At 41.5% G+C, this 285,037-nt stretch overlaps 2 protein-coding genes and 1 long non-coding RNA gene across 7 annotated transcripts; 2 read left to right on the top strand and 1 right to left on the bottom strand.

Moving 5' to 3' along the window:
- Positions 1 to 52,288: 52,288 nt before the first annotated feature.
- Positions 52,289 to 53,953, bottom strand: LOC121066094. The gene is made up of 2 exons (XR_005817497.1): positions 52,586 to 53,953; positions 52,289 to 52,482 (listed from the first exon to the last, which is right to left on the bottom strand). It is a non-coding gene; the product is annotated as an uncharacterized LOC121066094 (long non-coding RNA).
- A 2,636-nt stretch (positions 53,954 to 56,589) lies between these two features.
- Positions 56,590 to 243,578, top strand: CARMIL1 (capping protein regulator and myosin 1 linker 1). 5 transcript variants are annotated; one of them, XM_040549448.1, is made up of 39 exons: positions 56,609 to 57,011; positions 60,613 to 60,710; positions 131,245 to 131,295; positions 135,183 to 135,242; positions 137,619 to 137,740; positions 139,756 to 139,853; positions 140,216 to 140,286; positions 140,420 to 140,493; positions 145,654 to 145,729; positions 147,924 to 148,012; positions 152,514 to 152,608; positions 157,095 to 157,181; positions 160,922 to 161,025; positions 163,010 to 163,087; positions 163,179 to 163,255; positions 164,164 to 164,268; positions 169,055 to 169,124; positions 171,336 to 171,347; positions 173,710 to 173,791; positions 175,117 to 175,216; positions 175,304 to 175,358; positions 180,715 to 180,887; positions 183,367 to 183,435; positions 188,102 to 188,195; positions 190,549 to 190,647; positions 193,457 to 193,585; positions 193,849 to 193,980; positions 198,000 to 198,175; positions 200,231 to 200,318; positions 203,585 to 203,734; positions 220,513 to 220,579; positions 220,900 to 221,096; positions 225,358 to 225,464; positions 226,746 to 227,178; positions 231,761 to 231,839; positions 234,054 to 234,284; positions 236,849 to 236,983; positions 239,589 to 239,735; positions 242,531 to 243,578. In XM_040549448.1, the coding sequence occupies exons 1-39, from the start codon at positions 56,972 to 56,974 to the stop codon at positions 242,665 to 242,667; spliced, it is 4,287 nt and encodes a 1,428-aa protein (XP_040405382.1). In that variant the 5' UTR covers positions 56,609 to 56,971; the 3' UTR covers positions 242,668 to 243,578. The 5 variants fall into 5 exon arrangements, with proteins under 5 accessions (XP_040405383.1, XP_040405385.1, XP_040405382.1 ...); XM_040549449.1 differs by lacking the exon at positions 171,336 to 171,347 and having other exon boundaries at positions 56,590 to 57,011; XM_040549450.1 differs by lacking the exon at positions 239,589 to 239,735.
- Positions 243,579 to 248,281: 4,703 nt separating this feature from the next.
- Positions 248,282 to 275,496, top strand: SCGN (secretagogin, EF-hand calcium binding protein). Its single transcript, XM_040549447.1, has 11 exons — positions 248,282 to 248,452; positions 248,942 to 249,012; positions 258,859 to 258,951; positions 259,187 to 259,276; positions 259,915 to 259,971; positions 260,801 to 260,878; positions 270,946 to 271,001; positions 272,098 to 272,143; positions 272,258 to 272,317; positions 272,900 to 272,968; positions 274,597 to 275,496. The coding sequence occupies exons 1-11, from the start codon at positions 248,380 to 248,382 to the stop codon at positions 274,723 to 274,725; spliced, it is 822 nt and encodes a 273-aa protein (XP_040405381.1). The 5' UTR covers positions 248,282 to 248,379; the 3' UTR covers positions 274,726 to 275,496.
- The last annotated feature ends 9,541 nt before the right edge of the window (positions 275,497 to 285,037 follow it).

The following is a 285,037-nucleotide window of genomic DNA, read 5'->3' as shown; positions in this document are numbered from 1 at the left end:
CTCAAACCCCACAGCCAGCCTCAAAGGAAGAAACCAGGAGAAAATACTCTGCTCACTAAATACAAATGCTAACTTTTCTGTGCTGCCCTGGATTGGGAGCTCATTTGTAAATTGGGCATTGGAAGTTTTAGCCATTTACTGCTTCCTTCAGAAAGATGAAGGAGCGAGCCACACTATCCTGGCGATTGTGGCAGTTCCCTTTTGTGCTGCATTTCCCTGAGACTTAAAGTTATTTCCTTACCCACTGTTTTCCCTCAGCCTCTCTGGATGCCTGTTACCTTGACAGCCCTTTTTTCTTTTAGTTTTGGGAATTAAAAGACATCAAAAGCTGTCCTCTCTCCCAAAAACAGCTGTCACCAGAATGAGCACACCAGCCGGGCTGGTGATGAATGGTAATGACTCAGCCTCCATTGCTAATGCACAAAGACAAGTCGCTTTGATTCGTTCCCGTTTGCCACATCGGTTCCTGATGGCAACCTCACCTACATCGCCTGCAGCATGCGATGTTCTTCCCGTCCCCGAGGGGATCGCCGTGCTCCTTCCCTTGAGGTGGGATAATTTGGCACGGACAGAAAGCCCTCCTCGCTGTCGTGCCTGGCCCCCTCCTCCCTGCCCCATCTTTGTGTCTAGGGAGGTGTAGTTTTGCCCTGTGGGCTCGTGTGCCCATGTCTCTGCTGTTCAGTGATCCCAACCATCTGAACTAACAAAGTGGCTTCCTCCCAGCTTTATTTTGTAGCACCTCAGCTTTTCTTCTGCCCTCTGTATGCACGAGAAGTACTTCTGTCTCGAGCCTGTTGAGCTGTTTCAAATCCCAGTAACTTTTCTTTTCACCTGTTGGCTAATGAAGCCCCACTCCACACACCCCCCAAAAAAAAAGAAAGAAAAACAACCTAATCAACTCTGCAGTCACTGTAAAACCCTCATGTATGTGGTTTTCATGTAACCACATCTGATGCATGCTATCAGAAAAAGCCACCACCCATCCTCTAAGAACCTGTCAACAAAGAGTGGGGGCGACAAGGGCAATGTCAAAAACAAGGGTGGATCAAGCACGAGCAAGCAGCCTTTAGAAAAGCTCTTTTTAAATCACCCTAAACCTACTCCTCTTCCCCTGCAACTTTATTTAAGCAATGCCCTGCTCAGCAACCTGTCCTGCCACCCCAGCTAATGGGAGGTGTGTAAGTTGAACCTCCATGTGTCTGCTGTTCTGAGAGCCACATCTTCTCCAGAGGAGACTTCTGGGTCTTACTAGTGTCCTCAGGAAAGGACACCGGGTCTGAGCGGGATGCATTAGTCATGTGCTAAATACGGGATAAAAATAACCATTTAGCACTTGCAAAGAGGGCAGAAGTTGCATCGTGGGTAACGTGCAGCCCCAGTGAGTGGAATTTTGTACGGTACCACAGTGTAGACAGGAAAATTGCCTTCAGTAGTGAAGGGCCGGGTTCTTGGACAGCATTTCTACCACTTTGTAGGTGGTCTTCCCAAGGAAGATATTTTCCACACCAGGGAAAGAAAATATTTTGCATTTGTGGGGTTTGTTTGCTTGTTTGTATTTTCTACAAGAAGTATGAGATACAATACCAACTAACCTGTATCAGACTGCAAAGCTGAGTGAAAACAAGGATTTCTGACCCAGGAGAAAAATCCAGTATTCTGGCATTTTATTTGCAAATACAAGCCATGACATTTTTTCTTTAAAAAGGTCTAAAAAAGTATGCCATTTATCACTGTTGGATGGGGTTGTTTTAATTCATCCTTATGTTAGATTACCAACATGTTCACAAGCAGCAGGAGAGAAGGGTTGAACCTGGGGTCTTCAACAGCATCTGCTCTATGCACATCCCCTCCTGCTCCATTGCAAGGGAAAGGCCCAAGACAGAGCAAGGTCATGCCCCAAAGGGTTTGTTAGTGCTCTGTTTTGTTATGGGGCTATCAAGGGGTGAAGATTGCCCTAGGGGGAGAACGTACACAGCAAACAAGGAGAAAAAAGCAGGGGGAAGGCAGATGATAAAGGAAGGGCAGGCGACCCTAAGGTTGTAGAAAGTATGAAAGGGCCATAGGAAAGGTGTTTGAGGGTAGTTATTGGTCAGCTGTGGAAAGGGAGTGCTCACATGGGCTTAAAGTACCTATATAAATTTTGCTCTGGATGTTGCTGCATTGTCAGTTCTCGTAAACATCCTCCTTAGAAACCTCGAGGGTTGGGTTACAATATCATGTCTAGTTGTTAACTCATTTGCAAGTTACAGGGACTCCAGGGACTTGGATTATATTTAGGCAGTCTGTGTCAGTGACTGACTGAGCTTAGTATAATTTTTTCCTTGCCAAACTTTGAAACTTTTTTTTTTTTTTTTAATGGGGATATTCAACTCCAGAGAAAACTTGGCAGAAATGCTCCCTTTTACTGTGAGGGAGAAGAGCCAGCAGGCCAGGACAGTAGACGACACTGCTGACTCCACACATCTTTACAAACTTTAGACCTGTGCACAGATCTTCATAAGGTTACAAAATACACACCATGTATTTTGGAAAACTGAAAAAAGGGCAAGCTCTGGGAACTGGTCACCCACAGGAGAGGACAGTGATTTATGAGGAGCCCTGCACTGCTTTAGACAGTGGAGATAAGTGTATGAGCCAGGAAAACCAAACTCTTGTGCCAGGGAGGTTATGGCGCCAGTTTGGGATGCACCTTAACACACTTGAAATATGCAAAAGTCTTGGTGGCTGAAGAGCTGTGTGGCTCCCCTAGCCCAGCCAGTGCCCACAACTATCTCAGACACCTTGGTTTCAGGCCTTAGGGGGATGTCTGCTCATCATCTTGCAGTTGCTGCCCCAGCAGACATTGCAGTGAGCAGAAACCATGATGTGTTGTTGGTGCCCTATTTTTTCTCTTCATGTACCCCCCACATTGCATGCAGTGAATCTGTCACATGCCCTGGAGGTCACTTATATGTGTGCCCATTCAGGTGTGTCACTGCAGTTCACAACACCTACCACATCCCACCAGCCCCATCAAAGATAACTTTGGCTTTCTTCTGCTGCTCTCTTACCCCATTTTTCAGTCAAGCATCACTTGGCCTATGAAAGTAAATTACTACCTTCTCAAGGCAACACACTATTTCAATTTGAAGGGAGAAAGCAAGACAGCCTGGACGAAACCCCTACAGAATGAGCATAACCTGGAAAATTGTTCTCAATAAGAAAAATTCTTAGAACAAGAACCACTGTTCCCAGTAGTTCGTTATCAAAAAAGAACATGGCTGAGTGTGATTTTGCAAGGCTCAGCCTTGGATCTGGAATTATCCAATATACTTTAATACTGTTGATGATAGAACAGATATGATAACGCTCATCACATTTGCCTGGCTTCCCAGGAGTGTACATACACTAGAGGACAGAATAAAAATTCAAGCTAATCTGGACAAACTGGAGAAGTGGTCTGGAAAGAATTAAATGCAATCCAAGAGAGAGAGATGTGAAGTACTGTGCTCAAGCAAGAATAATTAACCTCACAAATGCAGGCTGGTAACTTAAGTAGCATTTTGGATGGGTGGTTGCTTAAGTAGCATTTTTATTTATTTTTTCAGAAAAGAGGCTGGAGACAGCCAAATGTCAGTCAGCTTTAACACCTGAAAACAGCTGACAACGTGCCATCAGGTGTGATCAAAAACAAACATGAAATAATTCTCTCACTGTGGTCTAGGTCAGCAAGGTCTCTGACAAGGTAGGATGCCATCTTCAGGTATCTCAGTTCAAGGAGAAGAGGGACTATTTGGTGACAAATTCAAGAAGAACAACATCTGATTAGAAGGCTAGAAACCTGGAAATTAAGGAAAATATAGGAGAAACTGGAATCCCTTTGCTGGAGGGAGAGAAGATTGAGACAAAACACAAAAAGCAAAAAGCACTTCTGAAGACCTCTTCTCAACCTCTAGAATGTACAAGGAGTCATGGACTTAGACTGCAGAACAGAAGAAGCAAATTTGGTAGAAAACTAGCAGAAACTAGGGAGAAGCAAGTTAGGAAAAAGCTTTCTAACAGTAAAGGCAGTGAAGCGGCAAAATAGTCCTTGAGTGAGTCAGTGCTGAGTGAATCAGAACTGCTTTAAACTTGCAAAGCATCTATAGAGCTTTGAAGAACAGAGTAGACAAGTAGCTATCGGGAATAATATAAGAATAGCTGATTTTGCCTTAGGGAAGGGTGGTGGGAGTAGGGGATCTCTTGAGGTTACGCTCAGTGCTATTTTGATAGAGCAGCTATTGAGTAATGCTCAATTTCTACTTGTTGGCTTCCTTTCTCAGTGACACTTAGCTGAGAGCTATGTTGTCCCACTGCTTGAAGGGTTCAGCATATTCCAGTGGCTCATGGTTGGCATGGGAATATCTCTGCTGTTTCAACTAATTTAAGTAACCCTATCAACTTTGCTTTTATGTAAGAAATCTTCAGATCTTGTTCTTCTGGATCTTCACTCTTTCCTCCTAGTTATTTTCATACGTATTCCTCTGTGATCCAGTGAGGTCATTTTCATCAACAAAGGATACATGATGGATTTTTTCATCCTTTGATGATTAAATCCCATGGGTTTTTCTCAGAAGTATTTCAGATTGTTTCCATAAATTGTTAAAGAGAAGCAATCTGCATACAATAATAACATGCAAATTATCTGATGCTACCCCCAGCAAAACCAATAAATATGCTCAATTTCTGTAAGCATCAAAACCTTATTTCTCAGTAAGGGTTACATATCAGCCGTGTAATCTTTCTACCAATGCGAACAAATTCTAAAATCAACCAAAGAGGTCTACACCATACTGCAATGCTGTTGCCAAATCCACAAGATTTTCCCAATTTTCTGTATCATAGCATTTGTTAATCAAACATTTTTGCCAAATGCTAATTTTCTTGGGGTTTGGAGGAAATACAGGGGAAAAACTCATCTCATTGTTCAGCTACATCTTAGGCAAGGTAAATTCCAACAGATAAGGGCTCCTTTTCTCACCTTCCAGGTAAACTACGAGATATCAAGTGAAAGCCCTGGATCATTTATTTTGGACACTTAGGTCACACTGTCAAACAAATGGTGTCCATAGATGAATGCTTCTCCCTCACATTAAATTAAATCAGTTTTGGGGCCTTTACTGCTATTCCTTGTGCACTCCCCATTTCCAGTTTCTCCAGCCATTGGAAAGAGTTCAGGAATTAGCCTTCTTCCTCTGCTTCTTTCAGCTCCAACCAGCACAGCATGCTGCGGCTATGAGATGGTTTTCACAGTGCTGACCCCAGGCATTTTCCAAGACATTTTTATTTTATTTTATTTTATTTATTTATTTATTCTGCCAAAGGAATCTTTAAAGACATTTTGTCATATTCTTGCAAACCATAGTTAGGATGGGCAGCTTTGGTTGGGTGATGGCTCAGACCTTGCCTGTAGAAGCTAGAAAAAGTTGCATTTTTCTAAGAGAGTCTGACCTAGCCACTTCCATCACAAGGCCACTGATGGTCTCAAGTCTCAGCATTTCCCCTCTTGCCCGCAATGCATTTTTTAATCAGTCTCTTAAGATGCTATAAATGACTGTTTAAAATGACTGGAGCTATCTTGCAGAGCACCACCAGCAGGGCCTGGCAGATGTAAGAAATTGCTGCTGGTTCCTGTGAAAAGGTGCTTATTCCCAGGCCGTGTGTCACTCACACCTGATACCATGATCCCAGGGGGTCTGAGCATTTAATTCCAAATTCTGTGGTAAAGCCAAGATACATTTTTTTTATATATATATACTTCTGCAGTTGCTTGTTCCCTCCTGTGCATTGTAGGTGACCATGGCACAGTTAGCTGTGTGGTTGTGTTAAAACCAAAGCACGGAGCTTGTCTTGGTTTTAGAACAATAACCAAACACTTGTCTCCAAAGGTTGGATAAGCTCTCCTATATTGCGTGTAGTGAATGTGGTAGCAGATGAGAACTTTTTGTTAAGTACTCAGAGTTGAAATGAGGATGTTCTGTTCTGGCTCTCAGCCCATTTTTTTGAGAACTCTTTCTGAAAAATGTCTCTGCTTTGTATTTGCAACCTCTTGGTACATCGGTGCCACTCTGGGATCGAGTTCTCCGAATAATTGCAACAGCATGTTTTTATTATTTTTTTTTTTTTCTTTTTTTTTTTTTTTTTTTTTTTCTGCAGCCCCAGAATAAAAGCATCTCTGAGAACGGAACCTGTGGTAAAGGAAACCTCACCGCAAGGCATCCCCACCCTGCTTGCCTTCCTCCTTGAGCAAGACACATAGGGCATGCGCAGGGCTGGATGTGCACAGGGCTCTTAATAGCTCTCCTGGAGGGATTGCTTCATTTTTACTCCTACAAAGTAGGACAGAAAAGAGGAATATATATTTTTTTAGCAGTGCCTCACTTTTGCTGAAGTGATTAGCAGCTCAGAAATGGTGTAATGATCACAGCAGACAAATTTAGCATTTGTGTTTTTTGTTGCTTTTAAGTGAATAATAACACCCCTCCCTTCCCTTCTACCAAAAGATTTGGTGACCACCAAAGAAAGAAGTGAAGACCCCGTCCAAATCTTTTGGGAAGAAATGCTGGCGTCTGAGTGGACAAGCAATGGTAATAGCCATAGAATGAGGAACTCCTCTTTGAATGAGGAACTCCCTGAAATCATGTATGTGCATCTGCAATTCCATACCCCAAAGGTACAGTAGTTTAAGATAGGACAAGAAGAACAGCTTTCCCACCGTCATAGGATGGATTAGCATGTACTTACACTGCCTTCTGTTGACCTTGGTATGCTAATCGAATTTCACTTGTAAAATGCACCTAAAGTTTTCTACTGGTGGTACATGACAAGGGTTTTGGTCCCATCCTGCTGCATTGCTACATGAATATATAGCTGGCTCAGAATAATATAACTACCCACTGCATCAGTGTTTCTTCAGCAGCCTTGATGTTGTTAATCAGTCTTTCTTTCATCCTGGCCTTGTTTGCTGAGAGAACTACCTCAAAGAGAGCCTGACAGCACAGAAGAATAAAAATAACAACACGGGTTTCAGCAACATGCGGCATTTCATGCAATTTTTTTTCCCGTTTGCAACTCCTGAATTTTCTTTTTATAATTGACTTAACTCTTGTGTAGAGGCCACCCTCCCACCTCCCAACATATTTAGGCTAGTGACAGACTCTCCCAAATAGCGGAGGAACATGAAGTTGGCTTCTCAAAGTAAATATAAAGCAGCTCAGCCTGAAGTACAAGTGCTAACAGGTGTTAGTGTTTTATACAGAGGCAGTTCAGAAATAATATTCCGAACTGACAGAAAATGACATAAGCAGGCCAGAAGGAAAATCCGAAACAAACTAGCTCATCTCCATGGGCAGACTCTTTGCTCCAGTACAGGACAGTGCTTGGTTGATCTGACAACCTTGGTACAAGCTCTGGTGTTGCAGAACAAACAAGACATAGCAAAGTGATAGCAAAGTAACGACTTCCAGCAAATGACAAAACAGCTATTGTGGGAGATGCACCGGCATGCCCTACTTAATGCTCTGAGCATGGAGAGTGCTGCAATCTATGAAACAGCTTTAGGGGGTGGTGCAGGGGAAGAGAATATTTCATCTCAGTGAGGGTTCTTGCTGCCCACCCAGCTGTGAAGCCAGGCAGGGAAACGAAGGTCACAGCCCAGGGATTGCTGCAGGGATGGAGGAGCCCAGGTTCTGGCGCTGATGTGGGACCAAGGGGCTCCTAGAGCAGGGAGCCATCCTCTCAGCGGGCTCCTGTAGCCCCTCATTTGGGACCCACACCAGGCAGAGAGAAACATGAACGACACCCCACTTTAGCCACAGAAGCTGCAGCCTCCTGGTGGATTAGCCGGTCTACCTGCAGGCTAATCACCCCCTTCCTCATTACTGAGGCTGCTGCTGCTTTCTACCACACTGCAATGCCATCTATTGCAAAGCAGTAAGTGGCAACAGTTGTCCACTAGAAGGCTGGAGGGCCCGTTTCATTCCTGATATCTCTCGTTTTGTGCAATAACATCTCCCTCACTGTCTGCAAGATGAGGCTGAAAGGATTGTTCTGCCCTGTCCTTCAAAGCCTTCTCCTACAACCCCTCCTCCAAAAAGGAAAAAAGGTAATTTTTTTTTCATTGTGCTTCTTAGCAACAGCACCTACACGAAGATCTGAGAGTAAGATCTTCTGCCTACCCCCCTCCTCACCCCTTTCCAAGCAATTAGCATGCTGAAGCACAGTCAGGAAACAGAATGGCAATGTCAAAACTGGCACACATGAAGTCTGTTGCATTTTTGCAAGGGTTTGCACCATATGGACCAAATTGACTGAGAGCAGTATCTGAGTCTTTCTCCTCCCTGTGGAGATCTGCCTCCACAGCAGTTTCGGTAAGCACCCCAAACCGCCTGCTTTTTGTGATGGTAGTTGCTGCCCAGAAGGTCTCACATTTTCAAACCAAAAAAATCCTCCATCCCTGGGGACTGTTGTCTCCAGGCCTCTGATGGGGAAAGTGTGGAAAGACTTTAAAAGTGATGAGCTAGAGAAGCCCAGTCCATGGGTAATTAAACCCAAGCATTAATTAACTTAATTTAATTAATTAAGTTAATAAACAAGAATTTCATGTGAGAAAAGTGAAAGATGCTACGGCAGCATCGTTCACCAGGGGTGTTCCTCCTTCTCACAGCCCTTGGAGGAAAATGCCAAGCAGAGCTCCAAGTTGCGGATCAGTCAAACTGAGTTGTTCAGAAACATCTGAGACATGTGGAAAATGAAGGCTGCCTGTCTGAAGTTGCTCATCTTTTGGAGCAGAGTGCAACAGAGAAAAAACGCAGCTGGTGACATATCCAGTGCAGAGCCAGTGCTGGCTGAGCCTTGGTTCATCAGCCACATTTTAAATTGATCTCATTCTGGTCTCTGAATCTTGACGGCAAATTTTCAGGTAAATTCAAGGCTTAGAGGAGGCTAAAAAAGATGCAGGTCAGATAAATTCACATTGGGGTTTCCAGGTATCAGGGGTGCCTGGGGCACTGTGTTTGTGAGGCTGGGGACTGCTGTGGGACATGGCCCTGTGTGCCCCTCCAGCAAAGCACGCCCCCTGCATGGGATTCACATTAAGGGTGGACAGGCAAAGACCCCCCCACTAAAACACAGTGTAGCTGGCCACAAACCGAGCCTGGGTACGCTCATGAGCTCTTATCCAGGACCTGGATCTTGAACACAGAATCAAGGACCTGTATCTGTATTCTGAACACAGAATCACAGGACCTGTACCTTGAATACAGAATCCAGTCCTTCTGCTTTTGCTGTGTTTTTCTTCCTAAAAGCAAAGACAATGTGTATATATATCACAGAGTCACAGAATCACAGAATTGAAGGGGTTGGAAGGTACCTCAAGAGATCATCGGGTCCAACCCCCCTCCCAAAGCAGGTTCCTTAGAGCAGGCTGCCCAGGTAGGCATCCAGACGGGCCTTGAATATCTCCAGAGAAGGAGACTCCGCAACCTCCCTGGGCAGCCTGTTCCAGTGCTCCGTCACCCTCACTGTGAAGAAGTTCTTTTGCATATTTTGTTATATTTCGCATATAACCCAGGGACAGGAGGAGCACTTCGCCCCAACTTGGAGTTGTCTGTAAGCTTACGGTGGGTGCACTCAATTCCCTCACCCAAGTCATCAATAAAGATTTTAAAGAGGCTGGGCCCCAACACCGACCCCTGGGGAACACCACTGGTGACCGGTTGCCAGCTGGATTTCACTCTGTTCACCACCACTCTCTGGGCCCGGCCGTCCAGCCAGTTTGTAACCCAGCAAAGAGTGTACCTGTCCAAGCCATGGGCTGGCAGCTTCTCCAGGAGAATACTGTGGGAGACTGTGTCAAAGGCCTTGCTGAAGTCTAGGTACACTATGTCAACAGGCTTTTCCTCCAGCTTGAATGATGATGAGAGGATAGTAGTCCTCTGGTTTAATGAGCTGCGACAGAGCCTTCCTAATGCCTCTGACACATGCTCCAGGAAGACAACACGCCTTTCTGGAGAGGTTATCCGGACGGCAATATATATATATTGAAACTGAACTCTCTACAGAGGTTTTCTCTTCATTCCTTCACCTTTATTGAAATTTTCCCTCTGAGTGCCTCGTCTGACTGACAGTCTGCCTCTTTTCTCTCCTCTTGCTCCATGAGGCTGGGACGATGCATAACGCCAGCTCATCCAAACATCCCCTCCCAGAGTGCCCACTTATCCCTGAGCTGGGTCTGGGGCCTTGTGACTGATCAAAATAAGAAAAAGGATGCTGACTTTAAGATTTTAATACAACCCCCAAGAATCCCCACTTACTTTAGCAGTTTGGTCAGCTTGCTGACCATTTGACCACTGCTGTGATGCAGGCCTATCTCTGTAAGTGTGCCTGGGTAAGGCTCTTCACATTTTCAAGGCACAACCTCAACTTTTGAGGCAGTTCATAAGCCTGCAATTAAGCCGTTGGAGTAGATTGTGTTTTAGAAGCTGCAGTAACATGTGGAATGAATCACCAAACTGGATGTTGCCAGTTGTGGTTTTTTTTTTTTTTTTCCTTAGTGGTCAAGGTTAAGTATGAGAAGAAAGTAACTCAGTGTAGGAGGACCACAAAATATGTTAACAGCGTAACAGCAATTGAAGGATTGACCCAGCCCTATGAATCTGTGGGCTTTACTTTCTTAATTGCTGTTCTCTCTCCAGGGAACTACTGGAATAGCAGTACTCTGAGCTTTTAGCCCACATTCTCCCATTCCTTCATCTCAGTCTCACCCTCAGTCAAAGCCAAGTGACTCCACCTGGCCTTAGCACGCTTGAGCAAGCAGCCCTTGCTCAAGCCCTCTTTTCTGAGAACAGGGAAGGCAGAGCAAAGCTGTGCTGCATGGGACAGCCTCTGCCTTTCAGACCAGGTTTCCTAACACACAGTAGTGTCACTGCATCCATTAAACAAACCTCACAACCCAGAAGCAAACAGCTCACCATCGGGGGTAGGAAAATAAGGGAGCTATGGCAGACACCAGTCATGCCACCCAGCCTGTCCCTGGAAGGTTGTGTTTGTCATGGGCCTGAGCCCAGTCCCAAACCTCAGCCAAAAATGGTATTTAGCTCTATGCAGGCTTGCCTGTTACTCGTTTCACCTGAACTCGAGGAAAGCCTTTTAAGCAAAGATCTTTGTGTAAGAACAGTGGCCCATCCTGAAGATCGGGGTCATCTTTATTGGCAATGCTCAGAAGCTCTGCTAATGGACATATTAGTGCTGTCCATAGATAGCATGCCCTGAGTTACTTGGAGGAAAGGCATAACAAAGCAGAGCTGGGCACTTCTCTTGCCTGAGTTGTGTTTAAGATGATGCTTCCTGTGCTCTAAAAGAGAGGTGTCCCCAAGAGCACATAAATATATTACAAAGCAGCAGAACGGTCAATAATTAATTTTCAGCAAGGACAAAATTCTATTTCAGCCAGAACAAAGTAAAAAGCATTTGTATTCTCACCACCTGTAAGTGAAAAGCTGAGACTATTCAATCCAAAGGCTGTCGTGAAAGAGGCTAAGCCAACATGATCTGATCCCCACGCAGTGACATCCTGACTCTGTTCAGGAACAAATTCAATTTTCAGTGCTGTTTCTCAGTAATAGAAGTATCGAGCAGCAGATCCCCTTTCAGTCCTTTCATCTTACTTTGCAATTCGAAATGGTTTTGCAAAGTGCCAGAATTACACCAGCCCGGGGAATTGTGACACTCTTTTCCATCAGCAGTGAACTCTGCTAATTCCTGATGCTACTCCCTGCTCCTATACAGCACACTGGTACTTTGGGAAATTGAGTGTTTCAAGTACATTAAGGCAGGGAGGGCTGATATATTGTATCAGTGCTGCTTCGGATGTATTGTGAACAGCTAAATAATTCCTTTGATGAATTTTTGAGATACAAATGGAAGCTCGTGAAGGACTCAGTCTCAGGATGAATAACTCAAATAACTCAGCTCCACTCAAGTAACTCTAGCTGAGGACAAATAACTCTTTTCATGTGCACTTTCAATGGCAGAAGGCAGAGAGGCAGTTATGCTTGTGTAAGAAAGATGAGGTGCCTATATGACATAGCTAGCAGAAGAGAAGAACTAACAGAAGAGATTTTCTAAAGATGCAAAAAACCCACGTGTAAGAAACTGCTACAGTGCCAGCTATTTTTAGCAATTTTCTCAATAGGAAGGTGTATAGGATACTGACTGGATGACCTATAAACCACCTATATTAGTCCAGACAGTCATGCATGCACACTTATGGGACTCCAACATGTAGAAGCCGTGCTTCTTCATGAGCATGCAGCAAAACCCAACAGCAGACGTATGAACAACCCTATGCACTGCATTAATGTCATTTTCTTTTGCAACTGGGTTTTATACCACTCTGACTGTTATTTTTTGTCATCGCTCATAAATCTTGCCAGGGTAGTATGTTGACTGGTACAGCCCACAGGGCAGTCTCTCCTGGTGATGTTTCCTTGGCTCTGCCCCACCTGAGGAGACGTGGGCAGAACTTGCAGAGGGGCAGCCCCAGATCCAGAAGGTGCAATGGCTGCACCAGCCCCAGGCTAGAGCCTAGTAATGCAAACAGAAGCCAGCCACACCAGCTCCTGGTGTTACAGCTAAGGTTCAAGACAGGAAGGTTTCCTGTGAGGTTGGTATTTCCTCACTGCTTTATCCAGAGGGTGTGGAAATTGGAGACGGGGAGGTTCATCTTTGCTGAGAGTGCTGCAATTTATGTGCAGTAACAAAGCCATAACTACTGCATGACTGACAGCCAGCAACAGGGTTGCAGCCCTGCAGCAAGGACTGAAGTGGCTGCAGAAACAGGGTGCACTCAAAACCACCTCCCAGCAGATTCAGCAGCAGCTCTACAAGCAAGACGGCAACCCCAGTGCTCTCAGAGTAAGGGCTGGCTGCACCTTCTGCCATTCCTGCCACCTGTGGTGACACGTTATAACATCTTTGTCCACATTTCTAATTGCCCAGTGGTGTTTCTGCTAGGAAAAAGCCATCTCTCCTTTGTACTGGCGTTCTGTGAATTCTTATGGCAACCGTTTTAGAGCTCACTTCAACATGTTTCCTCAGTCTTCCCCAGTCTGAAGTGCTGCGTGTTCCTATAATAAGGGTGCCACTCGTAGCTAGGAGGTATTTTTCATACATTATTTATTCATGTAGTCTATGTGATGAATGTGGGAGGTGCAGTGAATCCATGATAAGAGACCTGGAAGTAGACTTGTTTGCTCATTGTACTGTGCGATTAAAAAGAAACTCTCTGCTTGCGTAGGCAAGGAAGGTATTGAATTTCTCTTATCACTGAGATGGTAAAAAACTTGATTTCTTTAATTTCCTCCATCAAGGAAGCGATGACTGCCAGCACAAGCACACAGCGTGATCTGTTCAGAAGATACACAATTGCTAGACTAGACCTGTTCTCATCACTTGCAAAATGAAGGGCCAGGAAGTTTGCAGTTAAGGGATAAAACTAAATATTTAGGAGATAAAATCTGCATAGAGTGTAAAATGAAAGATTTAATCTGAGCCTTACCTTGAAGACCTGGGTCTGATTTCCTGTCTAGGATCTACTGCCCAAATCCAAATGAAATGCTAGAAGAGATTATGCTTGGGTTTAGACAATGTACAGTTCAAATTCGCCTGCTTTGGGAGCATTCTCACTCAGAGGTTTGTGTCTGCTTATGACAGAAGTACAGACCATAAAAATAAACACGGGAGAGGGTCAGAGGTTTCATGAAAGTTTAAAAGGGGATAAGTGAAGACATCCTTTTGGTTTTTTTATAGCCCTACAGATTCACCCTTTCCTTACTGCAAAAGAACCCAAACCAAAAACAAACAAACAAGCAAAAACAACCACAAACCTCAGCAACTTGAACAAAAAAAAAAAAAAAAGAAAAAAAAAGAAAAAAAGAAAGGTCAGCCCTTTCTGAAAGCAGGCATGTGAATGTCATTCAGGAAACCACAGGGAGGACAGACACAGACACATCACAGTAACGGCACTGATGCTCCTCAGTGGGGGGGGATATAGGTACCTGCAGCCAGCACCAAGACGTTTGTCTAGATGTGGAACAAAGAAGGAAAAAGATGGTGATGGCCGGAGCACAATCAGTAGCTCGAAGCCACGGAGATGGGAGGAGCAGTCCAATGGGCATGCCCAAGGAGACAGAAGATGGTGGCCTTCTGAGGCAGAAGACAGTCCTTCAGATGGCTGGTGGTGATGGTTGATGTGACAGCGGTTCAGTAGTCACTCATGGTGGCCTCAGAGACACTGAAGGTGTTATTGAGGAGTCTGCGTGGATGTACTGCTGGAAGCGTGGCAGAAACCTGCTTGGCTAGGAAACGCCCAGGGGCTTTCCCTCCACACTTCCCCTGCTCACACCCCACAGGTCAGCCATCACCTCCCTTTGGCAGAAACGTGTTCCAAGAGCCAACAGCACAAAAGTTTTGCACAAAGCTTTCCTCTGCTCAGCTTGCATGGTTTCACTTCCGATCGCCTTCGCAATGTTCCCTCTGACGAATTATTGCACTTTGTTTCTTAGCATGTAACTTTTGCTGAGTATCTAGCGCTGAAGGAAAGGGCTGGAACAGGGAGATCCAAAGGTATAACATGTCCTTAATCTGGTAGCTCACTGAAGGCCAGGGAGCCTGCAGGCTGGGAGTCCCATGCTGCATAGGAAGACCTACTTATAAAGGCCTGATATACCAAAAATCAATACTGGCAGTTGGGTTAGGGGCTCCCAAGCCACCTGTAAGCCAAAGAACCATCAGACACAAAGCACAGCAGACTGAAACCCATGCTCAATCTAATATTCAAGAACCCATTAATTTATTTTCTTTGTTTTCCAGAAAACAGGATAGCAGCCATCACCAGTCCTGCCAACAGTAATGCACCTTGCACACGGATATCAGTATGTTGTTTTTGAGCTAGCCTGGTGTTTTTCTGAGGACAAGGAAGCTGTTCTGGCACATGGCAGCACTATGCCACTGTCCTGACCTCCTGCTCTCAGCTTTGCAGGATCCTACCCTGGTGCTTACAGAGATCATGCAGAACACAGCTGGCAAATATCTCTCATCCAAAGGCTTTCAGCAAGTCTTGGTGATGTTTCCTGGGACAGTCCAGTGGTTAAATGGTGCCTTGTGACAGCCGAGACAGCAGCGTGAAGCCCCACTACCCTCAGCAGCGAGGAGCAGGCGAGGCTGCCAAGTGTTGGGGACAGATAATGATGCTATCAATCTCAGCATGTCCAGAGCAAGTTGTGAAAATTCGCAGCATCACACCCTCGACTGGAGCATCCACAGCTGCTGGGTACAAAACAGCCTAGTGGTCAACCACAGGCTGAAGGTGGGCGGAGAAACAGCTTTTCCTGTTACGGCTCTCTTTATGTTGGGCAGGGAGGATGAAGAGCACAAAAAGTTTGGATATGTGTACACTTAATCATCACAGAGCAACTGGGAAATGAAGTCTAGTCAGCCCTATTAAAAGCAATGAAAGTTCAAACTATATGTGAAATAAAAAAATATTGGTATAGCTTTCTAAGCACGTGTTTACTGATACTAGGTCTCTCCCTTGCTGTTGAAATAGTGGGAGCTGTTTTTTGATTTCAGTGGCAGGAAATGGGATCCAAAGACAGATTTTCTATCGCTATGCTTTAAAAGGATGCCAACAACAACAAAAATAAAGATTAACATGCAACAAAAAAAGAGACCCACAAAATATCCATAGTGGAAATACATAGCTGTATGATGTTTTTCTATGCAGTTGAAATTCTTATCTAAGCATGCAAGACATTTTTCCTATTAAAAAAAAAAAAAAAGTGAAAAAAAAATAGAGTCAAGTAATTAATACAATTCCAATACACTGGAGGGTGAATGTAAACCCCATGAAATCAACACGCTCTCAGGGCTGGGAGTTTGGCAGAGCTTTGCTGATGCCCCAGTGATCAGATCAGGCTGTGTGAACGATGGCACCTTGGGTAGGGCCTATAAGCACTGGCAGCTCTGGCAGAGTCAAGGGCAGCTTCTTACATCGTTTAACTTGTTAGCACTGCTGTCGTGAAGACAATTTGTAAGTTATAGATAAGTGATGGGGTTGCAGAACTACACAAGGAGAGTCTTATAGAGCCACGGGTACTAGATCTACAGCATGGGTACCTCTGAGCCACATTTTTCCCTGAAGGAAAGGAATAAGAGAAAAGGGACAAAGAAGAAAAGAATTTGGGGAACTGGAATTTAGCATCAGCTAAATATAAAGCCTCTGGCCCAGCTGAGACCCAGCAGCTGGGTGGGAGAGCCACTCCCTGCCAGAGAGCCTCAGAGAGCCACTCCCTGCCGGAAAGGGATGCTGAAATCCTACATGAAAGTTGAAGTTAACCTGAAGTTAAAAATCTGTTCAAGATGATCCTCAGCAACTTTCTCACAGGGCATTTTGCAAAACTATCTCAGTGAAGTTACGCAACTTCTGGTAGAGGCAGAAATGACCATCAGCTATAATTTCCATTCAATGTGAAAATTGTGGTCATGATGGGGAGGGGGTGTCTGTAAGGGTCCATTTCACCAGAAAACCCTCAGCAGCCACATAACTCTCATAAACATTTGAGAGTTGACAAAGCTCAGGCACCAACTAGGAAAATGGTTACCCAAAGACAACCAACAAATCTGTGGGAAGTGAATGGAAGAGTTTGCTGAAACTGCTTGGCAAAACATCTTTTCAGAGCTGAACCTGACTGTGACCAAGTGTCACCTCTGATAATGCGATCGGCAGGAGGACAGCAAACCCTCTGCCTCACAGCAAACACTCCTTCTGATCAGGTCGACAATAAGTCAGTCTTTAAAGAGCAGGAAAAATGTTGAAAGATAAAAAAATAAAATAATTACAAATTATTGATCCAACTGTTTGGTAGCTTTATGCAGATTCCCTGCCATGGAAACTCTGAGAATAGGCAGAACACCCACCTTGCCTCTCGGCCCCAGGACAGGACCTACAAGTGACAGCCACCCAACGTGGACAGGGAACATCAGGTTAAGGACAGAATTACAGAGGAGAAAGTGTAGAAAGTAAAATCATAGAAAAATGGGGCTGGAAGAGACCTCCAGAAGTTCATTCTCCTGCCCCAAGGCAAGGCTACTCTTGACAGATACTGTCTCAATCATTCCCTAAGATCTTTGGTGCTGGGGATCTGAGCTTTCCCAGGCAGCCTGTCCCACTGCTTCTTGGCGTCTACTGTTAGAAAAAAATAACCTAAAGTCTAACTCAAATCTGTCCTGCTGCAGTTTAGGACCAAACAGCAATTCAGCATTTAGCTTTTAGCAAATAATTTGTATTTATATCCATTTTAAAGGAAATATATTGATTAGGGATTTGTATTTTCCTTTATTTCTCCTGAGCAAGGTATTTAGGAAGCCTTTATTCGTAACAAGCTCAAGCCTTTCCCCTGAATTCCTTGTTCAAAACAGTCGGCAGCCTGAGGATGCAGAGTCAGATGGCGCAAGAGCAGAGATTGTTTCAGGAATCAAAAATGATGACTCCCGTGGGTGTGCAGACCCCTTGCCTTGTGAAACCAAGCCCGTGCTGCTGGCCCCCAGCCCCGCTCTGCCCCCAGCTCCCAGGAACTCGCCGCCGCCCCGGCGCCTGCTGCGTGCCCTGCCAGGGGCTCCTCCCGCCCCGTCCTGCTCTGACCTCGCAGATGGCTTTGCACAAGCAAAATGAACCACACCTGATCTGTGCTGCTGCCAGGAGGGGAGGTTTCGGATGTTTAAGCATGGCCACAGCCCACACACTTGGCTCTGGTTCAGTTCTGCTTGCTGCCGGCCACTCGTGCTAGCAAGTATCTGATAGTGCACATACACGAGGTGCAACAGGGAACGAGCTGCCGGGAGGTACAGGGTAAGGTGGAGAGCAGACGGTCTGAGTGAAGCAGTCCCAAGTCGGTCGAGGTGGGAAAACTCCTTTGGTACATGACAAAGAGGGGCAAAACTTGTGCTGTGTGTGGTGAGGAATGAATGGGTTGATTCAGCTAAACAGCATCCCACATCATCTGTTGCTGGTCATTTTCACAAGCAAAGGAAATGCTTTGCATAAGTAAAGGATTATTAAAACCAGTAATCAAGCAAATGAAAGCTGGGGACGTTCATATCTAAGTTAGGACACATTAAAGAATGTGCAATGCCCAGCTGCAAGCTCCAGAGCCCTCCAACCACCAGCGCAAACAGATGATGCTGTGCTGTACTGCTCTCATTAACGGCTGCTTAGAAATGTCTCGCTGAGAAAATTGAGGAAAGTCATAAAATTGCAGCAAGTTGTTTATTTGCATGACTGTCTCAGCAGGAGAACACTGTTTTGCGCAGGGCTTGAAATCCCAGGGAACGCAGGGCGTGAGCAAGGGAACGCTCACCCAAAATTGCAAAGCACGGACCAGCAACTCCAGCAGCCCCCCGAGGAGAAAAACCCTCCAAAGGAAATGTTTTGCTTGCCTCCTCAGTATCACAGGGGGTTTTTGATGGGAACAAACTCTTTCTGTGTTATCAAGATCATGAATGAAGCAAAATGGTTATTAAAACTTCTCTAAAGCCACTCCTGGATATCAGCAGTAAGAGGCAGGACTTGGTGTCACTACTTGCATGTTTCTGCTGCTTGCTTCACAAGGGTGTGATGCCCAGTTTTGTGGGGTTATGTGAATAGTTTTTTCCTCACTGGTGTATGGTATGGTGGAGCTACTGATGTCCTGTTGTCAGTGGGTCAGTGACAGTGGGGAGTGTCAAAACTCTTCACCTAAATCTGGTTTTCCATAGGTTTCCTCAGTTATAGTTTGTGCCTCTACCTACTGCAGCACACTTCATGCACGATACACCATTTTTGTGGGTGAGGTGTTTCAGTTTCATTGATCTGAAATATGCTGTGTACATTTCTAAAAAGCCATACTTGAGTTATTGTATCATTTAGGGATGCTACTCACAACTCAGAACTCCTTCATTTTTACATCCACACTGGTTAAAGTTAGGTGAGACAAAAACCAGCAGTTCAAACCAAAGCTGGAAAGCCTGTGGCTCTCCTCAAGCTGAGTTACTGGAACAGCCCAGCTGTGCTCTGCTTCATCTTCATTAAACATGGGAGCTCCACAACAGCACAGCCTGTGCTCACAGAGCCTGGCTGCAATTGAGCACAATCTTTGAATGCAATAAAGAATCTTTAACGATAAGATACTCTAAGGAAACATGATGGAGATAAGATCAAAATAACTTGAAATTGGAACGCTCTAAAAATTGGCAGAAAATCTGCGTAGAAAGTTTACATGGCAGGGAGGAGTGTGATCCCTCAAATGCTGGGGCTTAAATTTCCAGAATTGCATCAGGGATATGCAATTACAGCTCCATAATATTTTTATTTGGAAGGAAGCAAATCACATACTACAGGATGCCGCTTCCATAGCATGGCCCATTGGCAGCACCCTCTTCCAAGAAAAAAATAAGTAAATTAAAATAAAAAGGAAAAGAAAGAAATCTTCCCATTGCTTGAAGATATGTGGTGGTAGAATTCAATGCTTAGAGAAAGCATTTTTCAAGAATTCCTCCCCCTGCCACCATTTTCCTCCTTGAACCCATCGAACAGCAATCTGTGCTTACAGAAACCCAGTTGTAGCCAAGAAGAAAATCTCTTTAAGACCATCACAGCCAGTGATGGTTTCTTTGAGATTTAACTGGTCTGACAGGCTTTCCTCCTTTGCTTTTATATAAATTCCCTACTTTATTCTTAATTCCTGGTCAATCCCATTAAGTTAGCACACACCTCTTCCTGGCCCTGGGCTCTCAGACAGTGGCATGCAGTGGCCTCTAGAAGCTAGGAGAGAACAACCTGATTTTTAATGTTTCATTTCTGACACATCGAAGTTCAGGGCATTTGGGACTGAGGTATAAGATGCAGCCATAGCAGGAACTCAGGAGCTATTCTTTATTTGCGGGCTAGTTTGTTCTTGAAACCAGGTTATTGGGTGTTAAGTAGCACTATCAGTTCCTCTTTCTGGGTGCCCACATAAAATAGAGAAGTGTCCCAAAGGCTGTGTGCCTGTCCAGGGCACAGAAGGAAGGTAACGGGTTATTCTTCCCAGTGCTGCAACAACTCTCCGTGCTTGAGTTCTGCTTTCATCCTGGAGGGACTTTCTTGCTGTATCTCATGACAGACCCTAAACCTAAAAAAGTAAGGTAGGCCTACCTACAAAATATTTCTGAAGACTAGAGTGGAAACTAAAATTTCTAATTCTAGTAATATTAAAAAATAATAAATGCAACAGAAAATTTGATTCCATAGCACATAGTAATTCCCCTATATCTTATCCCAGATAATTCCTTTATAACTACCCCTCTCTTTCTGTCCCTATTGCAGGGGCTAATGACCTAATCTCCCTTTTTCTGTCTAGCATTCCCCACTAGTCACAAGCCACTGTTTTCCCTTGAGACATCTAAATGATTAGCATTGTTAGGATAAGCTGCAATTTTCTGAAGCTATTGCTTAACTCTGAGTGTGTTTGTCTTGGAGTTAAAGCCTGTTGCTTCCAACCTGAAGAGCTTCTGGGCCCCAAGACATGTCTTTTTATTTGCAGTTACCTCTGTAATTGAATAAGAGAAAGTCCCCTTTGGTCTGGTCTCACTGCAACTATTAATTTGTTGGTTTCTCCAACAAATGTCAGAGGTTTTTGAGCTGTTAACTGAACAGTTTTACTGAGGAAAGCAGCGAGTGTGTATCTAACAATACAGACTGCTGTGAGAAGTCTCGTTTCAGGCAGAGCAACCACCTTGCAGTTAGAGAACAGACTTAGAAAATGCTGAAATTCAGAACTGGGTTATATTCCTGACCCCTCCATTATACAATTTGTATAATTAGACATAATTGCAAAGTTGCTACTTCGTATGTGGCATCTGGTCCTCCCACAGACTCTGATAACTTAATGTAGCTTCATAGATTTCCCGTGTTTTCCTCCCTAAGTGTTCCTATTGCTAAATATTAAATGTCAGCAGTTAGCAAGTAAAACCACTCACATCTAAATGGTATTCCAGCAGAATGTTTTCCAGTCCAAAACAAATCTTCGGCCTTTTTCTTGACAATTTAAAAACGCTTTTTAACATCCGCTGATCTACTTGTAGTGGGTCACTAGAAAATACATAGGTTACCAGTGATGCTATCTTTATACCATCCTTCACACTGAAAGCAGCTCCAAAGTTAATTTTACCAATCCTGAATCCTTTGTGACTATTGTTACAGTGATAAAAAAGTTGCAGAGGGAAGAAAGAAAAAGGACATTTTTCAGAATTGTGTGTTGTTACAAACATAAGTTTAGACATAACAAAAGACGGTGAGTGAAGTGCAGTGGAAATCTGTCAAAAAGGATTCAGAAAATGTGAAACTAGAATTCCACTGACTCTCTTGTGTGCTCCTGGTTGCTTATTCATAAAGGACAAGCTGAAAAAAAAAAAAAAAAAAAAAAGGAAAAGAAAAGAAAAAGGCATGCCTGAACCTAGAGTTCAACTTGGGTTGGACCTGGACGCCTCAGTCCACCCATGGCATTGAGACCCAGTCTAACCAAAGCTCCTCAAAGGTAATAGGCACCAAATATTTACCAGTAAGCACGTGCATCTGAAGTCTCACTACTGACTCCCAGAGAGGGTACCAAGGATGTCAGCACCTCTCAGACCTGAGGCTGCTTTCAGTGCAGTGGCCAGGTGTCCCCAGGCAGCAGGAGGAAGCTATTTCACAGCATTAAGTCATTTACAAGGGGCTTGTAGTGCTGCCACCCACCCTGGTGTTGACACCAGTACTCATCTGTTCCCACCATGACCCCTCTGATGGTGCTCAGTCAAGAAAACCCAACCTACAAAAAAATCCCCAGAGCAGCTGGGTCTCCTGGGTGTGCTCATGGTACTCCCAACATATGCACCAGCACATGGTTTGGCACAGCACAAAGCAGCTGTGTCACTTTATTATTCAAAATACACAATTGTCAGCGGTGCTGGCCGCACCTAAATCCTCTTGTGGCTCTGGGCTTTAATTAGCAACATTTTCAAAATACTTTCAGTGCTTCTAAACAATAGCTATAGGTGTCTGCAGGCATGCCTGGTGGTGCCAGCAGCTCTGTCTAAAAGGGAAATGGAGATGAATGTTAATGAATGTCATGGGTGCTTAGCATCCCTCACACAAGCTAAAGAATTAATTTCTATCAGCATCTATATTTATAGCATCACTGTATATTTCACAGAGAAACAACAGTGGCAAGTCATTTAAAAGAAAAAAAAAAGGTAGGAAAAGAAGGTTTTTAGACCATTTAAAGTGCATGAAACTATTGCGGCTGATTAACCTGAAATCAGGAACTGGAGGTAATGAGAACAAAGTCAGCTTCCTCCAAATCACCCCAAAGCTTGACCACACTACTGATGAGACACAAATCAAATAAATGTAGAGGAGGCGTAGAGCAAACAACCCTCCAGCTACACACCTCAGTGCATGCACTTTCCACCTTTGCAAAAAACTCTTCCCTGTGCACACTCAGGCCAATGTTAACAGGAGGACCTTGACCCTCCTGCAGTATTTGGGGTTGTTCACTGCTGCAAGAAAGTAACTCTGCTTCCCTCTTGGTCTTTCTATTTTTGCCACAGCCAGGAAAATGTCTGAGCAGTGGTGATGGGTATCACAGAGCATCCATGCATGGAGCGTCCATGGTGCAGCTATCACCACGCTTCTGCTCCAGCAGGGAGCTGCTGTCTTGTAAGGATCACAGCTCTCAGAAAAACATCTCACGTGGGATGAGGCATGCCTTCCTTACAGTCTGCCACATTATCTGAACAAAAACATTCATTTGTCTTATCTTGCATTTTAGCCTTATGAGCTGCAACATCTCGGCATGACTGTTTTGGCTTCAGCTGATAATTTTGCTAATTTTTATTTCTAAATAAAGCCACACAATATTTAGGAGCAAAAAGCAGTCACATTATGATGTGTATTACAGAAATGTTGAATGAGCACTATGAGGAAATCCTTTTGTGATGGTTGTCAGCTGCCTTCCTTGGAGCAAACAGGCATAAATGCATTGTGAATGAGGCAGGCTTCTCTTTTCTCTGAAGAAACAGGAAATTCTGTTCTACCTATGTCTTCTCTTTTTAAAATCTTCCTTTTTGGACAGAATTGATAATGAATGCTCCATTATTACTATTTTTTCATGGCAATGAGAAGCAAATTGGGTCTCGCCTCCCCCAGGCAAGACTTCCATAGAGTCACAACTGGCAGCGTACAACAGATCATGAATTTTTCAGGAAAGCTCCATGTGTCACAAGCTCTGCCAGACGTAGATTCGTTCAGTCAGAGCTGTTAATTCTCTGAGCTCACTGTCTTCCCCACAACATGACACGTTTGCTGGGGTTTTGCTGAGCCCAAGGCAGGAGTCTGATGGGGTGTTGTTGGCCTCCTGGCACTCGAGTTGTGCTTGGTGGCCCAGGGACAGAGCTCCTGGGTGGAGGGAGCCAGGAACCATCCACCTGAGCAGAGTTGCTCAGGGCTTCTCTCTTGGGTAGACTGATGCTGACTTGTCCTCTTGTTTTCCCCAAACCATGGGAAGAATAACACAGAGGCAAAAGGTACCTCATTGAATTAAAAGGAGCGAGGACATGCCATCTGTGAAGGCGTGGGGACAAGTTTTGAGCTCAATAGGGGATGAGTCTGTAATGAGAGTGCTTTCTGTAGAAACTAAACTTTGGTGATCTCTCTTAGACCTATGGCTAAAAGAAGAGTTTATGTGAGTTTTGAGAGAGGTTGTTTCCTTTTAATTACTCCTTTAGTGTAGCTGCACAAGAGATACACCCAACTGAGTGTGGTGACCTTGGCAATAGAGAACTGCAGACTGAGCTGGTAGGACCATTCCTAAGGAGGCCACTGTAAGCTTAACCTTAGGCAGATGAAATTTTAGTCCTTAGTCTTTTTACGGTCTTCAAAGGAAATTCCTACTGTGTTTTAATCACTCATCTAAACCAATGATGGGAGACTTGCTCTGCTCTTCCTCAGCTTTACAGGGTGGTTTGCTTCTTTTGTGTCATTTCATTTTCAATGCCTGGCAATTTCTACCTAATTCTGCATAATTTTGGACAGCTGAGCATCAGGCATACCTTGCTGAAAGCCCCAGCCTCCAGAGTGACTTCTTCTCTTCAGGACATCTAGAGGAAAACGTTCTCTTGGGAGATTTTAGAATTTTTCTGGATCTTTGATGAGCTGACTGCACATCCACTGGTGATCCTCAGACCCAGTTCCTGGGAGAGGAGGTATGAGCCCTGTTTGGGGGGTGCAGGGTGGGCAGGACAGGCTGCGGGCAGTGCTCTGCACCCCTTCCTATGGAACATAAGCAGTCACAGCCTCCTGTGAGACCCACGAGGACTGAAAGGAACAGGAGTCAAGTTTATCTCACAGGACATGGACCTCTCAAGCCACTGATTGTTTGCTGTAATAAAAATGTGCCACCAAGAGTTGTGACCAAGGTACTTGCTCTATACTGTGTTAGTAATGCAAGTGGACCTACCAGGGTGTATAGATGTATTGGCACATCATTTATTTCCATTTCTTTAGGCTTATCCTGCCTCCAGCTGGATACTTGCAGCATCAACCTGAGTATTTCTGTGGAGATGTACTTTGTTTCTGGATGACTGAGCAACCCTCATGAGGTAACTGAGACGAAAAAAACGTCCCCTTATTTTTGGCACTCTATTTTAATGGAGAGCTTAATTAGTAGGGGTCTGGCATGAGCAACTCAGTGTCTTTGCCACAGCCACATTGTAAGATCACCCTGCAAATGAGGTCATAAGTTGGACGCACATTTTTGCCTTCAAGGAATAAATGGCCCCCTAAATGCCATCTGCCACCAGAGCAAGCAGGTCTTAAGCTTCTGCTTTTCATCGACAGCAAGAGCAAAACCCACAAAACAACAAAAGTCAGAGAAAGGCCTTCCAAGGGTGACTCATGCTGCAGGATGAGTTGTTTGATGGAACAGACAGCAATTTCAGGAGAGGGGCTCACTGGGGCCATGCACAAGTGCAGCTCTCCCATTCCCTTCACATGCAGGTAAGGTGCACCCAGAGCCTGCTGCCTGAGCATCCAGCATGCACATGTCGCTCTCATACACATGGAGCCTCTGCTGGAAGAAAACTTAAGCTTAGAAGATGTAGCAAAACTGTTATCATTTGTGTGTGTGTGGTTTGTTTGTTTTTGTTTGCTTGTTTGTTTTGTTTTGTTCTTTTGTTGTTGCAGCGTTTTTAAAGTAAATTACCTTTAATGACAATATCTGAGACACAAAGTACCTTGCTTTCATTTTAATTAGCAATTGTGGTTGCTAATTAGAATAATACCAAAATAATTGTGTCATGGAACAAAAATAATGCACGCATTTTTCCATGCCAGAAAAATAAGATAATGGCCTCCAGTCATAGTTCCAGAAGAGACAATGCTTTACTCTAACTTTTACAATGCTTAATTCAACCTTCATGTGACAAAGAAGAACTCTGTAGCTTCTGATGCATGGTGCAGCGTACCATGGCACTTAAAGATGCAGAAAGAGATCATAAAGGTCCCTTTTCTTAGAGTTTCAACACAATTAACCTTTAAGGTTGTAATAATCAGCTTCAAATAATGTCATATTCCTCAGTTCTTTTTTTTTTTTTTTTTTCCCAGATCTTCATTGTATGTAGAAATATCACAATCTGTAATTTTGTTGGTATGGATTTTCTTTGCCTATTGCCTTCATTTAGATACATTTTCCACCATTTGCTAAGGGAAGGTCTCATATGACAAGACTGGTTTCCTGCAATGTACCAAATAGTCTTTTTTTTTTTTTTAAAGAATCACAGAAAGTCAAATCCTCCACAAAAGCTAATTCATGCAGCCTGACGCTTTGAATATATAGCCTAGCAATACACAAGTGTTGGAAGTGGCACAAAAGAACTCCAGAAAGACCTCTAATTGATTAATTCATCAGGGTAGCACAGTGTAAATGATTGATTTCAGTCTACCAGGCCTCCCTCTGACCTTTTCTGAGGCTCTGTTGATAGGTACTTGAATAGACAAATTTGAATACAAATGGCATTATGGCAATAGCATCCGGATTCTTTAAAGCAAAGTTTTTCCATCATTTTCACGTATCAAAATGACTACAACAGGTTAAAGATGCCACTAAAGACCAAGGCATTTTTTTAAATGTATCTTTCAGTTAGTAAAAATACTAACACCAACAGTAATGACTGATCCAAAAGGAGTGATCTGATTGACAAACAATAGGTGATTGTGGTCTTCTTAGACAATGAAGAGGCATAACAAACAGGGAGGTGATAAGGGCTATTTAGGAAGGGCAGATAAAACTACAGTAAGATTTTTTTGGTTGTTGTTTTCCTGTTTTAGCTGGATTCGATGCAGCCTTTGCAGACCCAACCAAGAGCATGCACATCCCCAAAACTTGCTTAAACTTAAACTACTCTTACATTGCCAACGAACAGAAAAGTATTCATTACACAGGCTGATATTTCTGCTGCTCAGCCAGAATTTGGGAGATGGGTGATAGCTGCACTGATGGCACGCAAAGTGAGAGAGGGTTGTTGCAAGCAAAGCTATTAGCAGATACCTTTCCAGCTTCAGTCTAGTACCGCATTTCTTGCATCAACACCTGAAATGGTAGTTGCAGGTGTTGCTGAATCCTTTTCCTGAGCATGGGACAGAGATTATCATCATCTTGTTTCTGCAGCACACTCAGAAGCTGGCTCTGCAGTGGGAGCCCCGTCTGGCAGCGAGTCTTGGCTTGGTCCTCCAGGGCTGCAAGAGGGGGAAGCATGCAACCTCATGCTTACCAAAGGTACTTAGGTACCTCTGCTGGTAGTTGCACAGAGGGGTTGGTGCTTTGATACATTTTGGGGATCTAAACCTGATAATGTGGTTTCACATTAGCACTAATGTGGTTTCGAGTGGTGGCCAGCTTCTGTCAGCTCAGCTATATCTTCTGACCAAGCCTGTGTCATCAGACCCTACAATCTCACTGAGGTTACAAGTGTTTTTCCAGGTATTGTGGTTGGGACTTATTTAGGCTGGCTGGGATTCAGTTTTATGTGCATTTTTTTGTCTTAAAACTTGCTAACTTGTTCTCTGGAATCTCAGCTCTTATTTATATCTGTATTCAAAATCTCTTACCCTTGTGACTGTAAAGTGAACTGTGAAGTTTTTCGCAGAGTGTAACCAAGCAGCAACATCAGCCCAAGCTATGAGCCCAACCTTGAGCGAGGGGTCAACACAGATGCTCCTGGTCGTCACCCGGTGATCCTCTTCCTGCTGCCCTGTGGTCTACAGCAACGTGTGGCTGAGATGGGGAGAGGACCACTTCATACACACTTAAAAATGCTTCCCAGAAAATGGCCTAAACAGATAACATTTCCCAAAGGAGTGAGGAGCAGCAGATCCTGGAGGAGCCTTGCCTTCCCCTCCTCTACCTGGGTCATCGGTCAAAAAGGCAGAAACCCTTGTTGCCTGGGGCTCAGGTGGCACTGAGGAACCAGGGGTCCCCCAGGGCGCCTCCTCCCTCACATCTGCTCCCTTCCCTACAGCTCTTGGTCACCTTTCAGTGGGGGTTTCTAATATAACGTTAATTTTAATTACTGATGCATCATCAGCTAAACCTCTTCTCAACACCAAAAACTGCTGAAAAACTTGCTGAAGTACTTTGGTGCTTCTGGAGAACATCCGGATGTATTAAAAAGAACCAATATACATATGCAGGTAAAATATTAATTACTGAAGTTTTAAACCATAGTGACTTTATCCACCATTCTTGCACCAGGAAAGCAAACGAAATACAAGCAATTACAGGCAAACTGAGTTGTTCTATGTTCTTCTTAGAAGTTTTTTTTTCTCTGTTTCAAGTCGATTTGACATTTTTGGGTTACACTCAGTGCGGGAGCCTGGCTTTGTACCACCGCTCCAAACAAGCAGCGATTTAATTAGGCACCAGCCCACCCCTTCCCCAAAACTAAACCCTCTCAGATCCCAAACTCCCTTCAGCACAGTTTTTAAATAGAAAGCATAAGTAGGGTAAAGCTGGTTGTGGGAGCTACTTTATCTTCCATATTTTCCACCATCACATTGATTCCTCTGACCTGGCTGGGCTCTCAGGTCCCTGGCTGTTTTCTCCTGTCGGGAAATGCCGATCTCCATGTGTTGTGTGAAAGACCACGAGTGGGAAATGGAGATGCTTCTGCATTGTGGAGCTCTTCTCCCTAACTGTGGGTCCATCCACTACTGTGCTGTGATTTGGTGAATGCAATAGCCATTGTCTCAGGTTCAAGTTCGATCTCAGATTTTCTATTAAATAAAAGGGACCAGTTTTGCTGAAGTGTGGTTGTTTAAAAGCATTCTACGGCTCTACAGCCTTAGATATAACAGATACTCCTGCTAAGCAGCTTTGCAAACTTGGTGACAAGCTTATTGCTATTCTTTTATTGCACACTGTTTCCTTAATACTTAGAACACACTCATCTTTTTTTCAGTTATTGTTTTAGTGGTCTAAAATTATGATGTTACAAACAAAATTGAAAATTTCATTGTTGTTTTCTGAAATGCTAGCATGCATCCAAAGAACTTATCCCAGCAATTTCACTCAGATCAGAACAAGTGGTGTAAATTTTTTGAAAGTGGAGAGTTGTCACAAATAGGAAAGCATCTTCTGGTGGGTGTTCTGGAGAACAATTGATAAGAAATTTAAAAGTGAAAGGTGAAAGATCACTTAAAAAAAAAAAAAAAAAAAAAGGACAATTCTAAGTAAAATGAAAACTCTTACATATTCCATTATGTCTTGAAACTACTAGAGCTCAGCCATGGGCAACTACAGCCCATGCCAGTTTTTGAAGGTGACTTGCAAAGAGGACTTCAGGATCCAGTAGCATCACAAGCTCTGACAAGTGCATCTGCTGCCCGTGGGACAGGATCTGCAAGGGGCTAAAAACTATTTCTGCATAAACACCATGCCTTAGAGTCTACCATGATGACACATTTATCCTGCTTGGGTTTAAGTCTTCCTCTGACAAGATCTAAATTTGGTTCTTTTTGATCTTTAAAAAAAATAAGTTTCGTGTTTGTATCTGGACTTCCCAAACCATAGTTCAGGTTAGTATCCACTCCATGCTTGGTGACTGCACTACTGCTTTTAAGCAGTAATGTATTTTGCATTTCTTTAGCCCTGGCATCCTCTGCTCTGCTCAGACATAATCTGTTGTTCCTTTTCATCTCTTTCTCTTTGCTTTCCAGCTTAGTTTTCCAACATGTCAGTCCTTACTCAGATCAAAAGGATTAACAGAGCTAAAAAGCTTACGTAAGCCATTCGCTATATTTGGCACAGGTTTGTGGTGCCTGCGTTGTGGACATTGTAACCACTCTGTTCAAATGACCAGCTCCGGACCAGCTCATTATTTTCTTCAGCTGACTGCTAATCCCCTACCTATTTTGAAAAAAGTTAGGGTTGAAATCCTCTTTAGCAGATCACTATGAGTGGGATTTACCTTGACTAATTTTATCCCTCTCAAAGTTTTGGGACAAGACTAAGCCTTCACTGTTCTCAGGGAGGAGAGTGGAGGAACCTAGGATCTTCAGCCCTTCCCCACTACAGGAGATGAATTGTTTCCTGGAAGAGCCTGAGCTTGTTTTTCACTGTTGCCTACCAAAGGAGCACAAGTGAGCAGCTTAAAAGAGATACCTAGCAATTAGCAGGCTGAAGGAAAATGAACCAAATCCCTGCAATCCTTTGCCTATTGCTGGACTCTGTGCTGGGCTCCTTCTGTCTGCTGTGGCAAGCCACAGCTGCACAACCGAATATCACTCAGGCACATCCAGCAGGCTGTGCTCAGCAGAAGGCAGTGGTACAGTCATGTAAATTGTCCAGACTGCTCCCCTCCCTTCATCTTCGGAGGAAGACCTGAGGGGCCATGTTACTCTCAGACCCGGAGGTGTTCTGCACGCCTCACTTGCCAGGAGATGCTCTGGGGCAGTTTCCCCCCTGCGTAACTCAAGGTGTACGTAACTTCTGGTAGTACACAGTAAGTGGGAATTAAGTGAGGTTGGCCCTTGGCCCACTGGGGGATTTAATTCCCTTGGATTTTATATAAGCAGTTATCAAAGCTATTTATCCCAGGGCATTAAGTAATGTAACCTGCTGTGAAGAGGTGTGTGGGTTTTCCAAATGTTCAGCAGAACTGTCAAGTACTCTCTTATGAATATAATGGTTTTACTGCTCCAGATGTCCTCAGCCTCTCCTCTTGTTGCCTGCCTCTGGACGCTTTCAAGGACCTTAACATCCATTTTACATTGTGGAGCCCAGAACTGCACACAATATTCAAGATAAGGCTGCACAAATGCTAAATACAGGGGGAGAATCACCTCTTCTTTCTGGCTGTGCTGTGTTTAATGCATCCCAAAATGCAGTCCTCCCTCCTGGCTGCCAGGGCATGCTGCTGGCTTGTGCTGAGCCTGCTGCTGACCAGCACCCCCAGGTCCCCTCCTGCTGCCCTGCTCTCCAACCACTCAGCTCCCAGTCTGTGCCTGTGCCTGGCATTGCTCTGCCCCAGGTGCAGAACCCAGCAGTTACCTTTGAACTTTATGCTGTTGCTGATTGTCCAGCTCTCCAAGGTATCGAGATCCCTCTGCAAGGCCTCTTGTCCCTCCAGAGAGCCAGGAGCACCTCCCAGTTTACCATCACCAGCAGACTTGCTGAGGATGCACCCCACTCCTGCGTCTAGATCATTCATAAAAATCATGAACAGAACTGGCCCTAGAAGTGAGCCTAGATGAAACTCGCTGTAGGTCACACACATGGTGGGAGAAGCTGAGTGGCTGAGCACCTTCTTTTAATTTGGTACCTGCCTCCTAAGGCCCAGACATTTTTGAAAAGGCTTCAGAGGACATTGGCAAGCTTGTGTTGTGTCAGTGAGGAACAGCAGTGCCATCCCAACAAGATAACTGTTGCATCAACACTATACTTTCAAACTGAAGGAGAGAAGGAGACCACTATTGCTCTGTGTGTACATTTTCATACTTGCTGATAATTCACCCGAGAATTGCAGAAGCTTTGTTGCATCCAAAAGGATGAAATGGAGGGAGGTTTATAAGCTAAGTCTAAAACCATGAAGTGGAGCATAACCCTCCAAAAGAGGGGAAAACAAAAGCAAACAAAATAACTGTTCCTACTACTCTAAGTTACCAAAGTTTTTGTCATGTTCAGGTAATTGCAATTATGACCTGTTTCCTAGGAACTCTTGATATTAGCACGTGTGAATTATTGCATTATACAAATATATCTAGTACATTTTCTTTGCCAGCTGTACTATCAGGGGGCTGCTGCAGACTCACCATTAAGCTGTCAGAGTCCCTGATTGCAATGAGTGAATAACAAAGCAGTTCCAGCTTTTCTGAAACACACCTAAAACCACTGAGTGGTGTTGAGGTGACGTTAAGAAAAAACAAATCAAAACAGGGAAATGTCTTTAGGGTTGCATTCAAAGGCTTGTTGATGTGAAATTCTTAGTATGCTAATTTGGATTCAAAAGGTACCCGGAAACCCACTGTGATTTGTCAGTTGGTGAAGAACCAAGTGCAAGCATCACATGGGTACCACTCTAACAAAGGCTCGGTGGGAAGAAGTTTTGCACAGCAATGGCTGAGCATTAGTCATACTTGCATATTCTTCTTTCCACACGTTAAAGGTCTGCAAAGACAAAGAGCCGTGCCCTTGACGTTTCTGAAATCCATCAGTCTTAGTCGGTTCTCAATGGGCCCCTTGAAGTGGAAAGGCTTTTTGCCCACACACGTATCACAGTGCCGGGTACGTTACAGCATGCTTTCCAAAGAACATTTTCCCGAGGTAGCAGGCAAAATATAGCTCTTGTATCCAATACTGCTTAAAGCCTGCTTGTCTACAGGAAAGCAATCTCCTCCTCCCTTCCCAAAACAAAAACACCATTTAAAGCTGCATTATTGCCAGGAATGAGTAGGACAAACAGTGCGCTCTTTTTTATTGCCATTTAAGGGTAGTTTAAAGTATGGCTCATCTATTAGCCTATAGAAGATTGTTTCCATTTGTGAGCATAAACAATCTATCTGCACTGCTTTCTCTTACACCATTGACTTCTATAACGTTTTCCTTTTTTTTTTTTTTTTCCCTATGAACTAACTACATGTACCATGAAATACAGTAAGTTTTGATATCATGTGAAGCTATGCAGATCACGTACAAATTGAGCTTTTGCCATTTTTTTTTTCAGACGAATTTTTTTTTTGCTCCTGGTTTCTTGCTTGTCTCCATTTTTATTTTATTTTATTTATTTATTTTGGTGGAAATTGATTGGTGTAGGGGTTTTGTTTGTTTGTTTTTGTGGTTTTGTTTGCTTGTTTGCGTGCTTGTTTCCCATTGAGAGGCAAATCAAAACTCAGTGTAGACATTTGACCAAAGATTTGAGAAAACTTGCCTGCCATCTGTTCATTTCCCTAACAGTTACAGGCTATCCGAGCTGCATTAGCAGCAGAAGGGTGTAGATATTCTGGCAAATATATATATATATATATTCCATGTGCAAATGCTGTGGTTGGCTGGCCCCTTGGTACATGGCAATGCCCTAGGATGGGTTTGCAGGGGTGGCAGGCAGTAACACCAAGGGTCAGACTTCCTCTATGTGATTTTTTTTTTTTTTATGCAAACCAAATCTGCTACATTTCAGGAAAAAAACAGAGAAACCTCCTCCCCAGGGTTTTGACATGTTTCAGTGGCCAGAAGCCAAGTACATGTTGGGGAACAACAGCAAACAGCTGTTTTTCAGGCTCTTCCTAATGCAGCTTTAAGACTTGTTCCACTCCTGCAGTGCATTATTCAGTCTCAGCTTCCAACATTGACATGAGCAGAGCTTTTTAGCCTGCTTTCCTGAGGAAACATTGTACATGTGATGACACTATTCAGTCTTTCCGTCAATGTTTATGAACCCACTGGCCAGTTTCAGTCAAAGCAGTGGGCCAACAGCTTTGGAAACCTCAAGTTCCTACAGCGTTCCTGAAACACACGTGGCTGGGCAAGTGAAGATAAAAAGAAAAAGCCATTCAACCTGAACAAGACCCCAGAGAGCCCACAGAGTGGGTGATACATAGATGACCTCCTCCAGGGAAGCTTTCCAACAGTTTTTGTCTGCTTGGACACTGGTGCATCCAGCAGAAAGCAGATGCCATTAGTTCCATTATCATTTTTTACAGCACTATCATGAATTTACGCTTTCTTTCCAATTTCTCCCATGTTAATGGAGTCAGCTCTTGCTGCGAGTTGAAAACTGAGAGTAAGCTTTGTGAATGTCAGAGAGCTTCTCTGGCACGAGCTGCACTTGCTTTCCCTCAGCTGGAAGGCACAGCCAGATCCACCAGGACAGTGAGGAAAGCTTTACTCATCAATTGAAAGCATGTCTTTGTTCAAAGAGGCATTTCTGCCATGAGTGCACGTGCCTGCAGGGAGCTTCCTTCAGGGACTCAGCTGGAAAATGGGGCCACAGGGGCAGGCACAGAAGTACTGCAAAATCTTCCCTCTGTTCCTTTGAAAGACTGCTTTAACAAGAAGGTACAGTGACAGCCTGTGCTCACAGGGACTACAGAAACCAGCCAGAAGTAGCTTCCTTACTAGATTTGTTTTGTTTGTTTAATTCTAAAATGCACTTTTATAAGCAGAACAGTGTCCCATCTCCTGGAACATCAACAGTCCTGCTGCAGTGCCTCAGCAGAAGGCATCTAGGGAGGACAAACAAAGTCCAGACACAAGGAGCTTACAAGCACCAGATCCTTTTCTTTCTCTTCGGTACTGCACTGCTGCCCAAAGCTAGAGGCAAGACAAAAGAGGGGCTCTGGGAGATGTGCAGAGACAGCACCATTGTCAACCAAAGGAACCTCCTTCAATTATTCAGTGTCTGCCCTTCTCGGATTTCTCATTCTTACAGCTTGAGCTAAGAGGTGCTGCACGCCTTTGGCAGCAGTTCTTGTTAACTCAGAGGACAGCCAGAGTAAGGTACATATGCATTCATAGGATATTTAATGTTTAAAGATTAATGTTGTGGTAACAAGTTTCCATATACATGCCCAAACTACCTGCCAAATACGTATTTGTCAAGAGTAGGGAACCTCAGATGGAAAAGGTAAATATAATCCTAAGCAGACATGAAGCAGAACTGCTTCTTTTTTTTTTTTTTCTTCATTAACAGCCAGAAAATTGATCCTTAAGCTGTGTCACACCAAAGAACGCGCAAAGAAGCAGACGTTGAAAACCAGTGAGCAACTGAGTGCAATCAACCAACAACTAAGAAAATCAGTCTTTCTGACATCTACCAACAATATTTTGAATCTGAAAGACAAACTGGAGCTGAATTCATGACAAAACAATATTTAAGATAATGTGATACCTGTGCTGCAATGCTAAGAGACTGAAAGATTCCAACCAATCTCGGTATCTCCAGATAACATGGCTAAACTAGAGAAGGAAAACGACATGAGCTCTGGGTAGAGGTGTTGACAGGCAGCATACTCATATTATCATATTTATCTTTTGGCAAAGTGCTTTGAATGGCATCTTTTTTCCAAATCTCTTTTACAATCTATCTCTCATTTGATATGAGAGTGGATTCATCACTTTGCCAGCCAACATGCCCCACTCCTCTGATCCACTGTGCTGCCTCTCTTTTTGACAGACTAGACACTACAATGGCCTGAACCAAAGAAATCCCCTCTCTTTTCCCCATTTGTCAGGGATGCATTGCCCTTGCTGAGTCTCCACAGAACCACAGGCAGCATTTCTCTCCAGGACACCAGCTGACGGGAGCCTGAGTACTCCAGCTAGAAGTGCATGGGTAGAAGTGCACCACAGCACCCACAGCAGTCTACAGGATCTGCCATGGAAGGCAAGTGAGATACCTCCAGTAAAACCATGATGAAATGAGGAACAATGTATTGCAGCAACTTCCAGCAAAGCTATATATATATTAGCTCAGTGATGTGCACAGCTTCTACCAGCTGAAGAAGAGGGAAAGCTCACAACATTGTCTCTACATTGTCTCAAAAGCCACCAATCTGGTTATGTTCCCTTCAATCCAACCTGTTTGATTCCTGCAGCTGATCAAAAGAAGAGGGTGGTGGTGGTATCATTCTGCATTTTTTGTATTCCCACCCACCCCCACACTATCCCCTCTTTACCACTCTGTTAGAAATGTGAAGAAGCACCTATCCATTAAGAAGGAACCCTTCCAAGCCACCCTCCTCCCGAAGGCGACCCATCGGGCAGAGCGGGGAAGGGTGAGAGGAGGGAGCGGATGCCACACTTACTGCAGAGCCGCCGCCGCCGGGCCCCGCGTCGACAGAGCCGCGTCCGCACCCACTGCAGGCACGGGGCTAGGTCCATGGCTCCGGGCAGTGCCTGTCCCCGGAGCACCCCGGGACCTCCTGCTCCCAGCTGGGCAGACCGGCGGCAGCCCCAGGAGAAGCCCCAGGCAGAGGGGAGGATGCGATGGGCAGCTGCCGAGGCCCTGCCATCCCAGCGTCGTCGTCGCGCCATGTTTTATGCATGAAGGTGACAGAGCGTAATTTCATCCCAATTCTCTGCGCCCGCTGTGTACGTGAGCTCCTGCGATGACGCAGGGGAGACAGAGCATCAGCCAGCGCCTCAGTCCCCTGAGGGGCCTTGCAGTGTTCCCATGGTGGGAAAGGAAACCAATGGAGAATGAATGGGCCCCTTCTGGGGCCACTCAGTTCGTCCAAAAGTTCGTCCAAAACCTGAGGTATCAGGATGCCATACAGAAACCTGCATCATAAAAGCATGGCCTGTGTTTGAGGCCCTGCTGCTGCGCATCCCTGGCAGTGTGTGGAAGCAGGAACTCTTGTTTGTACCACAACAAAATGGCCTCCGCACCAATGACTTTATAACTTAAGCACGTGATCTCATATCTATAAGCTTTCCATCAACAAATATGTTTGTGTTTCTTACCATAAATGTTCCCTAGATCACAAGAAACAAGGCACCATTCACAAACACCAGCACATCCTAAGAGCAAAGCTAGCAAGCAGGTCTGGAGTGCACGAGCTGTGTTGTAGGCTCACAGGCAGTTTTCTCCCCATAGGACCTCTGGAGCCTCTCCAGACTGAAGGTCCTGCTGTGAGAGTACTGAACAGTGGCCAGGAGGGCTGCAAGCTGTGCCAAATGCACCCAGTGTAACCGGAGAGTGGTGACCGGCTGAGTTTCGGGATCATCAAAATGTGAATCTCGTCGTAGGGTCACCCAAAGGGCCATGGACAATTTTGTGGACTGTTGTAACCACTGCAATGATAGACAATAGCCAGCAGATGCCTTTGAGCTTCATTTTAAAGTTCATTGGATTCATCCTGGTCTGGGCTAAAAGTGCTATTTTGAATCCCCGATGGGAACATGAAAATCTCAGTGATATTTGCACCTGAAATTTGCATTAAAGACCGTGTGTGCCTCATTCGCACTAGGAATTCACACAGGATTCAGAGTGACAACCCAGAACAGTCTGGAAATTAAAAAAAATAAAACCCAAATCACTGTCAAGGGAAGCTATAAAATTCTGCAGGCTTCCATTTAATTTTGTCAGACATCAGTCACATCAGATTATTCATTCAGTGTTGATCAGAAATGAAAGTAATGGGTAGTGTAAAAACACTTCTGAAACCATGAAGAATTTGCTCCTAGTCTTGAGTTATTGTGCAATAACTTCATCTTGAGACCAGTCAGAGTGAATTAGCCACAAACTGTGGTGGACAGCACCGCTAGCATCATAGGGAGCAGATGACCTAGATTATTTTCTTCACCAACATGCTTCTGATATTTGAATGGGCACCATCATCTATTTCCGTTCCCATCAAGAAGGGCTGATCATGCTATGTTTTGGCTCTGCAGAAATCATTGCTATACCAGGCTGGAAGGGGTTGCTGGGTCAGCACGTTTTAGGCAGTCCCAGAATATTTCCAGCCTATGTCTCAGAATTAGGCTTCCTGCCCCCTTGCCCATCCTTTGCTTGAGGAATAAGGGAATACTAGTTGAGGTGACGTAAAGTGGTACAGAGTCACTTCGGGATTAGAATTCAGCACAGCTGTGATCTCAGTTTCATGCGTTCCTTGCAGTGATTCTGATGCACATAATTTAGAGCAATAAATGAGATATAACAGCAGGTATGTGTGGGCTGGAGATAGCAATTAGATCTGCAATGAGAAGGGTATGACAGGTCTGGTGCACTTTATGCTTAAATGGTGCTTATAATTGTATTTTTATAATCATGCAGACAAATAAATAAGAATAATGTTACAGACTAGCTATGTAGCATTCAATTTTGCTTGTTTAAGGAAAATACATTACAATGACAGTATATTTGTGCTGATGATAGCTTGTTTTCTTGAATATTTGATGTTTGTCCTCCTTTTTTTTTTTTTTTTTTTTTTTAATCAGAAACTCATCTAAGCTTAGAATAAAGTACTTGTAGATCTATTTTTACCCTTGAGCAGGCAGAAGCCAACATTTTTATGCTTGATTGGTTCCAATTCGTTATTTGCATCACAACATTTAGGGTGATTTGCATGCAGTCGTGTGGCACCAAAGTGCAAAAGAGAAATTCAGAAAAGCTTAACTATGCAAGTCATTTTCTCCAACCCATTTTCTGTAAATGAATGTTGACTTGTCAGAGTCACATGGCGGAGCACCCAGTACATACCTTCCTGCATTTCACTTGAAAACCGTTGTGGAGAGGAAGAGACATGCAGTTTCACAGTAGAAGTAGGAACCACTGAGCCAGTTTACATCCAGTCGTGTTGCTCCTGTAACTCCAATCAACAAGAGCCATTCTGGAGCACAATGGGGCAACAGCCTCCAGTCATCAGAGTTTCCAAAATTAAAAGTAATCACTCAAGGCAGTGCTCATCCTTGACCTCTCAGCCCAATGTAATTTTCTAGTGGCTGCTATTCCTCTAGAGAGTCCCCCTGCAAACGGCAATGGCCAGAAATTGGTGCCTCAAGCCCTGACATGTGGGCCTGCTACATTTTTCCCAGCATGCTACTGATAAACAAACATAGTTAATGAACCTTTTCCATCAGCAGACAGGGCCTATTGTGCACTTATGTTCCCCCACTTCTCTTGCAGAATTTGAGATGCTCTCATGGCAATTTAAACAATATTTTTTCAGGTTAACAAAGCACAAGTCTGCTAAAAAGAGCATTGCACTTTGGCATGTCAGATGTCTATTTTGATGTACAGTGGAAATCAACCTTGTTTAACGCTTGAAAGCAGGTATAATGATGTTAGCGGATGTCAAGAGTACACTGCACTCAGGGATGCAGTAGCTATTGTTTAGAGGAGAATTTCCACCTACTCTGTGGGCTTCACTGCAATGATTTTTTAGTTAGTTAAATCACTAGGCAATAGGGTTTATAAAATACTTTATAAAATACTTGGGGAAAGAAAAAGCCAGCATTAATGGCACAAAATAAACCCAGTCGCTCAGCTGCAGCCAAGTCCTGTGCTGTTCTTGTGCCACCTACTGACCAGTTCCTTGCAACTTCTAATTCATCACTTTCCTAAATTGAACAATTTTTTTTTCCACTTTATTTTTAAATCCAAATATTTGATTTTTTTTTTCCCAAGTGGTTAATAGCTGCTTACTACAGTCAGTCTTTGTGTCATGGCAATAATCTTTAGAGATGAATTACCTATCTTGCGCTTGTTGACTCAGCACAAGAACTGGATGTGGTCAGTGTTATCCAGCATGTCAGATGTGACAGTGCTTTCTGTCCTTAAATATGGAATTCCCGACTGAAATCATTCTGATTGCACAGATGTTCAAAAGCAGGAACCACTGGACAGTATGGTCTCTGTCAGTAGGAGCTTTTTCTGATACGGCTGAGCTACAGAGAGGGGCTGACCTCTCAGTTCCTTCACCAGGAGGAGGTACTGAAATGCAGGCTGCAGATCCTCACCCACTGGGTGTGCTAGTGAATGGAGAAGTGCTTTTCTTTCAGTTTTCCAATCCCCTAAAAGCAGGAACTAGCCTGCAAAACTAAGAAAATACTTTCAACTTTGTTACTGAAAGTCAGGGCAATCACTAAATGGACGTGTGTGTCCACCCTGGGACATTCCTGAAGTTCATACAAGGTGGAAAGCCCTATTTTAGCTCTACAGCTACCTGTTCACATCTACTGTGAGTAGATAAAACACAGACTGGAAGCCTAGCCTGACACTGAGGTGGTCTGCCAGTGGCCTGTTTTAAGAGTAAAGAGTGGCACATGTACGTAACAAGCCTGGGACTGGGAGTCTTAAATAGCTGCGGCACCAATTAAAAATTTCTCCAGATTAACAGCATCACTGGACCGACCATACAGGCTGCTCAGGAAGCAGGTAGTGCTTCCAGAGCTTCTTGTAAGGAAGATGAAGCACGCTGCAATGGAAGAGGTTGCCCAGAGAGCCTGTGGGGTCTCCTCCTTGGAGACCTTCAGAACCCACCTGGACGTGGCCCTGGGTGGCCTGCTCTGGGTGTCCCTGCTGGAGCAGTGGTGGGACCAGGCTGCCTCCAGAGGGCCCTGCCAGCCTCAGCCATGCTGTGAATCTGATGAAAGGTTGATCAGAACAACACCCTTTTCTACACATGGTCTTAAGTGGTCATTTTGCAGCCAAAACAGCCTTCATCAGGCCAAAGTGTGACGCTGAGAAGTTGCTTCCTCCAGAACATGGTTGCTACCTCCTGCTGGTGCTCTCTAGCTGCAAGCTTCAGTGGGGCTATGATCTCCTTGTGTACTTTTGAAAATATGTGCAAAACAGGCTTTCAGCTTTCTTCCTTGCTAAATGGTCTGCTTCTTACAGCTCCTTATGTGGTAGAAAGGTAAAAAATGGGAATACAGGATGACAGCCTTCTTCACACTAATATAAAGCAAAGTAGAAATTTCATATAGTCTTTCAAAGGGATGACAAAATCAAAAGGGAACACACATTAATTTTGTGTTTGGGATCACAGTATTTTCTTTTAAGTCATTTAATAAAGAGCACATACTGAACTTTACTTTCTTTTTCTTGCATTTTGCTTGAAAATATCCAGATTTTCGGTATTCTCTTCTAAAATTAGCTGGATTAATCATTCTAGAAATCTTGATGTGAAGGCTAAGTATCTACTAAATATTTTTTAAAATAATTTCAGAGGTTGACAAACATGTGGATTATCTTAACAATAAACTTGGCACAGCATTGTATTGTTAAAAAAAAAAAAGTTTAAGTAACTGACAGCTTTTTTTTTTTGTTCTGTACTCAACTGTTCCACAGGTATCCACTCTAGAGAGAGTCTGCCACAAAGTATCAAGTAGTTAGGGTTTAGAGATAAACCAACTCTATCCACTTGCATACATACATTTGAGTCAGAAACACTGCAGGAAGGTCACCTCAGACAAAATAAATAAATAAATAAATAATAAAATAAAAAGATTTCAAAATTTATTGCTGGGCCAGACTAACAGCAGGAGAAATAAAAGCCATACTTCTTAAAATATTTATTTCAGCATTGTCCCATCAAACATTGAAAATACAGCTGCACCACTTATGGGTCAACAAACAGATATTGTACTTCAGGCACAGCTCTGTTGTTTCCTTAATATTTTCCTAAACTTCCATATCCTCGCTTTCAGACAGCTACCTTATGCAGTAAAGCCAGTTCAGTCAAGGTAAGCTTTCAGGCAATCTAAACTTAAACAGGTGTAAGAGCTAAACCACCTGCTAAGCCCTTTCAGACGGATTAAACTCAGGCTGAATAGGACTGTGCTTCTGTAAAAGAGAAAGCCTAAAATGGGATCTGCTGTGAAAGCAGAGCTTGTGTAGAAGCTCCCTGTATGGCTTTAGAGTAGTATTTCTCCTTGAAAAGATGTACTCAAGCAAAACACCAAAAAGTATGTAGAAGATTTGTATCTGGTAAGAATGTTTTACTGTGATGTTGTAGCTATGCTTTAATTAGATAAGAAGTAAGCTTCACTATGAAAACCTCTTAATCAAGAATAAGTATGCTTTTTAAGTGATATTGCTTCTCAGATTTGCTGAGCTGCTTTTTATCTCTTCCTTTCAAGCCTACTTCTGTTGCTTACTTAAAATATTGCTTCTGATAGTCCTCTTAATCATCTTTTTTTAATTAATTTAATCTCATTTTTATGTGTACTAACAATACTCGATATTTTTCTAATTTTTTTTCTCTTATTCTTTTTAACATATGTAATTGTGTTAATGCACATCACTATTTTTCATGGCCAAACACAACACCCCAAGAGCTTTGCTAGGGCTACAAAGGTTGGAACATTATTTCCTGTAGTGTCATTATGCATTTACAGGCCCCTTGATATATAGCCCCATATCACAAGGCAAGATTATATCCTGTCTGTTTTTTCAATATTTGCAACCGGCTTTCTGTAAGTAAATTTATTTCCTAGGATTCTGATTTCATATTTCATATTTTCATATTAACTTACCTTTAAAAAAATTGTTGCTAGTTTAAGTGTTGCCTCTTTTTCTGGTATGAGTTAAGATAGTTCTGTGACATCTAACCATTGTTTATTCTATGAAGTGTTATTAAAATTATTGAAGCATAATAATAATCACTTTCATATTTTTTTTAAAGGTAAGTTAAAACTTATCTTAAAGGCTAGAGGAAATTAAATAATTCCTTCTGATAAATTTGTTGGAAGGTTTGGATCACCTCTTGGAATGGATATAAACAAGAACTGTTATTATTTTAACTAATATAACGTAGACTCCTCTGCAATCATTTGGTTTCATGATTTCTGACTTTGTAAAACTGATAGAGGTGCTAACGGCACGATTCAAAGCCAAAGAAAGGTGTAAAAAGTCTGCAAAGTCATCTTTCAAAAACATTTTAACTCAATCACATAAGCCATAGATTCCTTCACTTTCTTCTGAGATTCTGAAATTTTAATGCTTCAAAGCTGAAACTTGAAAATTATATGCTAAATATTTGTAATAAAACTGTGAAAGGGGGTATCCTGTATTTCCAGCGAAGCTGTGGTTTTTAGACCAAGAGAGACTAGGGCTGCAAAATGAAAATAAACTGTGAGTTAGGCTAGAGCTTTACTTGAAAGTGTAGACCCTGATCATGGCTTTCTGAGAACATTTCTACTTTGAGGCTTGATTTGACATCTTGCAAGGATTTCTGGGATAACCATAACCCAGAGCATCAGAAAAATAGAGGTTGGAAGGAACTTCTGGAGGTCATTTCATCAAGCCCCGTGCCCGAAGTAGGGTGAGCTTCAAAATCAAATCAGGTTTCTCCCAGCCCTCTCAAGCTGAGCATCGTAAGCTTACTAAGGATTTAAGCTATGAAAACAGCACCAAGTATCTAATGTTCTAAGTCTACTTCTTATAAAACAAACAAATAGTTTTGTTTTGTTTAAAAAAAAAAAAGTTCCCCCCAATTCTTCAGTCATGCAAACTAAAAACTCCCAGTTCTTTTCCTAGATCCACTTTTTTTTGAAATGCTGGGGCTCCTTCCCCTTCAGGTTTGGCCATAACTGAAGCTGTGCACCAAAGTCACATCAGGACATTTTCCCTGGGCTAGTCATCAGGAGTGATGACTTCCTCTGTGTGGCTTGGTACAAACTACCAAGGCCTACAAAACAGATAACCTTTTTTTATTTTTTTATAATCATTTTTTTCCCCCTTTGGCTTCATTTCACGTAGAAGCAGGCTGAGGCACCTCAGGGCTGGAGGCCTGGCTGCACAAGGGGCACTCTTCGGGGCAGATAGTCTTCACTTATGACACAGGTATGGATGAGCCTGTCAGCTCTTAAGTTCATAAAGGTTCTCACACAAGTAATCTCACAGCCCATATAGAAACAGAGCTGGGAATATGTAACACTGCAATATGTTGCACAGGGTGAAGTCTCTTTGGCATTTAGTGTGGCAAACAGTTGCTTGAATCACTATACCCATTAAAAAGTGAGCAAATGTTTTTCCAGGGCTTTTCCTTCCGTTAAAGAGATGACATACTTTGGGAGAAGTTGTGCACTCTGCATAACCAAAACACGTTGTCCTCGAGTCAAATAACAGTTTTGTTGTGAGCCTCTGAACTAGCTCTGTAAACTTTTAAGGAGCAGAAAGATGCTTTGATTTTTTTTTTTTTTCATCACTGTCTTCTGTTCTTGGGAAAAGTTTTTCTCCAAAATTTGAAGAAGGTAGACATATCTTCTCTGATGTCCCTGCTTGAAATTCACCTTTTCCAAGCTGATGTACAAATTGTTTGCATCTGACATCAGCCAAACTCAGTGGATGAGCAAGAATGTCTGGATTATTTTTCCTTTCATTCAGTTGTTTTTTTCCCAACGCACATCCCGCCTTTATTCTGTTTTGTCTAGCTGTCAGTTCTTGTCTATTACCAAGTGAGGGTATGAGGCAATGTCTAACTACCTTTTGAGTATTTTGTTGTTATAATATCTAGCACACTGTGTTCCTGGGGATTAGTGCAATTTAAATGATAAAAATACTTCTCCACATAGGAGGAAATGCTGGGTTCAGTGAGAGGTGTTTCAAGCCTGTTATATTTATACTTCCTTGAACTAAACAGGTTTCAGAGTCCTGTTCTACTCATTTATTTCTAATGTGATAAGAAACCAGAGATTTTAACAGAATCACAAACTTTATACGGAACTTTTATGTCAGAAGCAGAAACAAAATCCTGAATCAGCAGAAACACATCCTGTCCCCTGATTATGGTGCCCTTCTCATGCATTTCTCTTGCTCCCCAGCCTGAGGTCTGATCTTAAATGGTTAGGGGCCCATGACTGACAGTCCCAGCAATTTCCAGTGTGAGATCACACCACTTGTGCTTGCCCACCTCTTGCAAATACTTTCAGTAGAGTAAAAATATTCTCCAAAGTCTCCCGGTGAGATGACCCTTGAGCTGTCCCTTTTCTAAAGGATAGTCTGGCTGGAGCAGAAATCCCCGATCTAGCTGCTGGAGGAGCAAATCATCCGAAGGTGTTTTTCTCTCCCTGGAAGAAAGGAAGTTCAATCATACTTAACCATATAAAAACACTCAGGAAAAAGCACAAAATCACTGTAGTCTGATATTTCTGTGGCTCTTTAAAAATCTAAATAAACAGTGGTCAAAGAAAACTTTGGCCTACAGGGAATGGCCAGATGATCAAAATGTAATAGGATTATTTTTTCTCTAACACTTTCTGGCCACAAGGTGTCAATCCTTACTCACAAGAAGAACTAATGGCTGGTACATTTTTCTGAAATAGAGCTGTAGCAAGTCTTAAGCTCTTCTGGGAGCAATGGCAGTTGGGGAAATAGAAAATGAAAAGACAGTAGATTCAAAAAATGAAGTTAGACCTCAACTGCAAAATCTCCCTTCATCTTGTAAGGACATCACATGTATGCTTTGTAGTATTAAATAAGCAGCTGCACCTACATAGCTAATAAATAGATTAAATCAAAACTCAATTCCGTTATCATATTTTTGCAATGAGATATTAAGTAGCTGTACTCTTCTGAACATATTTCTATTTAAAATATATGTGAAAAATGTCAGCAAAAAGGAGAAGTTTAGAGATGTGTCCAGAAAACACCTAACACTTGTGAATAACAAGTCACAGAAAAAAACAGTGAGGAAAAAATAAAAGGGAAAGCAAGGCCTTTAAAAAGTTTGGCACCATCTAAATGTCTGATAGCCAGGTTTTCAACAGTGCTTTAATAATGAAATACCTTTTTGCCAACTGATGTTGTATAAAGAACATTTTGTCTTTGGAAATCCTAAAGGAGCAACTGAAATATATCAAAGATTTTTTCAATTCTACCGTGGCTAATGGACACTGTATTCCCTGCAGGTTCATGTGGTGAGCATTGTTTGCTCTGAGTAGCAGTCCTGCATGCACGTGTTCACCCTGAGTACTAGCATGGGAGAACAGCACTGATTTGCCCAAGAGGGAAAACACACATTACACTGCATGTGCAATTTAGTGTTGGTTTGAACTGCTTGTTTCTATTCTGCTATATTTTTTGACTATGAGTAAGTGTGTGTGATTTGAGTAGTGTGTGAATATGCATGAATTTACACTCTATGGTGTCACATTGCTTTCTGGGGAGTAGGGAGTCATTTTTGTCTCTCTGAGGATTCTTTCCTGGGTTGAAAAAAATGGAAAGGGAAGAAAACTCTTCCTGTCCAGTCCACTGCAAAATAGTCCCCTTGCTGAGAGCATCAGATGATGGCTGCACAACCAGGATCTGGAGCTTGCCCACAGGACTCTTGATTGCCAGTGATGATGCACAAGGTGGAAGAAATCCAGCTCAACTGCTGGAGACTTGGCTGAGTTGGCAGCTCAAGAAAAACACTTTCTCCTTGAACCCAAGCCTGTTTCATGTGGAAATCATCACTAGACGGTAAACACTGCAAACTCTGAAGGGTCTCTGGGGAGCACAGAGCTGCAATTCAGGAAGGGAAATAACAAAAACTAGATGGGTTTTCCAAGGGAATGAGGGGGGAAAAAAATATAATTTAGTGTCCTTGGAAAAAGCAAGGAGGTTCCTAAATCTGATGAAGCAAAAAGCTGCTGGGTTAATTCGCGTAAACGTTACGGTGAATTCAAAGGGCTTCACCAGGCAACTTCCACCCCCTGACATTTCCCTCTTCCCCTATCTAGCCACAGTGTCTGTCCTTGAAGGATCGAGTGTCTCCTGCTGCCTCACAGCTCAGCAGCCCTGGCACATACTGAATTCATTGCATTAAAAGCTGTGGCACATATTGCATTAAATGTTCTGGCGTGTTGCATCTCCCCAAGCTAACTCGTGTGCTGTGCGCTAGCGCCTGGGCGATTCCCCTTCCCGCATGTGGCAAGGACATCTGGCACATTTTCCCCAACACTGAGGCGAAGGTTTTGTGGCTGAACGTCCTTGTTTTGGAAATACTGCATCACGGGGGCCCAATTCCTTTGCTGAGAAAGGAAATGAGTCGGTTGGGTGTGTGCAACTGGGAAGAGTGAGGAGGAGTGAATCCTTTGTGTCTGTGGCCATTTTTCCCCTCTTTTTGTTGAATCAGGGCTGTATAAATAAATCAGTCCAGGACAGACATAGGGTAAAATCTGAAGAGCGCTTCTATGTGCAGGTAAAGCATAACTAAGATCTGCTAAAGGTCTACATGTGTCTGTGTTCACACTGAGATGCTGACAATGCTCATTCTGCCGCTTATTAAAGAACATTAATTTCAGATGCCGTCTGATGCAGAACTGAAAATAGCTACAGCTACTCCCAGAGCAGCAGCAATAAAGTACAGGCTGGTGGAGCTGCTAGCTTGCTGGGGAGCATGCCTACAGCACTGTCCTCGGACAGGTCTGCACTGCAGCCAGCCCATTTCACACCAGGCTCCAGCTGTTTCTGCTCCCCTGGGTTGGGAGGAAGCCGTAGTGGCACTCGTGGCTGCTCTATTTGCAGCTGGAGTAGAGGAATGCTACATCTCCTCAATGTTTTCAATTTTTGTTTTCTTTCCCCAATATGCAAACTGTCTCAATGTGTAATAAGCAGCCCACCTTCTTCCGCAAACAGGTTTCTCTTTTCCAAATCCCGTCCTTCAGGCATCCTACTATCACTGCTGCAGAGCCCAGGTGCCCTGCTGGTTTCTCCACCAGGGCCATGACTGTGCTGAGCTGAATGCTGAATTAGCTTCTCAACTTTTATTTTCAGCCAAAACCACAGTATGCTACCTCTGCTTCCTTCCAGCCCCACGTGCAAATATTGCAGTATGTATATTGTACCGCCGACTTACTGTTTGGGCTATTTTTAACAAGATTGTTTCCAGCTGTCACTCTCCAGATTTTGCTTTTGAGTTATTGCAAGCTTTACCCTTTGTGTTTAAATGTGCTGCAGTTGAAAGAGTGGTAGGAAAAACACGGGACCATCTGTCTGCTTGCAGTACACGGAGCAGCACTGCTGCTTCCTTCACGCTGCCTTGAACGGAGCAGGTCTGCCCTGCTCTGCTCCGATCGATGCCTGGGGACCTTGGTGGCAGCCAGCATGGCCCCTCATTTCCTATGGACCCCTCAGTCTGCCACATGCTTACAGTCAGATTTGTAATCTGCATGCATACCCATCAGAAACACACCAAATAATCTAATGGAGGTAGTATGACAAAGATTTTAGGCTTCTGTCATGCTGATCGTAAATGAGGGTGTGCGTAATGCTGACCCAGGTGTCCTACAAAGAAGTAAATTCTTTGTAGAAGCCTACAGGAACATCTAGCCATTGCTTTTATTTAAGGTAATAAAATGATTTCAGGAGCCTCTGTGTGCACAGAACAAAGAGGCTTTCTTAAGAGTAGGCTAAATAATAATAAACTGGGCATGGACAGTGGTAAACCACAATCCTCTCTAGGAAATACTCTCTGCTGCCTGACTCATTCGGTATCTCGCAGCAAGCTCCTCTTTTGCTGCGTGTTAACTGAGGTAACAGCCTAGGTATTTGACATTGGGGAGCAATGGAATTTTCCAAAGCACAAAATTTAATGGGTTGTTACAAAACAAAAATCGTTTTTGACCTCTTGCTGAAGAATGTGGAGCTAATGCTTTCTATCAGCAGAGAGCTGTTAACACACTGAAAAGATGACGCTGATTCCTTGATGGGGCTGCAAATGAATTAGAATGAGGGGAAGAAAATTGTCATCTCGTACTGAGCACCTCATAATTTTGCTGTCACTTGAAGAGCTAAGATTACTGCCAGCAGCAGATAATACACAGCAAAAGGAACCAAAAGAAACAAGTTGGGGAGAAAAAAAAAAAAAAGAGGAGCACTTTTGCAGTGAGGCAGGGAGGGAAGAAAGGGTAATAGAAACCTGTTCTGAACAGTAAATTAACCACTTGGGGTGGACTGAAGGCTGCTAAACTCTACTGGATCCTTTCTGTAGAAATGAAGATGGAAAAAAAAAATGTATCCAAAGTCATCCTCAACACTGCTTTGTTTTACTGTACATAATCATAATAAACCGATATATTGGTGCTTTGAGAAATTGCGTTAGAGGAAATGACAGCCAAGGCTGGTGACTGGGGAAAATGCTTCCAAAAATCTCTAATCAAATCCACGAGCAGATTTTGAGTCCACCATGGGAGTAACCATTCCATAATTGTTTTCAGAGATCATCTGAGCACTTGAACTTGATTAGAACTGGTGCTCGTATGCTAAAAGCAAACTTCAGGCTGATTGTGAAATACACTGTTCTTGTTGTGCTGCTTTATTATGCAAATAATCCAGAGGGGGAACAGAAATGATATGATTTGACCTATGTCACTGACTGAAAAGTGCAGATAGCAAACAGTGAATGTTACAGCCAGCTATATGGTTCCATATTTGCCATCTCTATGTCCTGACCTAAATAATAGTCTTGTTTCAGCTGCCCTAGCTGGGAGGTGTCTAACAGATCAAAATGTGAGATGGAGATTATAAACTGCAAATATTTATTCATAAAATTGTATTTTGCAATTCAGCAACGATTTTCTGGTGAAGTAGTTCTTTAATAGTCAAAACGTTCAGTAAGTTTGTGATCTTTTCAAAGGTAGTTTGCGACTAGAGGAATGAAAGAGTAGACTAAAGCATTCACAGCAAGTTAAAGGCTCAATTGTGATTTTACTGGAGCATCTGCTCTTGCCAAGTATGATCTTAATACCACAGTGTACTGATGTGTATCTTCTCAGCTGCTTTGCAGTACACCGTGCAAAGAGTTGTAATTGCCTGGTCAAGCAGCTGTGAAATGCAGAAACATCTTAGGGTGTTTTTGCTGGTGGGGTTGCAGCGAGCTGCAACACAGGCTTCCCTTCTGGGACCTTGTCATAGTTGTGGCTTATCTCAGGAATTTTACAAGTGTTTTTCCTTCTGCTGTTCTCGAACAGCTACTTTGGCACCTCTGCCTTGACGTTGTTGCCTCTCCGACAAAATGTCCAATGATTTCATTGCACCAAAGAAGTCCTCTGAGCACCCTATATTGACCTGAAATAAACCATGCCAGCAACTGTGCCCAGCCCCTGAAAAGGAGCTGCACTAAAAAACTGTTCCACTGATGTGATGAACTTCTCCTGATGTGGTGAATCTTCCTCTCCTTCACTGAAGAGCACAACACCTAACTGGACTGCGAGGTGAGGACAATTTCTTCCCTGCTGTACCCTGTAAGGGCCACGATGAATGGCAAGGACAGTTTCTATCCCCCTTCATCAAACCAGAACCTCTCACAGCATTTGGCTCAGTGATGGCATTTGCCCCCAGATACTGGACACTTTTAGGTATTAGACATGGGGCTTGGAATTAACAGCCTAAAGAAGATATTTTTTCAGTAAGACTGAGTAAATGGCTTTAGGTGGAGGTAAATCTACACAGAGGAACATATGAATCTACATGGGTGAAAAGAAGTTGTGTGGTGATAATCTTATTCCACAGGAGATTTTTTTGATCTGAAAACCGATTATTTGAACCTCAAATAGCACTTTTAAAAATAATTTGCCCAAAATTATTGGTGACATATATGTGTCCAGAAAACTGGTGCGAACTCAAATTTACTGTGCTAGTTAGCCCTTATGTTAGCATCCTGTTATGGCCAGGCCCAGAAACAGCAATCTCGTTTTGCCAGTAAATTCCTATTATGTTGTAATATCAGATCTGATGTTGTTTTATACTAGAGACATGCAGCTAGGTTGTTCTGTTTGCTCATATCACTTTCCCTGCATGCTGATTCCTCTATATGTTTGTAAAACTTTCATAAGTTGTCCAGATGACAAGATGACTGATTTTCCTTACTTTATTTTATAACACACCTAGGACAACTTTGGACACTACAGAAATGGCACAGATCCCCTAGAAGGATCTAGTTCTCACATGGAGTTCTCCTGAGGCCAATAAGGCACCCATGGATTTTACAAAATTCAGAAGGCTCAGTGTATTTAGAAAGCTTTTTGATACTTAAAATTCACCTGTAATTGCTGTCAGTCTTCTCTTTTCACCATAAAGTCAACTTTTTCTGCTTTTTCGGCAGTATAGTTCAAGATAATTTTTCATCCACATTTCTCACCTTCCCTTCTCTGTCTCTAGGGCCATCACATTGTGAGCTAGAGGATTATTTGTCAACCCATCTAGGCTTAACATGCGCATTTAGAGGCTCTTGTTGACAAACTGCATGGTCAATAACCTCTCCAGAATGTACTGCTTAGAGCTAAAGAACATATTTTTTTGCAGCAGAGGTTTTTAGGTTGAATGAATGGTATTGGTATTGATAGAAAGACTGTTAGTACTTTCTGTGGGGGAAGAAATAAGGATAGTAAAGGTGGAGGGTGAAGTTCAAACTTTTAAAAGGAAGAGAAAGAATCGTTCAGTTTGAAATTTAGGTCAGAACTACTCCAGATTTATTTTTGTACAGGTTCATTTTCACCTGCTTCACTGGCCACGAAGAAAATCTATCTTCTTTTTCAGTTATTTCAGACAGTACAAACAATGCGTATGGAGCATGTTTCACCACCTTGATTCCAAGGGGGTTGTTAATCTCGCAGGGCTGACGGAAACCCAATCAAGGCGTGTTGTTTGATTAAGTTGGAGTCAACAGTAAGAAAAAGGAGCTTGATGAGACACTGGAGGCATGAAGGCCTGTACTGGAGGAGAATAGGGATTTCACAAAAATGGGGCACTTTGACTTAGTGACAGATGAGCTGAGGAGCTGCAACACTCACAGACCTGTTTTAAATGGATTAAAATGTTTTATTTCCATTCAAGATCTTGCTAAGTGTATTCCAAGCATCACTAGTTATGCCTGATGCAGAACAGAGAAAGCTAGGACCCCGGTTTAGGCTCTGTGTTTAAGAATCACTTGCTTTTGCTCTCCAGTTCCACATCTGAAGTCACAAAAATTGTAACAGTTTCTAACTAAATGTGATGGGATATGCAAAGGATTAGGCTTTCACGTGAGAGCTAAGTAGCAGAAGCAGATGAGCTCTTAAGAAACAATGATCCCGGTTTTATGCAAATAGGCCTGCTAAAAGCGAATGAGGGAAGAGGAATATGGAAATAGATGATGATAATAATACAGTAGAGTAACCAGAATTATTCTGAATAGATTCTTCCTATTAAGATTTTCATGAGGCGTCAGCTGCTCTTTGTAATTCTTTTCTTAACATTACCATCAAAGTATGCCTTATCAAAATATACATCTTTGCTGCTGCATTTACAGTCACCTTATTTAAAATCAAGACAAAATACTTTTTTTTTTTTTTTTGGTGCAGGGTACCGAAACAATTGTAAGAGCGTACAACATGGCAGCCCAGAGTAAAGGGTTTGAAAAGACTCAGTCACAGATAACAACAGGAGACTACTTACAAGTGTGTCATTTCCTTTACCGAGCTAGTAATTGATGGAGGATGTGCATTTTCCCCTATTGATTTTGCCACAACTGGTGAAGTCAATACTAGGCATCCAATCATTCAGCAATATAAGATACCTTTATTATTTTGCAATTAGCTAGCAGCTTGATTTCTGCCTTTTTATTTTTTTCTAATAAACATTTCATGTCAAAATATTCCTAAGTCCTGGATCATCTACAGGTTTCTGAACAGATGTGGTCAACATCCAGGACTCAAATATCACATTTAATAGTGTCACCAAACATAGGCAATGAATATAAAGATAATTAGTGGACAAAAGAATTAAAACCAAATATCTGGAGAGAGCCCAAAATTAGAAGTGTTATAAGTCGTTTTTAGGCTGGGTGGAAATAAGGCTGGCATGGATTGGTAGACTTCATGAACTTGTGAGCTCACACATAATTGGATGTGACTTAATTGTACTTTCTATACTTCCATACAGTTGCAGGTTAGCTGCCTCTTGGTCTTTAAAATGCCCATAATAATTCCAGTGATTGAAAAGTAACACTTCTTTAAATGATGCTGCTCTTGGCGATGCCTGACTGGCTAGGACGGTGGCAGATGACACCGTGTGGCCCAATTTGACTGCATTCACCCAGTGCAGTATACAATACCTGGGGAGTTGCGAGGGCATAGCTGGGGAAGAACCCACTCCTTTGAATTTTTTCTTAGAAATGCAACTAGAAAGGCTGGATCGTCTATATCTAGAGCTGTTTTCTGCCCTGTTTTTCATAGACACGAGCTTTTGCTGCACATTGCGAGGCAGCTTTGCAAATCAGATTTAATCACCTGATTCCTCCTACCACGCTGCTGCTCTGCAGCAGGATGACTCCATGGTGTGACTCGAATGTCAGTCTGACACCTGCTGTCAGCAACAGAAGTCTTTCCATCAGCTTCAGCAGGAATAGGATCATGCTACAGATCGCATCATAACATTGTTCACATCATGCTCCTAAGGAAAAAAGATTGAGATTCATCAGTGCTAAAGCCCCAGTCCAAGTGGCAGAGAAGATAGCAGGGAGGACATTCAGCAGTTGAGACTACGAGTAGCCTACCTTATGGCAGTGTGTGCAGCTTGGCACTGGCTCGCATTGACACCTGCCTGATCTGCAGGAGAAGACAGGATTTGGTCTGAGAAGGAGGATGAGGGCAGCAGAAAGGCTGGAAAAGGGGAATACAACAGAGTATGTGTCAGCACAGGGTGTGAGGTGTCCTGCTAATATAGAGACCTGTGAGAGGTGGTCAGAAGTTCTTTGCAAGCTACTTCTTTTAATTTATGGTTAATCTGATACATGAACATGCAGTTCTGAGGACATCCCCCTCCTCCCCCAGTCACCACCTTTTTCTGTCTCAAATGTCTCCCTGCTCGGTGTCTTCTGATGTCCCTAGTTCTCTCCTGCTCTGTTGCTGTCAGTTAAGCGTAAGCTGTGGATGCTGCTATGCTCCCTCCAGCTATTTAACTGGTACATGATCCAGCCCACTTTTCTCATCAGCATTTTTGTCACACCAGAAACTACAGTAGCTTGAACAATTTTTAGAGGAAAAAAATGTCTACAAGCAAACCACAGATCCCATTTCTGTGGCAGGCAAGTTGGTTATCCTTTGAATGACTTATTTTAAAATGACTTCCTGGGTCTGCTCTGGTGGAAGAAAACGGAACCTCCTTCCTTTTCAGTAGGCCTGCTGCATGCACAATATGCAAACGCTACATGACTACTGTAGTGTGATCCTAGCTAGGACACCAAGCTGTGATCATTTTCACCGCTGCAGGTAACGTGAGATCAGGAGAGACCATTGACAGACATAGCAATGCTGGCTCAGGAGCAGCTCAGGATAAGAGCTGCACCTCAGGGTTACAGGAATACCACTGAGCTCAAACCCAGCTCCATCTGCCTCAGCCACCCCAGTTTCACTTGGGAACCTCCGTTCTTCTCAGCTGTGCTGAAGTGTCTCTGTCGGGGGTGATGTGGCTTTTCCTTTAAGCTGTAGAGGAGAATCTCTGTTTGGGAGGCCCTGGGAGCCAAATGTTTGGGACCCCTGGGGAGGTGGTCCAGGCTTCTCCACTCCGGGAGGTGGAAACATCCTTCTTTTCACAGGGCTTGCTGATGTTGCAATAGCGCCAGTATCCAGGCGTCACTACAGCTGCAGGAGCAAGAGGCAGCAGCTTGCCTGAACGACCATTTCCTGCCTCCTCTCTGGGGAATAAGGAATGGGAAACGATGCAATCTGCTGATTGAATCTGACCTCAGGGTCATTAGCCCACCCAAATTTAGTCTGTACCTTCCCTCCCTTGAACCAGGTCCAGTGTCTTCTGGGCTCCCAAAAAGGAATTATACAGTAGCCTTGGCAGTGTTACTTCATTAGCCTGTTATGCCGGTGATTAAACAACAAAACAGAACAGAAAAAACACTGCCTGCTACCATCATTCTTTTTGTTGTTTTTGTCTTTATTTTTCTGTACATACCCTGGCTTTGCTGTGCTGGCCGTCTCGCGTGAAAGGAAGCAGGGATGGAGGGGTGCTCGCAGTATCCAGCAGCATGCTGCAGGCAGGCAGGCCTGGAAGGAGCACATCGCTTCTGCAGCTGGTGCACACTGAGAGGCCTACGGTTGTCTGGCAGGAGCCAGGGAAGCAAGGTCCATGCTTCAAATACTGGTTCAGATAGAAATGAGGCAATGAAACTGCTCGTGCTTCATGTATGAGCTGTCATAGATATAAAAATGTACATTTTTGCAGAGCAAGTGAATAGTGATCGAAGAGAAGGTATCTTTTTTCGGAAGTTTTAGTCAAACACAGGGTGTTAGACTCAATACAGAAGTAACTGCATGAAATTACATATCCTTTCCTATGCAGACCTAATAATCTGATTTTTCCCTCCCGGGTATTAGAAAAGACGTGAACTTCTGAATTCCTTATTTTTTTTTGTTTGTTTTGTTTTTGTTTTCTACCCAAAGATGCCCATATTCCTCAGTTGGAAGTAAACTTGCTCATGTGCAGCAAGCAAAAAATGCAGTTTTTATGCTGAGCTATGAGGAAAGACTGTCAGGGAGGAAGAAGTCAGCAGGTATTCTGCAGAGAAAGGAAAAGGATGCAGATCCAGTGAAGAAGAGGGAGCAGAGGACCATCAACAAACAGGTATAGAGCTCTCTTTCTATACACATATATGTCCAGGTAAGGTTTGACTGGCAGTGCTGTGTGTTAAAAGCACACAGCTTCTTTTACTAATATACCCTATATTTACTGTTCATTTATTTTCTTTAAAGAATGTCCCTATTTGCTTCATGTAGTTAAACAACAAAAAGGAAAGGCAGCAATTTTGTAGCTATTTCTGTAGTAACTGTATCTATGTTGGTAAAATAATCTCTGAAATTATTCAGAGAGCTGGTTGTTGCTGTGGCGAATCATAAAATTGTTTCACAAGTCGCAACAATTTCAAACTGCTAGTCATATTTCTTTTGAAGACCAGGGCATGTGTAGTCCCTGAGATACACAGAGCAACAGCACAGCATTTTACCAGTAAAATAAGTCATCTTCTTGGATTTGTGATGTTGCTCTCATTGAATGCATTTCAGGCGTCTTAAATAGGCATAAATGACTTTAATCTTCCAGATCCGTCACTCACTTGTAGAGTGCCTGAAATATGAGGTTTATGCAGTAATCCACCCCTTCAGGATGCAGGACGACCAATCACAGTCCTGCTGCAGTGAAAATGATCTTCTCATTGAAACTGTGCATCGCTACCAGAAGCAAGCCTAAGTATTTCCAGAGCTGTCTAGCCTCTTCCTCTCTTCTCATCCAATAAGCTTCTTTCTGTCCTTATTTTTATAGGCGCAATTAGGCAGCTCACGTGCTGTGTTTCTGTAACGCGTCTGTTACACATAACAAAAATGCTCAACGGCACAGCGCAACAAGCAAAACACTGCTATTTGTGGTTTTTTCTTTGATCCTGGGGAAGGAGGCATACTTCTGGTTTCCTTCAGTCTAGCATAAGCCCAGATTCTTGCCTTTCCCCTCATAAGGCATTTGCTAAACAACCTGTAACAAGGGCATCACCTTAGAACAGGTGACATCCCTGTGGAGACAAGGTGGGGGAGTGCAGAAGAGACAGATGAGCTCTGGATCAGAGTTTATCCTTCACCAGGGTTTAAAGCGATCCAGCCTTGGCGATCTCTTTCCCAGGCAGCAGGAAACGAGGGCTGACTTGATGGTTACAACCACTCCCTTTACAACGTCAATCTTTTTTTTAAAGAAACACACAAGAAGAAGAACTCCTGTGGGGCAAGGCCAGAGGGTGCATCTGCTGAAAGATGAGGACCTATTGAGGAGGGCCAGCATCGAGACCTTGAGACCTCGTTGCCGTAGGTGGTTCTGCATGGCTCCTGCGCTGAGTGGTGCTGGCTGGAGAGGCCACGTCCACGGAGCACCACGTCCTGTGGGACCTCATGGTGGACGAGCGCAGGCTGTAAACATCTGCACTTGGTGCTGTAGCAGTGTTGCAATGCTTCCTCTTGGCGCTCAGGGTTTAAGGCGACAGCCAGCACCAGTGCAGCCAAACTGTGGAAAAGGAGATGGATCATCCATGCGAGAGGCTTCCTGCGAGCCACTGCCCAGGACCGTGCAGCTCAGCCCTCATGTCGCTGGTGCTGTCGCAGTTATTTATTTACCTGCACTCAGGTCGTGCCCGGGCTGTCACCACGGCCCCCTGAGCCCCTCAGTAAGGCCAAGGCCTCAATGGCGACCCCCCTCAGGCCCCAGACCCTCCCTGAAGGGAGAAGGAGGCGGAGAGCAGGGACCAGAGCGGAGCCTGGGGGCGGGAGGCACTCGGGGGCCGCACCATGGCCGCTCTCCCCGGAGGCCGTGGATGCGGGTGGGAGCGGCGGCGGCCGGCAGGTGGCCCCCGCGGCCGCCCTCCCCTGACCCCGGGGGGCTACCGGGGGGCTGGGGGGGCTGCATTTCCCTGCCTTCCCCTGCCCTGCCGGCCGTGGGCGCCACGGCTCCCCTCTTGGGAGGTGCGGAGGCCGGGGGAGGGCACCCTCCATCCATCCATCCCTCCCTCCCTCCTTCTCCATCTCCCTGCCTGCCGCGGCGGCGGCGAGGGGGAAGGAGAGCAGGCAGCCCCCGCCCGGCTCCCTCCTTCTCCTCCCTCCTTCCCTCCCTGCCTGCCTGCCTGCCTCGGGGCTGGCTTCCTCCCCGGGAAATGCCCCTCCCGGCCGATCTCTGAACATCCCCCCCCCCCCCATCCCCCTTTTCCCTCCGCCCTCGCACGGCACCCCGGCGCAGGGCCGGCCCCCCCCCCCCTTCCTCCTCCTCCTCCTCCTCCTCCTCCTCCTCCTCCTCCTCCTCCTCCTCCTCCTCCTCCTCCTCCTCCCCCGCCCCGCGGCTCGCATGCTCGCCCGGCCCTGCGGAGGGGCGGCCAGCCGCTGAAGCAGCCCCGCCGCCCGGCATGGCCGAGGAGAGCTCCGAGCTCCCCCGGGAGCTGATAGGTGAGGGCCGGGGCCTGCCGGGCGGGGGGCACCGGGGGGGCTCGGGGGGGCTGCGGGCTCCCCGGGGGACGGGAGGGCCGGGGGGCGAGGCCCCGCTGCCTGCGGGGGACCCGCGCCGTGGGGGGCTCCGGGGGGGCTCTCCAGCGGGGGTGCAGGGTTTTGGGGGGTCCTGGAGGGGTCTTCGGGTGCCCCCGGGGCACGAACACGCGTGGGGAAGGGCCGGTAGCAGCCCTGCTGTCAGCCGGGGCCGAGGCTCCGAGCTGCGCCGTGGGGGAGTTTACATGATGTTTTTTTTCCCCCCCCCTCCCACCCCACTGGGCTTGTTTAAAACTCATTTTTTTTTCCGTGTGCGCGCACGTCTGAGAGGCTATTTGTAATTAAAGTTTCATGGCTGCATGCGGTGACACCCCCCCCCCCCCATGTTCCACGGTCTCCGCTTAAGCAACACTGGCTGATGGCGAGGACCTCCTGAAAATGCTGTCATTGCTACTTGGGAGCTTTCAGTAAATGGTGATACGGGCTGCTGGCAACCGGTGTCATTTGGGGATAACAGGTCTGATGCTTTAGGATCCAGCTGCTCTGCTCAGGCCAGGCGTCCTCTGCTTTTAGATACCGGGTTGCCTGTTGAAGGGCAATACGAAGCTCTCACCTACACTGGAATTAATTTAAAGTATTGCCTTAATGACAGATGGAAACAGATTTGTCATGCAACCAGGTACATGTTGCACAGTTCTTACAAACATCACCTAGTTCATTTACACTGTTGCTTTGCCTTTGATTGCTTCAGGCAGTGCTTTTGCTGGGAATTAGTTTTAATGTTTATAAAATATTGGTAAAAATCTGGATGGCAAGTTGCATTTGTCACAGATATTTTTTCCCTCTCTATATAAAAAAAAATGCTTTATTTTGTGGTCTTTTAATGTGCAAACCATGGGGGGTTACTAGCGTTAGCGTATAGCTTGGCTACTGAGAAGTGATGAGCTATGGTCAAAACTGTGATTTTTCCTTTTAATACATTTGAGATACTAATACATGATAGTAAGTGTTGTGCATCTGCACTGTATCCTACTATACCGTAGGTGGGGTGTATTGCATGTTAAGGAGAAAGGCAAAGCTGAACATCCCAACGCATCCCATCCTCTGGTGGCTTTGGACAATTTTAAGAAATGCTTCCCCCCCCCCCAATCCTGGCACCCTGTGCCCACCCACCGCACTCTGTCAGAGCTCTCTGGGGGCTTGTGGGCCCGTTCAAGTGGGTTGGTTTGATTTCTCCCAGCATTTTGGCATCTGCATGTTAAAATGTAACCTGATAAACAGACTTTTTGGAATAACCCTATGCTTTGGGAACAGGACGGAAGGATGTGCCTTAAACCATAGTGATTACAGTGTGGAGATTAAACCGGGAGTGAGAATGGCAGAGCTGCAGGTTTTTGTTGTTACTCACTTCCTGCATGACCTTTACTAGGTCAGGAAGGTTGTAGTCTTTAAAAAAAATTTTAAAAAAATAAATAAAAAATCCCTATATTAGTGTTGGCTTACCTGGATCTGCACCCCAAAGGTGCTGATGTTTGAATGTAGGCACTCATAGCCACAGGTATTAAAAATGAGTGAGTACATGAAAATTAGAGCCTTAAGTTTGTGCTCCTTAATCTGACAAACTACTTTGCAAGTCCACCTGCCGCCAGTGTGTGCGGAGGAGCCCTCAGTCACACGGGAGAAACCCGTGAAGCTGAAATCTTAATTTTGTACAGAAATGTCCCCAGCCCTTTCAGGCAGGTGCAGCCATAGAGTGAGCTGGCGTCCTGGTGCCAGGCCGAGCCACAGGTCCCAGGCCTCTCCCCAGCCACGCCAGGGCTGTCGACCTGTGGTCCTTTTCATCGCTGCTGCGTGGCACCTGTGGGACGGTGAGGGAAGCAGGACTTGCTCCCCAGAGGAGGAAATCCCCTGCTTGCCAGAGAGGAGAAACCAAAAGGCAGAGGCTGGGGGCGGAGGTACAGGAGCAGCGACCTCCGCAGCACCTTTCCTTCCGCGAGGAGAGCGGGCTTTCCTTTATGAAAAGGGCTGTGTGGTCAGCTTGCTCCTCAGCTCCCACCCAGGGACTGACAGAGCAGGACTGGGCGTTATTCATGCAAGAGGAAGCCTTGGAAAAACAGCTCGCCTCGGGAGGGAGGACGGGGCTGGACTTTCCCCCAGGCCCTGCTTACCTGGCTGCTCAGGGAGCTGGCTGCCTGGCTCCCTACCAAGCAGTTGCCCTGGGAGCTGGGCGCGCTGGCAGCCTGCCACAGGGCTGCCGCCGCTCGGGGCGGCCTTCGCCGGGCTTGCTCGCTGCTGCCCAGGAGCTTTTGTTTCCTGAGAGGAAAATTGAAATTCCTGGGGGGGGGGGAAAAAAAAAAAATAATTCCGATTTTGCAGAAGGAACGCTTTCTGGCGGAGAGTCGCGCTGACCGGGCGTATTTGTGACCTGCGTGCCCTTCTGCCTTGCAGGCAGAGCTCCTAGGCTGGAGAAATGATGTGTTGCCTGAACGAATGCATTCGGGCAAACGGATGAAAATTGTGTGGAAAAAGTAGCATTCTGTAATTAAAAGCCTTACGAAGAGCCTATTATCTTCGGTTTTAGCCTTTAAACTTTAGTCTGCACAAGGGCGAAGTGTGTGCGTTTGGGGAGGGTGGAGACTTGCCATTTAAAGGTTCCAGTAGTGGTGCGGGAAATAGGTTAATGTGTTTAAAAGATTTCTTCCTCAGCCCTTGTCTGGGGGGGCTGGGGAGTGAAATGTGCGGAAGGTGCCAAATTGGCTCATCCAGATGAGTTCCTCTGTTTATCTACCGCTTACATCAGTTGTATAAGCTTTCTGACACGATTCCATGTGTATACGTTCCCTTCAGGACAGGGTTCAAGCCTTTAGGGAAAAGGCTGGTTCATTTGGTGCTTGGCAGAGACTGTCTATATGTGTGTATGCCTGTACGTAGAAAAAAAAAATATGGCAATTAATGCAACTTTGGCACTGTGAGGTGCCTACAGCGACTTGGGCTGAGACCAGCACTGCCTTCCACAGCATCAGCTGCATAGCTGTCAGGTGTTAGTGGCTGGAAGTCTGACCGGTTGGCTTTGCATCTTGAATGTGCAAGTACAAAATGTGCAAACTCTAGGTTTATCCATCATCCCCCTTCTCCCAGTAACAATAAAAGGTGAGTGTCTTTGCAGTACAAGGAGTTAATTGGCTTTAGCAAGCTTTTCAGGTACGAATAATAGCAAGTGAGGAATTTGCTCTCTTTTCCTTGAGCAGAGCTAAGCGGTGCTGGGGCTTGTCTTGGGAATGCTTTTGATGTGTAACTAGCACTGGAAAGAAATATAAGATTGTGTTTAGAATGCTGGCATATGAAAACTCTAACCCTACCATAATAGAAGTAAATTATTGTGTGGATGGTGTACTTACAAAAGTTGTGTTCGTTGGTGTTTAGTACTGTTACACGTGCATGAGACTTCTGTGAGTGCAAGCAGTTGAGCAACATAGCTGTGAGTCTTCCTGAAAATAGGACTATGGTGTTTCCTTCTCATGTTGACGCTAAAAGTATTTAATCAAGGTGTTTTCTTTTATTTCAGAAAGTGTCAGGGATGTTATTGGGAGGAAAATCAAAATTTCGGTCAAGAAGAAGGTAAAGCTGGAAACGAAGGGAGATAAAGTGGAGAACAAAATATTGGTGAGTACAGTAGACTGAGTGATTCAATTTGTGGAGGAAAAGCCAATATCTTTTCAGAAGGCGTCAATTCTCCTCTTGAAAGATCCTTTGAACTTTTGTTGTACCATAAGTTTTGCATACCTCTTACTTTCTTGCTAACCTGCATAGCAAGTGTGGTATGCACGTGTATGCACACATGTTGATCACTGAGTTATTCTTCAGGGTTTAGGGTATGGTGTTGTGGATTGATGCTAAGACTAGTTATTATTAGAACCTGTTCTACAATAATTTGCTGCCTTTGCTGGTGAGGTTTCCCATCTACATCAATAGGAATTTTGACTGGACAAGAAATGCAAAATGAAGCATGTAGAATTATTTATCTTTTGAGAATCTCTTGAAGCTGTTACATGGTGAAGAATAATTGTAAAGCTGTTGTGCTTTTTAAACTCAAATGACTATTTGTACTTTTTAGTATTCTCTGAGTCATTATCTGCGTTTTAAAAGAAATGCTTACTGTGTGGGATCTTCCATTGTCATTCCTGAAACTGTAGTGGGGGAAAGTGTCAAATTAATCTCACTGAAGTATGCTTTCCTGTTTTCTCAAGAATAGTTTTGCTGGCCTCTTTTGATAAGAAGAGAGCTGCAGTAATGAGCTGGTATGCATGCATACTGTCTTGAATACTTGGGTATGCAAAAAGAGATGGAACTTCATTTCTTCTTTCCTTTGATACTTCTCTATCAGGAGAATAACAAATGCAAATAACTACAATGCTGCTATAATATTTTGCAAGATGTTTGAAATTTGGTGCTTTGTATCAATAAGAATGCTATTGTACGTTTGAAAGTTTTGTCGCCAAGACTTTGTTTGAGATTTTAGGTACCTTCCCCATGTCAATATGCTGTTTTCTTGTTAAAAAACACAACTGATTAATCAGTTCTGAATTATCTTCAAAAAGTGCATGTTGCTTATCCTAGGGCAGTAAGACTGTTGATAATGGTCTATCTTTCCATGAGAGCAGCTACTTATGGAGTTTGAAATATTTTCTGCGTAATATCTACCTGTTTTATTTATAGCTCCTGGGTTAACAGTTTATTTCTGTACTGGAAATAGGTCGAGTGTTTGAATGTTGATTGATCATTTCTATTTATTTGAAAGCCACATGTAGAGGGAAGGCTGACAGTTTCACTGAAGCAGTAACACTTGATTGACTTTTGGCTTATCCTGAAACATTACTGATATCAATAGTGAAATACACTGTGGAAATACTGTAGTACTGTTCCAATCTGATGGGACCAAAAGAATGTCAAGCTCTGAATCCTCAGTGAAGCTTCTGAGGGATGTACTACTCAGCAGTAAAATGCCTAAAAGTGACGACTCAGATCATTTTTCTCAGTCATCTCCTAAGCTCTCAGGTGGCAGACTTTAACCTTTGATGGCTGGAAAGGTACTGAAAGGGAAGAAACCTCTTTAAGGGGTTCACAAGTTTTTTGAGCGGTTCTTGTGTGCTTGCATGCTGCCTCCAGTGTACAGGATAAGTCTTTCAAGAATATGAAGGTGGTTGTTGTCCAGTAGAACCATTTGTTCGTTGATACAACCATGCAGAGGACTTGTGTTGCAAGGAAAAAGAGAGTGCTTTCATGGTTAGGGAAATTGACGGTTGACTGCTGGGGTTGGATTTCATGTTTTCTTCTGCTACAGAGTCCCTGTGTGAAGCTATACAAATCACTAATGTCATTTTTATTTTTTTTACAGTGTTTCTTTGACTGCATGCGTGCATCTTTATTTTACGTGGTTTTCTTTGCAGAAGTGCTGAGTGTTCTCTGTAGTGGCTGAGGCCAGTAGAGGCTATGGTTTCTTTTGAGAACAGAGTTCTCTGAGATGCGGAGCACTCTGAAAAAATGACACCAGTGACACCTTAAGTTGGGTACCTCAAATTAGTGGAAACTTTTAGGCCTTACTGTGTCTACAGACTGTCATTCCTTGCCTGTGACACAGAGGAGATAGACCCTCCTCTCCTCAAAAGTTTCTTAAAATAAATAACCTTACTTCAAAAATATGTGGGTGCTTAATGCTAAACACCACTGGAAAGCACCTAACAAAGTTAAGAGATTTGTAATCCAACCTAGGATTTAACAGTACTCAGCAAATAATGCATATGGCCTGCGTTATTCAGCAGGTAAAAGTGACTACTGAATGCTGTGCCTTGACCGAGCATGCAAACTGAATGCTGAATAAAGTGTTGGCAGCAAAAGCACTTCCATGATTAAATACTATATCCTTAAGTGCATGCACCACAAGGCTCAAACGTGATTCCATGGCCAACCTTCGTGCCAGTACTGCTTGATACCTGGGAGCTTACTTCTGAATTGTTAATATTCTTCTGAGCACAGCCTCTGGAGTTCACGTGTAGCAATTAATTGTTTTAAGATTTAGATTTAAATTGTATTAGTAGCTGTGTGTTTACAAGCAAATCAGTTAGCACGCATTGGGTCCAGCACTTACTAAGCAGAAAATGCCAGTTGTTCTTGGTCTAGCTAACCCCAGCACTGTTTTGGAATGTACTCAAGACTTTAGAAAAGGTTGATCATAGAGGTTGAGTGATCTCTCATCCTTTCTTCCTAGGAAACTCCAGCAAAATCACTGACACTTTGAGATTATTTAAAAATTGCTGCTTTTTGCAGGTACCTGTAAAAACACTTGGCCTCTGGCCCTGTTGTTCATGGTGTATTCAAGATGCAAATTTGTAGAATATGGATATAACCATCCAGTCAAGTCACTCTACTCTAGCAAATTCCTCTGATCAGTAAGATGGAAATTTCTCTAAAGAGAAAAGTGCAAAAAGAAAATTGATGTTGTTTAAAATGAGGTTCCTATGTTAAGACGGTGACGTTGGTGGATAAAGTCCATGCATGCCTTAGGGTAGCTTTGGGATCTCAGCTTTGGGTGTCAGAGTCTGGAATTTTATGACTTGGGAGTTTTGAAGTAAGACAGATTTATCACTGCACAACAAGCTTGCTGCCTCAGTAATCTCAATGTGCAGTTATTTACTTTTTCAGTTAGTCATAATGATACAAACCAATAAACATGGCGGGCGGCTTAACTGACTCTGATCTGCGGCGTTGTGTCTGGCCACAGGTGTGCAGGCCGCAAACTGGAGTCCAACCCTGAAAAGTCAATAACCGACTTTAAAAACCAACAACCACCTTGAATGGGCTTCAGATCAGTCCTCAAGCAATTAGGGTGAAACCCCAGCCCTCTACAAGTCTTCTTTATATTGCTCCCATAGAGCAAAGCTGCCCAGAGGGAGGATCAGGAAATAACCTGTGCGGCCCTGTGTGTAAGGCTGAGCGCTGTTGCAAGGGCAGCCATCGCTTCTTCTGGGTCAATAGGGTTCTTGCAAAGTAGGCTTTCTAGGTTAAAATCAATAACATCTTGTAATCAGGTTGATGATTGCTTTGGTTTTGTGGGATTTTTTTTTTCCTTTTGTTTAAACATGGTTTCTCTGAGAACAAAACTTAAGGCGTCATGTTGAGTGGCTACTGTGTTTCTCCTCACACTGACAACTTCTGGGCATGGTGGCTGGTTTCAACCAAAGCTGGTGGGTGTGTAGAGGTCTAAGTTGTGATGATAACACTGTGGGTTTTGTGGAAAAAAAGCAGTCAGAAAAAGAAGAGAAACTTCACACTTATTTACCCTGAGGGCCCCATGTTTTGGCACTCTAAGGGATCTTGCAGAGTGCCCTGTCCATAAGAAAAAATTCCATTGTTATGTTGTTTTTTTAATCCAGAGGCTTTGGTGTTTATCGGATTATCACCCACACGCAAACCCTGGTAGGAAATGGGGCTTCTTAATTTCACTGTTCGTGGTGCTACTCTTTTCCCCCTCAAAAACAAAGATATCTGTATAGTGTTTTGCTGGATATGTCCCATTGCAGTTTGTTCCTGTCACATTTACTGTAACTAATAGCAATCATTGAGAAGTTGAACTTGTAAGATAAAGGCAGTATGTTAAATACATCTGATCAGCTCATTATAAAATACTTACATTTTTAGGAGGGATTCATAACAGGTAAAAATTCCAGGGTCCCTTTTACTTTTTCTTTCTTTACTATTAATAAAATGGAACAATTGTAGCATAGTTTCATTTTAGATTTGTTTTCCTTTCCGAAATAAAATTATTTTAGATATTAAAGATGAAGAACATATTGGCATTTCATACATACTGCAAATGACCATGCTCCCCATATGGCTGATCTGTTGTATATGTGCTTGTGTGTTTTTTTTTTCTTTTTTCAGTGTTTTCCTAACCTTAAGGTCAGAGTAGTGTGATGTGATGTAGTTACCAAGAGCACTTTATTAGGAAATCCCATTGAGGAGTCTCAGTTACGCTGCTGCCCCAGGTCATTTACATTCTCCTTGTTAAAATATCGCAGTGCTACTTCTGGAACTATGACAGTTGCCTTGGCAGGTGGCTCTCCTTGAAATGTTCTGTATGCCCAACATGAATTTACTGACAATAATTTGCATGCCCTTGTCACTTTATTTGGGGCATATGTTGGCATGGACTTCTAAAGCAAAATTTCTAGTTGAATCCTGTCAAATAGGTTTATATTTATTATGTGCACAGGACCTAAGATTTCATGTTCTTCTTCTAAAGAGTCACTGGTACAGAGTGAAATTCTATTAAAAAGATGTACCTGTATTTACTTTTAAAGGAGCAATTACGGGCATCTTGTGCACCGTCCGTGTGGCTGCTTGAACAACTTGGCTGACTTTACTGAAGTAGCTGAGAAAAGCTGAACAGGCACAGCAGCTCATACAAGCTATAAGGATAGCAATCTCTGCGTGGAGGCAGTAATGTTTTGCACTGCCAAAACTATTTTGGGATGAAAAGCTCTGGCGTTTGTTTCCCATTGCTCATCTTTTTGTCTTGATCCATTAATGATAATTTATTTGAATAGAGATTCTACATCTGTCTAGGTGTATTGCCTTTAAAATATTCACTCATATTAAATCACTAAGAGCATGAAGCTTACAGGGTTGTCCAAGGTTAGTTTTACATAAAATGTGTGTGATCTCGCATGTTACATCATGACAGCTGGTGTGTGATAATGATCTTAAATATGGACATTCTTGAAGAATAATGGTGTTTCCTCTTCTGTGCCTGGAACACTGAGTGTTATGGCATATCTTAAGTGTGTTTTTATGAAGATGACATGAAGTAGGTGTTGGTACATCCCTTATGTCAGAAAATCTAAATAAAATGAGGTAGAATAATCAAAAATACATGAAAATATATTTTAATCAATTTATAAGGGGCCTCTTCAAAAGCAGTTGAACTGTCTTCAATTCAAAAGATTGCTACAGAAAACTGAAATAATAAGAGTAAAGTTCTCTGGAAAGTGAACTTAGTAATCCAGTTGTATTATTATGCAGTTTATTTATTAATGCAGTTAATAAATATACATTCGTTAATGCAGTTGTACATAGTCCCAAAAAAGGAAATATTTTAAAAAATAATCATTTCTAAGTTTTAAATAAATCTACCTATACGTTGTACACTGATCTGCAATGTCCCTTTTTAACCTTTGGGAGGTTTTACAAATGCAACATTCTCATGCTGTGATAGTGCATGAAAATGTTAAAATAATCTTTCTTGAGATGTTTCCACTTGTAGGAACGGAAATTGATCAGTAAATGCAATTAACCAAGTGGAGAGGAATGCTGACTTTTGCTTTGGATTGGTGAGGCTGGGAATTGCATTTATCTCCTCAGTCTCTGTTTATGTTTCCAATTTTGTTCTCCCTCCTCACCTTCCTTATTTCTAGCCTCTCCCTCACTGAAAACAGCCACTGCAGGTGGAACAGTCTGTCTTGTGTTTAAATCAGTGTTGACACACTTGTATAGCTTTTTAGTATAGTAACAATATGAATAAAATGTGAGGCAGTGCTTGGACATTCTGCTCCTTTCCCTCAGGTCTGTCTGCCTTAAGGGTAAGGTGCAATCTACTCTTTTAATTAAATTGGCCTTTGACCAAACTAAAACAGTCCTTTTTCTTTGGCTACCCAAGCGAAAATGTGGATTTCTACAGTCCTGGCACTTCTGTCCTTTTGAGTGCAGCTCTGCCTAGAGTTGTATGCTTTCTTTGACACTTGTTCAAGCATAGATTTCTTGCACATTGAGGGTATAGTGTATTCTTATATTCTCTGTAGCACACGCTTTGGGAGGATAGTGTTACGACTGTATCAGAAGAGCAGCTTGCTTGCACTCATCGTCTTTAATGCTGGCCAACTGGTACATATAGGGAAAGGTAAGAAAAGGTTACTCAGCTTCCACTGCCCAGAAAGCAGCTGCCTTTGTTCTGTCTCAGGTACTTTGTGCTCACCTGCATGCATATGCCCTTATCTGTGTCCTGGAAGGAGGATCGCCTCACTTTCAGTGGCTTCTGGTTTTCAGTTCACAGCTCTACCAGCTGTCGGGAGAATAGGAGTGGTGGGAAGCAGGACTCCACTATGGCTCTGAATGGTTCATAGGATCTCTTCTTCTATCAATTTTTCATAATCCAGTAAACCAATGTGATTTTTAAACCATCATACTCTTTCTACTTCTTTTACTGAATATGTAATGTACCAAAGTGGTTTGCTAATGTACTTTTGTTTCTAGAGTGCCTGACTCCCTGCCACCATTATTTATGAAATGGAATCTTTCTAAGCAAGGATTTGCATTGAAATCTGTGCATAAAAGTGGCAGAAGAGTGAATATTACAGATAATTTCCAAAAAGCTGGAAATGAAAAAATAGAAAATGAGCGTTAGGGTCAACTTCTTGTCTCTGTCACTCTTCTCTACTGATGGCTGCTTTTTCAAGAAAGAAAAGCCTTGGAAGGGAACAGAATGTATGTAATTAGATGGGCCAATACAAATGCAAAAAGCTTGTCTGTGGTGTGTGTATTTTTAAATACCTCATGGCTTGTTTAGTCTGCCTGGAGATACTTACGCAAAGAAAAGTGCATCTTGCACATGGAATGTGGTTCATTTTACTCTAAGCAGAGTGGAGGAGGATGCAGTAAACTTGAAAAAGGCTAGAAAGACTGCTAATTGAAAAGCTAGTGCACCACGTGGTGAAAAATACTTCTTGTAGGTCTGAGCCCCTCTCTTCAACCATTGTTGTGGTGGAAGAATTGGTGAACATCACCAATTTTTCTGATTATTAAAATATTTACTTTGGATCACCTACAGTTCTGCTTCTTTTTTTTTTTTTTTTTTTTGTCCTCTTGGTGATGGTAATTTAATTCTGTGTAAAGTAATTACAGGCCCAGGATGTAAAATTATTTGTTAAATATAATTGCTACTAAATGCGCTCCATATTGCTGCCACGGTCCCCAAGCTGATTTTTGCCCTTTCTAATCGCTCTCTATCTCCATAACACCCACTCTGCCATAACGTGTGAGTGGTATCTTTTGGTTAATGATAGGTTCCTCAATTCGAACAGTTAAGATGACAAGCTATTGCTATGAAAATTTAATTACAAAAGCTAGGGCCTGATAACCCAGCACTCCTGAAATAGGCTTAACAAAATTAATTGGCCTGCTCAAGTTTGGGAAGCCAGGGTAGTAGAATAAGGTCCAGATATCTGCAGGTTGGGATTTTAATGTTAGCGAATGAAGCAAGTTTCTGCTGGTTGGTGCAAAACAAGGGTAAAAGGTCACAGCCTGCAGGATGGAAACCGGAACCAAGTGAGGAACAGCTCTTCCTTGGATGGGTTATATTTCTGGGTCTTAGAATCACGCAATCATTAAGGTTGGAAGAGACCTCCAAGATCATGTGGTCCAACCATCACCCTACTACCACTGTCACCCAGTAAACCGTGTCCCTAAGCACCAGGTCCAACCTTTCCTTGAACACCCCCAGGGACGGTGACTCCACCACCTCCCTGGGCAACCCGTTCCAATGTCTGACTGCTCTTTCTGAGAAGAAATGTCTCCTCATTTCCAACCTGAACCTCCCCTGGTGTCTTCTCTGCATAGTGACTTTTGTAAAAAATTGAAAACTGTGTACTGGATGTTCTGCAGCTTATTCCTTGGGCTGACACGTGACATTTGTGTCTTTGCATGTAGTAGAAGGCCTGCATGACAGGAGGGTATGCATATGGGGATGGAAAAACACAGCATAAAGGCTGGACCTGGGCCTGCTTTCTCTTTAGGAGTTCTGTCCTGCATTGTTTTTTTTGTTTGTTTGTTTGTTTTGTTTTGTTTTGTTTTCCGGAGAGGTGTCTATGCTTTTCTTTTTAGATAGGTCAACAACTGCATTTAACTTTTTCCCCTTTGTGCAGTTAGCACAGTGGTTAGCACCAGGCAGCCTGCAAGGGCGTTTAGGGTAGCTGAAAGGTCTCTAATAGCTGCTGCTTAAGAGGTTGAGGTCACCTGGAGCAAGCCATTTCCATGTCATGCTCCTGAATGCCTGGAAGGAGCATGCCAGAGGCAGATATACATGAAATACGCAGTTCAGGTATGTACCTCTTCCTCTAAACACATCCTCAGATCTCTGATTGAACAGCATCCCACACTTGTGCGTAACATTTTGCCAATCCACTGCTTCTGTAGTGCTTCATGAAACGCTGTGGATTTGAGCTCAGCTATCAATACCTACTTATTCCTGGGGCCTGGGAGGAAAACAGGAAGGTAATATAGTTGCTACAGAGCAAGTTTCTACTCGGATCTGATTAGGGGAAATGAATGGCTGTTGACCCTTATCTGAGTCGGGAGACAGGGCACTGCTGTGTTTGTTCAGGGTTGACCTCTGAATGAAAAGGCTTCTCTCTCTCTGCCTCCAAGGCCATTAGCAAGACTGAAACTATTCATACAGAGCTATTGATAAAGGGGAAACCTTTCAAAGGCTCATCCCTTAACAAGCACTTGAGCCTGGTGCTTAAGAATGATACTGTCTTAAAGCCAGTGAGCTTCTGCAGATGCAGAGGTGGCGGAGGCTTAGGTATGGAGCAGTGAAGGTAGGACAGTGTTTGGATTAGTAGTGCAGCAAACTGCAGCTGAAGATCTTTTCTTCAGGTGTTTACAATGTTGCCAGTAAATATTTGAGGAAATGCTAACTTTGTAAGGCGCTGATGCTTCGATGAGAAATAATTTCTGACATCTTGGTAAGTTTATTCATACTCCAAAACTAAATTACACATTTTATATTATTTTTATTTTAAAAATGTGTAACATGAAAAATGTGTTTTAAATATAAAGAATAGTTTTTTTGACTGCATCACTATTCACATCTGTACCTTGCAAGTATCAGAAAAGGAATGTTTGGGCTCAGGGCTTTCTGTTCTCTCATCTCACAAAGGTGCTGGAATGCCTCCAGATTTTGTGAAGCATATCACTGTATGCTGTGTACACTTATTGCATTCACTACGGCTATCTTTATGCTCCCTTTCCATCTCCCTCTTTGCTGTCCTTCCATCTCTGCTTCAGCAAGTCCCTGAAAACTTTTATATGTGTAGATTACTCTCAGGGCTCATGTTTGCTTTTTAGCCTGCCCCTTCACTTACACTAGTATCACCATTTTCCCAGCAGTGTATTTCCCCACTTCTGTTTCATTTCCTTACAGGGATAATGCTGGGGTCACAGAGATAATACTGACAGAGCCACAGCAGTCTGAAATATTGTAAAATAGTTTTAAAATGGTTTCCTCTGTGAGTAGAGTGTTGAGATACCCAATTTTTATAGTTCTCTCTTTGCTTTGGGAAGACATTTTTCTAATTTTTTTTTGACGATGACTTTAACTGCACCTTATGCAGTCTGTACCATTTCCCTCACAAAAGATTTCACAGCCACTTTTCTGCCACTTACTTGCTTGGCTGCACCATGTAGGCAAACTGCAAGAGCTGCTGAATGCCACTCAGACTTCTTATAGGTACGTCAACCAGCTTGGAAAAGCTGGTTATCTGGGGAAGAGTGGTGTTCAGTCTTTAGCCAAATGCTAAGAAAAGTCTTCAGAAATGGCCAGCAGAGACATATGTTTTGTTTCAGTTGGAAACTGCTGCTGTTTTTTTGCCTGCTCTGAATACTGTTGAAAATGGTAAGATGCACAGGACTCAACTCTTCACATTTGCATATTCAAATCAGATGTTAGGTGGCTGCAGGATTATTGCCAACACCGAAAACGCCTTGCCTTTTGGACCTCTCATTGTTAAACTGTGATCTTTATCGGCAGACAAAGATTTATTAAACTTAGTAGATATTTTTTGTAAGCCTTTTGAATATGTTTTCCCTGTTAAATAATTTGAAAACAGCCCAAAATACAACAGCTGAAGATTGAGTTAGTTTCGTGAGCTATTTCCAGTGTAACGCTATCCTTTTACTGAATTTTTATCCTAAGTACTTCCCATAACATGATTAGATCGATCCGCTGTTGTTTATATGTGCGTGAAATTGTGTGAAATTAAAATCCCGCAGGTTTTTGTACGGTATTAATTTATCACAAATGTAGCCCTAATGCAATTTTAGTAGGTCTTTGTTCAACCTGAATGGTTAACAAGTTTACCCAAATTATTGTTGTTCTGTTTTTTGTCTTTTTTTTCTTTGTTTTCTATTTTTATCTTGCATTGTTTATTTTAGGGTATTCATTATGTTGCTTTTCTTTTGGGGGGACCTTTTTATTCTTGCCATAAAGAAAATGTTGCCGACAATTGTTTGATATCGAGACTGGCCTTAAGGACATATGCATGATTTAAGGAAACACTGGCAAGCCAGCTACTCTGCCTCCTTTTTCACCTCTGCCAGCGTTCCAGATTTCCCCTGTGCCCCAGGATGTGATTTGTATGGTGCTGATGGTGCCTCTCCCTTCTGCCACAAGCAGCATTGAGCTTGCTTAAAAGGAGGTCGGTGCATTTGTGCTCGACACCGAGCATTAAGTACCTCGTTTCCTTGCCTTCCCTGGTGCTGTAGCCAATGTTACCTGGAGCTCTCCAGCTGAGTAAATGCAGTGTGGTGTCAGGGTTGCTCAGATCCTAACGAGAGAAGTTCTGCCATCGTGCTTATACCTCGAGATGTGCTACAGAGGAAGCTTTGCTGTGGAGTAACCCACGTATCGTAAGTTCACAGCCGTTCCTTGTGTAACCTTGTCTGTGTGCCAGAGCCCAGGGGAGGTGGAAGAGATGGGGCCGTGCAGAAGGAGGAGGTGTCTCTGCTTGCACAATTCCTTCCATAACGCTGCTAGACATCTCTCTTGCCAGATGCACGAATCTGCATGGTGCTGCCTGACTTCAGGACTGGATGGGAATGAGGCATTCACTAGCGGTGCTGCTTTTTCAGAGCACCAAGGAACTGAAGTCAGGGAGTTTTATCAGAAGGGCTACATTTTCTCACCATCCATTTCATTGTGCATACCCTATGGGGAGCCAACATCAGAAGTGTTTTGCCAGATAATCTTCATCCGATTTTATTTTATTAAGTTTTATCAGTAATTTCTTTTTTTGGGAAACAAACAAACAAAAAAAGTCTCAGTTTGTGCAAAAGGGGATATACAGCCTGACAGAACTGGCAAAAAGAAGAGGAATAACTTTCTCTGCCTCCCTGTGTCACTGTTTCTGAAGTGGTAATAGCAGCTTTTCCTGGAACACAGGGGAAGAGCTGGCACAGACATCAGACTTTCAGGCTGGCAGGAATTAAACAAGTCGCCTCAGTTGTTCTTGTGTTTTTGTGCGCTCTTGAAATAGGTTTTCCATGGATCAGGCAAAGGGACTGTTTCTAAATAACATACCGTTCTCACAGGGCTTTAGTTCTCAGTAAAATAATTTGAAATCCTTTGATAAAAAGCTGTTATTTCTATACCTTTATTTATTTACAGCATCACAGTTACCTTTGAAAGAAAAGTTTTTGTGAGTATGATGAACTGCATGGCCTTTGTTCATATAGGAATACCATTGTGGTAAATAGAGGAAATTGAGAGAGGATTGCAGAACTACTCAAAATACATGAGAGACCTGGTACAGTGCACAGGTATTGCTCCTCCCTCCCCCAAAACTGTGTTTGAAACTGGGCATTAACTTTGAGGTCCTGCTCTCTGCATTAAGTCTTGAATCACAGAATCATTAAGGTTGGAAGAGACCTTCAAGATCATCTGGTCCAACCATCACCCTACTGCCCATGTCTCCCACTAAACCATGTCCCTAAGCACCAGCTCCAACCTTTCCTTGAACACCCCCAAAATAACAAATTTCTTATTTTTTATTTATTAAAATAACAAAGTATGATGAGAAAATCCCTAAAATGCATAGGGTCTAGATACATCTTTGGGAAGTTATCTGAGTTGTTTGGTACAGCGCAGTTCTTGCCACCTCGTATCTTTAAGGACACTGAGTAAGTTTACAGCTTTACAGTCATTGCTATCAGATGGCCCTCCCTTGGGAAGCAGAGAGGTTTTCATAATTGACCTTTGGATAATCTGATTGCTTTGTCTGAGAGAACAAACCCCCCCCTCCCCCCCAAAAAAATGTGGTCACGTGGAATTTGTCCTGCCATCGTTTAAACTTGGGCAGTGGAAATCCATTAAATGCTGATCCTCCGCACTTCTGCAGTTTCTGAGTAACCCATCTGCTCAGGTAGGTTGTGAACTGCATCTGCTCAAGATGTGCCCAAAACCCGCTTCTGGTTTCTTAGCTCTCATCTCTCCTGGTGTAAGTCTAGAGCACTCCCAGGTGGCGTTTGGAGCCCGGAGTTGCAGGGTGAGGAGTGGATCGGATTGCTCTGTTCAGGGTTTTGTGTGCAGCCGGAGGATTAGTGGATCTGTTGGTGCATGGTGGAGCCAAGCCAGTTGGACTCGGCATTAGGTTAATGCTTAGGGTACTGTGGCTGCATTGACAGGAGGAAATTTATTATCTGGGTTACAGTAGCTTCTGGCAGTAGCATTAAGCTGCTAGTGTAAGAATATACTCCTTTTCTATTTTTTTATTTATTTTTTTTAAATCCCATGTAATGGAAAATCTGTCCTGAGCTGATTTTAGCATTACACGGAGGTAAAAATACCTAACGGTTTGCTGTTATCAGTCTATCACTGTGTGGCAAGGTTGCTTTCAAACATCTGAAATGGGGATATTGATGTTTTTCCCCTCCTGTAGGCAGAGTTCATGCGTAAAATTAATGTTGAGCTTCTAAGTGTGCTTAATAACCACCCCTCCCGTGAAGATATACCAATGCACATAATGTTATGCATACTGGTGTTTTAGATTGGACGGTGTCTTAAAGAGCCAGTTTATTATATGTTAGCCAACAAACACACAAAGATTATGCACATTTCAAAGATTGTTACACTCTTATTTTATTTTCAGATCAATAGAGTAACTGAAATAAGAGGCAATACAATAAAATATTCTGAGCCCGGCATGTTGCCTCTTGCATGAAGATGACGTTCGGTTGCTACACGTGTGGTTTCCACAGACAGCGAGCGTGTCAGCAGGTTCTGGATTGCCCATTTGTTTCAGCCAGAGCACAGCCCCCTGTCGCCACATGCTGTGAAATCCCGTAGCCTGGCTCACCTTCTGTGCTGCTGACTTCTTGTAGCTCTATTTGCTTCGTTTATTCATTATTGAACACATGCTTTCTGCTTGACAAGTGCTATAAAATCCCTTTCACTCTGGCTGAACTCAAGAACCTCCACTGAGAGTCTGGAAGGGTTGTTATTATTTTTTTTAAATGCAAATACTGCGTATTTCTACTTTCCACTGAAGTGCTCTTCACAGCAGACTACTTAAAAGGCTGGGAGAGTCGCTCTGCCCCATCCTTTAAGCAGTGGATTCATGTAAAAATGAAGTCCTGGATTTTTCCAGATTTCTATTAAGTACAGGAACAGGAATACCTCATGTTTGAAAATGTTCCTAGAGGTCTGATAATATATTGGTTCTATATGATAAATGAGCGTTCTTACTATGTAGTATGTGTTGGTATATGTACTTCTGTATTAAAGTAGCTTGTATGCAATCCCCATTAAGTTAGCACTGCATATAACTAAAGGGCATGCTTTACTGACATGAGCTACAAAGGTCTGAGCTTTCTGAAATTTTAATTTTGAAGTACTCGGTTTAGACATCCAGTGTTACAGTTTTTTGATTTACTTTAACCTCTATGATTGAGACCAACAAACAAACGGAGGCTTTGTATTTCCTTCCTAAACTCTACCTTGTGTAAGCTCTGGCTTGTCTTTCTGTTTTTATTGAGCATGTTGTGACTCATTTTTCTTGCGTTATACAGAGCCTTTTTATTTGTTCTTTCTTAGATGAACATTCTGGTGTTTGGGAGCAATAACCATACCTGATGCTAATCCAGGGCACCAGCTTTTGATCTAAAGGGGGAAGAACAGGGTTAATCATTAATCTATGAGAAGATACCTTTCTAAATATAGACTTTTTGGTGCTGATTTTTCTTGGAAAATATAGCTGTGGTAAATTTAGCTCAGTCTTCACATGCATGTTTGTATTTGCCTTTAAAATATCACATTTGAGACCTTTTTGTAAGATTCTTCTCTTGGGTCAGGAGAGGTAGCCTCAGGACTTCCCATGCAGTTGGATATAACACCAGCAGTGACCTGAGACAGCAGTTTTGCTGTCGGAATATCTAGCAGTGGAAGAGCTGACTCGTTCCCCAGAAAAGAGCAAAGAAGCAGATGGGAGGCTGTCTGGAGAATATTTCAAAAAAAAAAGGCCAAGGAAAGGGAGATCAAGGCCAGAGGAATTACTCACTGTCGAGCCAGTCTCCCTCTTGTTTTCTGTACTCGACAGACTGTAGCTGTGAACCTTGTCCTTCTCCACACAGCCGGGATGGAGAGGCATACTTTCCTTTTTTTCAGAGTAGGGGTCAACTAGTGTCTCTCTAATTGGGCTAACAGAAGCTGAAAAGAAGGTGATGGAGCTCAAGTGGCTTTGATGAGCTTGATCGGGCTACATGCTAAATGTTTTTGTGGCCCTTATTAGTAAAGAAGTCTGAGGAATGAAGTCTCCGCATGCCTCAAACTTGGGTTTTATCCAGTCTCCACTGCGTTCATCTTTGCTGTGCCATGACATCACTCTTACCTGGCTGAGTCCTGGTGAAAGAGCTGATGAAATAGCCACAGGATAGACCATGAGCATGGCAGGTGGTGTGCTAGTGTGCAAGTCTCCCCAAAATGCTATAAACCATGCTGGACACCAGAAAATGGTTTCTTCTCCTGAGTGGTAAACTTCTGGTCCCCCACCCAGTGTTGAAGATGTTGGATGGTTCCTTCTGGGTCATACTGTCTCCTTAGAGAAGCATTGTGGGATTCCTGGGGAAGTGTGTGGCTAAGGACCCTGGCTTTTGGTAGGCACCAGATCTACCATCACCTCCGTCTACTAAGGAATACTGGTTCAGTGCCTTAAGCACAGTTGTCGGGTGCAGGCTCTTTTCTCTTTGCTAGATCTACTGGAAAGCCTTGTTTCCAAGGCATAGGATCAAATTTTCCTTTTTGTTTTAGCGTTGCAAAAGCCATGCAAGGTTTGGGAGCTCTAACTGGAACCGTGTGCGCCATCTGCATCGGATAAAGGATTGGATAGACGTGTAGCCTTACTTCCTCCAGCTGGTTATGTGTTTACAAAAATGCCACGGTGTTTGTTTTTCAGGTGGATTTAACACCTCTTCCTTGGAAATCTCAGACATATGTGCAGAACCCACTGTTCAGATGCCTGACTGTGACTTATTGGATAATTGTCTGAACTTCGTTTCCACACCCAAACTTGATGCTGGAAGCATTTCTGCTGTGAATATTAGCGTTCGTCTCCTGTGAAGGCTCATATGGGCAAAGCCCCACTGTCGTTTCTGCCAGTACTTTTTCAGTGAATGCTGTTTCTCAAAGATTTGTGGAAGGAGTGTGGGCTTGTGTGAGAATACCAGCCTGTATGGCTGTTGATACTTGCTGAGAATGGTGTGTGGTTGTTGGCTTAGCCTTGTTCTCTAAAAATGAGCCTTTGCTGAGATTTTCGCTGCTTTTCTTCTGTTCTCTCTGCCTTTTTTTTTTTTTTTCCACATGGTGGGAAATGATCGTGAACAAATTGAAACTTGAAAAAAACACCCAACCTTTTTTCTATTTTTGTGCTTCTGATGCTGTTATGTCAGAGTACATGAGGATGGCATTAACTCTTGAGTTATACTGGGTTTTAGCAGTTGTGTTTATGGCTGAAGATTTAGGAAGCCAGGACCAGTTATGCAGTCATTTATAATGTCTGTTTCTAGTGACAGAAAGCCAGAAGGATAATCTGTTACCTCAGGTCATATTGGCAGTCATGTCTGCTGTTGCACTCATTTCTTTGGATTTAATGGTAATAAAAATGCCTGAACATAAGCTCTGAGAAGTATATTGATAAAGGAGAGGATGATAAGTAAGATTATTTAATATCATTAAATACTTACGTGAAGATGTATATATCTACAAATATATATATATATATATATATATATATTCACAAAAATCTCTAGCCAGTAGCATCCAATAATCAAATGGCGCTGTCAGTTTACTGTAGTCATCACATAAATCCTCTTATACCCATTCATGCTGGGTGTATACCTTGGGTCTTTCTCCACATTCCCAAACAAACAAAAAATATATTATTTTGTGGTTGCTGGCTTTTTTTCCATACCAGATTCAAAACATGATTAGGTGGATGGAGTGAGGGGGATGGTTTAATGACAAGGGGATAAGATCTTCAGTCCTAGAAACATAGAAGATACTGGGAACTTTCAGCAGCTGTTTATTTTCATAAGAAGGCAGACTCTTTTGGAAAGACTCTTACTGTGCAGCTGGGAAAACACATATCAAGCAAAAATGCAGTTTGAGTTGAGCTTGACAAGCCAACTCTTTTTTTAAATACTCCTCTTTCAACACTAAGTCTGTGCTCTCATCATGTAGGTGATTGTGGTGTAGCTCAGTACTTCCCAGTCTGTGCTTCCCCAGCGAAGCCCATGTGATAAGCTCTGTGTTCTCTCTTTGCAGGGAAACTTCAAGCGTCTGTGCACTGTTCTGATGAGCTGTGATATCCTGGGGTGCTCAAGGCAGACGTACCCACTGACTGGGACAAATAAATAACAATCTATAGTTAACTAATTTTCTCTCTTACGCTAATGTAGGATTTTCCTCTGTTTTCAAAATGCTAATATTTCTTATCAGACCTGTATGATTTGCTTGCACATAGTATCAAACTTCATATTTTGCAATATACTTGTTTTTCAAAAAAACAACCAGAATTTAATTGTCTCAGAGCATCTGGCTCTAGGGAATATCACCTGCAACTGAGACGTAAAAGTCTTCCCTGAAGTGAAACTCCATGCAGATTTATTGTTATTAAGTAGGGAAAAAAACATATTGCGAGGCACAAGCATTTAACAGGTTTTAATAAACAAACAGTATGCAAGGACAAGAAAAAATATTTATAGCACTACAGGTCTGCTAGTTTTTCAAGTGACCTTGAGAATATGCAAGTGTTGCTGTTCTTGTTAAACTAACAGTAAATAATCCTTTATTAGAAAAACCTGAGTCTGGGGGCTGGCTCAGATCCTTGCAAGTAAAAATCCTGAACGTAGTGACTGGTGACCTTAGCATCTGGTTGCACTGAGCTGGGAAGAACTAGAGGTTTGAAGCAGACTTTAAGATGATGTTTTAGGATTTGGGAATCATCCCTGAGTATTTATCTGGTCTTGACTGATCAGAGAGGGAAAAGGGTATCATTGCCAAGAAAGGCAGCATGAAAGCAACACTGCAGCTTCTGAAGAAGCAGACATTGCTCCCTCATAATTAAGCACTGAATATGAGCTACTAAAATTGTTGTTGGAGAAACTGCATGTTTTCTAATTTCTTAGCCCCAGTGTAGTTTTGGGATTGATTCCTGAAATGGAAGAGGTCTACGATGGGGACTACCAACTTCATGTGGTGTAATTCAGTAGAAAGAAAAGACAATATTTATGTGCATAGATAGGGCTTTGCCACCAGGTGAGGGTGGAGAAGGGCTATATTGGATGGTCATCAGAGCTGAAGGCTTTAATTTCTTTGCACATCTCAGTTGTCTGTGTGCGTATTGAATAACCTGACTGACCTTGAATCTCATGTGTGATTGTGTAAGAAGAGATTGTTCAGTTATGACTTGTTGAGTACTGAGCAGGATTAAAGTTTTGCTCAGTCTGGAAACTTTTCCCGTATATGGAGGAACATGTAGTATAATTCCGTCTCTAGAAGTTTCAATTTAAAAGGTCATTAGTGTTTAAAAATGTATTTGGAAAGTTGTTTGCTACTAACTTTGGGAAATTGTATGCTGTCAAAGTTGTTCTGCTGAGCAGCTGATGAGTGGCTAAACCAAATTCCCTGGGCTCTCTGACGGTTTTATCTTTTCAGTGTAATATAGTGAAGCAACTGCTTCACTTGATTTATTCTCCTCTGTTGGGGAATCCATTGATCCCCTGAAAAGTTGATGCAATGGTCATGTTTCTTTGTGTAAAGAACTATTCCCCTTGCACTTTCCTTCATCTGCTTAACTGCAATTTCTGAATACACCATCCCTTCTAGCAAGGCATCGCACTCAGACAAAATTGACAGGATGTTTTATTGAGGGGAAAAAGCATGTGGTATTGGTGCTGAGGTGGATATTTTTTCGACTGAATAATGAGTGACCTAATGTCAAGCCACACTTGGCTTTTGCAGGTTTTCACTTACCTGTTTAAAAAATGAAAAGCGCTAATCTTTTTGTAATCCCCCCACAAGAGAGAGAGAGAAGCAACAACCTGCGGATGTTTTTGAAAGAATAAAACCACAGAAGTGTAAGTGTGAACCCTCTCCTTACCCTGGAAGTTCCTTTTTGTTATTTCTAGCCCTGTGCAAGAGACCTGGCTGCTTGTGGTGGGCTTTCATCTTTCATTGGAAATCAGAGGAGGGCAGGGGGAAAAGGCTTTCCAGCTGGAGTAGCTGCCTGTTCCTGTGGCCTGCTCTGCTTTCCTGAGTGGGATTTCGTGATGAGAGCAGGGACAGACAGTGAGCGAGCTGACTAAACCAAGACTCCTGCAGGGCAGTCTGACCTGTTTGTGTAGACTAAAGCCAGGTAGGAAATCAGAACATGGTGGAATAGCTCTTGCAAGCTGGAACTAGTGGGCTTCATGGTGCCAAGAAGGAAAAAAAAACAGATTGAAATGTTCAAATGTGTTTCCTCTCGCCCCTTCCATGTCTCTTGGATCTTTTATTTCTGCTAGTAATGGAAGTCTGTGTATTGAGTTTTGAATGAACGGCTTACACTGCACTAGTGTGAAGTACCTAATGAGCCTCGTTTCTAAAAGATCTTTCAGTCTGCCTCAGTTAACCCAGCTGCTTTTTTTAGAAATACTTGCTTTGGCAGAGGCTTTTCTATGTGTATGAAGAATGCGCAAATAAACCATTGCACAATTTGCAATTAAAAAGGAGGATGTAGGGAATGGGAGGTTTTTAAACCAGGAGATTGCCGAGCCAAGTAAAACAATTGCTTGGCACCACGTTTATGTTAGACCCCTGTCTCAACAAGACCTGGGTGCCTGCATTTCATGTTGAGGAGTGGAAGCGTGAGCCCAAGCTGGGGGAGTTCTGCACCGCCTGTCAGGATCAGGCTCTAAAGAGGGACCCTGTGTTTCTCTTCTTCCCTTTGCATAGGGGTCTTGAGCAGCTGTTCCCTGGGTATGCTTCTGTTCTAAAAATCGTTTCTCTTTCAGAATGATCAGCAATGTCAAGGCACAACTCCGCAGGTTAAAAATGCCAGCTATGGCCTACACAAACAATTGCCTATGCTACATTTCTGGCGTAGCTGCTACAGCTGGTGTTTGCCTCCGTGCCTGCTCTTACTCTGTGACTTGGTGCCCTCCCCAGTCCAGTAGTCAGCCTTTCGTTCCTCCTGCCATGCTGGGAAAAATGTGCCATTGCATGTGGATTGTGTGCTGTGCCCAGATTCCTGTGACAGTCTTGTAGTGTGCACTGTAGGCTTACATCTCCGTCTGGATGAAGAGACCACGGCTCAGCTCTTTGCTAGTCATTTGGGCAAGGTAAAACCTGCTATACGTTTAGCTAGCTCAAAGCAAAGGGTGTCATTTGAGCTGTCTAAGTCACAAATCTGAGGCAGGTGGGGTGAATCACCCTCTATCTATAGAGGGACTGAAGGGGTCACCTAGACTTCAGTCTAGGCTAAAACGCACGTCTTTTAGGTGACTCAAGTTGAACAAAATGGTTTTTCAACTCGCCTCTCTGTGCTCTGCTTTTATGTTTGTGAAACGGAAGAATTGCTCTGCACTGCCTTGCAGAATAACAATTCTTTCGCCTCCAGTGGTGTATCCTGCTTGCTCACAGGATGCCTTTATTGCAGCAGATGTCCATGGATGTGCGATACTCAGCTGTGCTGTTCATCGTTCATCTCTCCATTTATCTTGCCGTGGCATGTTGTAATTGTGGCTTCTGGTCTTCTGCTGAAGCCTGTAATGGTGGACAGGGAAGCCTTCTGTGGCCTGTGGCCGTGTAGTTAGCAGATGTTTTGTGGAGTCCGCTAGACACCCCTCTCACCTCCTAGTGATCCCTCAAGTGTGTCCAGCACTGCTTTTCTCTCTCCGTAGCTCAGAGGCAAGCAGGAACAAGTTGGTCACATGAGTTAAACGCGTTCAGAGGCCTAGTACAGGCGCGTTATAATGCTAGAGTACTGTAGTACGGATCCCAGCCCAGATAAAAGGAATGATGCCTCACGCATTGGTAGTGAGGACAAGAAATATGGTTGGGAAATGCTGTAGAAACAGCCTTGTAAAACCTGGATTGATAAAGAACAGGAGGCATTTTAAGACTCTTGTGTCTCTCTGTGTGGTGAGTGGCTGGCCACGGAGTGTGACTCAGGGTAGGAAGCAAGACATTGGGTGAGGATCATCTATGGGGATCAAACCGCTTTTAGAAGAGCTGAGGCAAATGCTTCTCAATCAGAGATGAACAGAGAGAAATGTTGTCTTATCCATCACCCAAACCCAGTTTTACTAGAATAGCAAGAGTTGTGAGGGGACAGCCTCGCAAGAGCAGGTAAGCTGGTTCAGGGAACGGCCTATGTTTGTCGTCATCTTTCCTCATGCAGTCATTTCTTGCCTCTGTGCTGGTAGTGGGCAAGCCTCTCGAAATGCAGCCCCTGAACTGGTGACTGGCTTCACTCTGAGTTAGCATTATCCTGGCAGTTTTTGAAAGTCCAGCTGTGAGTCTACTTTATTAACCGTGGGATCCTATTTTGTATTCACCGAATGTTTGCTTAAATGTAATATCCTGGAAAGGCTAATAATCCATTGTAAATATGATATAGCCATTGAATGCCTTACTTAATGGAGTTGCTAGTCTTTCTCCCTTCCCCCAAGAACTTTAATTATTTTTCTGGGCTCCTCATGCAGTTACTGTCTGTAAACATGTGGATTTACTTCAGTATTCTCTCCCTCCTTTTGAACCTCCTGCTGTTTGTTGCACTGCAGTGTCCAGTCTGAAACGTTGAAAGCTGTGTGGTGTGATGCTGATTTTCAAGCAGGACAGTATACTCTGAGCCCTGAAGGGGTTTGTATGTGCTGTTTGAGTGGAAATAATAATAAAATGTGATGTGTTTGTGGTGATGTGTTTAGTTTGGGATATAAAAAAAAGAGAGAAGTTTAATGACTAACTATTGAAAAATCCTAACATTGCAAAAACTCAAAAATGTCTGGAATCCAGAGCATTTTTTCCTTGTATACGACATTTCTTGCTTATATTTCATCAACACCAAAAAATGGGCTTTAAGCTTTGCTGTTGTCCAAGACGTTTGACAGATGTGGTGGTGACAACCAGAATGCCACAGTCTTCGGGTGAATGGGGCAACCATGGTCATTTGCCAGACAATTGGCAAGTCGAGGGGACTGGGAGCCTCTGCAAATTGCAGCAAGCCAGAGGATTATGAATGCACATGGTAACACAATGCTTGGGGCGATCAGGGTGACAACAAAGCATGCTAGAAAGTCTGCAGGGTCAAGGGTGATGCTTTCTGGGTACGTGAGGCACCTGAGCAATGATCCTTCTTCCCGTGGATGGACGTGGTCAGCAAGGGTGCCACATAGGTAGGTCATTTATATGTTAGATTGCTTCTTCTGAGAGCTTCAGATAAATGTCTGTTCCTGTGGGCGTACCAATAAGTAGTTTGCAAATGTTTTCTTGTATACATGCATTTGTCACAGAAAAGTTTATTACTGCATTAATAGGCTGTTAAGATTGTTGTTTGTTTGCTTTTTGTTTACACTTATGTAGCAGATAGCACTATTCCTTTCTCCTTTTCTATCTCAGCAGTATCATTTATATCTCAGATGTGGGATCTCAGTGAGTGCTGTTCCAATACTTTGTCTCACTTTCCAGAGGATTTAGGTTAGAATCAGCAGGTATCAAAACCAACCAACCCAACAAAAACCCACTACCCCACAAGCAAATGAAGACCACCAAAAAAGCCACTCCAAGCCCTACAAAACCCTTGCTGAGAAAGAGCTTGCAGTTTGCATGCAGGATTCGTGGCTGGTTCTGCCTGGCCTTTGACCTAGCCAGACTGCAGTCAGATGAAGAAGCTTTTGGTTTGCTTTTCTCCTTTTCTTTTGGAGAATGACTTCTAAAGGGTAGATGTGTAATGGCTTGTTTATTCCCTCTCCTGAGGCTGCCTAGGGTGATTTGATTTTTAGATGCCTTTCTCACAACATTTTTCCTCTTTCTCTGTATTTCTTGTCTATGTTACATAGCTTTGAACAGACATAAGCAGCAAGTGGTGCTTGGTGCAGTTTAGTAGAAATTGTAGCCAGTTCCAAATTGAAATAATGAAGAACTATTTTCATCAAAATATAAAGTGTAAGCACTCCATAGGAATGAGCTTTGGGTACGCCCCATCAGTGTGGTTACAAATGTACCTGCCTCTCTGTGGGCAGGTCAGCTCTGACAATTCCTAATCCTGCATTTGTATTCCTGTTACATGTTAACGTATTTCCAGCAGGACAGGTGTTGAGGAAGTGTGTTGGCATGGCTGGGTGAGAGAAGGATGAGAGAAGGAAGCTTGCTGCACAAAACAGCAACGGCAAAGGGAGCTTTTGCTAAAGTCTCCATCAGATGCATTAGCGTCCAGCAGCCCTGTTACAGGTAGAGCCAACATGGCCTAAATGAGCGAGGGGTTATTGGCATGGGAGTGCAACTTGGGGCAAGGATTGGGGCTGTTACGCAATGCTAAATTTATATATATATGTATGTAAGTATACAGGGTTGGCAGGGCTCGTGTCTGCTCTGGCGTGTGTAGTACCATACAGTCCCACCTCCTGTTGGCTTCCATGATGACAAATTTAATCTTTCAAGGCTGTATACAAAACTGCTGTTTTTAAACTCAGGTTAGAAACGTAGTACAGACCTCCCATTTTGTTTTAATTCTGGGATTTCTCACAGGAAGAAAACTGTCAGGAAGAGAATACATCTGCGTCCTCGGAAAAGCACAGCTAGGAGCTGAATAATAGAGAAATAATTTAATGCCACATCTTCCATTAAATTGTCAACATTCACCCCATGGGAAGGCCTTAAAGTGTTTTCTTGTTTGTCACCTTATCTCTAACTGCTGGTTGAATCCTACTTTTCCAATTTATTGACACATTTCCAAGAGGTACATATATTAGGTTTATTGTATACCATAGTACAGCAAACAAAGAAAGTCACTTTCTTTTTTGTAGGGCTGCTAACTAAGTGGTATTAACTAGGTGCAGTTACGTGTGGATATGACTGATAACAATTCCATGTTTCTTGCTGCTTTAATAATTTTTGAACACAAGGGTGAGATTTTCAGGCTCTTAAAGTAAAGGGCGTTATGAACCTAACTTGCCTAGATCTTTTGAAAATCCAGCTTGGTTCATGGCTGCATCTATAAGCCTCTGAATACCTTTGGAAACCTGCTTGATAGCTTATAACTACTAGCAAATTAGAGTAGAAAATTCATTTGTTTGCATTATTTGTGAGATTCAATAATATGAAAAGTTTGGGGGGAAAAACATCACAAAAGGATGCTTTTAGTTAATGGTTCTGAACTTGAAAACCAAAATTTTTTATTATCAGTTACTTGACTTCTTGACTTATGCTGAAAATCTAGTGCATCTTTCTGAAAAATATTGCAAGTGTAGTAATAAAGCTGCTGCCTCAGCCTGAAGCATAATATCCAAAGTGGTTGCGATAACCAAAAACCAGAAGAGAAAATTAATGTATTTGTGACGGAAGGCTAGAGCAGGAGGGTAAATAAAGCCACTGGAATTGATCTCATGAAGCTCCCTCAGTTATCAATGTATAGATAAATGAGCTTCTCCCAACAGCGATTCAGAGGATGCAGATAAAGCTCTCCTGAACCCAGCCGTGGAGATTGCTGTATCTTTCTGCTGCTGATGGCTTACCATTAATTTAGATGCTTAGTTACCCAGCTGCACCTAGGCCGTAGGAATTCCTCTGCTGTCATGACCTGAAAAGCAAAGACTTGGAAGGGGTGAGGTGGCTTGGGAGGGGATACACCCAGCACACTCCTCTGCCACCACAGAAGTTAAGGTACAGTGTGAGGAATAGGTGCAAACATTTCCTACGGTGTCAAGGGCAGGGGCTTTAAACTTCCCTTGGAATGCTTTGCCTTGACAGTTCATTAGTTGTGTTGCTCCAGGTTTGGCAGGAACCCAGGCAGCGTAAATGTCGGTGTGGTAATGAAGACTCTATTCGTTACTCTTAGAATAAAAAGCTATCTGTGTAATTTAAATGGTGTATATTGGTAAGCGTGGTTCTCAGTCTCTGAAACTGCCTGGTGGATCCGTGTAAATCTCTCTCATTAAGTTGTTACAGAAGTGTGTCTTTTGCACGCCGCTCAGCGTTGCTTCCAGAAGGCATCTGTTGTTCCAAATCCGCGCTGGAGTACAGGTCCTCTCCAGGAAACGTTGCGAGGGGCTGTGAGTGGTTTTGTCACGCGCTGCACTTACAGATGATGAAATAGTCACTTGTCAGTCTACTGCTGGGTGATCGCACCAGAGAGGAATGCCACTGCATGGCAGGGGGAAGGTTATTCACTAACTAGCAAGGGCAGAAATGTAGGATTTTCAGAACAGAAGAGGAATAGGTGACTCTTGTATCCCATTTTCATGTGTTGTGTTAAGAATTGAAGTACTAGTCCCCAAACAGCCTAGAGTATATAATGTATCTTCGTAGCATATTAAATATTGTTTTTCCCTACTACTTTATTATATTCTTTAATTATTTTTTTTTTTTTTTACAATTTAAAATGTAAACAGCATTAACTGGCTCAGTGGATTTATAATGAAAAAAATTAACGGCTAGATAGTCCCTTGTTTAATATTCATAGTATGGTATTTTCTAGGAAATGAGATTAAGCTGTTAAAGCATCCAAAATGCACTGCCTCCCCCCCCCCCCCCCCCCCCCCCCTTTTTTTTTCCTTCCCTGGGACCTGCGCTCACATTTAATTATGTATTTTTATCCTTACTGATGAGCATGTCGTGTATCTTTGGCCTTAAACTGTAGTGCACAAAAGATTATTTACTGTTTCATGGCTGATGAAATTAACAGAGGCAGGTTCTCTCTGGTTGTAGGAAGGTGGTGGAGCTCCCTGTGTTGTATAAATCAAGGAGGCTTACCTAATGATGACCCGAGGAGCAGCACAGCCATAATGCATTCAGGCCAGTATTTTCCAGCATCCCCTGTAGACCCTGCACACTACCTTAGCAGTACTGCCAGGCTAAAGGCGAGAGCCCTGCAAAAGCAGCGTCTTGCAAAGGGTTGTATCACGGTCCAAAGGTATGAGAGGGGTTTGTATGGCTGTGCTCTAAGAGAAAATTTGCTGGGACGCTCTCAGTCGTTGAGCTCTAGCAGAGCCACTGAGAGCCGGAGGAGACCCTCAGTTGCCATAGCAGTCCCCTTTAGTCTTCCAAACCCAGGTATTTTTAAAAAGCCGTGCTGTAGGATGTATCCAAAAATCTTTACGTGCCTTTTTCAGAAGGGTGGGTTTTCTCCCTTGGGGTTTCAGGGTCTTCCTGCCTCTACAGCAGGACCTGTGGGGCTCAGGGCCCCTGGAACAAATTTCGTCCCTGGACCAGGTAGTTTGTGTGCTGCTGTGTCCTCGCCTCTCAGGGGCTATGCACAGGGATAGCATCACGCTGGCTCGCTACAGTGGATGTTGCAGAGGAATTTTTCTTGTTTTGCAGCTGAGATGCTTGTCTTTTTCAGGCATGGCAGCTGTTGCTTACATCTGATAAAGGCTGTCTGGAACTGAAGGGTTTGCAGTTTTTTGAGGGCGATGCTTTTATTTTTTTCTTTCCATATTTTCATAGTTATAGGTAAGCCTTGAAACAGTACACATTTCTAGACTAGAGAAGTTAATAAAAATGAGGGGAAATCATGATAAATGGGAGCAATAAAAAATGTGCTTTCAGAAAGTGGAGCAGATGATGGCTGGGAGATAGCAGCGGGTTGCCGCATGGTGGGCATGGTTGAAAACAGGTTGGAGTATTGCAGTTATCCCAAAGGAGAGGGTGTTAGCAGCAGCTCCAGAATCCTTTGGTCAGCTTGGGGACAGCAGCGTGCTGTGAAGGGGACCAGATGTGCCATGGGGAGAAACAGGGAAACAGAGTTTTGCAGGAGAGTACCTTGCATGGTCTCTGCCCATGGCTGTTTTACCTGTGCAGGGAGAAACAGTATGTGCTTAAAAAGTGTTACTGTTGAGATTTTTATTCATCTGATTGGAGAAAGGTTGGATAATGGTTGTTAAAAGGAATATGATGCAGTTGCCACTGATTCCCAAGGCTTTGCCTTTCCTAATTTGTGTGAATATCTGCCAAACCAGCCCGCTTCCTGGCAGACCTTCAGTTCTGCATCTCTTGCTTAACAGCACATGCTCGGTTTACTGTGCAGAAATAATCAAGACTGTAAGGCTTTTTTTTTTTTTTTTTTTTTTTTTTTTTTTTTGCTAACATCTTGTAAACAAAGTGTCATGCTATCAAGAAATCATCAAGGCTCATCCTACAAGGACGATTCCTTATCCTGATTATTAATTATAAGGATAAGCTATGCTATCCAGGAACTCTGTGATTATTTTTTCAGGTGATATCAAGGCCAACAGTGATGCTAAATATATAAGGCTTGTGCAAAACTGCCCGCTACAAAGGGGTTGTTTAATGTGACTCTTGTCTTATACCTGTCTGACTGGCTTGCATTTTTTAGGGTTACTGGCTTGTATTCGGCAGGAGGTTGTTTTTTTCATTATGTTGGTGCTACAAGACTTCTGGAAAAGGTGTTTGTTCAAAAGTTTGCATGGGTTGTGTTAGTACCTGTGAGTTTGGGCCCCAGAGATGTATAGTGTCAGGTACCACCACCCTATGGTATGTATGCAAAGATTTAAGAGTAAAAGAGTCTGATCTTGGGAAGAACTGCACAGGTGAGGATTATACACATCAGCAGACCTGACCTCTCTTTCCGTACTATTAAAAGCGAGTGAATTGGTTACTCTGAAGGCTTTTGATTTGGGGTGAAAATATCCCCCCAAATCACGTCTGCTCTTGTTTGTCCACCTCTCCCTGTAGCCGTGCACAGAAATGCCGTCTCCGCTGCCGCAGCACGCGAGTGGCCAGGAAGTGACGCAGGTCTGTGAATATCATCGGGCTGCCAGAACAGGACGTTCAGATCACAAAGGAACACTAACTTGCCTACTTTTTGGGGTTTTATCCTCTATTGTTTAAAACTGACCTACTGCTTTATTAGGTGGTGTCGTTTTCTAGAAGAATGGGAATTCCGTCATTGTAACTTTCCATCTAAGAAACGAGCAATTCTAACAGTTTCACGATGAGGAATCCAAATGCTTTGTTCAGAGGATGAATTTTGCCCCAACAAGGGAGCAAAATATATCAGTAAGGTAGACACTAATTTATTCACTGCCAGGTAACTCAGCTGAAAGCAGGTCTCTCTTTATGCTTTGTCTTCATATTGCCGAATTGGCTTCTGATTTTCTTACCTTTTGCTCGTTAGCACGTTAAACCAAGTGAGTCTACTCTTTCTTTGGCAGTCAACTCTCTATTTTCCACACATTTGGAATATGGATGCACGGTGCTCTTACAAAAAGCCTATTTCAAAGCTATTTCAAGTGATTTTCCCATTCTTAATGAACATTGCAGTGAAAATCACTACTTATTTATTTGCAACTGCTGTTCAACAGTAGACACTACTTTCCTCTTAGAAAGTAATGCATATTTTTATGGCTTTCCACTTTGTATGTTTGCAATTGCCTCATTAAATATTTCTGTTGGAATACACATAAAAATCACCAAGTGAAAATAAACTTATATTTGTTTTCTAATGCTCACTGGCGTCATATCTAAAATGGGACTCAGTGAGAAGTTCATTTTTGCTTCATTTTAGCACTACCAAGACCATTTTTTTGGTAACTAACATACCAGGACTAAAGTGATAGCATTGCTTTACTTCTGAGAAACTGCAGTCATTCAACAATAAATTTCTAAAGTGAAAGTCATATGTTTATGAACTTCTTAAATCACAACTGTAGAGCTGAAACTAATGGCATAACCTATAGTGCAACATACCCCTTCCTAGCTTTGCACAGTACGTGATTTCCCTGCCCCCCTTTAAATTGTATGGGAATCTAACCCATGTAAGTAGTATGGCTGCTGCCACTTCACCATTATTCAGTCCAGCTGCCTGGTGGGGCAGGCAGATGTTGTTGGGACATGAACTACACCTGAGAGGTTAAATGACTTGCCCAGGAATGAGCTGGCAGAGTAGAATTCGCGCATCAAGACCAGGTCAACAAGTAGAAGGTGGGACTGGAAGACCTCAGTTTGCACCTCGAGACAGAGCAAACTGTTGTGAAATAGGGAAGGATGAGTGTCTCTCTTGCAGATGGGAATTGTGGCATGAGTAAGTGACTTGACTATTGCTACAAAGGAGGCGGTCTGAGTCAATTCTGTATTTTGAACTAATGTCTTAATTCCTGCTATCTGGACTCCTGATTTCGATACAAAACATATGAAGTATTTTACCTGTTCTATCTGTTTAGTAAGATAGTTTCCCCACTTTTTTCCTCCGACAGAATATTATTTATCAGCAAGCATTGCAGGCACAGAAACCAATATCATAACTGCTTGTCACCACTGAGCATTGTTGCAGAAAGAGTGGTACTGGTAGTTACTGGACGAAAGAAAGTATAGTAGCAACCTAAGTCAGAAATGGAGCTTTGCAAAATGGTTGTTAATGCCAAAAGTCAGGTCTCTCTGCGCTGGACTCAGTTGCTCTGCAGCTACATTCCTGTGGGCCCTCCACCTCCTCATGCACATGCATTCTCCAGCAGTACGTAGTTTGTATCCTAGCCAAAATTAATCTCATAACCTGGCAGGAATTCCTAAAGGAAAGGCTCCCAGAGGACAGTGCTTTCTCGTTATTAACATGATAAACTCTTATTCAAGTGAGAGGCTGTATTGTTATAAACATTTAGAAGACTTCAGCAGAAATACTGTCAACTCAAAAGCAATAGGAAGAGCTGATTGCTTCAATTGTCAGAGCCCTTAAAACAGAACAGGGAGTTACCTGTGTCCTACAGCAGGGGTAGATTTTACAGCCTGGCAGGGAGAGAGGTAGAGACGAATGCAGCAAAGGAGGCTCATTTGAAATAAATCAGCAGGAGTATTCCCCCCTAATACATGAGGATTTCTGCTTTTGCAGTCTGAAACCATATTAAAATAGAAAATGTGTACATTTTAATAAAAAATGAAAAGTAGGACTGCTTTGTTTTACAGTTACTGCTAGTCTTACAGCAAACACAGTTATGCCCTGGGCTTGCAAATGTCATGTACATTAGAAGAGGGTCTGAAATAAGCCAATGACAGCAAATAAATTCCATGCTGACACTGCCTACTCTTAATTAGGCTCTACCTAGCAGGCACAATTGTAGCATTCTGCATTGTGCTGCAGTTTTGTCAGCAAGCATGTTGGGAAGGTTAAGATCAACTTACTGCTAGCCTTAGAGATGGACAAGCAGCTCAAGGAGCCAGAGTGGCAGTTCGTTGGGTGTCATACTTCTTTCAGAGTCATTAGGCTGGTGACAGGGTTACAGGGATGTGGTGCTGCCTCTTGGAGAGCGTGATGGGCTGTTCATGGCCAGCCTGGCTTCACAGGTTTTTTGGCAGTTTCTGCTGGAGCAGCAGTGCTCACTTCCGATCCTCAACTCTTGCAGTGAGCTGCTGAATAAAGTGCTATGTTTTCAGAGGAAACTGCGTGTCCGTGAGGAAACACGGCTTCTACATGTTCGAGTCCCAAATGCAACTCCCCAAACTAATATATTGAGCTCTGTGGAGTTGTGCGTGCATGCTGTGTTCAAGTGTATGTGGTACATACAAAATAAATGGTTAAATGTCTTCTAGGATTTGATCTGTAAGTAGTTAATCAGTTTACAATGTACTCAATAAGTGTACAAGGCATTTATTTGCCTATGATGTGAGACAGGGTAATGATGAGGTCATTCTTTGAAAGCCCAGACACTTAGCATCCTGCCTGGGTGCTTTGTAAGTGATTGGGATGGAGAGCTTAGAAAAGACTTTGTAAGTCTGTGAGGCAATTTGAGAAGCTACAGTGTCAGCGAGTTTTAAATCTGTACAATCAAGAAATGACTTTGATGAATATACTTTGAATGGTTCTGAGGTATTTGGGGAAAACAGCTGTTTTTTTCACTCAGCAAGATACAGCTATATAGCAGTGTTGTACATGAATGTTTTCAAGTTGTTTTTTAGATACAGGTATGCTGTAGTTTAGTGTTTGGAAAACAAAACTAAACATCTCATTTCCTGACAGTGTACTGGTAACTATATAATCCCATTAACTGCGTAGCTAACATAGAGTATTTCCTTGAGAGGAAAGGTTTAAACGCATAAATATCTTCCTTAACTGTAGAAAACAAAAAAGCATCTGTAAAGGAAACAAATGCCATGGACATACAGGCAGAAACTGAAAATGTATACAAGTTATTTTAAGGTTTAGACAGCCAAGCCATGTCCAGGAATAGGGTTTCCATTAGAGTTTTACAAAGCACTTCCTACATGAAGTGCTTCAGCCTTTTAGGGTGCTGCTACTTCCCTTTGGAGGGTCTGGAAATCTGGTTGGTCCCTTTCCATTCATTTTGGAAATCATAATTTCTTCTGGATTAAACTGAGACACACACTTTGGATGCCCATTCAGTAAACTCTTAGCACACTTATTCCAGAACACACAATCCAGAACTCCTATACTATAGGAGCAGACAGGGTGTTGAGGGATCCAGGGCTTTGGTGGATTACATGACTGGTAGTATCACTCATTGAAACTTTAATCTTCTGTTTTGAAGCTGGAATAAAGCAAAAGGAAGAAGAAGCTTACACTAATGACTTATTTTTAATTTTCCTGTTTGGCATTGAGAGGGTGCTGTGCTAAATTCTATGCATCACTACAGTTTGGGTGTTTTTGAGCAGAAAAATGCATACGGCAAGCTTAAATAAAGCTTGTTATTGAGAAGATATGGTTGTACTATTACAACTTTGAGGAAGAATATGGACGAATTTTGGAAAAGAGCTATGACAAATGCTTTTTGTTCTGTGCATTTATCTTTGTCTTGTGTGACAAAACTGAACATATTTCTTAAAATAATGCAGAAGCTTTTGCAGCATAACAAAAGTGAAGGGAGGTGAAATATTCCTGCAGAAGGTGAGGATATGAGAGAGAGCATCCCAAACATCAGGGAAGAGTGGTTGTAGGACATAATAGCTGTATGTGTTTAATACAAGCTAAAACATGGATGAGAGAAGTCTCATCGGCTCAATTCTTGCAGTTACAAGCCTGATATCTCAATCTTGCTTCCTCTTTATCCCCTGAGAGTCTGAATTTTGGCTGGAAAATAAGAGTAAAGCTTAGGAGGCTGGTTTCAGGAGCCTGGGCTAAGCAGGATGAGAGAGAGCAAGCAGTGTGCTTCAGCTGACTTGGAGAAATTGGCTCAGGGGCTGGAAAGAACTCAAGACAGCAAAAAATGTGAGGCTGAGTCTTTTAATCCACTCTAGCATATCTCTCTGTATATTTTTTTTTTCCTGATACAAAGTTTAATTTTATTCTGCAGCCACCTAGTTAAAGAACCTGACTTTTTCCTTTTTCTCAGTTTTAGAGCAAATGGTGTGTTTCGTTCTCCTTTTCCCTCAGTAATAGAAAGCCGAGGGCTTTGGGAGCATTCAGGAAGCAGGCAGAGAATCGCTGCCTTTGTCTCTGCTTGGGCTGCCAGCCCCAGGGTGGCAGAACTGGGTTCCCATTGTCTGCTGAGAAACATTCACCAAAAATACCTCTTATGGAAAGTAAACAAACAGGGCTTGCAGGCACGTGGATCTGTTTCTAGAGAGTTTACTGTTCGAGCTTGAGTCTTATGTCCATGGCAATGCTGATTCGACAAACTCAAAGGGCTGTCTGTGCAAGTTTATTCCACTGTAAATGTTCATTGCAGCTGACAGCGAGGGCTGGGGCTCGGCTGTGGGGTTGTGTTACTGGGGCTTGCTTCACGCCTCTGTGACAAGAGTGACGAGGAAATGCTATCCGGGGCAGTGACAAGGATACCAAGGTTTGGCTGAGACGTGGTAACCTCATGCAGTTTTGTTACTGTAAAAGATGAGTCCCTGATGAAGAATCACAGAATTGTAAAATATCCTGAGTTGGAAGGGACCCGCAAGGATCACAGAGTCAACTCCTGGCTCCACACAAGCCCACCCAAAAACCAAACCCTATATCTGAGAGCGTTGTCCAAATGCTTCTTGAACTCTGGTGGGCTCAGTGCCATGACCACATCCCTGGGGAGCCTGTCCCAGTGCCCGACCACCTCTGGGAGCAGAACCTTTCCCTAACTCCCACCCTGACCCTCCCTGTCCCAGCCCTATGCCATTCCCTCGGGTCCTGTCGCTGTCCCCAGAGAGCAGAGCTCAGCGCCTGCCCCTCCGCTCCCCTCGCGAGGGAGCTGCAGGCCGCCATGAGGCCTCCCCTCAGCCTGCTCTGCTCTGGGCTGAACAAACCAAGGGACCTCAGCTGCCCCTCATGTGTCTTGTCCTCTAGACCCATCTTTGTAGCCCTCCTTTGGACACTATTTAATAGTTTTATGTCCTTCTTATGCTGTGGTGCCCAAAACTGCACACAGTACTTGAGGTGAGGCAGCACCAATGCAGAGTAGAGTGGGATGATCACTTAAGAAACAGAGCAAAGCAGTTAATTCACTTGAGGGAGCTGGAGGAGCTTCTGTTGTTCTTCTCCATTGGAGCAGAGCATGCCAGCCTGCAGGATTTCTCATGGCTTCCTCCCTTCACACGTCCCTGCTGCCCCTCCAGTGGGCTGACCAGAATAGGTTTTAGTCCCGTTTACATTAATTCCTGCTGCTGTTTTGCTGAGCTCTTGTGTGGTGTGGAGCAAGGAGCACCAAGAAGCACTGTGGGGCAAGCCTGCCTCTGAGGGGGCTGTTACACATTTCATTGGTGTTGGCAGAGGCTTTGAATGCCTCTCTGAACAAAGCCAAGATAAGCATTCTTGTAATAAAGTGAGATGAAATTTGTTTAGGTACTGCCTCTGCTCGTCCGTTCTGAATGTGTAAAATAAACCTTGTAAAGATTAACAGTACAATAAACACCAAAACACTTATTTCCCGGTATCTCTGCAGCAAATTCTGTGGTAGCTGTAGCACTTGATAGCAACATGCTGGAGGCCGGAGATAGCACAGAAATGAGCTTCCAGTTGGTGCTGTAAATGTGCCTTGTCTTGGCTTCTGCCATTCATAATCTACTTTTTCTTTTCCTTAGCAGTTCATTTTCAAATCTGACATCAAATTGTTAGTTTTTAGAATCAGTTTCTTCTTATGTGTGCATAATACATCCACTGATACCTAGCATTGCTTAAAAAAGCCAAGCATATTTCTGTGAAGTATATCTAAGCTATGTGGGAAAGACAGCTCTGTAACTCATTTATTTTTTTTTTAAATAATCTTGTGCTTGGATTTATGTGCTTAACTGACCTTTTCATAGTTACTGCCACTTTATTAGTCATTACTAGAAGGCTTTTAAAATGTCATGTTAATATTTTTTCATAATAGAAAGTTTTTTCTCAAAGACTTTGAGTGCATTTATGCCTTATGGAGGACACAAAGTGAGATAAGCAAACCTTGTTGAGTGTTGCTATAGTGTAAAAGATTTCAAGTTGTAATTGCATTGAAGAATTAGTTTCTATAAAGTGCAATTAAAGAGTTTCTTAGAGTTCAAATTAAGATTCGCATTAGCCTTAAAATTAATTTGGTAGAAATCAGACAAATTAGACATGTCAGCAATTAAAAAAGAAAAGACTGCGATCAAATTTGTCAGATGCACAAGAAGACGCACAAGAAGACATTTTTCCAAGTTTATAAACTACACAGTGACTTTGAAAATTGTCCTCTAAAATGTTGATATATTGGGGGTAAAAAAAAAGCAATGCTGTGTGAAATACTGTACTTTTTTGTGTGCTTTTTTTTTTTTTTTCCTCTCCCTGAAATGAACCTCGTATGTGCCACTTGCTGAAAAAAAAATGAAATGGTTTTGTTGCTTTAATTTGCAGGGTCTATCTGAGGCTTTTCTTGACAGAAATTTTCTGGAAAGTGTCAGCCTTGTGCAGTGGTTGAGGTCCATCTGTTAGATGCTTCCCGTCTCCTGGTTGTGAAATAGCATTTGTTTCTGCTCTGTGATTACCCTGGAGTCCTTTCTTCCTTTTGTAATTTACTGCAGTGGTACTTTTCTCTCCTCCCCTTTGGGATTAAGACATAAGCCTTTCTGTTCATTTCCATTGTATCGGAAGTTCCTCGTGAACATTATTTGATCCTTTTGACTTCACTGCAAAGAAAGAATATTTTGCGAATTGGCAAGTCACCATTCCTCTACATCAAAGAAAAGACCTCTTCAACCCAGTGAGCTGATGACAGTACTATCCAGCCTTCCTAGGAAGTCGGTCTCTCTCATGATCATTATAATGCTTACTGCCATCGGTAATCAAGAGAGGGAGAAATCCACAATAATTCTAGTTGTTCCCCGTTCCCTCTTCCTCTTCTTTTTAAATATAGCCTGTATGATGTAGCTGTGCTGAACATGCTTAATCTGCAATATGGCTCTCTATGGGAAGTTGTCTGAGCCATGCAGCTTATAGGTGTCAATCTGCAGCACGTCGCAGGCTTGTGCTGCCCTCCAGCAGTCTCGCCTTCCGCCTAAAGCTGATGTGTCAGCACTGGTATGCTTGATTTCTGAATTAATTAGGCATTCTGCTACTGGGCTTGTATGGTTAGCAGAATTCATGAATTAATAATTTTGTGCTTTCCATGGAGGAAAGAAGGTGATATGTTGTCTGTCCAGCATTTTTTTAAATTTTCTTTTCTTGCTAAAGTTAAATTACTGAATGGGTGACAATAAAAGCATTGTTGTTGGGTCAGTATTGTATAATTATGATTATTTTCGGAATTAAATTCATCCTTGCAGCTCTTTTCCCATTCTGTACTAGTACTTACTTTAGAGAGAGTTTTTGCTAGCTGTTTTAATGAAGATTTGATTTACACATTTTACTTAAGTTGGGAAAACTTCAATACTAAGCAAAAGCCATTTTTTTTCTGTCCCTCTTCCTGTTATTGTTTTTTACACTCTCTGCACCAGCATCCAGTGTCTGCTTTTCTGAAAGCAGCAGGAGCAGAGCGAAGACAAATAGGGCTTAGGTCATTTTTATCCTGGCAGGGCCAGCAGTGACAGGGGAGAGGTGGAGCTGTGGCACGGGAGGACTGGCTGTCGGGACACGGTGTTCCTCTTCACTGCTGCTCCGGGCTCTTGTCCTTGGGAGCCCGCACACGGTCGTGAGTCTTCTGCTCCAGGACCTCATTTTCATATTTTCAGAATGGAAAAATGGCAGCATATGTAGGATAATAAAGAGCAAATCACTACTGCATACCTGAAGACCTGAAGGTATATGTCTACTTGGAACACATAGTACAAAGCTAATGCAGAAATAGGGAGCAATTCTGGGGTGATGTGGTGTACAATTATTGCAGTTTATTTTGGAAAGAGTATATCTCTTGCATGTCCCTGTAAAGCCGTCCCAGACTCTTTAAGCAAGTTTTTCTCAACTGTTCCATGTGTCGTGTTGTTTAGGTTTTTCATTTTTGCAACCAAGGGCTAAGGGTGCTTCAAGAAATGTATCAAATAGGCCTTCAGTGAAATATATATACATTTATTCCATAATCCCAGTTACTAGCAGATTGTTCACTGTAAGAATAAGAGAAAATATTTTGCATTAGTGTTCTTCAGAGTAAAATCAAGCTTTTCAATGGATGCAAACAGACTGTGCAGCTTAATTTGCTGGGGATGGCCTTAACCTACAGCATGGCTGCATATTGAATCCCAAAGAGTAAATGATGATCGATCTTTGTTTCCCCTAGTTTGGATAATGTCTCTTACATGCAATGCAGCTGACCTTCATAGGAGTCTGTAAGCTGTCTGTCTTCATGGGGAAATATTTTGTGGAGAGACAGTGGTCTTAATTTCTAGAGGAATTATTAGAGAGGTTGTACAGGGAGGAGTGAAAACCAGAAGAAACCCTGGGAGGGGGGCATGGAAGAGAGGATCATCGAGAAGAAAGTTCTGAAAGAAGAACGTGGCTGATAGAAAGGAAAGCATCCTCCTTCTGACTGGGGAGGACTGGGCTGGAAATGGTGTTGCTTGCCTTCCCATATTGTTAAGTAAAATCCTTACACAATTGTACATTGAATGGCAAGCTAGTAGAGCGTATTAACTAACCCTGCAGACAGGTAAAAAGAAAAAAAAAAAATCAGGAAATATATTACTAAGTACATGGGTACTTTACTGAAGTAGAAATAATTCATGAAATCAGCAATTCTTAAACTTGCTTTTCTGTCTTTGAGTACCGTTTTCAGGCATGTGTCCTTCTTTTTCTGGCTCAGCGTTCCAAGCATGAGTCTAAAGCACTGTATTTCTGCCAAGAGTTGTTGGGGTCTTTTCTTTGGAATGGTGGCATTAGGTTGATTTTTTTTTTTATTTTTTATTTTTTATTTTTTCCCACCGACTTATGCCACATTTCTCCGTATAGCCTAGGTTGTCTTTTCACTTCTGTCTTTTAAACAAGCAGTAATGTTGAGGAATGACTTAGGGAAGTCTGAAAACAAGATGAACCTTGAGATGTCTGAATAGAAAATTGGACCAGACCTTTAAGGTATTTCTTTTGATGTGTGGGATTTTTTTTTTATTTTTTTAAATGTCTGCTATTGCTAGCAATGGTTAAATGACCTTAGGCTGACCTCCATCATTTGTTTGAAGGTTGTTTTTCAATATTTTCTGTGCTGCTGTAAGAGGAAGTTCCTGAACAAGTTTATATGATTTACATTGTGATACATATCCCTCCTCGTTGCTTTTCCTTTAACCTCTGACTAAAAGCACACGACCTCATGGAGTGCAAATACCTTGCAGACCTTGTAAATCAGTGGCAAGTTAAATGTTTGCTGATGTTTTTTAAATAGATGCAGATGTCTCTTTTAGGTCTCAAAACAGTAAGCTTGGGTGTCTAATGAAGTACATGGCTTTTATGCCAGACAGTTGTATAAAAATTTAATAAGTTACCTGGGCACCATTTCAGCAAAGTAGGTAGGGACGTGCCTAAATCCAGCTATTCACATAACACCTGTAGAGTTGCCTGTTCAAGTGACTTTTCAGTCAAGACTGAAAGAATTTTAAGTGTTTTTATTCTTATTCTTATTTGAAAAGCATCTGTGTGACTAGAGACTTAACTGTGCTCTATGAATCGGCTTAGGTTTATTCTTGCTATCTTAGTAATTAGTGTGTGTTTGGGGGCAGTCTTTTTTTCTGTGCTGCTATAAACTGAACATTAGCAGTCTGAAGTCTTATTTAATAATTGATATTTTGACATTGAGCGAACTTGTTTCTGGGCAGCTGTAAAATAACATTTTTCTTCTTAAGCGTTGGAAGCCATTTGGACGTGCCTGCTTAATTGCTTTGGGATGGAAAGGAAAGATGTGTCAAGTGGTACTGCACCGGCACCTTGCTTGTTCAATGGGCATTAGGAAACGTCCAAATATTGTGTAATGTTTGCTGAAGTGTGTTTCCATCTACTTTGGGCTCTTGATGGTGAGGAAACAGCAGCACGCAACCAGAGGATTTCTTTGTGGTCCTCTGCCAGAGGACCAGAGTGGTGGTTTCAGAGCAGAGGGTAACGGGGCTGTGGGTTTATACAAAGCCGCTTTGCCTCAGTGAAGCCGTTTCTGAGGCACGGCATAAACCCAGAGAAAAGGGGGCATCCCACGGTGTCCCGGGATAACTTGTAAAGAGACGGGCTCCAGAGAGCTTTGTCTGTTGGGGCTGCTGTCTGGCACGCAGCAGGCGGCTCTGGGTGGCTGTTGGCAAGCCTGGAAAAGAAACTTGCAGGAAGCGAGGAGCAGTCTCGGTCTGGGGTGCACTGATGGATGGTGTTTTGTAGTCGGATGATTTCTTTTCAACGTTTGTGTCTAGAGTAGTTACCAAAGCTGTTCATTAGCTTACAGAGTCTGTGGTGTTCGTCCCTGTCCCGTTTGTGGGGTGTCTGCAGCGTCAGGCCTGACAGACCTGTGTTGCGCCCTTAGTGCTGTGTGTGGTGCAGCTGCTGTAGCAGCACAAAGCTTTTCTTGTTTGCTACTGTCTCTGCACTTCTTTTCCTGACATGTTAATGTCTCATTGTGTAAACAAGCTGTGTGAACAGGGAAAGTCGTGCTCTGCTGTCAGAAACCTTGATGGGAGCGACCATCTTAGAGGGGCTGGCACAGTAGAAATGACAGCTTGCCAGCGATGTCCTCGGGGCAGTGCCGCAGGGCAGAGAAGGCAATAGGAGCTCCTAATGACTTCATCCTGACAGTGACACGTGCTGAGCAGCTCTGGATTTTGGACGCTTCATCAAAGCAACCATTTATGAGGTACGTGGCCATGTTCACCCAAATCTTAGTCAGCCAAGGGTGGGGCCTGTTCACAGCTGTTTCATTAACCACTTTGCATTCAAAACCAACTCTTGATGCATTGGCTAGGATCTCTTGCACAGATGTCTCTCCCATGTGCGTCTTCTCCAGCGGCCAAGCTTTTTGAAGTGTTTTATGACTTCTGACAAGGAAACTTGTAGCCCTTGCTGTTTGCAACAGTGTGAGGGACCCAGTGTGTTTTTAGTATTATCCCATTCTCAACAAGGAGATCCTTTTCTGTAGTTGTGTTTCTTCAGCAAACAGGAGACCTGCAAGGTTCATTAACTGATCCTTAAAAAAGACTTTTATTAGCAATTGTATTTTGAGTATTTCAGATTGAATTTTTGTCTTTGCATGTTAAAGTATTCCTTCTATGTGATAGCAGAAAATCTTGTCATATAACCTGTTCATTAGAAACTTCTTATTGAAACAATTAGTGTGGTAAAATATCAAGTAAATGACTTGTAGAAAGAATATAGAACAATAACTAAGTATAATTGGTATCAAGAACTTTTCCCTGATGCAACTGAGGGGTAACTTCACCGTTGGGGAAAGATTCCTTTACAGACATTAGAAAAACTACTCTTTTCCATAAGAAATGTAAATTATAAGTGCTTGCAAGATACCACCCTGTTAAGCCTCAAATATGCTGCAAAATATCTAATAACAGGTGAAGAGCCTTTAAGTTCTGCCTATGTCATAACAATGGTAAAGTTTATAAGATTATGGAGAAAACCGTCCTTTGTTGTCATCAGAGAATAAAATGAAAAATATCTGTCCTGAGTAATCATTTTCATTTTGCTTCATCAAACAAGGCACTGATTAGATACATTCTAAAAAAGTCATGATGCTCATATGCTCATGGTATCTTTTTGTTTCTTGTAACACCAACTGTATACTTGAGTTGATTACAGCAGAGCAAGAACAGCTATGATAATGCTAATCATGTCTTAATAATTTCAACCCTATAGTACTCACGTGACAGAAATCCTGCATTTATTCTACTTCTTGAAGAGTAAATTTGCATAATAATTTCTGATATGTTTACACAGTGAGGTACAACAACGTGAAATATAACGTTCCCAAATATTTACCCCCCCCCCCCCCTTCCTGTCCCTCTCACCACCTTTTTCTGGTTATTCTGTGACTGTACTGGCTCACTCCTACAGAATTCAATAGGAGTGAAATTATTTCAAACACTAGTCTCACAAAATCTCAGTGAATGGAGGAGAGAGGAAAGTGGGCTCACTATAGGCTGTGTAAAGCTAAGCACACGTGTGGATTCACAAGCCTAGTTGTAGGCTCAAGACATTCTGATAATGAGATGGAAGAAAAATAATGTATCAATACAAAGAGTGAAAAAGCAGTTGTTTTGCATTGCAAAACATGAATGTAGAATGCTCTTAACTTTATTCCTGAGTGTAACTGCTGGAAAACTTTGCTGACATGTCTAGAGAAAGTTAGTCACTACATCATTCTAAACAGAAGACATTATTCTCTAGTCTTCGTCTTTCCAAAAAGCAAGCAATATTCTTAAAGTTGTAAAATCATTACTCTAGCAGGGAAAGGGAAGACTCCAAGACATGCAGTTTTAAAATACATTAAAAGATGAAGTTTTTGAAAAGGAAGGTAGGGCAGTCTGGCAAATTAACTTTCTTCAGCCCTGTAAATAGGGGTTACTTTGATGTTTGAAGTTAGGAACAGAGCAGACTTTCAGATGAGCAGTTTTAAAGGAATTAAGTTAAGTGACGTGCTAATATTGAAGACTGATTCTGTTGTGGATTTATGCATTTATTGCTATTAAACTGAAAAACTAACCAACTGAAAGGCTTATCATCCATATTTAAATGCCAACTTTCGAGTAGCTTTCTCAGTGAGAGGCTATACAACATGCAAAGGGAAAAACGATATGCGAAGAAAGGAGATGTTTTTAATACTAGCAGAATCAAATTTTAAAAAAGAAAAAAGCAGACCAAAATACACAGCGTTATTAAATTGGCCAAATGTAGGCTTGGCCACCCACAATCACAGCCAAGTTTTAAATTCCTTTATGCACCAAATGTTTACAACAAGAGTGCTGCTGTACAGCAAACGCAACTTCTCTTCTGTAGTGAGCGATCGATGGTAAAGACAACACTATAGCACTTTCTTTGAGAAAGAGATGAATTAGCCAAAAAATATTCCATCTCTCTTCTGCAGCATTGGACTGCGCAGATCCTGCACGTTTACAGTTTTCAAAATCCACTACTTTAATGTAAGCATGCGTGCACACTGATATTCAGCTGGCTACGATCATCTAATTACTGTGATTATATGCATGCATACTTCATCACTTTTTTTCTAACGAAGCTGGCAGTGCAAGAGAAGCTTGGCATTTTATCTACTGTATAATTTGCTTGTTTTTATGCTTAGTGTAACAGCTTGCTGAATGTGTGCTGAAGTGAGACTTCGATAAATAACAAGGGGAGGGCAGGCGCACAGACACGTGGAGCACTAGTGGTCATTGCACCTACCCAAAAAGACCTATCAAACAGGTATGAGGAAGGCCAAAAAAATGAGAGGAAATTCACAAGTAATTTCTGCTTCTTGGGCATGTTGACACATGCATCTTCAATTTCTTTTTCCTTTGGGGAGTAATTTCTCATTGGATGAATGCAATCTACTTTTTGTTACTTTCAAGAGGATTCCTGCAACCACCCAGGGCGCACTCAGCTGCAGGTATTGCCTGGTGGGCACAGCAGTTCTTGACTGGAAAAAAAAACAACAACAAACAAACAATGCAGTATTTAACAGAGCATTACATTTTAGCAGGTGGGTGGAGGGGAAGACCTCCTTTTTCAGAGTTCACTTGCTGCCCTTGATTCTGGGGTGGAGGCAGCGAGGGCAGGGAGAATTAATTGGCTACCTCTAAAAGGTCTCTAGGTTGCATTAATAATCATTGGCTTGTGATAATGTTGTAGTTTATTCATAGTTTGCCCTCTTGGAGAATTAATCCAAGAGCAGGGCCTGGCCTCTAGCTGGGCCACTGCAGGTTAATTTGCTGGGAGAGGTAGTTGCCACCATCTCCCTAAGTATCTTAAGATAGCTTAAACCCAAAAGAAACATATAAATAAATATAAAGGGGAGGGAGGGCTAAGAATATTCACCATTTAAATCTTCCCAATGCCAGGTTATCAGCTACACTCTCCTAACCCCCAGGACACGCTGCCTCCACTGTGCTGATCGAAGCAATCGGTTTTCGGGGCCACTGGTGGGTGGAAGTAAACAGTCACCCCTTCTGCCTGTCCTCCTTCCTGCCCACCGGAGCTGCAAACCAAAGTCTTTGCCTGCTTGAGGGCCACCAACAGCTATGCCTGCCCCATTGGGGTGGAACTGAGGGGCAGAAGAGCCCCAAGGGGTAATTTGCTGTCAAGATGTGGTGTTGGCTCCTCGGTGGTCTTGTGGTACCTCTGAAGGAGAGGGCTGTCATAGAATCACAGATTCATTAAGGTTGGAAGAGACCTCCAAGATCATCTGGTCCAACCATCACCCTACTACCAATATCGCCCACTAAACCATGTCCCTAAGCACCAGATCCTTATGTGAGGTGTGCATTGCAAAAACACCACGTTTCACCCGCTCTTCTGGCAGAGCAGGTGGAGCTGTGCTGGGAGCCTTCTTTTGCAGTCTGTCCAACAGAGGAGCTCAGGTTTTAAGACTGTGCATCACGTCCTCCAGAACTGTGCATTTTCACTTGATAATTTTCTGAGTTTTGAGTTGAAAAATTTTTGGTGTTTGCACTTGTTCTTAAAGCAGTGGGTGGTTTTTATTTGTGTTCTGATTTCTTAGCTTTTAGAATGAACTTCAGTAGCATATCCAGGTTTTTCTCTGTAAGCTTGAAGTCTCATGCTCAGAAGGCTTTAGAGAATTTACAAAAGCACTCGATATTATGAGACTTGGCAGTAAAATGAGGAAAGGTAGGTTAACCTCCATTCTCAGTTCTGCCTGGAGTGAGCTCATGTAAATTCTCGGTTACCTCTTAAAGGTCACCAGGTTGCAGTATGAGTCATTGGCTTGTGATATTGTAGTTTAGTCTTATTTTGTCCTGTTGGGAATTCTAGCATTATGACAGGAAATTAATGTTTTCTTATCTAAACTTAGGAAAAAAAAAAAAAAAAAAAGACACCGATATTTTGGAAAGTATTCTCAAAATGAGAATTCTGAAATACTGGCATATGTTGCCCAGAGAAGCTGTGGATGCCCCATCCCTGGAGGTGTTCAAAGCCAGGCTGGATGGGGCTTTGAGCAACCTGGTCTGGTGGGAGGTGTCCCTGCCCATGGCAGGGGGTTGGAACTGGGTGAGCTTTAAGGTCCCTTCCAACCCAAACCATTCTGTGATCCTGTGATTCTATTTTTGGGGAGCCATTGAAACGTTAAATTTTAATAATGATGCGAAACTTTTTTTTAATTAATAGTTTAAGGTACTAGTTAGAAATAAGGCACACGACCTACTGTTCTGAATAAAGAGATGGAAGGCAAAACAATTGGCACAGAAATGACATGTTTTAATTTATTTTAGTTGAAAATGTAAAGTTTTTATTTGAAGTATTTTTTACTGTCAGTTTCTCCTTTGCCCCCCACACCATTTTTTTTTTTTTCATCTGCCATATGCTGCATGTCTTCTTGCAAGAGCACTGGAGATAGATCAGATCTAAATATACTTTTTCTCAGCTTTAGCACAATGTGGCAATGATCCTGATTGGGACTTGAAAGTTCTTCAGGATAAAAATATTAAGGAATCTGATGCCATATTTTAAATGGGTTGTTTATGAATATGGGAGGTGCTTTGAGCCTTCTGCAGAATCAGCGTTTCTCCAAAATGTCCTGATATTTCAGTTGAATAATGTATCAAACAAACCCAAGGGATATTAAGTAACAGAAAAAAAACCAATCGTTTCTGCTTTTTAGTCAGATTTTGTATATATGGTATATTCTGACGTTCTGCTATGAATTGTACGTCCCCTGAACAGGGATTTCAAGAAGGGTAAATATATGTTTGGACTGTATTTAAAATTCTAAAGTTCAAATGAGGAAAACAAAATTTGAAGATGTGATAAATAAAACTGCCTCCTGAAACTTTTTTTTTCCATACTAATAAAAGCAACTCCTCCCACAGAGCAGGGTCTTGAAACAGCTCTGACATATTTTTACGCTGTCATGCTGAAGCAGCTGTGTCTGTGGGAAGTACACAGTTTGATGGAGACTGTCCTGTGTTTGCGCTGTGCTTTTTTTCATCCCAAGCAGGACTTGTGGCTGCCATGGGTTACTCAAAGCAGGTAAGCAGGAGTCATAAAATAAGGCAGCACAGTCTGAATTGCTGGGAGGAATCACAGCCGTGCCTGAGTGCTGTGAGGCTGTTTCTTTGGTAGGTGAGAATAAGCGGGGCATTTCTCTGAGCTCTGTTCTGCCTTGGCCTGGAAAACCCAAGATATTTCAAGGCAACCTGTTCTTCTGTCTGTTATTTATAATTATAATGGTGTCTAAATGCAATTTTCAAATGCAATTATCCACAGGATTCAATGTGATGGGGAGAGACCACACTAGGTTGGATACAGGAAGCTGTATAGCAAAGAAAGGAGGAGCTGAGAGCAGCCAGCAGTGGCTTCGGCATGCCGTGGCTGGGCTGCTTCCAGGAGCCTGAGCTAGTTCGGGGTTTTCTGTATACTACAGTTTGTGCCATCTAGACATAACTACGTACTTATTACCCAAGGCATTATCCCTTCCACAAAATAGGCAAGGTAAGGCAGGATGATAAGAGGGTACTCTGAAGTACGGGGGACTTGCTTGGGTTTCCTGACAAGGTCTTGGACAGGCTGAGATCTCACACGTCTCTATCAGGGTCCTGCCTGTTGGCCGGGACAGCCTCTTTGTAGGTTGTTCCCTGATCATTCAGTGGATGAAGAGCAGCTCTTAGTTTAAATGGAGGTAGAGAAAAGCAGAAAGCTATAAGCCTGTTGACAGCGTGGTGTGGATAGCAGTTGGGGAACAGCAAGCGAGTTTCCTTTGTCCTTTTGTTTTTTGGGGTATGCAGCAGCATTGTAGACTGTGGAAAGGAGAGCTTACTCTGTGAGATTCCAAATGCAGCTAAATATGGGTGAAGGTCCAGACTTCAAGTGTTGCAGCAGGATAGGGGGAAGCGCAGTATATATCTAGCCTTATAGGTAATTTTATAGCATTTCTGTGTAGGCAGAAGCACTTAAATTTCACAATTCTGTGCTGTCCAAAAATGCACAGGAGTTTTATTTAGCAAGACTATTAAGAAATAGAAACCTACTTTGATTTACTAGATGAGCATGATTTTCCCCTTCTTTACTTTCTTGTCTTTTCACGTCCTCTCTGCGAACTGTTTTGGATTTGTAGGTGTTCATTTCATTCTGTTAATTTCCTTTTTTTCTGCAGCAGAGGAATCTAGAAGTACGGCTGGGTTTTGTTTTAAATCTCAGTAATGAATAAATAAATAAAAATAATTAATTTCGTCTAAAGTACACAATCTTTCTGTGTAGAATTTTGGGCTTGGTGTTTATATAAAATAAACAATAACTTCCAGTTCAGGAATGTTATTGTTCACGTTACTGCAACTTACTGGAAGAAATAAGATCTGATTTACTGACTCATTTTAAGGATATTTTGATTCTTCTTTCTAAATCAAGCAACTGTTTTGTGGATTTTTCTTGTTGTTGTTTATTTATTACTGCTCACATCTTGGCAGCTAATTCTGTGTCTCTTATCATGCTGTTCTGAATCCGTTGTTTGTGGGTGGAGGTTTTTTGCTGGCCTTTTTTTATTTTTTTTCTCATGGCTCATATTAAATCTTTTTCCCATCATAGCATCTGCATTTCTCCATCTTCCCAATGAGATGCGTTAGTAGGAACATTCTCATAGAACTGAATTGGAGTATTGATGTTTGCTTTCTGTAGGTATCTGACATAAATTCTGTGGGCTGAGAGAGGAGGACTGAATGTGCTGCTGGACCTGCCTACATCAAACTGAGGCTATCCCCACTTATATTAAAGACCTGCAGAATCCCAGGTGTCTAGGAGGAACTTAAAAGCCCAAATTCCACTGGACTTCCTCTGACAAGTTAGAAGAAAGCCAGCTAGATAGTAATAGGAAAGGCCAGTCAGTAGGGAGTAATAACTATGGGTGTGTAAGCAGAGTTTAGTTTGGGCTCTATCTTGCAAGAAAATCCCCACCTTACAGTGCCATTATTAAAGTTCGCGTTTCCTAACTTTTATTAAGCCTTACTTTTTCTCAGTTAAGTCTGTGGTTACATTTCAGCCACATAAAACGTTAGCTGGACTGTTGCTACACATCCTTTTTGCTCTGCCCCATGTGGAGGACATGTGCCAGGTGTTGCTGTCCTGAAGCCAGTCCCAGAACTTGTTCCCACAGGGACTTTGAGGCTTGTTCAGAGCCAGGAGGCATAATATGGTCTAAAACGAACAAAACAATTCCCCTTCCCCTCCAGAAAGTGGTGTTTTCATGGCGTTGTCACCGTGTGAAAATATTTAACTAGAAAGTTAGTGCAACTGCAATCTTCAAGTCTTTCGGCAAGCATTACTATGCAACTACCTGTTTGAATAAGCTCTCGTGGAATAGGAAGCATCCACCTATATCAAAATCTGTTAAAATATTTATGAATGAAAGAAACCCTTGCTAGGGAGGTCTGGTTCACTGAGTCAGTCCCCTGCTGTTACAGGCACCCCACACCATGTAATAGGGCTCATGTATTAGCCGAGCTCCACCTTAGGCTTCCTGCCTCCACCACTCCCATCTGATGTCTCCTTTTCCTGGTGTGAAGAACCTTCTAATTTCAGGCACAGATGCACCAACAGTCAATTTAGCCATACTTGTTCTTGTGCCAAATTAAATCATTTTTAAATCAAATTTAAGTAGCTCTTCTCTTTTTCAAGGCATACTGAATACATATGAGGGACACTTAGAGCCATCTCGGAGTGCAAATACACCACGCTCTTTCTGGTATCCTAGCACACGAGTAGTTATTTTTCCCCTTAACCACTTCTTGATGAAACTTTTAGACTTAGTGCTGAGGATATGCTGGCAAATCTTGTCTCAGTGTCCTAGATGAAAAGTTGACTTGTGCAGTGGTCTGGTCTTTGTAGGAGCCTCCTAGCAAGCGCCCTACCCACCTTAATGTTCTTCTTAATTCCCATCTCCACTCCAACAGTCTTGCATGCTGCTGAGTTAGGACTGACATATTTTCTTTGCCTAAAAAATGAGCTACTGTGTTTAAAAAGAGCGTCATGTTGGTCTGTGATTTGGTTTTATTTTATTTTTCCTGGTGCTGGCAAACTGATGCTGTGTTTTATTCTGTTTTCCTTTAACCTCTTTCTTTAATTACGCCTCCCATTACAGCATGTTCCAATGCCATATGCTTCTACTGAGGTGATTTTTATTAGCAGCAGTTGCCTGGATTAGTTGTTTTTGTTTTCTGTTTCCTCTGGTTTTTTTTTTTGTTGTTGTTGTTTAGTGGATTTTTTTTGAGTGTTTGAACACTTTAAAATCATATATCACCCTATATTTAACAGTTTTATTGAAGTCCTTGCACCTAGCCTTGCAATTTCATTTGCCAGTTCTTTAAGAATCCATAGATGGTGATTACTGAGGTGTATCTGGTTTTGAGTGCATTAAGGTCTCTGGGTCTTGCTTCTGTTTTCATGCTCTGTGCCTCACAGGCGTCTTGGATTTCCCAGGCTGGAAAATAAGAAGGATAATTCCATTTGGAGACTGTTGAAAGTTGCCTGTAGGACACACTGACGTCAGATTCTCTGTGCAAGTGTTACGGGATGCTTAAGCGAAATTTTCATTTCATTGTTTAAAAGACACGGTGATGCTGTAGAAAAAATGAAAACTGTGTTCTGACTTCTTTTTCCACCCCGGTAGAGTATTTCTCCCACTCCTCATCCAGCCTCTGTGCTGTGCAACGTGCTTTGAAAGCCGCAGCAATTCCTCTTCCCAGGACTGCCCCCTTCCAGGTGACCCTTCCAGGCACCGCGTCCTTTTGCCCAGGAAGAGGCTTGTGCTCGCACAGCTGCTTTGCTGAACTCTGTCAGTGTAAAAGGAAACAATTTCTCTGCTACCTGTCAGGATTTTGCAAGGACAAAAGAGGCAGAAACATATGGCTGGGTTAAGAAATGTGAATGCAATGTGAGTATTACCTCCATCTCAACCCAACGTGCCCTTTGGATGCTAGGAGTGGGTGAGATGTGAATGATGGAAAGCCAGACTGACTCAATTTGGTGAGTTTAAATAGTCCATGAGGTTTCCATTGGGGGCTTTGTTCATGGCATGTTGAAGTCCTTTCAGGTTCATAAGCAGTGTTTCCCCTTCTAATGAGGTGAGGGAACCTGGATGGTCTCCAGTTTCACTGCAGGACTGTAGAGCAGGCATAAGCAGGTAAGAAAATGAAGCCACCAGAAAAAAATCCTGAAGAAGGATTGTGACTTTGCATGGTGGTTCTTTCACTACTTCTCTTAAAATAAAAAATAAAAATTTGAAGCTCAGCAGATGGCCACATATGTTGCTGAGACTGTAAAGATGGAGACTGAAGGTGCTCCAAACCTTAGAAAGCAGTTACAAATCCCGTTAAATTCAGGTTGCTGTTTTCAGAGGGAAGCTGGGGGGCGTTGGGCAAGGAAGGTTTTTGAAGCTCACGCAACATCAAATCTCTAGCGACGGTGTTTTCCTTTTTCTTCCTCTGGGGGCTAGGACTGAATCATACAGATGAAAATTTTAGAATTTGATTTTAAAATGTACAGTTTTTAAATCACCAGACGTGAGAAAGCAAGGGCTGTCATTCTGAACACTAGAAGTTATGCAGTGGGAGGGATGCTATTGCTTCAACAACTGCCTGCCCTGGGACCCTTCTCTTTGGATTGCCACTGGAGAGGCTTGTTCAACTCTAATGGTTTTTTTGTCATTGTCAAGCCAACTTCTTTTAGTCTTTCACAGAGCAGAAAAGGAAAGCCTTGCTCACATTTTAAAGAGTATTTGAAACCTATAGTTGCCTCAAGCTGTGGCTTCCTGTGCTGTGTGGTAGAGTGTCTGATAATGAAAGATGAAAGCTTTCTATTTTTGTCCTGTGAATGTGGCTCATGTTTCATGGGCCAGATTGGTTGATTTTTGTGTGTTCCTTTTCAGTGCATTCTTTTATCGTGGGGAAAGGCAAAGGAAGGAGGGAATAGCAACTTCATTGAGATGCTAAATTTAGAGTGTTTAGAAAAAAAAAGTGTGTGTGTATTCAGGGTCTTCCCAGCATTTCAGACTCGAGGCACCTGAAAAGGCTGATTTATGACTCAGCACATGAAGCTGAAAGGAGGGTGTCCGGGCACCAGAAGCCCCCTTGCTCTTCTCCCCAACAAATCTATCAGAGGCTGCAAATCTGTGCACCCTGTGACACACGAAGACAATCTTTCTCTGTCTGTCGTTTGAGGCATACGCTGCAGATATAGCTGTCAGTGGAGTGTTTCGATCTTGACACGCTTTAAAATACACTTTTAAAGCACACCGAAAATCAATTACATATTTTTAAATTTTATGTGCCTCGTATAGTGAAGAGCTTGACACAATACAATATTTTTTGTTTTCATAAAAGCGGTTTCTAAGATGAGGTACAGCAGATTTGTGCTTTTCTCCAGCTATGCAAAGTACAGAGATAATGTTAAATGGAAAAGGGTGAGTGTGGAAAGAAAAAATAGAGGAGGGCTCATCATTTTCTGCCTCTTGGGTATTGTATTTTCTTCCTTAGATTATCTGGGAAACTTGATGGTGTGAACTCTAGCTGTCTAAGTACTTCTATGGTATGAGCATAAAACCACAATGTGGTTTGTATTTTCTTTTTCTAAGGCCCTTTTCACTGGGTCATACTCCCACCTCGCTTTGCTCTCAGGTGTTACAATTTACACATTCTTTTCCAGGTTGGTCCATACCTTCATAAAGTACATCTCTGCAGTAGCGTTGTGGAATGAAATACTGTATCTACTGGTTTGTTCCTGCTCTAGGAATATTTCTGTGGAGACAAAAGCCGCGTACTTGTGTGTCCAGTGCTTTAGAGCAGATGCCACCCTTGTTCTCCAGGAGGCCATAGCCCAGGATGCGATACTGGCTGCAAACCCAATCCAAGAAGCTTTACTGCTCAGGTTGCCCTCTCCCTGTTCACAGTTAACCCCTTCCAACCAACTTTTTGACATTTTATACGATGAGCTCCCAGATTAGGAAGGTGAGAACAGCCGAAATGACAAATGGTAAAGCTTTGTACAAGAGCTGACTTCATGTTAGTTCTGGAATGTGAGCTCCATGTTTGGTTTTACTTGGTTATGAAAATACAAGGTTCTTATGTCTTCCTATCTATCCGCACTTACAAAATAGCATAAAGGGCATCTTACAGGTTTTTCTTTTGATCCTTCTTGTTGTAATTCCAGGTACCGTATTCAGAAGACATACAGAAGTACAATTTATTCAAAAACAAAGTGATGAAAAGGAATAGATGCTTGAGAGCTGCACTTGGAGTATACTTGCAGGGAGATGCTGCTGTGCTCTCTGTGTGCTCTGAGACTAACAGCCTCTTGCTGCTACAAGACCTTTGCACACCGGTTCCCCACCTCTCCCCAGCACTTTAGGAAATTAATGTACCCAGGCATTACATACACTTGAGCTGGCATCGTGATAAGTGAAAGAGGTCACGCTGAAGCCAGAGCGGAAGCAGACTATGGCTGGTGCGCAGGATACAAAGCAGGCGTCAGTCGGTGTGTCCTGCTCTGTGGCTGGGTGTGCGTGCCGGCTGCGTGGTCCCAGCGAGATAAAATCACAGGAGGGTGACTAAGATGCCTGGCTAAACATTTACGGAATCTGGTTAAGCTGTGGCAGATTGATCATTCACAAAAATAATTGGCTGTTATGTCTGCTTTGCTTGTTTAACATGAGACAGGGAATTGTTACGCTGTGCGCTGCGGGCTGGTTTTGTACAGCTTGGTACCTGCTACTTTTCCACGTGCACAAACTTTTTCAACACTGCTAGAACTAAATATTTTTCCCTTTAAATTAAATATATCCACAGCCAAACAAAATCCCCAGGTGAGCTGGGTATCCTGGTGCCCATGGGATTGCTGGAGGGTGGCCAGTGGGACTCGCTGACCGAGGATGAGTGTGGGAAAGCAGCAGCGTTTAAGCCTAGAAATGGGAAGTGCTGAATCCTGGTGGTAGTTGGCTACGCACAGCCAGAAGCACTTTGAGAGCAGAGTCTGAGCTCCATAAAACAGCTGGTGACATGTCTGTAGTTGAAAGATGGTTTTGGCTTACAATCCACAGCCCCACTCAATGAGTTACAGAGCAAACTGCAATTACTTTTTGCGTTTTGTTTGGTAGATGGCTCTTTTTCAATGGTGTTTGGGATAAATGGTGCTCTTCCCTTTTTCCTGTCTCCCTCCCCTCTAACAATATAGTGCAGTTATTTCTCTGCAGGCTTACTGCTTTCTGTTGGCTTTCTTCCCTTTCTCCTGCTTGCTGCTTGGAGCTGAGTCGATAACTGGCATTGCCTTCTTCAGAGCAGAGCAGGGAAAGGAGGTGATCCAATGGCATCTTACAAACTTGGGCATCAGCAAGGTCCCACACTGCATCGGTGGGGTATTTCCACCGTTAAAAGGGGTTTTACAGAGTGGGGAAGAGCTCTGTCAGAGTCAAGTTTGTCTGCAAGAAAGGCTGCGTAAACCCACGGAGGAGTTCTGATTAGCCAATGCCTGTTTGTTAATGGTTCCATCTTCATGACAAATTGGAGTTGTGGAGGGAGATACAACTACAGGAATCGGCTGGGAATTACTTTAAGTGGAAACACCCCCAATCATTAATGAATTGGCAATGTAATGTCTTTATTAAAGAAAGCATCCTTTTTTTTTTATTATTCTGAGAGGCAATAATAATGAGCAGCAGTAGTTCTAATATTGGTTACAGTGTCTAAATGAAAGCAAAAAAAAATGTTTCCAGCAGTAAATTACTGCTTTTATTTATTTATTTCTTAGTGGCACCACTAATACCGTTTCGGTATTGCAAATCTCCACTGCTGTCTAGATGTATGCCTGCTGAACTGAGGGGGGAATCACAACAGTTCAGCAAAAATGAATGAACGAAAGAATTGAAATGTATATTTAATATAAGAACATTGAAGCATGCCCAGAGGAAGAGCTGGTGTGCTGCGTGGAGTAATGCCCATCTCTTTGTAGGAAGGAGACTTCATTGCTGGAAGATTTTTCTGGAAGTCTTTAAGGTTTTGAGGTAAATTTTTGCATTCTGTAAAGCACGATGGCAAAAAGCAAAGAGCTGAAACTTTCTGCTGATAACTTTTTATAATTTGCAGAAGAACGTTATTTAATATCCTTGCTGAGCAAATTTAATTATTGCTGATGAAAATTGGGGCTTTAATACATATGTGACCCAAGGCAAACAACTTTGAAACAAGCCCGTTCCTGAATTTTTCAGCTTTAGCAGATGCCTCGTTTCAGACAAAACTTCACATACCCATGACTCACGGCCACCAACCAGAAGTATTTTGTTGTTCCTAAGGGTACAAAGCAATTTCTTTTGTATTTTGGGCAGTGATTCATGGCTGAAAAGCATGCCAGTAGTGCTTCTAAAGGTAAATGGGATGCAGTCATTCTGTGGATGGAGTTTTTTTTTTTTTGTAGGGATGGACCCTGGTTTGGATTCTCAAGCTGCTCTTCGTGTGGTTTCTCCTATTTTGGGATCACCTAGATTCAACGGTGTTGGGGCTGTCACAGCCGGTTGAGAGGCTGTGATGGGAAGGTATAGTCGATAGCTGGCATCTGTTTGGCACGTCTCCCTCATGGGGAGCATCAGGGCAACAGGCATCAACTTAGCAAACAGGCAGAATTTGCCCAGCCTCTGGAGTGCAAGAATTTCGCCGTACCTGGGTAGATGGGCAAATGACTGCGTTCCCTCGTGTCTCCTTCCTCAGAGGCACAAATTTGGTTTCATGAAGGATGTGGACTGCAGCCGGCTTCCCCAGTGGCTCCTCTCATCTGCTGACAGTGTTGTAGACGGAAGATAAATTGCTCGTCATTGCAGTCTGACGGCTGCCGAGGGAGCAGAGCAGGATTAATTCCCAGAGTTATTCCTTATTTCTTCTACCTGCATGGATGCTCACTACTGAATTTCTAACACCTTTACAGCGATGAAAAGTAATATAACAATCTGTCCTGTTCATTTGGCGTACAGTTAACATCTTACATAATACGATTAGTGTGTTGTTATTTGTATCTACAAGGAAAAAATCTGGATTGTTAAAATAAACTGGTAGTGCAGCCCTGTTGTATACGGTGGAGGCCTTGGGGTATGACTTGTGTCATTGCCTTGACCTCCAGCGATGAAAACCTTGCAGTTTTCCATCTTTGCTCTTCAGCAGGTGCATTGCCATTCTTATTACCTACCTCTACAGTTTGTTCGGGGCAACAGGGGATATCAGGTAGTTGTGTATTTTTGTTGTATTTATACAAGGCTCTTCTCTGGTGATGAACCCAACCCTGGAGCTGTTTTATTTATTTATTAATTAATTTATTTAAATGCATGTGGTAATGTACAGCTGCTCTGTAATTAAGAATAGGCAGTGAGGCTTGTTTACCTTGCATTGCAGCTGTCAGTTAACTATTCGGGTGGATGTGGAGAAGCAGTAGCAAAACAATAGCTTGCATGAAGATAGAAGATACATCCTGAAGAGCCTCAGGGGTGGTTAATAGACAATTCCTGAGCTTTTAGCTGTTAAGTCAGCTCTGGCCAGGTTACAAAACATGTTTTGTCTGGCAGCGGCAAGGCTCGGTGAGCCAAAGGCTTACGAACGGTTAAAAGGAGCCTTTCTGACAGAGCTCAGGCAGCTGCTGGGGAAGAGCCTTGAAGAGGAGGAGGTCAGATCTTACCTGGGTTTCCAGCACTGGATGTTGATGGTCATTTAGGTAAGCTGGGTTTGTGGTGTGTATTTCTTGTTTCAAAGCCTTATTTCTCTCGTGCTTGCTTTCTACTGGTAGGATTAAATACTGGGTGGAGGAGTTGAATACAGCTGGTAGCCGCCAGGAGGGAGAGGGTGCTGCTGGGGGTGTGCAGCACGGGGCTTCTCACAGTCAGGGCCCTATGTCCCCTGTGTTAACATCCTACGTGCTGCTTTATGGATGTATCAAAAGGAACCCCTGTAGGATGTTGTGTATTAAAATGTCTGTTTTCAGGTTGCAATTTATTAGAAATTTTTGCTGAAGAGGAGAGTCAGCTGTTGGTTTTGGTGGGTGGGAGTCTGTTTATTTGGGTCCTTGAAAGGGAAAATTCTTTCATAAAATGAAGCCTCATTGCTGCATGCAGTTCTGGGAGAGATGCTGTGTGTTTTTGCACTGCTCTCATCAGAAAGCAGTATAGCTGCAGCGGTACTACATGCTGAGACTCACCTAAAATACTCTTATTGCATTCTCTGTAAGATTTTATGCACTCAAGCACGTTACCTTTTACGGAAAGAGCCTTTGCTAATTTTATTTTAGTAATCTGCAAGGAGTTGCTAAGTATACCTAACAAATGGACTGCTACCTGTGTTGTTGTGAAGAATATTGGAAGAAAAACTAGATGATGTTTTCAGCTTACTTAGTACCAAAGAAGTCCTGTAGAAAAATGTACACTTTTTTTTTTATTTTCACCCTCCATTGTGTATTTTTCTGTGAATGTAACTCTATGAGAAAAAAGAAATCTGAAGAATGCCTTGATTTTATTTTCCCGCTATTTGGTTATTACATTAGAAGTAAGAGGACTATCAGGCTGTATGCTTTCATGTTTTCCATTTCTATTTCACCATCTGAATACATAAGCTATACTTCTTGTATCAGACAAGTTTTTGCCTCATAGTCTCAGTGGAAACAATGTCTTCTTCCGTGATGCTGTTGAGGGTACCATATACGTGACCATTGCAAGCAAAACAAACTTTGTGTGAGCATAGTCAAACATTTTTTCTGATTAAAAGCATCTTTGTTTTCTTTTTTTTAATTTTTTTTATTTTTTTTTAAAAACAGCATGAACCTTTTAGAAAACTGCCTTAAGTGTGAATGTACTTGTCTTGGCTGAAGTGATAGCCTAAATGGAAGCTAAAAGCACACTTCATAAACCACTTGTGTATTGGGAACTGTCAGGAGTGCCAGCGTTACAACCGACTTGACCAAGATGACATGCTTTATGTATGTTAGGGCATATGAACTAGGCATGCTACCAGGTTGATTAGCCCAGGCTTGAAGGTTATTTTACAGTTAACTCATTTCTTTTCTTCAGTCTTCTTGAATTTGCTTTTCAATTCTGTGAATTAACATCAATACACATGGGAGGACATTTTCTTTGGATCCTGCACTAAATTATTCTGAACGATGCAGAAGCTCTGACACTGAGAGGAGTTGAATGTCTCCTCATCTATGCTGTTAATAGGCTTTTCACAGTATATTTTTGCACCTATTTGAAGAAGTGGTATTAGCCTTCCAATTACTGTCCAATCTCTTTGATTATGCCGATGAGCAGTTATGCAACATGTCTGAGTAGCTTCCTTTCTCTGAAGAACGGGCAAGGGCTGACAGGACAAGTGTTCACTTCTGCATTCAAATTAACTCTCGAATTGAAATTCAGAGCTCAGGCTATGGATACTCTGAGCAGGTACCCAGTAAATTAGGATAAGAGGCTGCTAGCTCGTAAAGAATGAATGTGATGTGGTAGCACAGCGTCAGCAGAGCTGGATTTCACTCTGGTGCTTCTGAAACGTGAAGTGTAAATTCGTACAGCGTTTTCATCTTCTATCCATTGTAGGAAGGGGTGACTTTCTGTTTTCTTTTTAAGGTTAACCAGCCCAAATGGTACTGACTGTTCTAGTGGTTGAACAAATATGTGAACCCTTCTGTGTGGGCTTGTTGCTGTGCTCCCCAGTGCCCTTGTGACCTGCTGTTCCAGCTTCCAGCCTCTGCTACTCCTTCCGGGACCTCCACGGTTCCTCTACTGCAGCCCTTTGGACGCGCAAGAGCTTTGCCAGACTTATCGGCGGAGACATCTCCAAATGAGGCTTCTGTGTCTGTTACAGTGCTTGGGGATGAGCTGCCAGATGATAATTACTAGAGTGGAGGGCTGCCAGGGCTTGGTCTATGTACCTAAATCACAGAAAGACTCCAAGTCATCCAGCTGTGGTATATTGCTGGCTTATCTAGACGTGCAATCGCATCACCCTCCCTCTTCTGCTCTCTTCTGCAATAAAAATACCCACCTCATATCTGTTCCTTTCTTAAAAAAAAGAGAAAAAAAAAAAAAGGAACCTAGGCTGTCTGTTTTCTTTGTGGGTTTGTCCTCTTGAAGACAACACGTAGAAAAGCAAAAAGGTGGCAATCAAAATCATTGGATTTGTCCAGCTCCTTAGCAAGGACCATCCCTCCAATACAAAGTGGCCAAGCTCTGGATGATCTAATGGTGCTAATTTTTGGAAATGTCCACTTCTGTTTGTCATCTTCCCCTTTGGCAGAGGTTGCTGCTTCCCTGACAGGGTGGATGACATTGACTTGGGCATCCATACTTGCATTGGGCTCTATCTGGAACTGCCACAGCAGTTCACAATGCACTGTTATGCCACATTTAATCTGGATTAATTGCAATCCCAAGTGCAGGTACTTAACTCTCACGGAGACCTGATTTGGTGTACGTGTATATGATAGCTCCTGTTTAGATGAGCGGACCTGAGTAGGTGGCTGGGTGGTGGTGTCATTGCTGGTACTGGAGCAAAGTGGTAGGATTTTCTCTTTTAGTGATAGCCCTGCAGTTACACTGGATGAGATGTATTATGAAACTGCATGGTAAGGCTGCATATTGGCATGTGAACTTTTAATTAGCTCCTTCACTGCTTCATGTGTGACCTAGAAGATGGATGTTGAGGCGTATTTAGTGTTCCTTGTGCTTCAAGCAGTTCTATGTATTAATACAAGGTATGAATTTAGCTGTGGTTGCTACTGAAAAGGAGTATGTTTCTAACTTGAGTCAGTTCAGAGGATCAAATGTTCCCCAGTTAAAGTGACCAGGAAATAAACATTTCATTTTCTTTTCTTTTTTTTTTTTTTTGTGTCTCTGATTTTCATTCATTCCACCCCCCCCCCCCCCCCCCCCCCCCAAGATGTTCTTTTGTTTTGTTTGTTGGTTTTGTTGGTTTTAGTAGCTTCCTGCCTTTTCTGTAAGAATTATTTAGTGTCCCAGATCTGCCAATTATGGGCTTCTCAAGCTAGGGGCACAGGAACAGGGGGGTGAACCTCCAGGCATAAACCTGGTGCAAATAGCGCTGAAACAGCTGCAGACAAAAGGGCAGGCTGTGCATTTGAAAACATAAGATTTGAGTGCACTGGGATTGAAATGTAGGCATATGAAAGGTGACAAATTTAGCCCAGGGTAAACTTGCCTTTGGGAGAGAGCTGAGTCTCTAGGACTTGTCATGTGTTCACAGCTTTTAAATCAGGACAGTCTGACTTGGCACAGATTAACCCTTTTGAGAACCCCCTTACTCAGTCTCTGTAACCCATATTATGTTTTGGTTTCTCTGGTCATGTTATCTGTTTTCATTTGGGAAAAAAAAAAAAAATCTGAGTGAAATATTGAAGGCTTGGTGTGTTTCTCCTTCATTTCCAAGTCTATTTTGGTTCAGCTGAAAATATGTCTCTGAAATGTATCCTGGACCTGTAGAGTTCACAGTCACATCTATTCAAGGTATAGATATAACTTGTTATGCAGAAAAAGTAAAAATCCTGGTATTGGGCATCTTTTCTTCAAAGGGTTATGCCAACCTGCTTCTGGCATCTGCATTTTTAAATTTGGGCCTTAATCATGTCTATGTTATATACTTTATGATCGTGATAATGTACGCTAAGTTTGAGGTAAAAAGACAGTTTTATTTATTCTTTTAAGTACATTGGGTAGTGCCCTAGCTTGATCAAAATAACATCCCCTGGAGCTTCCTTGCTCAGCGTGAGGTAGATGTAAATAGAGTGTCCTGTTGGTTCCTTCTCCCTTACCTCTACTTTAAGAAAAATTTGCACCTGGGGGCAGAAGATCTCTTTATTTATTTTCTAACAAATGGCCAACAGGAAATAGTGGCCCCTTCATAATTACTGGGAACTCTGCAATGTAATGGAGTTTTGAAAGTCAAAATGCCTCTACAGACATGTTGGCATGGGTACTTCCTTCTTGTCTTCATTTCTTAGTGCATTTTCTGTGTAAGAAATGCTAGGATTTAAGAAAGGGAGAGAGAAGACATCTCTATCCAGTCTGTGCAAGAAAATAAAAAATGTTGGTGTAGACAAATAGAGTGATCACAGGACCCCGACCTAGAAGAAAAAGAAGGCAGAACAAGGCAGTGGGGTTTTTGTTTCCATGTTTCCAGTGTTGTAGAAGGTCTTGGGGTTGTATTTTACTGACAACACTGATGGTGCTATCTGAATAACGGCGTTAATAGTTCAGTAATGTAAGAGTTTGTGTGTGGGTAGAGTTCAAATCTTCAATGTATCTGGTGCTTTGCTGGGTACAATTTTCTGCAAGCTAGTTAATGAGACCATGGATTGTCCATAGACTGTGGATCTTCCATCCACGGTGCGTTTGGAAGCTGGTATGTGTAATTCAAAGGCTTTTAAAATTTATTATTTTTTAAAATTCTATTTTTATTTGGGCAATATTTCTCTCTTGATGGAAAGATCAAAGCTCAACAACAACAAAAATGTTTAGAATTTTAGACAGGATCTTGAGAAGAGAAAAAATTAAGTGGTTTGAGAAGTCATAACTTACATATATTGATCAGCAATTTAGACAGCTCGAATGAATTATCATTTTCTTTCTGACTTGTGTGAGAAGATGAACAAAATTGACTGAGTCAAGTTTGTTAATTGATGGATGATTTATAAATCCAGCAACAGCTGATCAATGGTATTGAGAATTTTGTTAGGCTAAGTATGATAGTTATATTAGAAGCAAATTTAGCTAAATTGGTGTGTGTATCTTAGTACCACTCTTTATAACTGGTGTAAACTTAAACTTGCAATTGCAGGCATTAGTCTTGAAGGTGGAGATGGATTGTATGTAAATCAAACTATAGCTTTACTCATGAGGTCTTGTTCTACCTAAACTAAGTATAAAAATCACACCTGAAAATAAAATATGACAAGAAAAGGCATCAGTAGCAACTGGATGGCCTCCACACTAAAAACTGAACATTTGCAGTTCATTTGGTTTGAAGGGAAAGCATTTCCACATTATTGTGGAATATTGTTACCAACATTTGGTTTTGGTCTTGCAGTTAAGAAACCCCATTCACCAGCATTAAGAATCAAAGAAACCTCAACTTGGAAGAGAAAAAAAAAAGGGGGGGGGGGAATAACAGCAATACTTATGATTCTTGTCTGGTTTTCTCTCACTTACATTGGCTTTGAAGCCACGATGATAACATGCTGGGGTTAAAGTTGTGTTCAAAGGTTCTCTATAGTGGGCTGATGGCCTTTGTGGTTTTGTTGTTGTTTTGTTTTGTGTTTTTTACACCAGTGGTTTAGTTAACTGTGTACCTCAGGAACAAAGAAAAGACACAAATGGTGCGTGTAAATGTCCCATGTCAGAGTTGTAAAAAAAGTAAAGCGTTGAAAAAAACACATGAAAAGTTTTGTACATTGAGTGTTGAATTTCATGTGAACACTTCCCAGCTTTATTGAAAGCAATACCTCTCCCATAGTAGGAGAAACAGCATCTTTAGCCATATTATTGAACAGCCAGCAAAAACAGTCCTAGGGATCGTGTGCTTAAAGTTTTATAGATCCTGGCTTCCTGGAGTTTTGTCTGTATGAATTCGCTGTTTTCATCATTAGTGGAGCTGTGTCGATAGCAGGAGTGTGTTGTTTGGAAAAACAGGAGCCTAGAAAGGGCAGGCTATAAATTCTGTCAGGATGCCTTGTCACTTGTGTTGTCATCTTCCAGGAAGCCATAAGTTTCCTAGCTTGTATCTCAAAAACCAGGATGACTTCAAGCAGGGCAGAGCTCGCTCTCACTTAGAAGACCATGGATGGGAGTTTCTAGACAGTTAGCTCATCTAGAGCACCATGCTCCTGTGGCTCTACTGCTGTTGGTTGGTAGCTGAGCTGTCTTGTTCAGCTAACCTAGGTCTGTTGGGATCACTGACTTGCCCACAGGCGAGGCTGGCCTGTGGTTGTGCTGGGCCCATCCTGTGGCACTGGTGGCACGCGGGGCCTAGGCTGGGGGGAGCTGCTCCCACCTCAACTGGGCTCAGTGGCCACAGCGCAAACCATGCCGCTGAGCCAGGTGGGTCCTGACCCTCACCTCTTTTCTGTGGTCTTGTGTCAGCTTTTTAGTTACCGCTTTTGAATCCGTGCTGTCTACCCTGGATTCATTTTAGGGTGCATGCAGGAGCGATCTCTTGAAATTAGCATCTGACATGCAGGAAGCAAGCCGGGAAGGATCTAGTTCTCCTTACACTTCTGTTGCTTGTACTGACAGGGCGAGTCTGTGGTTTAAGGCTGCTGTAGTGAAGTAACCTTTTAAAATAAATAGCTCTCTTCTTGTTCGAGACTCTTGTGCCATGGTTTTGAAATGAACAAAGATTAAGAAGCATCAAGCATGTGTCTCATGGCTTACAGAACCAAAACTCCTCACCCACAGAAGTGATCTGAGAGACAGTTTGACTTAAAAGACCTTTGCATCGGAGTCTTGTGGAGATTTTATTGAAAGAAAGCTGGTGTGTTTTTTTTTTTTCTGATTTTTTTTTTTTAATTTCAGAGGCAAAGGTAGTTTACAAAGCATTAGTGTCCTCTGTATAGCTGGCAGAGCTGGCTCTGGTGATTTTTTTGGGTAACAAGCATAATACCTTCTACTTGACTTCTAAGGTCAAAGAGCAGAATTAGTTGTTGCTTTTGCATTCGATGTACTGTAATTTTAAAGTTTTAGAGTGGTTTCTGCCACTTTTGGAAGTTTAATCTCCATTTGGCCATTATAAGTCAATGTTCTTCCAAAATAAATAGGGATATTTTGTTATTACATGCATTTTATCAGGTCAATGTACTCTATAAAAATCTGTATGAATAAAGCACTGGTAACACATGTGACACATTTAAGAAAAATCCTTACAAAAGTAGAAAGCATTAAAATATCTTTTATGTGGGACAGGAACATACTCATTTTTAATAATAAACACTTAGATAATTGACATATATGGCTTTTAAAAATGAGTACATATAATAATAACCCTCTGACAACAGTTACTTAGAGGTTTTTGCCCAGTCCACGCAGTGAATGCTTCTCAGGCAGACAGGGCAGTGTATTTGTGGGGACTGGGGTGAAACCCTGCAAGCATTTTTTGTAGGACGTTGGAGGCAAAATTGCTTTTCTGGAATGTGGCAGTTCCTGAATTTCCGTCTAGCTGGAAGAAAATGCAATCAGCTGTGTCACTGCCTGAATCTGCAAACCTGGCCTCCAGGTTTCCTGCTTGCAGATTTCTAAACTATTACGTGCAGAGCTGAGAGCAGGTGGAGGGAGTGCGAACTGGGATTCATCTGACTGGTGCAGAATTTCATAAGAAAGAAACTCTTCTGTATGACAGCGTGCCCGTACAACAGGGTTGGACCTATGTGGGGGCAGTGGGGCCATTGCTCATACCTGTTTTTTATGGCTTCTGTGCATGTAAGGGTGACAGGTCTGCCAAAGGAGCTTTTGTGTTTTCCTCAGGAAGCGCCAGTTACTAACTGGCCAAGCTGCTGAGTGAGTGCAGTCAGCACTGGTTCAGCCAGCAGAGGATGCCTCAGCCATCTCCAGTTCCCAGGGGTTAAAAATAAGGTACCAGAGCTGTGGGAAAGCTGTTGCGTGAGGGGATGGCAATGGGCAGTGAGAGGGACGGGACCCTGCTTTCCCGTGGAGGGAGAGGGAGTAGTTCCTTCTCTTCCCATTTCTGGAAGGCACGTTTAAGCTCTAAAATAAACGATTTCTTTAGCAGAGGGGAAATGTGACACCCTAGGAATAAACTAGCTCCAAAATGATTTTCTTATAAGATGTGAAACAGTTTAACAAAAATCCAGGTTTGGGGGTTGGGAGTATAGTGGTGGCTTTTAAGGCTTTTAAACGACCAAGCGTCTGGTTCCAGCACTAAGCACCATTCCTCCCTTGAGACACTGAAAGTCTTAAGATGCCAATATAAAAAGAGATGAAGATTTGCAGCGTACCTCAGATGATTAAGGATGGAGTGGCTGTCATAGTCATCTTAGTGCCAATGTGTACTTTGTATTATACAGAAGGAAAAAGGGTTCTGTGGAGAAGCAAAAGCAGGAAAAGGAAATCAGAGTGCACCTGAGAACTGCATTGAAGCTGCTGAAGTGACGTAGAGGAGCAGATCCTCAGTAACCCCCCCTGGAGATGCTCAGGAAGAGGGTGTTGTCTTGCACCCTCAGCACTGGCTGCTTTAGGAAAGAGCTGTCTTGGCTTGGAGGTTTTCCACCCATTGGTTTGGTTTTGTATTTCAGTTTGCCTGGGACATTGAGGGGTGGGATTTAATTCTACAGATTTATTAAACAGACATCTTTTACTGTCCCTTAATTCTTGCTGCTATCCAAGATTAAGGTTGTTGAGACTGCGGTTTATGGCACTGGGTACTGAGGAAAATTGTTTTACCGTGCTTGTTTGTTTTACTTTTGGGAAGTGTGGCTTACAGTCTAAATAGAACATAGTTTACAATCTAAAATATATTTTAATATTAAGTGGAGCTAAGTGCACTTCACTAATTAAATCTTCATATAATTGTTGATAACTAAAAGCCAAGTGCAAATGGTTATGGAAGAGTTTCTTATAAAATGCTTGCATTGTGGATCAAATTGCAATTCTCCTGTCCCTGAAGTTTTTTGTTTTGCTTTCTGATCTTTAACATTTTTCATAGGGGTTGTGTATAGCATGCTTACAAAGACAGCAACCCTCTCTCCAAATTGCAAAATATTTAATATGGCATTTCTGCAAGATGAAATTAAAGAAGATAAGAATAAAAGTACTGCAGAAGCAAAATCTATTTCCAGCTTCCTCTGCATAGAAACAGCATCATATGCAGCCCATCAAACTGCTTCCAGTCTTATCTGCTGTCCATTAACCCAGAAAAAGACTCAGGATGAGAAGAAGGGTGTACAGACATTTGTGTTGTTCAGTCCCTTATATTTTCAGAGGCTTAAACCAAAAGCAGGTGCTCAAAAGTGCACAAGGAAACTTGCTGTTAATGCCGGGGGTAGGTAGTGTTGGGGTTTTTCAGAAGAGAAAATGCACTCTCCTTATGATGGAAAGAAATAATGCCAGAGCATAAAAATGTTTACACAGAAGATGCTGGCGTCCAGGGTCTTCTGAGTTCCATGTCGTCTGCATGTTTTTTACCTACTATTTAAAATGAGTACTGGGGGCTTGGATGTTGTGGAAGGCTAATATGTGGGAAATGTGTTCTGGTACACAGTGCTTTGTAAGGTGCACCTCAGCCGTGAATCTGTATTGTGTCTGTGTATAGAGGTGAGCGAAAGTGGAAAAAAAAATCTAAAATAAACATATATTCACACTAATGTGCTAGAGAGCTATTTGTGTGTAACATAGACACAGAAGGAAAACCCCTTTCGGATTATATGGCTCACTGGTAAGTTAAAAAGTAACATGTGTTATTCCCCCCTTCTCTGTGCCAGCCATGGAGCAAAATGCTGCAGCTCTCCGTTTCCTGTTTTCGTGGCTCAGAGCAGGCTGTGTGGTGAGAGGAACAGCAGGGAAGTTTTGCAGTCTGTAGGGGTTGCCTTGGCTCCAGCGCTCGGCATTGGACATCGCTCACAACGTGGTGAAAATTCGTGTCATGACTGTGTGAGCAGTTCTGCAGTTAGTGAAAACGGTAGGATACAATACCAAAGTCTCGAGTGCAAGTCGGGGCGTCCAGTCTGCACCACTAGTGACCACAACCCAAGCTGCTTCACTGACCCTGGCTGCCCTTGGGGTGCTCCCGTTGCTGCCATTGCTGGAATCTGCCCAAAGGTGTGAGCCTGTCTCAGCATCTTCTGGGATCTCACCTGTACAGGGTAGCGAGGTCAGTTACACATTGCAGACAGGGTTATATGAAATATGAGTGTCTATATTTATTTGTTCTCCAGGTGTTAAAGAAGCACCCTTTACAAATCTTTCTCGAAGCTAGGATGCTGCCTAAAGGTGATAATAGTAGAGTTGTTACAGCTGTAGAAGGTAACGAAAAAAATGTTGTCGCCAGGAGACCTTGTTTTAAGTTGCCGACAAACCTCCATGCCCTATTGTTTCCTCTCTCAGGCCAGAATTAGCAGCGGTTTATTTCAAGCTTCTCTTTCAAGCTTTGCTACTTATTTTGCCTTTTTGTTTATTTGTATTCAAGCCTTGTTTTGTGAGCTTTAAAATAAGGATGTATTTTTTAACCTCCTCTTCTGAGGAGGACTTGTTCATTGTTGCCTCTGAAGTAGAAACTATTCTGGATATTGGAACAGCTCTCCAATAGCTTAGTAAGCATTTCTATTTAAATTGGTCTACTATAACTTAGCCTGAAAGGTAAATTTGAATGAGGCACTCCATTGTGCCATCTTGTGGTGTTCCCTGTCTTGTTCTGTAAGTTAGTTTGAAACATGCTTCACTTCTGAAACACAGTGGATTTGTTACCAGGAGTTCTGACATCTGACCCCACTTTTTTTCCTGTAAAAACCCATTTCAACTAACAACCGTTCTCCATACCATCCTTTGCTGTCCAGAAAATATGAACAGAAGGAAAACTGATGGGCCATAACAGAACAGCTTTGAGTTTTTAATGCAGTGCTACAGTAGTGAAGAGCGGTGAAGGTTTGTGCCCTGTACAGAGTGCCTGAGGTTTCCTTACCGACGGGCTGCTCTGGGGTATGTTTTGCACAGTTATTTGGGCAGCTACACAGGCATCAATGTTGTAGACAAACTGCGTGAGTATGTTCAACACAGCTGAGGTGGACTGAAGGAGGGAGAAATTGTGGTGTTTGCAAGTGAATGCTAAGAGGTAAATGTCAAGAACACATGCTCCGGATGTTCCCCAGCTCAGAAAAACCTCTCTAGTGCTGCTGGATAAATGAGTACATCCTTGGAACAAAAGCAAATAAGATTTGTCAATGCTTTATCCTAGATGACACTTTAAAAGTAGCCAAACCCAAATGATGAGAGCCAAGTTTGGGCTTGGAGGACTCGGAGCACTGCGGGTAAAGGTGGTGCTGCCGACAGCCCTTGGGACAGCATTGAGCTGAGCTGCTCTGCTGGAGCCAGCGCTCCAAAGAGGAACCCGTTGTGGACACAGGGAAACCACCCCTGAAGTAACACACGTGTTCCTGTAGAGCCTGAACTAGCCAGCCCTTCAGAAAGGCCTCCAGGACGTCTGCTAGCCTGTTCGTACAGGGAGACATGGTCCTTTTAGCAGAAATTACCTTGGTCGAAACTAGCTCAAATCTCTCTCAATCCCTCTGACACAGTGCTGGAAAGGGCCTTTTATCTGATCGAACTCCGGTCACTTCAGGATGGAGGCATTTACAAAGTCAGACATGCAGCACAGGAAATGAACAGGCCATCCTAGAGGGACCGAAAGAGACTGGATGGCCTAACACGTATTGATTCATCCATATATTAACAAAACAAAACGTATATTAGTGCTGCTGCTTTACTTCACGTTATTATGTATGCATTAGATATTGAACCAGTAGCGGTAATGGAGAGCTTCTGATAGAAATCATAGAGCAGCTAGTAAGCATGGCAACTGGAAAAATAATCACATCTGGAATAATTATGATAATGAATAATGACAAAAACAGGGATGGTGTAACTGCGAAGTATATAAAAAAGATTGACTGTCTTCTGGACTTCAAGGAATTCTCTAAATGATATATTTCTAAATAAGAAAGCCTGTCACAAATGCTTCTTTCATGAATTAAATTGTGATGGAAGAGACTGAAGCAGTTTGAGGCTGACAAAATGGCAAATGTTAGGGGGAAAAGGATCTGAAGGCATCAGAGAGTGTATTTTAAAAGGTAAAACTACAACATTTGATCAGAAAATTAGAAAGTTTTTTTTAGATGTCTGTCAATCAGTTTTCAGCAAGAGAAAAGAAATTGGCTTTTATTTATTTACTTATTTATTTATTCATAAACATTTCAGCAAATGGCAGTTTCCAACCATGGGGTGAATGGGGTGATCATCACGCCCCTTCCCATGGCCAGTGAAGTGCTGGGGTTGTTTCATGTTGTTTTATTTCATCACAAAGCCGTGTATATGATCACTGTGTACATCATCATTGAGTTTTCCAGTACTCTTTATTCCAAGGCATTTTGAGAAGCCTAGTGCTTTTTAAAAGATTTGTTTCATTTGCTCGAGAATTTGAAACCACTTTAAATATAGATGAGGTTGCTGGAGTTGCTGTGGTCTGTCTGGCAAAACAGATGCATTAGAGCAACTAATGACCTTCCCAAGACTGATGGACAGGTAGTCTGCTGGGTTAACTCAGTGCAGCCTTGGTAATTAAACTTACAGTGCCAAAATATGGCTAGAATTTGTCAATAAATCTCAAGATGCATCTGTGTATTTGTTCTGTTGATGCACTCACTGAGGATCTGTGTTCAAACTGTATTTACTGAAGCAAATTATTTTTTCTGGTAAATAAAAGTTGACCTTGTAGGCTGTGAATCTCTGCAGAAATAATTTGCAGGATATGTTTTTGGTGATTCCAAATTAATTTTCAATTTTAACTTATTTGCTATACGTTTAGAGGTGGAGTGAGTGTCTCAGAGTTGAGAATGATAAAAACATTAAGAAATCATCAACTTTTGGGTATCTGTGTGTGCGTAGGAGTCATTTAACATCCAAATAATAATCCTGCTTTGTGCTCAAAAAAAGGCAGAGTAGGAAGACAGACTGAAGCGACTGCACACTAAATATACTTCTCCTTTATCGTCCCTTTCACGCAGCAGCAGCCTGGGTGTGCTTGCTTGCTTCGATCCCTGTCACATCAGTCACTTACAAGTCTTTGGGCATACAGGTGTGTTAGAGAATGAGTCTTTACACCGCATATGTTTATATTTTGACAGGATCTTTTAACTTTATTAATGATTGAATACCACTTGTGACCAAACAATATGGTTATGGAGGAATGGGGTCGCAGCTTGGTGAGCCGAACACGTGAATGTTTCCTTATCTGAAGGAAAAGGAGATTAAACGCCGTGCCTGGCCAATGCTTCTGGCACAGCCTAAGCAAGGGCATGCTTTGTGCTGCTGCTGGATAAGTGTTCCTCTGAGCGACTGTTTTTTGACGTGACTTTGACCAAGACGCTCTTTCTTTTGTAATTAAGGTGCCTCAAGTGCCAAATAAGCATAATGGTAGCAGAATTCTTTTAGTAAAATGCTTGAGAACTGCTGGAGAGTAGCTAGGGGCTACCTATTGCTTTTTATTTTCTTTATGGGAAGAAATTAAAAACTCCAGGAAATCTAGAATCTAGCTATTCATAAAACCCAGCGCCGCTGGATACTTTGGAAAGCCCTAGACAATTATTCAATTAAGCACACATTCATTATTCATGTTAGAGGAATGCATGGATACCTGGGACTTCGTTCGCAAAATAACTCTGTGCTTCGACGGGGACGTGAACGGTGAGTGTGAAAACACCTCCGGTGCCTCTGCATTTGGCGCCAGCATTGCATTTCACAGAGTGGGAAGAGGGGGCGATGCGTTCTTGTAAGTAGTCCACAATATGTGTTGTGTTGCCCTTGCAAGCAGTATCGATATTGCAGAGCCCTACTCACAGAGAAAGGGGCGAGCCGGGATCTTGATAGTCGCTAGTTGTTTGTGCCCTGCAGCCGGATCAAGGAGAAAGAGGGCACCAAAACCTGGTAATGTTTCTCAGCTCATCAAAAGAGCCTCAAGCGGCTTTGGGGTAGAGGCTACTGTGTTTCCAAACATGAACAAACATGTTGATGTTAAAATGCAGATGTTGCATAAAATTGTGAAAAAAAGACGGAAGAAAGAGAAAGCAGTGGACTAATGCTGATCCTGTCAAAGGTCAGTATACATATTCATGGCTTTTAGCAGCTGAAATTGTGATAAATGCCAGGCCTCCTCTTGGCCAATTCTACCATTTTTGAAAGAAGCCTGGTGCTGCTGTTGTCAAAATGGGATGTTAATTTTGCAGTAGTAGTTGACCTTGTCTCTGATTGGCCTCATGCAAAAATCAAACTCTTACTTGCTTCTGACAGTCCCAGGCGTGAAAACTGTAGAAATCTCAGTGTTACTGGATGAAAGGGCTCAGGCTGCTTTTGTACAGTTTTATTGCTCAAGAATTGTTTATGGGATGAATAAGGGGCATCATCCTACAGCTGTTCTCTGTGTGTAAATACATCTTCTTAAGGCAAATAGGTGCTTGGCTTTGGCAGGATCACTGCGGGAGTCTCAGTGCATCCAATACATGGGGATGCACTGACGTATGCTCTGTTGGAACATCCTTTTCCAACATTAACCGTATTACAGCCTTCTGGTTACCTGTTTTGCATTTACCTCTGCTACTTGGGCTGATCACATTTATTGTAATCATGTTAAAGGGAGCCTTTCTAAGCAGCACTATCTAACACAAGGGTGTGACTGGGGGTTTCATCCTTCCCAGAGATACCCAGGAGCGTTGCATGCAAATACTGTGGGCAGCTGTCCTTAGGAAGGGCAGTGAAAGAGTGGAAGGACTCCAGGTTTTATTCTGTGAGACCTTTCCCCATCCTTTGTGTGCCGGATTGTGGAAGGAGTGCTCGTGATCGTGCAGCTTGAACGTGAGCGGGACAGAATTTTTCTCTCCCCATAGTGAGTGAAAGGGGACGAGGCCGGTCTGTCTGGTAGGGTCGGGATGCTTCAACACCCTGGGCTGCAGCAGAGGAGTGCCAGACAGCAAAATGGGACTTTAGGTGGTGGATGGGTGTTGCAGGAGGTAAGGATTACTCTTCCACAGCAGTGTGGCCATAACTTAGTGGTAACTGGAGCACTGTCTCTGTTCACTTCAGCTCTGAGAGATTCTGCTAACATCAAACATTAGTATGTGGTAGTGTTCGTGCTCTTAGGTTTTAGCAAGATATGGTATGTTACTGTAAAAAAAAAAAAAAAAAAAGATGCTGGGTTCTAGATGTAAAATCCACCAGGAGCCGATGTGAACAATACAAAGCACGCAGGCTCCCTTGCTTACCTCCAGGTTTCACCCTGCCTTTCACACCAGCAGCATTGACCCGTCCCTGCTGCACTGCTCGTGCCATGTTGCCACCCTGCTGTCATCTGCTGGCACCATTTCCTGCTGTAATGCAGGTTAGCTGAGATACAGAGGTTCAAATCCAAACTTCAAAGCGTCTAAAGCATGTTAGGAGCTGGGTGCTGAGTGGGACATGTGTTGTGTTAACCTCCGTGTACGGAGAGAAATGTTTATCTAGCACGACTGGACGTAGCAGGTCCCAGCTCTGTGGAAACCTCTGCATGTGCTGTGGGGTTTTCATCTTCTGCATGTTTGAATCTAGATTTGAAAATTGGGTCTTTGATTTTTTTTTTGGCTGGAAAAAATGTAGGCGACAATAACTAGTTCCATAGGTGGGTAAATCAGAAGCTGTGCTGTGGTTTTGCAAAGTGATTCATTGCTCTTGCAAGGCTTTAGATCTGTGCATGGAAATTGAAGTGGTACTTCTATATATCATTATATTTCGATTGGCAATAGCTTCTAAAATATTTCAGTCTCATTGTGTTTTCTCCCCAGAGTCACTGTTCTCACTAATCTAATCACGTTTTTCCATTGTCCTTGCCAGAGAAGAAATGCAGTTGGTGTCACCGAGAAATCTTTGCGTTGTTATTCTAGAAATGCACTCTGTGTATCCAAAGGAAAATATTTGCATATAGTCTCTTATATTACTAACATCGTGTTTATGTTGCATATTTTGGTCACATTTAAGTGCACCACGGTTCCTGATAGGACTTCTTATCCTTGCTTCTTTTTAAAATGTCACTAAGATTGCTATTAGATGTCCTCGAGAGACTGATTAAATAAATTTCTTCTAGTTTGATGCTATACTAACTAGTTGGTAGATGACCAGATTGCAGCAGTCTATTTGCTCAGCTGTACTGGATCGGAGCCCAGTTTTGCTTCCTTCAGTGTATGACAGCAAAGGGAATAGTCGCTAACTCCACTCGAGGCTTTTTCCCTCTGGTTTAAGCATTTTCCTAGAAGAGATTCTTCAATAATATTACTGATAAATGAAGTATTTCTTACAAATTCTGCTTTCTTTTTTTTTTTTTTTTTTTTAACAGATTTTGGCATCATGTCGGGCATTTCTTTTAACATCTCGGATTCCCACCAAGGTAAAGCTACTGTGTTTCTTTTCTACAACTATTGTGTGTTTTTAGATATAAATGTAAGTTGCATAAACTTAGCATATTTGAGTTACATTGTGCATATGTTTAAAAATATAATAAGGAATGTTGTTACGGTGCATGGTGTTAAATTTGTTAGAATGATGCTTCCATTTATGTCTGTCCTAAATGAGTTGTCAGTTTACATAAACGTTTTTAGAGGAATTTTAACTTCTAGAAATGCAGGTGGGTGAAGTATTAGGCTGGAAACGTCAACTTGATGAAATGAGATATGAGTCTGATGACCTTTGTAGTGCTACAATTTCAAACAAGCTGATTGGCATTATGCCCTGTGGAGTTTCTAGTGTCAAATAGAAATATAGTTGATTTGGAGACAGAAATTGTGTTGAGTTTTACTAAATTCCCCTGTTTTCTAATGATTTCTGTGGAGATGGCAGTTCACTTTGAAAAGCATCTTTATAATTGTCCTTACCAAAGCCGCTGAATTATTATTATTCCTAGAAGAATTTGTAATGATTGTTGTAGCAGTGAGAGAAAATTTCCACGTGAATGAAAATGACTGATGTGGAAGATCATCACTTTTCCAGCTTGGAATTGGTGAATGTGAATTTGACACACATTCCATGTTGTGTTTCACATGTGTATAAAGGTGTGTTACACACGTGTGTGCATAAGTATGTGTATACGTAGATATGCTTTATAGAAATAACTGGATCAATAAATGGAAAGATTGATGTAAGATTTTAAATTACGGTCACTGGTATATGTGACGACCCTTACCTATAATTTGAAGATTCTGACTGACAGATCGGATACCTCTAGCTTGAATTTCTGCTGAAGTTTATTTCCCTTTCTTGATCACCCTGTCCCTGTGGCACAGATGTCTGTTGGCTTTTGGGTTGCAGTGGTTTACAGCCTGGTTTTAAAACAGAATTTGGTGACAGGTTGCACGGAAACAGACCTTGTTAAATAACCCATAGCAAAGCCATTGTAATTCAGCACAAAGCCATTGAAGGCTTGGACTTGATATGCTAAGAAATAGCTGTGCTTCCAGTTTAGCATCACAGGTGCCTTTCAAAACGCCTTTTTTTTTTTTTTTTTTTTTTAAATGGAGTTACTTAGTTGAAAAACTTCATTCTGTTCTCATGGAAATCTAGAATACGTACTAACAAAATTGTGACTTTAGTGATTACAAATGGAAGAAAGATGATCAGAAGAAACTGTTCATGATCCTATGTCAAAATTCAACAAGTATATCTCAATGATTATTAGGATGGTTGAAAATATTTTTCTTTTATAGAAGGACTAACCAAACTCACTGAATTTTCTAAAGTCTGCCATATACTCGGAAGCATCAGCAGTTTTCTGAGCCTGAGAGCTTCCTTACAACTAGCGCATGGTCACTCCTAGCAAGACAGCTGAGAACATACAGCAAAGATGCTTTATTCCTCCAGGGCACTCTCACAAAGTTGAGTGCACTCAGAGATGGTGGATTTGGAGTGACTTACTACTACATCAGATTGCAAGCTTTACCTTTCTTTAAACACCGCTGTTGAGCCCTCTCTTTAATCTACTAAGCAAGGATGAAAGTTTAAAGGGATAAAGGTTGGCTAAGTGAAATATCCACTTAATGAATATCCTTAGAGCACGGATATTACTATGGTCAGCTCATAACTTTATGCTGTGGTCCAATCAGTTCTTTTCCACTAATCTAGATAGGTTAATAGAAAAGGAAGTGCAGTCCTTAAAGCTTCCTAATTCTTGCTACAGTCTATATAAAACATAGTTGCAACATTATTGAAAGTCGAATGTGTCATCCGGCCTACAGATAAGTGTGTGAAGTACTTGCGGGTATGTAATTGTTTGCAAACATGTTTCTAGTGCCAGTTTTCAGTACCTTATGATTGAAAAAATTGAAAGCTGTGAAATCAGCTGTCTTGGTAACTACAGGGTCTCTAAATGAGACACACTTTTAAAAGGAGTCTTTAGAACATAATTTTAGGTAATACATAAGATTATGAATTGTGAAATTCTGTAAAAATGATTTCATAGTTTCAGGTAGATGTGTTCTGTGTTTTACTTCAAAGCAAGGACTATAAATCCATGTGTTTAAGTAGAAAAATGAACTGAAACTTAAGTATAGAGATGTGGCCATACTTTGTTGTATTTGCTAATTCTAGTTGAAAGGACTTGCAGAATGTATTCTTGTGTCTGGATCTGTGTAAACTTCTCTCAGGGGTAGAAGCATATTTTTGATTGTGTGTATGTATGCATATGTTTGCACATTAGCAAAAGCAGAACCCTCAATCTGGTAAGTAAATAATTTGCAAATATGAAGGATTTCAATCACAGAGACTTTTTCCTAACATTTCATTTCAATTTTGGGAAATAAATGTCAAATAGTCTCCTGTTTAATTGCTTAATTTAATTAGCACTGGAGAAAAAAGAGACTTTTAACTCTATATGTGTAGTGTGGCTTACACAAATAACAAGCAAGACCTTCTATGGATTTTATTTAATTATTTTCTGGTCTGAATGAAATGCATGGGGCTGTGTGCTGTCATCAGGAAAAAATGCCAGTCCTACTTGGGAAATCAGGAACCAATGAGGCTTGAGGAGAAGTGGATGTCTTACTCTTGCAAAAATGCAACACACTGGTGTGGGAAGGAGAAGATGCTTTCATTGCTTCTGTCTCATGTGCCTCAATTCTTCGATAATGAGCCTATGTGGATACTTGCTTAATAATAACTCTTAGCTAGTTGTCACGTTTGGAAACTGATTTGTGTTTGCCATCTTTGTGCAGGGGCATTCTTTAGACTTACATTTGGTTACTGAACGCTTCAGGAGTGTTTCAGGATTTTTTTCAAAGATTGCCACCAATGTAGAGGTAGAATAACATGGTGTTTGCTGGTTAGCCTGCAAGCACGCTGGTTGTGAATCTAGGATAAGATAAAGTATGAGAGACTTCATATATACAATTCAAACAGGCTGCACAATCACAATGATTTTGATGATAAATAAAAGGAAATGACCATGCTAATGACTTTCCCTGTGGTTCTGATTCACTCCAAGAGATTTGTTTCATTCTGCATATCTGAGCTGTCAAGATGTTTGTCCATGTGGCTGTGTACTTAGAACTTGGCAAACTCCCCATAGCCTTAGATTAGTCCTCAGAGCAGAGAGTTTTCCTGCCTCTACCTCTTCTAAAGGTCCATTTGGATTAAATATCTTCACTGTTCTTCCCTGCCTATCCTGAATGTTGTCCGGATAACCCAGTCAGGAAAAGCTAATGTACTATTTCCTGTCAAACTTATAGACATGCTAAGATAGTCTTGAGCATTTCTACTTTTATAATTATGTATATGTATATAGTAGATATATATCTTTTAATATGTATATATAAATAGTGTACATATGTCCCTTCAGCTTCTACACAGTAAAATTTTCACATCTGTGCTCAGTGTAACTAATGAAAGAGTAATATGTGATACTGTTAACTATTCTACTTCATGATTATTCAGTCACAAGAATACTCATCATTAGGATATTGTATAAACAATGATGCCTTTTAAAGTAAAGTTTTGTCATAAAACTTGTTAAAAGTTTTATGTACAAAGTTTTATGTAAAACATTTCATGTAAAGAGTGCTCATAGCTTGCAGTAAAATGCTCAATGCAATATCCCTGTAACCTCTAATTGAACCTGCAACAAGCAAATGTGTTCTCTAAGTACAAAATGTGGTCAGATATTAATAAGTATTTAACGTCAATTACAGAAAACAACGTAAAAAAACAGTAGTCTCGCTCAATCATTTTTAACCTTTTAAAAATCAGACAGTGTTTGTACTAATGTGGCATTTTCTTTTTTGACTGCAGTTAGAACTAACTTTCAGCTACTTGGAAATCCAAGGAGTAACTTCCTGTAAACCTGGTCAGGTGAGTGTTTTCAGACTTAAGAGAAATCAGGCTGTGACACACTGATACGTGTTACCACCAGCAATATTCTAGATAAAAAGGCACTTGTTTGCTCATTGCTAAATCTGTTCCAGTCAAGGAGGTAGTGCACTAACATGTAGGTGTCCCCATCTGGTGAGCATGTTGTACATTTGAATTCTTGGGTTCGTGCTGATAGTAAAGTTTTACAATAGAGATAAGAATTTAAAGAGTCAATTTTGGGAACCTGTTGCACGGGTGGGATAAGAAATACTGTTTTTTCATAGCTCAGTTGGAGCAGAACAAGTTTTAATTTGTTTCGTAAGTGCATATTTTTTCTCAGAGATAATAAAACAGTGGTGGCTGGTATTAGTCATCACTTGGATGATTATAAGATTTCAAGTTTGAAAGACTTTTGTGGTGTATACCATTATGGTGAAACCAAATGCTACTGCATACATTGCAGACAGACTTCTCTCGTCACTTACTCTATAAAGCACTCTGTATATAACACAAAATATGTTTGGCAGCAGGTAATGTGCCCCCAAAAAAGTGAATGTCAGAGAAGGTGACGGGAAGAAAAACACTTAATACATTGCTCATTCATAAGATGAACATGTGGATAAGATTTGAAGTCCAATTTTATCAAAGTCTTCATGTGGTTCATGTGTATTTGGCTTTTTTTTTTTTTTTTTTTTTTTTTTCAGAAATAGGAGCATCTGGCACTTTATTTGAACTCTGAAAAGCTTTCTTTGTATTTAACATATCATATTTTTAACATGGCTTTTGAAGCCTTCTGTAAAGGGGAAACAAACAAGTCTACGTTTACTTTTTTGATAGGGAGACATTTAGTAAACTCTGTGTTTGGTTTTGTGACCTTATTTATTTCAGGTAATAAAATGCCATGGTAGCTAATGCTAATTATTGTTAGTCGCATAGAAGATCATTGCTGTAGCAGGGTTTATGAGGGAAAGTCCTGATTTTCAGCAGCTTCATTTAGCATACCATTTTCCTAAAATAACTTTTAAAGTTTACATGTTTACATCCGCTTGTGTTATAAACATGTAAGGCATATAGCTGAAGGCAGGTGGAATCGCTGGTTATTCCTTGTGGGGCAAATGTTGGTGTTGCAATTTTTCTGCAAGAAGCATGTTATCTTTGTGATGTCTGAAGGACTTAGTCTCATGCTAGGCATCTCACAGAAAGCTTCCAAGTAAAAGATAACAAATAGACAGAGTGATGTAGGAAGTAGTGTAGTAATATTGGTGGTGATGAAAAACAGTAGGAGGTTGCCCACTTGTTCATCTTTGAAGAGTGACAGCAACTCTCTGAAAGGAGTTGAATTAGTGGCAAAAGGTGTGACAATTCTCCTTGTGCTTTTGGGATAAAGCAGCCTCTTCTAGAGTTAACCCGGTGCTGACCCTAGACATGAACTGAGAACTGAAAGTGCTCCAAGTACCAGTTTCAATTAAAAAATAATAATTTCTGTTGCATATTGTGCAGTGTCCCCATTAGGATTAAGACAGAAATGTACAGAGACAATGCTAATGTTAGGAGCAGGCTTCTTATTTTGTATACGCTGTACCTAACCTAAAAGTGTTTGACTTGGATTTGTTGGTTGTGCTAAATATACACATTGGAGAAGACAGAAGTATTACACGGCTTCCTGTGACACGGCCAAAAGCAGCAGCAGACCTGATGAGTCAGTCATACAGCAATCCAGTTGTATTCTGAACACTCATATATATGTACATATATGTGTGTGTGTGTATAAATAAATAAATATATATGTATATGGCAGAGAAGGGTAGCAGAAGGCTTTATTTCTTCCCCTAGTTGAAGCACGTATTCCCCAGACAGGAGGCCCGTTAAGTTTGCTGAATTGCTGCATCCTTTGAACTGGGACATTGTATTACCCTAACATTTTCTTAAACAGCGCAGATCAAAGCATTAGAGCTTTTCCAGAGAATTGCAGCTGTTAAAGACTTTCCCTTTTTGCTCAAGGAAGCAGGTCCTGTTTGTTCAATAGTTTCCTGTCAGGCTGCGCTCACTTCTCCTGGTGTTCTGGGATGTGGTTCAAAACAGGACAATACCGTGAAAAGTTCTTGGTTTTGGAAGTGCTAACTGAGGTCGAGATCCTTGGAAGCATTTATTCCCGTGGGAAGCAGGGCACTTTTAGGAAAAGCAAAGTTCGAGTACGCAGTTCTTGTACATGCAAGAAGCTCAGAACCTCTGCCTGGAACACCGTCATGTCGTGTATTACAGAATAACAGATCCTTGCATGCAAAGCATTCAGCTGGCATTCAAAATGTTGTCCTTTTTCGATGGATATGAATTAGATGACACCCAGTTCCTGCCCTCATGCCCTCTTGTTTACAGCTGATTATGGAAACTGAGAAATGCAGCATCTCCATGAAGATGGCGACCTCGGAGGATGTGAACGAGGTGCTGGCACACATCGGAACCTGCCTCAGGAAGATATTCCCTGGACTCTCTCCAGTGTAAGTGTCTTGTAGGCCAACTGTAGCATGAGCAGATTGTGTGTAAGGGTGACAAGCCACTGCCTTTTGTCCTTGCATCAGAAATGCCCTGAGGGTACAAGAAACACCTTGAGGCAAGTGCTAAGTCTTTATTAGGCCTTTTGAGGTATATGGAAGAGCTGTGAGACAGTGCAGACGATAGCTCAGGGATGCTCTGTAGGGCCAAAAGAGCCTTTAGTTTGAAGGGTTAATACAGGTAGTTAAGAGTCAAAAGTTTTTATTTTACCTTACATTGTCTGTCCAACCTCAGACAACTTAGGTTGTAGCTTTTTGTTTGAGTGTATTCCTGTATTCCTTTCCCCATAACCAGTTGTGATATTCAGTGGGTTTTGCTTTTTGTTGTTTTTTTTTCTCCCCAGAGGTAAATCTGAGTTGGAAGTAGAGCAAGAGGTTCTGTTTACTTTGAATTTTGTGAAATGATTCGCAGGGTTGGGAGTCTTGCACTTCAACACCAAGCCTTGGACATTGTCATATACTCTCTGTGGAATAACTGGCTCCTTGGATCATATATCTGATTTTCTAGCTTTTTTTTTTTTTGCCTTTCTTCTTTCTGCATTGTTTTCACATTTTTTTCTTGTATTTGTGCTCTCCTCTGCCTCTGAATTTTATTATCTTGCAGCAATTCTCTTTAGTTTTCCTTCATTTTATTTTCTTCTCTCTACCCTTGCCTCATCTTCATCCCTGTCTACAAGATAAAGCAGCTCTACTATTATTCTCTTCAGCTCCTGGTTGTTAGCAATATTAGAGAAAATGGACCGTGTAAGAGTCTTCCAGGATGCATTTATTTTTGAGTGAAATTTTGTAACAGACATTAAATGTACGTGGTCAGGCTAAATTTACATGTTTTATTTGGGGTGTATGTCTTTATTATTCACCTTTACTTTAGGTGAAGTAGGAATTTTAAATTCATAAACTCTAGCTGGTGGCTCTTTTTTATTTCCACTTTATCTCTGTGGCAGTATTTTTAACTGCTCTAATGGAGATGGAGATCTTCCTTCAAAAAGCATACATACAAGTGAATATTTGTGAGCAGAGTTGCCATAAAACCGCAGTAATTATGTGAGAAATGTAAGCAAAAGGAGCAGAATGAAGAAGGCCGCAAGGCTGTGCATGTTTTTGTCAGCATTTGTGAAGGCCTTGAGCTGTATACATGTTTTTTCTGGGCTTTCTGGAGAACATTGCTGGGGCATTTTTTATAGCAGTATATAGATTGCTTGGTTCCTAGGAAAGAAATCAAATTTCTTGCTCTTTTCTCAAATGGCATAACTTTCCAAAATGAGGATGTTGGAGTTCTGTAGGTGTTATAAGATGGGAACAGGCAACAAGGGGGAAAGAGGTTTCTCCTATGAATATCTATTATTAATTTTTTCTTCTGTTTTATGGAATTCTGGAATCTGAGACTGTTCTGTCATTCAGAAGAGCAGATATTTTAAATTTTTAAAACCAAGTAAAGTGTGTTTTTGTGTAGAAGAGGAAGAACACTAAAAATTACAACAATTAGAGCTAGGAGTGCAGCTTAGAGGCCACGTGTAGGTAGCTACTCAGTGAGCTCTGTAGCTCTTCACACCATGAGGCTTTCACTGCATAAAAGCATTTGGGTAGATGGCAGTAGTTTCAGGGTAGCCAGTAATACCATGTCTTCCTCCTATTTTGGGCATCTTCGTCATAGTCGGGGGGCACAAGTCTAGTTAGCTTGAGTGATCCTGTCACAGAAATGGGCTCAGTTGTTCCAGAAGTCAGAGTTAATTCTTGGAAAGAAAGAAGAGACAAATAAATGTTACTCCTGCTACTTGCATCACGATATGTTTGACTTTTAGGCAGAGAATTGAGTTGTATTAAAGATGGTAAGACTTCTTATACACAGGAACTGGAAATTTAAAACCATACTTGAAATAAATGAGATTGGTGGGTGCATATAGTGATACAGGTTTAAAAACATTTTAAAGTCATGAATACTTTTTCCCTTTTGCTTTCAGGAGGATTATGAAAAAAGTAACTATGGAGCCTTCAGAAAGACTGACTAATCTCCAGGCCCTGTGGGACAGTCAGACAGTGGCAGAACTTGGACCTTGTGGTGAGAATGAATTTAGAGGCTCAAATATAAAAAGGTTGGAATTGCAGTGTCAGGAAGTCTAATTCTATTTCTGGTAGAAGCTTGTAAAGGTGTAATTAGTTTTAAGGTGTAATTAGCATGGAGCAGACTTCTGATTGGTAGGTGAAAGAAATATCTTAAGCTTTCTTGCAACCTGCCGGGTGTTACAAAGATAGGATGGTTTCAGTTTCTTTCAGCAGCACGATGGACACACTTCTGAGAGAAAAAGAGAGTGAGTTTTGAAAGTCTGGGTGTATCTTTAATACTAAGTATTAAAATATACTTTTAGATGTCTTTTTGTTTGTTTTACGATTATGTTAAATACTCTCTTGGGTTGTCTCTAGGAGGCTTTTCGCAGATGTATGCATGTGTGTGTGATTGGCTTGGATTTCCCTACAGAGAAGAAGTACAGTGGGTAAGTACAAGTCTTGCGCTGGAGCTCATTTCAGCTAACTGCACAAATGATGAAGGAGCAGATGAATCATAATAGTTGGAGAGGGGAGGAAATACATTTGATAAAGATGTATTTGGTTATGTATTTTTAACAGGATGTTGACACAATTTATCTGACACAAGATACAAGAGAGCTGAATTTGCAAGACTTCAGCCATCTTGACCACAGGTAAACAATATGCAGTAATCATGCTAATACTTAGCAAATTTTCCTTGTCTCTTAACCTGTCCTTCCAATAGAATTTGCCTGTCCTTGCTAAAGTCTGATACTCCCATAGCTGTCACTTGAATGTCTAGACCTCTGAAACGACCATCTATAGCATTTTTAGTTTTCAGCACAAAGATGCTGTTTTTACACAAAAGCCCCATAAAGAGCACATTTCATTGTGGAGATAAATATATTTTGCTACTGGAAGCACTCCAAAAAGATAGCAGATAGAAAACATGCAACTACATTTGGCAGGGAAAATAAAAAAGGAAATTATGTAGTATTTATTTTTTCAGAATCTTTCTCGTGGGGTATACAGTAAAGGAAATTAATTTTTTCAGCAAGTCAGTTGAAGATTTAAGTTATTCAACTGAAACCCAGCCAGTAGTTTCTCCACTGACAAAAGATGCTATCAAAAATGTGTACTTCCAGAAAGGCATTTATTGAGGGTAATTTTACTATAAGATGCTGAAACTTAGCTAAGTGTTGTATTTGGTTTACTGATTTTATCTGGCTGAGAAAATTGGATTCTATGAAAGCTGAATCTGAAGATATTTAAGTAAGAAGAAATGGTAAAGAGTCTTAATTAAAGTCAATCATTATACAAGAAAAATGCCGAATTAAAGAAACTGTAAATAAGACAGTGTGTTTGTTTCTTTGGGAAAACCCAAGGGAAGAATTAAGAATCTGTCAGAGGTACAATGTTAAAATGCAACAGAAAGGCTGAACTTGGAGGTTGGTAAATAAGAGTATTTTGGCTCAGCGTGCTTTGCAGCTTTAAGCTACATAGTGTGTAAACTCACCCCCCTCCAAAAAATAAAAAATATAAAAAAATTAGTTGTATATTTACTCACCTTTTGTGGTGTTTTCACTGTCCATACTGAATTCCATGGTGATGTTAGTACCCATGTTGGCTAATTCAGAGGTAGCTCAAGGCAGACTGCAGGGCTTCATGACAGGTATAGCCAAAGAATTTGGTCACTTAAGCCTTGCGGAGAGAAGCTAAGGAAAGGAGTACTGTTTAGCACAAGCAAATGTGGGACAAGAACTTAAGAATGGTTAGAAGTATTGTGCTGAGAAGAACATAGGGCATTCTTGAAAAAGGGACTTGCAGATACCCATCTTCAATAGAAATTTAATGTTTGAACAAGCTATTAGGAGTGAAAAATACTACTTATTAATGAAAAATAGAAGTGTTTTAAGTATTTAAAGCATCTTAGCTAATTCAAGTGAGTTATAGCTTCACTGAAGGTTTTCATTGAAATATACCTTACAAAATTCACATCACCAAGGAAATATATTTGTGTTGTTAATTAAAGTTTTTATTAAATGCCTCATGATTGTGTAAGTAAGTCTAAAGATTCAAAACAACTTTAGATCCATTTACATGTGTTAGAAGCCAATTTGAGATTATAATTTCTTAGTATTGGGACTGGAACTGAGAAAAAGGTTCTAGATTGAAATTTTCAAGAAAAATTATTATTTTTAGGAAGTGAAAACCATATGTTATTTATTACAAATGTAAATTAGGATCTGAGATCCCAAATAATTCAAGAGTGTATGGAAGTGTTTTGTCAGATATTTAGCAAAGAATAGTATACGTTAACAACATGCCGATGTTTCTTTGATTTTGAGAAACTTGTATATCTTGTCCACCTGATTTTTGAGATAACTGAAACTGTACACTTCATGCTGTGGAGTAGCTCTGAAGTGAGATAGGATGAATATTCAGTTATCTAGATAAAAGGGCTATGCATTGCAAAAAATAAACAATTTGTGCTTTTCCCTTGGAAAGTATTTCTGTTAGAGGTCAACATAAGATGGCATGAATTATAGATGAATTTAAGTTCCCAGAGTGTCTGACACTCAGAGTGCATAACATGGCTTGCCACTTGGGAACATGACTTCCGAGGTTTTATCTGAAGTTATGTTGTGCTGTGAACCATATAATTGTGTAACATTAAAAAAAAAAAAAAAAAAAAAAAAAAAGGCAAATAGCACTTAGTTAAATCTGCAGCACAATTTTCATCTATGTTTTAGCCTTCAAAACTTTGGATATTCACAAACATATTGTCAGAAAAGTGTGATTAGTTAGGTTTTTTTTCTTTGCACTGTTTAGATTTCCTGTCATCTTAAATACACTGGGGGACTGAACTGTCAAAAAAAAAAAAAAAAAAAAAAAAAGTGAAGGCACTGGCAAAGTTTGAATGTTGTTGAAGCTTGGAGAGATTTTCTGCATTCCAGAAGAACAAAATCTGTTTTCATTTAAGATGGCACAGATTTACATTTTGTACATTCTGTAAATCTTACTTTATTCTGGATGGTAATTTAGCAAGCAGACTAATAAATAAATGTAAGCAATTCAATATAACTTGGTGAGGGAATGTTAGGAGATGTCCCTGCTTTTGGAAATGGTCATTAGCATTCTTTCTTACTGTATTGCAGAAGAATTCTGATCATTGTTAGTACCACATCTAGAATTTAATAGAAATAAAGTGAAAAAAGCAGTATACCATTTTGAAAAGGAAAACTCAAGAATAAGTACAATAAGGTTAGATATGTTTAAAGTAAGAGAAGGAGTAGAGGTAAATTCCAAAAGGATCCTCATTGGTAAGAAACACCTTCAAAAATTTAAACAAAATTAAAAATAAAATTAAACTATATAACTTTAACTTCCTTTAACTTTGTTTAACTATTAAATTTTCTCTTTAAAATTGGGTGGTAAAGTGAAGAAGAATTTGATAGACAAAAGTTTCTAGACAGAATACTGCAGGAAAGGCAGATGTTCCACTGTCTTCAAGCATGTGCAAGAAGGGAGGTGGTTTTTTTGTTGTTTTTGGTTTTTCCTTCAGTTGGTGTTTTAGAAGTACGCCAGTATCTGTGCTTGTCTAAAGTTTGAACAAACAGGCCTTGAATACTGCAGAAGACTAAACTATTTAAAGATGAGAATTTGCAAATCAGCAGGCTTGATTTATTTTAAAATATTCCTGTCCTGCTGTAGCAACATTTCTTTAACTTCTTGAAAGTGCAGCAGCTTTTTTCCGCTAACTCCAAACACCCCCTGTCCTTTGGCTGTTTTCATCCCAGGCTCGGAAGGAGAGGAGAGAAAGGGACAGCCTCAGGCAGGCTCTGCCTGCAGTCACCCTCCTGCCCAGGAGGTACTGGGCTCTAGCCAGCCGCCCAAGCTGGCTTACCAGCTCCCTGGTAGTGTAAATACATGCAGCCAGCAATCGCTGCTCGTTGTCCCTCTGTTCCTTTGGAGGAACTGAGCTGCTGCCCGCCGCTGAAATATAACCACTGGTGGTGCTCTCTGCCCCTTTTGGGGTGGCTGTCCACAGCAAGAAGAGCACTGCTCCACCAGGATGATGACAGTGCCTTCAGCCTGTCCAGCATTTGCCTCGCTGCATCCACCACAAGCTGTGGCTGCCTGGTTACCACTGGGAGGATAAACCCAAATTATGCCTGAAAACCGACTCTCATGTTCATTCCATTTCCAAGGCAAAGGCACTGGCAAGAGGGGCATCAAAGCTGCTAATTCGTTACCTTCTCACCTGACCACTCCAGGGGAAGAGAAAGGAGGAACAAACCTGTGTGTAGGCATTCCTGACTCCATAGCAAAGTTCCTGCCTGCACAGCCTAAGGAGAAAACACCTCTGCTTTTTTTTTTTTTTTCCCCACCCTAACATCTCACTAGTCAATCACTTCTTTAAAATTAAAAGAGAGTATGTGTAATGAAAAAAAAAAGGTGGTAAGTGGAAATAAATCTGTATAGTTGATGAAGTTTGTAAGACTACCGTGACAGAAATGAATTCACAATGAGACTTGGTGCGTGCTGCAAACAACGTGGAAGGTAGGCTTAGTCTTTGAAGGGCACCACACACTCCACACTTTATCTCCTCTACAAGTGTTTTTGGGAGCTTCACAGTTGGTAGGCTACAGTCTTTTGCTGCAGAGTGCCACAGCTTCTTACTGTCACCTCCGTGTACTTCCAAGTGCAGCAACCGCGATTCTCAATATAGCCTGTGGAAGGTTTGTCCATATGATGTTGCCACGTCTCTTGGCTTTGCTATGTGTTTAGTGATCACCCTGAAGTGTCTGAATGTTCATGGAGGAAAGTGAAGGAGAGGAAGAAGGAAAAGATGTGAGAAAGGTGCTGCATATTTAGTGCCTACCTGCATATGTCCTGAGTGAAACGCTTGGGGGTGGTACTAGCTTATAAAAGCTAATAATTTAAAATTTGTCCCTGCAAAAACTGAGGCACACATGACACTATTTTGCTGATCATGTACGTTCACGTACATTACAGCTCTTTGTTTTGTTATAAAGGCAAGGGTTTTCTAAGTAACTGTTGAGTCTGAGTGTGGGTGTATATATGTATTTAATACATTGTGTATAAATGATCCAAGTGCAGTGCTGCTAAGTGGTCTCCCTGTGCTTGATGAATGATTCTGCTGGGGGGTGGCATGCAGACATGGCATTTGTCAATGTCTGTTACTGGCGGAATTTATCAGAGGGGGAGCAGATCAAATTAAGAGGCTTGGAATAAAGAAAATGGGAATAATTTAGAATTTCATTTGTGAAATCCCTTTTACAATTAAGGAGGGTTTGTGCTGAAAGTCGCATTATCCTTTTGCAGGTCTCCTGCTTCCTAGGGGAATTTAACTATAGAGATGAGACAAGGATATGTTCTCTAGAAGCATTCAGTCACGGGATTATATTAAATCATCAGACTGCCAAAAAGCTTTTTAGCGTCACGCTCAATTATAATTAGAGGTGATTAAGAAGCTTAAATATGTCAGAGGCTGAAGAAAAAGTAATGCTAAAAGTAGGAATGGCAACGCAGACAAATTTCTTGTTTAAAAATTCATGCTAGAATGGATGTCAGTTGGCCAGTCAAAAATTTGTATCAAAATTCAGGCAAGACACACAGCCGCTCTTTTTTTTCTCTTTCTTTTTTTTTTTTTTTTTTCGGAATGCAGAGCTTTCTGTAATAGTGATGGCAGTCAATTAGCATTGCAAAAGCAGAAGGAATTAGATATGAAGAGCACTTAAGAGGCTGTTTCAAATGACCCAAACTGACAGTTATATGAAATGTGTGTAAAAGTGTTTTTCTTTTTCTAGAGACTTAATACCTATAGTTGCTGCTCTGGAGTATAATCAGTGGTTTACAAAGCTGTCCTCCAAGGATCTGAAATTAGTAAGTAACAAATTGAAATTGTATATCTGCAGTGCCTTAGAGCATGCCATTGCATTTTTTAAGGTGAACTTTTTTTAGGTAAATACGACTGGGCAGTCTTATTTGAAAATTGAAAATTGTTTCTCCATTAATTGTATCAGGAAAATATAAAAAGTTGGATGGTTCATTCATGCCATAGAAACACTACTGAGAGCCAGGTCTTGCCAAAATTTCACATGAATAAAGTTTGAAAAGTTTATTTGGCCATAATGGTAGCTTGTAAAGCTGCTCTATCAGGTGTTACCAGCTCCCTCAAACAATACAAAGTGACTAAACAGGAGACTAACTTTAAAGCAAGTAGAAATATCTGTTGCTTTTTGGAAGTGTAAGGAAAATACCTAGAAAATACCTAGACTCTTTTTTTTTTTTTTTTTTTTAACCTCACATCGTGGAGCAGGCTTTTCTTGTAATTTTCATCGCATCTTGATGATTTTTATCTCCCAGTTGCCTGAAACTAAGTAATAAGTATGTAGTGACATGTGACAATGATATTCCTCCCCAACAGCATTCTTTCTGAAAAGTAAAAAGTGGGGAAACAAGTTGGACAACCAAAGAAAATGCCAAGAAAATAAGTAATTAAGTGACTTCTTAAATATATGAAAATACACTATTTCTACTAAACCTGAAAGCTAATAGTTACAGGTGGAATTAGTGGTTTGAGAAACTGTTTTCTCTTATATTATTTATTTTAATAAGATATTTGGGCGATTTTTTAGCAACTTTTATATAATAAGCAAATAAACTTTGTCAATCTTGAAAATGCATCAGTCCTTAAAAAACAAAACAAAACCTTAATCTTCCATACATTCAAATTTCAGTCAAAAATACAGGAAAATACAAACTGTTGGACAGTAAATCCATGCCACAGGGGTACTGCTGAGGGTCGGTGTGAGGTCAGACATATCCAGAGGCCATTGAATGTATTGTGCTTTGTGAGTCCCACTCTGACATTGTGTTTGATAGACATGATCTGTAGTGTTTTTACTGTGCATGCATGAAACTTTCCACTTGCAATCACTCTGCTGCAGAAACACCATGATGATCTTCTGAATTATTAAAATATGAAAGGCAAAGATATAATTGGAGAGATAGTTGAATTGTCAATCTTTAGAAAACATTGTCACCTTTACTGTGTAAAGGATTAATAAGATTTCTTTGTGTGCTAGAGCATTTTTTTTTCTTTTTAGGAGTTTCAGCTAGTTTAAAAGAGTGTTCAAAAATGCCGTGCTGTCATTAGAGACAAAGATATCCCAAGTATGAATGCCAGATTTTAAGGGTGGATGACATAGAATAGTTTCAGCACTTCATGATCATGACTAAAGATCAGCTTTGGACTTCATCTGAATGTGAGATAGTGTGTGCTGTGAAAAAAAAAGACTAAGAGTCAAAATAAGAGATTATAATAAAAGATGATGAGATACAAAGCTCACTGTATAGCTTTTGTAACCTTGAGGTTTTATCTCTGTCTGAATGAGCACAGCAAGCAAACCATTTTATTATGTTTGGATCATGGTACTTGTAAATGTCTGTGCAAATTCCAGAATTTAGCAGGAGTATGATCATGAGATGTGATTTATTCTGTGTAGGCTGGCAGAACTCATGCTGAAATACAGTCACCCTTCAACGCTCGTCCCTAAGCAATCTTTGGAGGACATGTAGCTAGAGTGCTCTTGCTCTTGAATTTTTTGTTTCCTTTTTGTCAGCCTTAAAACATCTTTCTCAGTGTTCGGTTGTTGTTCTTGGTCAGGCTTTATTTTCCATTGCAGTAGGTGTAATTTTCTTCTGCGGTATTAGCATCTATATGAATAAGATTTCTTCAAAAATTACATGAGTGTGGTTTTCTGAGCCACAGGGTCTGGGGTTGGTGTTTTTCTAATGTATTTTACTGTAATTTTTAAAAATCTGCCCCTTATGATTAGGTGGCCTGTTTCATAAATGACTCACTTTTAGTTTGCCCTTTGTTTTTCTGAGTCGTTTCCAGATGTCCTCTCTAGCCATCTGACTGTCTTTGGGATGTTCCTGGTATTCTTATTTATGTAGGACAAGAAGCAGTTCATAGACCGGATCCTGTTATGATGTACAGCTTATAATTAGCTAACTAACCATATGTTCTATGTTTGTGTTCTTTAACACTCTTCCGTCTTTTTTGTGGCAGTCCACTGATGTCTGTGAGCAGATTCTGCGAGTGGTGAGTAGGTCCAATCGATTGGAAGAACTGGTATTAGAGAATGCCGGGCTTAGAACGTAAGTAATTTCTTCAAAATGTTGCATTAGATACTGCTTACTCTCAGCAAAAACGATGTGATGTGTGTTAGCCAGAGTAAAAATTAAAAAAGCTCAAGCTTAATGTCTAGCTTGTTCTGAGGAGTCTGTAGTCACGAACTTGTCATTAGTTTTTTTAGAGGTTCCTTATGGTCCAGAAAATCCCTCTAAACTGACATTTTTTTAAGATTCAGCCTGGAAAATTGGGTTAAGTGGAGCAAAATGGGCTGGATAAGAGCATAAACCCTAAATCAGCTCACACTGTTCCTCTCCAAGTAGACTTACCAAGAGAAGCATGAAAACTTTTTTGTCATTTCAAAGTGCTCAAGGTTTTGTTAAAAAGTGTATCATTCCATCTTGTATAACACATTATGATTTCATTCCCAAGAAAGCTCTTTTTATCTTTTGAGGATTACATTTGTGGTTCAAATGTAGTAATACTTCTACTTTAGCAACTTTTTTTAAAGAGGCAAGAAAGTAGATGATTGTTTAATCCTTTGCTATAGCCTTAAAAGAAAAGCATGTTGAGGTAATATGTGCAGTTTAATGCATGTGTTTTAAATACAGTAAGTTATAGCTACTAGGTATTTTTTTCCTTCTTCTCTTCAGAGCAAATAGATGTAAAGTTCAAGTTACAAACTAGCCCCATTGGAAGTATGTGTAGCTTGTTGTAGTGTTAGAGTAGCATCCAAGACTATGTAGACAAGATAAGCTCTAGTACTAATGAATTTTTGTGTTAAGAAACAAAGTAGTGGAAAAGTGGGAGAAGCAGAGCATTATACCAAAGGGAAAAAAAAAAAAAAGGAAAAAAAAAAAGAAAGAAAAAAAAAAAGCAAACAAGCACAGGGAAATGCTGTGGTATCATTTATTTTGCCTCCTCTTCCATTGTTTGTTGTTTTTTTCACCCTTTTTTAAAATTGGCTTTGCACTGAAATGCCTTTAGAAGAGAATTGCCTAAATGACACTGGAAAATTGTGGTGGAGTTTGGAATTACACCCGAACTTCCTGATCACAGTGTCCTTAAAAGCTGTCATTCAAACATAAACACCTGATTTTAATCTTGTTTTTCTTGCACTTTGTGCTACAAAACACAGTGCTAATCATGAATATCAAAAGATATATTGACTTACATCTGCACGCTGCCTACAGTGACTTATAACTTGGAGCTGGTGTCAGTTATAACACGACTTGACAGATCATCAACCTGTGACTTTGGTTTTCATGCCTCCATCTACATGCACAGTGTTTGGCGTTTTGCCCTGGTGTGTATCTGCTCTGATCAGCACTGTCTGTCTGTTTTTGTCAAGGACGATTTGTCAGTTTTGCCAGTTATCATATCTGCTCGCTAGGAGGAAATCCTATTGTTACTGGGCTTCTTCACGTCACATAGCTCACCGACCAGCCATTTTTAATGAGCTGTGACAGACTGCCAGGCCAGTGTTGAGAAAGAGCTACCAAGATCAATGCTTTCAGAAACACCTGAGCAGCTGCAAGAGCATGTTTCCTCTGGTGGCAGGGTCAGTTTAAGATGATTGCATTCTTTTCTACTTCGAGGCATTCATGTCTGTGATTTGGGGTGGGACAAGGATCCATAAATAGTTGTCATCCTCCCAGCTGATGGGACAGCAAGCTGTCATACAGTAGTAGTAGTAAGGACACAGGACTAGGCAAGTGTGGACTTGCTGTTGGGGAAAAGTGGGCTGTCAACTGAAGCCCCCATGTATGATAAGATTTCTGCCAGTTCAGATGTTCTTGAAAATATCATTCCCATTGCTATTTCTTTAGCAGACTTAAATAATGCAATCTAGATTATTTTGGATGGCTTTAATGCATAAAGAGTAATGTTTTGATAATTGTTAGGATGCTAATCGAGGCAGGTGGTGTCCAGATTTCAGTGAAAGTAGTTCAGGGTGACTTGAACAAGTGAGCTTGAAAAGAGTTACATGTCCATGAGCTGCTTTAGAGGAATGGGCGAATATGTGATAACCAGAATATTTTTTTCCATGAAATAACAAGATTCTCCAGTCTGGAAAGGCCTGTCTGTAAGAGCTGGTAAAAATAATCTGTTTGTTGTGCTTAAGTACTCTGCACGCTGTCCCTACTGCCATCCACACTGACCCCTGCTGCCCTGTTCCACGAGGAATGGCTGCTACAACAGAGCGGGAACAGAGGTGCCCGTAGTGGCATGAGGAGGGCCTCTGAGAGAGGTGCTGCATGCAGCTCATCTTCCCCTGCTGGATGGGCTCTGAGTATCCTTACATCACCTTAGTTCCTCCCCCACACACCCTCTGTTTCTCTGTTCTGGAGATGTTGTCTAGACAGATCTCGAGGAATTTCTGTCTGAGATTTCCTGATCCGTGCTATTTTTACCTTTGGTGAAATATCCTTCCTCTCCCACATGTATAGTTATACTGGACCTTTTCTAAGCTTTACCTCCAAGCCTGAGTATCCTCAGTTTATGCAAGCATGGCTGTGTGATGCATGCAGGGTGAGCTTGATGCTTTGTAGAAAGCATCAGGCTTATATTACACACTCTGGCTGAAGTCTGCAGCCAAAAAATAAAAATAAAATAAAAATCAATAGATTTTAGGACTTTGAGTGGACAGAGGGAAGGAATGTCAATGATGTCGACCTGTGAGCAGAGCCCAGATCCCTCCGTTGCTGGCGGAGGCTGCTCAGAGAGAGGTTTAGTAGTGTCATTTTTTTCAAAACAAGAAAACTTTAGAACTTAATGCACCCTAAATTAGGTAATCGACCATTTTCTGGTGGCAATGGATATGCTGTGCCTTTGCCACAGAGTTCACACACACCCAAGTTGTCAAAAATGTTCTGGTGACCCTGCCTATATTGGTGTCAATAGCCATAGCAGAGCTTGTAAACAAGCCTGGAGGTGTAGGAAGAATAACATAATGACAAGAATCTATTTGAACTCAAAAACTCAATGTGCTTTTCTGGGCTTTATTCAGTTGCCTTAGCATAGACATGTGGTGCCATTTGAACTGCTGGAGGGTATCTACAGAGTGCTGGCAAATAGAGGACCTACAGGAGATGCATAGTGTTTTGCAGAAGCAGCAGGTAGCAAAGCAGGATACCCCGAGGCCTGTCAGGTGGCACAGATTTAAGTACAGAATTTATTGTTGAGTGTTTGTATTTACATGCTGCTTGTATTTCAGGATAAGAATATGCTTGTCCTAAAGGCAGCTCGTCATCCTGCATTTGCAGCACTGGAACCTGTTCTGCCCTCAGTAGTCCCTCTAAGGAAATGGGGTTTCGAAGGGAAATTAAACTTTCCTGGAACGTCTCTGTACTTGAGTACACCTTGCAACAACAGAGAGCCCAAAGCTATGAGGCTATAACTGTCCAATATCCACTCTTTTCCAGAGCGTGGAAGAGAGAGAAGGTTGCTGTGTGAAGGAAGCTCAAGGGATATTTTTTGGTTCTTAACTCAATGTCTAACATAGATAAACTACAAGAACATTGAAAGTATGGTCTCAGATTAACATAACTGCACGGTAGGGTTAGGCCCTTAATACATGAATGGTTCCCAGTAGGTACAAGGACAGGTTTGAGGAATTGGCTTAGAGGTGATAACAGCCAACAGCCTTCTGACATAAAGTGTGGAATATGTCTCCACCAGATTCTGTCAGTGTTGTCATGTAGGAAAACCAAGCCAGCCTTGAACTTAATACTGTGAGTAGTGGTAGTCCAGCCACAGCAGAATGCTCTCAGAGAGGGTAACATTCCCTTGCCTCTCAAGTGGATTTGGAACAGGATTTTGGGGAAGTGGATTTTGGTCATGCTCTACAGCTACCTATGACACTTAGTTGAAAGTTCAAAGCTATCTGTGCTAACTGACCTGGCTGTTAGGGGCTTTATGCAACCTGACATCTCATCAGTCTCTCTCGGCACACATTGCTGGGTCTGTGGTCAATCTTGATGCTTCTCAATGTAAAAAGAAACAAGCGAAGACCAGTTTCAGTGTCCTGGTGTTCTTTGAGAGAGCTGTTCCTACTGTTTTACAAGATCAGAATACCCTTGCTTTGTTGACCTTCTGATATGTTGCAAGGCCTGTCTGTTTGAGTGTTGGTAGAGTTGCTGCAAGCTTGGAGGGGGGAGGATTAGCTTTGTGAGTGTGGGAGATAATGGTATGGAAGTTAACATATATGTCCCACCCATGCATTGCATGGAGAAGACAGAAATCTGTGTAATTCCTATTTTATACCATCAGATCTTTATCAAAAGTAGCTTGAGCTTTGATAGAGTGACCTTCAGTCTCTTACATTACAGAATAAACAAATAATAATATAACCTGCTTTGAAAGATAGCAGATTAGCCAGATAAGCATTGTTTAAAACTGTGAAGAATCAGTAGGGTAAGTTGGCTTCTTCTGTCTGCTAGTTGTTTGGCACTTTTAAGCCTCTGATTGTGCTGTTGACAGAGGAGACAACAGAACTCTTTCTCCCTCTGTATTCTTTTCTTCCAGAGATTTTGCACAGAAACTAGCCAGTGCCCTAGCCCACAATCCCAACTCAGGACTCCATACAATCAACCTTGCTAGCAATCCGCTTGAAGACCGAGGTACTGTGACATTTCTCTTTTCCTCTTTCTACAAATGTAATAAGGGGATTACTGCTGCTCCATTCAGCTTTGCCCGAATAACAGGTTATTGTTCTGTGTGTAATGCCATTGTAAATATCTGTTGTTCACAAATGACTGAGAATTGCTATTCTTTTTGGTTATTACATATCCATTAGCTTGTGGAGAAGTATTTAAATGTCTTAAACCAACCGTGGATTTCATTAGATTTCATTACACTTTCATAGAGGTTTCTTTTAAAAGAAGATGGAATGCAGTGAATGTTTAGAGCTAGAGAGAAAATAAAATGGTTTATACATGTATATTTTTAAAGGCAATGTAATCACTTTAAAGCTGAAGTGTGAGACAACTTTGTTGCTTGGATTATATTTTCCTGATGGTTTTGCTTTTTTATTTTAGCCATAATTCCATAATTATTTCTGGTATTGAAGCTGTTCTTTTTCAGCTTTGTTCTAGTCCATAATGTTGCCAATTCTTTGCGATGTTCTATAGTACTTACATAGCTGGCATCCTTCTGTAGCTGAATACTGTTGACTCTGCAAGATGAAAAATCAAGCTGAATAGTCCAGCTTTTTCTCCACTGCTAGGCATGATTTCAGTACATATCAAATCAAATCATTCCCCTCTCTTGTCTGCTCTCTTTTCACCCAGGGCATTTATTTTTTAAAATAAGGTTACATTCTTTCAGTCTGCCGTTGACCCTTCAGCGCTGCCCACGTGAGATTTCCATTTGTTTCACTTAATGCATTCCAAGCACATCATGTTCTTGGGATCAGACTAGCTTGTGTGCTCCTGTTGGGCCAGAAGTAAAATAGAAATTTTATGCAGTGAACCTTTTCTTGTTTTATTTGGTTTGTTTTGACAAAATTTTCCAGTCTCTTGGCTGACATGATTCAAAATGGAAAAATTGTTCATTTTGCTTACAACCTGACTGACTCAGAATGTTGTTAACACAGTCTTGTAGGAGTGTCTCCTTTTTCTTCATTTCGGTGAGGGGAAAAAAGATGCAAAGGGTATTTTTCCTCTCCCTCTTTTGTATCTCTTCTCCTTTTTACCAGAAACAAGTATGAAAATATTTTTGCTTTTAATACATTCAGAGTAGTTTTTCATTTAAAATTGTTCATGTGAATTGCTAAACTCTTCTGAATATCCCTTGCCTGATTCCTGAGAACTCCATATCATGTGAAAGCCAATGCTTTGCTGCAGAACATTATTATTGCAGTGTGCTGCAGGCCTAACTGCATTATTCAATGTTTTCTCTTGCAAGTTGGAAAAAAGGCTGTCATATTATTGATTCTACTTTTAAAGAAGTGTATTTAGGTTGTGTTTTATGAAAGGTTTCTTTTAAAAAGAACTAGGTTTGGTGGTGGGCTTTTTGTTGTTTGTTGGTTTTCTGATGTTTTTTGTTTTGTTTTGTTCATTTGTTTTAAATCTTGAAGCAAAACAAGTGACCAAAGCATTCAATAGCTATTCTACAATGCAGGGATATTTTTTAAGCATATCAGTGTGGGTACTTTCTTTGCAGCAAAGCCATTTATTCAAGCAATTTTGGAGTAGCCACATACAAAATTGAAAAAAAAAAAATCAGAAGGTACAACTTGGAGAAATTAGTAGAAATTTATCATTATCTCAGTCTCTTCTATCATATCCAATTATGGTTTGACCTTTTAGTTAGAGAATTACCCAAGTTATATGGGTACTTAAAAGGAAATTAACTATAATTGCAATGTGCAAATATTACAGTTTTCTAGTTTAAGACGGATTTTCATGTCCTTTGATCTGATATTCACGGAGTGCAAATTAGATTTGATTTTATTAAGCCGAAGGGGCAGCGATCATTTCACAGGTAAAAGCTTGCATAATGAAGATTTATGTAAACATATGGATTTTAGAAAATATATCCAGAAAAGTCACCTCTTCGGGCTCTAGGAGTACAACCAGATTATTTTGTTAATGAGGGAAACAACACTGATCTGTGTGAATAATGGAGAAGAACCTATCCTTGTCCCTTGCTTAGACCAAAAAAAACAAAAAACAAAAAACAAACACAAGCCACTAAGCTGTTTGTATGTTATTGATTACCAAAAAGACATTATATTATTATATTAGTGCAGCTGTCTGTATTCGAATAGCATGAGAAGTGTGTTCTTTTTAACTCAGACATAGGACCTAGCTTCACTTGAAATATAAAGCAGTGTTTACAAGCTATGATTTTGCACCGAGAGCAGCCTCTTAATTTGTGATTAGCTTCCCTTAACAATACTGTCAGTTTTTGTGAGGCGAATACCTGGAAAGTGTTACTAATCTTGTCTTTAAAATCTAGTCGTGCTGAAGTGATGGAAGTTTTGCTTTTGACTTTACTAGGATCTTATTTTCTGAAAAATAATACAAAAACAAGCTAAAGTTTGGAAATACTCGAAAACAAATCTATGTGGTTGGATGTGTTGAAGTCTACTTCTGCTATTAGAGCTCAGCTCTGTTAGGTTAACAAAAATGGCTTGCTTCAAGAGCATCCTAGGGCCTGAGTTGCCAGACTTTATCTTTTCTGCACCTGATTCCTGTATCTTAAAACATAGCAGATACTTCTCCCCCAGTGCTGGTAAGATGTTAAAATTCTTTAGCTTTGATGGAGTGACAGGAAGTATGTAGATTGTTTGCTAAATGTAAAGATGGAGAGGTAAAATTACTTGCTGCACCTCTTACCCAAAACGCTTTGTAACAAAAATTACACTTATGATGTCCTTAGTGATTCTCGTTGTACTCCTTTTTCACTTCTTTTGCCAGCAGAACTCTACCTTGAGTTTGGAACTATATATTGTGACTAAACCAGCTGAACAAGAACAAACAATCAATCACAATTTAAATTCTGAGGCTGTATTAAGATAGATTGATTCTCCTTCAGAGGAGCTAAAAAGATGTATTTATTTATTGAAGTAGGCAAGCTAGGAATGAAATTCTTGTTAATATGACTTGATGCATTCCTGCAGAAAGTTAAAGACATCGTTACCATTGTGTTTTACAGTAAATGATGCCAAGACATCATCAATCTAGTGTTTTGGCAATACAAATAAAGTACAGCATGTTGTTTTAAGCTGCATAGAAGATGCACCTCTGACCAGCATGTACAATATGCTTTTACACAGATGGTTAAAAAAAAACAACAACCCTGCAACAAAAAATTTCACGTCAGCAATATATATACGTTCTCTTTCATTATTGATAGTAGAACATGGTAAAAGTAGAGTAAACGTGTATGTGACATACCACCAGCCTGTTTAATGTCTGCTTATGTGGAGAACAGTATCAGCTTTTTTATTTAATTGTGTTTGGAGCAAGTAAAAGGCTTTACTTGCTTCTCTTTCCTCTTTTCGTGCCAAGTGATTTGCAATAGAGGACTGTATTTCACACTCAGGTTAAGACTTGAGTTTCTATGTTGATTTAATCCTATAATAAATATTTCATAAAGTGATTCAATTGTTACTTAGGATGTGCTTTCTTAATCAAATTTCAGTCTTTCTTAAACTGGGGATTATATTTATGGACTGTGGAACTTGGATACCAAGAGAAGGGGCTTTAATCAAAAGACAATTTTTTCTTTTGTTGGATTTGTGCTGAAGTAGTCAGCATCCTAATCATATTTTACTGTTTTTGATCCCAAACAATTGTAATGTTTCCAAGTCTGTGTACTGGCTGGTAACTTACAGACTGCTGTAATGAAGTAAGATAAGGGGCCATTATAACTTGGTGGAGGTTTCAGGTTTTCAGGGAAAGTCCTCAGCCACTGTACCTGTATCATAGTTTCTTTTATGTGGAGTGCATACTCTTCCACAGGACTATTTCAGCTGACTGGTGTGTATCTGTGTTTTTTGAACAACCTCTTATTCTTGTATTTAACAAAGAGGGGGGTTACTTGAGGAAGAGAGGTCAGTGTTAGCTAATATGTATGTGTCTCTCTTGCTTTGATATTGCTTCCTTTTAAAACAAAAAGTTTTGAAGTTTCATGTGAACTACCACTGTTGGGGTTTATTTATTTATTTATTAGCTGCTTTTTACTTTTTTTTTCTTTTTTTTTTTTCTTTTTTGGCCAAGCCATAAAGCTTCCAGAATTCCCAATTACTAACTGTTGGACATGTATATCTTGTCTTTGACTCCTTCTCAAAAGTGTGTGTGCATTATATAGTTTCTAAACTAAGAAGTACATCAGTGACAACAAAGTTCACTGTGTGTTCAGTGGTTAGCAAAGAAGGGATCCTGACAAAATCAGTAATTTCAAAATTTTATTATCACAAAAAGTATAATTTTGAGCCCTACGGTGAGTACAGTTCCTCCTCTAACAGTGTTTGCTCTGCTCTGAATTTGATACCAGTGTAATTGCTGGCTGCTCTCGGAAGGGCTGGGAAAATATGAGGTCACATGGTTGAACCAAAAATATCCTGAAAAATTCTGCTTTCTCTTTATTCCCCACCAGGTGTATCATCTTTAAGCATCCAGTTTGCCAAACTTCCAAAGGGACTGAAACATTTAAATTTATCTAAAACCTCCTTGTCACCTAAAGGTATGCTTTACAAATATGCCTGTTTTTCTGTTGTAAAAATTTCAGGCTTTCATCTTAATAATACCTTTTGTTACAAGATTAAGTCAATTACAGAATGGATTACTTTATATAAGTGTATTCTAAACAGTGCAGCTGCTTTTTTACTATTGTAAGTTGCTGAGCTGTGGGTTCAGTACTTTATCCCATCCAGTGCTTTGAAAAAAAACATCCTGCTTGTCCTAGATATGAGTTTGAACCTGTACAGTAAAGAAAGATTTCATTTAGAATTGGAATAAATTGTATGTTTCTTTTATGCTTCAGAAAATGTCTGGAGCAAAAATGCGCAGGGAATTTTCGAAATAGCATTCGGAAAACCGCTCAAATGTTTTTCATGTGATTGCTTCATTTGACTACTTCATGAAATCAAGTGTTGTGACAATGCCTGTTAAGTGATTTGCTCTGAGTAGAGACTTTTGTTTTGTAATTTGCATGTTTCTAATTTGATATAGTAGTTGAAATATACATATATTTTTAAAGTGAATTTATTCACTCATCATTTTAATTAAAAAGAATTTATTCAACTCTTGTGTTTTTTATTCTATTGCTAGCTCCATTTTTTTTGGTGACAAGCAACTGATTAAGAATCTTGACTAACCTTACATGTACTCTTGAGTGTAGATGGTCATGAATTTGACAGATAGTCATGCATTTCTGGTATGTTCGTTCAGCCTGTTTTCTTCTTCATGTGATCTGAATGATTTCAGCAAGTGCTTTTGACTGTTGAGTCAAGAGAACCCTCTAGCTGCATTGCCTTTATAGAGAGCAAATGCCAGCTTGATGAAGTTAATCAACAAAATTCTTGTCAGTAAAAATGAATTTTGAAGTTCTAAAAATAATTTGGAAGATTTTTAATGATCTTTTCAAAGACAGTCTGTAAACAAAAGCTGAAAATATATTCCAGCTTCTCTGCTGCCGACCTTATGTGAATCCTAGTCCAGACTAGCCCATAACTATCTATTCTCGAGTGCAACAGGTCACTATTGCTACATGGGAGCTCCTAAAAATTCCATTAAAAAAGTATAGGTGATATCTTAAAATTGGAATTCTTATAGAAGAACCTGAAAAATCTCAGCTTCACCTCTTTGCTTGTCTGCAAAGCTGTCTATCTTAGCCAGTTTCCCTTCAACTTAAGAAGACAGTAATGAATTTGTTTGTAACTTGGAAGGCTACTTTTGAACTTGTAATACTGAAGTGTTTTGTTTGCTTGTGTTTTCTTTTTGGCTGGGGGAAGCCTGGCTGTAGAGGAGACAGTGACATTGTTTAGGGAGGTTCGTTACTGACCTTGGATTCAGTAGACTCTAAGGTACATGGATTTTTTTTACAGCATGTTCTCACCTCCAGAGAGGTGCCCACACCACCATCACTTTTTATTATTATTATTTTTTAGCTTTTTAATTTCAGAAATTCTGTACAATTCCTAACTGGTTTTGACCTTATTTCAAGATAAGTTTCTAAGATGGAGAAGGGAAGTTCAGATGGTAACTTCCCAGCTGATCTTTCTTCAAATATTGTATCTCAAGGTTCCTAAGAGCTATTAACATTCTGAGCCTCCTGAGAGCAGTAAAAGAGCATGATAGATTGTCTGCAAATGAAAGTGAGATTACTGTCAAAGTATAGAACGAGGTAGGTGAAATTCAAACAAAAGTTTATTGATTTGAAGGTTCTGGTTAAATGGAAAATTTTAGTACGCTCGTTCAAAGACAGGGCTGGATTTTCTGAACCCGAGCCAAAGGCTAATTAAAAAAATCCCTCATTCACATCATTTGGACTGAGCCTTCAAAGATGTGGCTGATTTTGGGCAGTTGGCTCTTTTTAAAAATGAAACAAGCATAAACAGTATGGATTGTTTGATAGCTGTTCTTTGTCCCCAGCCAGTGACAATTCCTGAATTCTCGGAATTGTATTTCAATAGTATATGCTGAACTGTTCATAGTACATTACATTCATTTCTATGTGTTGATTATAAATGCTGTTGAGAAGACTCACTAAAATGGATCCAGAGAAAGAAGCTCTAGAGGTTAAATAGACCTTTTAGATCTTTGAAAGTTTCAAAAAGTTTTAATTTGCTGTTTACCTTTACAGGTAGGGTACAGATTCAGCGATGCAATGTTAAGATAAAAGAAAAATTACACTGAACAGAAAAGTTTCAAGACTTGGCAAAGATGTCATTGTGCTGCAGTTCTTTTCAGTATCAAAAAATCTCCTGAAACTAACAGCCACACTACTATCATGGGAATCTTTCTTAATATTTGGAAGCTTGGAAAACTAGAGCACTGACTGGGGAGATATTTTGGTTTCCAGTGACTTGCTAGATGCTTCCCCCACACACTGGTAAATCCATTTCATAATAGTTTTTAAGTGAAGAGTGGATATGCTCCATCTATTGAATGCCAGTCCACTTTTACTGATCAGGAACTTTGAGAAGTTGCACTTTAATGCATAGTAGATCAAAACACCTGCCTGCTTCATTGTTTTCGCCAGGCACTTATGAGAAAATCAATTCATTTGCTAAAGGACACAGTGACACTTACGTAAGAATTACACACATGTAGCACTTGAAAGGCAGCAATAAGCTTCTACAATAAATTAAGAACTTGTTAATAAGCTACAGAGCCCTCAGATGAAAGTTAGATTTGCTGGAAATAGAATCATAGAATCATAGAATATCCCAAGTTGGAAGGGACCCATAAGGATCATCAAGTCCAGCTCCTGGCACCGCACAGGTCTGCCCAAAAGTTTAGTGCACTAAGTGCACAGTCCAATTGCTTCTTAAATTCAGACAGGCTTGGTGCAGTGACTACTTCACTGGGGAGCCTGTTCCAGTGTGCAACCACCCTCTCGGTAAAGAACCTCTTCCTGATGTTGCTCTTCCAGCGTAAACTTCCCCTGCCTTAGCTTAACACCATTCCCGTGGGTCCCGTCACTGGTGATAACGGAGAAATAATGGTGATAACAGAAATAGCCACATCCTAATTTGTATTTGGAAAAGTTGGAGGACTTGGGGGAAAGAGAGCCCTGACTGGTTTGTTCCCAATGTGATCTTTTTAATTTTAATGTGAAAAACATGTATTTTTCCTCAACAGGAAGTGAGTCTTAATGCATCTCTTGATATTTTAATTAGCTGTTTTTCTGAAATTACAGGCAAATGCATAATTGAAATATTTTTAACTTCTAGGTCTTGTCAGTTGCTTTTGAAGTTCGGGCAAATTATAATTGTTAATGTACTTGGGCTTCCACAGCTACTTTAATCTACTTCCACAGATACTTTTATCTAAATGTTATTTTTTGAGAGAGGACATTGCCTTACCATTATGATGTAAATTCTGTTTTAAAAACCTGTTTCAAGATATGGTTGCACTGTTAAAGCCACTGTAGACATGGCAAAAATATTTCTGCCGTGGATCCAGGACCTGTAACACACTGTGGCCCATTTTATCAGAGGCACAGAGAACACTCAGTTTCCAAGGCAGATGATGAAACTTGGCCCAGGCAAAAACAGGTCTTTGGTGACAAAGAAAAGTCTTGTATCTCCCACGTGATCTGTCCTCCTCTGCTGCAGTATGGTGATGGTAACATGAGGTCATTAAACATTTATGTATGACTTTGTTCACTGAAACTGTGCTCTTGCAGGCTATGGCGTTGGAGAAGTTGGATACTGAGTTGTTGGTTTTTGTTTTGTTTTGTTTTGTTTTGTTTTTCAGGGGTGAATAGCCTTTCCCAGTCACTGAGTGCCAACTCGCTGATAGCGAACACGCTCGTCTATCTTGACCTCTCAGGGAATGCTCTCCGTGGGGATGATCTCTCAGTAAGCACATGCTTTTTATTTGTGAATTAATGAAAGGATGTTTTAATTTATTATTAGAAGGGCAAAGCCATTTTATTTAGGTTCTCTTTTGCCTTTATTTCAATACAGTTTTAGTAGGGATAGAAAATATTTTGATCTCTGTTTTCAGTACATACTCAGAAGTTTTAAATTCCCCACGCAACTAAACAGATCCCCATAATCCATTCATGCTTTTAGTCCTTGGCTTTTACTGATAAATGAGAAAACTGCAAGTGAGTTGCTTGTTTCAGTAGACTTAGCATGCTCTAGGAGTTCTATTAAAAAGACTCATCTTCTTTTTAGTGATGTATATTACAATTTTTTTATTGTAAGGTTAAAAGCAATTGAATTCTTTTGACTAGGAAAGACTTGATTCATTTTTGGTTTTGTCTATTTTTGTCTGTATAAATAAATCTGTGCACCTCCTTGACACATGCTATTGAAACTCATGATTGTTTGAACGAACTTAATTATTTCTGAAATTCTGTTGTTTAGTTCAGTTGCTGTTGAGGTGCAGCTCTATTTTCTGTGTAAAAAAACAAAACAAAACAAAACAAAAACCACTTGAGTTCTCAGTTTGTATGTATTTGTTTTTTGACTATCACATATTTTTTTGATATGTGATAGTCATATTTTTGACATCCATACTTCTCTCTTACATCAACAGTTGTGTGAATGTAACTGTCAGTTTTTGAGTTCTTTAAGTGTGAAGCATCTAAAATATGCAACACTGGAGGCACCCAATCTGATCATTTAAAGTCTAAGGACGTTATCTGCCTATGACTTTTGTGTGACTTTTTTTTCACAAATCTTACTAGTTTCAGATTCATCAACACATTCAAAGAACTAGTCTTTTCAGACATGAGATGAAAGTTTCAGCGGGACGAGGATTTAAAAGGTAGCACATAGTTAAATGACACACACAATGAATTATTCTCAAAGAGAGAAGACCATGCACAACTTCTGTAGGGAATGGTTAAAGATATCTGAAGTTTACCTACTATATTTTAAGGAATAAAAATATAGTAAGTCTTTTCTTAGTCTGTCAGAGAGAGAGAGAGTTGATTCAAAGAAAAAGATTCTTAATACTGAGATCTCTTTAATCTGTGGAGCAGTTTTCCAATGGGAGCAAAGAAATCCTATTATTTGGCATTTAAAATAAACCCTAGCGAAGCACAGGGATTTTTAGAGTAGGGACCTTTCTTGCATGGTTAGGTATATGGGCAAAATGACCTAATTTTAGAAAGATGAATCTATTTTAGAAATGTTGAACGTTCTCTGTTTGGCTGGATGTTGTGTGGAGTTGAGTGTTCCATGTTTCTGTGAATTAGGTCATACCTTTTTTCTTTCTGTATTGTTCTGAGAGACTAGCAAATAAATGCAATAAAGCAACGTATAGTAAGAACTTTTACGTACATTAATGTTTTCATGACATAGTCTATGTAGTACTTAATTCATCGATATTAAGTGTATTATTAGGTTACTTGTTCTGTATTTTGCCTTAAACTTCTAATGCACCGCTGATATAAAGAATTAACCATAGTCTTCAGATGCAAATAAGTTGCTTCCCTCATGCTTAAAAGGTCTAGCATAAACTTTCAAACCAATTAGCCTTTCTGAAATGTAATGGCAATCTGAGTGACATTCCAAGGTATTTATAACTAAATTAATTATCATTTCCTGTGAAAGTGTATTGCAAGGTAACTCACATTAAGTACATTAAGATTACTGTTTGGCAGATGTGGTCTGGGCACTGTTTTTTCCTGTTGTTCCAAAAAACTTATAGCCTTCAAAAGTAAAACAGGTTGTATTGATTGGGTGAAAAGAAGTTTCAGATGCAACTCTTGTAGTGCAATTTTATAAGAAAAGCCTAAAATGTATTTGAGAAGTAGTGATACAGTAATCTGTGTCATAATATCAGAAGTAACACTGATAATTTTCTTTTTTTTTTCTCCATTAATTGTAGAGCCTGTACAATTTTTTGGCCCAACCAAATGCCCTTGTCCATCTGGATTTATCCAACACGGAGTGTGCTCTAGATATGGTAATGCTGGTTTTTGTGGAGATTCAAATAGCAAGGAAATGTTGCCCACCTTCTGTCCTTAGAAAAATCCATCTTCCTTATTTTAAACCAGGTGTGTGGAGCCCTCCTTCGTGGATGTCTTCAGCATCTAGCTGTTCTTAGCCTCTCTAGGACGCTTTTTTCTCACAGGTACAGTTTAAATGTCATTTCTCTCAACTTCTGCAAAATTTTGCTTTATAATTTCTTGGCTTTGTGCTGCACCTTTCTTTTTAAGAAGAAACACAAGACTTTATAAAAGGTCTCTACAAAAGAGGTATTATTTATTCCAAGCAAAAGATTTTCTTTCACTTTCCACTTTTTGTTAGACAGCTGTAAAATAAGCTACCTTGTCTAATATGTTTTTTTGTGATCCTGATGCAGCAGAACGTCCATATACATCTTTTGTCATAATATCAGGCTTTGAAGTCTGTCTTGACTTCTCTTTAAGTTTGTTTTTTAAAGTACTTATTTTTCATGATTTGATGACAGTTAAAAATTATATTTTTTTCCTTCCTACTTCATTCTTTTTCTGGAGACGAAGTACCTCTGAAAGTCTTTGAGACTGAACACTGACTTTGTAGAGTACTTGCATCATAGGACATAGTAATATTAGCTTCCCTTTTTCTTCAAATCAATGTCTTGAGTCCATATTGGAGGTGACAGCTAATTGAGGGTAAGCTACTACATTGTTAAGTAATTGTTTATAGTGGTGAAAAGGCAACTTCAGTGTTTTTGTAACATTGTTTGATCTTTTGCTCGTTAGATATAAGTATTTTCACTGTTAATCAGGTCTAAATGATCATTTCTTGTTGTTCACCAAACAAAAGCTAGATAGCAATGTCTTTTGAGCAGCAGTGGAACTGAGGATTGTTTGTTGAATCAACATTTTGATGGCATTGTATTTCCAAGTTAACCGAGAGCCACTGGTTACAGAGTTGTTGAAGGTACAGCAAATTAAACACGTAAAAGATTGTTAAAATTCTGACAGCTTGCATTCACTATTTATTGGAATGAGGAATATGTAGATACTACTTCTTAATTAATTTATTTACTTTCAGAAAAGGAAAAGAAGTTCCTCCCTCCTTCAAACAGTTTTTCAGCAGCTCACTTGCTTTGATGCAGATTAATCTGTCGGGAACAAAACTCCCTCCTGAGCCTCTAAAGTAAGAATTTAATTTCATCTTCTCCTGTTGCCTAAAACCTAGTTCACATTGTTATTACGTGAGTGCTTTATATTGAAAATATAATTTAAAATGTAAGAGGAAAATACTTTATTTGCATTATTTTTCCATTTGTACGTTATTGATATTCCAAGAGTGAGTTTCATAATGATCACACAGTTAAGAAATGTTGTTTCCATCTCACACTTAAGGCTGTTAATCGTATTTTGTTCTGTGTGAATGTCACAGCTGTTTTGTTTCCATCAACTTTTTTGTGATATATTTCTTACTTTGTGGCTTACAAACAAAACTGTTTGCTTCACAGTTAAATGGGATTATGTACTTGTGTGAGTGCCCTCCCTTTGGGGCTGCAGTATTGCAACAACCATTGTTCAAATGAAGCTGTTGCAATGCTTGAGAGGAGAGACCTATTGCACAGATCTATGCCCTTCTTTGAGTGGGAGAGATGATAGCAGCAATTTCTAGGAGTGCTTCTCTTTTCTGTATGTCACCCATCCTGTGGATAACAGGTTCTGTTTATGTGGATTGGGCAGTTCCATCGATCCCATCTAATGATTGACAGGAATTCTTCTTATAGAGTAATGCAGGGGAGGGAAATTGTGTAGCAACGTGTGCAGTTTTGAACTGTGGTGAACTTTCCTGACCTGGAATTTAAAGGCGTGTTTTAAAATCAAGATCAGCCTAGATAGGTCTAATCACAGTAGGTCATTCTGTGATTTTGGCAGAATCTGTGTAGTTTGGGGGCTGGATTAAAGAAAGGCTTTTCCCAAAGGTTCAACTTGTTAGCTACTATGTATTTAAATATATATAACCATTTCTAGTATCCACAGTAGAAATCTAGGCATGTTCCCTAACCATTCTTGGGAATAGACCTCTGACATCCTAAGCTGGACATCGATAAGCATATACATGCATATACCTACATGTGTGTGTATATCTGCATATGTATATTTGTGTGGTTAGGAGCCTGCTTCCTGAGGAAGAACAGGGAAGGGAAGTCAGCAATAACTCAGCGAGGAAGTACTTAACTAATGAATGGGAGTTGATGGCAAAATCAGAGATGAGGGAGTTAGTGAGTACTGGATGGAAAACTTTCAGTAAAGTCTGGGGGAAGCTAAGGGAGAGAGAAGTGACAAGTATCACACTCAAAATAATAACATGCATTGTTTTGGGCTATTTTTTCTTAATGCAATCTGACATTGGATAGGAACAGCACAATATGATGCAAAGTAAGATGGAATGGATTGAAGTCCATATTCTACTGCAGGAGCCTAGTGTTAATAGCTCTGATATTTCAGTGTTCTGTATGATGCTCTTGATTGCGGTCTTGCTTGCTTAGACTTTGCTAAGATTAGGAAGGTATAGTATTGATGGTCTGATGGTCATAGAAAAATGATTATTGATAGATACATTGGTTGATTCTGATTAATTTAGGGATATTGATTCTGTGGTGGAGGGCAGCAGGGAACTATGTTTAATGAAGCTAGAAGAACAGAGGCTGTACGTGACTGATACATAGGTCAATCTTACCAGTAGTACAGGAAAAAAAAAAAAGAATGCTATGGGACATTGAATATATCTAGAGAGGCCAGGAAAGGTGAGAAGTCCCAGCCCCTAAGGTTCAAATTCAGCTTTACTCCTTGGCATGTTGAGTATCTCCTGTGGTGTGAGGAGTTTTGGCAGGTATCTGTGCTCATGGAAGGTGTTGCATGAATATATCCCAACTACTTGATCTGCCAATTGTGCAGCAAACATGAGATCTTCCTAGTCCTTTTCAGCAAGAAGCTACTCTGTTGATAATGTTTAAGCTAATCTGGTTCAATTTGACTGAATTGGGTTAGAGGGAGTTACTTGCATGAGTGCTGTTGGTAGAAATAAAGAGAAAGTGGTAAGTAGCATAGAGTGAGCTGAGAACAGTAACCTGCATCACTAGCACAGACAGCTCCAGGAAGGAGCATCTGTCCAAAATCCACCTAGACACAGGTGGTTTCAGAATATCCCCCAGAATATCCATCCACACTCACTTGGCTGGCAATTTGCCATGAGCTTCATTTGTTTTGCCCTGACAGCAATGTTCATCACTGCCTAGGGGTTAACAGGGAGCTGTTAATGTTGTTTGGTACTTTCCTCGATGTGCTTTTTCTCTGACCTGAGCATTTCTTCGGTCTGAGCTGAGTGTATCTCTCAACACTGCAGAGAAATATGATCTGCAGCACACCTTGCTTTCCCTCTTAAAGCAACCCTGTATGGCTTGACTAATACATTTCAGAAGCATCTTTTTGAAGTTAATTTGGTGTTAAAGGGACTGAGGATGTGCCATATAACCTGGGGCAGCTGCTTAGCCTTTTCATCTAAACTGTAAGAAACTAGAAAACTTCTACAGAACAGTCAAGATTATGGGGTGTGTTAAAGACAAGAAGATTGAAACATTGGTTTTCAGGCAGACTTGTCATTGCCAAGACAGCAACAGCAGATGAAGGATGATTTCTTAGAAGGAAAATTAATACGGGGTGTGATAATAGTACTTCTTTAGCATCTTTGATCAGTGCACCTCAAAAAGCATTTGACAACTTGGGCCTTGTAACTGTCCTGTGAGAAAGAGTTCCTGTTTTGTGTCTGTGAATCAGAAGTCAGAGGGGAGTAAAGGATTGAATATGAAGCTTGCCTCTGGGGGGTAAAAACAAACAAACAAACAAAAAAACCAACACACTAACAAGCAAAAATGGAGATAGCTGACATAGCGAGTCCCAGATTCCTTTTTGGGGATAAATTGGTTAATTTATTGCCTGATTGCTTTGATTGATTTGATTCCTTTCTTATCAACTTCCTTTAGATTTGAAGTTTCAGTGTATTTAATCACATCTGCTGACTCAGTGATTTTAACGATATTGGTTAATCAGTGCGCTCAGGGAGGGAGATGATCTTGTTTGTAAAGCGATGGGCCTATTAATATAAGCCAAGCTTCTCAGGGAAGAAGGTTGCTAATAAAGCTGTGCTGCTGGGATGCCATTTAGAGGGTGGAGGAAGGCTGCTTTTAGTTCTTATACATAGTTAATATAGTTTATGTTCCACCACACTTTTTTTTTTTTTTAAGCAGATAAAGTAGTTTATATGCTCTTTTCCTCGTTTTAATATATGTTGGCATTTTTGTTCATTTACTGGCTTTGCCAGAAATTTTATTTTGATCTGTCAGGGCTGTAACAAGACAAGTTGCTGATATGCTTCTCATCCAAATTGTAATTACAAGGCCAATTCTTGCCTTCTGCACGCACCACAGTTGACAAGACCTTTCCAAGTATTGCTATGTGTGTGATTTCAACTTAATGACTTAGTACAGATATGTCTGCCTTCGGTGCCTTTGTTTGGTGGTGCTGTTTCAGGAGAAAGAAGTGAGAAATTGTGAGGTTTTCTTAGGATGAGTTTATAGGCCAAGAGGTTAGGGGGGAAAAAAACTTTTTTTTTCCTCTGAAGAAGGCATATTTGAAGCATCAATGTGTCTCTTTTTTAAAAAAGGTTTTTGGTTGTTTTTTTTATGGTTGCACTGCATTTTTTAAGCTCCCTCCCTCAAAATGTTAAGGGAATTACTTGCAAAGTTATCAGTCACACTAACTTTGCATAAAATCATGCTCAGGAAGGACATACAGATGGGGAATGATCTAAAAAATTGTAAAAACTGTTGTAGAGCTTTCACATTTTCCTTGAAGACTGTATTTTAATAGCTTAGGAAGTAAATAAGCACAAGATACTCTCTTTTGTTAACAGCAAAGGTCTGATCATCATTTATACCTGCAGGACAGATATAAATAGGTTTAAATGAAAAACCTTCCTGTTTTTTTAAGTGCAGCTTTTACACGCTGCTTACATAGCAAGCGTTCAGGCAAACAGCTCAGCAAAATTGATTGTTTTTCTTTACATCCATGCATTGGTATTTTGGATTCTGTTAGGCTGAAATGAAGCTTGAGAAGGAAGCCCTTCTGTTTCTCTGTTCAACAACTGATTCAAAGCAGCACCTATTCTAAAAACACTAGAAGGTATACAGTGATTGTTTGCTCCTTCTCTAAGACACATACTGTTTTGCTTGCTGGTTTGACAGTATTAGTAGGAACGTGATATTATTGCTAACTTTTTTACGTGGAAACAAATTTCTATAAGGCTTTAAAGGTGATTTTATGAAGATTTTAATTGGTCATTGCTATACTTGTTTGCCATTCTGCCTAAGGACGAAGGATACCATTGTTTGGGAGTACCGTTTAGAAATCTGTAAATATTTATAGGGATGCAGATAAGGAGACTTCAACATGATACAGTGTTTGAGTGTTAATAGGCATTGTGCCTGGCTGAAATGGCTGGCTGCAGTGCATCTTATATTTATTAAAAGCACATTTTTGGTGAATTTTTGAAAAATCAGAGACTCAGTATGGTTGTAAATAGAACGCTCCTTTTGTAATCATTTGATGTTCTGTTAAAGCATATGTTGAAGACAAATCATCTGAGATGAATCTTATGAAATGTTGATCTGGAATTAGTTTTACAATTTTCTTCTTTGCATCGCATCCCTGCAGTTTATGATGCTGCTGGGGTGTTCATAGTGTGGCACAGCAGGTTTGTACTGCATTGTCATTGAACAAGTAACAGCTCGGCTGATGGGGTTTTGTTTTGAAACGGTTCTTCGCATTTTTAGGTGTATTAACCTGTGATTACTTAGATGATGATGATGTTGTAAAGCTGCTTTTTTAAAAAAACTGGTTCTACTATTGATCTCTTTCAGAGCGCTTTTATTAGGCCTGGCTTGCAATCACAATCTGAAGGAGGTGTCTTTAGATCTCAGTAGCTGTGAGGTAAGGATTATTTATCAGGATGTGTTCAAAAGATGCAATGATGGGGAATTAGAGTTGTCATGTAATCCACTGGGCTAGATGTTCTTCCTCTCCACTCAGAAGTTGTGGGAAAGGTAGAAATCAGATAAGGAGTCATGGTAAAGTGATCTGCTGTGTGTTGCTATGTCATAAATAAAGAGGGCAGAGCACCTGCAGCATCTCACTGGCAACATGCTCCTTGCAGTAGCAACTGTGGATGCTAAGCCAGCAGTGCTGTTCACTGCTGGGCAGCTTCTGCCCTCTGGGGCTGTGATTATAGGGGACCCCAGAGCAAGATTTTTCCAGGTGCCCAGATTGGAATGGGTCACGGGAAGGTGCATACCCTGAAGGTGTGTCTGTGGTTTGAATGTCTTCCTTCAAAATGTCTGTGCTGGAGGCATGAATCCTCTTCTGCAGTTTCACTTTTAAATCTTGGGAAAAAACTCTGCTTTTTTCATCAATTAACCAATTCAGGCCAATAGGGAACTTTTGTAAGAAATGATTGAAGCATGCCATTAATTTAAAAGGCATTGCACAAATGGCTTTGTTTATTGCAACTATCAATTAAAAATGAAAAATAAAAAGGAAGAAGCAGCAGCAGCTTGATTTGCTTTATCTTGCTTCCTCTTGCTTCTCTGTGCTTTGCTGTGCACTTTGTTTCTCAGGATTGTCCACACTCGTGCAGGATGATACTTGTATGGCTACAGATTATAACAAGAAATCAGCCAAGATCCTGGGAGTTAGTGAGGCAAAGTTGCATGGAGAACTGGGGACTTTTACCAAAACCAACATGAAGCTTTAGCTCTGGCCTTCCGGAGCTGAGTGGCCACCCTTTCCTTTGTAAGCTGCAAAGAAAGCCTCTTGTTAGGCAGATCTTTCCAGGACCATCACTTGTGTATTAGCTCCTTCTGGTAGTGCCTTTTAAATGCAATGGTTTCCCTTTAAATAGAAAGCAGGCAATGTCATAGACATGGTGAGGTATAGTAATCCTTCCATTAGGTTCGTGGTTGATTGCTGTGCTTGATTTCCTTACAAAGGAAAAATAAATAATTGTGAATGCATTTCATAGTTTGTTTCGATATTTTATACTTTTTAAAAAATGGCTTTACTTTGAAGAACATTACATGTAAATTCCAAATAGAAAAGCTTTCAAGTCAGGTATTCATGCTTCTGACTTCTGAGTAAATAGGTCAGAAGGATGATAATGTTTCTTTCAGAGGGAGGAAGAAAAAGGGAGGAGTAATTAAAGTAATAAACATGGAGTCCTGTAATCATAACCTTAAATAAATAAATAAATAGCACACATATTTAGGTAATAAGAGTATAAATTAGCATGTAAATCAAGCAGGGCTGACAAGAGTGAAGGCTTAAGCCTGTCTGCTGGGCCTGGAACTGAGTGCCGTTCATTAAATAGCTCCCAGGATGGGTTACGGGGGAGTCATTAGCTGCACTGGACACCAAAGCAAAAGCAGTGGTGGCTGACTGCCATAGCAGAAAGGAAGGAATCACACCCAGCCCGAGATGTTGCGTTCCCCTCTGTGATTTGGTTGCTTCAGCACTTGCTAGGTGTAGGCAGCCTTTTTCCGAAGACAACTGGGAATACACAGGAGAGACGGTCTGTAGCTGGGCCCTCCAAGCCACCAGCGCTTCCTTAGATCCTTCCCTCAACATTTTTTTTTTCACATCACTGAGCTTTATCCATTCTCACACGCTTTGGAAAGAAGAAATTACGCTTCCACCAGCAGAGGGATCAATGTGCCAGGAGCTGGGAGTACTCTCCATGGCCCAGCACCTCCTGCCTCTGCTCCACCTCTCCCAGCCCTGCTGTGAGCCAGACAGGGTGATCTGCACCCAGAGCAGAGCAGTAGGAAGCTCGGAGCTGGTGCCCTGCACTTCTTTCTGCTCCTGCAAGCACACGCTGCCTGGAGGCTAGAAAGCTGACACTTCAGCTTGCCCCCCTCTTTCCTACACCGGGCAAGCTGCACTCAACTATGGAGGGATAAATCTTGGTTCCTTCCCTCTCCCACCACTTTTAATTTGCTCCCATAATTTTCTGATATACTAATTCCAAGCTTAATCATTTTATATTGCTTGTTTGTTTGTTTTTATTATTTTTTATTATGAAAATTACATTTTTATTTCTACCTGCTCAGCACTGATGTATTTCACTCTTTTCCCTTCTGCTTCCCTTAGCTTGGTCACTGTGTAAGTACCCTCCATGCTTTACCTTAATTCTTAAATCAATAAACAGATTTGTTTCCCTTTCCCTTATACCTCACAGTTTTGAGCACACTTGGCTTTTTTAACTGTTGAAGGGCTTGTTCTACAGTTTCTAAATAAAAGTTTGTATTTGTAGACTCGTAAGTGTGTCATATAGGAGATGTTGCACTTTTGTTTTCAGTATCACAGTCGTCATTGGCATATAGCCCTTCAGTTAAACTCTCCCTTTATATATATGATTTTAATACAATTGCAATAAAATCTGATCCTAAAAGTCAAGTAGTTACCATCACACCCTCAGATTAGATATATATCAACATGTGCACACAGTGAACGTTTGATATTTATTTTGTGTTATCAGTACAAGATTGAAAGCTGCTTCTGAAAAGTTGTCCGCTTAGACAGTTGAAGTATATATGTACATCTTTTTGTGTGTAGACCTTTTACCATACCCATAAACAATCCTTTTGATTATAGATAATCGTTATTATCTTAAAATGAAATTTTCTGTCACAGAAACTAACTTTTAATGCTGAAATTTTAGTACAAATATTATAAAAATATTTTTGTTAAAATAGATCTTAGTATTCTTTACAGTTCAGTATATCTTTTCTAGGGCATGCTGGAATTTTGGCTCTAGTGAAAACCAAATTGTTACACAGTGAAAATAGTTTTTATGTAAATCACCTTTTCAACTGTGACAAGACCACGTATAATCTGCCAGTTCCAGAGATGCTGCAACAATTGACGTGGCAGTCTGTATGAAATGGTTGTCTTGTAGTGGGCGACTCCGTGAGAGAATCAGAGAGCAAAACTGAATGATTTTGGCATTCATAAAGCCAGCAAGTATTACAAATGCTCTTACACAAACAACGAGTTAAAACTGCACTGGTTTTGGCCCAGATACAGATTTCTAATTCAACTTCTAAAGAAGTTAGGGCTAAGTAGCCTTTGTTTTATGCAAAAGGGGAAGGGCATCTTATATTCCCTTACTCTTCCAGAAGTGACTTATGGTTTATATGTTGTCTTTAACCACTGCTGTTCTTAAAATGCTCAGACCAAGTTATTGAGCTATTTGCTAACCAATCACAAGTGTTGAACTTTCTAAAAAGTGCCAAATCGAGGCCTTATTGAAAATACTCCCAGAAGGTTGCTTAATTATAGCATTGATAAAAGAGACTATTTACAGAAATGTCATCAGATTGGTTCAGGATATTTGGTCAAGTGAATGAACTAAGTGAAATATTACTCATTTTTTATGGACAGGTAGTAGAGTGGCTGTTTAATGTTTGAAAAAGCTTTGTATTACTTTGAAGCAATGAAAGCAAAAATGGAAAATGTTCTTGCAAAAGTTGAATTTTAGTAGAACTTTTTCCTTCTTTTGCTTAAGTCTTTTTCTGGGTGATGATGATAAAGTGACATAAATTTTGTGTAGTTTGTGTAACTGCAAGAAATAAGAAAATGTTTTTGCTTCCTTGGAAAGATTATGTTCTGTTGTTCAATTCAGTAACATTAGTAACTAAGAATGTAGGTTTTCATAACTTTGATTCTTGATCATAACTTTGATTTTTAATGTTGATATTTTCTGTTAGGCTACCTCGTTTTTTTTTCTCACTCAATCCTGAAATTTCTCTTATACTTATTTAGTATTTCAGATTAATAATATATTAATACCTTACACGTAGGCATTTTTGTTGTTGGCTTTCTCTTTTATTCCTATTTTAAAGTCAGACATAAGGTAAATTACTGATTACTCCTGTTTATGGTGTTTTGTGACCATTTTAGAATGGGATTATTTTAAAGTTCTTTTCAGTGATGGGGAAACATAATTTCATTGATTTTGATTTGGCTTCTCGTCTTTTAACTGGGCATCTGGCCATTGTGCTTGCTATAACATAAAGCTTGCAACATGCTTTTGCTATAAGACTTGACTGCAGTGGAACTCAAGGGTGATAGTGTTGCATGTTTGTTTACTGGGACAAGCATTTTTCTCTCTGGAAATCAAAAATGTCCTGGAGAACCTGCACCAAAGTCCTGCAGTCACTGCTTAGCACAAGTGCTAAAGGAGTTGTTTTTTTTTTTTTGTCTGCACCACTTGCATCTTTCCCTGATATAACTGCTGAATAATAAAGCTAGAGAATCCTTTTTCTCATTTTATATGCAAACAGTGAGAGTGAAGGATAAGAACAGTAGCAATGTGTGCACAGTCATTTTGATGTCTGTAACTTGTCGCTGTTGTTTTTGCTGCTGGTAGTGCCCTCTGTATTCGCAAAGCTCCTACCGCTGTTTTCTGTGTGATCTCAAAACCATAACTAGTTTGCAAAAATGGTTGATGTTTTGTCTCTAGTTAAGATCGGGAGGTGCACAAGTCTTGGAAGGATGCATAGCAGAAATACGCAATATCACCAGCCTAGATATTTCAGACAATGGTAAGTATACAGAACAGGAATGGAGGGCCATGCAGGTCCCAAATCTGAGATATGTTTATTGTTTCAGCTCCCAATATAATCAAGGGTGGTTGCGCTTGCTTTATAATAATTTGCCATATAAGTTATGGAAAAGTCTCAGACCAAGGCTCTTGTTGTTATAAAGTGTAAGAGAAATGTTAATAGAATAACTCTACTCTCACAGGTTTATGTTGTTTGAAATAACTATAACAGCAGAAGAAATTGAGAGCAGCAAGCATCATGTTAATCTACAGTATTTTGTTCAAAGTGGGTTCAAGTAAGAGAGGATGAGAAGCTAAATGGGGAATGAAAGTGTAGTGAAAGAAGAAAGGCAGAGGAAAGACCAGATATGGAGTGAAGCTGAGGTTGTGACACTGAAGAAGCAAGAGAAGGAAATTCAGAGCATGTGGTCAACCAGCTTCAGGTCATAGAAAGTCTACTTGTATCTTTGGAAAAGTCTTGGACCGTTGTTGATTTGTAGGCTCTGTGCTTCCTAGCTAGAAATACTAGTTAGCTTCTTGTCTTGCAAACTGCAGTTGTAGATATGTGGAATGGAAGAACTCGCTTAGCTGGGCTTGCCTCTCTGACAGCAAAATACAGAATTATTTCAGAAAATGGTTCTCAGTAAAATTGAAAAACCAGAATGGTGGGATTAGCAGGTGGAAAGCTTTAGGAGGTACTCATCCAAATTATGTAAAGAGATTGAATAAATAAAGGTATTTAATATCTAAATTATCTCATGAACCTGGATCCTAACTCAGTAATCGAACTAACGGACTCTTCAGTTCCACCAAACTAGTGTTTGGGAACACAGTAGCACAGCAAGTTATTTTTCCTCCTCAGGGGTAGCATAAAGTTTGCATTGTTTCTTCACATCATTTTATTCATAGCCTGTTTAAAACCTGCAGGCTTTGAGAGCTTGTTGGTACACAGCTCTGCCGAGACTGAATAGAAATCAGCATGGTTTATAAATCCTCAAAGGAACTTTGCCTGACAGCGCAAGGAACCTACCCTTGGGTGACTGGACTGTGGATAAGGGACTACATTTCCCTTCTGTCTGTCTGAGAGATGCTTTCAATGGCTAATTAGGATAGTATTTTAAAAGGCTCATTTTAGAGAACACATTTATTCTCATGGAAAAACAGATGAAAAAGCTGCATAAATAGAAGAACAGATTTTTTTTTCGAGAACTCTTTGAATTAACACACTGATAATTACTTGAATGAATTTAGCTTTAATAATTGGACCCTGTCTGGGACTTTTGTGAAAAAGCGTTTTAATTCTTAATCTGATCTGATTCTTTACAGGCCTAGAATCTGACCTCTCAACCCTTGTAGTCTGGCTTAGTAAAAACCGATCGATAAGGCACTTGGCTTTAGGCAAAAACTTTAACAACATGAAATCCAAGTAAGGCTTTTTCTTCTTTTAAATAACAAAAGAATGAATGAGGAGAAGCTGCTGATTTCATCATCTTCCTAACTTTTCTTCCCTCAGAAATCTCACTCCAGTACTTGATAATTTAGTTCAGATGATTCAAGACGAGGATTCAGTGAGTATCTTTCTGCCTACTACCATCACGTGTATTTGTACTTTCACAGTCTATTTCTGATAATTTTCTTCACTGTGTTAATTTGCTGTGTAAAATTTGATCATGATCCTGCACAATGACATCCAACATCTCATGGTATATATTTTTTTCCAAATAATAATTTGAATTATTTGTAGCATGTAGGTAAATGTTTCTTAGTCTTAGGATCTGTGCTTGTTGAAAAAATAACCCAGATAGTTGGATATGCTTAGCCTTGTTTGCTTTAGGTCTAAATTATAGGACATTACAATGTTAGTGTTCCCTGGGTGGTGATATTCCTTAAATAGCAGATTTATTTTATTTTATTTTACTTTATTTATTCATTTATTTTAGCTAATAAAATGGACAATTTCTTGACGACTATTCTTGGGGGGTTTGGCTTTTTTTTTTTTCTTGACAAAATGCAAAATCACTGCAGCGATCTCCCAGAACTACTTTCTTCATCAGAAGATGCACGTAAAGCAATCGCTATGCTATTCTTTACTTCTGGTACATTTATCACAGAAGCAATTTCATAAAACTCTTTCACAGTGCCATGCTGGGATCCTTGCCCACTTCTTTTCGTTTCCATGCCCTCTCCTGATTCCGAAAGACTTATGTGGTTGGGTTTACTTTCTTTCCTTTCCTTGGCATCCTAGTTTTGGCTAGAAGTGAGTCTTAAGAGGCTCTGTTGGTCTCATACTTGTCAAATTTTATTCATCATTCTTAGTCCTTTCTTTCTCCTTCATGCCCCTTGCAAATACCAAGCAAGCTCTGCTTTCCTCATTCTCCAAAAATAGCTGACTGTAGACTTCAGTTCTCTTAACACCTGCTATTCCTGTTGTCTTTATTGTCTCACCTCCAAGTTCATGGTCCACACTAACAGCTTTTATATTTTCTCCTGCCATCTGTGTCTGTACCCTGCAATTCAGTGGAACATTTTTACTGGGGTTTTTGATGTCTCCTTCCGTACAAGACGATTAGACCCGTATTCTGTGTTCATCTTTTCTCGCTACTCTGAAGTGATTTGTTAAACTAGTCCTCCCTCCTCTCTGTGTCCCTGTAATTGGGATTAGTAGTACTGCTTTTTCTTGATTCTTTGCCTACCTCCTTACCTTCTTCTTTAAATATGAGATGTCTGTGTGACACAGTGAAGTGCTGCATATGGATACCAGAGCTAATTCTAATTGAGTTAGCACCAGTAATGAATGCAGTAAGTCCTTGTGTGCACAAGTTAAATGGAGGATTATTCCAAGAAGCGCGTTGGTAGATCTCTGTATTACTTCTTATTCCAAACTATAGCCTTTTAATTTTGTGTTGTGTGACCACCTCCTTCTACTCTGCCTCTGAACAGAATGGTGCAGGGCTCTCTTCCCCTTCTCTTTTTTTCTTTTTGATACTGTACTGAGAGTGGTATCATTTCATCAGAATTTTATCAGATAACATCTGCTTATTCTCTTTGGACGTTTGTCTCTGTCCTGCCCTGTATCTCCTATCAGCTCTCCTCGAAGGCTGTTGTGTAAAATCAGACTAATCACAAGCACATTTAATTTATGTTGTTTTTTCACAGTTTCCTTCATCCTTTTACTTTGCTGCAGGTGAACATTTCTTCCCATGCAGGTGATATCCTAAAATACCTCTTCAACACACACTATCCTTTCTTTCCATTATCCAAACCTTCTTCTCAAATGTGCAGTGTTTCTTTCTGTTTATATGACTATCCTCTTCATAATATCTGTCCACAAAGGTAAAACTTTCCAATTCCAATTTTGAAGTCTCCGGGTCATACAAAAAGTAGCTGCTAAATTTTGGATGTATGGCTCTCACAGCTCACCCTCCCTTGCCTCATCAGCTTCAGCTTCTTGTGCTCCTTTTCATTTTAGCTTATGGGTGACGTTAGCCATTGTTTCATTTTCTGTCTTCTCTACAATCAGGTGGGCTCCTGTAATTCTTACTCAACATGTCTTTTTTTGAGCCAACTTACACAAACATGCTCTTTAGTCTCATCCTGTTTTCAAAGTGTTGAAAGGAAATAATCCACTAAAAAGATTTTTTTTATGCTTAAAATAGCTGTTTCTTCTTCATATCCTGCATTAACCTTTGGGATGTAGCCTATTTGCTGTTACCCTGTCTCTTCTCTCCCCATTTTCTAGTCTCTTGTTAATCCTTTCTAGTGAAAGAATCTTGTTGCCTTTCTGTCTCATCTGATGCTAAAATCAATCAAAAACATCTCCTAGCAGCTAAATAATGGAGAACAGACTATGTAGCACTGTGGGAAAAAGATATGTTGCAGATAGCTGCCTAGGATGGCCCTCACTCCACCTGGAGATAGTGCAAGTCTTAGAAAATTCTTTCAAGTTTTATAGCTATTTATGTTTGGTTTTGAATCCTAAATGGGGAGGTCCTTGTTGTACCACTACTATGCATTTACTGCCACAGGACACTAAAAAGTTGCAATGGAACCGGAGAGAACAGAGGATGGTGTTGCCCAGAACACATAGTGCTTGATCAATATTGCCTGCAGGCTGGTGCAGCCTGGGGACCACGCATTATCTGCATGGAAAGCTGGAATGAGAGGCTTTAATCTAAAACAGTTGTATGCCAAATGCGTCTTCATGTATTTATACACGCTTAAAATAGATCTGTTGCTGTGTTAATGTGAGTCATGAGTAAAATGATTTAAACAATCAATAGCTTGGTTTTATAACTGGAAAAAATACAGCCAGGCACAAATGTAATTCTACCCAATTTAAAAACAATGGTAGTAACCTAAACAGCAAAATTTCCTAGGTGTTTAATATAAACAAGAATGTAATATTGAGATTAAAAATACATATATTCTTTATTTGGCTACATGCTGTACAGTGCAGTCTATAATAATGTGTTCTTATTAGTATAGCAGGAGGTGTCTGAAGTTGTATGCTTACTGTGCCATTTCTTTTCCTCGTGCCAAAATGGATGTTACGCTGCAGGTGCAGTGTAGCATTACTCAGAGTGGCAGTCAGTCCTGCATAGGTGCAGATAATTATTACAGTGCTGAGTATCTTTAGTTTTTAGTTCACTGTCTGTTGAAGAACTGGCCTTTTGAGTGATTTTAAGAACTCCTCCTCCTTAATAAGATTGTTCTAAGACATCTTCAGTGCTATTGGCAGATTATCTGCTTTCTGCAGCAGGGCCACTGTAGTGCTTGTCAGACACCTGGTTTCTTAATATCCAGCTAAAAGTATAAAACTCCGATTTTACAAGAAGTAAATGTCTGTAGGCTTTTTGGTGTTGGGGAGGGAGAGTGGTTTTTGTTGTTTGTTTTTAAATGTAATGGTCAGGTAGTTTCGTGAGTGTTTAGCAGTGATGTTACTTTAATCACACAGTCACATTCTGATTGTAGTTCACATTCTGACCACCAAATCAGTCCAGAAGTGTTATTCCTTTCTCATTCAGTAAACAATAGGGGTAGTTATGCAAGAAAATTAGCAATTTATCCACTTCAGAGACACTGCCAACATAGCAGGGTTTTTTACTCTCGTGTACATACCACTTAGGTGATAATAATGGTGTATAAGTATCAGTCCTTGCAGAACATAGTGCAGAAGTCTTTCCAAAGTATATATTTTTCTGTCAGAGTATTGGAATAAGTGAGATGAGACATCGTTTCCTGAGAAGGTATTTGAGGTTTAGAAAATCTGATATGTGGGAGTGAGCATTTCCAGTGAAGTTCCTAGAATGGCCCTTTCTAAAGTGACACACAAGAAACAGAAGAAACTTCTCTTTCACAAACTTATTGGTGATTTCTATGTCTGATTGCTGTGTAGTACTGCTTTTCTGTGAATCTGTCACAGGAGGTCTTCTCAGACTTGTGCCAAGAACATTAAATACCTTTCTAATGCGATGTTAATATTCTTTAGGGTACATAATGTAGTGAAACAGGGGAACATAGACAGATTAAGGACATTAACGTAGTAGTTTAATAACTTCCATTTAAAATAAAATCAGCATGTGGCTCGTGTTACTGTTAGACTTTTTAATTATAAACCTGCTGTGCCTCCAAATTTTTATGTATTTCCTCACTTATAAACGCATTTCTTAGTGTTGCAAACTTTTTGGTTATCCCTGTCATCCAGTGGTGTCTGGAAGCTATAGTCCCATTGTATAGCAGGTGCCATGCAAGCTTCTTGGATCCTGGAAAGTGTGCACATATAGCTCAGTTGGTTTGTTTACATTAATCTAAGCCTCAGGCACCTAATTTAGTTGCTTTGATTCATCCTTCTGAGGTGTTGATTTTCCCATATATGAGTAATTTGGAGATTTTAGTCTTCTAAAATTCATCCTCTTGATACGTGACTAAGTTGGTGTATAGTGACAATGCTCTTCTCCATATGAGCTCACACTTAAGCAAGGGAAAATGTTTTGTGGAGCTATTGTATATCAGCAAAGACAAATGACAATCTTGGCAACTGTGGTAGCTCTGCAAGGTGTGGTGATGGATAGACTAGCTCTTAAGCTCCTGCTTTTGAGTATTGGGACACTAAGAATGGAGGGAAGACATAAGATCGTTAACAACAGTGTTTTTAAAAGTTTTCTTAAGGCTTTAGTGTGTGATTTGCAGGAACCCAATAGCTAGTTTCAGGTTAACATGGGGAGGGGGGGGGGTGTATACATAAAAAGCTGCATAAAGATTTTGCAATCACAGGTGTCAGAACATTGCTGTGAATAATATTCATTGGCTTACTCATGTTACTAGATACTCTTCTTACTGCTCTTAATTTCAGACCTGCTACGCCTTTTTGTCTCTTCCCTCCCAAATGTCCATGTCCTTAGTTGAAGATATGCAGATATGCAAAATCACTCCTTGAAGTAACAATAATAAAACAGTTTAAAGGAATTGGTTTTGTTTTATTAATGTCTCAGGTCCTAATTTGCCCTTGGGGTAAACTTCCCAGTCTGAGTGAGAGAAGTGGGTGCTAGGTATTTTTATTTCTCACTGGCAGGGAAGCATGCTGGTTAAGCAAAACTCACTGGACACCGGAAGTTGTGGTGTGAAGCTGATTGTTGCTGTTTTGCCTCTTTTCAGGTTCCTGCTGTATTCAGTACTTAGTGGGACACAGAAAATAGGAGTCATTGTCACTTAATGTTTTTTTTCAGGGTGTAACTTAATCTCTGTGTCTTTGACACCTGTGCTGTAGTTGCTGAATCCTACTTTGTTGTGTGTACAGCACATGCAGCAAACACAGAAATAGCTCGTTGATGCTCAGTGTTATCTTCAAGAGTTTCATGAACTTCTTCTGGTGGATGTGCATGCGCTATCAGTTGCTATTATCCGTGCCTTTTCTGTGCTCCACAGCCTCTGCAGTCATTGTCCCTCGCAGATTCCAAGCTGAAGACTGAGGTCACCATCATTATTAATGCTTTGGGCAGCAATACCTCTCTTACTAAAGTGGATATTAGTGGAAATGCCATGGGAGATATGGGAGCAAAGATGCTGGCAAAAGCTCTACAGATAAACACCAAGCTCAGGTAAGGGAAACATATTTGCACTAAAAGATATAATAGCTTAATAATAATGTTGTTGGCATATTATCAAGCTGTTTCTCTTCAGGACCACTGGAAAAAGCCAAGCTATAATGTATCTATTTGGAAAGCTTCTCATTCCTTTTTCTTTAAAAAGGAAAAGAAAAAAGAAAAAAAAAAGATGGAAATTATCTCTGCAAAAATATCTCCAGAACTGAAACTGGAGCAAAACTGCATCCAATTAGAAGGGTATTTCATGGTTTAGGATTAGGTACAGAATTTGATTTGCTCATCCACTTCACAATTAGGGGAGAAAGATGTGGTTTTGACAGATAGTGCATAGGCACAATCCTTTCTTTTCCTTCTGTTTTCAAGGCAAAATCCAAACCCATTTTCATCCAATTTCAGCTCCAAAAAGACTTAAGTCTTCTTGCTCATAGTAGCCTACTTTTGAAGAGATGGTATCTTTCTGTTGTGACAAGGCAGCTCTAAATTTTCTGGAATCATAAAAATGATTACATTGCTATGAAGCTCTGGATGTCATCTAATCCAACCTCCTTCTCGAAGGAGGGCCAGCTTTAAAGCTAGGTTGCTTAGAGCCTTCTCCAGGCAGTCTTTGAAGATCTTCAAGTACAGAGATTCTCCAACTTCTCTCGGGAACCTCTTCCAGTGCTTAGCCACCTTGTTCTACTCTCTCTTTTCTATTGGAGGCTTTCTCAGCAGAGAAAATTCTGATACTTGGGTGGGAAATAAAGTATTCTTTCTCTAATGTAATATCAGTTTGTAGGAGAATTAAGAGCTTGTGGAATTCAGAAAGGGTTAGTATTATAGACCATCCCTTCCTTTCCCTCTCCCCCCACCTTTAGCGCTGATGGACCTTGGCATCACTTCCCTGCATCTTCATCCACCTGACAACTTAGCACATGGCTGGCACTGATGACTACAGAGTATCACATTTTTTCTATCCAGTGTGTGATTAGCAAATGGTAAACCTTCAATCAACATGTATCTTGATGGGAACCTCTAAATATGTCACCATCATCAGGAAAATCAATACTCACTCCTCCTCTAGTCAGACTGTGCAGATGAACCTTCCACGGTGTATTGTCTGTGTGAAGAGACCACCGTGTGCTTGGCCTCCAAGAGTTTGCTCCCTGCAGGATAAGAAGTTCTCCAGAACAGTCCTGGCTGTTTTGCTCAGATACAGAGATCCTGGCATTGCCTTGCTATCCCCAGACTGAATAGTGAAAATGTTAAGGAAATGCTGGAGAGGTGGCTAAGGTTTGTTCAATGTATGAACCTGAAATAGCCACCAGTACCTGAAGAAATAAAGCATTGAAGGCATTCAGGATGGCAGACTGAAATGTGCCACAGCACACTGAATGTTACAGCTGTACTCTGTGGTAGGATTACTAACTGAATAATGTGATGGTAACTGGCTGTGCTTAAAATATTATAAAATTATGTCCTGGTAGAAATGTAAATACTTTTTCAAATGACAGAAATATCCGATATCTGACCTTGGACATTTCTGATCTTTGGAAGGTAGGTGTAGAATCTACTTTCCTTTCTTCCTTACGTTTTTCTTTGCATTTTCAAAAAAACCAAAGGGATTATTCTGCAATAGCAGAAGGGTGTTACTACCCGTGAAATCCTGCAGCTACTTTTTTTTTCGAACACCAGAACTCTTTGTTTATGTCTTTCTTTCTTAAGAACAGCTACAACTAGCGCTCTTGCATGAGCAAGATTTATCTGCATGACTGTCTCTTCTGACTACTAATGAGATCTTTGAACATGTGTTCACAAATTGTCAGGCAGTCTGCCTGAGTGGTCTAAATTGGGGGAGGAGGGGGAAGACTTTATCACTCCTATCAAAGAGTTTTGTATTCAAAAGAGCTGCAATTCATGCACCTAACCTAATGGTATATACTGGCAGCTAGTTATGTTCCACGAGGAATCATAGGAGCTGTGCAGTGAGCTGGTACAGGATTAAATGTAAAATAGCCTGAAAATTTTGACCTGCAATCAGCATGACTTTTTTAAATATTTTTTTTCTGCAACTGTGGTGATATAACCTGTATGGAACAGAGATTGATCACGTACTCTAATTTTCTTGGTTTTCAGTATGGCCCTGTAGAGCAGACAGTTGAACTTTGTTTTGATGCCATTCCTGGAAAAAGCTGAAATTTTATCTCCAAATCTTTCTATTAACAGTGTTTTAGAAAAGTTATATTTAGACAGTAATAATGGAAAATATAGTACAGGGTCCCCTTGGACGAAACGGGAACTCAATTTTGTAATATTTTTGTCCCTCACTTCAGTCATTCTAAGCTTTTAGCATATGAGTAGAGACTTTTTTTAAAAATGTTGCTAGTGCTATGCAGTTTTTGACATACAACTCTGTGTTATTTCAATATGCAGTGTTTCAGTATAGATTTATTTGGCTCATCTGTTGTTATTGTTTAATTTGTTTTCTTCCTCTCAGAACTGTAATATGGGACAAGAATAACATCACTGCACAGGGCTTCCAGGACATAGCTGTGGCACTGGAAAAGTAAGTCCTCAAGCAACTGAATGACTGATGAAGAAAGAGGTCAAACACTTAGATCCTGAGTGATCTGAGCAGCTGCAGTTTTCACTGCAGCCAGTGTGATTTGAAGATACTGAATGCTCTCAATTTTTGAGCATCAGAGTGTTTAATCTACAGGCAGACATGACTTCACATCCTTCAAAAGGATGAGAAGAGGCTCAGTGGCTCTTTCGTGTATACACTGCTGTCAGCATTAAGACCGTTGAGTTCTGCTGTTGATGTTAAAATTTAGCATTTGAGAATATTTTCCCCTTTTCTTCATTCCCTTGTGTTGGTAACATGCAGAAATTCTATTCTTGTCAATGAATGAAGCTGTCTATAATAACAGAAAATTACTGAAGCATGCCTTTGTGGTCTGACTTTTTTTTTTTTCTTTCCCCCAGCAAGTCGAAACTAGTAGTGATGATCTCAGAAAATGCAGTTGTTCATTGTAGTCTCCGTGGTCTGGGTCCTCTTGCTTCCCTGAGCTTTCTCGCAGTTGCAGCAGTTAGCAGTGATAGATGCTAAATGACTTTCATCTCTCTGTCTCCATCACATTTCTTTATATGTGATTATTACTTTTCTGAAGAGGGAAAAATTACAGATTTAAATTAAGCAGCAGTTGCAGTTGTTTCACATCATTAAATCCCTCAGACATGAACAAAGGGTCTCTTTAGAAGGTGAAGCTAATATGCCATTGCTAGTTTCTAGACAAAATGTCTTGCAAAACTGTGTAAGTACTATAGGGAGCGTCTTAACCCTCGCAGGGGTCATAGCTCTATAGAGCTTATAAAGTTACTTGGTTTATGAAACTGCTGTAGTTAATATACTTCGTTTCAAAATGAATTCAGTTGCACTGATGGGGAAAATTATATAAATGATGTATAATTAAACAAATCATCTTGGAGTGATTCCATTGATAGTAGTAAATAAGAATTTGCAAAGGTTATTTGTCAGCTTGCAGACATTTCCAGAGAGCAATAGCATGTACATTTATGAGAAAGTCTGGTAGAAAAGAATATATGCTTATTTTCTGGTTAGCATCAACTTTACTTTTCTGTTCTGAAGTGCTTGGATAAGTAAATAAAAAAGGGAGACATCCTAAGGCAAAAGCAAATAATCTATGCAGGAAGAGAAATGTTACCGATAATTCTCTGACATTACACGTTGTTGAGATGATGTCTCATTTATTTAGCTTGTAAGCTGAGGTCATTTGATGTCTCTGCTAACATTTAAAAATTATCAAAATCATTGATAATATCATAACCTAAGTCACGAGCAACAAAGGTTTAATCTTGCAAGAGAAGGACTGTCAATGTTGGCTGAAAACAATTAGCCTTTAAGCAATCCATCTCAAAGACATATTCAGAACATCCTATACCATATGTTTCCTAAAAATACACGAAACCAGCAATATTCTGTAGCAAAGAACTGTTGCTCAAGATGCAGTGAAATATACTGAAGATGCTTGGGGGTGTGTTGTGTCTGTTTTGGTTTTTGTTCTTAACAAAAATGGTCATATACTAAACCACAAAAGAGAAGAAAACTAGGCTTCCAGAGTATGAGGCTGAGGACTGGGAGGGATTCTAACAAACTTTTAACCAGACTGAAGTAATCTGAACGTGTTTTTTTTTTCTCCTCCCCCCCAGCTTTTCTTCATCATCTTAAAGTTGTTTGAAAACAGTATTCCTGTGAGGGAATTTTAGGAGCTTGGCCACTAACAGATTTGCCACAAGGGTATCCCAGCTGACTTGAGCTGAGAGGGGTTTCTGTAGAGTCCTCTAAAAGTGTTTATTCAGGAGAGCAGTGTACATCCTGTTCAGCCTGGCCATTAAATATGGATTTGTATCTCAGTAATTTTGGTATGGAAATTAGTATGTGCTTGTGTGCTTTGCAATCTAGAGCCTACTCTGTCATAGAACTGTGCGATATCGCCCCATATTTATTTCTGGGAGACTTTTGTTTGCATGGACTGACTGAAGAAGTAGTTCAGGCTCTAAAAGCTGATATGAAATGCTGGAATTTGGTAGAGAGCTAGAAATCCTTCCTTTTTCAGTGATGCAAATTTCACATACCCAAGCCTGCAAAACAGATGATGTTATTCCCATAAAAAAAAGAAAGGCAGTAAAATCATCATGCTGCAGCAGTGAATGTACATCACAAATGGAGCAGGAGTTACTACAGGAGAAGTAATGTGATGAAATGTAGGACTATTGTCACATATGCTGTATGTAAAGGAAGAAACGGGAATTTTTAAGACATTCTTTCCAGTCACTGAGTGCTTCCCTGAAATGTAACGTTCTTTTTATATAAGTATTTTGCTGAGAGTATTAATGGAATTACTGTGTGTTAGGAAATTACCGGATTATTGAGTTGGTAGAGAAATGTGCTCCATTAAAAAGAGAGAAGTGGAGTCTTAAGAAAAAGAAGAATGGAACAATATTTGGGGAAACAGAAAAATGGAATGTGAAGATTGCTCTAATGATCAAAGTTGAAAGCAAGCTTTAAATTCTTGATATTTGTCCCTAAGAGCTGCTTCATTTTTAGATGCAAACAGGCTAGCATTCCAGAACAGTGCTGCTTGTCCAAAGGACCCATTAATAGAGCCTTCCTTAGTGGTCTTTTAAAGTTCTACCTCTGTGACTGTGTGTCCATGAAGTCTCCTTGTCTTTCATTTCTGTGTGTGAGGGAGAGGGAGGGAGCACTAAGCTTTTGACTAAATTGAATTTAGCATATGATTACTAGCATGAGAGCTAATAATTATAGATTTCAATGAATGTGATGTATTAAATGTCAAACAGCTGCATAGATCCTTGGCAATCTACCTTTGTTTCTTTTTAAACAAATAAATGCACACCGCGCCTGCCAGGTAGTGTCAGGCAATTAGCAACTTGTGTAATTATTCTCTCTCTCTGACATTTCATTGTGGGTTAACCTGGCAGGCAGCTCAGCACCACACAGCCGCTTGCTCACTCCCGCTGAGTAGGATGGGGGAGAGAATCAGAAAGGTAAAAGTGCAAGAACTCATGGGCTGAGATAAAGCCAGCTTAACAGGTAAAGAAAAAGCCATGGGTGCAAGCGAAGCAAAACAGGGCAGCACGAGGAGCAGGAAAGAGGCCTTGGCTCTGTGTGAGCGCTGCTCTGCAGCAACTGAAACAGCCCTGTGTTATCAACAGTTTTCCTCACAAATCCAAAACACAGCGCCATACCAGCTACTACAAAGAAAATTAACTCTATCCCAACCAAAACCAGTACACATTGAAAATTAGTCTCCATGTTGGCGGTCAGCCAGTTATTCTGTGTTTTGTATTACATGGTGACACACAGCAGTGTCTGTGTAGTAGATGCAGTCCTTTTGAAGGAGAAGACAACTAGAAATAAAAGTTTTTGTTGTTGTTGTTGTTGTTTTTTGCTATGAATAAGGTGTTCACATTGGGGAAGAAAAGTGGAAGCCTTACATAAGCATGCAAGGTAAAACGTTAAGTAGTATCGGTGAGTAATCAATGAGATGGGCAGTTCAAAAGGTCACTCTCCTTCAGAGAGTGATGTTTCATGTGGCTAAGCAAGTGGTGGGATAGGAGTTGAAAGAATATTGGAGCTAGTTAAGTAGTTAAGGTGTCTGTTGTTCAAGTTAGTGCATACAATGAGGGATGGGTCCTTTGAAGTCAATGGAATAGGCTCACTTGAAACTGTCATCTGTAAGGTGCTCAGAAATAGAGGCCTCTCAACATACTTAAGGAGCTCTGGATGGAATAGAAACAGACAGTTCACAGGATGTTTGCAGACTGTTGAAGGAGAAGGAAGAGGTGTTTGCAAACAGTGAAGGCTAATTGAAAACAGGCAGAATAATTTCTTTTCCAGTTTTTAAGAACTGCTTGCTTTTTTTGCTCTTATTTATTGAAATCTAAAAGTATACGGGCATACCACTGCATATAACATTATAGGCTTAACCATGTCATGCTAGTCAAGTTATGTTCTCAGGGTTTAAACACAATTTTGACTCAAGACAAAACTCTATCTGTATTCTAGTATTGCAGCAGATGGATGAAGCTATGGAAATATTTTGCAAACAAATAAGCAAAATACAGGGAACAATTGTTTGCATAAAGCAGTGTGGAGATGCTACACTTGTTTTGCCAGCTTTTATTAAAAATTCAGCAAGTGTCTGCAATTTGTTGTAAACACAAGGAGCAATTAAATACTAAATTTTCAAAACTCAGTCTCTTCGTCACTGTCTTATCTGTTACTGAATATTTCCATTTAGACTTAGATCTGATAGAATTGCTAGTAGGCACTGAGACATTCAGTTCTGTTTTAATATAGGAAAAAAAATAATCCAACCTTGTGGGCAAAAGCACAGCAGACAGCGTGACCTTTAATTGGCAGCCACTGGGCACTGGCCATTTAACTGTACTTTGTGCTTTTTTTAAATCTCCACTTCTATCCAGTGGCAAAGAATAAGCAGAAAAAAGGAGCATGCATGCCTCCAGATAGTCCACTTAAAAATACGAAAAATAGTCTTAGTACCTTCTACAGCCAGGCTAGATGCATCTTCTGTTCCCCTCCTAGTTCATTCTTCATGAAGAGATGCAGTAATTAGGCTACGTTTTACTAATAAAAAACTTTATTTTTATTTTTTATTTTTATTTAGGAATTATACTTTGAGATTCATGCCTATACCTATGAATGATGCTTCCCAAGCACTCAAAACAAACCCTGAGAAAACAGAAGAGGCACTGCAAAAGGTATTGCCTATACCACCCCCATACAGAAATAAAGCCAATCCCCCCCCCAAAAAAAAAAAAAAAAAAAAAAAAAGTAATAATTTTAAGTGGCTGTGATTTCATGCCTGGCTGAATAAGAATTCTTGGCTAGTTTCATTGATTGTTTGATTTGCATGGGCATATATGTGGTAATCAAGTGCTGCAAGGCATGTAAATCTTTTTGTTCCAAAGTGCTTGAAGTGAAGGGGTGGTGGAATGCAAAGGTGTATTATCAGAAAGCCATAACCAAACCAGTGCAAGCTAGACCTTTTATTTCTGTACATCTAAGTGTACATCTAAGGGAGAGTCAAACTGCCATATTTGTTACAGATGTGCTTGTTTGTATTTCCACATGCATAGAATTAATGGTATGCATTTTTTCCTGTTGGGGCATAAGAAATGCAGTCAGCTCAGCACAAGACAAAGGATGCTCTTAAATTTGGGGGAGGATAAAAACATTTACTGCCTGTGTTTTATATTGTACATATAAAATTCACACACTGCCATAAATGAACAACTGCACCAACATGTTCTTTTGGATGAAGGTGGTGTTGACAGTATGTGTAGCTGTTCCACTTGCATGGGCTGTACAACTCCCAGCTGAGTTTTAATACAGTAAATCTTGCAAGCTCCAAATGAGCCTCCTGCTCAATCAGAAAACATACAGTTCACAAGTCTTTAATGAGTAGCTTTACTTCAGCCAGGGTAGGGTCATAAAAACCTTATAAATAGTTCTCACAGACAGTTGTGATTATAAAGCAAATGCCTATGATCCTTTTTAGAAAATAAATTATCAGTAAAGTGATTCCCAAAGCGAAAAGTGCTGGTAGTTAGCCCCTTTTTCTTTGATGCATGAAAATTATCTAAATTCTGCTTTAAACAAATCTGGATCATGGGGGATGGTTATATTTCTTGCATCTTGTTTAATGTAATTATAGATAAGTTCATGTCTGGAATGATAGATGCATCTCTAAAAAATATCATAAATTCTATGTGTTAATTAGGCATTACGTAAAAAGAGCATTTTATGTTGTTCATTTCAAAGTTGCTAATGCATTCTGGACCTCAGTTTGTTTTAACTTGTGCTGTTTAAGCTTTGTTTATACAATATAAAGCAGTTTTCTCAAAAAAAAAAAAAAAAAAAAAAAAGACAAAGGTTTGTGGAGCGGTGCTGTGAAAGCTGCCAATTCCCCTCAGGCAGTAACACCTGCCCGCACTAGCTGAACTGTGGAGGCCAGTGTAGGGATGCCTGAACTGACCACCTGGCATCTCAGGAGGGTCCACAAACTTCAGCACACCACAGCTTGAATACAACGAAAGTGCTCCTGACCCTGGTCCACCACCAGACAGCCATAGTAGCTAACCTCCCCAGCTCTAGTATCTCCACCATGTGCTTTACTTATGGTGTGGATGAGCTGCATAAGCCTTGTATTACTGCTGAAGGCCTAACAGGGGGCACGGTCAGACTGCCCCAGTCCTTGCTGCTGATGCAGGTTAAGAGGTTCCTGTCAGCCCCTGGTAGTCTGTGCCTCACAACCTGCTGACTACCACATCTGTCCTTTTCCCTTTTCTTCCTCTCAGATCAGGTCCATCATCGGAGATGGACCTGAAACAGTTTACTAGTTGGGTTTTGGACTAGACTGATATTGACAGAACCGGGTTAGGCAGTTACTCCATGTTTCATTAAGCTGGCTGACAGTAGGTGGTGACTGCTGGTGATAGTTGTGGTGGACTGGGGACAGCGGCTGTGGGTAGAAATCACTTTTCCCTGAACAGCACTCACTGACTGGTTAGCCCTAAGTAACTTTTGAACTGTGTTTTCTGGATCAGTTAGGCACTTCTAGGTAATGTGTCTTCTCTCAAGTCCATAGTGCTGTTTAAACCTGCCTCTTTGCAGTGGGCCAAATGAATCTAAGACCATCATCTGTCTTGTGTCATCGTGGTCTCTACAGCAACACTTGAAGGATAGATTCCCTTTAGATATTTCTCAAATCTGGATCTACTCCTTTTGTCAACATAGCTTACTAAATTGTTCAAAAGAGATGACTAACTGAGAAAGCACTGGCAAAAGCATAGTGTTTAACAAAGTTTCACCACTGAGTGAGCGAATATTTGCCAATGTGATTATCCAGCATTGAGACACATAGAATAAGGTTTGCAGATAACAAACAAAATTATACTGAAGCAATCGTTACTGTTAGTCCCCATTTCTGATACAGCGTGGACGAACTGCATAAACGCTGCATTACTGTTGAAAGCATAATAAGGGACACAGCGTGAAAGCAAATTACAATCCAGAGTCAAATCAGTTTCCTAATCTGGCTTTGTTTTTTAGATAGAAAACTACTTGCTTCGTAATCATGAGACCAGAAAGTACCTACAAGAGCAAGCATACCGGTTGCAGCAAGGCATTGTCACTAGTACCACTCAGCAGGTGAGCACCTCATTCCTTGTTGGTACTTCTCTGGTTTTAAGATCTGTTTGGGGGACAGAATTCTCTTGCTCTTCCTTCATAGTAGGTTAAAGCAGAACGTGCTTTGCAGATGATATTTGGTTGCTCAAAAAAATAATAATGATCAATGATAATATTTTTGGAAAAGGTAAGTCTTCTGCATAGTAGCTTGGTACTGTGTACAGAAAGACCCAAGCTATCTCTGAGTAAACTACTGTTGGAACCAGGAATAGTTCAGTTCACTTGTGCTCAGGAGTCTGACCTTCAGCAGGCTTTCATTGTTGTGGCAAGTATCATCATAAGGCTCTGCCACTTCTGGTGCCTGAGTTAGATCCAGTGTCTCTGCATAGCACTGAGCTACCATGTATATATGCCCGTTGATACCACCAGAACACATAACCTTAGAGAGCATGTTGTCCTTAGACCTTCAAAATTTCAGGTATCATGGGAAGATTTACTTAGATGAATGAAGCAAAAGAAAGTGGAAGTCTTCTGTGCTCTTTATATTGTGGACAAATGAAAAGGCTTCCTGTCTAACACAGCCCTAAATACTGCTCAAAGTTGGGAAACCTTTTTGGTTTGTCAACAAACCACATCACTACCTAAGCACCTCCCAAGCACTCCCAAGCACCAAGTGGTAAGACAAGAGGAAATGGCCTTAAGTTTTGCCAGGGGAGGTTTAGGTTGGATGTTAGGAAGAATTCCTTCACTGAAAGGGTTGTGAAGTATTGGAACAGACTGCCCAGGGAAGTAGTTGAGTCACCATCCCTGGAGGTCTTCAAAAAAAAGCATAGATGTAGAGCTTGGACATGATCTAAGGGTGGAGTTGGCAGTGCTGGGTTAAAAGTTGGGCTGACTAGATGATCTTAGAGGTCTTTTCCAACCTAAATGATTCTATGATTCTTTGATTCTAAGTTTGCTGAAGTGCAACATGTTCTTTTTGTATGTGTGTGGGGTTTTTTTTCTTTCTTTTTTTCCCCTTTTGGTAGTCCTCTTGAGAGGACTGAGAGAGTTTTCTGTGGTAACTCGCCATTCTCTCCATTCTAGTACATTTTTTGCCAGTACTCCTCAGGGCTTTTCTTCAGCTCCAGTACACTTCTAAAGCAAGGTGATGTAAACAGAATAAAACTTGTCACAGCCTTTGTTTTAAATTTACTCGCGTGTTTGCACTAGTTGTGTTCCCATGCAAATGGAAGACTCCAGTATACTGGAGGAGGAAAAAATGAGAGCAGTGCTTGTTTTGCTCTTCAGCTGAGTCAAAAAAATTTCTGTGCTGTCTTCATTATTTGAGAGGTGAATTTTAATTCAAAGTACCTTTTTCTACCTGCATCATTAAAAGTTAATGGGACATAGTTTTATTACTACAGCCTGAAATTATATTGTAACCTCTCAGCAGAGAAAATGGTTCATGGAGACGTACTGGCAGTAAAAACTGCAAGAGCAGCATCACTTTATTTTATTTTGTCATTTTTTTTTGTTCCAATGCCATCTTTTTTCCTGTGTTAGTAATCTCCATATCAATTAAGTTTAGATCTTTTTATAGCTTGGTGGATTTAGTTGTGCTTTTCTCTCAACAACCACACACACAGCAGGTTTCAGTAATTTATTATTGTTTCAAAAGTAGAGTAAAATTACTCATTTCTTATTAAATTGTGCTTGGTATGGATTGATTTTTGCGAACAGTTTTAAAAGAGAGCTGGAAAAGATTCTGTAGTTACTATAGTGGAATTACATTATTATTCCCAGAGTATGGTTTTTTTTTTCAGTCCAGATGTCCCAGTGAGACCTTCCACTATCTAATAATTAATTAGCTTTTTGTACTTATACAAAAAAACACCCAAAACTCTTTGAAGAGGAAGAGTCATGTGGAGCAGAAAAGGAGCATGCTGTGAAATTATTTCAGTTCTTATTGCTGATGATATAAGATGTTAGAACTCGAGGCTTTATATGATTATGACAACGTGCACACAGATGTTGCTTCAAAATGTCAAATTGACAGTTTTGCTGAATACTATGTAGGCCAATAAAGACTTTTAATTAGTATATGTTCCTGCCCTGTATCTCTTATTCAAAACTGTCTATATATGTCAGCCAATCTATGGTCCTTCTTGTAAGGATACAGATAGAGCACCTGCCTTGTACTTGCAGCGTGTTGAATGAAATGTGATACCAATGCAGATGAAGTTCATTTTATCTCACTGTGAAAGATCTGATGGAAACTTCTGCTTTGGCAATTGTAGTTTCCCTTAAAACTAGGAATATTCACGTAGTGAAAGAAATCCCTCAAAGCCTGCACAACAGAATTTTGCTTAGATAGAAGAAATCTCTGCTGATGTTTGTTGAATGGATTGTGACAGAGCTTTCTTTTAGTGTTTGAACTTCTTAACAATTCACCAACCATCAAAGCTAAAGCTTAGATATAACAACAATTGCAGTATTCAACTTGCTCCGAAAAGCCAAACAAGACCTAAACTGGGTAACTTGTTGGTTATTTGCAGTTATCCTGGAGATAACCATGAGAGAAATATGCCAAAGAATACTTTTTTTTTTTTTTAATGGCAAAGTTTTATTTATTTTTCTACTGTTCAGGTGTGTTTGTAAGAGATATGATGCTTTCTTTCTTTCGGTAGCATTGATGTACCTCTGAGCAATGATCATGAATTTCCAGATCATTATATTGTCACTGCAAATCTCGTCGTGATAGTATTGATTTGCTACCTGGACTGAATTCAGTTTGCGTTTCAGCAGCGTTCTGATGTTTTTATCTTTCCTATTTCTTTTTTTCAAGTAGATGATTGACAGAATATGTGTTAAAGTGCAAGATCATCTCAACTCTTTAAGAAACTGTGGTGTGGATGCTGTACAGGAAGATGTCAAATCTGCAGAAAGGCTTATGCGCGATGCTAAGAACTCCAAAACAGTAAGCTTTTCTTAGCATACTGGTAATACTGAATGCTGTTCAATGTGTGCTTTGCAGCCTTCTCTTTTCAGGAGGTTATAGTAACAGTGTGTCATGAAAGAGTGTTTTCTTTAGATGATCAGCTTTAGGTGGTATTTAAAGTAACAAAATAATTCTAATTTATAAAGACTTGGATTTACCAGAATGGTTTCATCCTGTTGTCCAGATTTGAAGACAGGTAGCAAAGAACCTACTTCCCAAAGATACTCTTTTTTGTCTTACAGCTCTTACCAAATCTGTACCACCTCGGTGGGGCTTCTTGGGCAGGAGCGAATGGTTCACTCTCCAATCCAATCCAAGAGACGCTTGAATCCATGGCTGGAGAAGTCACAAGGGTTGTGGATGAGCAGCTTAAGGTCTGTGGATAGCTTTTTTACTGTCTCTCGCACACAGAAATAACTGTCTGAGATCTCCTGTTCGTATTAAAATGCAAATATTCCATATAAATTTTCATCTCTCCCTTCCTTCCTCTCTCCCTTTCTCCCAGTATATATATTTGTACTTAAGTTATCTCTTTGTTATTAGTTTCGTACAGGTTTGTGCCTTATTATCTGGATACTTGCCCAGTTGGAATGAAAAAATTAGTTTAGCGTTTGCAGTAGCAGAAGGAGCGTATACTGTTTATATCAAATGGAATTTCCATGACAACAGACCACAGGCACCACATGTCCTTTCTGGGAATCTTCTTGGAGAGGGAGTGTTATTGATTGCTCCTTAGACCCTTAATAAAGCTTTCTCAAGCACCCTAAAAAGTCTTATGTCCTGGAGAAAAGTAGTCCCTAGTTAAGGTATCCCACTGAAGTGAAAGCTGCTTTTCTGTAGCTTGCACTGCAGAATTTTTAACCCAGTGACCACTTTTGAAGCTGGGGCAGAATTTCCACTTTAACTGTTGGGTTTGGATAACGTGTGTGTATTGAGAGTGCCCCAAGAATACTACAGGCAGCTTTACAGGAAATCCTTTCACAAGTTTCCTGTCAAACATCAGTTCCTGAAATATCTGTAAATATTCCCATCTGTGAGCTCAGCCAGCACTTGTGCAGTAACCTGTATGTTCAGTTATGTTAGGCCTTACTGCATAATAAATAAAGAAGAGCCATTCATACAGCATGTGAAAAGGCATCAGTCCAGCAAGAAGGCAGGGTGGAGCAACTTGAGCAACTGATGGTATTTTTATAGAAGCTGATGAATTTAAAAATATGGTTCTGAGTCAATTCAAAGCAACCTAAGATTATGACTGAGCTACCTGCCTGTGTTTTGCTGTATTTAGACTGTCAAAGAGTCTTAAAGTACAGACTGAACTGTTCAGTTCAATCAACGTGAAAATGCTTTAGTCAGTGGGATTGTAATGAAGAACAATAATAATAACACATTACTAATTACTTTTTCTAAATTAAAAAGTTAATGAGGAAGAAAATGGTGCTGATTTTTTAGTATTTTCCTCCTTTCTCCATTATATGAAATAAGGTGAAGATTCTCTTTCACTTCCTTAACTTCTGTGGACGTGAAAGCAACTTAGCTACAGGATTCTTCCCAGTGTTGCTTCTGGGCTGTTACTGGGCAGGCATAGCCAGGTCTGCCCTTTGCATAGGGCTCACACACTTAAATAATTCCTGTGCATTTTGGAGAGTCTTAAAGAATAAATGTACTCTTCAGCATTTGGAATGTTATTTGTACTTCCTGGCTGAGTTAACGGGCCTTTGATTTATGCTTTTACACATTTACAGCAAAAGGCACTTTAGCTCTACCATTCTAAACTTCGTTTATTTTTATGATTTGCAGCATCAAAGTTTAAGTGCCTTACAAAAAACTGTAAGGTCATAATGCTCTTTGTATATTGGAACACCCATTTGTATTAATTTTACACCTGAGGCTGAATGGTTTTCTTTTAACTACTATGGTGATTCAAAGTGATCCACTTTGCATGGTGGAGAAAATGTTGAACACAGAATAGTATTTTTTTTAAAATTATTTTTCATTTATTTAGGCCATTTCAGAGCATTGTGTAGGTTTTATATATATGTGCTGGGGGTAAAAAACTTTTTATATGCTGTAAGTGGAGTTTTGATTTTTAGCTTCCATAGCAACCAGAGAGCCTGGTTCTGGAAAAGATTGTTTAGAAATTAGGTAAAGTCAAGGAGCACTTTTCAGGCAAATAAGAGGTTTTTAAATCTCAAAGAATGGAAGGGAAGGGAGAAGTAGAATAAGGAAAAACAATATCTTGGAGTGAGTTGAGTTTGGCCAAAGGAGAAATAATAGCAAGGCTCTTGCATTTCTCTTCCCCTGCTGGTGTCACTGTTGACATACAGAACCCAAAGATGGTTTATTCAGTAAGCAAAAGCCCAAGAGAAAAATGTTAGGTGAGAAAAATGGTGCTTAAGCAAGAGAAGATTGTTTGGTAAGGACAGAATGAGTGTTTGAACTATTTCTCCTCAGTTTCATCTTGGTGCAATGGATTTGTTGGCCCCATTACTTGCCCACACTCCATGTTTTTTCTCTAGACATCACCAGCCTTCAGTCCTTGTATTCGCCTTATTTTTTATTCTGATTGTTGAGGTGTTAGTTGTGATCAGGGCTTCATTTTCTTCTTTCTGCACACCTGCTGATTGACACTTGTGGCTTTCTGACTGAAATATTTGCTACTCCACAGTCAGTGCTGTTAGCTGTGAGTTTCCATCACTGAAAGGTTCGGGGATGGAAATAGTGAGCAGGGAAAGCTGTTTTTTTTTTTTTTTTTGTAAATTAGTAATAGCCATGTGATAAGTCAGCAGTTGAAATCCACCAATGAATAAATTTTGCTCAGCTCTGTACTTAAAAAAGACATTCAAACTCTCTTTAATTTCTTAAATGGCACATTCTCTGAGTATTTTGAGTAAAAATTTATTCTGAAATTATCAGTAACTTTGGTCTTTCGTCCTACTTCCCACTTACACCTTCAAGCAATGTTTCTTCACATGATCCATTTTGAAAGATCATGCTTAGGCTGCAGATGCAATTAAATATAGCAGGTGTTTATAATTTTCATGATTGTGGTCTTTAGGGGAGGGTCAGTGTGATTTTTTTTTATTTTTTTATTTTTTACAGGATAGACTAAGCAATACTATGTGAAAAAGTGGATGTGTCAGTAATTTTCATTAGTAGTTTATTTGGCTCATTTGTGTCTGCCATTGGAATTCATCATCCTCCATGCAGATATGGTCACAAGGGCTTGAAAGGCCCTTCATTAGTGTTACGGCCCCAGAATCTGCTTGGGGATCAAAAGAGGGAATGTGGGATGAGTCCATGAAGTGCAGAGAGCTTGGGGACCCAGAACTAACCCCCATATTAGCTGTAAAGGCAGTTTTTGATTCATATGTGGATGATTGTGTGAGGGACTGTGAGGCCCTCACCTGCACCTGTTGTGAGGGCTCTTTCATCTTCTAGACAGAACTGGGTTTTAGAAAGGGAACCAGTAGGTGATACAACTGGATTTAAACCAAAATTACTTTTTCTCACAGGCACGGGTAGATGAGATAAATCCAACAGTAAGTAGATACATCCAGTGTAGTCAAAAAGTGCTTCATAACTCAGCTTCATTGAGGTACATATGGAACATTTTTCTAAAAGAGAGTCTGAGAGAGAAGAAATTGGTTCTATCCCATCAGCAGGGGAGACCTTACTTTAAGAAAGTTGAGAGGGTTGAAGGGTTACATAGTCCTGTTTCCAGAATACACATTGTTATCTTCTGTCCTGGTTTGGGTTTTTTGATCAGTTATTTAATATATATATATATATATATATATATATATTATTGACTGCATCTGTTTCATTGTGGAATTCCAAGTACGTGAGATCCATACATTAAAAGTTTTATGCCCCTTGCAAATCATACCTCCAGCTACATCTTAGTATATATCTATGTGCCTGTACAGCATGCCAAGTTCTTGTGAGTGTCCTTTCTTTATAAACAGATGCCCCTTGAAAAAAAGGGCAGGTCTAGAGCACTGATTAAATTTGCCAGTTCAGGGCAGAGTTTAGGGCAAAGGCTGGTACAGCATGGTACAACGTGCAGGGGCAGTAGTGGTGGGTGCATAAGGGCAGCTATTTATTGTTCTGGCAGTTAAACACACAGAAATCTAAGCGTTTCAGATTTGAAAAGGCAAACAAGTACAGTAGTAGGTAGTTTTCAAAACAAGTATGTTGTTTTTCCTTAGCTTTATTTTGTAAAAGGCCTTTTATATTGCAGCTGGATTGCAAAAGGGATTAGAGTTTAGGAAGCAAAATTGTAAAAATTGCAAGTCTAAAAGTATCATAGTGCTGTGCAACAGAGTAATGGTGTGATCTTCCAACTAATGAAGACCTGTGTATGTGATGTTAAGTTTTGCTTACTGTGTTGCAGGCGCTCCTTGAGTCTATGGTGGATGCAGCGGAAAACCTTTGCCCAAATGTAATGAAGAAAGCTCATATCCGTGAAGACCTGATAGAGGCTAGCACTGAGAAGATTTCCATCCCACGCACTTTTGTGAAAAATGTCCTTTTGGAGCAATCTGGAATTGATATCCTCAATAAAATCAGGTACTTGAAAAGGCTAAACTAACAAAATTGGTTATATAGTTTGGAGAAGACTCTATTTTGAGTGCATGTGTGTGTTTGTGTAGTAGAAGGTTTTTGGAATGCTTTTCTGAGCCACAAGAAACTGTATTAAGACATTCAAAAAGCAGGAAATTGTTGTATGGGTCCAGTGAATTTAGTTCAGGAAATTCAAATATTTGGAATCTACAGGGATGTTAACTTGAGCATTAATGCATGTGTTTCAGGTTTCTTTAATAAAAGTTTGGGTTTATGCTGCACAAATAACATTTGCATGACTGGTACATTTTTTTTTTAAGTTGTTGATGTCCTCAGGTAGCACTAAATTACTGTAATAGAAGGAAATTGCACTTGTTTGCTTTTAGTATTGACAGTGCTTTGCCTGTTGCTGCATTTGGTCTTGCCCTGTAGCTATAGCAATCACTTTAAACCTTTTTTGTGTGGCAGCTGTGCACAGCAGACAGACGTGAAAAACAGAAACTTGCATATTCAACCTGGAGCAGAAAGTTACTTTAAACAGCTTACAATTCCCTCTTAACAACAAAAAGAGGGAGAGAGAGAAAGGAGTGGCTTTTACCTGACCCTCTAACGCATATTTATTTTCACATTAAATGTATATCAGAGTACATATTTATGCCATATAACATGGGTAGCCTGTACTTAGACCTTTGCGGTTGCCATCAGTTGACTAAGAAATGCTTTCTACACGATGGAAAAACATGTCATTTTGGATGGAGATGCAGATATATTTGCAGAAGAGGAAGAAGTGCTTATTTTTAAAAACAGTAAGACTTAGAATTTAGTTTTGCTGGGTGCAGCGAAATTGGCAGGAAAACGCGTTAAAGACTTTAGTTATGCCTTCAGAGTGTTTAAAATGGTTCAGGGAGTGATTTTTCTTCACTTTAATCCTATCAAACAAATCTGTCCTGAGATAGTAAGTGTCCCCTCCCCCCTTCCACCTATAAAGCTAAGATTGTCAGTGGGGTGACGGTGTCACGCAGTAACCTTTCCTGCTTTATAATATCTAAAATCAATGTGAAGATAATGGAGGGAAATCTCTTCTCCACTCTCATTCTCTTCTCACTGTGGCTTGGTTACTAGTCTACCTCTGTTGTATTGTATCACCTTTTGAAGGGGAGTTTCTTACCTTTCTTCCCCAGGCTTTCTGCAGCAATAATTCTAGCCCCAGACAGAAGTTGCTTTGTTATTCCAAAGCAACTCAATTCATGTTTAAGAATCTTAAAATGAAGTTGTGGTACGTAAGAGGGTCAGCTGAAGCAGCAGACCTTGAAACCAAAGGCTCAGGAGAGATGGAGTTTCAGGCTGCAGCTCTGGCTTACGTGCTTGTCAGCTGTAAAACCACCCTCTACAGTCTGAGCCTTTTGTACTCTGGCCAAAGAAGGGACCCCAAGGGAGTAATTCAAAGCACACATTTCCTTGATGGGAAGTTATTAGTCAAGTGTACTGATGTGCTGGTGTCCCATGCAGTTTGGTGTAATAGGAATGGCTGACATGAAGCTTGTAAGACAGAAAGTGGTTGCTTAGGGCAAAAAGACGAAGCAATGCGTAATCAACTTGTGATGGCAAAGACTGTAGAATCAACATCGTACAGTTGCCCTTCAAGTGACAAATACAAAAAGAAGTTGAGGAAGTGTCTGAATGGATCGTAATTGTTCAGTGTAGTAGTGTTAGGCAACACTTTCCTGTTCATCTGACATTTGTGTTTCTCTGACTTCAGCGGTGCAGTGTTCCTTTCTTACTGCATTTCATATGTGGTTTTTGTACAGCTCGTACCCAGATGTTTTCGTTTCAGCTGTTAGAAGAATGTTAGAAGGTTAAATATGGTACAGAGGCTCGTGTGTTTGTGTGATTCATAAGTTTATTTCTGAAACCTGTAGTCATGTATCCTCACACCCTCTAATGTTTTATTTCAAATAGTGACAACACTAGGGATAATCATTGCACTGTTGAATGTGTCATAAAGACAAAATTCTCCTGCGTGAATTAAAAATTTCTGTCTCATTTTTAATCCTCACACAGTGAAGTAAAGCTGACAGTGGCTTCTTTCCTGTCTGACCGAGTTGTGGATGAAATTCTGGATGCACTTTCCCACTGCCATCACAAACTGGTGAGTATTTGCATGGCTAATATCTGAATACACCAGGTATCTAAACAGTGCTGTTACATTCATGACAGTTACTCTCTAGCATGGTTACATTTTGAAATTGGTCTTATTTTCACTGGTATCACTGACGTAATTTGACAAATAATCATGGGATTCATGCCGCTTTGCTTTAAGGAGGAAACAACCTCAAAAAGGCTGTGTCACATATTTGCTTTATTATCTTTTTCAGTATTATCAGATATAAAGCTAAAAATGCCTTTGAGATGTAAGATTGACTCTTAAATTAAGTGCCCATAGTTATCCTGGCAAGATGATGGGGATTGGTTGCTCTTGAAATTAGAGTGAAATCTCGTTCTTTAGAGGGAGACTGCTGAGACCTTATTTCCTGAATGAATACATCTTGAGACTACTTTAGAAATGTAGGTATCAAGTTTCAAGAGAAAGGAATGGAAACATAGGAAAGGAAATGCTCTGGGTGTTATTTGAAGGTACTGAGCTGCCAGGAGGCACCGTTATTTGTGATAAAGGTACTTGCTTTAACAAGAGTAGGAGAAATAAACAATTTTTATCCACAGAAAAAACATTTTGATTTCTTATGCAATGGGAGTCTGTGAGGAGAGTCCAGTACTGTTTTTTAAAGAAGCCAGTGGATGGTCATTCTCCTGATTGAAATTGCTTTCCTTTACCAATTGATATTTCTCTGGCTTCAGCTTTCAGTCATGAGTTTTTCAGATGCTTTTCTCCATAAGATTAGAGAACCATAAATTCCTCTTTATTTCTTCTCTACTATTCTACACAGCAATCAAAACACTCTTTTTAACTTTTTTTAATTAAATAAACTAAAAGTCTGAGTTATTTAAGGGCGTGTCCCCATGATACAGAGCAGCATTGTGTAAAGATACAACCTCTGGCCTCAGGAGCTATGTAACAGCATCAGGCTGACATGTGAGCGGCATGTTCATTAGCTCCGGGTGGTTCTGGAGCAGGCTCAGCTGGCAGGAGCTTTGGGCTGTCTCTGTCTTGTGGCATTGCACAACTTGGGCATACCCTGACTCTTACACAGTAAGTCATTTTCTCCAGCCTTTGAGTCTCTTCAGTGACAATCCTCTGCACTTTCTCAGCTGTTTAGCAGTTTCTTTTAAAATACAGAATCCGACAGGCTATTCCAGCATGGGTTTTAACCAACAGGGAATAGAGGAGTGAAATTATTTTTGCCTGATGTTCTTTTATCCTCATATTTATACAGCTAAGGACATAACAAACCCTTCTTTTTGTTGGAGTTTCAGTGGTAGCTCATTTTCAGGACTGGGTTTGGATCAGGATTTGATTTCCTTCCCAGCAATGGCTTCTGGACGCTTGTCAGTCCTTCTTTTCAGGATGGTGTCTATAGCTAATGGCCAGTGCTCTTTGTTCTTATGGAGCTGTACATTTGATTTGAGTTGATTTAGCATGTGATCCATTTTGGCCTGCATTAGTAGCATGTCCTTTTTTACTGTTTAGCACTGTCCTGTATTTCTGCTAGCTGCAGATTATTTCGGGTAGTGCCACTGATGACAATGCTGAAGAGTATGGATCTCAAAAATGCTTGTGAAGAACTCCTGTGGAATTTGTCAGTGTTAATCTCCAATTGAGAGCTGCAATTTGAGAGCTGACAGCCAAATCTTAATAAAGCAAAGATTAAATGCATTGATACAGTTCTGTAACAACTCCTTAAATTGGAGTGTCACGCAGTGGTAATTCAGCCACCTACAAACATCTATGTGTGCTGTGTTGACACAGTTGTGTTTGAGGCACATTTGAGAAATGAGCCTTGCTTGACAATACCCGTGTTTGCCTAAAGTGATGATGATTAGCATTTGTTATTATTCCAGCTATTTTAGGGTGATTAAAGAAAAATCCGTAACAGCTCTCCAATTGTTTTTGCTTATACAGATGCTAGACTAAATGAGCTATAATTTACTCAGGTCATCTGTTTACCCTTTTGATGTTAAACAGAACTACAATCCACTGTTTGTCTGGAGTTCTGCTGATCCTGAGCAGTGGACTACAGCTCTCCCTAGCTGTCACTTCTAAAGCTTCTGTAACCAACTAATTTGGGTCAGCTGGTCTTCAAATGCTTGCTTGTAATGAATGTTATGTAGTATTCTCTTTACCAACAGAACTAGAAAATATTTCATGATTTTACTGAATACATGAACTCACTCTGTTTTAATCACAGTCCAGTGTGTTCTATATAATATTCTCTATATTCTTAGTAACAATTTTTGGTTATGCAGGTCTGATAATGCGTTGTATTATTGTTTGATTTTTTTTCTCTCTCATACTTTAAAAAAAAAAAAAAATGGATCTATCAATATTTTCCTTTTTTTTTTTTTCCCTGTGTTAACCCCTACCTATTTCTTCAGCGAAACAGAACTGAGGCTGTCCCATTTTTTGAATAGGGCGTCATAGCATTTTGGCCGTCTAATGATCATGAAAGAATTCCTGCTCTTCAATCCTTTTTTTTTTTTTAATTTTTATTTTTTCCTTTCTTCCATACTACTCTCACTTGGGTGTTGATCATTTGCCATCAGGCTATTGATAATTTGCCTTAGCTTTAGTATTCTGCTCAAAGATGCTTATTGTTTGGGGTGGGAATTTGTACTCCTGGTTGAGTAATCTTTGTACCCAACCAAGAGTACAATTTGTACTTGCTAATAAAGACCGTAATTGGGTTGTGGTCACTGGTCTCTGAATAGCCATCATTCCAGTCCAGTGACAACTCATCTTCGTCCAATAGGAAGTAACTCTTTTACATAATACATATTACATGGAGAACAAATTATTCTACCTTGCTTTTTCACGTATGGAGTATGCTTACAATTTTGACATTAACTGAAATTGTACGTCTCTGTACAATTTAATTTAAAAAAGGATACACAACAAAGCTTCTCTTCCTCCCCTGTTGCTTTCTTTATTATAAAGACAGGATAAATGCTGAGGAAGACCCTTAATATTATTATAAGACAAAAGTATGATGTCTTTTACTTTACTTTTCTGATTAGGCTTCTTCTCTTCCTTCTTGGAATGTGTGATGGAAGGGTTTTTCCTTCAAAAAATACTCGCCCCAAAACTGTGTAAAGATGAACAGACACAACCAAGCTTTTAAATGATCTTCTAGGATCTGTGATCGCTTTCATTCCCCACATTTTCTGATTTGGTTTGGTTTGTCATCTTTAAGTTTGATTGATATGTTCCTGTCTTTATCCTGACTGACCATTTTGATCCAGGCTGACCATTTGACCAGACGTGGCAAACCGCTTCCACAGCAGGAATCAATGGAAATTGAGTTAGCTGAAGAAAAACCAACTAAACGCTCGATCATCACAGTTGAGGAATTGACAGAGGTAGAACGTTTAGAGGATCTGGACACCTGTATGGTAAGACACATTTCCTCAGCCTGTTTGGTTAAACATACAAATTACTGGAAGAAAAATGTTTTTTAAAGTGCCATTTGGCTGTTTCATGGTATCAGGAAACAGAAGGTAAGAGTTGGCTTCTGGAAGAAAAAAAAGATGTTAGCTTGTGAACATTTTGTCTGAGTTACATATTGCTGCTAAGCAAAGGAAAAGCTTTTTTTTTTTTTTTCCCTACTTCTCCTTTCCTAGTACCTATTCAAGGGTCATTCTCTTGCATGAAGTGCTATAATAACACTAATATAATAAACATCTCTTTCATTGGCCATAGTTTCACAGAGGCTCAGTTGCAGGAATAAATTGGACCATGCTATCCTTTGACAGCATGCTGTTTTCTGCTTTTGTCTTCATTCTACTTGAGGTGGATTCATGTGAGCCATGACAAAAATTGCTTCTGCCTGGAAGTCGTATTTTTGGCCATGAACAGAAATTGATGTTTTTAAATCAGTTTTTGGATGCATGGAAGTCTTAAAACCTTAAGACCAGGCTGCAAGTGATCCTACAGGGCAAGCTTTTCAAAAGTAATTGAGTTAGGAGTGTGAGATTTAGTAAGAATGCTGAACACAGATCATTGAAGTGCCTTATAAAATCTTATTGTAACTTTATAATAAAGATGCTCCTTGCCATCCTTTACGAGATGTAAACCCACGGAATTCCAAATAAATAGGTTGCTAACTGTTTTCAACCTCAAATTCCCCTCCACCCAGCTCAGTCTGTTGTGGAATTCTACTGCAAACAGGAATCTGAGGGAGCACTTCCATATTATAACTTAGTCAGTCTGATAGGTGGTCACTGCTGCAAGTGATGGTCTTTCTCCTCTGCCCTCCTACCTGGCTCCTTTGTTGTGTGCTTTCACAAGAAGCTAAAATAGCAGGAAAAATGGGTTACATCTTTTCGTAGATTAAGTTCTGTTGATTCACCTCTCTGAATAGATTAACTGCAGAGTCAGACAAGTACAGCTGAAGGGAAGGAGCAGGATTGTTCTTTTCTGCAGCAGCTGTCTGTCAGCCAGGCTTAGGTACAAAATGAAAGCATGCCAACATTGGAAATACCAGCTTTAAATAGTTCTCTCTCCCTTCTAAATCTCGTACCTTACCAACATCTGATTTGATGCAATATTTGTCTGAACATCACAAATCCCTGTGAGACGTGTGTTGTGGACTGCATCAGCTGGCTCATCAGTGGTACGATCAAGTTCCATATTTTTTCTGTAGCTAACATTCAGTAATCGTTTGGAACCCTAAATCCCGTGGGAGGGAGATATTCCAGTAAAATATTTAGCATCTGAACCCTGTATCTGTAAGTTATTTTTCTGCATGCTGGCTTCGTATATAGAAAAATAAACTAAGCGCTCATTTTGGCCCACGCCTTCCCCCTTTAAATTTATTCTTGCAGGTTGTAAAAAACAGTCATACTGAAAATTTTAAAAATAGCTCTTGTCTCTACCTCATATCACCATGGTTATATGAACGAATCATATCGCTGTGTTGTTATCTTTCACTTTGGTCATATTAAAATAATGGAAATGTGATGATGTCTACACTCTAAAAGATGCATTAGATGTTAACTGTACTTACCTTGAGAAGTGTTTATATATCTCTTCATTTGCCCTCATCACGCACAGAGATTCAAACACCTCTGTGACCCAGATTCTCAGCAATACCTAATTTCTAAAGAGAATGAAGCATCAAATAAACACGAGGCAGTAATCCTAGCCAGTGCTGAAGAGTCCATTTTTTTAAAATCTGCAATCACTTTTTAAGAGCTACTTCTTGCATCCTGGGTGCAAGTGATATTGGTTGCTGTTGTAAAAATACACAGATAAATAGATAGCCCCAGGAGGCTGAGTAATACAGGTATTTTTACTGAGCTAGTGCACTTTTTACTACTAAAAGCATCTTAAGGGCAGATTCCTTACGTGAAGTTACTAACTCCACCCAGAAGGATAGCACTTTACAAGTCATGTATTTAAGCTATGGGAAAATTGTATGGATTTCACATACTGTCTTAGAAAAATTCACCAGATTTGTGGCATTTAAGCATCATGCAGATTACATGGAAATGAGCAATCTTCTAAAGGGGATAGCAGTAAATGCTTTGTGAGCTGGTCAGTGCAGGAAACGGATATGCTCCTGAAAGATTTTACTAGAAAGAGAAGCATATGGTTTTATGAACCAGAATTATGAACCTAATTTCCTTTGATTATTTTTTAATCTTAAATGAGAAATAGCTATTTAGAGCCCACATCCAAAATGGCATTAGTCCAGAACACTGTCTTGTTTGGCCACTGGAAATCCCTAAGCACATCTTTGCACTGTGAGTAGCTTGTGCAGCTGGCTGTGTATTCTGCAAACCTCAAACGTGAAACCTTGATTTGCAGCTTGGTGTTCTGCATGTTTGTGCACCTATCTCCTGTGATCAAAAGATTATTAAATGTGCAATGAGACTGATTGTGTTGCTGGGATGGGAAAACTCTCCTGTTCTGAGCAGTTCATTTTCCACAAATCTTTACTACTTTCCCCAGTTATTTGCCAAAATGTTTGGGCAAGAAGAGATTTTGGGCTTGTTGGAGAGGTGCTGAGCTTGGACCATCATTTTGGCGGAGGAGGTTTTTATTTCCTCAATTGCAAAACTGGATTCATGTGCAAGTCCATTATTTTTAGCAAGCCTGTTGTTCTCTTTGTTCTTGTTTTCTTCAACGAGCCTTTTGAGGATTGGTTTCCTGGCTGAGGCAATGTATACAACAGCTTGTTGTTATGCACCAGCCCCCCTTGAAGTTGTATTTGAACAAATTGGAGAAATTCTGGTTCTGGGTTCAGTTTTGATTTTTGGCTTGTCTGATGGTTACAGAGAGACTGTGAAGCTCTGAAACTAAGTGAATAATTTTGAGTGAGGTAGATGTATTTGGAATAAAATGCTTATGAGCTATTTGTTCTTATACACTAATTGAAATTGGAAGACAGGAAGGTTTGTTTATAAAAGTTGGACTGCCAGAGTATTGGTCTGAAACTTCAGATGATGGAGATAAAGCAAACAAACAGGTACTGGTCTGTTATAAAGCCTACCCACATGTTCTCAAGCAGGGTGGACAGTTGGATGCAGCCCAGGGGATATCCATGCCAGAGTAGAGTTGCCATCCATTCAGTTCTGAGTTTGATATGTCTCAACTGATAAGACAGAATGAAGTATCACAACTATGCCTTTAAAATGTAGCACTGGGGAGGGGGAAAAAAATACTTTTCAAGCTTATTTCTGCTTTTATTTTTTGTTGTGGGAATTAGGACATACTAAATAGCATACAGTAACTGAGTAGTTAAAGCTGATTAGCTTTAATGTAGGATTTGGTTCTCATCCTTGCCTTTAACTGTGTCCAGAGAGCCCAAGATATGAAAGACTTGTCAGTTGTATCAGAGTTTGCTAGTCCATTAAAGGAGTTGTGAAGAACGCTGAGGGTGATTGAGTGCTCCAGTGTGGGACACGGTAGCTTGAATGTTACTGACTCAAGAACCTCTGATCTCCCAGAGCCACAGTGCAGTAAACTGATGCTTCCATAATCTACAGCTGTCTTAGTTGTCAACATTTAATTAGAGCTGCATCGATGGTAATAAGTCATTAGATAAAAGTTGCATGCAAATAAAATGGGATGCAAAATCTTTATGCAAAAAATTACTTGTTTTTCTCAGATTAAAGGAAAAACTGTGGCCTGCTTTTCAAAGCATAGACTCAATCAAGAATTAACTTCATAAAAGAGTAGATTTTTTCAGAATGTGTGTGTGTATATGGCAAGTGATACATTTTAAAATAATTCATGCATTTTAAAACTAAACAAAACTCCCCTTTTACTGAGGTTGAATACCATGTATCTTGGTACATGTAATTGTTTAGTTAGATACCAGCTGATTTCATTGGGTGTAATGTATCTAGTTGTAATTTATTCTTTCATAAACGTTAGTTCTTTGCAGAAGCAAGAGTTATTGAATAGTGCTTAATTCCTCAAAAAAAAGTGCCAGTGCATCTTTGTTAGACTGTCTTTAACAGTTGCATTGTAAAGGCCTTTTTGTTTTTGTTTCATTTTTTGTTTGTTTGCTTTTAAATTCTCAAGCTAAAAGCTTGAGGCAGGCTTTAAAACAGACCATTCCCTGTTAGCTGGCTGTATCTCCCTCATCTGAGGTTCCATACCAGTATTTGGTTTTCAGAATATGAAAAGAAGATCATCAGAGCTAAGCCACCGTGTAAAGAAAAATTTTGAGGGCCATAGCTTTTTTACTAGAAATCTGTGTACTCTTCCTCTTTAAAACATCCATTTCAATTCTATATTGTTATTACTATAGTCAGTGACAAGCATACAGCCTCGCTAAGTATTCTTTTTTTTTTTTAGAGCAAAGCAGAGGTAACTTTATTTGCATTATGAAGGGGCATGATAGGAAGTTGTTTGAAAAATGAAGAGGAACTGTAGGTTATAATAATACACAACAAGTCTGCTTATAAATCTTCTTTAAAGGATTTCAGTGTAAGATTGAGATGCTGGAACAGTAAACTATGTATTTGCAAAAATGCTGGTAGCTAGTAGGAAAGGTCTGCATGTGATGAATGTTGAATCTTAGTAATTTCTCATCGATTTCTAACTTTAACCGTAGAAATGGTGCTAAGGCTTTAATGGAGGAAAGCTTCTTTAGAAACAAACAAAACACAAGTAAACAAAACAACAATAACAAAAATCCCATGTGCATTATATTAATATTTTAGCTTTTATTGAACAATAGGTTTCACCCGTACAGTAGGAAAGATATTTGCAGAAATAACAGAACTTTTGTAGGGAGGTGGCATGTATTTTTTTCCTGGAAATGGGCTAACAATCTATTGTTAAAAATTTAGCATGTGAGGTCAGTATCCAGATGAAGATGTATCGATCCACAGGCACAGGAAGACTAAGTGTATATAGATCCCAGTGTTTTCAGAGAGATGTGAGAAATTTCATTCACCACACCCAAATTCAGAAAACTCACAAAGCACTACCTGAAAACCCCCATCCCCAAAAGCCAAAATAAATTGGAGTTAAAACAAATTAGAGCAACAGAAATCCCTCTGGTCAGTTTCACTAGAGGAAGGAGAAAAGGTAAAGACGTGTTCATATGTGCACGTGTACTGATACTGTAGGAAGAAAAACTGAAATATGTAGGTCCCTAACCTACTACCACATCCGATTCTTGATGTTCTGTTGCCTGCAGCAGAATTCTCTCAGGCATAGATAGGCAGCTTTTTGGAAGTAAGACTAAATACTTGCTGGAAAAAAAGAAAAAAAAAAGTTCCTGTTGGATTCCTTATGTTCTCCCTTACTAAAAAAAGTCTTCAGCACTACAAGCAGCTTAATGCAGCAAAAAACATTGTTCTGGCTGTGACGGGCATTTCCACTTTCCCCTGTACACAGTTTCTTCTTTCCAACCCACACATGCACACTTGTACTAGAGTTCATGCAGCCATGCTACAAACTGGGTGTGGGAATTGATTCAGCTTAAAGTTAGGCTTTTTCCAGAGGTTTCCTTTCCTGGGTTAGTTTGCAGAGTGCTTGGTCCTTTGGTTGAGTGCCCAGAACTAATCCTGAGCGGCAGAAACGAATAGCCAGGGATGAGGGCAATGGCAGCAGCCCGGATGAATGCCATATTGAATCGATGGGGACACCTCAGCTTCTTTCTTACATACATTAGCAGAAAAGGGCCATTTATGTACAGCAAATACAGCACTTTGTGGGGAGCTAGGAATTGGCATAATGGCATATGAGAGTATTCTTGGCTTCTGAAAAGGATCCGTCACAAGCCTGCAAGAAAATCTACCTCTGTGGGAGACCAGTAATATTTCTGACTCAGCCCAAACTAGGGCAGCATATGAAAACATCACCAGGAGGCACGTAGCACAGACTAAGCCTTCCCTATACATACAGCACCAAGTCTGAGAAAGCAAGAGACAAAGGGAGCTGGCATGATCATTTGGCAGAATCTGGGAGTATCTTGTTCATTTGTAAGTTTGTGTGTTTGTATGTTAGACTAACCATTACTATTATGATTACATTAATTTTAGTTGAAAATATTTGTTACCCATTCCAAAAATATTTGTTATCTTTTCCTGAGTGCCTTTACGTATAGTTTTGCAGTGACCTTACAACCCTTAGAGGTCCTTGTCTGTGGTGGTTCAATGCCTGTTACATGTATTGAACACACACTAAAGTCTCTTTCAGGCTCATGAGGGGTTATGTGTTCCCAGCTGAAACAATTTAAAAGATTACTGACTTTCATTGCCTTTTCTTGGTGTCTCTGAGTGGAAGGAGGTGATGGATAATTGCTATAGAATATATTTTTCTTAAACCAACGGAGATTTCCGAGTGAGTCCAGAGTTCTTTCTCACAATTTAGGGAACGTTGTTGCTGCAATGTGAACTAAAGGAAGGAAATGATAAACTGCTTCTAGTAATAGCACTACATGTTTGGGTTTAAATAAATAAATAAATTGCAGACTGCTTTCTGCTTAGATTAAAACGAATATCATGAACTGCAGCTGTTGGGAGTTCAGTTTGCATCATGACACTTCTCTATCATGAGCTTGTCTTCCCCCAATAGTGATTCTGTGTTTGACATGAATAGACCCAGACGTATATTGAGGGTGCAGAGGAGGCTGTGTAGGTTTGTCTTTTGTGGCAGTAGTTGTCTTGCAGTTACTGAGTTTCCATCATTTTATTTCATGTGGTGAAAAAGTCACACTAAAGGAACGTTTAAAGCATGCACTGAAACTTGAGGGTTTCGCTCTCCTGCTGTGGTTTTAAGAGGGAGATACTGCTAAGAAGTTAGTTTGTGGCTGACAAAGGTCTTCTTCATGTAGCTGTGAAATCTACAGATTATGCCACCCATGGCTGCTCCGTCCCATCCAGAATTCACCTTTCCACAGCCCCTGTTTAAAAAAAAACTACTTCGTATTTCCCGTGGCAGATTAGCGAGAGCTCCTTTGGAGGAGTTCTTGGCAAAATGTAGATTAAGGAGCCCTCGGCAGAGGGACAGTAGCAAAGAGCTTGAGAATAACCTTGGTGGTGCTGCTCCTATAGCACACATCTGTCTGCACTCTTAGTGCTTCTTGATTCAATTAATACCTGGCAAATTGGCCTTCTCAAGGGGTTGAGGAGCTTTCTGTATAGATTCTGCTGCTTTTTGATTCCGCCAATGTCTCAAATGAATAGGTTGGTCCAGGTTACTTGTCTGCATTGTGTGGAGCAGGCTTGTTTACTCTGAAATCTGGAAAGCCTCCTAAAAATAGCACATGCACAATTCTGTCTTACTGAGAGTGCTTCATTGCTCCTGTTTCATGGAGAACAGGAAGCTTGTGATTTTCTGCTTGGCAAGACTGAGACCTCACATTGTGGGGGTAAAGAACAGTTGCTCACAGGAAGAAGAGAGAAAGTGTCAGTACTGAGGAGGGCAGTTATAGAGTGCTATTAGATTTTGCCATATTTTGTCATCAAAAAAGGAGGCTAAAATGAACTAGATTACTTGAATCAGAAATTATAAAATAAAGCAGGTGTGCATAGTGCCAGAAGGCTGGGAGAGAGCTTCTGAGTCATCAGATCTCATCCCTGCTATCATAGACAACTGTGTCACATAATCCTATATAAAAATTTATCATGCTCTCTCTCAGAACATTTCTCTCAGACTAGAGGGAAACTTAGAGGTAAATAGATTCTTTTTTCTCTGTTATTCAGGTCAGCTAAATTCTCGTTGCAAAATGGTGGGTATCTCCCTGCTTTAAGATCTTACTTCATGGGAGTAAAGATTAAATTACTGTGAATTTTGGAAGTCAGAAGTGATGACAGGATTGGAATGCTGATCTGAAACCAAAAGCACATAAAGTGGTGAAAAAAGCCCTCTAAGCAGACGTTGAAGAAAACTAAAAACATTGAGCAGAAAAGGAGAACAAAGTGATTGAAGAGTCAGGATAGCTTCATTATGTTGTACATATTAGCTGTGGGTCGTTTCCAACACCCTGGTATTTGGATGTTCCAGGGGAAATTTGTGCCTATGTGCTCCAGGTAATTGCAGAATCTGCTGGTTTGTTGCTAGCCAGCTTTTAATTCTTCACATGCAGGTGAGCAGTTCTGTTTTACATGGTAGGCATCTTCCTCTTCTTGCCTGGTGTTTCTGTCTCCCCTAGGCTTGCGTGCTCTCCCATGACTGTCTGGCCAACCACCATTATTAAAATCATGTATCCCAGTTACGTGATGGCTCTGTGTAGATCAGCCTTCGAGTTTTGCCATCCTCTCTTTGATATTTATGATTGACCCTGTCTGTCAGTTTGTTTTAGAGAAGAGACTGTAGTTTTGAAACAAAATGTCTGTCTACTCAAATATTTCTGCCTTCCATACAAGGAATAGAATATTTGGTATTTCCCTATCAAGATATCTCCCTATCAAAAAGGGTGGGTATCTCGATTTTGTTCTCTATCAAGACATCTCCCCGTCTTGATAGGGAGATATCTCGATATAGTAGTTTCTGACAAGACTTAAAATTGAGAAGATATATTTTTTTAATCTTTATATTCACAAAGTGTATCTCAAAAGTGGCTGAAGGACATTAAAAATTACTGTGTCCTAGGAAGGTGTCTGAGGCAAATTTCAGGGAGAAAGGAGCAGCAGCTCAAGTGAGCCTGAGGGAAAAAGAGTCCATCATAATTCTGAGCAGAGAGGCTACTAGTCTCCATCCAAGGTAATCTGCATCTGATTCTTTATGATGATTTTCTTCCCTTTACTGTTTCTCCTTTGAAATATCACTGCTGCAGAGCAAGCAAAACTGTTGCATCATCTGCCCCCAACGGGTCTAATGATGGCGCGAAGATGACTGGTGGTTTTTGCCTGGGTGAACATTTATCCTTTTGGGAGGCTTTTGTCCACTTCAGGGTGTAGAGAAAAAGGAGAGGTACAGAATTCATGCTGGTTCTCAGTCCTGGGAAGCTGTAGGGCAGCCAGGTACAACAGTTCCCATTCAGTAGGACCTTGCCTCAAACCTGCTCTAAAGATGTTCTTGCCCAGGGTACCTGATATGCATATGGTCATTGTCTTTAAAGAATTGCCTGAGAATAGCTGAAACAACTGCCCATGCCTCACTGTTTGCTGAAATCAAGTGCTTTTTACTTATTGTATGGAAGTTTGGGCCATGAACCAAGTAATTTTTGCATTAGCATTTGCTAGCTGAAGGTAATGAACAATCATAACCGAGCAGGCTTAAAAAACGGTTTGTGCTATCTGATCTGCATCAGCTCCCCATACTTAATTTTTAAGTAAAGTAAATCAGTTGGAACCATCCCCTTTGTTTGTTTTCAACTGCTGCAGAAGATGCTGTTACCCTCTTCATGAGGAACTGGAAAACAGCACTGATAATGCTGGGAATTGCTTTTTCTCTTGCAGGTGACATAGATGCATGCAGGCTTCCTTGTGGGATAATCATTCAGAACAAGAAATAAAAAATTCAGTTTAATAGTTTTAGGAACTGTTCAGTTTAACTAATGCACCTTTTTTTTTTTTACTCTTCATAATAAAGGCCTTGGATATCCATATGCGGGAATATTTATTAGCAGAAATTTTACACGACTTGAAAGATGAAAGTGCAAAATTATTAATTACAAGAATACATGGAAATACTTGGCAAAATATCATACAGTCCATAAGCCACATTTCAGCAAGTAGGAGAAAAAAAAAAAAAAGGGTTTATTGGCTAGCAAAATGAAAGAGCTCAAGGCTGAGTCTATTGAGCTTATTTTACTGCAGCACTACGCTTTTTCTTTCAGAAAATATTACTGTACAAAGTAACTCTAAAGGTCAGGGTGGTTTAGATGAGACTAATTGAATTAATCCTGAACCACAGCTCTTTCTCTAGAAATTTAACTCTTAGGGAGGGCAAAGAAAAGCAGCAGACTCCTTAAATTCATGCGTGGATTATTTGTATGCCATATTTATCTACTCTATATAAAAATGTATAGTACTTCCATACAAAAGACGAAACCATGAAATAAAAGGTCAGGACTGGGTCCTCTGCTGGTGTAAAAATGCCGTAGCCCGTGCATTCAGGACAACTGTGCCAACAAACAGCAGCCAGTCACAGGTTGGCCTTGGTTTCCAAACTGTGTTATTTGTGGCTGTGCTCTCATCCCTCCTCTAAAACTCTTCCCTCCTCTAAAACACTCAGCTGGCTGTCCTGTGTTTTGGCGTTGCAGTTAACTTCCCAAGGACAATGGCACTCTAGGGAGAGATTCTAAGGATGGTGGTGGTTCAGGACATCAGCATTGCCGGTGGGAAATACATCGCTGAATTTCTGCAAGCTATGCTGAGGGTTTTACCGTGGAAATCACGTTATAAAACCTTCAGTGGGTGAAGCAAGCAGTAGCAACTTTCTAAGACTTTTATTGGGAGAGTAAAGTACCTGTGTGTCCAAAGACTGAGATGCAAAAAAGCAAAGTTGGTCAATTTACTGCTCTGTTTTATGACAAGCACCTGAAGGTTGTTTGTTATGTTTCTGAAGTAGACAACAGATGTGACGTCTCTGTCAACGGTAGTTACTAGAGGAACTGCGGGAAATGGTGATTGGTATCGTGGCAGCTTAGCAGGTCAGGATTCTTTACAGGAAAAAAAAAAAAAGACAAAACACAAAACAAGGACTTTTGACGAGATGCCAGTTACCAAGACATGGCCTGCAAAACACATGCATCTGAAATAATTTAGCGGTGGTTTAAAATGTTCTGGGAGTAGGCTCCCTGCGGTGCAGTCAGACTTCTAGGTGGCTTCAGGCAAGTCCCTTCACCTCTGCTTTGCTTAATGGTGTTCCTTGTCTAGCCTTTTGCCTGCTGCGTGCTTCTCCCTCCTCCTTCTCCCTCCTTACTCAAGCTGTTTAGCACCTTTTAGCTTTTAAGCAGCTCAGGTGAGATCACCAGAGCCTGAAAGGTGGGAACTTCCATAGGTCCTTGCTAGGACCAGGACCATGGGCTGCAAACTCCCCCAGACCTGGGATTGTTTCCTGGTATGTGCAGAGCTTTGCACTTTGGTCCTAATCTCACATCCAGCTGCTTGTATAATGTAAATAACTTCCCTGCCTATGCATTACCTACACAGAACATACTGGAGTACTACCAAGAGCACTGAAAGAGAAGCTGCGTTGCAGAATGATTTTTCAAGTGTGCTGGAGATTTATTTTTAAGATGGTTTTGGTTTCAGAGATGTTTCTCTCAATTCTGCAGTCTCTCTGGGAGCCTCAGACTAGCCCTAGTGAATGGTAGTGTAGAAGATGGGCGAGAGAGAGAACGTGGGGTCTGGCAGGGAGATGGGGAGAGGGAGAGAGAGGATAGCATACAAAAAAAGGAGTAATGAGGAGGTTTGCCTGAATCACTGTTAGCTGAGAATTTCTGCACAAATTTTTGGATGGTAAGAGAAAATAAAAATAAAAACCCTGAGGACAGTTGGAAAAAAAGTCCTCTGACTGGTTCTGTGTGCCAGTGCTGCTCGTGCAAAGTTTGCCATCTGATCTTTAAAACTTCTAGCTGCAGCTAAGCTTAGAAGTATGAACTGTAACAAGTTGGTCATTACTGCTGAAAATGTCAAAGCATCGAATAATTGACCTTAGTGCCTCCTCAACAACTAAATGATGAACTTCGTGTTATGAGCAGACTGATTTTGGTGCTGGTAATTAAACCCCAGTGCAATATACGTTTAAAAATGCAGCGCTTCCTTGCTGAGTAGTTTAAACCAGAGCACGAATATTGACTTCTAGCACAGACGCTGTACAAATATCTGCAGTTCTTATTTGACTTGAAGACAAAGCCACACTCCTAATAACTGTTTCCTCTTACAATTTTACTCTAAATTGAGAAGGAGTGTGACTGGATGTGTAATCTACCACCAAAGAGATGGGCTATGGGACCGCTTCATTTCATATGATGGCTGTGCTTTTTTTTCTTTATAAATTTTGGAGGGGAGAGGAAAGGTCACACGTTATTAATGGCATAGCATCATTCTAATGTGCCAAAAGTGTTTGAACGGTCTGCACCTCTAAACCTTCGTATGGAAAGGAGAAATACTGTCACTTTGGACCTCTTTTTTATAGTAGGATTATTTCAACCTTAAAAAAACATACATTCCTTTTCAGTATTTCAAGAGAGGCTTTGTTTTGTTTTCCACAGTCTCCCACTTTCCACAACAAACTACAAATCTGTAATTTAGAAGCCTCCTTCAGACTAGGAAGTATCAGAATAAAACCTCTCTCACCACTGGTTACGGCAAATTGAAAAAGAACAGTAAATTAGGACAGCAGGCGGCAGGTTGGCACCATTGGTGAGTGCTACATATTGGAAAGAAACATCTGAAAATCTGAGTTTGTCCCAGTATAGACAAAGCTAGAGAAATCACATCCGTCTCTGATTGCCCCTGGAAACACGAAGTGTATAGCACCTCCGAATGCAAAGGATTTTTACCTCATTCTTGCATGTCACCTTTCCTGCTAAGACTTTTAAGTGTTTTGGCTTTAGTTTTCTTTATTTTGGTGAGCCCTGGTTTTGCCTCCTTTCCTGAAAACTGCTATTGCTTTGTCTTCCCCATTCATATTCTTTTTTCTTTCTTTTTTGCTGCATGGAGACTCTCTGCTGTACAAGTGTAAGTATTTTTTTAGCTCTGCTGTTTCTGGCCTACTTGTTTGCGTCTTTCTGCTCCATTTGCCTCTGTACTACTGTGTTAGTCTCCTGGGAGACTCTAGTGCCATCCATCTGCACTTACAAAAAGAAATAGGCAGTAGTTTAGGAATGAGATTGGATTTTACAAGAAGGCTCAGCCAGCACAGCGTTTGAATTTAAAGCATCTCTTGACTGTGAGACCAAACCAAAGCAGAGTGCTGATGAGATCTAAGCAGGAGTGTTACTGCTCAGAAAGAGAATCTATCGCTTGGGTTTTATGTTCAAGCATCACACAGCTTGATGAAACAATGGCTTAAGAGTGAGCATAAACTAGGGTTTTCTTGACATAGCAAGTTCCAGGTGGAAGAGATGTCATGGGTTATCTCTGAGTTTGGTCAGGTGTGTTTTCTTTGTCTGATTGAATCGCTTGGAGATTTTGAATGCTTTTCTCACCTGTTGTCACTCCTAATGCCTTCTCAAAGCTGAAAATCCATATGTAGTTTTGCAGGAAGGAGGGCTGGGGAGAGATGGGTTGGGGAGCCGAATTTTGAGAGAGAGGGAGTTGTTGTTCATTAATGTAAGTCTTTCAAGAGGAGAATGACAGGAGAGTCATGGAGCATCTCTTAATAGGATTGAATATAAATGATTCCGGAGGAGGAGGAGAGAAAGATGGAAATGAGCACATCCCTAAGCACTGAGAGTAGTTCCCGTTATCTGTATAATCAAGGAATGTAGTGTGTAAGACTCTGTTGCTAAAGGCACGTAAGTTTCTAGCACTGGAAACAAAGCTTCAAGCATTTAAAATGTGACCTTAGTTGTTGTTCTTAATCCCCGAGATACTGATGTTCTTCCACGTTTGGTAAGATAACTTAAGAAAACTCAAGAGTGTTCAGATAGCTTTGTGAAGAAGGGAGTCGAGAAGAAATCTGTGAGCAGTGATCCATTTAAGAAGAGATCCTAGGAGTTTAAAGGTAGCTTGGACACATGAAACTGCCTAACTCTAAAGTGGCCTGAGGGATAACTCCATGGAGCCATCTCCAGAGAGAGCTGCGGCATGCAGCAGACCCCCACGAGGGCTTCCGAGAAATAGAGGTACACAGGTTAATCTTTTTAGCTGTTTTGCCAGGCAGCCTGCAGTGTGCTCACAGAAAAGTAGGCAAAGCAAGGAAAAACTTCAGGAGGTGGCCTGCTGTGGTGGAAAGTCACTGGAAGATGTGGAAGCAGTCAAGGAGGAGAGGTTGATGCCAACAGCTATTCCCCTGTATAGGCCTTGGGTTGAAAGGTGAGGCAGTAGAGCTGAGTTGCGTTTGTGTGGCCGGAGGTGGTGCGAAGGCACAAGGTGTGCATGTGCCCAACCTGAGCTGCTTCCCTCAACTATGGGAAATGGAGCTCAGGCTGGAGAGGGCCAAGATCCTTCCCTAGGAGTTCAGACATCTCCTCTGGTAGTGAGACGTGCCGTGCTGCTGTAGCGTGCTGTACACTGAGATACGAAGCAGAGATGGTCTAGTATTTTGTAGAAAGAGCACACTGGCCTATTTAAATTAGTGCTTTGACCCATTTTGTTCTGAGTGCTATCTAGAAAGTTCACTTGACAAGAAGTGTTTCATCTGTGCACTTCCTAAACAGGCTAGAAAACAGAAGGTTTTCCAATGAAAGTGTATGTGTAGCTGTTATATTCATGCTGTTAAAACAAATGGCAGGCATCTCTATCCCTCTGCCTTTATCCCCAGCAACCAAGCTGCTGATGGATTGTGCCAGGCTGACGGGAAGTTACAGCGATGATAAAGGGTTCTGAGCACCAGCACAAGCTCTGCAGGGTCATCTGGGGGCTCTTTCTCATTTAGGAAGGAAGATGGAGTCATCCTGTTCCTGGCTGTCAGGGGTATCTTGGAGTGTTCAAGTCACTGCACAGGAGCCTCAAAACTTAACCTGTGCTGTTCTGCATTGGTGCCCTGGGCCAAGGCAGGGCTCTCAGCTTGTCTGTGTTCATCCAAGAGCACTGTGGACACTGGACATGCAGTTCCTGAGCTATCAGAAGTCTACCGTCAGCCTTGTTTCCTGTCTTCCTTCCTGATCTTCTTCAGCACATGAATTGCAGCATTATCCTGACGTAATTTCCAGTTGCAGTACCAGAAAGAAGTTGCAAACAGACCAAAATGAGTGTAAATATACATTACCAGGAGAAATAGGTTGCAGCTGGAAGTGCAACTGGTGGTGGCTCCTAATTGCTGTACCCCAAATGCTGAGCTGCTTCAGCTCACCATCGCATGAGGTGCAAATGCCTTCAGCTGTTCCAGTTTTGGATGAGCCCAGTTTTATCATGAGATAAACCCTGCATTTGGTTTATTGCTAGCTCTCAAAGTAGCGTCTGACCTTTTGCTGCAGTAGCACTTTGCCTGCTCATTAGTTTCATCGTACGTCTCCTCAGGTAGCAAGCTATTTCCTGTCTGATCACAAAGTTACTTTATCATGAACTGATGCTTGTCAAATGTGGACATAGAAACCTGCAGCTGAAGGTATCTTTTTCTCCCGGTGATGTTCATGGCAGCAAAAACACAGCTCTGTTGCATGGACAGTGCCATCACTGCCCACTCTGTAATCTGGCTGCCCTTTTCTGACATTTAGAAGACAGGTAATACCTCTCCTGTTCTAAAAATCTGTCAAAACCCCGAGAAAAGCCCTGCGAATAGTGACATAATAATCCTTCTCACTACTTTGGATGGGAGCCTAAATTTAGTACGTGTGAGCGTGGGCACTGAACTTTCCATAAGGAAAAACTATTAAATGCCTAACTTTAAAAATTCATGTTGTCTGAAGTTTCAGTGCCAACTATGCCTTTTCTGGCTCTCTTAAAATTGATAATACTAAACTTGATTAACAATTCTGTTCATGAGTTGTGAGCCATAACAAAATCCAGCTTCCTGACTGGCACTCCACGTTCGAAGTCGTTAGGTAGGGCTAGAAAGTGAGTGGAAGTATTGGAAGTATACAGATGTCACTGAAGCCAGCAAATATGACTTTGCCACAAAGAGAGCCTATCTTTACAGGAGCCAAGTAACTTTAAATTAACTCCTTAGGAAACATGCAGCTCAGCTTTTGGTTTACAAGTCTTAAAATGCTGAGCTAAGTTAAAAGGTTCAGAATTGTCAATGCACAGTTTCCTGTAGCAAAAAGTCTTTATTGCCACGCAAGCTTTCAGAAGAGTTCAGGCAATTGCCACGCAGACAAGAGTTCAGGCAAGAAAATAAGGGCAGCTTTCTTCCAAAATTAACAAAACTAAGTCTTAAGTCTGGGTATTTGTGCTCTAAAGGCAACATATTCCTTTTTCTGGTAATGTGAAGGTGAGAAGAAGAATAGCACATAACTTATCGTAGATACATTGAATGTATGTAAAGGTAACTTTACACCTTAGCGTATCTAAAGTCCAGGGAAGTCGTGTGTTTCCTGGTGGTATCGCTAACCCTGGCATGGTATTTATGGTATTTTGAAGGGCTGCATGCTCCTAGACTATATTTTCCTAGGGAAGCTTGGTGAGCTGTGTGATGGTATCCAGAAGCGTAGACACCTGGATTTTAATCCTTCCCAGAGGCATGTCACTAGCTGAGGAAGTGTATTTTATATCAAAAGTAAAAGCCAAAACAAGGACTGGTCCCTTGTATTGTCATTAACTGTGTAACAGAGGCCACAGTAATTACTTAAGTTTTCCGTGCCTTGTAATCCCATATGCAAAGGTGTGGTTTTAATAGCTACCTTGTTTTACAGTTGGGGATCAATGAGTTAATGGTTGGACAATTAAATTAATTATCCTGTTTACAACCTAAGATTTTAATGGGAAGAATAACTGCCTCCCTGCTTCATTTTCAAAGTCAGTTCAACAAAATGCCAATTTAGAAAAAGTTATGAATGTTTGAGAAGGGGAGGAAAAAAAAAAACATTCCTTCCTGCTATTAAATCCAATCAGATCTCGAGAACAGATTTGCTGTGTAGAAAGGAAAAAGTATTCCTTGTTATTTCTTCTGTCCGCTGAAGTCCTTTGTTTTTATTTTATATTGACAGATGACTCCTAAGTCAAAAAGGAAAAGCATCCACAGTAGAATGCTCCGGCCGGTGTCCAGAGCTTTTGGTAAGTGAGGATTTCATAAAATCTTTCCGCTTCTTTGCTTGCTGAGATTCTTCTAGATAGTTCTTTATTCAGAAGCACAGAAGACTGTCCCTCCTTCCGGAGTACATTTGAGGCCATGTTGCTTGCTTTGTTTCGTGAATCTTCTAGTGTGTCTGGTAGCAAGTGCTTGCTCACAATGCTCTGTCTGCTCACAAACGTGTTGTGGCTGAACACGTTCTCTAAACGTGTTCATAACTGTTTACCACAAAAGAAAGGAATGGCATTGTCTTTTGTTTTAAACAGCATGTTAAGTCTAATTAGAAAGTTTTGATTTCTCTTAGAAATGGAGTTTGATCTAGATAAAGCACTGGAAGAAGTACCTATCCATATAGAAGACCCACCGTTTCCTTCCAGCAGGCTGGACAAACGAACGTCTGGATTCATTTCAGAGCTTCCATCAGAAGAAGGGAGAAAACTTGAACACTTCACAAAATTAAGGCCCAAAAGGAATAAAAAGCAGCAGCCCAGCCAAGCAGCAGTGAGTCTACATCGAAATCCTGTTGGCGATGTTGTCTGTTGATTGCTTTTTGCCATGAGTCATGTCTTGCAAAGTAGTGAGGACAAATGTTAAAGTTTTAAAAGCTATTAGCAACTTCTTAGTTTTTCTTCTGGTATTCATGTATTTCAGTGTGCAATCCTTATTACAAGCTTTCTGTCTTGTTTGACACAGCCTAAACCCAGGGTTGGTTTTATCCTTTTTTATTTACTTTTTTACTTATTTTACTTTAATGAAAGCAGTTTCTGGAAGTACATGGAGCTTTCACAGGAAACTCATGAAATACCACGAAACATTTCAATTATATTGCAAGGGTTTGCTAAGTCTTAATCTTTTTTTTTCTGCCTGCTTTAAGACTTGGTAACTTGGCATGGATTCCTATTTCTATCAGCTCTCAGAGGAGCTACCCTGTGACACCCAGCTTCCCACAGCTCCCGAGCTGAAGGTGATGTTTGGGCCAGCAAATCTGCATAGTCACAGATCTGCTTTTCATGCTGAAGCCTGCCTTAGAAAAGCAAAACAGAGCACTGTCTGTCTGTGAAAGGCATTGGTGTGAACCCAAGTATACGTGTGTGGAGTTCCCACAGTTCCATTTCCTTGGCATACCACATCAATGAAGATTTATTTCTGTGATGGTATATCCTCAGGGTATATAAGGACAGATCTGGAGGAGTTACAGAGCTATCTCCTGGCAACAGAGCAGAGCTGATATGATAAAATAACCCTTATCTAGGGGCAGATATTGCTTCTCTGAATTATAATGCCTAGTAATGAATGTCTGTGGCCTCGTCTGCTGCCTTAGGATTGTTGGAAGAGATGACCCTTGAAGATTCCCTTAATGCTGGGAAGGATCACATAAGGCAGGTTTTTTATACCACTTGGGAGTGGAGAAACCTTGAAGCAAAGGGGGAAACGCAAGCCAACTTTCCATTCCCTTGCCCTTTACAGAGAAGGATAGAGGTAGCAGGAGGACAGACTGGACTTCACGTTGTAGGGAAAACGCATCTGTGTTTACTCCATCTGATTCCAACTCTGCAGAATGCATGTGTTTTCCCAGTTGCTACACTTGCTTCCCATCTGAACTTACTCAGCGCATCCTGTGCCACCTGCGTAAGCGTGGGGAAGGAGTGGGGGCATGGGAGGGCAAGTGCTCTGCTAATAGGCTGGTGACCAGAAAATAAAATATCGTGCTTGACAGATACAAAAAGCTTACCTCTTGTTAAGAGGAAGTGCTACTTCCCATGACAATGCAATGCTCTGAGAACGTTCATCCATATTGAATTAATTAGGAAACAGGGGGTTAATAGTTGCAGAAATTGAAACAAACTTTTTCTTTTTTTTTACTGAAACTCATTTGTCCCTGTCTGGTTTGATGGACCATTTAATTCCTTAGTTGTTCAGACCTAATAACAAATCTAAACAAAACTTTAAAAGACTCGAGATGTTTGCTTGATGCTTCCAAAAATGAGACAGACAAATTTTCAAGTCTAGAGTCACGAGTGGACTCTGTCATTGTTTGCAGAGTTGATATGCTGATGTTTTTGCCACTTTGATGCTATAGAAAGCAATGGTTAGGAGAAGCACTTGAGAAGCAAGAGGCACAATCTCAGATCCCCACTTTGCCCAGTATGGATCTGGGATTTCAGTCAAGGTTTTTTGTTTGTTTGTTTGTTTTTTCCCTTTGCAAGCCATGATTTTCTTAGCCAAAACTTATGGCTTCATGTCCACCCAGAACAAATGTTTTGGGGGTATGTTAACTGAATCAAAAGATTAAACTATTTGCATAGCTTTTTTTTTTTCTTTAAACTTTTATACTGCTTAAAGCAGGACTGTTTGGTTGTTTCCTGTTCCCATTATTTCCAATGGGTAATTTAAGGAATCTCAAATGATGATAGCTGTATTTCTCTGGCTTTGCTGAAAAACAGACTTGTATTCTGTGAGTTGCTGTAGTCTGGAAGCTAAAAAGGAGAAAATGTAAATTTTTAACTTGGGGTGGATGGGCAGAAGAAAGCTTTATAGCTCTGTCAGGGTATATACTGAAATGTATACCCTGAAATGAGTGTTGAGAGAGAGAGAGAGAAAAGAAGAACTCAGCATCCCCAATAAGCTTCTACACAATATGATGAAACAGTTGTTTATAATTTAGTTTTTGGTGAGATCTTCACCTGATGGGTTCTTCAATCACGTGTGAAGATCTAGTACAAGAAAGAGATGAGCATGTAACAAACAGACTGTGATTCACTTTATTTCTTCTTTCAGGCCTGATTCTTCCTTAGTGAAGAACATAGAGGGCTCACCTTTAAAGTTAGGCTAAAAGAAATGTGACAAACACAAACTAACCACCTTTCCCTTTCCCCTTTTCTTTCCCCTTCCCCTAGCATTAGGAGCCTAAGAGATGAAATAAAACAGAGCTTAGTCTTTTACCTTAACATTGAACACTAACAGGCATTACAGTAAACATCTATAAGAAAATTCTGTGCCTTGCATACCTTATTAGACCCCAAAATTTGTGTACATCCTTAGTACATTTTTAGGAACTTGCTGCTTTTTCAGTTGCAAAATGTTTTCTGTTTTGAGGTAGATCTCATTTGCGGTGGATTATTGGATTCTTGCATTGCTCTGGGAAATGGACTTGCCTTTGATACACAGATGCTTTTTCTTACTGTCTAGAGAAACAGTTTAATATTCATCCTTAGAAACCATCAAATACTTTCTTATTTCTGCTGATGTCAGTGTCAACCATTTTTTGTGAAGGAAGTCAAACACTTACCTTGGGACAAAGAGCACTGATATGACCAAAACAGATGTCAGGGCATGCATGGTTGCCTAGTTTCACATCTTTCAGCTAAACAAGTTCTCTGGAAAAAAAACAGAAGTGACAAGAGTTGGAAGTCTGAGAAATCACTGTGCTTCTTAGGAAAAAACTTTTTTTTTTTTTTTAAATAGATATCATGCTTTTTTTTTTTAATTGAAAACATGCAGGTAATAAAGCAGTCTTTACCAGATAGCCTCTTGTCTGATTAGAATTACATTAATACAGCAAGAATCAATAAAGTATTAATTATTGTCTCTGGTGGCCAGGTAAATACTAGGCTTCTAACAAGATTCAGCCACTGGCAGCTAAAAAGTTTAACAGACGTGTCAAAGCTTTGGTTCATATGCAGGCTGTCATCCTGGGTTAATGAGGCTGGGTTTTATGTTAACTGTGAGTTTTTAGAGTGTTTGTTTTTCTTTTTAGAGGCTTGGAAACAAGTCTGTATTCCAGCTGAAAAGGGAAGCTAGGGTTACTCTGAACTGCTGTGGCAACTAGCGGGTTCCTTGACTTAAAATTGTTTCAAATCATGAATCCTACTATTTTGGGGCAGACTAATTCCTGGTCATCAGTACTACCAAGAATACAACTGGGCTGGGTCTTGTGGCATCCTTTGTAGTCACCTGAAAGGGTTTCACATGTCCTTTAAATTGAAGGAAGTTTCTCTGCTCGTAATAGAGCTTTTCATCAAAGCCACATGCAGGAGCTAGACCACATGCAAATTCCTCCCAGGAGATGGCGTGTTTCATCTTCGGGAGGCTACAGAGACGCCGACTAATCTTCACAGGGCCTCGGTGGTTGGCAGGTACTGCTAACTCAGCTTTTTTAGATGCCTTCAGTCATCCACGTTCAAAATGTAGATGCTGAAACCAAAGAAAGGGGGCAGGTTTTTAGATGCTCGGCGAAAATCTGTGTTCGATTCCTGAAGTGAAACACCGGATTCTGTATTTAGACTCTCTGCTACTGGATGTTATGCATTGAATGATTTTTAAAAGGCTCTGTTAGCCCACTGGAGCTCTGTTTCTAAATCTCCAAATCCAGAACATGGTTTTTCTCTGAACAGGGAAACAAATAGCTGTTGAAAATATGTTCTCTGCAGGTGACCACTGCAAACACACAGAGTAGGATTTATTTTTTTTAACTGCTTTTTTCATTTCTATCTTAATTAGTGCTCTACTCTCACAAGCCCAAGACATTCAATTCCTAGTCTCACCCAGTATTTGGTTGCACTACCCAGTTTGCCACTGTTGTTTTGTGTTACTTTGTGTTTGATATAGTGGGGCAACTGGCCTGAGTAAAGGAGCTGGTGCTTCCGTTGACTGAGGTTTGGCTGGCACATGCAACTTTAATAATATCTTAATTATTAATAATTATCATTTAAACAAATGCACTTGAATTATTTTACGCTAGAGAGATATTTTCTTCTGTCAGGTATCTGCTGGAGTGCCTCCAGAAGGGGATCAGAATGGTCTCATGGGAAGAGTGGATGAAGGTGTGGATGAATTTTTCACTAAGAAAGTCACAAAAATGGATTCAAAGTAAGTTAATTTAAAAAAATAATTAAAATAATCTATCCTGATAGCTGGGAAAATAGCAATTCTAAGTTGTATTTGATTTCTGTTCCCAATATTCAGGTTTGCTTTTGTAAAAGTCAGAAAATACCTTAATAGTCTAAGATACTGTGAATTCAATTACCCTCCATTAAAAATGACTACTTTGAAATAAATTGCTTTGGTATGCCATGTGGAGAGGATTATTGACTAGCAGGTATTTGTATAACTCAGTTGGCTTCATACCACCCTTCAGTGGAGCTCATTAGAGCTAAAGCAGAGCGGTGAATTGGTCAAGGCTCTCCTCTCTAGTGCCAGTAGTGCACACGTGGATGTGGCTACCTCGTAAGGATTCATCGGCCACACTGTTGTGGTCAATGACAGTAGATTTATGCTGTTTTAGAAATATATGTTGTAGATACATTTAACCAGGTTGTAGTACTCCAGATTTAGGAAATATGTTTGTCTGGAAGATATGTCTCCTTTAGCTTTGTATAGGGGGAAAATTCTGGCTTACACAATTGCTTTGTACTTGGTTGTATATTTGCAGATGCATGCATCTAGAAGTTCTTGCATTAATGCATGCTTGGGTTTATACATAAATGCATACATAAATACTTCCATGAATAAATGAGAAAGCTAGGGCAAATTCTGGACAGCTTGGAGTGACCCCTTCTGTACTGTATGAGATGTCCATTAAGGAAAATAGTAGGTGTGAGCTGGTGGACAGCAGTGGCAGGAAAAGCAAGTGTTTTAAAGTCAGTGTGTTACAAATATTTGTAGTGACATGTGAAGCCATGTGTGACATACTCTGTGTAGTGGTAAAATCGCGGTAGCTTTGAAAAATGGATTAGCCAGGTTAAGTTCAGGGTACTGGCAGGCTGCGGCATCCTCCTGTGCTTCCCTTGGGCTCCTGCCAGCCGCTCATTTCAGATGTCCCTGTGAACTTGCACATCCCTGGCCATGTGCGTGGCTCGAGGATCTTTTCACAGCCCCCATTAGCTGTCTCCATTTGCTTCACCGGTGGCTCTTTCCAGTTGGGGTGCTTGTATGCAGGAATGCTCTGTGCTCAGCTTTCCCCTCAAGCGTGAATGCTCTGCCTGTAAGATGCAGTTTTAAATTTAGATGCACCAGCTAATGACTGAGCCCAGGGCAACACATAGATCATACAAAAGGTTGGCTTTGCCCAGGAGAAGTCATTCTGTGCTATTTAAAGGAGAAGGGGGAGGGGAGTGACGAAGAGATTGAAATGTCCATGTCTTTTATCAGGAGACCTTCGACTAAAATTTCAGATGGCAGCGAGCCCAGCGAAGCAGGTGATGAGAAGAAGAAAAGGGACTCAAGGAAGAGCGGCTTCCTTAACTTAATCAAATCAAGGGGCTCCAAATCTGAACGTCCTCAGACTGTGGTGGTGGCTGAGGAGCCCTCCTCACCCAAGGTTGCTGCAAAAAGCCCAGCTGTGGATACAAACAAGAAGGAGCCGAAATCTGCAGAGCAGAACGGCAGTGCGGAGCGATCCGAGGAATTAAAGACACCAGACTCGCTGGAGGAGGCACAGCCAGATGATGCTGCAAAGGCTGAGAGGGGTGACAGCAAAGGAAGCCCTCAAGGAGGACGGAGGTATGGCGTGCAGGTGATGGGCAGTGGACTTCTCGCAGAAATGAAAGCCAAGCAGGAGAAGAGAGCAGCCTCTGCTCAGAAGGTGAAGGCAGTTTGATTTCTCTTGAGTTGTTGTAAAAAATGGACAAGAGTTAGGTGTCTCCAGGGGAGGGGGTACAGGGGCTGGCAGCTGGGGCTTGTCGTATCAACCTGCTTTCCACCAGGGGTTACAGAGTTCCTGAAGGAGGGTTGTTCAGTGCTGGGGTGGTTGAACGTGAATGCCCTGGCCAGGGACCGGGCTGCACACAAGAGAAGACATGCCCTTAAGCCTGCACTTTTTCTCCTTGTGCAGAGGAGGCGACACCAGCTCTTGCACGTGATGTCAGGCCACCACAAGCTCAGAAGAGGGCACGTAACTGTTTGCACATATTACAGAGTAATTTGGGAGCAACTAGTGAGCACAGTTTGGATGTCTGCACTCTATACGATGTGTGGTTTGTTCAAGTGTAATGGAAGCATGCTTAGCATAAAGCCAGGAATGACTGTTTACTGTGGTGCCCTGCACACTGTACCCTCAGGTGTTTGGCAGACTACAACTACACGCTTCTCTTTTGGAAGGTGATGTAGCAAGTTGGAGAGATGTGTCATATTTTAAATTACATATCCCATGCAGAGAAGTAAATCTGGTTTCCAGACACTGTTTATAGCTATCCAGCTCATGTTTTTTTGTTACACTTATTAATTTTATGTCCTTTTGTACCACGCCTAATTATTCTTATGCCTTGGATTTCTGTATTTCAGATACTAATACTCAAAACAATAATACATTAAAAAAAAAAAACACAAAACACAACCTATTCTCCACAGTCTTCATGTTATCCTCATGTTGTAATATCCTCATGTAACTCCAAAGATTTTGCGCCAGAATATTTTGCCTGATGCCCGTTTCCCATTGACCTTACCCGCTGTCAGACCCTGCTTTCTCCCAGCTGCAGTTCTCATGTTCTAAAATTACCAAAGGATCAGTGATTTCCTCCTTCACTCTTCCTCTCTGACATACTGCCCATTCCCCACCATTATCCCCCAACAATTTGGAAGACATCACTTCATGGCAAAGCTCATCTGCAAGCTTTGCCATGTTTTCCTTTACAATGCTGCAGTTATCTAACTGGATCTGAGCAAGACACTCAAATGTTATTTTTACATCTCTTCTCACTCTTACAGTACTTGCTGTCATGTCTGAACTGTTGCTGCAAACCCTGAGGTCTTAATAATAAGACCTCAGGCTATGGCTAACAAGCTATATGCTCGTTGAAGTGACCCTCTGCATGAAAATGAATTTTCTAAGGAAATGACCTACTCCCACCTCTCTGGTGCTGAGTAGTGCCCATGAATAGCCTCATTGATCTATAAGACACCAAGTTTTCAAGTAAAATGCTACATGATTGTAAATAAGACTGTTACAGTCTGCTTAAAATACTTAAACCAGATAATATATATATATATATATATATATATATATATATATATTTTATAATTGCATAAATGGTTTGCTTGGTGCTTTTCAGTTTCTTAACATCTGGGGTGATGTGGTTGAGGTAGGCTATTAACAGGCATACTTTTTTTTTTTTTGAAAGTGGAGAGAGTAAAAATCTGCTTCCATTGATTAGCTTTCATAGCATCGATTGAAAACCTGAATTTCGGCTATCCAAAAGGAAATCTGTTACCTTTTCCCAGTAGTATGTTTTTCACCCTTTGAGGTTTTTTTGTCAGCTTGGAAAGGTTACTCCTCTCCTTTCATGTTTATCATTAGTTTCCCACTCTCTTTATGTTAGTGTATGAATATAAAAAAGAGAAATTTAAGAAAATAGTAGTTTTGGAATTAAAAAACAAACCAAAACACAAAACTTACCTTATTTTTGTTGTCTTTTGCAAAAAATGATATTTATAAAATTCAGAAGTAGATCATTTGGGGTTGTGTTTTTTCTTTTCTTTTCTTTTCTTTTTTTTTTTTTTCTTAAATAATAACAAGAAAGTTGAATTGAAATAGGAATCTATACACAGCAGGGTAGTGACTTGCCATTTCTCAAGGTTGCCCCCACCATAGAAAACTGAACTGCCGTTCAAAAGAATTTTTCACATACTTCATCCTAGATTACAACAGCAACCAGTTTAATTTTGCACTTTCATTTATGACATTCGTGAAGCTGAAAATCATACAGTATCCTGATGGTTGAGCTGCGGAAGAAAGCATCCCACAACTGTGAAATTGCTTAGGATGGGTATGACACCAACTTCCCTAATATCTTCGAATTTATCAGAATTCTAGAGTCACAGAAAATTGTATTTTCCTTTAAGGTGCAGATGGCTGCTTATATTCTGAGTTCTTTTACGTGAAAACAAAGCCAGAAGGAATTTACTATTCCATTCATACCCTCCTGCAGTCTTGTTACAGATACAAGTGATGAGCAGGTGCACAGTAGATGGAAAGATGGTAAATGCTTTTTTGTTTTCTTTTGCTTAGAATACGATGTGAGAATTGGCATTAATGGTGGAGATAAATATGTGCAATTAGTGTAACTGCTAGGCACGCCTAAAAAGATCTTTTAGCTCCATCTAGTGTTTACAGGCTGACTTTTTAAATACCTTGAGCAAGACCTGTGAGCAGACCAAGCTCATTTGTAACCTGTTTATTCACTCGCCGCTGCACCCAACAGAAGTATTTCCCAATCCTGCGCACGTACCTCATAAAAGTAGAGCCTGGTTACTATTTATTTGCAGGATAAATTTGCCTGCATTTATCTGACATGACTGACAACTTCTCAGGGTGTATTTTTGCAGTAAGTGCTTAGCATTGTCTCAGGACTGTAAGCAGTTTGTAATGTGTGTACACTAGTTAGCCAAACATGCTGACATTGCATTTTTTTTAAGTACTACGTTAAATGCAAGCACTGGCTTTTGTATTCGTCTCTGTACGTGGTAGTATTTCCCCAGCAATCACATAACTAGAGAGGGAAGTTATAGAGAAATTAGTTTTCATATTGTCCTAAAGCTCTCTTAAAGTCACTTACTGTAGCTAAACCTTAAGCATATATCTTCAATATGTACCTTGAAAAATTAGTATTTTGGTGAAAGTTCATGAGAATTCATATTCCATGAAAAAATTGTTAGTGATTCAGTTCTCAGAGAGTTCGTTTGCTAAGGTGTGGGAAAATGATCCAGTAAATGGAGAGTGGCATTCCCTTCAAAAATATATAGCCAAGATTGTCTTACAAATACCTAGCTTTAGGAGATAGAGGGGTGAGAATTGAGCCAAAATGCCATTGACAAAAAAGAAACAGGAATAAAAATAAACCTGGAGCTCTCACCTGGTAGTACAAAGCATAACATTCCTGCTAGATTTGGATGGGACTTTATTGTGTTGATACAGGCGATGTAGCTTACAACTCTAGTTCTTCAAGTCATTGTGTTTCTAGACTGCTTCTGATGGGAAAACAACTTGTTTTGCTTACACATGGTTTTTAACATACAGATGACTTTATATTTAAAACCTGTAGTACAGTCCCTTAGACTGGATTGCTGTATGGTGTCAAGGTAATTTTACAGTACGGGAAGTTTAATTTTGATTCTAATTACACCCTCCTTAATGCAGTGTGCCATTTAAGTGTGCACCTATTCTTAGAGGAGAGGTAGGAAGACAGACACATCCTATACAGGAATTGCAGGTGTTCAGCACCTCCATCCTTTTCTTTGTTGTATTAAAGAGTCGCTTTGTTTAGGAGATGGGCGATTATATGAGCAAAATGGAGATCCATAAATCTGTAAGGCCAACCATGCTGTTTTCTGTATCACCCTCCAAAATCTGCTTCTCCTAAAAAGCCTGTGCTGAATTGCCACCCCAGGGGAAAGACACATGGCCAGCAGGGATATTTAGACATCACTCCTTTTATGTTTATACTTACAATACTATTTCACTCTGTTCCTGCTACTGTGACTGTTCTCTTCCTTCCTGCCTTTCCTGTTGTCCAGTTTTTATCTACAAATAGGATACCTTTAGGTCATAAGCTCCAAAGGACAAGAACTCTCACTTTTTTTAGAGATGGTGAAAATCCAGCAGCCTTTTTGATGTGTCGCTTTAAACATTTATTAAAAAGTAAGATCTATTTGTTTTTAAAACAATCCTGTAAACACATGGGTGCTGCTACTTCTGGAGTTGTAAGTTTAAAATACAAAGTTATTTTTGTACACTGAAGAGCATAAGATCCATCACAGCAATCTTATATTCAAAATGCAGATCTTAAAAAAAAAAAAAAAATACTTTTTAAACCTAAATGAGAAATTTTTAAATATGGAGCTGTCTTTGGAGAAAAGACTTTGTTAGTTTCAAGTCCATTATCTGAGCCTTTAGTTTCAACTCCTGCACGTTAGTAGACCTGTCACTTAGGAGGCAAGGTGTCACTGCAGCTTTGCTAGGCATCAATGCTAGTGATCAATTCAGTGTAATTTATTTTCCACTTGGATTTCCAGGACATGAAGAATAAACAAGGAAGTGCATTCAGCAGTCAGTACTTGCACAATTTTCTTTGCCTTAGGGTTTCCAAATCGGTGCTTTTTTCTAGCAGAACCACCGAGTTGTATTAATCGTAGATCTATTATTAACATGAGAGCTTTTCTCACTCTTTCAGAAACTTGGAAATGACACAGCTTCCAGGGAGTCTTCTGACACAGCGATGAGCTCAGAAAGATTGGATGGAAGTGGTACAGGTACAGTCTGGGTTTCCTGGTATAACCTCTTTCTGGAAAATGTGAAAAGAAAAAAAAAAGTTCAAAATCACTCTCCGAATTGTGTACCTAACAATTGCTTAAGCAAAACACAAACTTATGCTAAGTGAACAAGATTAGAAACAAGCTCGCTTTTGTACTGTGTTTGACAGCGCTGCTTGTCAAGTCAACTCCAGAGCTGTGTTGATGGCTGTTGTTTTACTCCTGTGCTTCACACTGCAAAGGAGGGAAAGGACTCAGTGTACGTGCCTGAGGCTCCTTCTAACGGGTGTTGATTCGTAACAGAATTGGCAAAGCTGGAGCTGAACCCAGGAGCCAGCAAAAATGTCTGCACACAAAGAAGTGAAACTCCTGAATACATCTGAAGACCTCACTATGACCAGTTTGCAAGGTTAATAGTAGTCAGTGTAGGTACCTGCTTGAGTAGTCCTGGCTTTTGGTTATCGGAAGACACATCCCACAGGCAATGGAGGCTGGCTCTTCCCAGGCTTTAAGTGGCTTGAGTAAAGCCAGGGCTGTCTGCAAAGCTGTGGAGGCACAGGGACACTGCCTGCATGCAGAAAATAACATAAATAAACTTGGTACTTACAGCACTGAAGCATTCTGCAGCTAGGCCTGCTGTGTACTGGCTGAGTGCCCTTGTCAAGCTGTAGTCCTGGGCCCTGGAATGGCAGTCCTTTCTTTACCACTCTTGCTTGAGAGCTCTCCAAGGCTGCTCTTCGCTATTGCGGCTACAGTTTGTCTTTGGCTTGGGTTAATTTATTTCAACTTACTGGGTTCTAATAATATTAACAGGCCTGAGGTTAGGAAGACAAGAAAGAGAGTTAATGGAAAATTGCTGGATGTTGCTACAGGAAAACTACAGATCGTGATTCAGAAGGAGAATAAGTTGTTATTATTCCTTTCTTCATGCCTGGGTATCACCTGCTCTTTTGTATGCACATAGACACAGGTGGAGAAAGCATCCTGCTGTTTTGCTGGCAGCTCAAAGGTCTATTGCATGCCTGCAGACATGAACTCCCCCTCTCACACGCTCACACAAATACGTATGCGTAAGCACACAACTCTCTGGTTAGCAAGAGTTTAACTCCGGCCGGGCTGAAAAACAGTCATGTAGGCTGGAAGAATGTATTGGGGATTGGCTTGCAACAAAATACATCCAACGCTCCCCTCCCATTGCCATTAAAATGTCTGTGCTCAGCACTCTCGTAACAAGCAGGGTTTCTGAATGGGAATAGCAGGTAGGTAGGTCAAGGGAAGTCTGTGAGCTTTGCCAGGTACCAAGGCAACCAGTCTGCATTTCAGTTAGTCCGTCATTCTGTTCCTGAGAATAAAGATGGGACAGTTGTTGAAAGTCCCAAGCTAGCATACAAGTTTCAAGATCATCGTTATAGCTGAGATGTGCAAGCTTTCAGTGTCCTCAAAGCTGCAAAGTAGGAATGTGGGGCAGGCATTTTGCTTGTTTGCAACGTCCAGCAGGCTTTCTACCAACTGGCGTAGCTAAATAAAACTGATTTATCTCTTGGAAGTGAATGTAGTTTTATGCATAAATACTTAGGTCTTTGTTTGGGATAATATGTTGATAAGCCTGCTAATGTGTAGGAACTATAGTCCCTATACAGTGTTATTACATTAATCAAAATATTATCTAAAGAATACTTTAATCTCTACTAAGTTTCAAAATCTCCTTTAGCGCTTGCTAAAAGCAACAAATAACAAGCCGTAGCCTGCAGTTCACAGGTTCGGGATTAATTTTCTGGGCCAGGATTTCTCTGTTGATTTTGGACAGCCAACCTTTCGTCTGTAGAGGTGCGAAACAGCCAAGGGCTGCCTTTTCTACTGATCCAATGCTGCTTTCTCAGCAAGTAGGCCATACCATCTGCTCCCACAAAGATGAAGGGAGAGTAAAGTCCAGCCAGCCATCAACCTAAATGTATTAAAAAGGCTGGAGGTGCCATCGCCTCTGAGGCAATTGAATTATGAAGTTTAGCATGTGTAGAATTGGTGTGTCTAGATGCTCTTCTTGCGGTGATTTTAAATGAGATACGAGGGGTCACTTTACAATCACTACACAGCTGTGTGAGTGCATATGTGAATGAGTAAAGGTATTTTCTACGTGAAGGCTCTGTGTACCAGTACCTCGTACACTGAGCCTTCCATGCTGCAGACTTTAATTTACATTTCTGTTTATTTTAGTGCCTAAACTCCAGCAGACCCTTCCAGAGAGTCGGTTTACCTCCAATAAAGGTGACTCCAGCTCAGCATCATCTGAAAAAAATGCAAAAGCTGAACCAAAGGCAGAAGCTGCAGCAAAAGCAAGAGGTTCTTCCAACACAACCAGCCCCAAACCCCCACTGCAGTCCGCAAAGCCCAGCCTGGCAGGACGACCCACAGTGCCACAGAAACCACGCTCTGCCTCTCGTACAGGTGAGGAGCTCTTCTGGGTGTTCGTTAGCCCCAGCTGGGTACTTCTGCATGGAGTTTGGGTGGGCCTTGAAGGAGACACCCAGGGCCACATCCAGGACAGGAGTTAAATGTAGAGGGAGAGGTTCTTCCGTCACTTGCTCTTGACTTGTTTCCTCCTTTTCCATCTCCCACTGTCCTAATTCAAATAAACGTTTTAGCCTGTGATAACACCTGGCTCTAAATACTGAAGTCCTTAGGGGTTTTCTGGCAGGCTGGTTTTAGCCCCTTGAGAAAATGCCTGTTATTCTTAATAATTAACGCAAGCTACTGTTTCTCACCCTCTTTTCCCTCATTTTGCCTGTGATTCTTTTCTTACTGCTTTTGATTGGAAATAATTGTAGCTGTGCTTTTATAACCCTACTAGGCTGCCAGCTGAATGGCTGTTAACTTCAGCTCTGTCCTAACCTCCTGCCCAGACATTACCTGAAGATTTCCAATAGCATGAAATATTTTGGCAATTTCCTGTATGCTGTCTGTTCACTATTATTTAATAGGCCAATGACACAACCCCTTCTTTCCAAAGCATAACCACTGCAGTAGAGAGGAATTACATGCTAGTTACTCACTCTCCCAGTGGCTACGGCCAATAGAGCTTATCAATTACTGCTGACTGAAAAATGGGAGCACAGCCGTTTGTAAGAGCTCTCAGACCTCCAGGCTTTTCCCATACTCACCACTGACCTTAGAAAGATGTTATTTTTGCTGGAGGTAAGGGGGCAGCTGGATGTTACAGCCTCTTCCCTGCCCTTGGTGTGTACCTGAGCATTACTTGGTCTGTCTCTGCGTGCTAGTGGGTATTTATTTTATTGGTCATTTAAAAAATGGTCACGGAAGTGAGAGGTGTTGGGCGAGGTGCTTCTGAAGATGAATACAATAGGAAAGCGTGGCTTGTTTGGTGATGCTTAAGCTGTAACATAAGCAGCATGTTATCTCAAAATGTTTTGTGTCAAACAGACCTAAGCTATCTATTTCTGCCAGCTCATGCTTCCTGCAGAGAGAGCATACTGTGGGCTTAACAGAGAGAACAATTAGTATTTGCTAGTAATAGGCCAGCTCTTCAGGTGGCAGCAACAGCGGCACCATCTCTGCTGCAGTCTAACTTCAGTCCTTGTGCTTGTATCAACTTGCTGGCTAAGCACATCCAGGGGATGTGATGGAGAAGCCAAGCAATAATCCTATTTACATTCTTGCTCCTGCTGTTGCTTATGGTGATGTGGCCAAACTAATGGTAGCAAAAGTAATCTGAGGGCAAAGGAGCACAGCTCAGATGTCTTCAAATTAGCAAAGACTGAGAGTGGTTCCTCAGTAAAGCATGGTATATCAGCTTTTAAAGCATGGTATGTCAGCTTTAGTTCAGAAACACACGGCTGTGTTTGCCAAGCATGGTGCTCATGCACGTGTTGATACCAAGCTTCCCAAAGCACGTGGCCTCACAGGCACGTCAAATGTGTGGAGAAGGTCCTGAGAATTAGTGTGTCCGTTCAGACCAAGTTGCATTTGGAAGGTCATTGCTTCCCTCAGCTGAAATTAAAATGATTGACTCCTTTGTGATGGCCGATTTATGTTGACAGTGAGATAGATCCCTACTAATTTCCAATATGCAACTGAATTAACTCATGTTCCAAGTATACAATATATGTTACTCGATAATGCGAGCTCCTTTTTTCTGCTGTCAATACTAATGTAGCTTCCCAGCTGCTCTGTGGGATACACATGCCAATGTTTATTCCTTGGGAAAGAAAACATACAAGCAGTTTAAGTGACCCATTATAGCCTTCATTTGGACAGGAGGGAAGTCCCTGTCTGCTTTAAGATTGAAAAGGTCTTCTTATAAGGACTGTAAAGATGGTAGTCAATATGCCATATATAAATGTATCCAATCTTTTAGAGAAACAACATATCCAGATGGTTTAAACTATAGATTTGAATTTAAATTCCAGATTTCCTGAGAGTCTAGCAGGCTTTTTATTTTATTTTTCTGTTTAGAAAATCTTTACAGATGCTCTCATGCTATATATACTGGCAATTTATTCCTGGAAGTATAGGCTTCTGTAGACTACTTATGGAATTTGTTCCACTGATTCACTTTTATGCCTTACAACTGTGAAACAGGACATCTAACTTGATCAGTTCATTATGTTTGAGAAAAATAAAAACATGAATAGAACAAATATTTCCAAAAATCCATCCAAACAATTTTCAGCTGTTCTTTACAAATTGCATGCTTACATCTTGCATGAAATTCAGTTGGTCCCATCAGATTCCTGTTTGTGCTGCAATAGTAACATACATTAAAAATGCTGAAACTGAGATCTTTGCTTTGGCTATTAAAATTCTTGCAGCTGGACTGAGAGCCGTCATGTGTTCTCTTAACATGATGTAAATTCCTGATTCCTTCTTTTTCTGACACAGGTTCTAGCTGTTGCTTGATTTTTGTGTTATGTTGAGCTTCAGCCCCGTCATAAAAGTGCCCTTTCTGTCAACTAAATAACACTTCTCACCTTTTTGTTCATGGTACTCCGCAGAGGATGCTCCAGAGTCTCCCTCTGGCCCCAGTTCCCCCAAAGTTGCCCTGCTTCCAGCGGTGCTGAAGAAGGTTCCTTCTGATAAAGAAAAGGATGGTCAGAGCAGCCCCACAATCAGATCGTTTTCTCAAGAAGGTAGGAGTGCTGGTATGACTGTTGGTCCAGCATGCCTTTCGTCTACTAGGAATCAGTATGTCATTGTTCCCTGATTTGTTTCCTCTTGAAAGGGAAGAGGGTTATTCATTTTGAGGAAAAGAGAGGAAGGAGAGTGAATCTGGTCACCTGCCCCCCATCCATCATCTGGTCCCATCCTCCCTCCCCCTTCACCCACGGGCTGGTGCTCTACATTTTCTTCCTTTCATCAAACCAAGTGAAATAAGATGAATCCCTTGCTATTAATAATGTATTTGAACTATTAAGGACCTCTTGTATTATGTATATTATTTATTAGTTTATTATTTATTAGTTTAGTTTGGTCTGATTTGAGATGCTGGTTGGTGTTGGTCGTGCATAAATGTGAAATGCAGCTCTGTTGATTAGCAGATTTCCAGGGGAGCAGCCATGCCTGTTCCTTGCAGCCAGCCTGTTGCTTTGTGTGTATTCCTTCTTTCTGTGGGATCAATGCACATGACCGAGCTCAACTCACCCTTGTCTTTGTGTGCCAGGGCAGGGCTTGGTGCCTTTTACGCACGATAATAGACTGCTGCCGTCTCTTTGCTGCTTTTTGTATCTGATCTGGATTTCTAATTTCACTGGTGCATTTCCTTGAACCACAGTTGACTCTCAGGAGAGCTAAAGTTTCCTCTGAAAGCACAGAACATATGGAGAAATAGTCACAGAAATACTGTTCAGCGTGGTGTTAGCTGGCACAAAAACAATATTGGAAATCTGGGTGTGAGACCTCCTCCTTCCTGGACTGTTCTCAAGAAAGACAGTGAGCCCCATCTCCATCCCAACATGGTTCCCATCACATCCAGACTGGAAAAATCACAGAAGTCTTGAGATGAAGTGGTGCACTTTCAGTACTCTGCCAGCAATTTTTTGGAGTATAGGATAGGGGCTGACTAGTCAGGACAGATATGTAATGCTGGGTTGTGAAGAGGGCGCAGTTGGGCTGCCTGCAGAGCCCATTACCCTCTAGATGAGAGGAGGGGCAAAGCCATCCCCGGAACGGGAGTGTCCAGAGGTATATTTTGAGAAGCTTGTCCCTTTCTCCCCTAAAACTATAATTTCCTTTATGAAACAATCTACCTCCCAGTCTGGTTGATGCTCTTGTTGGAAAATTGTTGGTGTGGTGGCTCCAGTTTGGTGACCACATGTCAGACCATGCTGCGGCGTGTCTGTCTACAGATTTTGGCTCTCCCTTCAGCCATCTGTTGGGCTGCTCTTGTGGTGTAAAGGTAGCCCAGCAGAATGACCACAGTCTTGCTGAGGTGTGTGGAGCTAGCAGGACATGGCACACCCAAAGATCTCTCCTGTGCCTGGAAAGGGCTGAGGGTTTGGACAGTCTGTTTTGCCAAAATCTGCACAGTCTGTGGCTCAGGATCCCAAAAACACAGCAAGGTGTCTAAAGTGGCATTTATGTGCCACAGCTGTGGCGTTATAAAGGCTGCAGGGCAGGACAGAGCCTGGTTTTGCTGCTGCCTTTAGTCCCATCAGAGCCTGTGCTGAGACAGGTGAACTGAGCCACAGCTTGGGCACCAGACTCACTGTATCGGTGCCATCACATTGAGAATGGTTGCAATCAAAGGCTCTTGCCACAACAGACTCTTCCAGTTCCTGTCTGATAAATACATGTGATAGAGCCCTTGTTTTCTGGCCAGCGTTTCATCAGAGAGAGAACTTGCTGCTACATAGCTGGAGATAAACAACGTAGTGGGACTTGTTGCAGGTGTGCTTTCACATCTGGTTGGCCTTTTGTATTACAGCAACCTCTAATACAGCAGAGATTCAACAAGTTTTTGCTGTTTGTGATTGTCACGTGAGAAGAGGGACCGTCACTTAATTTTTAAAATCTGTTTGCTGTTCACAAAATGTTATGCAAAGGGGGTTGGATGCTGTGCCTTCCTCACTCCTTGCTCACTTAGAGTTTGCCTCCACAGCAGATTCAGCCAAGCTGAGACTCAGTTTCCTAGTTGCTGCTGCATTGCACTGTGAGAATTTTAATAATAGCTTGGAATGGCTAAAATTGGGTTTCTGGGTCCTCACAGAGCTGCTATGCTTTGCATAATGTTGTTTGGGAAAGGCTAAATTCTGTTTCTTTTGGTTGTTATTCTTCATCAAGTTATCCTTCTTTGTTACTGCGCTCCTCTCTCTTGTAGCCATTCCTCCTTCCTTGCGTTCTGCTTCCTTTCAGATTGCCATGCTCAATTTACTTCTGCAAGTGGTAAATCACTACAAATCTGCCTAAGTTAGTAAACGAAATTACATCTACTGCAAAAGAAAGCTGCACATTAGATGATACTTAATTATAAAATTGCTTTACGTTAATGATTTAACTGTGCTGCATGGGACAATCTCCAAGTGCTCCTCTTTACACAGAGTACCTGTAAGATTGGGCTGCAGTTACCAACACGTGCAAATATCTGGCCTAAATTTAAGCAAGCCTCCGGCATATTGATTGCTACTCTTTGAATAATTGATTAAATGGGATGAATAAGTGAAACTGTTTACACTACTCATTACTTCCCATATACGGCCCTACAGCTTAGGGGTATAAACGAATCCTTTTCCCTGCTAGAGCAAACAGGAGATGGGCAAAAGAGAGATGCAGACCGTGACCGCGCAAAGCCGCCTGGCGGAGGGGGAGCCGCTGCGGGGCAGTGTTCTGCCAGTGCAGAAGAGGAAGGCAGTGAGCTTGGGCAGAGGAAGGCACAGCCAGCTCCTGGTTAGCAGTTTCTTATTTCATTTTTCATCACGACGGTGCTCGACAGCTGGCACTAGCAATCGTGAGGATACGGTAATAGCAGAGAAGCCTTGAAATGGTGCTGGTCTGTCCCTGAAGTATGATAAGGGTAGAAACCTCAAAACCTAAGGATTTGAAAAAAATTGCTAATGGAAGATGTGTTTGCATTTCACCTTCATGGCAGCACCAGTTACCAGTACCACATAGCACCTGCAGGCCCTCTGTGGAAGAGGGCTCCTTACAAACCATTACTGCTCATTACAGCGGCAGGGGCATGCTGTTCTGTAAGTCCTCTCCAGATTGAGGCTCTCTGCTGCTCTTTGTGTGTAATTCTTTCTTAAGATGCATTTGCTGAAGTATTTCAAACCACATTTCAGCCTCCAAATTGTTAGTGCCAGCTTCAGTACAGTCACTCACACGGCCATTTGAGAACTGGGTAAATCAGCTTGTTTTGTTATAGCACCTTGTCCTTGGTTGGCATAAACATGACAAAACCACAAAGAAGCACAAGACCCCAAACCCAACGCTGTGCTGCACCTCCTGATGAGCAGCTTTGACTTACAGCAAACTCATTCAGAAAACTATAAAATAATTGGTTGAATTGTGTGTTTTTAAAATATAAAAACTCTTGTTCCCAAATGGTATGTGTTTACATACTCTTCTTTACCTCTTAACCAGTTTACTTAAACAGTGATTCAATATTACTCTTTTTTCTACAGCATTTAAATGAGGTGTTTTGAATATCTAATGCAATTGTGTTTACAGCCAGTTCTTCTATTTACAAGGCAACGTGTACCCCTTCTGTAAATTTCCGATCATTTGTTCCATCTCTTTGAGGAAAAGGAAAGAAACACCCCATCTGCCCTTCTCTACCCTTAGCCCAGAAGGCATAAACTGATTTTATTTTCATATTGTTGAATCAAACTTAGCCCACTGAAATTTGGAATCTCTACTCACCACCATAATCAAATTATTTTAATTAATTCGAAGACAGCACACTGATAAAGTAAGTTTCAAAAGCTGAGATGCTGCCACAGGTATACACAAGTCCCCTTTGTGTGGCTTCATGGGGACTACACATGAGCAAGAGGCAGCACTGCTGGCAAAAACCTGGTTGCAGTATGTGGACTTAAATGCCCAATGTATTTTTCAGGCATTTTGGGGGGACAAACTACCCATCTTGCTTTATTAGGCCATAAAATAGAACAGCTGCTGCAGCATGTGTTGTGGGTTTTGTTTGAAGAGTGAATGGAAGCTCAAACAACAGCCAGGTAATTACTAGCAGGTATAATTATAAAAAATGACTCAAAACCACCAGGCACCTATTTCTTTGAACAGCAGTGGTGTTTGAGGAGATGGAAATGCCTTTTATTTTATTTTTATTTTTATTTTTATTTTTATTTTATTCTTACAGAATTTAGGTATTTTTAAATTGTCAAATTAAACTAAATAGCTTTAAAAGAAAAAACTTTCTCAAAATCCTTTTCTCTTCTTTCCCAACTTGCAAAGCAGGAATAAGAAAGCAGTGATTTTGTAGCTGCTGGCTCTTGTTTCATCCCTCATTTTGGCCAGCACAAATAAAGGATCTGCTATTTTGGAGTCAGGAGGCTTATCTGGATAAGCAGTGTGCCATGTGTGCAGAGGTGGGTCTCACAGGATGCGTGCTGGACGCGTCCCTTCTGCTCTCGTCCCAGCAGAGATGTGGAGCTGGACGAGGTCTGTGCCAAATGAAAATCGGACGGAGCTTTCTGGCACATCTGGGTGGCCCTGTGGCCTGACCCATGGCCTCTTGGGCAGGGCTGGGTCTAGGGGAAGGGACAGGAGGTGTTTTGTAGCCGCTGTGGCTGGTGGCACCTTGTTCCGCGATGTGCACACATGGCCATAAAGTCCAGCATGGACCAAAGCCAGGCATCCTCACCTGAAGCGGTGGAGCAAAACTCTTGTAGCTAACACGACTTGCAGCGAAGACACATCTGAGGATCACTGTGTGTGTAAAGGTTTGTTTTGATCAGAAGCATGAGATTTCCAAAGCCATCAACCCTTGCATAACCTCACTCCAACTGATGTGCGCAACAAAACTCTTGTTTCCATAGCAATTTTTAGACCACTGATCCATCCAATCAGAGATGTTAACAAGGTTTGAAAACCTTTCTTTCCATTTCATTTCAAGGCTTCTAGGTTTGGGGGGGGGGAAACACTGGCCTTATTGATTTGTGCTGGGTGAACTGAATGGGTGCTGCTTTCTTTTAGATCAAGGGAAGCAGGGAATGTGAGGTGCAGAGCCGTGGTCTCATCTGGAAGGATGCAGGTCGGGCTCGGTGTCCGGCAGGGGAGAAAGGCTTGGGATGTGCACTGCTGATCTGAGAAGTGCCCAGCTGAGATACCCAAGCAGTCAGGTGGCCATCACCTGTAACCTAGCTCAGCTGGAAAAAAGTGCTGGTTTTTTTTGAAGTGATGTGATGAGAAGAAAGTCTCCAGGCCTTTTTCTACCTGTAATGTAGAACAGAAATGTAATCTGTGTCACACTGAAGTGCTGGTTTTCATGTTCCAGGTTTGTCTGCTTGCCAGCCAACGGCAGAGTAGTTTGTTCCACTTTTTTCCTTCCCTCTCTCCCTCTCTCTCACTTTTTGTGGTTTGAAGAACTAACAAATTTGTGTTACTCCCACTAGTTCGAATTAATTCAGTGGGAGCAGGTCCTACATGCATGAGTGACTTTTTTTTCTTCCCTTCCTCCCTTCTACAGTCATTAGTAAGACCTATTTCTGTGTTTTGTGCAGCTGCAAAAAGAAGCCCCGGGCAGCAGCCCCACGAGTTCCAGGAGCTGAAGCAGAGGTCCTTGAGTAAAGACGGCCATCAGGGAAGCAAGTCCAGTGACTCTGGCGAAGAAGCAGATAAAGATTTTATTTTTGTTTAGCAATCAGTGCAAGCGCTTTGTAGTGCGAGAGCTTTTATAACAATCAGGGTACAGCAATCGACAACCCTCCTAGCCAGCTGCTCTGTCACCACAGGTACACTCCCATGCAGAAAAGCTGATCTTCCAAACATGAATTACTGTGCAATCGGTTGGCATTGATTCGGCCCTTAATTTCTGTCCCGTACAGTTCAGGCCTTCCTTCCCATGCCTTTGCTAAAGCCAGCAATTCCTTCGTGTATTCTACTTGAATTTCTCCGAAGCAGCTACAAAGAAGTGCCCTGCATTAGGGCATTTAGAAAACAAAGCAAATTAACTGGACACTGTCGTACACTAATACACTGTACAGCAGGTAATGTGTCGTACTGCTGAATGTAAATGTGTCAAATCTGCACGTGACTGACCTATAAATATATCCTTGCGGTATGCAATTGCACATTGTAATTATATTAAGAGAGCACACTAATAAAATAATTTGTATAGATTATATATATTAAATGCTTGGGTATGGTTTTTACATTCTCCCACCGGGAGCTTCTTTCTTCCTGTTATTGTACTGTACATAAAGCTCCCGCGCTTACATTTGTGTACTGTCAAAAAGCACAAGAGAGAAGGATTTGAATGATATATAATCTTGTTATGCTTCCACATTCATATATTAATGTACATAGTTGGTTGGAATGAGGGCAACTGAAATTTTATTAATATTGGTGTTTTCTAGAGGCCTTCTTCAGTTCTGTCTGCATATTCGCTTCCTTTCAATGTGTAATTCCCCGAGAAGAACAGTTTGGCATCTGTAAAAACATTTCTGCTTTGGGGGGAGGGGGCGCAGATTTCACAGGTATCCACTTACGTTACAGGTTGAAGGGATTTTATTCATATGTATATTTGTAACAATAAAATGATTTTACAACTGAAATGTAACTCCTCGTTTTTGTAGCGCTGTTTTTGATAGACAAAGCATGCAGTCAAGACAAAAGCCATATCATCCGTCGTCTTCTGCTCATGGTAAAAAGTCTGTTCTTCTTTAAAGGGTCATCAGCATCAACGTAGACATCAACTTCATAAAATCGCTGAAAGAAGATCTCTTTGCTAGTCTCCTCACTTGTGATTTTAATCAAAGAAGCCTTCACGTGAGCCAGAGGTGTCTGCTCCCTCATTCTGTTTTGGATCCATAGGACAGAGCAAACTTGGGTCGGTGACTTGCTCCCAAGAGCAGTTGCCCTGAGCTTGCTGTGGTCTCTTGCGTGGGTAGAAGGGCTCAGATGCCTCTGTGCCTCTGTCAAATTAGCTTTCTGCTGCCCCTGGGAACATACTCTTGCTACCCCTGCTATCCTGCTGTAGAGGGGCTGCTACAGCAAAACACTGGTCTTTTATAGCAAGACCTTCCAGAGGCACTTTTTAGAGATTTACATCTCAAAGTAAAGTAGGAGTGGAAAACAGGCTGTAAAGCCTGGGGTTTCATACCTACCTGCCACGGGTTTTGCATTGTTTTGGAATTCCGCACCCATCTAAAATCATTAAGAGAAATTATCCGTTTCCACAGACATTCAGTCTTTATTTGTTGGACATCCTTCTCTGAAAAACCTGAAATTATATTAGAAAAGAAAAACAGTTCATGAATAGTCTGCTGCAATTGTCATTCACACAGGATGTGGAAAAGGCAATTGTATGCATGTAAGTATTCAAGAAGGGTTCCTGATTTGCGGGCTTCATGAATTTAAGAAGATTAATTGAACCCCAAGGTTTGTGTTAGTAAGTAGTAACAATAGGCTCTGACTTTCAGCTGCCGAGAACCTCTCTGAGCTTGCAGCCCTTACCAACCATCCACATGTTTACGGTTCCTGCTGCGAGGCACCTGGCAGTAGCGTGTGCGCATCGCCCTAGCATTAGTAAACCAAAGAAGGGGGGGTTCTGAGATGCTGTAGAGAAAGGGTGTGTGTTAGAAGAAAAGCTGTAGTACTACAGGAGTTGTCTGCTGTAGCATAGAGGCTCCATTAGACAGCAGTGCTTTTTTTTTCTTCATGATGTAACTCATTTCCAGCATTTATTCCAGACATCGTTGTGTTGGGCAGGCTGGATGGTGGGGAAAGCATGAAAGGGAGCACTAGCGAGCTCTCAGAGACCTGGGACTCATGTGCGTGTGTCTGGGCATGAGGAGGAAGGTCACTTTTTCCTTTCTGTGCTGCCTGCCTGGCAAGCCTGGCACTGTCAGCCTGATTGCAAGGAGCTCGTGGTGCATCCAGAGCACCTCACTGGAGCTCTTCATCCTTTAACAAATCCCAACTTTGATTTCCAGCATCTTGAGCTGCAGAGGCCTCAGGTAAGCAGCAGCAGCTTCCACGAGCAGACTTCCATCCTTCTGCCAGACACCGGTTTCTAACTCCATGGGTCTCAGTGGTGCTGGGGTGCAGGATGGCTTGTTGCCTGAGGAAATTCGGGAATGGAAGGGCAAATCGCACATGTAGGAGGCAGTGCTTGGCACAATGCTGGAGGTGGACAAAGCCCAGAAAGTCTGCCCAGCCACACCACCAGAGACGAGCACTATTGCTTGGAAGGGGTACCAGCACCAGAAGCTCTGCTCAGATCAGCACCTCCTTGATCCCGTCTTGGGGAAAAAGAGTCAAGAAGCTCTCTGAGAGGGAGCTGACCTGGGCTCTTCTGCTCCTGAATTTGCTTTTCCCATTTTGCCAGAGAAGAACGTTGCCGGTGCCACATGCGGCCGGAGCACCTCCACACCCGCAATGCGCTGGGGAAGGATTGTGGCTGCTGCAAACCCCACCAGCCCCGCGCCGTGTCATCAGGACCTGCTTCCTGCTCCCTGCTAAAGCAGCTTGAAGTCCGGGCGATGGATTTTGAGTGTTCTCAAGTGCTCCCTGGTGAGCAGTAACAACAGCAAATATCTGCTTCCTCAGATGAGAACAGCAATCACCTTAAATTCCTCCCTCCTCCAGCAGAGTTGCCCTGGGCTGATTCAGGCATTAGCGTGGCCCATTAATTGCAGCCCTTGTGCTCCGCGCGACCGCTGCACTTAACAGGGAGCTGTCATCAATGCTAGCTCATGCTGCCACTGCACACTGTGTGCTTATTAATTGATTAACGCGGGGTTGGCTGTGCTCTCCTCTTGTATAGAAAAGAGCTGCTGAGAAGGATTATTTTTCTAAGAAAATACCAGAAAGGCTCTGCTCCTCTTCCAAGTGCTGATTTTCCCCAGGCGCGAGGATGCCAACACTGGTGTAGGCAGTGGCTGTGTCCTGGCTCTGGAGATCATCCTCTGCTCCGGCTATAAGATCATCCTCTGCTCCATCCAGAGGAGCGATGCTGCTCTTCACTTCTCCTGGAGCTGTGTTAAAACACGGTGGGTGCTCAGGAAGGGAGGGAGGCAGCAGCCAGCCCTGCTCAGCCACGCAGCAGCCGCTGCCTTCTCTCTTTCCCTCTTGCCAGCGGATCTTACTTGTGCCTCCCCAAAACATTTGGATTGATGGTTGCATTTTCCGTGAGCCTCACGAACCACGCAGGAAACGAGTTTACTAGGAAATAGCATTTATGCTGCTTGAAACCTATTTTATACACCGAGGTTCACACGAAAAACAAAAAGGGGCATTTCTTACTCCTTGATGTGTAATTGCCATAACCTGAAAATAAACCGATGAAAGAAACATCTGAACAAATGATCTGCCATCACAAAGGCTTAATGGAAAATATAATCCCGTCAAATATTATTAGATTAAAGCCATTTCTGAACTTAAAAAGAAAGAAGAGTGGTGTGTTTTTCTAAAGATGTATCTTAAAAAAATCTATAATGCTATGAAGAACAAAAAATCAATTTTTTATTTTATTTTTTCAGCTTTTCAAAACAAGGGTTTGAGTTCCTCTACCTCAAGAGTTCCTGCATAGTGCAAAGCCAGAGCTGAAGAAGTCATTAATCAAAATCATCCCCCGCTTTTAAAAATGCTGCCTACCTTTAATTCTTATTTATTCCTGTAAGGCAAGGCAGAGCAATGGGAGTTTGGTACATGAGCTGTGCATACAGCAGAAGGCATGTTCCTCTTGCTGCTTTAATGCCAATGGCAATAAACCCACAGTTCAATACGCTCCTCAAGTTTACAGTACCCTGCACAGCGTCCTGCCCAAGTGGTGAAACTTGCTCTGAGCCCCTTAATTCATGCTTTACTGGGTAACAAAAAGCAGCTGGAGAAGCCTAAACCCATTTTAACCATGCAGAATTTAAGCTTTAAGGTAGTTTAATAGATATTGCTGCCGATTGTTTCAGTGCCACCTGTATTTAGAAGGACCTACTGATGTTTCAGAGGGGTGTTTGAGTACTTGCTCATGCTTTAAAGAACAACATGTATTTTTCTCATACTGGATTGTCACCCAAGTCCATTGCAGCATTCCCCCCTACATTTACCGGGTATGTTGGGGGCAGGATTTGAGGGAGCAAAGACATGGGGAATCTCTGGGATGGGGTAGAGAAACGGGAAAATGAAGCCTGTGGCTTGAGATAAAGACAGTTTCTTAGGACAGAAAAGAAAGGAAAATAATGATAATAGTACTACTACTACTAATGTGTATGAAACAAGCGATGCACAATGCAATTGCTCACCACCCGCTGACCAATGCCCAGCCTATCCCCGAGCAGCCGGCCCCCCCACCCCGGCTAGCCCCCCCTATATATTGTTCAGCATGACGTCAGATGGTATGGAATACCCCTTTGGCCAGTTTGGGTCAGCTGTCCAGGGTCTGTCCCCTCCCAGCTCCTGCTGCATCCCTAGCCTGCTCACTGGCAGGACAGAGCGAGAAGCTGAAAAGTCCTTGGCTTGGTGTAAGCACTGCTCTACAGCAATTAAAACATCAGCATGTTATCAGCGCTCTTCTCATCCTAATCCAAAAAATAGCACCCTACCAGCTACCAGGAGAAAATTAATTCTATTCTAACTGAAACCAGGACACAAACCAAAATAAGCCTGGAAAAAACTCTCTGTAAGATGACTGGGAGGAGAGAATGGCATTGCCAGAGATGATGTGGGGAGCAGGCTAAAGTGCTGTGACGCCAGAGTCCAGCCCCACGCAGCCGAAGTTGCTGCAGACCAACATGCAGGTGGCATTCGGATCACGTGTAGTCCCAAGGAGTGTAAATGCCAGCCGTTCTGTACCAGCACTGAGAGCCCTAACGCCAAGGTTTCTTCCTTTGATTTGTATCATGGGAGGAAGAGGATGCACATTTCCAGCTTTCCTCATTCTGGGGCTCTTCCTTCCTGCGTGGGGAACCCTCCTGGCTGTCGGCAGGGATGAGGATGCACAAGATCCCTGCCTGCTGCTTCTCCATTTTCATAAACCAAGGAAGAGGGTTACAAATTTTTAGCAAACTTCATTATTTATTTTTTTCCCAAAACATCAGTTCTTCTCGGAAGTTCTCCACGTTAACCCCCATCATCTCTGCCTCCATTCGGAGACTTTTCAAGAGTTTGAAGGCGGCGTTACGCGTAGCCCAGCTCTTTCAAACCCATCCGGGCTCGCTCCCTCCACACCCCACACCGTGATTTAGACACGGGGCCACACCACAAGCGTGGTGGGGGGGCTCTGCCTTCCTCCTGACCCCCGTGGGGCCGCCCCCGGGGCGGGGCCGCCGTCCTCAAAGCCGGGGCGGGCGGCGGGCGGCGGGCAGAGCCTGCGCGGGTCCTTGCGCGGCATTTGCGCGGCCCGGGCAGCACCATGGAGAGCGGCGCGGCCGGACGCCTGGACGCCGCTGCCTTCCTGGGCGCCTGGCGCCGCTTCGACGCCGACGGCAAGTTTTTTGGGGAAGGGGGGACACGCGTGGGGGGACCCCACGACGGGTGGGGGGGTGCCTGTGAGGGGGTGGGTGTCCCCCTGGGCGGGTGTCCCCCCGGGTGGGAGCACGAGTGGTCGGTGAGCAGTGCCAGCAAGCATCACTCATGGTATCCCGTGGGTGGTTTGGCTTCCCTCTTCCCCCACGTCGTGTCCAAACTTCCCCCGTTTCGCCCCCAAAGTTTTCACCTCTTTCATCACCTCCCCGCCCCTCCAGGTCTGTTGGCTCTTGGGTTCCCCGTTTGCGTTTGCCCTGAAAAGTTTTCTGTAAGGAAAACTCCTACAGGATCCCCGCGGTGCTGTGCCCACCACCCCATAGGACCGAAACAATCAAATGTGAGGTGAAATCCCATGAGCAGGCAGGAAAGGGGACCCCCCACCCTGCAGCCTTGGCAAAGCAAGCGGTCCCCGTAACGCCCCACCGCTGAGATGTTTTACTTGCCTTTAGACAACGGCTACATAGAAGGGAAGGAGCTCGACGACTTCTTTCATCATCTCCTGGAGAAACTGGGACCAGAAGTAAGTACCGTGCCATGCTCGTCGTGCACCACTTCAAAAGGCTGTTATATTAGAGGTTATTTGTATTTATTGTCCTCGGGTTGCTAGCTTCCCTAGCAATCCCTGAGGTAAAGAGCTCTTCGCTTAGCAACAAGGTGGCATTTAGGCAGGTAAAGCAACAAGTGCAAAATGTTGGAGCATTTGTTTTCGGTCCTACATCTGCTCTCGCCGTGAGGCTGCAGCTGGCACCAGCTAAAGACGCTGATAGGAAGCGTGGAGAGAAAGTCATTTACTGCCGCCGAAACACGTGAAAAAGCAGTGACACGCAGCCTGGCAGGGCGAGGGGCAGCACAAAGGTGATGTTTTATTCCAGCAAGTGCTGATGAGATTTGTTAATGTGAGGGGTTTGTTTCCAAGGTCACGTCTTAACAAATATTCTGTCATTAATTTTAAATAGTGCTTAGGAAGAAGAAGGACGTCTGCATGGCTGAAAACGGCCAGAGGCCAGATAGGAGTCAATTACTTTGCTCATAAGGTCAAGACCCGGCTCTCAAGTGTTTCTGCTTTTCTCCCCTGGTTTACTTTTCTACTTGTGGCAGCCTTCCCCCCTTTCACTCTCTGTGCTACTACCAGAGGTTGCACAACAGTTTACAGGGGCTGGTTTTCCTGGTTCCAACCATACTTTGCCTTTGACTGCTTCTGCCAGTTAAGCACAAATCCTGCCTCTTTGGTTGTCTGATCAGAAGTATCTGAAGGACATATATTGATAATGTTCCTACCATTTTCACTATACAGCCTATGGTCAGCCAGTAAGAGAAAAGGAGTAAGTGTCTTCCAAATGGAAGGGAAGGGTATGCCAAAAAACAGACATTTAAGCAACAAGTAATTAATGAAAAGGGAAAAGGTAGCTAATGAAAGGCATAAAGTCATGAATATCAAGTGTAAAATCAAAATTACACTTACAAGCTGAGTAGGATTCTTGGGTCTTCAGGGCTACAATAAGAGAAGATGCTGTAAATCACTTTTTCATCAAGTTTTTGTTTAACTTGCAAGTAAGTGTGGATTGAAATATTGGCAGTTTCTGCAGAAGTGTTTCTCCAGAGCTCAGATGGTTAGACGAACAGATAAGCACATAGAGTTTAAAGCAAATCAGAAAAGACTCAAAGGTAAGCACTAAGAATCACTAGGGACCCAGAAAAGCAGTTCTGAAGAGAAACTGGAAACCTCATGGTGGGTTTGGACAGGGACACCAAACTGCAGGCAGCTTCCTGACAATTAGAGGTCCAGAGGAATCTCCCAGCCCTGCTCGATCCCATAGCTGCCCCTCTCCAAATCGCATCCCATGTGGGGTTTTGGCAGCAACCTCACACCAGCTGGGTGCAAACCTGGTGCGTTACAGCAGTTTTGGCAGCCTTGCTGCTGTCAGCGTGAACTGTGCTATACTGGGCTCACCTAGCTTACACCTCGCTTACTTTTGCTCTCTAGGTTTGACCATTAAAAGAAAAAGCTTAGCGCAAAAGGAGTGAAGAAATAACCATCTCTCCCTCTCCCTCTTAAATGGAAGAAACAAATAGGTTAAATCTGGAATAAAGTGCTTGCTAGCTGCCAGGGCGCTCAGACAGGCTCTCAAGTGTTTTTGGTGTTCTCCCTTGGTCTTCTGTCACACGTTTGTCAGCATTTCCACTCGGGCAGCGTTACTCTGGGCAGTAAGACAACCTGTTGTCTTCTTCCCATTGCTGACAGCCTGTTTGCTGTCCTCACAGTTTTATTTGGAGACAGGCAGCACCAGAGCAGCCTGCCTCCTGCTCTGCCTGCAGAGGACAGCTGCCCCGTGTATGAGATCACCTGCAGCATTGCATAGAGCATACTTCTCTACCTGCTTTGTATGATGAGTTTTTGTAATGATTTTTCACCCATTTTGCTCTTTTTCACATGCTTTACTTTGTGCAGGCTTGTGGTTATTGCGGGAGGGGTAAAGATTCCCCCCTGCAATGCTTTTCACTGCCCTACAGAAAGATAATGGCATTGGTGATACGAGCAGTGAGTTGGGGCTGAGCATCCCTCTGCTTTAGTGCTCATTTTGACACTTATTTCTTCTGTGGCTTCTTGACATCTCTGTTCTCTTTCACTGTAAAAGAGAGAGACAGTAATATGTACTGGCTTAACTTCCAGATGTGTCGCAAGGATTAATTAGTGACTGTGTCTGAAGTGCTCTACAAGTGATAAATAATGTTATCAGCTCTGGAAGTTGTCTCTCCTTGAATAGCAAATGGTCTCATAATTATATTTTTTCAGCCTGCACTCTCTAAGCTGTTATTTCTGTTAATGACCACTGTAGTCCTTCAGCTCTGTTTTTCTTCCCAGCTACTCCGCAGCATCCCCAGCTGACACTAAATGCCAGGGGATCAGAGCAGCTGGGAAAACAATGCAAAGCGAGCCCTCAGCAATCTGGGAGTCAGATTTCTCGGTGATGGGGCTGAGCAAGGAAGGAAACTTGAAATGCCATCCAGCGAGGGAGGCTACTGCAGTGTCTTTTATTGAACCATCAGGAAGCTGGGGAGAAAGGGAAAACTTTGAGGCAAAGGTAGACCTGAGTTTTGCCAATGCCTTTTAACCTTATAATAAACAGACACGAATCCCAGATGCTGCTTTCTGTCTCTCCCCCTCCAGCAAGGGGCAGTTCTAAGAAAATGCCTTTGATTTCCAGATGTGCATTACATGTATAGAAGTTGTCAGTGCAACACAGTGGATTTATGGCACTGATGTACTCCAGTCGGTGTAACTTCTCCATCAGCTGGCAGGGCTTCTGTGAAGAAGTGGGTTGTTTTGTTTGCAGGGTATGAGGGACAATTCAGCCCAACACCAGCCCAGGTTTGTGAGCTGCTATCTGTTATCACTCCTATGACTTCTCTTGAACCACTTCAGCCTCCAGATTCACTGTATGGGTGCCATTGCCTGTGCTCTCTTCTCCTGCTTGCTCGTAAACCTCGTTCTTCTACATTATGGACACATTTCCATTTGTAAAATCCATTATCCTGCAGTGAAAATTTAGTTTTCTTGCAGCACTGAAGAAGAAGCTTTATTGGAACAGGAAGTACCGCCCCTATATTTCTCTCTTACATCACTATGCATCTTTCTTTATAGAAATTGTTTAGGATCTTCCTTGCTTCTTTTCTATAGTTTTACTGAAGCTCCATGTATATTCTGTTAATAATTAGATAAGGAGAGGTTTCTAGATGAATGCTGTAAATTTCGGATTAGCCTTTTACTGAAAATTTCTATAAAATCCATTATATCTGTGCAGATACAAAAAGAATTGTACATTACCATTGCACTTTCAGGTTTCTTTCACACAAAGCTCTTTGTTTAAATTATTGTAAAATTAGGCAGAGATTTAGGAACAGCAGACTTTCAGATGAAAGTTTTGTTGCCATCACCCAACTGGAAGTGTGTAAGAGGCCATGCGTGGAAATCTTCGAAGTGCAAGTTTGTTCAGGTAAGACAGGTATTAGCCTTGATATAATCCCCGCTCCCCCAAACCACCTAGATAGTTATGACTGGGAGGGACTGAAGTTAATCTTCAGGAGCTCAGCCTGAACAGCTGTAAAGGATTTGTCTTTGATTTTTACTTCCAAAAATGAACAGCCCCCAGCCTCTCGTGCATGTCAGCCTCGCCTCGCACAACGTATTGTCTCAATCGTGTGTTTAACTTGGTGGTCAGATGACATCGTCAGGAACAGCTAGTTGCTCAAACCAAACTTAATGTCCAAAATATCAGCCAGCCTCAGAGTCACCCAAAGCAGACTGCCTCTATGTTGGACCACCCCAATAAAGGCAGGGTCACAGAGCAGGTCTCTCCTGACCAGCAGGTCAAGTAAGAGCAAGAAGACCCCTAGCAAAAAGCATTCATCTTGCAGCCTCCTCCAGGCTAACTCAGAAATCTAAACCCTGAGTCAATTCTGGTAATTGCCCAAATACGTTGATTTGTTTAGGTGTGGCTTTTGTCAGCCTTGATTATCCCGACCAATTCCTATTCCAGTTCCTGCAAGTTAAGGCAGAGCACTGCAAACACCTGGAAGTATCTATAATTGCAAGCTCAACACGCCCATGGGAATAACAGGCAAAACTGATGGGTTTTCATTGCCCAAAGGCATGTCAAAAAACATTCAGCCTACTGGAAAGGGCAGAACAAAGAACCTGTCCAAAGCCTAACCACAGAAACGTGATGGCACAGGGAAGGCTGCAATAGCCTTTGTTCAATGCTGGTGTCTTCTATGTGAAAAAAACATTTCCCACATATGTGCTGATGAGAGCTAAAGCAAAATAAGCAACAAAAGCCTGCAAGGGATGACAGTGTAAGTGCTCATCTATTGTAGCATGCAGGATTGTAGTAAATCCTAACCAAAGTACAGGGCCAAGTCCTCCAGCAATAACAATGCAGGTCAGTAAGCAAGATTGGCCCGGTAGCTTTGGGTGAAATCACATGCCAGCGAAGACAAAATGGTCCAGAATACAACTGCATGGATGAAATGAAATCATTCATGAATATATACTTTTTTAACACTACAGGATTTAGAGAACAAATGTTTGGCCAAAAAAAGTTCTCCTTCTAAAGTCGAAGTGTATGTTTCTGATGTCTCGTCTGGTCTTCTCTGGCCTGCCATCATTACTATGTGGTTTTTGGCATGGTAATTATTGTCAAGGTTGTTTTCCAACTATCATTCTTGGCAGATGTAATTTATTTTCATAGATCTTGTAGGAACTTGATATCTCTGAGACCCTTTGCACTTCTATCAAATTTGGCTGAAACGTTGTTAGGAGAAACATGTGCTTAAGATAAGCTTCATTTTTTTTTTCAAGAAACAGGCTATAATAGTCACTTACATTTAATTTCTTCTTGCTTTTTATACTGTTATCAGTATAGGGACTGGCTTCCAAAAATCATGTCAAGAAGGAAAAAAAAACACTTATTACAAGGCTGTCTTGATCAGCAGGGATTAAATGAGGCTGCCCCTTTCATCAAATAGTTAAGTCTCCTTAGCGCTCCATGCATTCGCTTTTTGCTCCCCCAAAAGAAATGACTCATAGCTGTATTTTCATCATGAAAAGCTGCTGACAAGCACATGGATCCCTTAAGGAGTAAAAACTTAATCAGAAAGCATGGGGCAAGGGTACAACAATATGAAAGGAGTAGGTTAACGAAGGAGACAGATTACAGCCAGGTTTCTGAAGAATCATAATCAACCATGACAAAGAAATTAAATGCTGCATGGATTAAAAAAATGTGAACATGCCCTTTCCATTATTACAAACTGTATTAAGGATTAAATTACCTTTGTGATGCTAAATATTTCTAAAGGGTTTCCACAAAAGAAGAAGACTGGACTTGGAAAAGAGAAAGCAGAAAATTCATTTGTTATAGCAACTTCAATCATAGAAGCTCTCGTCTGCAAAACTACGTGGAAGAGCATCCGTAGAAAGAAATTTGCTGCTCAGCCCTGAGATATGTATGAACAAAGTCACAGTAATATTTTAAATTGTACTTTTATGAGGAAAAAAGTGGTGTGTCCTCCTTCTCATAGGGCATAGTAAGGATTTATTCCTTGACCGGGAAGCATGAGCATGCAACAGAGCCTGGAAACCACGCAGCATCCAACCTGTGAGGGACTTTATATTCATATAGAATAGATATTCGTATGTATAAGGAATACATATATATGTTAGTTTATATAAAGCTGGAGCTTTATACTCCTTCATATGAAGCAACCTACAAAGGGGTTAGAGCATCCCTCTGTTCCAGGCTAGTTTTTATCCTCATTACAGCCCAATGAAGATCGTATTTCTTGGGATTATCAGAGAATTGCTTTTTCTTCCCCCTTAAGTGAGCATCGGGGAGGACTTTGCTGGAGGTTTCCTTCTGCTGCAGGGCACTCAGTGCACTGAGGGGCCCTTCCTCCCTTCCCAGCCGAGTACTTGCTCTCCCAGCAACCACACTCTTCCTCAGCCCAGCCCTGAGCAAAGCCGGAGGCCAGTCCCAGTTCAGATGTGTTTTCCACTCTTCATTACAGTGTGGATGGATGCTAAATGTGAGAATCTCTATAGCTGTTTCTGCTTTAAGTGGGCAGCAATCCAGGTCGAAATTGTGCTCCTTTGTCAATTAGGATTATTACCTCTTCATAAAACTCTCTTCCAGAAACTCACAGAGGTGCATACAGCAGGGAAAATACAGAACGACAGCTTGCATTCTGTGGAAGGCCTCCCCATGGATGCAACAGCATTTGCTTTCACAAGCTTTCACAAAAGCACAAGTTTATCAAGCTGCTAACAAGTTGGCAAAATTTTAGCCCAAGCGTTGAACACTTCCAAAAGTTTTGCAAACCTTTGAAAGTAGGGAGAGATGCTTAAAATGGAGATGATGCTTGAGACAGGCAACGTGGTCAAGACAGCATTAGCTTTTAAGAAAAAAAAAAAGTCTGTGCTCAACTACAGTGCAATCACTCCTCAGAGAATGGTGTCCTCGAGACTGGATTTTTCCTCACTCCCCTTATAATCCATAGAGGATTGAATAAATAGAGTGTGAGCCTGAGGCATTTGCAACAAGCATGTGTTTGGCTTAGGCTTTCCTACTTGCCTCAACCTTTAGTTGAACAGCAAATTAATAATTACAGGGGAAGGAAAGAGGGAAGGAAACAAGGAAGGAAGGAAGGAAGGAAATGCAAACTTTCTGGGGAATCTAGTGGCCATAGCACTGCGAGCAGCACATATGTAAATGGCATCCATCCTTGCCTGTGCCTGTCTGTAGGGCTCTACTTCTTGCTCTTCAGTCTCAGCCTTTTCTCCCTGTATTATAAGACTTGCACTGATCTGGGAGGCAAGGAAATATTTGTAGGAGCCTAAAGGCAACTGGAATATAACAGAGACAATACTTTTGTCCAAATATTTTCAAGAAAGGGATTGACATCTCCATCCATGGTCCTGGCTTTTCCCTGCAGCCTGCTCAGGCTGCAGCCACAGCAACCTACAGACCTCCAAAGTCAGATTTCAGAGTGAACAAGTACAAGAGGAGTCTGCAGTTCCTGTCCTTGCTTGGACAAGTGGAACAAGTCATGCAGACTATATGCAGGCTTTTTTCCACCATTTTTGTGACTGAGAGGGAATTGGAACAACCTACTGCTCTGCTTGCTCCCTACCTTGGTTTGTGAACATCACCTTTGAAACCTAATGGTCATACTCTGAGAAGATATGTCATACACAGTGTAAAAAATCTGTAATATAAAAATTATTTTGCCTTGAGTGTGCATCTTGGGGAAGCCCATTTGTACAGCATATTTTACTTCTCTTTTATTCTTTGAAAGCAAAAATTGCTTTTTAGCAGATGCCACTACCTTTTGTGTTTCATAAGCAGCATATTTATCATATAGCATGTCCAATATCAAAAATACACTATATCTCTCGGACTAAAACCTATTGGAGCTGTGTTTCTGTACATTCCAGGTTTGGGGTATTTACTCAATGTATTCTATAGCTTGAATCAGTTTAAAACAAAAAAAAAACAAACAAAAAAAAGGAAAGAAAGAAAGAAACAAAAAAAAAAAAAGAAAAGGAGGCAGTCTTATTTTCATGCAGATAACATTCCTGCCACACAAAGTTCAATGAAGTAGTGGTTAAAAGCTGACACGAAGTTGAGCATTTAACAAATGACTAGTCTGAACTCTACAGCACATTTTGTAAAATATCAGCTCTGATTATAGTTTCAGAAATAACTTATCCTACTGGGCCTGGAGGAGGATAATTTCAGAGTACTGTGCAAGCCTATTGAAGTCAGCAACTGATAGGCTTGCCTAATGCCTGGGAAGTGTCTGGAAGCGTCAAGGTGCAGTCAGGAGGCAATTTAACTGGCACGAGGATCGCAAGCTATAATGCTGAGGGGATGGCCCTCTGGGGCATCTCCCCTGTGGCGCTGCGCCCCAAGGGACATGCTCCACCTGCCCTACAAAGAGCCACCTGGGTGCCCCTGTCCTCCCATTCCCCCTCCCAGATCCCCAGATTTTCCTTCATCTGGCTCATCCTCCATTACTGCAGATAGTGACAAGATAAAAGAGGTTCGCTTGCTCTAAGCAGGGCCCCCCCTCCCGGTTACTCTGACTTGACACTTATAAATTGAAGCCAATTAACATTTTCTCCCTGATTTCAACATATGATCCTCTGCGTGGATCATACGATTAGCGATTGATATTACACCATGCCGTGAAAGGTTTTTGTGTGAGCCCATAATGACCGTGTGCAGGCAGATGCTCCTGAGCTCTGAGTCTGCTCTGAAGCAAGGTGAAGGCAAATTAAATGATACCATAAACGATCAGTCATAACATCTGACTACCCATTTAACTCTAGATGTCTTTTTTTGTCTTATTACTAGCAGCAAATTAAGGCTTTTGGAAAATACCAGTCACACCTAAACATGTGGGAAAAGCTGGTGACAACGCGGGGGTCGAAATAAGCCTTAGCTTAATGAGCTTAATCAGAAGACATGATATCTCACTGCCTTTCTAATGACTTCATCTGTGACATCCTGGTGTTTCTCTCCAGCCCAGTCACTGTACAAATCCCCTGCAGCAGAATTGCTTGAGAGCAGCTGGGAATGGCATTGTCAGCTGGCTGCTACTGAGTATGGGCAAGGCCAGGAAGGTTTCAGAGCATCAGGAACGTTCAGTTCCCTTTGTGGTGGTTTCAAACACCCATCTCAAGCAAGAAGATGAGCTGCACGGGCAGCGCTGTTACTCTGCTCAGAGGGGCTCCAAAAGTAGACGAAAAAGAGAAGCTGGGTTAGGAGACCCAGAACGACACTGCTATATCCGTAACTCCACCCAGACGTTGAGACGATAAAACCTTTCGAGGGCTTTTCTACAGAGGTGGCAAGGATTTAATTTATGCTCTTGTAAAAATGATAGAAAAGTATGCAGAGAGCCTGTTGGGGTTCTCCTCCTCCCAGAGAGGCTGGGATCGGAGCCAGGAGCTGGCCCATGCGGGTGCAGAGGGCAACGTGACGTGGTGACCGCTGCTGAGGGATTTGCCAGCTGGGCTTCCCAGCCCAGCCACGAAGCTTGTCTCACCAGAAGGCTTTCCCCACGGTGGAGGGGTCAGGCTTTGTGTAGCCAAGTCAGACCAGATACCCTAAAGGTTACTGTTTTAAGAAGAAGTCAAGCCTGGTTAACCTACACGTTGTGTTTCACCTGTCACAGCAATGCCTGTCAAAACATATAACCTGACAAATCCTGAAAACTCCTCACTACGTATGAACTGATTATGGGGTTAAACAGATGCAAAGGGAACATGAATTGCTTGAAATCCTATGTTGTTAACCCAGAAAGGCTGACAGGGCTTAGTGCCAGGTCTGGAACCAGCTGACTGGCAATAATAAGCAGCCATCTTGCCCCACAGACAATTTTCAAGGCTGATGATCTAATGAACTACAGAGATGTTCTTCAAGGATAAGGGTGTCTTCTTGAATGAAACAAGATGAGAATGAGCAGCATCAGAACTGCTGTAATACAAATCCAAGCAAAACCAAACCCCGGGGATACAGTGGGAACAGCTGGCTAAAGAAGCAGCATCACTGAAATGTTTTAGGGTCTCCAAGCACTGGTCTCCCAACTGATAACTTAGTTACCACAAAGTTATGAGTAGAACTTATTTCCAGATATTCGACTGAGGCGGTGTGTTTGTGGACTTTTAGTAGCATTAGCCCCCAGCTGCAAGGATGCAATGTTCCTGGTGGTTATCTGGGGGTGAGACTTCCTCCAGGAGGCTAGAAGTGCACTGGAAGTGCCCTCAGCAACTTGCATGCACGTGTTGTTTTCCCCATGGCAGGACACCATCACGGAAGAAAAAGTTCAGAGCATGAAGGAGCAGTTCATGTCCACCTACGATGTCAGCACCGATGGCCGCTTGCAAATCCAAGAGGTATCTATCCCCACCCCCAGCCCAGGGTTTGTTTTACAGAAGGAGGGAGGATGAGGGCCTGGAGCAGACTTGGGAGATGTGGGAGATAGAGCTGGGTGGCAAGGGGGTGAGTCACGGAGGGACTACGTAGCCAGATCTCTTGCTCTGGGGTTTATCTCCATGGCAGCTTCTATTTCTCATACTGCATCTGCAGCCATCCAAGCTTTCCTTATCTTTACTTTCCCTGTTTTTTCAGCTTGCAAATATGATCTTGCCAGATGATGAAAACTTCCTGCTGCTTTTCCGCCGAGAAACTCCCTTGGACAACAGCGTGGAGTTCATGCGGGTCTGTATCTCTGCCTTTGCCCTTTCCCCTTGCACACCAATAGCTTCTTCAATATACGCACTCCAACAACCTTACCCTGAAGAGTTAGGCCAGGCTGTGAAGGCACACAAATGCATCCCTGCCCTATTCAGGGACACTGAGAAACTCATCTTTGGCAGAATGGGCGCAAGAAAAATTGTGAAATACAAACTCCTTTTTTTTTTTTTCTCCACAAGTTCCTTCAGTTGAAAGTTTTGACATTTCAAAGACTATTTGCAGTTGCTTTTATTTTACATTCAAACTGGGGGCTCCTGCAGATCCATGGCCAGCTGTGTACCAACCTATAGGCAAGGCAATAACCACACTGAGAAGCTGCGTGTACAAATTAGGTAAGAAATGCAGGCCAGTGTCTCAGTCTTTTCTTCCATTTATAGAAACCATGTCTGCATTAAATACGTGATTGCAGCGTGTCACACATACAGCATCCAAATGAGAGTAAACGCTATTGTGTGGAAAGTTTATTTTATTTTGTCCACAATTAGTTAAATATTGGGTAACACCTTGCTCGTTAGGGAAGTCCCGATTCAGATCTTTACTATCTCCAGCGTAGGTGATTAATTGCAATATTTATGCAGTTGTATCCATCTATCCCCATCCAGATCTGGCGCAGCTACGATGCTGATAGCAGTGGATTTATTTCAGCTGGCGAGCTCAAAGTAAGTTATTCTAACCAGTCTCCTTGGGCTTGATCTACAGCTCACAGATGTCAACGGGAGCCCTTCCGTCGCCTTTACCAATTGGCTGCCTTTTTGTGCAGACAACAAATGGCACTTCTAGCTTGTTCACAGCCAGTTTAAGGGCAGGGCACCCTCCAGCCTTCTGGCACAGCTGCAGGCACCATGCTGGGCTGGAGGAGGCTCTGCTGTCACCCCTGCTGTCCCACTGCCCCCTTGCCCTGCCCCGTGCCCCCCTGAGGAGCTGCCTCACCTTGGCTTTGCTCGTGCACCTCTCCCAGCCTTGCTGAACAGAGCTGTCTTTTATTAATGGGGTTTCTTCATAACCTCCTTCTGAATCTGTGGATTTTTTCTATGCTGATTTTGCTTTAAAGCTACAGCTTTTGAGGCAGATGCCTGTTCAGAAACCACCATGCACACGCTTTGAGCAGTCCCTGGGCTGCAGTTTCCATGTGCAGCCCCACACAGGCAGATACTGAAGTGTTTTGCTGAATGGAGACTATTTTCATCTGACATCAGTTAGCAAATACTGCAGGATTTATGTTATCTTTTACGTACTTTGCAGGTGATTTTTTTTCATTACAACTGATTCTGCTATGCCTGCTCAGTGGAAATTTGGTTATTTTCTAATTTATTTGTAAAAAACATGCTTCAACTTAAAATGTGAGTTTTACATGAAATTGAAGGCACTGGTACTAATCAGGAATGTGGAATTAGATTCATGTGCCCCTGCTGAATTTGGATCTGGTTTCTTACTGTTCCTTCTTGAATTTCCTCTGAAGAGTAACATTTGACTCTTTCCTGACTACAGGATTTCCTGCGAGATCTCTTTTTGCAGCATAACAAGGTGGTTGCCGAAGTAAAGCTGGAAGAATATACTGACACGATGGTAAGAAAAGAGAGCAATAATATTGTTTGGATTGTAGTGCTGCCTAAAAATCTCCCTGAGGGTAAATGTCTCGGTATATGGTGCCACAGATGCCCTCTCAAAGGCTACTTCTTCTCCAGGAGATCCCTGTGGGAAGTTAAGCAGTACATGCTGCTGCTGCTTCTTTTCACTGTACTGGACATCAGCCGTGAGCTGCATTTCAGTTATTTTTCCTTTGAGTTGAATAGTTTATTATGAGAAAACAGTTTGACTTTGTGCCACAGCAAACTAAGCCCTAAACCTGTTCAAAAAAATGGGTGAGGTGCATGCATCCTTCTTTGGGAGAGGTTCAGTCTCAGACAGGTCCCCAGCTCCTTCTCTCACTTCCTCCTAGCAAAATCTTTTGCCCTCAAGAGATGCAGGTATCCATCTCTTCTCCTCTGCAAAACCTAGAAAGTCTTGCTGGCTCCCTGCTGCTTCCCTGAAAGGCTGGGAGCTTGAAGGCTTAAAGGCTTTGGCTCTTCCCCTGCCTTCTCACAATGTAGTTTTTATCCTGCAATCATCAGCAACATAATATTTGGTGTAAATTTAGCATCAGTCACCTCGATTTCAGAGCAACTTATTTTATCTAACCATCTGAAAACAAGGAAGAAAGAAAAAGCCCATTTCTGATGTCATTATCAAGGGTATCATTTGAGTTCCACCATAAGACTTCTACCGTTGCAATTTTCTAAATGATTTTCACACGGGACTATCTTGCTACTTGGCACAAAATCTGTGTTTGTACCTACAGAAGAGCTTGGTATGCAAGCAAATGAGGAGCTGCCCACATATTTTGCAATACCACGTTATGAATGCATGAAGCGTCAGTGACTAAAAATGTGACCCTTGAAAGCAAAGTGAAAAACTGTACCTAATGGTGTACAAAAGTGTGTACGTCTTTTCGTATTTATAGAACAGTGAAGGGAGAGGAAAGCAGACTGCAGAAATTATTTTCCAGCTGGAAGAGCTTGAAAACAATAAAAATCCAGAAGCTACAGCCAGAACAAAAATCTTTCCAGCAGTTTGTAGGTAGCAAACAGCTTTTAGGCTGCTCCATTAAGGTTCCCTTCCCCAGCGGCTCATCTCTGACCAAGGGCTGCTGGTGGATAGGCAATCTGAAGCTCACAAACATTGGGCGGCTCATTTCCTCCAACTTTTTTCCCTTTCCAATAATTTCCCAAGAAATATCTGTGATTTCTGCCACCCCAATGCAGCTAGATAGCAATGCAGTTGGGAAGAAATGTGGTGTGGTGATGCAGTCCAGGGCTGACAGCCAGGGGGTCTGGTTTCTATTCCCATATTTTTTATACATTGGCTTTGTGTCTTTGAAGAGACAGTTTAGTCTCTACGCTGCAGAATAAGATTTGATCTGGGAAAGGGAATGCTTCATATATCTGGGAAAATCTAAGACTTGAAATGCAAGTCTGGCTCGTGAGGACAAAAGTTTGCAAAGCCATAATGCCAAAAGGATCACGGATGTTATTAGAAAATTAGGATATGGCAGATGACTTTTTCTCCTTATGATTCTTTGTTATAAAGATTGAGGATGTTTACAAACACACCTGATCCCAGGAGCTAAGGTAGGATGTGAAATCACAGAGTAACATCACAGGTGTTGCAATATCCTGCAGTAAATTGGAGGGTATGCATTCTGTGTATCACGGCAAGGTAAGAGCATCCACATGGACAGTATCTCTACAGCAGCAGATGCACTGCAAAAGGTGATTGCATGGGAAGTTGTCTGAAGCAGCAGTGCAAAATTATAGGGAGGGAAAAAAGATTCAGTCTTATATTATCAGTGTATTAAAAAGAGAGAAAATTGTATTAAAAAGGGGAGAAAAAATGACTTGAGGTGCCAAGAACAAAGGTATGATGCCAAGACCCAGGTGATGAGAGCACTCTGCTTTCTCTTCCTGCTTTCTGCACAGAGCAGGAAAGTCCCGCCAGGAAACTTCTTCCATCACCACTGTCAGGGTGATAGAGGCCCTGACATACTTGGCTGGAAAGCCGGAGCCTCACATTTCATTGCTGAGGCTTTTACAGGCTTTCTGTTGCATCTCTAGCAACCATCAACACCATCAACAATTCCTTTACTTCAGAACGGAAATACTTGTATTTCTTTCCCCACTACTTTGTTTCCACCCTTGTTTAGAGCACAAGGTCTTCAGGATGAGGACCTGGTTTTGCCACCACAGCTACAGAGCGTCTGATGGTGTCCCATCCATCCTGTTCAAGGCTTTCAGGTGCCACTGTAATAACTTTTGGCTGAAAGAAGCAGCATCCCAAGGAGCTGTAATCCCATTTGTCTCCACAGGCATTTACAGATCTTTGTCCTCTTCTCCGTGCACTCCACAGCTGGCTGCATATGTCTTAAGCAGCTACTGACACGCTGAGTAGGCCCTCGCGCTTTCTGGCAATAGGGATGAAGGGGAAAAGATAGAAATGATCATTGTAAAGAAGATAGCCCAAGCATGAAAAGAAAAAAAAAAAAAAGAATTTTAAAAAAAGTCCCTTACAATTCTGTGCTGGGTATTTGTGGCCTTAACTTGTGAGAGGTATAAACAGGTATCACACTAACCAGGGAATGGCAACTACTTGCAATTTGCTTATGCTGCTATAAATGATCCTACAGGGCATGAACAAACAAAGGAAAAAAAAAAAAGAAACAGCTGGGAAGAGGTAGAAAGTATTCATTTTGAAAGTATTGCTTTTGTTTGTTGCTTTGAGGAGCCAGAAATGTCACTAGTGCCTCAAAAAAGAAGTACCCCTCTCTCTCTGCCCTCGGTTTAATGTAGCACCGCAAATGTTGGTCCTGAGCAAATGTGAAGGAATAGGGAAGAGAAGATGGGAGTGACATTAATGCTCACTGTCATCGGTGAAGGCTCTCTCCTGGCTTACTGGATTTTGGACCCAGCTACGAGTCTTATTTCCAAATTTGTGGTGTAGGCTCTTCAGACTTCTCAGATTCAGATGCATTTACATATATAGACTGATACATGTGTGTATGTATGTATACACACATACACACACATACATATTAATGTTTTTATATCATTCTAACATTATATTTTATATATATTTACATATTTATATCTATGAACACATTTCTCATTCCTTATCTAGCCACTTCAAGTCAGACATAGGTGAAACCAGAGTATCTGAGGTAGCGCTTCTGCTCTGCTTCACTGTTACTTGAAGCACTTTCCCATTTTTAACATGTGTATATTGGCTGTCTGCAGAAAGTAGCATCACTTTATCAGGTTGCTTAAAAGCCATTTGTTAGCAGACTATTCTATTTCCTTGTGACCTTGACATTCTTCAGAGAACACTGATTTAGATCAGGGATTAGATGAACAAATAATGAACCCTTGGGAAGAAAGGAGGTAGGGAATTTGTCGGCATTGCACAAGCACCATGAATTTGTTAAATCAAATCTTAAGGAGCACCAAAGTCACTGAGAAACGTTGTGAAAGAACATCTGAGTTCTCAAGGCTCTTGGTAGGGGAATGAAAGTAGCAATTCTGTGCTGAGGAAGCCCTTTTGCAGGGTTTCTGTTAGTTTTTTGCTTAAAGATATATGTATATATATAATATATGCTTGTATTGATAGTCATTAAGGGTGTATTAATATTTACTTACACACAGGCATTTGCATGAGAATATAAACAGCGATGTGCTGTTCTGAATCTTTGAAAAAAAGTCTGTGGGTTTGTCTTCTTCCAGAAGAGACAAACTTCTATACTGAGTTGTGGGAAGGGAGCAAGGTGCTCAGAGGCAAAAGCAAAGCTTTGTATTGCTCTGAGCCTCTTGGGCAATTAGAAGTTATCGGGGGGAGGGCGGGGAAGAAGGAGGGAATTAATTGAAAGTGGAGGCTTTTAATAGCATGGTAAGAATATTATGCCTTCTTTAAGCAACAGAAAATGGAGAAATGAAAACTTGCCCCATTACTGCTTCATCATGAGAAGGAGAGTGTGGAGGATGACAGTAGTATTAACAACCTTTCCCATGCTCCTGGTGAAGTTTCAGTCCAAGCCTACCCAGCTTATGCTTGCATTTCCCAGCATTTTGTCACAAGTGACAGCTTCCATACATGCACATAGCTGTGTACTTCAGCAGAATGTTGTAAATGCCTGAATATGAACCAGATTTAAGACATAGCTTTTGATGAAATTAAGTATTCATCCCTTGTCTTCAGTAAGAACAAAATTCACACTCAGCTCTTGCATTTTTGGCATATATTATTACCTTGTTCATACAAACATCAGAAGTTGATAGCTTCCCAGATAGCAGCATACTACTCTAATTGGTAATCCCAGTGTCTACAAGCCACATGCAGGGGAAAGCTCAATACTGAGGCACAGTTCAGCAATTATGTTACATATACTGCTGAAATAGTCACACATAGAACACTGATACTCACTTTTTGAATTGCTTTATGTTGATATAATCAGGCTGAGCATTAGAATGTCCTGTAATTTGAGCATTATTATATTTTAGCAAAACATAAAGGATAAGAATAACCAAAGCAGAATACACTCTTCGTTCACCACAAACTAAATTTCTAGGAAGGCAAAAATGTAAGCACAGTGACTAGTAATTCAATAAGCATTGGTCATGAACTGCAACATCTGAAGAAAATTAGTATATGGATATGGCTGAGGATGAAATCTTATCTCCAGAGAAGTCAATACAGCAATCCTCCCAGCGATAATGCTGCCATAGTTTAACCACGCTTATCTGCAGAAGTTCTGGAGATGGAGCTGTGTATCCTGAGCAGTCACTGCCCCCACATGTGAAACCACAGCTGACTAGGTGAGGGCTCTTGGTCTTCTCAGTGCGAAGGGAAACAGTCTCACTTCTCCCTGAAGACGCTCTGAGTCCATGTGAATTGTGCACTACCTTTGTTTTGTGTTGGATGGACTGTTGGTGCTTTTGTGGTTGCTGGCTGTCCCCTCTGCAAGGACGGTGCTGGAGGTTCAAAGTGGTTACTTCTTCATCTGTGAAAGCCTGACTGTCTGTCCATGTTCTTTGCCAATACCTGTGTATTTACACAGGGAAAATCCAGGTGGTTTACCTCCTTACACCTTAATGGGCAAGCTTGCTTATCCGTATAAATGAAGTCCTTTAAGACCACCAAAGGTATAGTGCAATGGAAAGACATCTTTGTTATGATGATGAAAGCCTAAACAGAGCCTGTTATGTTTCTTAACACATTCTAATCCAACTTCCCTAAGTCCTAGAAATACGATGATGGAGTATGGCCTAAGACTGGTGGTTTAAAGGAGAGGTCTTTGTACTTCCCTTCTCGTAGCAGTGGTCCATGCTGACCTTCATCCCAGGTTGCTCTGTATGAATGCTGTGACTCCAAAAGACTGCATCTCCAGTTCTGCATTGGCACTGCAGCCATCAAGCCTCCTAATGCCAGCCACCACACTGGGAGCCCTCCCTGAGAGCTTCCTCGTGGCTCTGGGTCAGTGCAACTCCTCTTGCTGCAAAAAGTCTGCCTTGTTGTGTGTGATAGAGAGGGTTCCCACATACCTCATGAACACCATGGAGGGAAATCTGGCTCCTATGTCACTTCTAGACTTAATCCCAGTGGTTTTGTCGTCTCCAGTTTTGCACCATGCTTGCTGTAACATAAGCCAACAGAAGCAGAAAATCGCATTTCAGCTCAAAGTTCACTTCCAAAGATCAAAACCCGTGAAACATAGGTGCCTGCAGGCTTTTGAAAATCCCAGCAGGTAACAGTTTGGTCTTTCAAGAACCGAAAGACTCTTTGAAGTCCTGCACTAAATGACTTACCTAGGTTATATAGGCAATCTGGTGGGGCAGAGAACTGAACTTCTGTCCCAGGGGTCCCACAGGGCCCTCCAGGGCTCTGCAAAAGCCTCTGGGCCACCATCCTTCCCCACAGAAACAAGACATAGGCAGTCTTACTGCTTGGACGTGTGTCTTTGGTCTTTGTTTATTCACATGCAGTAACTTTTTTTACTCCTTGGCTATTTTAGTTATAGCTGATGCAATATAGGTGGTCGAGATGTACATTTTTAGAAGGTAGATGGTCAGGGAAGAGACAACTTTCTCTGTGTCTCCCCCCAGGGATAATACACTTCATTACATATCAGAGAAGGGACAGAAAAGTGTTTAAAAGTCAGCTTTAGTAATTCCACTGATCACAAACCTATTTATTTTGGTTGTTTACTTCTCTCCTTATCTCTGTCACAGAAAATAATTCGGGTTTATAATCTTATATGGCTCTTCAAAGCATGTGTGAGCTTGTCATATCTTGGTGTTTCAGTGGCCTTCTTTACAACACCTGATTGAGGAGGCAGAAATATTTTTTGCTGAATTCAAAGCCAATGACAGTTTTAATTTAGCACTTGAAATGCAAGATGTAGCAACTTTCGTTTTGTGAAACCAGATCTCACTTACGCTCTGTCTGCCTCAGAGTACACAGACTAAATTCAGACGAACAGAGCTAAGACTTCCCTGGTGCACTGCCATTAAAACGTCAGAGAATTAATTTGTGCAAACATTGGGTAGCTTGACAGTAAAATAAATGCATCACTTTGTAAAGCATACTGCTGAATGCAACAAAGCTTTTAATGAAATTGAGTGTTATTTAAACATAACAGACCTTATCCTTAACCACATTGAGATGTTGCATATCAGCCTGGCAGCATAAATACACCTTTCAAGAATGTAAACCGAAAATCCATCAAGTTTAACATATCAAGATGGTGTGCAAAGGCAAAAGTTTCAATTAGAAACAATCTCATAACAATTTAAAACATCTACTTCTCCCATGAGGTATGCATCATCATATGGGGTGGGTACCCTCTGTCATTCTTTGTGTACTTATGTACACAATTAGCAGATCAGATCAAACACCTGCAAGCTTGAAATTTGAAAGTTTAATTAATGAACATTTCCCTAGGCTTTTCCATCCCAAGATTGCCATATAGCGTGTATGCATGAGCTACAGTTGTCCAAATAATAGGATTAGGTCTATCTTGTTAGCTGTGGTACCTGAACTAATTCAGTGAATGCTATTCCATCTTCCCTACGTGTTTCCAATCTTTCATGTGGAATTCACAATGCAAGAATTAGACCGACCTAGCTCTTCCAGCAAGACGTTTTTTGCTCTCTGTTGACTGGTATGGGCAGCAAAAACATTGCATAGGTTTTAAAACTTCATTTAGGAGGTTTGTTGCAGGAAAAAAAAAAAAAAAAAAAAAAGAATTTAAAAATGCAAAGGTTCTCTCTTGTTATTGCAAAAACAGAGATGAATGAAAGAGGTCAGAGAGGGGAGCTGGTTAGATATAAGTAGACATGGTAAACCACTGGTAGTTTAATGTTAAGCTCAAAGATTGAGTGCAAACGAAGCAAATTGATTGGGGACGTTGCTTTTCAGTAAGCATTCCACTAAGGGATGTATTATCTCTGTAGTTAAATTTGTTTTAATGGAGTCTGCAATGCTTCTGGAAAATTGCAAAGGGTTCAGAAATGGATAAAGTTGAAAACCACTGGCTCAGAAAATTGATAATGAAGCAGAAAGGCTTTCAGAACTAAACCATCACCTCTAATCTAGCCTGTTTCGTTAAGGGCACAAAAAGCTCTTCAGCTTCTCACAGCTATTTGAGACTTCTGAAACCATGAAAATACTTTGTACCCACAATGTAAAGCAAGTGCAGGGCAGGTGGGACACTTGAAAGTCCCAAGAAAAATGGCTACATTAGGGTGCTTATTTTTTATGATAAATGAGATGAGACTTAAGATGTTTCATGGGAAAAGAAACTCATGGATTGTCTCAGACAGGTCTATGTAAAATGAAAAACAGGCCTAAGTCTGATTCTTGAACTGGAGACCAATTCCGTCCTGGTCCCAGAAGTTGCCATCATGGTTAGCATTTATATATGTTTATTATTGTGATTGTACAGAGGTCAGGACCACATCGTCATGGAGCTGAGCTTCTCCCAGAAGCTCTGTGTGTTTACTTTCTTGAGGCATCACAGTGGGAATGGCACATCTGGAACTCTGTTTGAATCCAAAATCTAGGCTGAAACACTGGCTTTTAGTCTCAAGAGAGTACTTCTGAAATTGCCACGGAGAATAGCAGAAAAAAACTTCTTCGAGAACTCAAAAAACATATGCAGGAGGATCTGGGTGGAGGTCAAGGAGTTCTAAAGGCAGTAATTTCCAGCGTGTTCTGATAAGGGCCTTGTGTCTCTATGTGAGGACTAGGCCAGCACCTTCAATATGGCCTGCTCTGTCCTGGGCAGGCTGAGCTCATCCCAGCGGGGCAGAGCATCCACAAAACATTGCCTTCTCCCACCATGCAAGGCTATCCATCTTATGGTGGTTTCTTACAGACCTGTGGATACTGTGGGGGTCACTAATGCTCCTCAGTGGCCTACATGGAGAGATTTAGAGAAACGTTTTCAAAAGCTGTTGAGTCACTATACAGCCCAGGGGCTATGGCATCCCTACTACTCACATTTTGGCACTTTCTTTAGCTGGCTAAATAGGAGTTCATCTCCATAAACTTCCTTTATGGACTATTTTTCAGAGTAATTGTGCAAGCTGGATGTTGCAAGGCAGCCTGCGAGGGCTCCTCTGCAGAAGGAGCTATTATGGTTTATCTCCCTCTCTCTTCATACAACATACAAAAATGGCTTATCCACTAACGTGGCCATTTGGAAAGAGGTTTTTAAAAACTTATCTGTGGTGATTTACCTCTACAGGGAACATTAACCATTTTCTATTGCCTGCAGAAATACTACTTTATCTGCAAAGAACCAAAAGTTCAGCTTTTTCTCTCTGATGGCAGTGGGGTGCCGTCATTGCAAGGACATTTCATCCCTTAGTGGAACCAGCATGAGCAGCTCCCACTCCCAACTCTGCCTCCAGCTTTGCCTTGTTGCGGCCCAAGCAGACAACAGGGAAATGTCCTCGCATTGCAGTGGGACAAACTAAGGGGCAGAAGGCAAGGTGGAAGTGGTCAGCTAAGATGGAGAGGGACATTGTGGACTGACCCTGTTTGAGAGAAGTCCTCAGGATGGTTCAGCAGCTTTAATTGTCTCTCCAGCTCTAGGCAAAAAGAAAAGTCGGTAAGTGGCATTCCTTGTGCCACTGAATATCTGCATTGATCTCAGGACATGATTTTTCCAAGGATCTCAGTATGGATCTTCAGTTGTCCATATGAGTTTTACACTTTCGATCAATAGGTGGAAAAGTGGGCCCATACCAAGTGCTCATCAAAATTCCCATCCAAACCTCAGTAGTGTAAATCACAGAAGAATTAATTAAAACTTGCTGCAGTATCTTATTTACTCCCAGCACAACAGAGGGCTACCACAGACTCACCAACCTCAGCACAGGCACCAGAGCAAAGGGCAGGGAGGAGGCAGTGCTGACAAAAAAAGGCATATTATTTACTCAGTGGCACCCCAAGAAACATCAGAGGATGGTCCCTGTGAACCTGTGGAGCTGAGGACTGGCATGTGCCTGCCCCAGCAGTGTGTTACCACACCAAAGGTTTTCAGTGATCTGGCTGCTTGTACACACCAAATAAGAAATGAGGTTCATGGAAGTAAGACCAATGCATGTTCTGTTACTGAGGATCTGACAAAGAATGGCAATCCATCTTAGTAAAATATTGACTTTTCCCCCATTACAATATTGAATGCATTTTTTCCTTTTAGCTTTGAGCCATAAGTTTTTCATGTTTGCAACCCATTACACTCTACCCCCATAACTGACTCTTATTTGTTCCTTGTAGGGAAACACAGTACCAAATACATTAAATAAACAGATAATATCTGGTGGTGACTCACCAAAAAGATTGCATTTAGAAAAAAATAATATTCAGGAAAGGATAACTTCTGCACTCACCCAAATTAACCTCTTGAGATTGGCAGCATGAATCTTCTTCCCAATCCTAGCCATTTTTTTCTCAGGGCACAGCAAAATGTCTATCAGTTTTTTTCTGTGTCTTCTCCTCATGGCCTATCTATTTCATGGTGACACTGTCTTCTTGATTTTTAGATGAAAATCTTTGACAAAAACAAGGATGGACGGCTGGACCTGAATGACCTGGCAAGGTAGGCTTCAGTTACAATGTTGCGTTTTTTCAGCTTGCAATGCAGATCTAGGCAAGGTGACAACTTACAGCAGGAATATCTCTCTGGGGACATGCATTTGAATCCTAAATTACATCAGGCACTCTCATGTAGGCATCTCAGGTCTCTGACACGTGGTCCCCACTTTGATAGCCTGTGAGTGCTTAGAGCTGATGACACCGAGCAATGCTAGGAGTGGTCCTCGGTCACGAATTTGCACTGTCACGGCTCGTGACACCTCAGCATGGCTCCCCAGGAGGTAGTGAAGAAGCCAGTAGCACTGCTTCTCCGTAAGGCTGGCAGTCCCTGTCAGCAGGGGACAAGCATTTGTTTCATATCACCATGTGCAGCATGGATGGCAAAGAGTTTTTGCTCCTTTATTGAGGAGTCAAGACACCACTGCTGACGAGTTTGGCCACGTCAACAAGAGAGGATTTGGAGATACACGGCAAAGATGCTTGTGAATGTAACATGTTTCTTGCACCTTGAGCCCTTCAGTTTGTGGAAGCATTTTGGCACACCCCAAAACTACTGGCTCTAAGAGCCTCGGGGCAAGCAGAGCAGCTGGAATGATGAAGGCTTTTATCTGGGCTGTGAGGGACTTGGGGAGTGAGGTGGGGGAAGCAGAGTAATTTGTGTGGCCTCAGCACTCAGGCCAGCATTACTTCATCCCTTCCTTTTCCAGCCAGCAATTCTTCCTCGAAAAGGGGGTGGTAATTTACAATGTCCTGTAATGCAGCACAGCAACCCAGTCGCAGAGGAATAATAGTCTGGCAGCTCTTGTGTCAGAGGCTGGCAACCTCCACTGCGGTGGTCCACCAGGAATAAATGCGCTGTGAGAGGCGGCGGTGCTAAGAAACATGGTTTTCCGTGAGCTGAGGAAGACCTGCGGCTCCCCATCAGACAGGCAGAGAGGCACGTGCTTACTGAACAGCACCCTTGAATAACCCTGCAGGAGGTTTTCTATTTTAAAGGCCTGTAATCTCAAATCCCCATGTTTTATGAACTGAAATAGTTCAGAGCAGTTTGTGTGTAGATGACAAAGTGGCAAGATTGTAATTTAAATCTCTCCGTTCAGGATTCTGGCGCTTCAGGAAAATTTCCTTCTTCAATTTAAAATGGATGTAAGTATTTTTGATGCATTCCTCCCATCTCTCTCAGCTAAGATAACCTGGGCCAAAACCTGAATCTCTTTCTTTTCTCTTTCTTTTTCATTTGTTTCTCCTCCCTGCATATAGGCTTGCAGCACAGAGGAAAGGAGAAGAGATTTTGAGAAAATCTTTGCACACTACGATGTTGTGAGTCCTAGAGGCCATTTCTTTGTGGTCTTTACATGACACTGACTAGATACAAGCTGCTAACAGTTCCTCTCCCTGGTGGGTGCTGTGGGTTGCAGCAGTGCCAGATCCCATGGGCCAGAGGTGCCCATGTACAGGTGGGGAGAGCAGAGCTGGGTGAAGCTCAGAGACCACGTGGCAAAGGACACATTTTCACTTTTTCAATCACCACAGCCAGTACCGCTGCATTAACAATATCTCTCTGCAGGAGATGCAAGGGCTGCAGAAAAATGAAATCCCTTCCAGTACCAAGCCAAGAGTAATTCTAAATCTGGCCCTGGACAGACAGAACTGCCCAACCATTGGTTAGAAAACAGCAATCCAGAGCCTCTTCTGCCATTCACACAATGGTGTGGTGTGATGACCAGCAAGCCTCACTAAATGGTGGGAGATGTTGCTGCCATCTGAGGGGAAGAGATGGTTTGGAGAAAAGGAAAGGATCTTAACATTATTGGGCTCAGTGACCAGGTGGACCTACTGACTAGTAAACATTTCTGTGTTTTTGACTTTCTGGAGGGTTTTGATGTTTATTCCATCTTTCAGAGTAAAACGGGAGCACTTGAAGGCCCAGAAGTGGATGGGTTTGTCAAAGACATGATGGAACTGGTCAAGGTATCTTCATGGCTCTTACTATTTATTAACACTGTGTATGTCCTATAATAATGCAGTGCTTATTCTGGTAAGGTTATGTAGATAGAGTGGGTAGTGGGAACACAGAGTCAAATTTCATTTTGATCAGAAGCAGAAACAAAAGTCATCATCTCAGCATAAACACCGTAGAGCATTTCACCATATCACAGAAATTCTGCCTGACAAATTAACACAGCTTGACTCAGCAGTTGTATTTAAGAAAAGTTCATTCTAACTCATGCTCTGAGCTGAGCAGACATTATGGTATCACAAACAGTTTATGAAAATTTAGTCACCACCTACTCTACCCACACTGACATAGTTTTTGCTCTAATGAAATAAGTATTTAGGATAAAATAGCTGAAGGGTGTTGAGTTAGCTGAAAGAGAAATTGGAATGAATAATACGTGCCTCTGCCTTTTCATATCATATCTGAGCGCAAAGCAAGGTAATGCTGGTCAGAGCTGAGAGCCCTCAGTTCTTGCCAACAGTGACGCAGAATGAAGGTTCCCAGAGCATCATCAAGCTTGGCTGAAGCTTCAGGAAGTTCATACGTAGGATCCTTGATGGTTGTGACTTTGTAAGGCCACACAATCAGCTTTAGAGGACGATATTGATAGAGCTGCCTCTGCAATAGAAATCTTCTTTGACTCAGAGCAAATCATTTCCCTCATTATCCTGCCTTCAGGCTGCTGGAGCAGCTGTTCAGAGAGGACAGGGCAATTCATATTTAGGAGGTGGTAACAGAAGTACAAAGGTTTATATATTAAAAAAAATAAATAAATAAATAAAAAAGTTGTTACTCCTAAATTCTGCCTTCTCAATGATGAGCAAGTATACCTGTATTGATATTGATCGCCCTAAAGTCCCAAGTCCATTTGGCAAACACCAAAGACCACACCTGTGTGCAGGCAGCTGAGAGTCTTTATATGTTATAGCCATGGCACGTAGGGAAGGGCGTGAGGACAAATGGACCACTGGGCTTGTGCTCTGTGCATGTGTGTGCAAAGGAGTGAGGGTTGTACTTGCCCTAGGGGCCTTTCTTCATCAGCATCACTCCTGGGCACCGCTAGCTGTGTGCATGCATTTGATCTCCTCGTTAGGAAGTGGAGAGCAGGGAAGTGGTACAGCATTAAGAGCAGGCAGAGGCAAGGTGGCCTGTAAAGCATGCCTTTAGCATTCATTTGATCCACTAAAAGTATGTCTAGGTTGCTGACTGGCTTGTAAAATGGTGACCTGGCAACAAAAATGCCATATGCAACATATGCCTCCATGGGCAGCAGGTCTGAGAGAGGAAACTGAATGAAAGCAGAGGTCCAGACCTTTCTGCAGACACTTGTTTGATGCAGACTAGATACTGCTGATCCTGACTAAGGGCAAAAACCATCTCACATTTGCTTGTGGGACTCACTGTGCCATAAATCTAACCATGCCCATTTTTGCAGGACCTCATTTACCACTTCTCTGCTCATTTTCCATGTGGGGTCAGGCCACTTTGTTGCTCGCCCTCTGGGGCATCTCCCTGCTGCTGCACTTCCTCCTGCTTTTCAGAGCTGCTGAAATCCAGAGCTGTTTTCCCTCTTAACAACATTGTTCTCTTTTGCCTGCAGCCCAGCATCAGCGGGGTGGACCTGGACAAATTCCGCCAGATTCTGCTCAACCACTGCGATGTGAACAGGGACGGGAAAATTCAAAAATCGGAACTGGCCTTGTGTCTTGGGCTTAAAATGACCCCGTAGCTGTGGCGGTGCTTGTGGCTGTGTTTTCCTTGTGAGATTGCCTGCTACTCCTGGTAAAAGTGTGCTGTGTAAGCAGGCAGGTGGTAGGGCAGGGGGGCATTTGTATGAAGGGGCAGCAGACTGGGGAGGACAGTTTTATCAGTGCATACAAATACCTGAAGGGAGGGTGCAAGGAGGATGGAGCCAGGCTCTTTTCAGTGGTTCCCAGTGCCAGGTTAAGAGGCAATGGGCACAAACTGGAAAACAAGAGAAGCACTTCTGTGCTGTGCAGGTTGCAACTGCCCAGAGAGGCTGTGGGGTCTCCTCCTTGGGGATCTCCAAAATCTGCCTGGACGTGGCCCTGGGTGGCCTGCTCTGGGTGTCCCTGCTGGAGCAGGGCTGGGACCAGGCGGCCTCCGGAGGTCACCTCAGCCATGCTGTGAGTCTGTGACAAGTGTCAGTGGGTGATATTCAGTAGATGCCGCTGCTTGTGGGACCCTCCAGTAGCTTCTCTGCTCACAAGCACACAATTTGCTCAGAAAAGGGGCTGCTCGCCTACTCCTGCCCCCGTGAAACACTGCCCAGCCTGTCTGCTAGAGTAGGGACAAGCATCTCCTAATGTCAGTGCTCTTGGGCTGCTGCTGCTCTGTGTTTCTGATGGCTGCCTACTGTGTGAAGTCACTACTTTGGTGAGCATTGTGCTTTTGTTTGTGCAGTTAAAATATTGGATGGTTGACAGTGTATTTGTGCAGAAATAAAAAAGAAAAAAAAAAAGACAGTTACAGAAAATCAGTAAGACTGGAGTTCATGTGTTATGTATGGAAAGCCATATGTTGCAGACTGACAGACCATACATAGTAGCCATTTTACATAAAACCAATCAAATGGCAAGAGGTTTTGCAACGCCTATCATCTGTGGTGGTTTTCAGGTCTGCCAGCAAATGAAACACGGTAGGTTCTTCCCATGGAGAAACCACACGTAACAGAAATTAATATTACCTCTAGGATGAAGTCACAGAGTAACACCACTTCTGGAGGAAGCCTTTCTTAATACTGAAGTATTAAACAAGGTTTCCATAAATTGAGAAATTGGAAGAACAGAAGTCTAATTAAAGAAAAGCTCATAAACACAAGTGTATGGTTTTTTTTAAATCCACAGGAATTAGCAGATTCTTGCAAGCTTTATTGAACTTGAAGCTTCCTCTCACTCCCAGACCATAAATGTAATCCTCGAGCTTAATGGCATCAGCATCATTTGTGCCACGTATTTTCTTATTCCAAAGGATTTGACCGCATATTCAGAAAGTGCCACACCTACACTATCATGCCCAGGTAATACTTTCTTCGTTTCCAAAGACAGTTGCTGAGGTAGGGCTGTCAGCAAAACTAGCACACACTTCAGCATTTGTGTCTCCTGCAGATGAGGGACCCAGACGTGACACTACAAGTTTCTTTCTGGTTATGTTCTTTGCACAAGATGGCAAAATGAAACACTCCCTTTATATTCTCCTTTATCAAAACTAATCAGAAATCGCCTTCAGTCAACACACACAGAGATGGTGATTCAGTAAAGCACTGAAGAACATACACAGCTTTAGGGAGATGCTCATTTTCCATTTACACCCATGATGATAAGCTCGTAGACAAAGTGCTAAGTGCGTGTTTAAACACAGCACTGAACTAGGCCTTTAAGCTCTAAACTGCATTTTATCCCCGTGGCAGCAACTGAAATCACAACCCCAATAACAGAGCTTCACAGCAGTTCAGAAAATACATAAGCAAGAAATCAGACCTGAGCCACAGCTCCACAAGCCACCAGGGACGTGCTTTTACTCCCGGCCACTTGCATCTGAGGGAAGAGCTGTGTTCAGGAGTGCACGATGGCAGAGAGGAAGCCGAACAGAAAAATTCCATGTGCTGCTGCTTACCAGACGTGCGTTACCACCATCCTGAACTATTTGCCACAAATTTTGTGGGGGACGTCACCAAACATCTTTTCGTCATACCTCAAAAAGGTATGACTTGCCAGCCTAATAATAATTATTTATGATAATTTATAATAATTTATAATAATAATAATTAATTATGCCTTTAAGTACATTCTTCTGTTGCATTCTCTTCTTTCAGCCTTTATATTGTTCTCATTGTTATTTCCATTTTCTTAAACTACAGTTTCTACTAATTTGGACAGCAGATGAATTCCTGTACCATTCCCTACAGAAAACTTCCACTTGTATGATCTTTATGCTATTTTCACTTTTCAGTGATAAAAGGTCTACTTTTTTCACCCCTGTTTAATCCTATCAATATGAGTAGAACTATTTTTCATTTATTAAAGTAATGTTTCAGAGTATCCTGCCCTGCTTCACCAAAAATATAGCAAATTTTAACCTAAAATGCAAAGAGTCTCTTACGGACTGTATACAACCACAGCTCTTCTTTAAAGCATTGCATAACGGTGCACCTTTACTGAAACCTTATGCTTTTCACATCTTCCTTAGCCAACAGTTTTTCTGACAGGCACTAAGTGGTAATGAATTTGATATGTTCTTGTCACAATGTACTTTGTTTCTTTTGTACAAATCTGTGGATTTTTTTAAAGTGCTGAGTCTGCAAAAACCTTCCTCTCTGCAAGTTCATGCAACTCATTTTATTAGCTTTAGCTAAGTGCCTGAAATGGGTGCATTTACAAGGGTATTTTATAAAACTTAATCAAAAAGTAGTTGGGAATGGTAGACGAAAACCTCACATGAGGGCCTCGGAAGCATTTTTTTATGTAAGTGTATGCAGTTCCACATTCCCCTAAGGAATTGTTTGTATCCAGAGCAGAGAGGAGGGATTGGGATGGCTGGCAGGCACCCTGCCCTGTTTTCAAGGACCGTGGGGGAGAGCCGCATCCCAGCGAGCTGCAGGTTCCCCAGAAGCAAGGAAAAATGTCAGGTGATGCTGTGGGATTCGAGCCCAGGCTAGAAAGGTCAGCAAGGCAATTATTAACGAGCCATGGCCTTACAGCCCTCTAGCCTCTAAAAGTCAATGTTATCACAGGAGGCAGGCGTTTCAAAACTTCCTGTGGAGAAAAACGTGTTCCTTGCTTGCAGAATTGTGGTTTGTTGTTTTTTTTTTTTTTATATTACTATATTCACTTAAATAATGAATGATCTGTAAGCCCCTTTGGTCCCAGGCTTGCCTGTGGTAGCCCTGGTGATTTCATCCCTCTGAAGTGCTATGGATACATGGACAGATAATACATTTTGATGAAACACTGCTATTGCCCATTCTGCAAACAAAAAAGGTACTTTTATGTGCAGCGTGGATTCCCTTATGCACCAAAATGTGAGATAGTTTCACAGTTGAACAGTTACACGAAAATACCTGTTTTGCATGAATTACATGAAAACACCTTGCCTACAAAACCAAAGGCACTTACAGACCATGATGCCTTCAGTGCTGTAAATATATTGAAGATACGCAAGGAAGGTTTGGGGCTGTTTTATCAGTATATTCTCTGCCAACAAAATTCTGCCAGTATCACACTGTTTAGGAGCTTGCATCTTGGTAAGCAGAATTTGATAACAGAAAGTGAATGAAAACGTTTGCCAAGATATTTTCCCTTGGTATTTTCATGTTTTTCTCTAGAAAACTGTGAGTAATGGAGTCACAGTTTTCTCTTTGTTCAGAGTATGCAAATTTGCCAAAATCAATTTTATGTGACTTATCATATTTAATAGGTATACTTCCAATACTTTTAGCTAAGACAAGCTTAGTGGTCAATATTCACCACGCTCCCAAATGTAAAATTTTACATTTTTTCTCCCCTTGCTTGTTGAATTGGCAAACTGTTGGATCTGGAAATCAAAGGGTGAATCTCCTCAGTGTTTCTTAGCTGTTCCTTTGCCTCCCTCCAGCTGTGAGTTATTGGAGATGGTGCCCTGGTCTCCTGTCACGCTCCCTGCTCATCTGGACCCTTCTCATTTTCAGCACCTGATACAGTTTTGTTCTGGATGACTTGTCATGACAACTTTGTCAGGAGATGCTGTCTCTGACAGCTTCAGCTGAATGTGCAGAACTCATACTGGGGAAAAATGAACATTTATAGGGCTTTTAATTCAAATCCATCCTCGTTTAACTCCATTGGTTTCCCTGGAAATGGTGTTATAGAGACACAATCTTTTCTCCTGTCACTTTGAACCTCAACAAGCCGCCTCCCAAGCCATCCCTGTGGAGATCTGCCCTTGGAGACACAGAATTTCCTGGACCAGCCTTGCAGTCACACATTGCTCGCGTCCCATCTCATCCCATGGTCTGTGCAATTTTTCCCTGGAATAATGAGCCCAAATATACATGCTCAATTCATTCCCCAGCCTGAACACACCGCAGCAGTCTCACATCATTGACGCTGGAGCTGGAACCAGATGAGGTGTGTACAAGGCATAACATTTAAGTTTCATCACTGCTTTATTTTCCAATTTTCAGTGAAAGAATTCTTTTCCTTTGTTCTCACCACAAGGCTTTAAACAACGTAGGTGAAGCTGCCTGCATCTCTTATGAAAACTGCATTTTATTCCTACTCAGAGCTAAGAATTGAGCATAAGCCCCAACAAAGGGCTCAGAGCACAGGGAACCAGCACAATATTTTGATCAACCTGCTTTTCTGTTTGTGTGGCAAGAGAATAGTGTCAATAGTAATGAAAACAATTGTTACTAATGCAACCAACAAGACTATCATGGGATCATCTGCCACGTTATAATAGTAACCCATCAGGAGAAATACCTTAATTACAGCTATTATCTCTTAAAAGGGCTAGGTAACTCTTGCATTAATCTGATTTGAAAGAGCATGTTGTCGTTATGTAGTGAAATGTTAAATGGGACTTTGCTGCGTAATTACACGGGCTAAAGTAACTATGAATGACATTTTTGCATGAGGGCTACCCTGATTGACAGTGAAAATCTCCCATTTTCTGGCTCTTAGTTGCACCTGTATTTTCAGTAAACCCACAGAGGATTACATCTAATTTTAAGGAACATATGCACTTGGGAATAGGAGGGGGAAAAGAGTGCTAGTTACACCAATTATGAGAAAAGACAAGGGAACCATTTGCCTAATGCCAAGAGGCACCTGCAGGGAGCTCCCACTGGGTCCCAGGGGTTAAAACCATTCCCAAGTTTGCTTGGGTAATGGGAGAAATGGAGCAGATGTCTCTGCCCAGGGAGAACGTTTGGCACCACAGCACACAACATACTGGCAAATTCTTGGGCTACATCTCAAAGCCCCAGCCAGTTGACAAGGAAGTTTCCATACTAATTGCTCTGGGATACGGCAATTTTTGGTGCCAGCTGTAAGACCAGCAACTCTGCAATCCTTTGGCCGGGGCACGCTCCCCAGAGGATGTAAGCCATGAGCTGTCTGGCTGCCAGAGGTGGCCAGAGGAAAGAAAAACAAGACAGAAATGGGATTTGTTCCTTTTGTTTTTTTCTTCCCTTTTTCCTTTTCTTTTCTTTTTTTTTTTTTTTTCATCTGGCAACTCTTCATACAATGTTTCAGGAAAAAAAAAATCATTTGGGTTTGACAGAGTCACCACAGACCACATTTTGGCCCACTAATGCTATTATTTATTATTAGGTAACATAGCCTGGAGAATGGGCACCTGCCTCAGGCTGTGAAAGACCTGCTGTGGGGTCACTGCTCTGCTCCGCACGATGGTTGTAAAGCTTAAGTGCCTTTGACCAGCTCAGCCTTACCAGGAGAAGGTTTCTGCTGTGGATGATGACAGCGCATAACCACACATTGGAAATTAGATGTCTTGGTTTGGAAGGGTACTTGCAGTGGGTATATTTAAAATAATGGGCATCAAGTTTCTAACTTCAGGAGAGCTGAAGCTGCTTTCTCCAGGGCTGGTTTCCACATCCAGCGTGAGAGCCACTTGCTGCAGGGCATACCCCAGACACTTTTTGAGGTCCTTCTGCAGCAGACTATGGTGACAAAGCCCAGGGAAGGAGCTCAAGGCAGCTATGGGTGGGCAGCAATAAAATAATGACGTTACAGGAGGGGAATGTGTGAAACTCAAGCCCTCAATTAATTCTGACTCCAGATGAGGTCTGTATCAGTATTTGTGCCAACTCTTCATGGTGCTGCCTGGTAAAATAATCAACACCAGAGCCTAAAGAGAGAGAAATGGGTCACAGTGGAGTCAGGAGAAAGCATGGTTTTAATGTGGCTGTGGAAGTAGAAATTGCATGAGGCTGCCAAAACACTTGGGTCTCTGCCATCAGATGGGACAACCTGGCCCAAGTGGAGCTGGGCCAGTGTAGGACAGCAGATGTGGCCATGAGCTTCATGCAACCAAATTGTGCAAGGGTTCCTTGCAGTTGTTCAAGCTAAGGATAGCATGTTCGTGTTCTCTGCTTCCCTGCAAAGTCTTGTGTGAGACATTTCTCCCCACGCCTCATAAAGAGGAAGATGGAGAAAGAGAAATATGCTCAAAAATCCCATTCAGGTTGCTTTTTGAGCAGATTGTTGTCATCTGTTAGTTTGGCTAGCGTGTGTCTAACTCTGATGGTGTGGCCAAACACAGTTTTTATTTATCACTGCTAAGCCTTAGGAATCAGGTTTGTTTCTCCGGAAGACAAAAACTAGGAGCTAGCAGACTGCCAGTGCTTCCTTTGCCAGGAGGGACAAGGATGTATCCGGAGAGTATCTCTTTGTTTTAGCGAGATATCCAAGGGGGAGCTGGGTGATGGAGCCTGGAGGAGCCAAGGTCCCTGCTGCCCCAGGGGAGCTTCAGGTGAGCCCTGCATCAGCCGGCAGCCCTGCAGAGCATGGCTGTGGCACGGGGAAGAGCGGGGACTTCTCCAGACACACTGTCGGGGCCATTCGCAAACCCACAAGCACACACAAAGCCCGGGCTGACCCTTTGTTGTATGTCTTCCTTCAAGCAGAGAGCATGCATGCGAGGGCTCGGATGGCGTGCGGTGCTTGCCAAGTGCTCCACAATAACTTGATTGTTTGCCTAAGAGCTAATTAATGAGGTGGTCAAAGGCAACTGTTTCCTCCTTCCTGATGTGCGTAAATGTGCACAGGAGCGTGGGTATGAGTCCAGGACATTTCCTGGTCATTAGGCTGAGAGTGATCTGCTTGGGTTTGGGCCACGTGGAAGAAGATTACATAAAAATCAATAGATACTTGCATTTGTGTCATAAGGCATAAAAAGCTAATAGACATGTCTTGTTGCAAGGACCTTAGGTGACTGACACAATGTCAGGACGGTATTAAAGACTTGTTCCAGGATTTCTTTTACCATCTCTGCATAATACAACGATGGCGTTTTTTTTAGTGAGAATTCCTTTTTATACCTAAAAAAAGTAAAAGATGCAATTGGCTAACAATTAATGACATTTGGATAGCTATGTTTTTATTTTTAAAAGCTAGAAATTGCTTAATTTTACAAGTCCCTGGTAGGTGAACCCCTTTTAGGTTCTAATAAATTATAGCACATTTTAAATTATAGCACATTATAGCACAAAAAAACCTGTCCCTTCCCATAACTAGATGGGCACTGTCCTTCCTGTGCAGCAACTAATGGTTTGGCAAAACCACTGGGAAGTAGGAGTCCCAAAAACCCTGCTGTATGTGGGTAAGACTGAATTGAGACAAGTGATGGATTGGGATGGGTGATAGTAGGTGACAAAGATGCCCTGCTGGAAGAATAGCAAAAATAAATGTCTTGTGTTAGCATCCTCTGTGTGTGTGTGTGTGTGTGTGTCACATGCCCGCTGGATAATGACACGTTAGTATGATAAAGTACAGCATGTGGTCGTCTTCTTCAGGAGATTGCTTGTTTGTTTTTTTTTTCTTTCTTATTTTAAATTGAAGGCTGGCTCAGTAAGGAGCAGCTTCCTACCACACTGCTTATTCCTTCAGAGTGTTGGTAGGGAAGGACCCACACAGCAGCCATCAGCTCCAGACCTGGGGAGGCTCCTTCCACCTCTTCGTTTGACTCACCATCATTGCAAACTCAGCGTCCGCAGGAAAATAATAGGAATCTCTGCTTATTTTATCAGGCATAGATAGGCCTCTCAATCTCCAGGACATAAAAGGCTTCTCACGAATAATTGGTGGTGAATAATTTATGCAATTAAATATCCATTTTTTTCCATCCACAGGAGCAGATCGTTCATTCTGATTGTTCCAGCACTTTCCTGGGGATCTTTGATCAGCTTTGTACAGCACGCTGCTGTACATTTCCATTTTCTGCTTCAGATAAGTTTTATCATTGGGTAGAGGGCTTAAGGAATTAATTTAGCCCATGAGTCTGCCAGGCTTAGGTTTCAATCTAGGAAGAAATGGAAATTTTTAAAATGTCAAAGCCTTTCTTTAAGGGCCGTGTCAGCCTGCCTTGGGCAACCCTCTTAGAAAAATGAGTGCGCTATAAAATGTGGTGCTTGGGTGCGGAGCTAACATTTAATTCTCTTCTGTCAAATTCACACAGCTACCAGAGCCCATTTTGGGTGTAGCTGCACCATTCATTTGTTCCTGTCTGGTTTAATGGTCCTGTTTGAGACTTTTAAGCCCAGCCACTAAATAAATAGCTTCATGTACATGCATTTTTTAGGAAGTATTATTACAGTAAAGAGAGTTCTTTGAAAGAGAGGGAAATTAGTGACTGCTTATCTTAAATCGCTGCACATTTCATTTTAGAGTGGTGTTAAGGGTACTTGGAGCATCCAGATCTCAGTTCTGCTGACATTACTGTAAATTACAATATTACATGCATATAAAGTCAAAACAATTCATAACACCAGTTTTGAAAAACCTGACTGCATCTTCACCTGGCTTATTTGAGTCCCTAGGGCAATTTTCCAGCACGGACTATTTCACAGTCTTGAAGCTCACTTACCTCAACCAAGTGTCAAAGGCAGACTTCAGCCAGCTGTAATAGTACACAAAGAGAAACAGCTGAGACTAGTGGCTGGAGCCCTTTTAAATTTCAGCCAGGGCTCATGGAAACGTTTTCACATCTTCACTTCTACATAAAGTTGTGCCTGGGCCAATATTAAGACAAATTACAGCTCTGGGCTGTATTAGGCTCTTCCTTCTACATGTAGGAACTGTTTCCCTCTTGTCAGCTGAGAACCTACTTGCAACTCTACATTGAACACCAATGCAACCGATGCCTGTCATGAACAGCTCATCCTCTCGCCGAGCCTTTCTCCTGGGAGCAATTGGGTTTGCCGTGGTTTGGTGTGGTGGGGTTTTGTAATCAATATAAAGGACCACCAGGAAAAGCAGCTAGAGTTCACAGGTTAAATCTCGGCAACAGATGTGAGCTAATGAAAATTAACGTTAAATGAAATTAACTTTAAATGGATGACATTATATCTGAGAATCAACCCAAGTTACATGACTCCCCATTTCCTTCCCTTTATGCTTTCTGTCAGTAATGCTGTCGCTTAAAGGTCATGCTATCTCTCTCAAGCTTCATGTTTTTTCAGTGCTTTGGTGAGGTTGCTCTTTGCCAGTACTCTCAGTCCCAGATGCACAGCAGCCTCTGCTTGCATGTTCGAGCTGCCTTGCCTGCAGACACAATTCCTCGTGCAAACAAGAATTTGAAACCACAAATCAGGAAATCAGCTGTGATTGTCTCGGGGCACTCAAGGAAATGTCCATTTCTTGTACAAATGGGAGATTTTCCACAGATAAACACATAGAGTAACTGGGAAAATGCCACCTGTAGCGTTTGCTCCATGTGCCCACTTTTTCCAAGCAGGATATGGCCTCTAACACTTTTTAAAGTGTCAGCTTAAGCTTGTGCTACCCCTTGTTTCACAAGTGCTTGCTAAGAGCAGACTAAGAAGACTTCTACTGAATTCAGCAGAGCCAGAAGTGACGTCTGCATGGTTTTGACTACAGTACAAGCTGCCACTTGTGCCTCCACCCCACGGCACATGGCAGAAAGGTGGCATCTCACAAGGGTCAGCCCAACATGCCTGTCCTACCAGTGGGAATTTGCCCATCCTGTCCTGTGCCTCATTTGCCAGGAGGTGACCAGTCCCTTTCCATCCCTCTCCTTTTTGTTCTGTGCTTCTCTCCTTTAAGAACAAGAAATTAGGTTCCTTCATTTCCTGTTTGTAAATAATGCTGAGGGATAGTGGTAGCTATGATGTGCAGCTTTAATGAACCATATGCTGCTGTTCAGCACAACGAGAGATGAAGGAGCAGTGAAAGCCAGGAGACCAGTTTGGGTAATTACAAGGGATGAGGAAGACATGTGGTTCTCAGCCAACAAGACTTCCATTGCTTGCCTCTCACCTTGCAGGAATGCTGTCAGGAGAG

Source organism: Cygnus olor, chromosome 2 (genome assembly GCF_009769625.2).
Source record: "Cygnus olor isolate bCygOlo1 chromosome 2, bCygOlo1.pri.v2, whole genome shotgun sequence".
Taxonomy (NCBI): domain Eukaryota; kingdom Metazoa; phylum Chordata; class Aves; order Anseriformes; family Anatidae; genus Cygnus; species Cygnus olor.
Note: the sequence above shows the minus strand (reverse complement) of the source record. Positions and strands in the feature narration are given on the sequence as shown.

What these genes read in the sequence shown, in the direction of transcription:
- CARMIL1 (XM_040549448.1), top strand. Translation starts at nt 56,972, where the DNA reads ATGGCCGAGGAGAGCTCCGAGCTCCCCCGGGAGCTGATAG. An exon ending in GATATCCTCAATAAAATCAG is followed by an intron (nt 198,176 to 200,230) that starts GTACTTGAAAAG and finishes ATCCTCACACAG; the next exon opens with TGAAGTAAAGCTGACAGTGG. An exon ending in ATTGGATGGAAGTGGTACAG is followed by an intron (nt 231,840 to 234,053) that starts GTACAGTCTGGG and finishes TGTTTATTTTAG; the next exon opens with TGCCTAAACTCCAGCAGACC.
- SCGN (XM_040549447.1), top strand. Translation starts at nt 248,380, where the DNA reads ATGGAGAGCGGCGCGGCCGGACGCCTGGACGCCGCTGCCTTCCTGGGC. An exon ending in TGGAGAAACTGGGACCAGAA is followed by an intron (nt 249,013 to 258,858) that starts GTAAGTACCGTG and finishes TCCCCATGGCAG; the next exon opens with GACACCATCACGGAAGAAAA. An exon ending in GACCTGAATGACCTGGCAAG is followed by an intron (nt 271,002 to 272,097) that starts GTAGGCTTCAGT and finishes CTCTCCGTTCAG; the next exon opens with GATTCTGGCGCTTCAGGAAA.